The sequence below is a fragment of the Colletotrichum lupini genome, chromosome 9, assembly GCF_023278565.1.
Source record: "Colletotrichum lupini chromosome 9, complete sequence".
Taxonomy (NCBI): Eukaryota; Fungi; Ascomycota; class Sordariomycetes; order Glomerellales; family Glomerellaceae; genus Colletotrichum; species Colletotrichum lupini.
Genome location: NC_064682.1, coordinates 841,628 through 1,113,969, shown reverse-complemented (window position 1 = coordinate 1,113,969; position 272,342 = coordinate 841,628). Strand labels below are relative to the sequence as shown.

General features: G+C 46.9%; 79 protein-coding genes and 3 non-coding genes across 82 annotated transcripts in view; 41 read left to right on the top strand and 41 right to left on the bottom strand.

Moving 5' to 3' along the window:
• The window catches only part of CLUP02_16237 (uncharacterized protein), a gene marked incomplete at both ends in the record, with an annotated part of 2,562 nt that extends 286 nt beyond the window's left edge, over positions 1-2,276 (top strand). Inside the window, 8 exons of the mRNA XM_049295161.1 lie at positions 11-139; positions 193-275; positions 389-780; positions 864-914; positions 972-1,322; positions 1,373-1,590; positions 1,649-2,088; positions 2,179-2,276. Of these exons, the coding sequence (XP_049152308.1) occupies positions 11-139; positions 193-275; positions 389-780; positions 864-914; positions 972-1,322; positions 1,373-1,590; positions 1,649-2,088; positions 2,179-2,276 (1,762 nt within the window). The remainder of the gene's footprint in view (positions 1-10; positions 140-192; positions 276-388; positions 781-863; positions 915-971; positions 1,323-1,372; positions 1,591-1,648; positions 2,089-2,178) is intronic.
• A 2,516-nt stretch (positions 2,277-4,792) lies between these two features.
• Positions 4,793-7,656, bottom strand: CLUP02_16236 (uncharacterized protein; the record flags this gene model as incomplete). The annotated part of the gene is made up of 11 exons (XM_049295160.1): positions 4,793-4,903; positions 4,966-5,033; positions 5,088-5,172; positions 5,231-5,320; positions 5,379-5,708; positions 5,769-6,132; positions 6,187-6,476; positions 6,535-6,593; positions 6,657-6,825; positions 6,905-6,919; positions 6,979-7,656. 11 exons carry the CDS (start codon positions 7,654-7,656, stop codon positions 4,793-4,795), a joined length of 2,259 nt encoding a protein of 752 aa, XP_049152307.1.
• A 6,975-nt stretch (positions 7,657-14,631) lies between these two features.
• CLUP02_16235 (uncharacterized protein) lies at positions 14,632-17,332 on the bottom strand (the record flags this gene model as incomplete). The annotated part of the gene is made up of 6 exons (XM_049295159.1): positions 14,632-15,845; positions 16,129-16,208; positions 16,275-16,354; positions 16,598-16,704; positions 16,900-16,981; positions 17,288-17,332. The coding sequence occupies 6 exons, from the start codon at positions 17,330-17,332 to the stop codon at positions 14,632-14,634; spliced, it is 1,608 nt and encodes a 535-aa protein (XP_049152306.1).
• Positions 17,333-17,407: 75 nt separating this feature from the next.
• Positions 17,408-18,157, top strand: CLUP02_16234 (phospholipase/Carboxylesterase; the record flags this gene model as incomplete). The annotated part of the gene is made up of 1 exon (XM_049295158.1): positions 17,408-18,157. The coding sequence occupies one exon, from the start codon at positions 17,408-17,410 to the stop codon at positions 18,155-18,157; it is 750 nt and encodes a 249-aa protein (XP_049152305.1).
• A 327-nt stretch (positions 18,158-18,484) lies between these two features.
• Positions 18,485-20,188, bottom strand: CLUP02_16233 (ATPase; the record flags this gene model as incomplete). Its single annotated transcript, XM_049295157.1, has 1 exon — positions 18,485-20,188. One exon carries the CDS (start codon positions 20,186-20,188, stop codon positions 18,485-18,487), a length of 1,704 nt encoding a protein of 567 aa, XP_049152304.1.
• Positions 20,189-21,051: 863 nt separating this feature from the next.
• Positions 21,052-21,862, bottom strand: CLUP02_16232 (iron-sulfur cluster assembly accessory protein; the record flags this gene model as incomplete). Its single annotated transcript, XM_049295156.1, has 2 exons — positions 21,052-21,089; positions 21,148-21,862. 2 exons carry the CDS (start codon positions 21,860-21,862, stop codon positions 21,052-21,054), a joined length of 753 nt encoding a protein of 250 aa, XP_049152303.1.
• A 1,016-nt stretch (positions 21,863-22,878) lies between these two features.
• CLUP02_16231 (uncharacterized protein) lies at positions 22,879-28,553 on the bottom strand (the record flags this gene model as incomplete). Its single annotated transcript, XM_049295155.1, has 17 exons — positions 22,879-23,167; positions 23,278-23,297; positions 23,357-23,448; positions 23,555-23,573; positions 23,635-24,592; positions 24,650-24,987; positions 25,042-25,154; positions 25,216-25,369; positions 25,453-25,659; positions 25,746-25,850; positions 25,965-26,155; positions 26,239-26,331; positions 26,507-26,674; positions 26,734-28,136; positions 28,174-28,285; positions 28,409-28,448; positions 28,506-28,553. The coding sequence occupies 17 exons, from the start codon at positions 28,551-28,553 to the stop codon at positions 22,879-22,881; spliced, it is 4,350 nt and encodes a 1,449-aa protein (XP_049152302.1).
• Positions 28,554-28,706: 153 nt separating this feature from the next.
• On the top strand, positions 28,707-29,700 carry CLUP02_16230 (uncharacterized protein; the record flags this gene model as incomplete). Its single annotated transcript, XM_049295154.1, has 3 exons — positions 28,707-29,088; positions 29,140-29,357; positions 29,416-29,700. 3 exons carry the CDS (start codon positions 28,707-28,709, stop codon positions 29,698-29,700), a joined length of 885 nt encoding a protein of 294 aa, XP_049152301.1.
• Positions 29,701-29,776: 76 nt separating this feature from the next.
• On the bottom strand, positions 29,777-36,648 carry CLUP02_16229 (uncharacterized protein; the record flags this gene model as incomplete). The annotated part of the gene is made up of 10 exons (XM_049295153.1): positions 29,777-29,819; positions 29,878-29,976; positions 30,037-30,192; positions 30,269-30,315; positions 30,370-30,382; positions 30,740-35,569; positions 35,657-35,930; positions 36,026-36,036; positions 36,097-36,241; positions 36,300-36,648. 10 exons carry the CDS (start codon positions 36,646-36,648, stop codon positions 29,777-29,779), a joined length of 5,967 nt encoding a protein of 1,988 aa, XP_049152300.1.
• Positions 36,649-41,539: 4,891 nt separating this feature from the next.
• CLUP02_16228 (uncharacterized protein) lies at positions 41,540-41,752 on the bottom strand (the record flags this gene model as incomplete). The annotated part of the gene is made up of 1 exon (XM_049295152.1): positions 41,540-41,752. One exon carries the CDS (start codon positions 41,750-41,752, stop codon positions 41,540-41,542), a length of 213 nt encoding a protein of 70 aa, XP_049152299.1.
• Positions 41,753-42,007: 255 nt separating this feature from the next.
• Positions 42,008-42,292, top strand: CLUP02_16227 (uncharacterized protein; the record flags this gene model as incomplete). Its single annotated transcript, XM_049295151.1, has 1 exon — positions 42,008-42,292. One exon carries the CDS (start codon positions 42,008-42,010, stop codon positions 42,290-42,292), a length of 285 nt encoding a protein of 94 aa, XP_049152298.1.
• Positions 42,293-53,470: 11,178 nt separating this feature from the next.
• Positions 53,471-56,212, top strand: CLUP02_16226 (uncharacterized protein; the record flags this gene model as incomplete). Its single annotated transcript, XM_049295150.1, has 4 exons — positions 53,471-53,500; positions 53,564-53,656; positions 53,691-54,032; positions 54,086-56,212. 4 exons carry the CDS (start codon positions 53,471-53,473, stop codon positions 56,210-56,212), a joined length of 2,592 nt encoding a protein of 863 aa, XP_049152297.1.
• A 1,443-nt stretch (positions 56,213-57,655) lies between these two features.
• CLUP02_16225 (proline racemase) lies at positions 57,656-61,139 on the bottom strand (the record flags this gene model as incomplete). Its single annotated transcript, XM_049295149.1, has 5 exons — positions 57,656-58,578; positions 59,097-59,127; positions 59,666-60,686; positions 60,789-60,964; positions 61,038-61,139. 5 exons carry the CDS (start codon positions 61,137-61,139, stop codon positions 57,656-57,658), a joined length of 2,253 nt encoding a protein of 750 aa, XP_049152296.1.
• Positions 59,312-59,393, top strand: CLUP02_tRNA326. Its single transcript has one exon. It is a non-coding gene; the product is annotated as a tRNA-Ser (tRNA).
• A 2,470-nt stretch (positions 61,140-63,609) lies between the features above and the next one.
• Positions 63,610-64,624, top strand: CLUP02_16224 (uncharacterized protein; the record flags this gene model as incomplete). Its single annotated transcript, XM_049295148.1, has 3 exons — positions 63,610-64,082; positions 64,186-64,359; positions 64,432-64,624. The coding sequence occupies 3 exons, from the start codon at positions 63,610-63,612 to the stop codon at positions 64,622-64,624; spliced, it is 840 nt and encodes a 279-aa protein (XP_049152295.1).
• A 1,287-nt stretch (positions 64,625-65,911) lies between these two features.
• Positions 65,912-69,134, bottom strand: CLUP02_16223 (uncharacterized protein; the record flags this gene model as incomplete). The annotated part of the gene is made up of 4 exons (XM_049295147.1): positions 65,912-66,033; positions 66,251-66,596; positions 66,651-68,934; positions 69,034-69,134. The coding sequence occupies 4 exons, from the start codon at positions 69,132-69,134 to the stop codon at positions 65,912-65,914; spliced, it is 2,853 nt and encodes a 950-aa protein (XP_049152294.1).
• Positions 69,135-71,552: 2,418 nt separating this feature from the next.
• CLUP02_16222 (uncharacterized protein) lies at positions 71,553-72,102 on the bottom strand (the record flags this gene model as incomplete). The annotated part of the gene is made up of 2 exons (XM_049295146.1): positions 71,553-71,802; positions 71,996-72,102. The coding sequence occupies 2 exons, from the start codon at positions 72,100-72,102 to the stop codon at positions 71,553-71,555; spliced, it is 357 nt and encodes a 118-aa protein (XP_049152293.1).
• A 185-nt stretch (positions 72,103-72,287) lies between these two features.
• On the top strand, positions 72,288-73,514 carry CLUP02_16221 (uncharacterized protein; the record flags this gene model as incomplete). The annotated part of the gene is made up of 1 exon (XM_049295145.1): positions 72,288-73,514. One exon carries the CDS (start codon positions 72,288-72,290, stop codon positions 73,512-73,514), a length of 1,227 nt encoding a protein of 408 aa, XP_049152292.1.
• Positions 73,515-74,276: 762 nt separating this feature from the next.
• Positions 74,277-75,242, top strand: CLUP02_16220 (feruloyl esterase B; the record flags this gene model as incomplete). The annotated part of the gene is made up of 1 exon (XM_049295144.1): positions 74,277-75,242. The coding sequence occupies one exon, from the start codon at positions 74,277-74,279 to the stop codon at positions 75,240-75,242; it is 966 nt and encodes a 321-aa protein (XP_049152291.1).
• A 167-nt stretch (positions 75,243-75,409) lies between these two features.
• CLUP02_16219 (uncharacterized protein) lies at positions 75,410-76,714 on the bottom strand (the record flags this gene model as incomplete). Its single annotated transcript, XM_049295143.1, has 4 exons — positions 75,410-75,484; positions 75,543-75,636; positions 75,698-75,771; positions 75,902-76,714. The coding sequence occupies 4 exons, from the start codon at positions 76,712-76,714 to the stop codon at positions 75,410-75,412; spliced, it is 1,056 nt and encodes a 351-aa protein (XP_049152290.1).
• A 587-nt stretch (positions 76,715-77,301) lies between these two features.
• Positions 77,302-79,099, top strand: CLUP02_16218 (uncharacterized protein; the record flags this gene model as incomplete). The annotated part of the gene is made up of 2 exons (XM_049295142.1): positions 77,302-78,624; positions 78,719-79,099. 2 exons carry the CDS (start codon positions 77,302-77,304, stop codon positions 79,097-79,099), a joined length of 1,704 nt encoding a protein of 567 aa, XP_049152289.1.
• An 18-nt stretch (positions 79,100-79,117) lies between these two features.
• CLUP02_16217 (amidohydrolase) lies at positions 79,118-80,579 on the bottom strand (the record flags this gene model as incomplete). The annotated part of the gene is made up of 2 exons (XM_049295141.1): positions 79,118-80,359; positions 80,448-80,579. The coding sequence occupies 2 exons, from the start codon at positions 80,577-80,579 to the stop codon at positions 79,118-79,120; spliced, it is 1,374 nt and encodes a 457-aa protein (XP_049152288.1).
• A 1,934-nt stretch (positions 80,580-82,513) lies between these two features.
• CLUP02_16216 (glutathione S-transferase) lies at positions 82,514-83,645 on the bottom strand (the record flags this gene model as incomplete). Its single annotated transcript, XM_049295140.1, has 3 exons — positions 82,514-83,377; positions 83,426-83,575; positions 83,634-83,645. 3 exons carry the CDS (start codon positions 83,643-83,645, stop codon positions 82,514-82,516), a joined length of 1,026 nt encoding a protein of 341 aa, XP_049152287.1.
• Positions 83,646-84,498: 853 nt separating this feature from the next.
• Positions 84,499-86,488, bottom strand: CLUP02_16215 (thiol-specific monooxygenase; the record flags this gene model as incomplete). The annotated part of the gene is made up of 4 exons (XM_049295139.1): positions 84,499-85,293; positions 85,354-85,945; positions 86,020-86,206; positions 86,368-86,488. The coding sequence occupies 4 exons, from the start codon at positions 86,486-86,488 to the stop codon at positions 84,499-84,501; spliced, it is 1,695 nt and encodes a 564-aa protein (XP_049152286.1).
• Positions 86,489-87,587: 1,099 nt separating this feature from the next.
• Positions 87,588-90,110, top strand: CLUP02_16214 (fungal specific transcription factor domain-containing protein; the record flags this gene model as incomplete). Its single annotated transcript, XM_049295138.1, has 2 exons — positions 87,588-87,796; positions 88,016-90,110. The coding sequence occupies 2 exons, from the start codon at positions 87,588-87,590 to the stop codon at positions 90,108-90,110; spliced, it is 2,304 nt and encodes a 767-aa protein (XP_049152285.1).
• A 526-nt stretch (positions 90,111-90,636) lies between these two features.
• Positions 90,637-91,747, bottom strand: CLUP02_16213 (uncharacterized protein; the record flags this gene model as incomplete). The annotated part of the gene is made up of 3 exons (XM_049295137.1): positions 90,637-90,939; positions 91,003-91,586; positions 91,690-91,747. 3 exons carry the CDS (start codon positions 91,745-91,747, stop codon positions 90,637-90,639), a joined length of 945 nt encoding a protein of 314 aa, XP_049152284.1.
• Positions 91,748-92,765: 1,018 nt separating this feature from the next.
• Positions 92,766-94,359, top strand: CLUP02_16212 (uncharacterized protein; the record flags this gene model as incomplete). Its single annotated transcript, XM_049295136.1, has 5 exons — positions 92,766-93,143; positions 93,203-93,307; positions 93,394-93,776; positions 93,855-93,922; positions 94,001-94,359. 5 exons carry the CDS (start codon positions 92,766-92,768, stop codon positions 94,357-94,359), a joined length of 1,293 nt encoding a protein of 430 aa, XP_049152283.1.
• Positions 94,360-94,591: 232 nt separating this feature from the next.
• Positions 94,592-95,678, bottom strand: CLUP02_16211 (uncharacterized protein; the record flags this gene model as incomplete). Its single annotated transcript, XM_049295135.1, has 5 exons — positions 94,592-94,722; positions 94,783-94,893; positions 94,955-95,170; positions 95,231-95,512; positions 95,576-95,678. 5 exons carry the CDS (start codon positions 95,676-95,678, stop codon positions 94,592-94,594), a joined length of 843 nt encoding a protein of 280 aa, XP_049152282.1.
• A 93-nt stretch (positions 95,679-95,771) lies between these two features.
• CLUP02_16210 (major facilitator superfamily transporter) lies at positions 95,772-98,223 on the top strand (the record flags this gene model as incomplete). Its single annotated transcript, XM_049295134.1, has 8 exons — positions 95,772-95,785; positions 95,947-96,079; positions 96,115-96,150; positions 96,202-96,636; positions 96,701-97,204; positions 97,268-98,015; positions 98,083-98,108; positions 98,170-98,223. 8 exons carry the CDS (start codon positions 95,772-95,774, stop codon positions 98,221-98,223), a joined length of 1,950 nt encoding a protein of 649 aa, XP_049152281.1.
• Positions 98,224-98,408: 185 nt separating this feature from the next.
• On the bottom strand, positions 98,409-99,023 carry CLUP02_16209 (cutinase; the record flags this gene model as incomplete). The annotated part of the gene is made up of 1 exon (XM_049295133.1): positions 98,409-99,023. The coding sequence occupies one exon, from the start codon at positions 99,021-99,023 to the stop codon at positions 98,409-98,411; it is 615 nt and encodes a 204-aa protein (XP_049152280.1).
• Positions 99,024-101,575: 2,552 nt separating this feature from the next.
• CLUP02_16208 (uncharacterized protein) lies at positions 101,576-102,533 on the bottom strand (the record flags this gene model as incomplete). Its single annotated transcript, XM_049295132.1, has 2 exons — positions 101,576-101,804; positions 101,875-102,533. 2 exons carry the CDS (start codon positions 102,531-102,533, stop codon positions 101,576-101,578), a joined length of 888 nt encoding a protein of 295 aa, XP_049152279.1.
• Positions 102,534-104,403: 1,870 nt separating this feature from the next.
• On the top strand, positions 104,404-106,202 carry CLUP02_16207 (cytochrome P450; the record flags this gene model as incomplete). Its single annotated transcript, XM_049295131.1, has 4 exons — positions 104,404-104,595; positions 104,649-105,179; positions 105,274-105,893; positions 105,944-106,202. 4 exons carry the CDS (start codon positions 104,404-104,406, stop codon positions 106,200-106,202), a joined length of 1,602 nt encoding a protein of 533 aa, XP_049152278.1.
• Positions 106,203-106,752: 550 nt separating this feature from the next.
• Positions 106,753-107,280, bottom strand: CLUP02_16206 (uncharacterized protein; the record flags this gene model as incomplete). The annotated part of the gene is made up of 1 exon (XM_049295130.1): positions 106,753-107,280. One exon carries the CDS (start codon positions 107,278-107,280, stop codon positions 106,753-106,755), a length of 528 nt encoding a protein of 175 aa, XP_049152277.1.
• A 2,350-nt stretch (positions 107,281-109,630) lies between these two features.
• On the top strand, positions 109,631-111,440 carry CLUP02_16205 (uncharacterized protein; the record flags this gene model as incomplete). Its single annotated transcript, XM_049295129.1, has 2 exons — positions 109,631-110,154; positions 110,240-111,440. The coding sequence occupies 2 exons, from the start codon at positions 109,631-109,633 to the stop codon at positions 111,438-111,440; spliced, it is 1,725 nt and encodes a 574-aa protein (XP_049152276.1).
• Positions 111,441-111,486: 46 nt separating this feature from the next.
• On the bottom strand, positions 111,487-112,275 carry CLUP02_16204 (uncharacterized protein; the record flags this gene model as incomplete). Its single annotated transcript, XM_049295128.1, has 1 exon — positions 111,487-112,275. The coding sequence occupies one exon, from the start codon at positions 112,273-112,275 to the stop codon at positions 111,487-111,489; it is 789 nt and encodes a 262-aa protein (XP_049152275.1).
• A 571-nt stretch (positions 112,276-112,846) lies between these two features.
• Positions 112,847-113,484, bottom strand: CLUP02_16203 (thioredoxin; the record flags this gene model as incomplete). Its single annotated transcript, XM_049295127.1, has 2 exons — positions 112,847-113,286; positions 113,337-113,484. The coding sequence occupies 2 exons, from the start codon at positions 113,482-113,484 to the stop codon at positions 112,847-112,849; spliced, it is 588 nt and encodes a 195-aa protein (XP_049152274.1).
• A 645-nt stretch (positions 113,485-114,129) lies between these two features.
• CLUP02_16202 (uncharacterized protein) lies at positions 114,130-115,007 on the bottom strand (the record flags this gene model as incomplete). Its single annotated transcript, XM_049295126.1, has 3 exons — positions 114,130-114,160; positions 114,246-114,415; positions 114,915-115,007. 3 exons carry the CDS (start codon positions 115,005-115,007, stop codon positions 114,130-114,132), a joined length of 294 nt encoding a protein of 97 aa, XP_049152273.1.
• Positions 115,008-117,200: 2,193 nt separating this feature from the next.
• CLUP02_16201 (uncharacterized protein) lies at positions 117,201-117,401 on the top strand (the record flags this gene model as incomplete). Its single annotated transcript, XM_049295125.1, has 1 exon — positions 117,201-117,401. The coding sequence occupies one exon, from the start codon at positions 117,201-117,203 to the stop codon at positions 117,399-117,401; it is 201 nt and encodes a 66-aa protein (XP_049152272.1).
• Positions 117,402-125,086: 7,685 nt separating this feature from the next.
• On the top strand, positions 125,087-126,681 carry CLUP02_16200 (major facilitator superfamily transporter; the record flags this gene model as incomplete). The annotated part of the gene is made up of 2 exons (XM_049295124.1): positions 125,087-126,383; positions 126,437-126,681. 2 exons carry the CDS (start codon positions 125,087-125,089, stop codon positions 126,679-126,681), a joined length of 1,542 nt encoding a protein of 513 aa, XP_049152271.1.
• Positions 126,682-126,936: 255 nt separating this feature from the next.
• On the bottom strand, positions 126,937-131,570 carry CLUP02_16199 (uncharacterized protein; the record flags this gene model as incomplete). The annotated part of the gene is made up of 3 exons (XM_049295123.1): positions 126,937-130,760; positions 130,814-131,070; positions 131,560-131,570. 3 exons carry the CDS (start codon positions 131,568-131,570, stop codon positions 126,937-126,939), a joined length of 4,092 nt encoding a protein of 1,363 aa, XP_049152270.1.
• A 3,453-nt stretch (positions 131,571-135,023) lies between these two features.
• On the top strand, positions 135,024-135,275 carry CLUP02_16198 (uncharacterized protein; the record flags this gene model as incomplete). The annotated part of the gene is made up of 1 exon (XM_049295122.1): positions 135,024-135,275. The coding sequence occupies one exon, from the start codon at positions 135,024-135,026 to the stop codon at positions 135,273-135,275; it is 252 nt and encodes an 83-aa protein (XP_049152269.1).
• Positions 135,276-135,903: 628 nt separating this feature from the next.
• Positions 135,904-136,762, top strand: CLUP02_16197 (short chain dehydrogenase; the record flags this gene model as incomplete). Its single annotated transcript, XM_049295121.1, has 2 exons — positions 135,904-136,014; positions 136,082-136,762. 2 exons carry the CDS (start codon positions 135,904-135,906, stop codon positions 136,760-136,762), a joined length of 792 nt encoding a protein of 263 aa, XP_049152268.1.
• Positions 136,763-137,031: 269 nt separating this feature from the next.
• CLUP02_16196 (short-chain dehydrogenase) lies at positions 137,032-137,945 on the bottom strand (the record flags this gene model as incomplete). The annotated part of the gene is made up of 2 exons (XM_049295120.1): positions 137,032-137,399; positions 137,453-137,945. The coding sequence occupies 2 exons, from the start codon at positions 137,943-137,945 to the stop codon at positions 137,032-137,034; spliced, it is 861 nt and encodes a 286-aa protein (XP_049152267.1).
• Positions 137,946-138,846: 901 nt separating this feature from the next.
• On the bottom strand, positions 138,847-142,578 carry CLUP02_16195 (aldehyde dehydrogenase; the record flags this gene model as incomplete). Its single annotated transcript, XM_049295119.1, has 7 exons — positions 138,847-139,142; positions 139,202-139,505; positions 139,596-139,628; positions 139,687-139,747; positions 139,800-140,015; positions 141,959-142,191; positions 142,258-142,578. The coding sequence occupies 7 exons, from the start codon at positions 142,576-142,578 to the stop codon at positions 138,847-138,849; spliced, it is 1,464 nt and encodes a 487-aa protein (XP_049152266.1).
• Positions 142,579-143,279: 701 nt separating this feature from the next.
• Positions 143,280-144,130, bottom strand: CLUP02_16194 (uncharacterized protein; the record flags this gene model as incomplete). The annotated part of the gene is made up of 2 exons (XM_049295118.1): positions 143,280-144,013; positions 144,082-144,130. 2 exons carry the CDS (start codon positions 144,128-144,130, stop codon positions 143,280-143,282), a joined length of 783 nt encoding a protein of 260 aa, XP_049152265.1.
• A 451-nt stretch (positions 144,131-144,581) lies between these two features.
• On the top strand, positions 144,582-145,270 carry CLUP02_16193 (uncharacterized protein; the record flags this gene model as incomplete). Its single annotated transcript, XM_049295117.1, has 2 exons — positions 144,582-145,121; positions 145,175-145,270. The coding sequence occupies 2 exons, from the start codon at positions 144,582-144,584 to the stop codon at positions 145,268-145,270; spliced, it is 636 nt and encodes a 211-aa protein (XP_049152264.1).
• A 2,523-nt stretch (positions 145,271-147,793) lies between these two features.
• CLUP02_16192 (uncharacterized protein) lies at positions 147,794-151,715 on the top strand (the record flags this gene model as incomplete). Its single annotated transcript, XM_049295116.1, has 19 exons — positions 147,794-147,855; positions 147,946-147,998; positions 148,044-148,158; positions 148,290-148,335; positions 148,410-148,468; positions 148,498-148,589; positions 148,645-148,758; positions 148,828-148,878; positions 148,947-149,503; positions 149,592-149,633; positions 149,728-149,807; positions 149,845-150,192; positions 150,267-150,427; positions 150,598-150,700; positions 150,742-150,818; positions 150,883-150,946; positions 151,003-151,134; positions 151,171-151,641; positions 151,700-151,715. The coding sequence occupies 19 exons, from the start codon at positions 147,794-147,796 to the stop codon at positions 151,713-151,715; spliced, it is 2,643 nt and encodes an 880-aa protein (XP_049152263.1).
• Positions 151,716-152,314: 599 nt separating this feature from the next.
• On the bottom strand, positions 152,315-152,794 carry CLUP02_16191 (uncharacterized protein; the record flags this gene model as incomplete). Its single annotated transcript, XM_049295115.1, has 1 exon — positions 152,315-152,794. One exon carries the CDS (start codon positions 152,792-152,794, stop codon positions 152,315-152,317), a length of 480 nt encoding a protein of 159 aa, XP_049152262.1.
• An 87-nt stretch (positions 152,795-152,881) lies between these two features.
• CLUP02_16190 (uncharacterized protein) lies at positions 152,882-153,265 on the bottom strand (the record flags this gene model as incomplete). The annotated part of the gene is made up of 1 exon (XM_049295114.1): positions 152,882-153,265. A coding segment is annotated over one exon (384 nt), but the record flags the coding sequence as incomplete, so codon positions are not given.
• Positions 153,266-154,088: 823 nt separating this feature from the next.
• Positions 154,089-155,679, top strand: CLUP02_16189 (endonuclease/Exonuclease/phosphatase; the record flags this gene model as incomplete). Its single annotated transcript, XM_049295113.1, has 2 exons — positions 154,089-154,307; positions 154,579-155,679. The coding sequence occupies 2 exons, from the start codon at positions 154,089-154,091 to the stop codon at positions 155,677-155,679; spliced, it is 1,320 nt and encodes a 439-aa protein (XP_049152260.1).
• Positions 155,680-157,346: 1,667 nt separating this feature from the next.
• Positions 157,347-160,138, bottom strand: CLUP02_16188 (uncharacterized protein; the record flags this gene model as incomplete). The annotated part of the gene is made up of 13 exons (XM_049295112.1): positions 157,347-157,492; positions 157,607-157,734; positions 157,818-158,027; positions 158,094-158,214; positions 158,305-158,364; positions 158,852-158,970; positions 159,027-159,205; positions 159,256-159,299; positions 159,381-159,414; positions 159,476-159,527; positions 159,582-159,666; positions 159,746-159,853; positions 160,018-160,138. The coding sequence occupies 13 exons, from the start codon at positions 160,136-160,138 to the stop codon at positions 157,347-157,349; spliced, it is 1,407 nt and encodes a 468-aa protein (XP_049152259.1).
• A 557-nt stretch (positions 160,139-160,695) lies between these two features.
• Positions 160,696-162,218, bottom strand: CLUP02_16187 (uncharacterized protein; the record flags this gene model as incomplete). The annotated part of the gene is made up of 9 exons (XM_049295111.1): positions 160,696-160,797; positions 160,864-160,889; positions 160,943-161,069; positions 161,113-161,254; positions 161,313-161,456; positions 161,489-161,661; positions 161,722-161,752; positions 161,828-161,977; positions 162,031-162,218. 9 exons carry the CDS (start codon positions 162,216-162,218, stop codon positions 160,696-160,698), a joined length of 1,083 nt encoding a protein of 360 aa, XP_049152258.1.
• A 2,099-nt stretch (positions 162,219-164,317) lies between these two features.
• Positions 164,318-164,690, top strand: CLUP02_16186 (uncharacterized protein; the record flags this gene model as incomplete). Its single annotated transcript, XM_049295110.1, has 2 exons — positions 164,318-164,364; positions 164,513-164,690. The coding sequence occupies 2 exons, from the start codon at positions 164,318-164,320 to the stop codon at positions 164,688-164,690; spliced, it is 225 nt and encodes a 74-aa protein (XP_049152257.1).
• A 90-nt stretch (positions 164,691-164,780) lies between these two features.
• CLUP02_16185 (uncharacterized protein) lies at positions 164,781-165,131 on the top strand (the record flags this gene model as incomplete). Its single annotated transcript, XM_049295109.1, has 1 exon — positions 164,781-165,131. One exon carries the CDS (start codon positions 164,781-164,783, stop codon positions 165,129-165,131), a length of 351 nt encoding a protein of 116 aa, XP_049152256.1.
• Positions 165,132-166,672: 1,541 nt separating this feature from the next.
• On the top strand, positions 166,673-166,918 carry CLUP02_16184 (uncharacterized protein; the record flags this gene model as incomplete). Its single annotated transcript, XM_049295108.1, has 1 exon — positions 166,673-166,918. One exon carries the CDS (start codon positions 166,673-166,675, stop codon positions 166,916-166,918), a length of 246 nt encoding a protein of 81 aa, XP_049152255.1.
• A 1,908-nt stretch (positions 166,919-168,826) lies between these two features.
• Positions 168,827-172,551, top strand: CLUP02_16183 (RasGEF domain-containing protein; the record flags this gene model as incomplete). The annotated part of the gene is made up of 2 exons (XM_049295107.1): positions 168,827-169,363; positions 169,426-172,551. 2 exons carry the CDS (start codon positions 168,827-168,829, stop codon positions 172,549-172,551), a joined length of 3,663 nt encoding a protein of 1,220 aa, XP_049152254.1.
• Positions 172,552-172,838: 287 nt separating this feature from the next.
• On the top strand, positions 172,839-173,048 carry CLUP02_16182 (uncharacterized protein; the record flags this gene model as incomplete). The annotated part of the gene is made up of 1 exon (XM_049295106.1): positions 172,839-173,048. The coding sequence occupies one exon, from the start codon at positions 172,839-172,841 to the stop codon at positions 173,046-173,048; it is 210 nt and encodes a 69-aa protein (XP_049152253.1).
• Positions 173,049-173,464: 416 nt separating this feature from the next.
• On the top strand, positions 173,465-173,552 carry CLUP02_tRNA327. Its single transcript has one exon. It is a non-coding gene; the product is annotated as a tRNA-Glu (tRNA).
• Positions 173,553-174,539: 987 nt separating this feature from the next.
• Positions 174,540-176,229, top strand: CLUP02_16181 (cytochrome P450; the record flags this gene model as incomplete). Its single annotated transcript, XM_049295105.1, has 2 exons — positions 174,540-175,652; positions 175,711-176,229. 2 exons carry the CDS (start codon positions 174,540-174,542, stop codon positions 176,227-176,229), a joined length of 1,632 nt encoding a protein of 543 aa, XP_049152252.1.
• A 1,311-nt stretch (positions 176,230-177,540) lies between these two features.
• CLUP02_16180 (uncharacterized protein) lies at positions 177,541-179,149 on the top strand (the record flags this gene model as incomplete). The annotated part of the gene is made up of 4 exons (XM_049295104.1): positions 177,541-177,598; positions 177,736-177,910; positions 178,073-178,343; positions 178,406-179,149. The coding sequence occupies 4 exons, from the start codon at positions 177,541-177,543 to the stop codon at positions 179,147-179,149; spliced, it is 1,248 nt and encodes a 415-aa protein (XP_049152251.1).
• A 6,915-nt stretch (positions 179,150-186,064) lies between these two features.
• Positions 186,065-187,937, bottom strand: CLUP02_16179 (benzoate 4-monooxygenase cytochrome P450; the record flags this gene model as incomplete). Its single annotated transcript, XM_049295103.1, has 6 exons — positions 186,065-186,842; positions 186,900-187,077; positions 187,138-187,533; positions 187,593-187,662; positions 187,716-187,808; positions 187,872-187,937. 6 exons carry the CDS (start codon positions 187,935-187,937, stop codon positions 186,065-186,067), a joined length of 1,581 nt encoding a protein of 526 aa, XP_049152250.1.
• An 869-nt stretch (positions 187,938-188,806) lies between these two features.
• On the top strand, positions 188,807-191,173 carry CLUP02_16178 (geranylgeranyl pyrophosphate synthase; the record flags this gene model as incomplete). Its single annotated transcript, XM_049295102.1, has 3 exons — positions 188,807-189,095; positions 189,151-189,442; positions 189,493-191,173. The coding sequence occupies 3 exons, from the start codon at positions 188,807-188,809 to the stop codon at positions 191,171-191,173; spliced, it is 2,262 nt and encodes a 753-aa protein (XP_049152249.1).
• An 829-nt stretch (positions 191,174-192,002) lies between these two features.
• CLUP02_16177 (FAD binding domain-containing protein) lies at positions 192,003-193,745 on the top strand (the record flags this gene model as incomplete). Its single annotated transcript, XM_049295101.1, has 4 exons — positions 192,003-192,101; positions 192,156-192,665; positions 192,734-193,412; positions 193,477-193,745. The coding sequence occupies 4 exons, from the start codon at positions 192,003-192,005 to the stop codon at positions 193,743-193,745; spliced, it is 1,557 nt and encodes a 518-aa protein (XP_049152248.1).
• A 109-nt stretch (positions 193,746-193,854) lies between these two features.
• Positions 193,855-195,085, bottom strand: CLUP02_16176 (uncharacterized protein; the record flags this gene model as incomplete). Its single annotated transcript, XM_049295100.1, has 2 exons — positions 193,855-194,850; positions 194,897-195,085. 2 exons carry the CDS (start codon positions 195,083-195,085, stop codon positions 193,855-193,857), a joined length of 1,185 nt encoding a protein of 394 aa, XP_049152247.1.
• Positions 195,086-213,119: 18,034 nt separating this feature from the next.
• On the top strand, positions 213,120-213,359 carry CLUP02_16175 (uncharacterized protein; the record flags this gene model as incomplete). Its single annotated transcript, XM_049295099.1, has 1 exon — positions 213,120-213,359. A coding segment is annotated over one exon (240 nt), but the record flags the coding sequence as incomplete, so codon positions are not given.
• Positions 213,360-217,317: 3,958 nt separating this feature from the next.
• On the bottom strand, positions 217,318-218,031 carry CLUP02_16174 (uncharacterized protein; the record flags this gene model as incomplete). Its single annotated transcript, XM_049295098.1, has 1 exon — positions 217,318-218,031. The coding sequence occupies one exon, from the start codon at positions 218,029-218,031 to the stop codon at positions 217,318-217,320; it is 714 nt and encodes a 237-aa protein (XP_049152245.1).
• An 881-nt stretch (positions 218,032-218,912) lies between these two features.
• On the top strand, positions 218,913-224,588 carry CLUP02_16173 (uncharacterized protein; the record flags this gene model as incomplete). The annotated part of the gene is made up of 18 exons (XM_049295097.1): positions 218,913-219,132; positions 219,354-219,419; positions 219,475-219,639; positions 219,720-220,448; positions 220,525-220,586; positions 220,650-221,419; positions 221,483-221,514; positions 221,581-221,717; positions 221,787-221,804; positions 221,886-222,212; positions 222,289-222,470; positions 222,553-222,679; positions 222,759-222,808; positions 222,881-223,012; positions 223,077-223,415; positions 223,481-224,057; positions 224,301-224,404; positions 224,507-224,588. 18 exons carry the CDS (start codon positions 218,913-218,915, stop codon positions 224,586-224,588), a joined length of 4,119 nt encoding a protein of 1,372 aa, XP_049152244.1.
• Positions 224,589-225,341: 753 nt separating this feature from the next.
• Positions 225,342-226,992, bottom strand: CLUP02_16172 (thiol-specific monooxygenase; the record flags this gene model as incomplete). The annotated part of the gene is made up of 2 exons (XM_049295096.1): positions 225,342-226,740; positions 226,847-226,992. 2 exons carry the CDS (start codon positions 226,990-226,992, stop codon positions 225,342-225,344), a joined length of 1,545 nt encoding a protein of 514 aa, XP_049152243.1.
• A 1,360-nt stretch (positions 226,993-228,352) lies between these two features.
• CLUP02_16171 (amine oxidase B) lies at positions 228,353-232,086 on the top strand (the record flags this gene model as incomplete). The annotated part of the gene is made up of 8 exons (XM_049295095.1): positions 228,353-228,367; positions 228,446-228,648; positions 228,716-228,804; positions 228,923-229,166; positions 229,253-229,530; positions 230,604-230,893; positions 230,968-231,268; positions 231,329-232,086. The coding sequence occupies 8 exons, from the start codon at positions 228,353-228,355 to the stop codon at positions 232,084-232,086; spliced, it is 2,178 nt and encodes a 725-aa protein (XP_049152242.1).
• Positions 232,087-232,813: 727 nt separating this feature from the next.
• CLUP02_16170 (uncharacterized protein) lies at positions 232,814-233,208 on the top strand (the record flags this gene model as incomplete). Its single annotated transcript, XM_049295094.1, has 2 exons — positions 232,814-232,936; positions 232,996-233,208. The coding sequence occupies 2 exons, from the start codon at positions 232,814-232,816 to the stop codon at positions 233,206-233,208; spliced, it is 336 nt and encodes a 111-aa protein (XP_049152241.1).
• Positions 233,209-233,287: 79 nt separating this feature from the next.
• On the bottom strand, positions 233,288-234,800 carry CLUP02_16169 (aorsin precursor; the record flags this gene model as incomplete). Its single annotated transcript, XM_049295093.1, has 2 exons — positions 233,288-233,330; positions 233,404-234,800. 2 exons carry the CDS (start codon positions 234,798-234,800, stop codon positions 233,288-233,290), a joined length of 1,440 nt encoding a protein of 479 aa, XP_049152240.1.
• A 7,491-nt stretch (positions 234,801-242,291) lies between these two features.
• Positions 242,292-244,832, bottom strand: CLUP02_16168 (aorsin precursor; the record flags this gene model as incomplete). The annotated part of the gene is made up of 13 exons (XM_049295092.1): positions 242,292-242,755; positions 242,854-242,898; positions 243,012-243,037; positions 243,130-243,174; positions 243,644-243,741; positions 243,812-243,924; positions 243,998-244,143; positions 244,259-244,312; positions 244,345-244,419; positions 244,470-244,482; positions 244,535-244,593; positions 244,651-244,715; positions 244,776-244,832. 13 exons carry the CDS (start codon positions 244,830-244,832, stop codon positions 242,292-242,294), a joined length of 1,260 nt encoding a protein of 419 aa, XP_049152239.1.
• A 259-nt stretch (positions 244,833-245,091) lies between these two features.
• Positions 245,092-245,564, top strand: CLUP02_16167 (uncharacterized protein; the record flags this gene model as incomplete). Its single annotated transcript, XM_049295091.1, has 3 exons — positions 245,092-245,187; positions 245,284-245,295; positions 245,376-245,564. The coding sequence occupies 3 exons, from the start codon at positions 245,092-245,094 to the stop codon at positions 245,562-245,564; spliced, it is 297 nt and encodes a 98-aa protein (XP_049152238.1).
• Positions 245,565-246,060: 496 nt separating this feature from the next.
• CLUP02_16166 (uncharacterized protein) lies at positions 246,061-247,618 on the bottom strand (the record flags this gene model as incomplete). Its single annotated transcript, XM_049295090.1, has 4 exons — positions 246,061-246,562; positions 246,623-247,040; positions 247,124-247,550; positions 247,610-247,618. The coding sequence occupies 4 exons, from the start codon at positions 247,616-247,618 to the stop codon at positions 246,061-246,063; spliced, it is 1,356 nt and encodes a 451-aa protein (XP_049152237.1).
• Positions 247,619-247,666: 48 nt separating this feature from the next.
• CLUP02_16165 (uncharacterized protein) lies at positions 247,667-248,728 on the top strand (the record flags this gene model as incomplete). Its single annotated transcript, XM_049295089.1, has 5 exons — positions 247,667-247,707; positions 247,790-248,029; positions 248,115-248,239; positions 248,328-248,384; positions 248,595-248,728. 5 exons carry the CDS (start codon positions 247,667-247,669, stop codon positions 248,726-248,728), a joined length of 597 nt encoding a protein of 198 aa, XP_049152236.1.
• Positions 248,729-249,172: 444 nt separating this feature from the next.
• CLUP02_16164 (uncharacterized protein) lies at positions 249,173-249,508 on the top strand (the record flags this gene model as incomplete). The annotated part of the gene is made up of 1 exon (XM_049295088.1): positions 249,173-249,508. The coding sequence occupies one exon, from the start codon at positions 249,173-249,175 to the stop codon at positions 249,506-249,508; it is 336 nt and encodes a 111-aa protein (XP_049152235.1).
• Positions 249,509-250,075: 567 nt separating this feature from the next.
• On the bottom strand, positions 250,076-250,699 carry CLUP02_16163 (uncharacterized protein; the record flags this gene model as incomplete). Its single annotated transcript, XM_049295087.1, has 2 exons — positions 250,076-250,525; positions 250,595-250,699. The coding sequence occupies 2 exons, from the start codon at positions 250,697-250,699 to the stop codon at positions 250,076-250,078; spliced, it is 555 nt and encodes a 184-aa protein (XP_049152234.1).
• Positions 250,700-252,175: 1,476 nt separating this feature from the next.
• On the bottom strand, positions 252,176-253,524 carry CLUP02_16162 (uncharacterized protein; the record flags this gene model as incomplete). The annotated part of the gene is made up of 3 exons (XM_049295086.1): positions 252,176-252,374; positions 252,434-252,833; positions 252,894-253,524. 3 exons carry the CDS (start codon positions 253,522-253,524, stop codon positions 252,176-252,178), a joined length of 1,230 nt encoding a protein of 409 aa, XP_049152233.1.
• A 1,047-nt stretch (positions 253,525-254,571) lies between these two features.
• On the bottom strand, positions 254,572-254,677 carry CLUP02_tRNA292. The gene has a single exon. It is a non-coding gene; the product is annotated as a tRNA-Met (tRNA).
• A 9,247-nt stretch (positions 254,678-263,924) lies between these two features.
• Positions 263,925-264,717, top strand: CLUP02_16161 (uncharacterized protein; the record flags this gene model as incomplete). Its single annotated transcript, XM_049295085.1, has 2 exons — positions 263,925-264,240; positions 264,470-264,717. The coding sequence occupies 2 exons, from the start codon at positions 263,925-263,927 to the stop codon at positions 264,715-264,717; spliced, it is 564 nt and encodes a 187-aa protein (XP_049152232.1).
• A 120-nt stretch (positions 264,718-264,837) lies between these two features.
• Positions 264,838-266,954, bottom strand: CLUP02_16160 (uncharacterized protein; the record flags this gene model as incomplete). The annotated part of the gene is made up of 8 exons (XM_049295084.1): positions 264,838-264,963; positions 265,003-265,269; positions 265,331-265,645; positions 265,698-266,172; positions 266,223-266,376; positions 266,442-266,604; positions 266,657-266,792; positions 266,827-266,954. The coding sequence occupies 8 exons, from the start codon at positions 266,952-266,954 to the stop codon at positions 264,838-264,840; spliced, it is 1,764 nt and encodes a 587-aa protein (XP_049152231.1).
• A 4,498-nt stretch (positions 266,955-271,452) lies between these two features.
• On the top strand, positions 271,453-271,686 carry CLUP02_16159 (uncharacterized protein; the record flags this gene model as incomplete). The annotated part of the gene is made up of 1 exon (XM_049295083.1): positions 271,453-271,686. A coding segment is annotated over one exon (234 nt), but the record flags the coding sequence as incomplete, so codon positions are not given.
• Positions 271,687-272,342: the final 656 nt, after the last annotated feature.

Genomic DNA, 272,342 nt, shown 5'->3' with positions numbered 1-272,342 from the left:
TGAGGTGAAGGCGGCCCCGGCCCAAACAAGGAGGGCCAGGAGAAGAAAAGACGAGTTTTGACCTGGTGTCAGCTTTTGCCGAGTTTGTCCAGCACCCCTCTCCCAAAACGACGAACCCCCAAGCAAAGGCTAAGCAGGGGTGCTCTGACGCTGTCGCCAACAACCAAAAAGAGGAAAACCCCACCACCACAGCCATTCGCTGAAACGTCTCAAGATCGGTCGGTTGCAGGGTTACGCCCAGCCGAATCTGGGGAACTACCCCTACAGTCCTACCAGTAAGCCAGAAATACGGTTTCATCATGGCACCTCGTCAAGGAGCCGCATAACTTTAGACTGGCTGCCATCTTATGTAATTTCGGATATCTCGGTGTCAGACTTTGGTTGGCAGGGCGGGAGATGACCCAGATTTGCGCTTGGAACCGAAGATCCCATCTTTTTGGGAGGATCGAAGGGGGAATGATGGCCATCAAGGGGGCGTTCTTTGGGTTGAAACCGGCGGCTTCTCGTCTCGCAGTCCACTCGGATCACACTCTATCTCGCTTTCGGAAGGTCTTGTCGGTCATGAACGTGAATTACAACTTTTCGTCTATCTACATTCAGACTGCGAAATACTGGCCTTGTTGCTCTCTGATCTTCTGTCACTTCCCTTCTCCCCTTCCTGCCGAAATAGATTGGTCATCAGATACGGGAAAGCTGACGGCCTTTCCATGTTTATATGTCTGCCCTATGGAACGGTCGATTTTCGGTACTTGTCGCCACCATCTTGGGCAAAGACAAGTTGTCCCAATTTGAGTTCTCCGTGGCGCAAAGTCTAGCCTTGCTCTGCTCTACGTCGCATGGCTACCCTCGACATCCTCAGACAGACATACAAGTCCCAAAGTCGATGGTTCTTTAATTTGCGAGTATTTACCATGGTGCGTGTGCTCATTCCTTCGACGTACACGACCGCTGTGGTCTCGGATATGGACTAGCACCACGGCGGCGGGGGTACTGCATCTGCAGCATGTTTAAACCCATCGAGCGGGATCTCAGTCCTATATGCCCAATACCCACTCATCCCTCTTCTGTACTTGTGGAGCGGCTACATTTTCCGCTTGCAAAACTTCTACCTGAAGGATCAAACTCGGCGAGGCGTTGCGCCATTGCTCAACCTCATGGGCCGTCCCTCTCTACTTTATAAGGGGGCTTTGGCTTGGGACATGGACCAAGAGAAGGCCGCTGCCCATCAGAAGCGCGATGCTCTCTTTGATGCCAAGCTCCGTCTCGAGTGTCATCGGCCAGGACCATTTCACAAGTTTCCGGTCAAAACCTTTGATGACGGAGTAATGACAAGGCGCGTGGCTGGCATCTGCGACATAGCAAACATTTCCAGGCGACGTTCAATTCCAGGGGTCCGTTATTCCTCATCGCGCCTTTCGACATAACCAAGCCTGATTTTCAATTTTTCGTTTGCGGTGAGCCAGGCCATCCTACGTCGCTTCGCCAGATCTCCAGACTTAACCCCGGAGTCCACCGATATGGGATTCGGTCAGACCGTGGCTCTTCTCCTGCTCGTGCAGCCACTGATGGCAGTGGGAAAGATACGCACAGGTAAGTCCCTGGCGATCGTGGAACCAAGGTAATTTTGCAGGTCGTGTACTGACTAAAGTTCTCAAATGAACGGAAACCAGGCTGAAGAAGTACCCGTTGATATTGAGGTTTCATATCATCAATGCCAGATGAGCGGTGACGATGTCGAATCAAGATCATCACCTGCACAACCTTGCAGCTATGTCACACACTTCGACGAGATTAAACGATGTTTCTATACAACTATAAATGACCCAAACCTGCTCCCAGAAGATCGACAGGGACACATTTATAGATTGTTCTTGGAGTCGAAAGAAACTGCAAACCGGTTCGGGTTCGGGTCCTCGATCTACTTCTTCGTGGTAGACATGATGCTATCGATTCAGCTCGGTCCGCTCCTAATTCCATTTGGACTTGTTGATGGGAATTCTCCTCTTCTGTCATGTCTTTTTGGCATCTGGAACATATTGAAACTGAGAAGATTTTGTGCAGCCTATCATCTTGCGGAAGTTAGACTCAGTGCGCATCACTCCACGTCCCAGCGGATTTAGCTCGAGACGAAAAGCATTCTCCGGTTGGCTGACTTTGACTGTACATATACAAGGCCAGAAGTTCTTATTACCCACGAATCACCCTACCTGGTATGGTCCGGGCTTAAGTTTCTTTACAGCAGAATCGCCAACACCTGGCATGCGCTTCTCCAATGACTCAAGGTAGATTCAATGCTCCTTTCGGCTTTTTTGTCATGGTACAATGAACTAATGGTCTTCTTGCACAGGGACATCCGGGTAATGAAACCAGTAGTGAGACTGCAGTTTCCAGGGAGAGATTGTAAATAGGACTATCGAACCTGCTTTGATATGTCAATTCCAGGTGTCTCGGACGAATTCCGCTTCTTAGATCTTTCCTACTTATGTCCTTTACTAGACCTGTCACACGTATAACATCGTCTATGGTAGAGAGCGATCGTAATACAGATGAATGCCTGGCCCCTTGCAAATACCCACGAAGGGAACATTAGAAGCACTTGGTACAGACTTTCCAAACTTGATAAACTATGACCGCAATTTCTCTTCTCTAACAAGCACTTCGAATATAGGTACTCACTGGATTCAATCATCTATCGATGCCAAACTCGCATCACACCGACCAAAACAATGGTTTCTCCATCCAGTATATTAATACTAATGTAGTAAGTAGGTATTACCTACCTAAGTAACTTGTGCGGCACGGCTACCCTCGGTGATCTAAGTCGACCCACCCCCTTTTGGCCACCCCATTTCTCCATCCCAGCTACCGCATTAAAACCCTACCCACGGTTTTCAAACTATTATAATAATTACAAAAATCATCTAAATATAATTCTTTTTTATATACTTATTTATCGATATAATAATCTCGTATATTAAAAATAAAGTTATTCGGGCTCTTAAGGCTATTAAAAGAGGTCTCTTAGTTAATTAAGCCTCGATTAAGTTCGAAGTTCTAAAGTTAACTCTTTATAACTATAAAAGAAGTTATTAAACGAGGGTAATAATATTTATAAACCTCTAAAGGCTTCTTTTATAATAAGAAGACTAACTAGCTTAATAAGTTCGTATTTAATATAATCTAAGTATTATATTAACTTATAAATAGTTTATAAAATTCGCTAAATAAGTTCTAAGATCCTAAGGAGATATAAATCCTCTTAAGAAGAGATAGATAAACGCTTTTTTAAAAAAAAACTTATTAATTAAGGTCTAGAGAAGTCGTATTATTAATTCGAGGCGTTTAAATAAGGCTATTATTAATATAATTAAATTATAATTTAGATTACTTAATATATTAAAAATTAGTAATATTAAATAGGCTAATAAGTATAATATAAATAAAATTAATATCCTAGAGGGTAAGGGATTTAATAGCCTAGTTTTAAGTAAAATAAAGACTATAATAATATAAAAAAAAGAGCTTAGTTTGCGTATTTAAGTATTTATAATTAAGTATATTTTTATTAATAGTCGAGCTATTAAACTACTAGTTATATATAAAGGAAAATCGGTATAGTAGTAGTAGTTTTTACTTAAACTTAACCTTTATACTAATTAGGAGTTTATAATAATAAATAATAGCTAGACGACTAATAAGACTACCTTTAAATAGTTAAAAATAGTATTCTTATTATAAACTAAGACCCCCCCTTTTAAGGGGCTTAGTATACTTAATAAGCCTCGATTATTAGTTCTAAATAGTTATAAGAGTTATATAACAATAGAATTTATATAAGAATACTATAAAAATAACGTTTATTTATTATTCTTATTATTATATACTTCCTATATCCTCTAGCCGTTAAATATAACTATTTTTAAACTTATTAAGTCTAAGTATAAGAAGGAGCTTAGTATGGAGGATATAATAAATAATTCTATTATTATTAAAAAATAGTACTTCTTAAGTTATTATTAAAAAGCTCGTTTAGTTAGTTTAATATTATTAAATATATAAAATAAATAAAAAGTAACTAGACTATATCCCCCTAATATAGCTAGACTACTTATTAATTTAATAGTCCTACTTAACCTAGTTATACTAACTAAAAAGACCGTAAATACTAAGTAAGTAATTAGTAATATTAGAAAAGCTATTAACTAAGTATTAGCGGCGTTTATTATTAACTAGTTAATATTTAAAAAGGCTAGTAAGCTCTGCGATTAGTTAAAGTTATTTATAAAGCTTAGTCTAGACTATAATACTTAATAACTACTATTTAAAAAGGTAAAAAAAGTATTTAGTAAGTAGGCTTACTATTTAGTAATATTTTAGTACTATATTTAAGTTCTAAAAGCTAAAGTTAACTAATTAAAGCCGTAGAAAAAGAAGAATATACTAATAAACCTAAATACTAAGTTCGTAAATATTTAAGATATATAAAGAGCTTAAGAGGACTTTAATAACTATTTAGTTAGTCCTAGTTAACTCGTAGGGGTCGAATTACTTAGGGAGAATAATAATTATATTATTATAGTAGTAGAAAATAGTTAATTAATTAAGTATAGTTAGTAGTAATGTTTTGATACTATGTTTTGATAGGGTGGCCAAAAGGGGGGGGTGGCCAAAAGGGGGTGGGTCGACTTACCCAGCTTAATTGACATGGTCTAAACACATAATCATTCCATAGAGAGATTTCGAAGGAATGCTGCCCATTCGACGGTATCAGACTTGAGTTTCTACGCCGTTCTCACGGCCTCTGCTTCCTCGATGTCTCACCCCGGGCAAAGATCGCCAAAGCCCGTTTCGCCTTGTATTGGCGGCTGATGCGCTGCCCACTGTGAGGTTTCCTGTCTCTTTCCTTTGACTGTGAGAGACGTCTTTTGGAGTTGTTTCCCAGGAGTGAGGTAGTTTGCTCGCGACATTTTTGATGTGCCGCCCGTAATACATGTAGCCTCCTGTCAACCCGAGGACGAGACAAGGCACAAGCACTAAGGAGGCGGTGTTAGTATGCCGAGCGGAGAGGTGCAATGATAGACACATACGGGTAACGAGTAAAGACCACAATGGTGCTTGAAGAAAAGATGACACGTCCAGGGCGAACAAAGAGGTGAGAAATGAAGCAGGCAACTGTAATGACTTAGTTATTTCCTTGAACAGGGAGAGATTGAGTACTGAGAAGACTTACAAACCAAGCAGTAATCACCGTAAACATCATCACCCTTTTCCCCTGGTCTAGAGAAATCTCACTCTCGTGAAGTGTGATGGTGGTATGCAACTGAAATCAATCATCAGTACTTTGCTCATCTCAATTGGTGTTGGGATGATGAACTCACAGCATCTCTAATCCTCCCAGCAAGCTTGTCCATTTCATCAATGTCATTTCTGACATATGCAGCTGTTAGGTCTGCATCCAACACAGTGCTGATCGCGTTAGGCTCTCTGCCATCCATGCGCGACTGAACCTTCCGTTGAAATTCGGCAACGGTTCTGAGTATGTTCAACTCGTCACGGACATCTTTGATCTCGAACAAAAGCTGGGCTGCCTTCTTGTCTGCTTCCTCGGTTGTCAATGGGTTGCCGTGACTACTGCTAGTCTCTTCCTCTTGCCTCAAAGTCCTTGTATAGCCGGAAAACTGGCCATATAAGTCGGCTTCTTGTCTTCCCTATAAAGTTGATTAGCTGATTTGCTTTTTGTCAAGTGTATTAGGCTAGACATCACAAACAATTCGGTTGATGAAATTAGAAAAAGTTTGGCGGATCGATATCTCGCTGGTTTCGGCTTCATGCCTCGTGGTCGATCCGCTTATGTCAGTAGACACATTGTCCTTCGTGACATCCATCGCGAGATTTTGTTGATTTCCATTCTTCTTGTCAAGCTTCGATTTCTGGACCTCTTTTTGTCTGTCATAAGTCCCAACGCAGTACTCGGCAATGGATTTGCTCAGCTCTGCAGCAGAATTCGGGCCACGTTCACGACTACCCTCTTCAACTTGAGTGCGAAGGTGGTCGACGATAGAGTTGATAAACGTAATTGTTCTCTCGTTGTCGATTTCGGCACAGGAAGCGGATGTGATTAACCATTCTATACTTTGTTATTAGTTTTATGCACTAGCGATAAAAAGTTGACCTCTTGTAAGTTACTTGCCGTCTTCAATCGTCCAGGCCCATAACTGGCTGATTCTGATGAGCCCCAATGGCTCACCCGTCTTATTTTCTTGCTGGTACTTGGTGAAGACTTGATTCTTGTTCCTGTGGCCTCGGTCTCTTTGAGACTCCTCATCTGCAGCAAAGTGGTAGTAGTGCTCGTCCAGTGTAGGTGCATCATGAACGACGGAGCCCCGGCTTTGGTAATAGCCATTTAGAATGTCTTGGAAGTCTCTCCTATTGTTGTTTGTTTCATGTCGCTTATAGTCGGCCAAGATAAACGGCATCTGTTTTCATCATCAGATGTCTACAAGAGTATTCGATGTTGTTATTGACTGGTCTTACGTAAAGAGCGGAAGCCAGTCCACCATTCTTGCCAGTTCCCAAAGAATAAGTATCATTGTCTGCAATATTGAGGCCACATCAGATGGATGCAATATCCAAAGAGGAAAGGCACTTGGACTAACTTTCGCCTGTTTTCTCCTTATGATTCAGAATGACGTATTGAGGCCGCATGAATCGTGATGGGGATGTTTTGTCTGGGACCTGAGACCAGCTTGCACGCAAAAATGCAGCAACCTCATCCCAGTGTTCGAGTCGGGATGGATGTGAAATACAAATTTTCTTCATAGTATCCTATTCATTAGTACTGTTAGTTTTGAAATGTAGGATGAAGTGTAGAACGTATGAGAGAAAGTTTATTCGGTGATCTCACCATCATCCATTCCATCTTTCACTTGATTAGCTTCATTCATCCCAAGGAAAATTCCGATAATCTGTCAGGCTTACATTGGCTGCTGGAAGATGGACCCACGTGAGGCCTTTCCCGGACACTTGGGTGCTTGGAGCCCACTCCTTAGTCGACTTTCGGAACTGTTCTATTGCGTTTCTGATTGTCGTGAAACTTTCCTTCTCATCATAAATGGTATCGTAGACCCCCCTGAATCTAGCACCCATGCTGAACTCATTTTCGTTTTGTCGGACTTCGACAATGCTTGCCTGGAACTCGTTCAAGCAATCTTTGATTCTGCTGCTGGTCGGTTTGGTGATTCTGAGGGGCTCCCTGGCTCTAAGGGTTGTCTCTAGGCCGATGAAGTCAAGGATATCCCTCATCGCGTCAAGGACTCGATCCTGAGTTTCTGTACAACCTTGCTCATTCCTGGTCCTTTGATTGTCTTGTTTTACCTCCTTGGCACTGTCTCTTGCGAAAGGCTGTGGCTCCTTTGTTTTGCTCGACGTTTTTAGATGACTAATAATCTCCTGGCCGCGAGATTTGTCGCCGGCTGTCAAAGGCGGGCACCGTAGAAGTACTGAAGGCAATCTATGATATATCGCCCAGTGAGCCAACGTCCAGCCATTCTGGTCGATATTTGCAGTCTGATCTTGAGCAGTCAGTTCTTTGAGAATGGTAACGGCTACATTGTGCCGCTCTTTTCGACATGCAAGCCAGCAAAGAATCTCATCCATAAGAGTAGCGTCTTCTTGTGATCAGTCAAAATCGTTAAATATGCTAGGAGGGACTGCCGCTTTACCTTTCTGGAACCTCTGAAAAAGTAATCTATTCGGTACCTGTTAGTATACACGTAAGCAGGTCAGACCTTTTGGTCGCGACTAGGTCAATAGGTTAGTATAGGTCTATTGCGTGTGTGTAGGAGGGGAAGATCGTGGGCAGAGCCCGCGGTCCCTCAGTAGGTATAGGTAGGTAGAAGGGTCCGTCTGCACGGGCCCAGACTGCCTACCTACCACCCCTACTTAACTACCTAATAGGGCCCCTTTTCTACCTCGTAATCTAATATTAGTAATCTTTTACTTTTATGATAAAAAAGGCTAGAATAGGGGCTAGGTCCCCTACTAATAAGAACTAATAATAAAATTTATAGTTAATCCCCTATTTAGAAATACCTAAAGCCGTATATTAAAATTTTAGTATAACTTCCGTTATAATTATTTATATAGAAATTTTAGTATCCCCTCCTTCTGATTACTTCTTAATCCTCTAATATATATAATCTATATACCTAAACTCCTCGGAAATCGTTAAATCTAACGTAATTAAAAAAGAGCTTTTTATTAGTTTAATTATGCCCTAAATACGTACGTTTCTTTCTAAGCCAAAGCCCGAGAGGTATATACGTTCGCTAAATAACTTACTATTTATAATATATTACTATTTTAATTACGTATTACCTATCTTTTTATTTTAACTATAATAATTCCTTTACTAACGAATCGTTCGAGGGACTTATTTAGTATACTCTTTATAAACTTATTAATTAAGTTATCGTTACTACTAATTTAATAAATCTTATAAAGCTCGCGGCGTTTATATAATTACCTAAGTATTATAATATCTATTATAAAGCGCTTTTTTTTTATAATACCTAGCTTAATAAGGTATTTATATAGTAAATATAAATCCATATAAACTATAATAAAGATCTTTAGAACGTCGAGTTATTTAGTAATAAAGTCTAGGGTAATTAAAATAGTATAAGTAATATTAACGCTTATAACTATTTTATAAACTTCTAATACTAATACGCTCTAAGTAATCCTTTTACTCTTTATAAAACTATAATAAATAATATTATTATTAATTATAAAGCTCTTGTTAATTTATTTTTTATTTATAAAAATAATAATATAACCTAGTTATAAGGTATAATTAGCGTTATTTATAAATAACCTATTTATAAAGATAAAAAGTTTAGCTATAATTAGATTTAATAGTACGAATATAAGCCCTCGGTCTAAGTATTCTATTTACTATTTAATATAACGGTTTAGCATAGCGTAGTTAGTAAATAACGGATCTATTTAGTATTAAGTAATAAACGATATATTAAAAGCTACTTCTAGTTAATAAATTAATATAATATAAGTACCTCGAGCTCGCTATTTAACGAATTATTATTTAATATTTAATACCGAGGGGTTAACTTACTTAAGCTTCTTCCTTTAGTTCTTCTATTTAAATACTATATTAATACCTTTTAATAAGATAATCCCGCTATTAAAAATAAGTAGCTCGTTAGTTAATAGTTATTATTTTAATTTAGCTAATAGCTTAGTGCGCTTAAGCTCGGTTTTTCTTTTTAACTAATAGTCTTATTTAATAATCTAATAATATTATTAGTTTATATACTAATAATACTAAATAATCCGCTTTCTCTTATCGAGATTAGTAAGTATAGATCGAACGTAAATATTATTATTTAGAGTATTTTTAAATAATACTTATTATATATTACTTATTAATAAGTACTAAATTTTATAAAACCGTATAATAACTATACGACGTATAGAATAATACCCTTAGGGTATAAATAATAGATCCGAGCTAGTAATTAAATAAAAACCTTATAATAAAAAGTTAGCTCGATTATATATATACTTAAGTAATATTTCGTAACTAAACGACGTAGCCTTCCCGGATTAGGGTTAGGGTTAGGGCGAGGATTAGACGTTAATTAGTTTTTTAAATTATTAATAATTATATAAAGATCTCTTTTTTTTCTTTATTATTATACCCTTATATAACTAAATAAAACTTTTTAATAAGGTTAAGTCCTAGATTTTTACTCTTGTTAACGAATTGAGATGTAAATATCTTTATATCCTTATATTTAGGGCTAAGTTAAATAAATTTAATTACCCCTCTCTTTACTAATCCTAAAAGCTCTTTATTAATAGATTTTATAAAAAGTACTCTTAGGATAGTAATAATACTCTTATTACGGAGCTTAGTAACTAGCTTAAGATTTACCTCCTTTTTAAATATAAAGTAAGTCGTAGTTATAAAAATATTACTACGGCCGTGCTATATTAATATTTTTTTAATTTTTTTACTCCGTAATAAAAAGTTATTATTAATTATAACGACGATCTTATTAAAAACTTTATTTATAATAGCGCTATTATTAGTTAGCTAGTTAATCATAGGGATTAATAAGTAGTTAATATACTCTATTATCGTAACTAGTGGCTCGGAGTCGACCTCTTTTAAGTACTAGGGTTTAACTATAATAGCCCGGAAGCTTATTAAGCCGTAAAATAATTCTATTACGTAAGTAGTATTATTTATTAAAACGAGCTTAAATAGGCCTTTTTATCCCTTACCTTTTCGCTAGACTTTAATATTTAACTATAATAATAGATTAATAATATAAAAAATATTTAGGCCGTTTTGAATAGCTAGTACCTCGCTTATTTACTTATTAATATAAAGTCTGCGGACTTCTCTTATTACTTTCTTAACTACCTTTATATATTAAATAATATTTAGTAACGGTAAAAATTCGTTAAAAATACGCAAAAAAGCTCCGAAAACGAGGAGTATAAAAACGAGGCTATTTAGGCTAATTATATCGTTAACTACCTTAATTACGGCCTAAAATATAACCTCCGCGCTTATTAATAAGTACTTATTTTAAATAATATCGTATACCCTTTTAAGTACTACGTAATATCTCTTAGCCTTATTAATACTATTATAAGCTTCGATAGGTACTTCTTTAACCTTAATAAATATAGATCTAATAAAAAATTTAAACTCTACGGCACTAAAGTTCTTATTAATATCTATAATAATCTAATCCGGTAGACCGAGGTAAATATTAATTTAATATAGCTAAAGAGCCTCCTATATATACTTCGTAATCATATTCGCAAAGAACCTTACTACTTAAAAAGAAGTAATAGTATTAATAACGTAAAGTATTAGTTAGTTAGTACCTTTATAATTTATTAAGTATATTACGTTAATTACGACTTTATAATTAAAATCGTAATTATTTCATAAGGTAAATTTAAATCGGCTAGGGGTAGTAGCGTTAAGTTAGTATTATTAATAAATCTTCGTAAGCTTCTCGAGGGCTACGATCTTTATATCGTTACTAAACTACTAAAATAGCTTTAAGAAATAAAGAACTAAAGGGTAGCTAAAGCGCTAATATAAGTAGTATAATTTACCCTCTATTAAGTAATTAGCAATAGCTTTTTTATTATTAAAAAGTAAAAACTAAGGGTATCCCTATTTATAAATAATAAGTACTATAATATCTCCCTTAATTAATAAGTTATTAATATTATTAAAATATACTCCTAGCTTATCTATATCCCTTAAGTAGTATAAAAAAGGAGTATTAGTTAATAAGACATAAAAAGTAATATTATTAAATAAAGTACTAACGATTATAAATCCTAATAACTTTATAAGTTCGCCGTTACTAAATCGAATACTTATCTCGCTAGTTCTAAAAATATTAAAAATAACTTCGGGTCGTTATTATTATAATATAAAGAGTTAAGAGTAGCCCGTAATTAAGAATTCTATAGCACTAGTATTAAGTATAACATTTTAAAAGTCCCTTAATAAGTACTTCTTATTTAATAAAAAAGAGGTCGCTAGTTTTATAAGCTTAGTTAACTCGTTAATAAAAGTAGTATTAATAAGGCTATACTCTATTACTTAAATAGCGAGGATATTTATAAAAGTTTTGCCGCTAATAGTAGTTATAAAATATATTATTAAAATCTAAACTTCGTCTTCGTAATTATTTTTATAATTAAAGTCGAGGTTATTAAAGTATTAAATTATAATATTATTATTATTATTATTAATAGGGGCGGTTCTTTTATAAAAAGCGAGGAATTATAAATATAAACTTAGTATAAATCTCTTATTTCTTTCCTTACTATCTTTATATTTCTTATATACTTAACGTCGCTCTTTTTCTAAGTACTTAGTTAATTAATAGCTAGTTTTATAATAAATAAAACACTTTTTATTAATAATACCGCGGCTACGTTAATTCTACTTATTAAATCGGGTCTCTTTACTAAAGTTACTATAAGTACGGTCGGTTTAGTAAATAGCGGGGACCTCTTTATTATAAGTACTATTTTAAAAATACTACTACTTATTACGGTTACGCTCTCTTTTTATAGTATTAATTAAAATACTAAGCTAATAATAAATACTAATAAATATAAATACTAGGTTAAGTATAGTAAGTTTATATTTTAGTATACTACTTATATAATAGAGGAGTTAGTTACTTATATTAAAAATAAATCCCTAAGTAGCTAGCGCCTTATAGAGAATTATAATATAGTTAATTAGTACTTATAGAATTTATTAATTTAACTTACCTAAGTTCTTACGAACTATAAAGTATTAATAGAGGTTATAAAGCTTAGTAAAGTAATTTTAACGGCTTATAAATAGCTTAAAATATTCCTAAGTCCTCTAATATATTATGTTAAAACTAAGTAAGTTAGAGGTACTACTAAGTTAGTTAAAATAAAAAGTTAACGCCCTTCCCTTAAGCATATTTAAGAAAGTACTAGAATAATATCGTTTACTAGTTCCTACTTATTAGCATAGTACTTTAAAAATCCGAAGCTTCTTATTAAAAACATCGTACTTCCTATTACTATACTTATTCTTATTATTATAAAGCTTAGCAAGGTTAATTAATTAATAAGTATTGGGTATAATATTATCTTTAGTTTTTATATTAAAGTATAGTATCTAACAGGGTAAATCTCGCTATTAAGTAATAATAACTTTATTCTCTAGTTCTTCCTCTTCTTTTTTTTAAAAAAGTAGTAAGTTAGTTAGTTAATAGCGAGGCTAAAGTCGGAATTTTAATTATTAAAATTAAGTAAGTTAGGGTTATAAAGATTCCCTTACTATCTCTCTAGCTTACTAAATAAAATTATTAATATTTACTAACTATAAGAATAGTAAATAAAAAAAATAAAGATCGTAATATAATATATTAAAGTATTTAATACGGCTATAATAAGCTACGATCTCTTTAAAAATCTAAATAAGGAAGTATTAAGTATTAAGAGTACTAGTAATCTTTTTTATTATTTAACTACGATCTTTAATTATTAAATTAATATTATTATTTATAAAGAAGTCTCTTAGCTTTTTAAAAATCGCACTTTTTATTTTTAAGAAGTCCCCTACTTCTTAGCTTTAAAAATCGGTCTTAAAGTCCTTTTATAGCTCCTCGCCCGTTAAGCCGTCTTAATAATAATATCTTATTATATAAAAAATAAAGGTATTAAGCTTTTTATTATTTATAAAAGTAAGTATAATATTAAATAAGCCCTATTAAGTTAGGTTAATATAATCCTATTAATAAATTAAAATTAAGTATAGTTCTATAATTTAAAAGTATAGGTAGGTTAGAAATAATATTAATTAATCGTTAGACCCTTCTTATTTATTACTAAGGCCGGCGGTTATTATAATATATTTATAAAATAAGTTATATAATAAAAAATTACTATAACATATAATTATTGTATTCATAATTATAATATAACGTTAGTTAGGTTAAAAAAAGTAGTAAGTTAGTCGTAACGATCGTTTTAATAATAGTGAGCGGGCTATTATTACTAATTAAAAAATTCTGCTTTTTTAACGAGGTATATAAATAGAAGGTTACTAAAGTTAGTAAAAAGTTATAAAAAAGGAAAAAAGGCCTTTTATAACTATATTTTTAATAATAAATAGAGGATTCCGTTAGTTACTAATTAGCGATTCTTTTTAATACTTCTCGTATTTTATTTTATTAATCTAGTCTCGGAGCTTCCGTTAGGTTAAAAAGAGGTAGATTCATTAATAATATAAAATAGATCCCTACTACTATTATTATTAAAATCTTTTCCTTTCTTTAGTATTTTAAAATACTTCGCTATTAATAAGAAATTTACTATTAACGTACTTATAATTCTAAAAGTCTTATTATTACTAAGCGCTAGTACGCTAGCGATCGTTAAATTAATCTCTTAATAATTAATCTCTTCTTACTTATTATTAATTTAAAATAATACTTAGCTATAATATATTTAAAATAAATTCCTTTGCGAGCGGTTTAATTAGAGGGAAGTTAGTAATAATAATAAAGCTAATAGAAATAATATTAATAATAGAAGCGAGGTTAATAATAATAATAAAATAGTTAATCCTTCCGTAGCGGTAGTTTTAATAAAAAAGATCGTACGTAATAAAGCGCGCTCTTAATAGCCTATAACTAATTAATTAATTATTAACTAGCGGTAGTAAAAGAGAGCTAAAGTAGTATAAACTAGGCCGCTTATTATTAATCAAATAAATAGAACTAAGTTAATAAGTCGGAATAATTAGCAAAGTAGGTCGAGGCTATCTTTTTTATGATTATATCCTTACTAACTTATAATAAAAATATATATATAATTCAACTACTAATTAGTATTAATATATACGTAAATAAGTTAGACTTTTTAGTTATAACTAAGTTAATAGGTTAGTATAGGTCTATTACGTGTGTATAGGAGGGGAAGATCGTGGGCAGAGCCTACGGTCCCTTAGTAAGTATAGGTAGGTAGAAGGGTCCGTCTGCACGGGCCCAGACTGCCTACCTACCACCCCTACCTAACTACCTAATAGGGCCCCTTTTCTGCCTCGTAATCCAACAGTACCCAACCAACGACCCTGAATGCGAATTCGCCCACGATTTTGCTCTTGGAGTGCTTTGTCGAAAATATCGCAAAGTCTAGAAGGCCTTCGTAGACCGGGGTCGTATTGAAGTCCAAATGAGGGAATTTGTCAACAATATTGTCAAGAAGCTTGGCAAAAGAGGCTTCCCATGCCTCGTGTTCGGGACTCAACTCGCAGAATTCCACGAAAATAGACTTTCCTGCGTTATTGTTCTGAATGATGACATCTTTCGCGGTGGATTCCCTCCCCGGTTCAAATAGATAGTTAACCAGGATGTCAAAGATCTCGGAAGTACTTGTCTTGAGCGCCGTCATCAAGGGCGACCATCCATGACAATCCACAATACCAAGATCTGGCTCTTGTTCAAGTAGAAAAGCAACGCCTTCCTTTTTTTGTACCAAGACAGTGTAGTTGAGTGGTGTTTGGAGTAAAAAAGATGATTGCTCGTTCAGGAAATGTCGTTGAAACTCAAACACACGTCGCATTATACTTTCTTCTTGATGATAGAAGTCGGAGTCATGGAGAAAGCACCGGCCGCTAAAGGTAGGGTCCCATGTTGTCGTCGCGCGTTCCAAGAGTACTTTCAAGTACGGGCTATTCCAATATTTAAGTGCGTGGTGAAATGAATGTGTATTTTCTCCATCCAAGACATTGACATCGGCACCAGCTTGTATCAGCAAGTTGAAGGTCCGGGAAACGTCTTTCCTAATCGCGATCTGCAAAGGGGTCTTGTGGGGGGGTTTCAATGATCGAGTATCAATGTCTTCCGGTGACGCTGCAAGAATGGCGGACAACTCTGCGAGCTTGGCTTCGGTCTCGGATTCAGAGTCGAGTTTGCCAAGAAAGAGGTGTAATGATGTTTCTACCTGAGGAGTCATCGTGCGGTCGACCTCCTTCCCAGGAAGACTTTGTGCACTTTCGTTCTTGGACCGTTGAGGTGACTCCGATGCGTGCGTGTCGTCCATTGTCTGGCTATCGTTGTCAATTGGCCGGCTTGGCGTATCGCTGGCCGCCGCACCTGTTGCCATACCATCAAACGTGTCTGCATCCATGAATGAGATGAAAGGCAAGTGGAATGGCCGCAAGATGTGGGAAACTCCTCGCAACGGAGCCTCTGAAAGTATCCAAAGGATGGGGATTTGGCAAGGAGTGAAGTCTGGGCGAAATGTTTTAAGTCTCCAGGCTCCTTAACTTGCCAAGATTCGGGCATCAATACACTTCAGCAAGCCCTAATGCAAGCTGTAGATGGTTAGAGCGAAGGAGGTCTCTAAGTACGTAATTCTGAAAGAGTAAAAGATGTCCGCCACCTTGCTGAATTACGACTCTCCTATCCCCTGTGATCTAACCGTCTCTCGATTGGTTGCCTCACTTTTTTTAAGGGCAGATATCCTGCAGGTTTCCTGCTCACCGGGCCAACGCTCAAATATTAATGTAAGCACTCCCTGGCACTGCAGAGAGCTGAAAACGAATCCAGACCAGGTTCTTATCTGACCCAATAACAACATTGTTGGCCCACATACTGTCAGTGGATGTGCAGCTGTGGCTTATGAACCGCTTCAGCTCTGAGACAGAGAAAGCCTGCCACACTACACAGCGTTCGAAAATGATAAGATCAAGAGTTTTGCTATCCGGGCAGTACTGTTTGGCTATCCGGGCAGTAATCCACTTTTTAGACCAATCAGAGCCTGCCGTCTAAACTCTAAACTTTTTTGCCCCGCTATACCTACCCACGGGCCACCCAGCGTACATGTACCGCAAGTACTCCGTATGTATAGTCGTAATTACCTACGGTCGCAATTACCCATAGTCACAATTGCCCACGGTCGCAATTACCTACAGTAGCAATTACCTACTCAATTACCTACTTAATTACCTACTTAATTATCTAATCCTATAGGTAATTGCGACCGTGGGTAATTGCGACCGTGGGTAATTGCGACCGAACCTGCCTGCGGCTGCCTTACGTAACTGCGCTGGGTGGCCCGTGGGCAGGTGCAGCTCGTACGGGTGTGGGGCTGTGGCCCGAGCTCTGCAGCTATAAGCCCTTATTGGTCCAAAAAGTGGATTACTGCCCTGATAGCTAAACTCAAGATCAACGCCATGCAGCCAAGGTAACTAGTACTTTCTCTGTTGGTGGAGCATCATAAATCTCCTACATCCTTTTGGTTGATTCCCTAGGAGAATACCCTTCAAGCGCTACTAGACATAACTGGAAAGAACGAAAATGAGGAGGAAAGCAACATGAAGGATAGCAAAAATGAGGATATCGATGAGGAGACCGATATACCGAAACTTTAGTCTGCGTCAAATAACTAACAAATCACATATGTCCAAGGGGCCACTATTCGCGACCACGACCTCTTTCATAAATCAGATCAACACCCCACCTCGAGGCTTGTAATACGAACGGACTACGATGATTTGCGACCTGTCACTAATTCAAGAGCTTCTTATATAGTTGCATGTCAAGATGGTTCCGCTAGAAAGTCCTGCTCTGAGTAAGCTAATGGGCTTGAGGTGTCGCGGTTGCTTCGTGAGCAAGCGAGACTGCTTGTCAAGATCCCCAGTCTGAGGAAAGTACGACTTTTGGCAACTAACCAGGTCTGGCACCGTCAAGGTTCGGTCTCCACCTCTGGTAGGCATACATGCCTCAAAGCCTCCCCCCCAAAACAGACATCCCACATTTCCGCTTCAAGAACCTAACACAACATCACCAAAATGGAATCTACTACGCACATCATCGACCCTAGAGCGACACACACCCACACAATCATATTTCTCCACGGCAGAGACAGCACCTGCGCCGACTTCGCAACCGAGCTCTTCGAAAGCGAAGCATCAGAACCAGCAAACCAACCACGCACGCTCCCAGACCTACTCCCATCTATCCGCTGGGTCTTCCCCGGTGCCGCGCTCCTTCCCTCCAAGAGATTCGGCACCGAAATGTCACAGTGGTTCGACGTCTGGTCACTAGATTACCCAGAAGAACAAGCCGGTATCCAACAACCCGGCCTGAGACGGAGCATCGAACACCTCGTCACTCTCGTCGAGAGCGAATCTGCCCTGGTTCCGATGGATAAGATATTCTTAGGCGGTATCAGCCAGGGATTCGCAACCTCCATCGCCGCTTTTTTGACTACGCCGAGGCTAGGCGGATTAGGTGGGCTGATTGGTTTGTGCAGCTGGATGCCGCCGGCCGAGGTCATCGAGGGTATGGCGGAGGAGGGTTCACTTTATCGTAGAGCGAGCGGCACAGACCCAACGGCCAAGACTCCTATTTTCCTCGCTCATGCTGTGGACGATGAAGTCGTCAATATCAATCTTGGTCGGCAGTTGCGGGCGACCCTTGATTCGTTCGTCGGTTCATGTACGGTGGAATGGCATGAGTATCAATCAGGAGGTCACTGGGTCAATGAGCCGCAGGGTGTGGATGACATGGTCAGCTTTCTGAGACTTCATATGCATTGATTCGGGCTTCACATCCCATTGCACAAGTCTTCGACTAACTGCGCTTTGCGTTTACCATCATAAGTACGTGGAGAATTGCAGGCACACGTATGATTACATGTACATTCCATCATCATGCCTGAGCACGAGATATGATGCCTATCCTAGTGGCCATGCCATGCCACGCGCTCTATGCAATATTCTCCGTTCCTCTAGGACCAGACGAGCTTCTATCCCAAAGCTCGAAGCCATCCAAGGCGACGCCGTACACGTCTAAGCGGAAAGGTATAATGCTACGCTCAAATCAACCACCAACCTCTTTCCGTTAGTTGACCAGGTCAGGTCTTCTCAAGACTCAACCTCCATCTCCAAATCCGGATCCACCTCCGTCCCCAAATCCCTCTCCTCCAAAAACCGCCTCCCAACAAGCTCATCAGGCAAATACTCCTGCCTCACCCTACCCTCCCGATAATTCGGCGGGTACTTATACTCCGCCCCGTACCCCATCTCCCTCATCAACCTCGTCGGCGCATTCCTCAAGTGCAGCGGCACAGGCAACGCCGCCGCACCAGGCTCCTTGAGCGCCGCGTAGGCATTATTCAGACCCCTATACGCCCTCGTGCTTTTCGGCGCGAGACTCAGCGCTACGGCGCAGTGCGCGAGAGGGATCCTAGCCTCGGGCATACCGATCTGCTGCGCGGCGGTGTACGCCGCCGTCGCGAGCGGGAGGAGAGTGTTATCTGCCAGGCCGACGTCTTCAGAAGCGATGACGACCATCCGTCGTGCTACGAACAGGGGATCCTCACCGGACTGGAGCATGCGCGCGAGGTAATACAGCGCCGCGTCGGCGTCTGATCCGCGGACGGCTTTGTGGAAGGCGGAGATGGTATCGTAGTGTTGGTCGCCTGCGCGGTCATACACGAGCGTCTTGGTCAGCGACGCCTTGATGCTCTCCTTCGTCGTACCCGCGCGCGTAGAGAGGGAGAGCGCAAGCTCAAGAAGGTTCAGCGCTGTGCGGGCGTCACCGTCCGAGAAGGCGGCCAGGTACGTCACCAGCTCCGCATCGACGAGCGGGCTACCGGGGAAGTTATTCGTTCGCGCCTCTTCGTCAATGGCGCGGAGGAGGATTCTCGCCACGTCTTCGCTCGAGAGCTTAGACAGTGTAAACGTCCTACACCGCGAGAGCAGCGCGCCCTGAACTCTGAAGGAAGGGTTCTCCGTCGTGGCGCCAATAAGTGTAATCGTGCCGGCCTCGACTGGCTTCAGAAAGACGTCCTGCTGCGACTTGGAAAAGCGATGGATCTCGTCGCAGAAAATAATAGTCTTGCGGCCCGTAAGAGCACCCTCGTTGGCCGCCTCCGCAAACAGCTTCTTGCACTCGGCCACGCCGGACGATGTAGCATTCATCTCGATGAAACGCGAGCCGACGCTGTGCGCAATACACCGCGCGATCGTCGTCTTGCCCGTTCCCGAGCCTCCCCAAAGAATCATGGAGGGGACCCGGTCCGACTCGATGAGGCTGCGCAGCACGCCGTGCGGACCGACGAGGTCCTGGCCGCAGACTTCGTCTAGGGTTCGTGGACGCATACGCTCTGCGAGGGGCGCTGCGCGAGCTGTCTTTGTGCGCTTTGCCGAGGGACCGGTCTCTGGTGGTTGTGTTTGTTGGGTTGCTTCGCTGTCTGTGTCGGTGGCCGTCGCCATGGGGGAGGGCAGCTCGCCTGGCCCGTCGTCGAATCTCCGTTTCATACCCGCCATGGGCCGAGTAGTCGTCGCTGCCGCTGTCGTTGTCGTGCCGTTGGACGGAGTCGTGAGGACTTTGGCGGGAGGGGCATGGCGCTTCGGTGCGGGGGTCGAGAAGAAGGAGGAGGCGGGCCGTTTGGCTTGTGATGAGGTGAGTGTAGAGCCGGGAGTGCCATTAGACTGTGTCGCTGGCGGCGGGGGGGAGGTTCGTTCGGGGTTGAAGATGTGGTTTTGGCAGCCAGAGTCGATGTGAGAGTTGATCAGCGTCTCCTTGACGGGTTTGTTGCAGATGGGGCAGTCGACTGCTGCCATTTTGAATGGAAGACACAGTGCTGTGACGCATGCAATGGGTAGGCTTTGGCTCAAGCTTGGCTATTGTTGGAGTGTGTTGGCGTCCGGATTCGTCAATTCGTGTGCAGTCGACGATGTTGGAGCAACTATCGCGAATTCGTGTGAATTTGGGGGTTGAACTGTGACTGGAGGAGACGCGCCTTTGGGGGAATTTTTGAGTGCAATGACGCGCCTGGCAATTGAGCTCGAAATTCTAGTGGGGCACGGGACGCCTCGCTCCGCAGTTCAGGTACCTCCAGGAGCCTGGAGGTCCCTTCACTCCACTGCCGTCTGGAGGCGACTGCCACTGCCGGGGGTGTCGATTCACAGGGCAGTCGTCGGGTAAGAAGCCGCACTCTCTCGACGGTGGGGCTGCCCGGCACTCGGATTCGGTCGGAGATACACTGTGGTTTCCGCCCGCCCGCCATGCTCGGCATACGGATACACAGTACGTATGATCTCATTCAGGACAACAAAGTAGTTGATTCACTATCCAGGTTCAATTGAAAGTGAAACTAATAATCTCAGTGATTCGCGCCCGGATGATGAGCCGGGTCTTCTCGTAGGTATCATTACACCTGTATGAAACGCCTCCCAATGCCTTTATCCTCAACCCGAAATATCAAAAGTGCTCGGAACGAAGCCGTGATGTACAAAGACGCCGTAGCATGACTTGATGCCGGTGCCGGTGCCGTCAGCAATCTCCCCTTCTCTATGATAGAGACGACAGCCATGTATGAAGTGTATATCGAAGCCATTGACCCGCTTCCGAAAGCAGCGCATGCTCATGCTGTCTCTTCTCTCGCTGGCGACTCATTCAGTCTTTGCTGTATTACAAACTCTCCTCAAACCATGAACGACTCTCCGCAGCCACACTGCTCCTCTGTTCAAGTGGTTAGCATACCATTTTCCCAAAACGGTAAGAAGCGACGTAGACTCACTGATATTCGGGTTCTTGAACACAAACCGCTGGCTCAGCTTGTCCTCAACCCAATCCATCTCGCTGCCAATAATGCTGAACAGCGCCTTACTGTCAATCAGCACCTTGACGCCGTCCTGCACCACCTCCTCGTCAAAGCTCCCCGGCTTCTCGACGTACTCGAGGTGGTACGCCAGGCCCGAGCACCCCCTGTTCCGCACGCCGACCTTGATCAGCTTCGGCTCCGGCTGGTCCAGCATCGCGCGCAGCTGCTCTACCGCCGCGGGGCTGAGCTTCATCGCCGCCTTGCGGGCGCGGAGCGTGCGCTTCGGACGGGCGGCTGGCTTGGGGGTTTGAGCTGCTTGTTCGGAAATCTTTGGCGCGGGAGCCGCGGCGGCGGCGGATGTGGTCGCTGCTGTTGTTGTCTTCGTCGTCGAGGACTGTGTGGCGGAAGGAGAAGAGGAAAGAGTGTTCGGTGTCGAGGATTGTTGGTGGGCTGTCGCCATTTGCGAGGGGATCTTGGGAGGTCTCGTCTCGTTGACCTTCGGCAGAGCATCCGGCGATGCGATGGAGCTCTCAGGGATGCCGTCGCCTCTCGCCGGAGGGAGTGTGTTGTTTGAGTAGAGAGGGTATGACTGGAAAGACGGGCTGCCGTAGGCGCGACGGGCAGAGGCGCACTGCAATGCCGTGCAGGAGCGGCGGAACGCCACTCTGCTGAGTATCCTCGGTGCATTCATCTTTGAGCTAGAGGTTGTGTGTGTGTGTGTGTTTTTGACGAAGTCGAGTTTGCTAGAGGGAATGACACCAAGGTGAGATTGCTTTCCCGTTTTGTTCTGTGGTGTTTGTCGTCGAAGGATCAGGTGTTGAGGTTGAGAGGGTTGGAAAGTGAACACAGGTAAACTGACCTGTGGGGGGGGGGTGTTAGCTGACCGCCCCACATCTTCACGTGAGTGTAGCCCGTGCCACTCCGTAGGTGATCTAGATATAGTTCAGAATCGATTCTAAATTAATTAAGAATATATATTAACTATAATATTAAATAATTATATATATATAATAATAATTTTTAAAAAGTATTTTATATATTATAAATAACTAAAGCTAGCATTTTTAAAAAACTATCTTTAAATTAATTTAGAATCGATTCTGAATCAATTCTGGATTAAACTAATATTAATAAATAAAAATTAATAATATATAAGTTATTTTTAACATTAATACTTTATTATTAAATTAAACTATTTATATATATATTTTTATAATATCTTAATTGAATCAATATTATAAAAATTAATATTTAAAAATAAAACTATTACTAAGTTTTAAAATTTAATAAGGATTAGTTCGAAATTAGTTCTAAATTTGTTCTAAATTAATTCTAAACTAATTCTAAATTAGTTTTAAAATATATTTTAAAATAAATTTTCAAAATTCAAAACCTTGCTTTTTATATCTAAATTAATTATTACATATATGAATTATTATAATATATTTAAAAGAATATATTTTTTATATTAAAATAAGTATATTTTGATATTTTTAAATTATAATATAGAATTAATTCTGAAATATGTCTAAATTAGTTCTGAATTAATTCTAGATTACTTTAAGATCAGTTTAGAATTAGGTCAGCTGGACCCACTTATTTTCCACGGGCCAATCAGAAGAGCGCTCAGGTCACGTCCCTTTTCCTTGGTCAGGTCAGGTAACCGGGGGGGCCACAGGTCAGTTTACCTGTGTTCACGGTTGGAAATCATTCGACGGTGACGAAAGAAACAGGCGGGAATTGTAGGTCGGAGGTTTTTGCGGTCGGGATGGATTGGCAATGGGAATGTGGCTGGCACTCGGAGCAAAGCAACAGAAGCTGGGGCCAAGGGGGGGTCATTTGACAGGTTCTCGCCGTGGCGCGGCTATGACATGGTGAGCGGTCTCCAGTATGCCGGGTGCACTTCAGCCAATCAGAAGCCTGTAATTTGTCAACGGCCGGGACAGATGACAAAGCAGCCTCTTTTCCTTCAGTGCCTTTTGCGCCTTGGCTCTTGCTTTGTTTCTCATGACCAACTCATACCTTGAGGGCCTCAAAGGCCTTATTCATTCTTAACTTATCCAAACTACCTTAGTCAGGTACTTTGTTTGTCCAGTGTTACACTACGTTGCCGAGTTTCCTGGACTCTCGGGGAATCGATGTGGTTCGAGATTAGGTTTGCCCGGACTGACAAGGAAGAGCTCACATCCAATCCCCAGCAGCCTGTGGAACCACACTTTGTGTGTTGAATGACAACCTTGAAGGTCAAGAGCTCGAGGTTGACATTAGCTCTCAAGGCTAGAGCCGCAGTCAACGGGCCTCAACTAAGCATGCCAAACATTGATCAACCAGACTCCAACGCAATGTTTCATGAGAATCATCTCGGGTGTCATTAATATCATACAGTCTATCACCCATCCCCCCTTGCCTCACAGCTCACAGCTTACAACTCACCAACTTTCACCGCTCCACCAACCCTCTCACATCAGCAACAGCCGCCCTCGCCATCTTCTTCAACAACGTCCTCTCATCCGCCTCCCTGTACCGATCCCACGTATCAAGCCCCTCTTTCGCCTGTATACTCAGCGTCTCGTACCCTTGCTTGATCACCTCCGTCACCTGCATGCTCGTCAGGTTCCCCTTCTTCTTGCCGCCCTCCGCCAGCAGCTCCTTGTAGTGCGTGCTCACGCTAATGAGCGTGTCAATCGAGTTGCTCGGCCGCTTTCCGAGCTGATAGCTCTCCTTGAACTTGATCAGCGTGTCGCCAGCCTCGACGACCTTGTAGAATAGATCGTCATACGCCGCCGGCGATGGCAGGAACCCTTCACCAGCCGACAGCGAGAGCGCCACGAGGTTGACGACGTTGTCTAGCAGGAGGTCGATTTGCGAGAGGTCCTTCAGGTCTGCGACGTATTGTGTAAGGAATCGAATGAGGTTCAGCAACGCGCGGAACAGATCCGCCCAGTGATATGTCAGTCGTGTCCGTGACCTCGAGAGAAAGGAAATCACCCGCAACAGGATTCCGACGCAGAGTGTGTAGAGTCCGACGTCCAGCCTCCTCCGCAGGTTGTGTGTAATGCCGTCCACCATGGTATCCAGCACGGCCGTCGCCAGAATCCGGTCCCCTCTGACCAGCGGGAGGAACGGTTGCCTCTGGCGACACAGACGGACTTGTCCCTTGGACTCTTCGCTGCATATCCGCTTGCATAGTACGGGATCCTCGATTAGTAGGCGGAAGACCATGAGGTTGAGATGCGAGTAGTGTGTCGTGCGTTCGGAGAGATGGGCGTGCTGGAGCAGGTAGGAGGTGAGTGATGTGAAGGCTGCCAGTGGCTGTTCTTCGCCCTTTTCGGCAGGCAGAGTGGCAAGGTTGAAGCAGAACAGCTTGTTGGCGTGGGTAAAGTCGTAAGTGGCTAGCAACACGGCTGCTTCCTCGCCGGGTCTGCTTGTTGTCAGTTGCCACATTTCTTCACTCCAAGGTCAGCCAGTGGATACTCACAGCTTCGTAAACATCTGCTTCATGGTCTCGGCATCGTAGACGGGCTTCTTTTCCGGCTTGGGGCCCCTCGCAACCGCGCCGAGGCCAATCATACGCAGCGTGCCGTTGAACGTCCACCCCTCGGGCAAGTCGTCCTGCACATCCACGAATTGTGTAGTCAAGCTCTCGCACGTCTGGCCGATACACCGAATGATCTTCTTGATTGTCGCCTCGTTGACAAAGTCGTTTAGTCGCATCTGGTAGGGGTTCTGGAACTCAAATTTGTTGTAGTTCGCCAAGAGGCCGAGGAGGGAAAAGGGGCTGAGGATGCGCTCCGTTGTGTCGGTGTCTTGTATAAACTGCGGAATCGTTAGTTGAGGCTCACAAATGTTGCAAGGGTAGAATGATCTGACCTTCATTACTGAGGGGAAGAGGTCCCTCTGGATGAAGTATGTCAAGAGACTTGTCTGGTATGCGCCCGCCGTCACAGCCAGGACAACCTCGACAGCCTTTTGTCGCAATTCCACTGCAACGCGTTAGTCCGTCTCGTACTTGACCGTAGTGGCTTTCCCGTATGCCAAACTCACAGCTCTTCCCACTCCTAACGATCTGGTCCACAGCGCCCACAAAGTCCGTAAAGATCGTATCGACATAATCGATCCCAGCCAAGACGATAATAATATCCGAGCTAGGGTGCGCATACTTTTTCGAAAGAGCCGAGCAGAGGAACACGCTTAGAGTCTACCATCCTCCCAGTCCAAGTCAGCAACTTCCAAACCTCGCTTCAGCGCGAAAGCCAAGGGACGAGCTTGTGCCCTACTCACGTCAAGCGCATGCAGATCTGCGACGCCCTGTCCACTCTTCATAGCAGTGACCGCGCGCGCGAAAAGCTCCCTTGTATGCTCCTCCAACGCAAGCATGTCCGCCGGCCCGAGACCATCGAGAATTCGCTTCAGGGCGGGGCGGTCGGGCCGCAGGAGGAAGAACTCGCGCCAGAAGCCCTCAGAACGTTCTGCGTCATCTTCGGCGTCCTACTCAATCATGGAGATCGTATCAGCGGGTTGCCAGCGTACAGGATCGTGTTTTATTTGCGTAGCAGTAATGTCTAGGAAGATACGGCCATGCGGTCCGGAAGTTGAAGATCGTCAAGGGGGAATGCTCGGCCAGGCGCAATGGGGGAAGCTCGGGGTTCGTGGGTATAAGGATCGAAGAGAACACACACCTAGAGAGAGAAGATTAGCTACAAGTCCTACATGAAATCGGCGAAAGAGTACCTTGGACACACAGAGACATGGTCGAGGGGTCACAAAGGCAGGGAGAAGCGGAGCTGTCGAACCTTGAACAGCGACTCGTACAGCTGTACGATCTTGGGCTTGAAGACCTCGGGCGGGGCCTGACGGGTCAGCGGTGACGCTTCCATTCCCGAGGTATGGCGATCTGTGGCGATGAAAACGAAGAATTGACTACCGCTTATGTCGGAGGCAGCGGGAGGAGGGCAGATAACCTGTAAATGTTTGGTTTTGGGGGCTGACGACGTCGGTCCGGCAGCACGCGAGCTAACCGTTGCGATACGCGTTCCGATAAAAAAAAGATGGAGAGGTCCCCCGTACAGCTCAAGGATTCTGTACCGTTTGCTGACTGCATTGGCACGGTTTTAAACGGCCATCTACCAATAGACGTCACAGTGCTGACAGGAACGATGACTGTACTGCACATGCGCATTCTCCCCCTGAACTCGGGCTGCCTCCAAAAAAAGATCGGGACACTTGTCCAGCGCCAGAAACATCCATGGCATGTTTCATGCACGGGCGCATCATAATCCAGTCTTGCTCCGTAGGGCTGATATTGATCTTTTAACTACAGGGCCGCCGATCCAACCATCTTCCCAAGCCGCAAGGTCGATGCCTCTGTCCTCATGACGTCGACTCTCATCACAACTACTCTTTACCTCAAGAAGCTGTCGATTTACAAGCCAAGTCACAGCCAGCGATACTCCTCCTCCTAGCGCTTGTACAGAGACTTTTGAAATACACGAAGATAACGGTTCTGGCGGAGCGTTGTCAGGCATCGACGGTCGAGTCAGCGAAACAAGAACCTTGATTTACGCGAATCTTGGTTGGTTCTGGCCTCGAACTCCATCTCTCTTGCCATGAAATTTGATAATTCAGAACCCCTATGACCCTGAGGCGGGTCGCCGGTTTGTTTTTCTGTGTTTTTTCTGTGTTCTTCCTTTGCAATTGTAGCGTCTCTTTTAGGCCATCGTAGCCAACGTTCTATGTTCAATTCTTTGTTTGCTTTCCCCTTCTTCTTTAACTCAGCCCACATGGAGCCTGGGCTGAACAGAGAAATACCCAGTCCCGTGTGATTTCCCGAAGTCTGGCTTTCGAGCGGAAGCTCTTGATGCTCGTTTGAGGTCTGCTGGTTCTGCGAAGGCGTGGCGCCTGTATCCGTGGCTTGGTCGAACTTCGGTCGCTTGGCAGGCACCCATATGACCAAGTTGAACTCCATCGGCGCTGGGTTTTCATCGACCTCGATAAACGAAGAAGCATGCTCAGTGAAAGCTTCAATCGCTTCGAGCGCAGCTTGACCTAAGATGACATCATGAACACAACTCTCAAGAATGTGAAATAGGATACTGCTCTCGTTCGCCCAAGTTGCTGATGCCGAGCCCAAAGAGTGGCTCTCGTACGCCCAGGTTGCTGATACCGAGCCCATTGTCATTTCAAACTTGCCGTCAGGGAAACGCAAAAGACGCTGGTCACTCCAATCAATATCTGCATGCCAATCTCTACGACAGCGCGCAAAGTTGAGCGAAACGAGACTTGACTCTGATCCTGAGTCCGCAAGTGCCTGGACCTCGATACCATTGATTGTCCCTCGCAGCCGCTCTTTTATAGATCCAATACTGCTTGTGAAGAGAATCGATGTAGCCCACTGAGGTCGAGGGATTATGCTAAGACGAGCCCGGTGTTGGTTCATTGTGCCTGACGATTTGAGGAATTCGCTTCCTAGGACGAGGTCTAGAGCAAAACCATCGATGACCTGAAATGTGAGGTGCCAGGTACGCTCTGGGTCTTCCGCAAATGCCCACGAGGCATTAATAGCTCCCGCACTCATGATGGTCTTGCCGTTGGCCATGCAGAGGCCGGTATTTTTCTCTGGCAAATCGCACGGCGCTTCGAGACCGAGTCGTTTGGCGAGCGAGGAAGACACCAAGTTACAGCCAGCGCCAGTATCGGGAAGTGCGTTGACATGGTACCCGTCTACTAATCCTCGTGCTGTAATGATGCCTTCGTTGAGGTTGGTCGCTGAAGAAGGGGATGAGATTTGTATGAGCAATGTTGTTTGACGCAAAGTGAAGAGCGGATTGCGATTCATCCTTACCTTTTTGCCTCCCCGGCCTACTAAAGCTGCAAAATCTGCATTGCGAATCTTGGGTCGTGTGGTTATGTAGGAGATTCCAATGGAAGCGGGATTTGATATTGTCTCGGAGAGCAAGTTCATACAGCTGCATTGTCAACAATCCCAATACGTCTCCCTGCGACATAGTCTCGATTGGGACACCTGTAGCAACCCACGCCCCCAGGCCCTCAAGGTTGAAATCACATGAGACCATCTTGCAAGTTTCTGAAGGTAGGTGCTCGTAGAGAGGGTCGCCTTAGGCAGTGTGTGTGATGTCGAAGGTTGGGAGGAAAGTAAGAAGCTCTCTACTGAAGGAAAGAGAAGATCAGGCAATGGTGTTTTCGAGGATGTCTTTCGAATCATGGCTGCGCCACTGACAAGTCCTGTCCGGAGTGGATGTGGTTGGCCAGTTCATTGCCTAGGCATGTTGACGCTTTGAAACCGGGCATCCAACCACGAGCTCCCCTCGCCAGACAGCTAGGTGGCATTGTTGCACAAGTCCACAGTCCGCTTTGATTTGCATAGTGATGACTGAAGTAAGACAATCCTCGGCGCGCGCATGGCAAAGATGCTTGAACTAAGTACGTTCTAGCCAAAATACGTTTTCGACTTCCCCTTCTGGCATCTTCTGGCCTCTTGCACGTTCTCGATATATTCCCCTAGGTTCTTCAAAAGTATGGCTGCCACCAGTGCAAGTAACGCTGGTTGTTCGACTGAGCAGGAGATAACCCCCGCCTCACAAATGACTATCGTACCGCCCGATGTGTCAAGCCATGCAGCTTTCTCGGAATTCATTGCATCTGATCCTGAGCTATCCGTATTCAGAAGCTTCCAAGCTTTGAGCGCTCGTAACCTTCTTCACCTACAGTCAAGAATGCTCGAGATCGAGGCCGAACTACAAAAGTCCGACGAGGATGACGCTGCGAGTGTCGACGAGGCTAGCCTTCTCACTACCAAGTGCTGGGAAGTATTTGTAATAAGAGCCCAGGAAAAGGGTTCAAGAGAGGCCAAGAAGATGGATCTTGTGAATCGACTACAAGAAACCATAAAAGAATACCGTACGTGCCTCGAAGGTTGAAAACAAGGGCAATTGTTGTGACGGGATACAGATGAAGCTTTGGTTCTGCGAAGCCAAATCATGAAGTTTACAGCCCCCAACGACCGAGTCTTTCGTGTCTTCCAAGGCTGGTTCGACTCCGAACAACCCTTCCTCGGCCACGGCCACGATCTACCAAGCAAGCGAGATGACTTCATCGCCCTCGCCCCATCATCAGGCGCAGATTTCCTCACCCGAAACCTCGAAGATCTAGCCGGGAGATACCTAGCGGTACGTCAGTCCTTCTCTATCACAGCCTCGTTGAATAGCTCTTGATAGTCTGAACCAGGGAAAACGACACAAGGAAACCACAGAAGTAAAATACTACTCCGCCCGCCACGTCACCCGCCTCGTCACAATAATCACCGTCCTCGCCGCCTCCCTCGTAATCCAAGCCGCCATCGTCACCCTCTACCTCATCCACAACGAGGTCCTGCGCCTCTGCATGATCGCCGTCTTCACCAGCGTCTTCGCGGCCAGCTTAGCCGTCATGACGGACGGGCGGAGGACGGACATCATCCTGGCGACGGCGGCCTGCGCGGCGGTGCTGGTGGCTTTTGTCGCGCAGGATTGAGGGTTATAGGAACGATCGGCTTCGATTTTCCTGGTTTGGTGTCGACTGTTCCGGTCGAAAGCTGGGAGGTTCAGGCCTAAATCTGATGGCCGGATAACAGCTTCTTGGGAATGGGATTCCTATTTGCATGACGACTGAGGTTCTTGGGAGGTCAGACCTCATATCAGGCATACAGACGACTGAAGCCGATCTTGTATGAGGTGTGACGTTGTGGGTCCGGCCGGGAGATGGACAACGGGCTCCGGCCACCGGCCCCACCAAGCGCGATGGGTCACACTTAACGATGAGAGCACTTAGGCTCCAGACGAACAATTTGATCTCTGCATTATAAACCACCTTGGTGGCAGTGATGGTAAGGGAGGCAGTAGTGGGTAGCAGACCTGACCGGCAGCGGCATCAAGCCTATGCAAACATATAGTCAACTGAACCTGGCCCAAAGGCTTTTTGTCTTTAGTCCTAACGAAGCCTTGTTTCCCGAAGGAACACAGACACCTACCATTTCACAGCGAGTTCACAAACACATCAGAGCAGATTAGCAAAGAGATCTCCTAGTGACACGCCTTCATACCTCCATACTTGGACCGGAATTCCCTCGAGAGACTCGACAGGAAGCACCTACCTCGTGCAGTCATCCATCCTACAACCTTTATCTTCAGGCTGTCTGCTCACTTTCTCAACAATGCTGGACCACACGAAAAGCAGACGAAGTTCACAGTTGTGATTATTAGAATTGGTATGTATACGTTGTATGTAATGTGATAATCCCCTCGCACCTGGTATAGGTAAACCCGAGGAAACCCATATCCCCCAAACCCCCCTATTGTATCCTAATGCTTCGCATCGCTCTGTGCTTCGCAAAACCACCTAAAGGTTATTCAAACAAAAGAAAAATCAATCCAACTCCCCTCGCAATGCCATAGTTGTGTGTGATTGTTTATATACAGCTCCTGCAGACTGTGCGTCCGCCCAGAGATTAGTGTGTAGGTAGGTAGTTGGTCGGTCGAGGTATTGTAGATCCGGGCTGGCCTTCGTCTAGTACATGACACTCTGCCTCCAGCGCTCGATGGACTGCATCTGCCCATTGTGGCCGGGCTGCATAGGCATCTGCATCTGCTGCATCGGCATCGGCGCCATACCTTGCTGCATACCCATGGGTTGCATCTGCATCGGCACACCCATGCCTCCGCCGTAGGGGTTCATGCCGTTCATGGCCCCCATGTTGTTCATGCCTCCCATACCACCAGCAGTGTAGCCTCCGTATCCGCCCAGATTCGGCTGGCTCATCTGAGCCATTCCTGGATTTCCGTACACTTGATGCTGCTGCTGCATGGGCTGCTGGAATGGCCCTCCGTAGTTGCTCAAGGCCATGCTGGAGCGATTCCATCCGCCAGGTCCCATATTGACGCCCAAGGTGGCATTGACAGGCGGGAGTCCAGGCTGCGCAATGAGACCTCGAGCACCTAGCCCACCGCCGGTACCTCCGTTGGCGTCGTTGAAAGCGCCATTCTTGTAGCCGCCACTCCGCTGATTGTTCGGTCCGGTCAGGGTCTGCGGCATCTGGGCGCGAACCGCAGCCATCTTGGCCTCTTGTTCCCGAACCTTGCGCCTCTCCTGCTCGAGGCGGCGCTGCTCGTCCAGAGCTGGGTTGTAGGCAATCGGGTGGGAGTTGAGGACGTCAGCGAGACTGTGCTTCTTGCGAAGCGTAGGCGCCTCGGCCTCAGCCTGGACAGGCCCACCACTGAGCATCATTTCCTGCTCACGCGCCTCGCGCTCGGCCTGCAGTCTCTTCCTACGTTGGCCAAGTGTCTCCTCTCCCTCTGGCTGGGCCTCCTTCTCCTTGCCCTTGTCTCCAGGTTTCTTATCATCGTTATCGCCAAACTGGGCTAGGATCTCCGCAGAGAATGCGCGACTGACGGGGCGGGCGTTGGGTAGGTTGTTGTGTTCGGCTTCGTCCTTGGCTCTGAGGCGTCGCATACGCTCACCGAGAGTCTCTCCAGCAGTAGCTTCGTCCTCCGACTCCTCCTCGGGCCTTAAGTGCTCGGCGGAAGGCATCTGGTTGAGGCGCATCTGGCTCAGACCGGCGTTGAGAGTAAAGTTGCTCCTCTGCTTAGCCAATATCCTCGGGGGCTCTTGGCCGTGGAGACGGGCGCGACGGGCACTGAGAGGCTCGTTCTCTTCCAGGTCACGACGCTCCATCAGACCCATAGGTCGATTCTTCTCAGCCACGTGCGGGTTGCCAGCGTACAAAACGCCAAGCGGAACCTCGTCTTCGTCGGAACTATGGTCCTCCTCCTTGGCACCATCGACTTCCCAAGCAAGGGCAATCTTCTTCTTCTCACGGTGCCTCTTCTGCGTCTCGGCAACCGCGTCCAGCTCGATGAGGGTAGCATGCATGCCGTTCTGCCCAACGTTACGGTTCGGGTTCTGAGTGCGCATTTTCGCGTGGTACTTGCGCAACTGCAGCTCAGCGAGGAGAGTGGTGGGGGGCCCATCGAGAACTCCTGCAAACTCATCGACTTCCTCTTCTTCCTCTTCCTCATCTGAACCCTCGCCCTCAGCCTTTTCCCTATCCTCGCCGTCGACGTGATCAGAAAGAGCTTGGTTCTCTTCTCTGCTGCCGGCCATGGAATTCTTCCTGGATCCATTGTCGGATTTCTTGCTGAATGGCATGAGTCCGCCCTTCTTCTTCTGCGAGGCGGCCCGAACATGCTCTTCGGGAAGCAAGACGGTGGCGGTAGACTTGCGGTTCTTTTTCTTATCGGGGCCGTACGTCTCATTACCCAACTTTCCTGCGAAAGCGTGGTCGGTGAAGGCACTGACGGGGGCATTGGCAGAGGCATCAAGAATGCTGTCGAGCGTCGCCATCGCGGAGCCTCCCTTGACCTCGATCTGCGGTGTTGTGGACGGCAAATCGAAAAAGGCGCTCGCTCGGAGTTGTGGCGGCAGGTTGGAAGCCCTTGGCATTTTGGACTTGCGGCGTTGCGTTGGCGGGGGATCCTCTGGCATGTGTTCTGGTCCTTCAGCATCGCCAACAGCAGCAGCACCGTCACTTGATAGCAACGGGTCGCCCTGCTCGGATGGCACATGGGAATCGACCGCGGCAGGTTCTTTGAGCGATGCGTCACCCGAGTGCTGTCCCCCGATGTCGTCTCCAAAAGATGACATACCGTGGCCGGCAAGCGGATCGGGCAACCACATCTTGGACTCGCGGACCTGGGACGCTTCGGGGTCCTGAGGTAGATACTTCGCCTGGCCGAAACCAGGATGGCCCATGGCCTGAAGCACCTTGGAGTGCCTCGCGTTCCGGACCTCAGTCTTGGGCTTCCTGGACAGCTTGGGCGGCAAGTTGAGCATAGCGGGCACTCGAGCGGGGTAGTAGAGCATTTCTTGGCCGGTGAGCTCGTCAAAGTAGGATTGTGGCCGCATGGTATCCCTGTTGTTTCGTGGCATACGCGGCGGAGGTGCTTCGTATTGAGGCTCTGGGATGTCTGGCACGGGCATGGGCGCGTCGCCGTACTCGCTCTGCTCACGCGAGTCGTACTCGCTCCGCTCGAGGTCTTCCGGCTGGCAATGCACGCCGTCAAAGTCTCCAAAGGCATTGGTGTGGTCAAATGTCGAGGTTGATCTCGGCGTGGGCGGCCTATCGTCAGAGTCTCGCCTGCCGCTGTCTCCGCCAAAGTCCAAGCCCAGGCCTCCAGACTGCTGGTCCATCTCGCCAAGCAAGTTGAAGACACTGCCGCGGTTCTCTTCGTTGGTATTGGGACGGCGAATGGTCGCGTCGTCGTCGGCTGTCACAGGGATTGGGGCGTGATCGGCCTCGTCGAGAACACGTCCAGTCAGGGCAACGGGTTCCGACTCGGCAATTTCAGCAAGGGAAGGCTTTCCGGAGCGGGCACTCCTGGTAGACCCCTTTCCAGAACCGTGTCGCGACATGATAGCATCGACATCGATTTCGGGGCGGCCGCGGGAGTTGTTGGAGCCGGAACGCAGGCGGCCGGTCAAAGAGTGATTAGGAGACATGACGTAGCCGCTGGGAGAGTAGCCGCCGAGGCGGGCGTTGTTGTTAAGTTCGACGATGGAGGCGACGGGAGGGAGAACGCGAAGGGGACCGGGTTGGGCCGAAGATTCGTCGATGGGAGAGTTTGATGCGGCGAGATTGGCGGCAAGTATGGAGGAACGACGGGAATCGGAACGCTTCAACTCTCCATGCAAGTCGCGGATGGCGTCCTCGATGGAGCTGGTCATAGACAGGCGTTCGGCCGACTTCTCGAGAGCAGCGACGTTTGTGGTGTAGGCGCCGGAGCGGCAGTTGAGGTCGGGAACGGGGTGTTTGAGTGTAAAGGTGCCCGAGTCGGATGTTGTACGAACGATTGGTTGGGCGACGGGACGAACGAGCGTGGATGCCGAAGAGGCGTGGTGATGTTGCTGTTGCTGCAAACTGTCCTGGATCTGAGAGATGAGGCTGCTGTTGGATCGAAGGGACGAGGTGGAGATGTGACGAGCGAGGGCAGCAGGGGCGGAGAGAACAGTCGAGGAGGGTGAACAGGCGGCGAAAGAATTGGAGGTGGTGGTAGAAGTCGAGGTTGCCGGGCTCGTGATGGTACCAGTTGCAGCAGCAAAGGATCTCGTATTTTGGTCGCTCGTATTCAGGTTGTCTGCGGTGGTAGTATTGATATTTTTCGTACGAAGGGCCAAGGGGGCAGACGCAGACGCAGAGGCCATGACTCTGCCCGTGGGCATCGGCTGCTTCTCCTGGATGGCTGCTGTTGGCGCTGCCGCGGGCGCTGGCTGGGGGCCCTGTAGCTGGAGGGACGTGCTGGCGCCATCCCTGACGCTACCGGCAGCCGTGTCCTTATCGGATCCCGTATTCTTATCGTTGCCGACCTTAGGTAAGATTTTCTTATCGGTGCCCGTATCGTTATCGCTGTTCCCTTTTGGGTCGTTGGTGTTGGTGGTGGCCCCTGTAATGGTCGCTGTAGTGGTACCCGTAGCAGTGGTAGACGCAGCAGCAGCGGCAGCGGCAGCGGTAGTGCACCTGTCCTCCAGCTCCATTTCCATCTCTTCGTCTTCATGCGCCCTGCCCCGTCCCCTCCCCCTGTTCACCTGCAGCGGATCTAGCGACAGCGGCGTCGACCCGGCACGGCGCTGGCGCGGGCTCCTAGACGAAATTGCGAATGGCGGCACCTCGTCATCTTCGTACTTGTCGCATTCTTCGTTTCGGTCTCCAACATTCCTTGACTCTGCCTCTGTGCTGTGACCGTCACCTTCCTCCTTTTGACTTTTTCTCGAGTGCGACCCTGACCGCCGCGGCCGAGACTCTATTTCCGTCGTGTCGCGTGCGACCGAGACATTTCTCTCTTCGTCTGCGTCTGCCGCTGCCACCATTCCTGTCGTTGCCAAAGTCGTTCCGGTCGCCGCATGGGATAGTAGTGTCTCTTCTTGTAAGCTTAATCCTGAATATGCTTCTCTCGACCTCGACCTCGTCCTAGTCTCCTGTGTATGCGCTGCCATCGCTGTCGCTGGCGGTGGTGACGTCGACCTCTGCTGGTCGCGGAATCTTGGGCTGCTCGTCGTCTTGCGTTCTCCTGCCGCGCTACTGCTGCTACCGCCAAAGCTCAAGTCGAAATCGCGATCGGGAAACAGGTCGCTGTCCATGGACAGAGGCGTGAAGCTCTTGTCGGCAAGAGACAGAAAGTTGGCGGGACTGGGCGTTGCCGTGGCGGATACGGACGGCTGCGAAGACGACGAGGCCAGGTCTTTTGTGTAGTCTCGGTCCTGTGCTCTTGTTTTCGTTCTCGTTCCTATTCCCATACCGCCTGCTGCAGCATCTGCGTCGCTGAAGTCTGAGCCCATGGACGACGTCGAGGACCTGCGCACCGAGGCGTAGGCTGCGTGCGCCATTGCTGTGATGGAGACTCAAAACGAGCTTTGGGCGCAGCAAAAAGAATATAAGCACGGTAAAACGTCGTCAATGTCTGCTTGGTTTGCGAGTTTCTCGGTTCCGTCGAGTCTGGGGTGCGTTCGTTTGGCGGGCGGCGATGATGGGATGGCGTTTCCGAGTCGCGGTCCCTGCGTGGGCGGTGCACCTTTGTCCAACACTGTCGTCTGGAGTAAGAAGTGGTTGTTGACCTGGTGCTCAACGGTGATCGAGGATTCACTTGGATGCGCCGACGATGGGACGAAGTCGTGGCGCTTGGGTTCTCGTTCACTCTTGGCGTTTGCTCGCTGCTCTGTGTGTGTGGACTGTGATATGGCCCTGTTATTGGTGGTATTTGGTGATGCAACAATTTAACTCTTGTGTTCCGTTGTGCAGTGGTGGAATTACCGCTGTCGTTGCTGTTGTTGTTGTTGCTGCTTCTGCTATTGCCTTTCTTCTCCTTGTTTCAATCTGCGAACCTGGTGACAGTGACGTAGCGCGCGAAACATGGAGGATCTGCTGCAAGTGTCGAGCGCTGCTTCGTCGTAGCATCCGGTACCAAAGAAGGCGGTTCGTCGGGAATGCGCCGGTGCAAGGGCCGCAAGTTTCCAAACCCGAGTGTTTCTTTCGTCGCAGTGCTGATGTGCTGTGCCGATGGATGGTGGGTTGAAAGGTAAGGTACCGGTGGCTGCGCCGAGGGGGTATAAGCCGAATAAGAGACGAATAAACAGAAACAAGAGGACTGCGAAGAAAAAGGATTGCGAGAGACTCAAGGCACAGACGGGGTATAGGAAGCCAAGATATCGTCCTGCTACAACCTGCGCCTCCTTTGCAAGAGAGAGAAAGGTGATTAGAGTGTGAGAGTATGTAAGAGAGCGAGGATGAGTGAGAGCAGAGTGAGAGAAAGATGAGTAAGTTGCGAGTGAGCTGCAATGCAATGTCCGAGGACGAGTGACGACGATGGGGGACGGATGGGATGGGACGGATTCGGGGAGGGTGGGAAAGGGTGTGTAGATATTGGGCCATGCCATGGATAATGGAAACACTGCTGTGTATTCCCACAAAGAGCGGGTGTGGATGAGATGGACACCACACTTCTCACTCACTGGGCATATTCACCTGCTCACTCACTCACTCACTCACACCCACTGCGGTGGACTGGGGATGGGATGGGGAACTCTGAACGGGTACGGATACAGCAAGGCAAAAGATAGCGCACGCGCGCGCTCGCCGGGCAGGTTCAAGGGTGGATGGACTACGGAGTACTGGGCAGCGAACAGGATGTTTCCTAGGTCTGGAACCACGCAATTCAAGGAACAAGGAACATGGAGGCACCAGGAGACGGAGAAGTGTCAGCCAGGTCTAGCAGATCATGGTTCCTCTATCTCTCTCCCGTCCCGTCTCTGTTTCTCTGTACCTCTCTTTCTCTCACTCCTTCATCTGCTTCTCATGCTCTTCACTTCACCTGAGATCCCAAGTGGGAAAGATGAACATGATGGACGCACACGCCCCTCCGTTCAAACTTCGACCCCATGCATGGCCCCAAAAGATAAGGTCCAACTGCCTCTGACTTGGCTCTCTCTTTTTTAAACAACAACCCCAGGCCACGCGGTGTGATATGGTGTACACGTGTAAGGTAAGTCAAAGCACCCACTTTTGGGCACCCCCCCCTTTTGGGCACCCCTAAAAATCCCTCCCAGCTACCACATTAAAACCCTACCTATTATTTTAATTCAATATAATAATTATAAAAATCGTCTAAATGCATTCCTTTTTAGCATACTTACTAATTAATAAGTAATAATATCGTATACTAAAAATAAGCTCTAATAGGTACTTAATATTATTAAAAACGGTCTCTTTATTAAAAAGGCCTCGATTGAGTTTAGGGTTCCTAGGATAATACTTTAGGGTTAAAAGAGAGGCTATTAAATAAGAGCGAGGGTATTTATAGAGCTTTAGAAGCTTTTTTTATAATAAAAAAATTAACTAGCTTAATAAATTCGTATATAGTATTACTTAAGTATTATACTAACTTATAAATGAATTAAGGAATTCGCTAAGTAAGTTCTAAGGTCCTAGGGGGATAATAAACTACTTAGTAAGAAATAGATTAACGTTTTTATTAAAAAGAATCTATTAATAAGGGTTTAGAGAAGTTATTTAATTAATTCGCGCCGCGTTAATAGAGCTATTACTAATATAATTAAATAATAGTTTAGATTACTTAATATATTAGAAATTAGCGGTATTAAATAGGCTAATAAGTATAATATAGATAAGACTAGTATAATAGAGGGTAAGGGAGCTAATAGACTAGTCTTAGGTATAATAGAGGCTATAGTAATATAAAAAAAAGAGCCTAGTTTACGTACTTAGGTAACGATTATTAAGTATATTTTTATTAATAATAGAGCTATTAAATTATTAGTTATTTATAAGGGAAAGTCGGTTTAATAATAGTAGTTCTCTTTTTAACTTACCGCTTATAATAGTTAGAAGTTTATAGTAATAAATAATAGCTAAATAACCGACGAGACTACCCTTTATTAGCTAAAGGAAGTGTTTTTATTATAAACTAAGACCCCCCTTATTAAGGGGCTTAGTAAGCTAAACTAGCCTCGATTATTAGTATTAAATAAGTATAGGAGTTATATAATAATAGAATTTATATAAGAGTACTATAAAAATAACGTCTACTTATTATTTTTATTATTATACGCTTCTTATATCCTTTAGCTATTAAATATAGCTATTTTTAGGCTTATTAAGTCTATATATAAAAAGGAGCTTAGTAAGGAGGATATAATAAATAATTTTACTATTATTAAAAAGCGGTACTTCTTAAGCTATTATTAACTTACTTATTTAGCTAGTCTAACGTCGTTAAATATACGAAGTAAGTAAAAAGTAATTAGACTATAGCTACTTAATATAGCTAAGCTACTTCTTAACTTAATAATCCTACTTATATAAGTTATACTATTTAAAAGGGGTATAAAAGCTAAGTAAATAACTAATAATATTAATAAACTACTTAATTAAGTATTGGTAACCTCTATTATTAACTAGTTAACTCTTAAAAAGGCTAGCGAGCTTTGTAATTACTTAAAGCTATTTATAGAGCTTAGTTTAAATAATAATACTTAATAACTACTATTTTAAAAAATAAAAAAAGCTTTTAAGGAGTAGGCTTATTAATTAGCTATATCTCGGTACTAAGTTCGAGTTCTTAAGGCTAAGATTAAGCGTATAAGGCCTAAAAAAAAAAGATTATATATTTAGACCTAAATACTAAGTTCGTAAATATTTAGAACGTATAAAAAGCTTAAGAGGACTTTAGTAACCGTTTAATTAGTCCTAATTGACTTATAAGGGTCGAGTTACTTAGGGAGAATTTTGATTATATTATTGTGGTAGTGGAAGGTAGTTAATTAATTAATTATAGTTGGTATTGATGTTTAGATGCTATGTTTTGTTGGGGTGCCCAAAAGGGGGGGGTGCCCAAAAGTGGGTGCTTTGACTTACTCCGTAAAAGTGAGATAGTTTCCGGGGTTGCAAAAAAAGAAGATGGTACCCGCAGAGAGACACGGACGGCTATCTCATCAAACGCACGCGCGCACGTCTGGGATCAAGCAAACAAATCGACCAGGGTGGTTGGCAGACAGCTAGACACACTTTTGACAGCGAGCCCTTCGAGGTTGGAGATACGCACTGATGATTGACAGCTGGTCAAGCTACTGCGTAGAACAACAAAGCAGCTCCGTCCCCAGCGTTAAGGATCCATTCATCGTCTTCAGCTGGTCCGGTTTGAACAAGTCCCAGTTCCAGACCACGTCCAATCCGCATTCAGAAACTGTTTGTGAACACTCTAGAGTCTAGTGCGGCAGTGTATTACTGGATGACGGTGTAGGGGGTGTGAATTTGTCCCCATATGAAAATACGAGAAACTCTTGTATTTTTGTAATGAGTAAACCCCAACTCACAGTAGGTACGTTGCAAACCACAGCTGTATTTCCCGGTGTAATTTTCCCACACGTTATTTCTTTTGCTGGTCCGCGGGGCCTTGGTTTTCCTCTGGTCAAATAGCGATGGGCTAGTATGTAAGCGGCCTGTTTTTCAATGTGGAGGTTGCGGGATTGGATGAGAAAGATGTGCCCGCCGCCCGCCGCCGTCTACTGCAGTGTCCTTACCTAGTAGACACTGGACTTTTGCGCTTGTTCCCCGGAGGAAGCCAATGTTCGAGATGGACGGCTGACGGACAGTATCAAACATGAGGAACAAAGATGAAGTCTGCGGGGAGGAACAAAGCAATGGCAAGATCAACACCAGCCGGACTGCGGCATCTCGCCTGCTAGGACTCTTCCGAATTCCCCCAGGTCCCCTTTCCCCCTAAAAGTTTAAACAAAACGAAAAAGCTCGGGCTAGGAGACGTTTGACAGGTGAGCTTCCGACAAGGCCACTCCCTGAAGACATTCCCCCTCGTGGGCAATGAGAAAAAGCTTCGCGGTCTGGAGGTAAAAGCCGACACGGAGAGCATATTGAAGCTGACGTATTCTCATCATCAAAAGTGACAAAGTCTCCGTGTCTCTAAACTCTACGATCCTTCCGCTGGCCCCAATCCTTAACATGCGCGGTTTTTCTGCTGGCTTTCGCTGCTGTGGTGACTCCCTTCCGTTCGTCGCCGCTTCAGACAAACCCATCCTCCGTGTCTCTCGGCGTTGCTTGTGGAGCAATTCTTGAAATTGGGTACTGCTCCTCGTCTCTCCCGGGTAACGAATAAAAATCACATCAGGGGAAAAAAAACGCCCGAGTCGCAGCAGAAGAAGAAACGACAAGAGGGTTCTTCCCCGTCAGGGGCACGCAGCAACGAGGCACACGACACGCAGCGCAAACAGGGATATTGTTCCGGGCAGAACAGCAGAGTACGAAAAAGGGAAGGAAAAAACCCATGGGTAAGGAGGTACAGAGCAATTCGTACTCCGTACCTGCAAAACGTGGATCATTCTTGTTCACCCCACCACCACTGACTGGCCCCGTAAGGATGACGATGATGTCGTTCCTGGATCCTTCTTTTCTTTCTTTTTTTCCCGCTCTTTTTTTGCGGTCCCGCTCGCGCTATTGAAGACGAAGGGTTCAGGGGTTGATGGACGGCCTTGACGGCTCATACTCTGCCCCATTGCGTTGCCTGGGGAGAAGAAGAAGAAGAAGGGCTGTACTCAATCATCGGATTATCGAATGGGTTGCTAGACGCGCGGAAAATGAGGCGGAAATGTATCACTGTGAGCAAAAAAAATAATGGAAACAAACTTCGTGAGATGAGATGACAAGAGTCAAGTGAAAAAAGTTTTGGGCCAATTTGAGATTCGTCCGAATGCAATGTTTTACTCTATTGGCTCATGAAAAAGTCAAATAAGACGATAACTACACCCATCCACGTCGAAGGATGAGAGAGAGAAAAGTGGCTTCGTGTTATCTGTACCCTCGATATCGTGGCTGATGATCGCAAATATGACAGGTGAGCCAGCAGCCAGGGATATGATTGATTGACTGATTGAGTGAGTGAGTGAGCGAGCCTAGATAGTACATAGATACTGTATCAGTGTGTCCGTAGTTCGCATGAGATGAGACGCAATGCAACGGACTTATCAGCGAGAAAGAATTACACCGAGAACGGCGTCAGTTCAGGGAAATTAACCCTCCCAGAGTTTGAAGCGATGCAAAGCCTTCGAGCAAATCATCAATCTTGATCTCATCTTCCTTATCGCAAGAAAATAGCCCCCAATAGGCGATGGTCGGTCAATGTCACAACGTAGCGGTAGCCCCCGCGCTTGCGCTTACTTCCTTAGTCTCCGGCCTGCCATCTCATCCCCAAGAGAGGCCGGCCGACGCCACATGTTTGCTGTCCGGAAACTCTGAAATTCAGGCTTTTAGAACACCCCCTTCCGTTCGAATACCTACTTGAACGTCCACTGCTAACGGCGGTCTGGGGCTGGGAGGCATGGGCTGAACTACGCATGCGGGCTCAAGTGAGTCCACGTTTGACGACCAAATGCTCAATCTTCCTTTTCGTCGCTGGGCACTCGAATGTCTCGGCTGTTCACACTGGCGTGCGTGCGTGCGTGCGTGCGGCATCTGGGTAAAGCAAAAAGGTCGCAGACTCGCCAGGAGAAGCCGAGCCGGCTGGTTGCTCCGGAGCAGCACGTCTCCCAGGCCTCCGGAAACCTTGGCCTACATCACGGCAACGGGCATGAAGAGCAAAAGATGGGACTCAGAGGGCTCCAGACGAGTCCCCCAAGCTTCCCAAGTCCCGGTAGCCGAGAGTTCCCCAAGGAATAGCGGATATCATACGCTTGTAATTGGGTCTCACTCGCCCGTCACCACATCTCCATGATCCATCCAGAGCATCCGCATGATGCGTCTCTTCCTCCGCAGAATCCGAGAGACGCCCTGAAACCCACATGTCAAGTTCCCGAAACCTCACAACACACCAAGGAGCGGGAGAACCTAGGGTCTCCAGGCCCCCAATTCTATGCCTGTGAGAATCGTCCACTTCCCACTTTCCCAGCTCCCAAGTTCCCAGCAAGTGCAGACAAAACCCGACATGAGGGAAAATATCCTCCGGTGCCGAAGGCCGAAAAAAAAGGCATGGCAAGGGGGGAGAGGAGGAACTAAACATGCTAAACTAAGGCAACAGATGCTCAAGTGGGCAAAAGGCACGTCCGAACCGCATACCCGCCCCCCGTTCCGTCCGTCTGAGCGTTTCTCTTAGTCCCATGATGCCCGTCTACGCTGGACAAATCGTCATCCTGCATTGAAGTCTCCAGATTATAGGGTAGCGTTGTTCGTTTCCCATCCTGTTGGAGACTTGGAGTTGACAATAGCGACGGTTAGTCCCAAGACACCATTTACAGTAGCGCCGATTCCGGCCTCCCGTCTTGCGAGTTGCCTTCGTCTTTGCGCCCAACCGGGGTACGATATCTCGGCCGTGCTCACCGCGGACAGCTCACCGCAACAATCGTGAACCCAGATCTCGATCTTCCCATTCTCGTACAGGCAACCAAGACCGTCAAAACCTACCTAGGGGGAAAATCCAAATCGCAGAAAGTTTCGAACGCTGACACTCGGATGCATTTTTCTTCTGCAACCACCCATGTAAGCCGGACCTAAACATAAGGTAACCATAATGGCAAAAAAAACTTGATCTCGTTTAGACTACCCCCCTCGTGATCCAACCAACGACCCCAATACCACCCCTCAGACTCGAGTCGAGAGAATTAAGCCAGCCAGCCAACACACCTCCCGGGCGCACCTCATGCAGCCACGCAGCCACGAAGCCACGATCACGCTGGCACCAGCAGTTCGCAGCCCGTAGGTTCGCAGCGGGGATGGCGTCGTGGCGTCGTGGCGCGACCACAACCACCCCAGACGCACGCCGCGTGGCTTTGCGCCTCTCTCTCTCCGCATGTTCCCATTTCTTTCGGCGTCTCTCTTCCACAAAGCAACGCTTCCACAAGGTGTAGATCCCATTGAGGAATGCAAAGAGTGAAGAACGCCCCCGGATTTGCGCGCCTACCTGTCGTTCTCTAAACTCGCCTAGAAACATATCCAAGCCGTCAACAATGGTCCATCGAATTGGATGTACAAAGAGGCAAAGCCCCAAGACTCTGTCGATGCTCGGCTGTAACCATACCACACAAGCCCGTCATAAGCGTGAGTAAGTACACTCACACCACCCGCGCCGCAAGTCGAGAACCACATCGATTTCGTCGGCCAAGGACACCATCATCCGCCGGTCCGCCTGCTTTCGGCAACGGCACGCTGCCAGCATTGGCACATAGAAAGTTGATGAACCGCAAATGGACAGTGACCCACGAGCTTGTCTGAATGCCGTTTGATGTGATGAATGCCATTCTTGTGTCTTCTGGGCCAGTAATCCCACCCCGGGCCCCAAATCTTCTGACGAGACCGAATCCGTCCCTCTTCAGAGTAAACTTGCCCGGCACTCCAAGAGGCGGCCCAGTCGCGCTGCCGTGATTCCCCGCGAACACGTTGGAGAAGCTTCCACAACACATTCCGAAGCTTCCAGTCGGCTACTGAATGGAAAGCACTCCGGATGCAATCGCTAGAGTCGGGGGGAAACACAAGCCTTGCTTTACCGACAGATGTAAGGAGGCCAACCTCTCACACCGCAAAACTTTGGCCTCGCTCCATGCCGAACCAACACCGGACCCGACCAACCCGCTCCCACCAGCCCGTGCCCTCCGCCACGACGGCCCTCTCTTCGGAAGGGAAATTCCAATGCGGTTCCTCTTGGGCGCCTGACTTCTCTCAAACTCTCTTCGTCCTTCTCTCACGGGCAGCCGCGGTCGCGAGCAGATCGGGATCGGCGGACATGCCATCGATTCAACTTCACTAATACAAGTCGTAGCACTTAAGTCGACCCACCCCCTTTTGGCCACCCCCCCCTTTTGGCCACCCCATTTCTCCATCCCAGCCACCGCATTAAAACCCTACCCACGATTTTCAAACCACCACAACAATTACAAAAATCGTCCAAATGTAATTCTTTTTTATATACTTATTTATCGATATATAATAGTCTCGTATACCGAAAATGAAGTTATTCGGGCTCTTAAGGCTATTAGAAGAGGTCTCTTAGTTAATCGGGCCTCGATTAAGTTCGGAGTTCTAAGGTTAACTCTTTATAACCGTAGGAGAGGCTACTAAACGAGGGTAATAATATTCGCAGACCTCTAGAGGCTTTTTCTATAGTAAGAAGACTAGCTAGCCCAGTAGGTTCGTATTTAGTATAATTTAGGTATTATATTAACTTACGAACAGCTTATAGAATTTGCTAAGCGAGTTCTAAGATCTTAGGGGGATATAAATCCTCTTAAGAAGAGATAGATAGATACTTTCTTAAGGAGGAACCTATTAATTAAGGTCTAAAGAAGTCGTACTATCGATTCGAGGCGTCTAAATAGGGCTATTATTAATATAATTAAGTTATAGTTTAGATTACTCGATATACTAGAGATTAGCGATATTAAATAGGCTAATAGGTATAATATAGATAAGACTAGTATCCTAGAGGGTAAGGGATTTAATAGCCTGGTTTTAGGTAAAGTAGAGACTATAGTAGTGCGAAAAAAAGAGCCTAGTTCGCGTACTTAGGTATTTATTATTAAGTATATCTCTACTAATAGTCGAGCTATTAAACCACTAGTTATATACAAGGGAAAGTCGGTATAGTAGTAGTGGTTTTTACTTAAACTTAACCCTTATACTAGTTAGGAGTTTATAGTAATAAATAATAGCTAGACGACTAATAAGACTACCCTTAAGTAGTTAAAAATAGTGTTCTTACCACAGACTAAGACCCCCCCCCTTAGGGGGCTTAGTATACTTAATAAGCCTCGACTATTAGTTCTAAATAGCTATGGGAGTTATATAACGATAGAATTTATATAGGAATACTATAGAAATAACGTCTACTTATTATTCTTATTACTATATACTTCCTATATCCTCTAGCCGTTAAATATAGCTATTTTTAGACCTATTAAGTCTAAGTATAAGAAGGAGCTTAGTAAGGAGGACATAGTAAACAATTCTATTATTGTTAAAAAGCGGTACTTCTTAAGCTACTATTAGAAAGCTCGTTTAGCTAGTCTAACGTCGTTAAATATATAAAGTAAGTAGAAAGTAACTAGACTATATCCCCCTAACATAGCTAGACTACTTACTAATCTAATAGTCCTACTTAACCTAGTTATACTAACTAAAAAGACCGCAAATACTAGGTAAGTAACTAGTAATATTAGAAAAGCTATTAACTAGGTATTAGTAGCGTTTATTATTAACTAGTTAATACCTAGGAAGGCTAGCGAGCTCTATAATTAGTTAAAGTTATTTATAGAGCTTAGTCCAGACTATAATACTTAACGACTACTATTTAGAAAAGTAAAAAAGGCATTTAGTAAGTAGGCCTACTATCTAGTAGCATCTTAGTACTATATTCGAGTTCTAGAAGCCAAAGTTAACTAATTAAGGCCGCGGAAAAAAAGAGTATACTAATAGACCTAAATACTAGGTTCGTAAATATCTAGGATATATAGAGAGCTTAGGAGGACTCTAGCGACCGTCTAGTTAGTCCTAGTTAACTCGCAGGGGTCGAATTACCTAGGGAGAATAATAACTATATTATTATAGTAATAGAAGATAGTTAATTAATTAAGTATAGTTGGTAGCGATGTTTTGATACTATGTTTTGATGGGGTGGCCAAAAGGGGGGGGTGGCCAAAAGGGGGTGGGTCGACTTATAGAATACCCCTGCCATCCCGTTCGCCCAAGAATGTACCAATGCTGCTTTCAGTACTCCGTACGGAGTATGACAGCTCGCAAGCAGCATAACTTGGCCCGTCGTCCAAACAATGTCCAATTTGATTACCTACTCCATACTGCGTACACCTTTGAGGTAATTAACCCACAAACTCTATTCCATCCAAATCAGAACGGGGGAGGCAACCCGGAGACCTGACTCGCAAAGAAAAACATGAAAGCCCAGCCGACCCGGCGTCCTGGAAACCTTGAACCCGGCAATACTATACCCATTGCCCCGGATTCCTCCAAAGGCTGAACCATGTTTTTCCAACGGTCAAGTCTTTTTTTGCGGCCCCAAAATCTCGCCGCATAGTTCCGTGAAAATCGGTATAAACACATTTCCTGCTTCTCTCTACAACCAAGAACAGTTTCGTGATCCTTCCCCAAATGCCGCCATCACAACTACTTGAACAAAAAATGCATCGATAGTCACGTTCAAGTCCGTGCGCGCAAGGAAAGGATTTCAATAGCGCGATGTTATCCCGTAGCCCGCAGGCCACGGAAGGCCGCCGCAGAGATAAGCGACGGGATCGTGGCGGCGGCCCATAAGGACCGAGACCAAGGAACTGGGGCGAGTTTGCGGTTCTCGCGCCCAAAGCCTTTGCAGGCTTTTCTGGTGCCCCAAACTCGCGATCCTTCTGTTCTAGTATTCGGACTTGGCTGTCGTGAGCTTGTGATAACGCCAGGTGGAGGGTGCAAGCCTTCCAACTTCCAAAATCACGTTTCCTCATTTCTTTCTCTATCGCAATCCACGAGCGGTCGAATGAAGATCAGGAGATTAGAATCCACCCGGCCTGGAAGTGCGTCTAATTTCACAGTCTGATAATGTCGTTCAGATTGCCTTGACAGATAACCGACGGGACACCCACACGCCGCATCATGTCCTCCCCGTAAATGAGTTCGCACATCGTCATGCAAGGTCCCGCCCATCTCATCACACCTGACAATCTCGGCAGGCAGTAATCCTACGGCACAGGAACCGTAAACGACCAAACGTCACGTCCAACGCGCGGCCGCGAAATTAGACGCGGCCGTATCTAGATGCCGCTTTCACCCGCGTTCAAACCGCGTCGAGGGGGTGGACGTGTATGGTTCTCCATCTCGTATCGACTCGATTCGTTTCGGTGTACATGTACCGGTATCTCCAGAACTGTAGTAGACCATGCCGTATCACGTCGCCGCCTGTTTGAGGAATAGAAGAAGAAAGAAGCGCGTCTCGTGCTTATCTCTTCATGCATGCCTCGGGCCAAGATTTCCGAGTTCTACTAGGCATGATACGTGAATACGCACGCCGGTGGCTGCAGGATGCAGTCTCCTCAACGTCTTTGCATAATGCCTGTCTCATCTGCACTGCTGCACCGCGTGAAGCGTTGGCAATGATACAGCCTGGAGAGACAGCAGGGTAACACCGGCCTGATATGTAGAAGCACGAGCAGAAGCAGCAGCGGCATATGCGTCTCATGTATCTTGCGGCTGCTCATATCCTCGTCCATCATCGTCCTTATCAAACGCTTGTATTGCCTTGTTCAAGTTGCCGGTGACGCCTCTCATCAAACACGATCACCGCTGGGCCGGTCATTGCAATTCGCTCGCTCGCGGCGTCGCGTGTTACCCCTCATACTATGACGGCATTCTTATAGTGATGCTTCTATCTCCTTGCCTTGATCCAAGCAGCGGCATGGTAGTGATCATTTACTAGCTTGCCAAATCGCTTCTGGTTTTGTATCCCATCTTGTCTGTCCGGGGATGTCAGGGTCATGATGGCTTCTAATGAGCTGGTTCAGAACGTTTCTCAGGAGTTTAGACTGGATAACGCTGGTCACGAAAATGAGTGCCAGGAGCCTGTAACTGTCGGCAAGGTTGACAAGTTGTGCATTACGGTCAATTGATACTCCTTTGTGGGTGCTAAAATCAGGCAGAGAAGTAGGTTCAGAAGATAGAAAGAAGTTGAGGCTAAGAGACTGGCGCTACGGACCGAATCCGCCGTTCTCCTGAATCCTCTTGAGACTATTCTGTAGCTATGATTGTGTCTGGGTTGATAACATAGAGTTGAGTTAGTGTGTACACGGCCACGCAAGACTCCAGAACAACCATTGTGACACACACGAGGCTATCAGCAATCTCACAGTCTCGTAGTAGAGTCTCTGTAAGCGTTATAGACAGATATCGGCGACGTCATGGGTGGTATACCCAAGGAAAGCTGGGTGATTGAAGCGGTATTCTCCTCCCAGACTACTACTGGATATATATGAATGTGGCGCTTGACGGTGCTAACTCGCTCAGTATTATTATTCTAAGCACTGCAGACCTGTGGTAAGTTGTCATACCCCGTACAAGGTAGCCACTGACTGGTTTTTTTGCCCGCTACATATGGGTGGCATGTAGGACTGCAGACTAGCAATGGGGAAGTTGCGAGCACAACATCCAAAGCCTCGATACTGTTCATGATAAGCGCCATTGAGGGATATGTTGAGCTTGTGATTGTGGATGTGACGCAGATATGGAGATGCCTCTCAAAATGACAGAGTGATTCGACCGCCGGTGAAGAGGTAGACAATATAGGATAAAGTCGATCATATCTGGAAGACGAATGTGATATGCAAGATATCAGTATGAGAATACATCATGACAAGTAAGGTGCCGGCTACAAGGCCTTTGCCTACGCGTGAACAGTTACATGTTGTCTACCACAAATGTCAGCTCTTGTCGATGTAGCAGGATGCGATTGATGATATAAAGCCATCGTCTCGAGTGCTTCGATATGGCATGTTGATCTTCTCCACTCGTCCATTTGGGAGTACCTCAAACCGCCTGTCTGGCGACTTGTCTGAGGCGCACCATCAAGAAATGCAAAGGCGCAAGAATCATTCTTCCTCGCTTATCTCGCTATATTAGTTCGTGAGTTCTCCATCTTCCAAGACTTTGCGTAGACGTCTTGCTATGAGCCTTCGAGACACTTCAGAAAGCCAGTCGCCTGGATCTTCCAAACCTAATGGCCAAACTCATGGCTAACGGCCGGAGGGCAAGTAGGAAATTTCTTCATAATTTCATGATCTGTGCAATGCTCTGGAATATCACGGCTCTCTGAGCGACGTTGCTTGAGCTTTCAGATGAGGATTCTGAAATAAGGCTCTGTCTCCCCCGATCCCCGCTCCTTTCCATTTTGAAAACCTCAAACCAAACTTCGAAAACTTTCATTCTAGATAATGGCGCCGGCAACATGATCCGGATCAACAGGTCCCTGGAACATCTGAGGTTGTGTCGGATAAAAACCCAAGTGCCGCTTCCTCGGCGAGTCAGGACGACCTATACCCGGCGGCGGGCGGAACTGGTGGAGTCGTAAACGCGGAGACAAAGTCTATCCTAGCCGACCGGCCGGTCCCGGGTGCAGCCGGAACCGCATCCTATTGAGCCGTTCCGGGGTCACATGTTGGGCTTCCGGGGTTGGGGAGAGGTGAGAGAGGTCGAACCCCCGGACGGAAGGCCAGGTCCCAGAGTAGGAATGCCCAGGCCCGCGACTCAGCGAGGAGCGGGCACCAAGCCGGTTGGCTGCACCATCCCTTCCGGATGGACACCGATTCTGACTAGTCTCAACAGAAGAGTCTCTGAGCGGTGTGTGTCAGATGCATCAGAGCCTTTTAGCGGCCGCATCGAAGCAGCGAGTCGGCCAATAATGTCGGATTTGAGTCCCTGATTATCACGAGAACTGACTTCTCTGCATGTGGCTTGCAGCTGGAGGGTGGTATCATGGCGAGCGCGCGTGGCAGGAAAAAGCAGCAATCGGGCACGTGTGCGATTGCACCGCTCTAGGTGCTCGGGAATTGAGCTGAAAGTGCGGGCAAGAATGAAGTCGTCGTGAATTCTCACCGATCAAGACGGCCGGGGTTAATGCCTTGGCTCAGGTGAAGTTGGACTGTAGTGGAATTCCTGCGGCTCCCTTTTCCATAGCTTCATGCATCGCAACGGGGTTCCTGTGGACGAACTCAGCTAACGGTGCGTTGTCTGTTGATGGGTTCATCCATTGCCCAGGTAGCCTTCTTTAGCGGCAAGATAGCATCATGCCGGTATCGGTGAATCTTGGGCATTCTTGTCATTATTGGAAAGACCAGACTGTCGTTTGCGTGGCAGTGGTAACACCAAAAAGTTTCACATATGGAGGAGCAGAGATAACGAAACAAGGGCGTTGCAACTGCAAGTAGGTTGCCGTGGGGAGATTCCAAAGTCTGGACAGCGGTGTGGGGGTTCAGCCATTCATAGGGGCCGGCGATCGTCGGTGAGCATGCTTGCTTGCCCCGGATACTGGTACGGAGCACGGATAGGTAGTAGTGGACTGTTGGTTGTGATTCAGATCATCAGATGAGGCGTACGTTGACTGCCGGCCGAGATAGGTAGGTGAAAAGAAGCGACCCCCGCGGGCCGTGCGGAAACAAACAAGAAGTGACTGTTAGGAACGTGATGTGACGCTGACCGACGTTGACGGTTGTCGTCGCCCAGTTCCTCGCTCAACGTCTTGGGCTCGCCTTCGTGGGTGGAATGTGGGATGCTTTCAGTCTTGGATCGATGAGCTGGCACAGCTGGCAAGCTTTGGACAATGCGTTTCTCTGGACAATGGACGGGTCGATTGCGAACTTCTGTGGCTCAATAGGCCCAATTGGTTGCTCCCGAAGCGGCAGTCGTCCGATGTTTCCAAGTTCCCAAGAAAACATGGCGTCAGTTGAGGTGTCGGGTAGTGCCTGGTAGTGCAGCGCGACGACGACGAGTGACGCTCAGCGGGAGGCTTCCCCGAAAGGAGCCATCCCTGGTGAGGTCCATACATATTGAATGACATGCCCGGAAGCATCGTGTGTTAGGCTGCTGGCATTGCAAAATGCTTCGGTCAGGGTTCGTAGCTAATCTCGGGGCTTGAATCGCAAATAGAACCTCAGCCACGCCAGCGCCTCATTACCTCATCTTAGCAATACGGTATCCCCGGGCTGCGAGATTACCCCAAGTCTTCAGAGAAATGCCGTCCTCTACAGTGGGCAGAGTGAGCATTCCTGGCAGCTGCCCCGTACTCTGGCGATGAGGGCGTCGTGAGTGTGACAAGAGACAACAGAAGCCTGGCCCTTCTGGTTGTCTTTCCAAGGCGGGAGGCGGAAGACGGAGCGACGGTATGATTGTTGAATGGAACGCTGGGATGTGCTAGCGCCAGTGCAGGGGTATTTGATCGGTGAGAAGCTTCCGAGAAAACCAAGCCAAAAGGCGCCCTACCCTCACCCTCACCCAACGCGATGCGATGCAAAGGTAAACAGAAGGGGCAGCTGGACGCTGCTGAGCCAGTGGTGAGTGGCCTTGTGACAGAGCTCTCGAATCCATCGTGTGCTATCGAGGGCTGCTTAATGAGTCGCAGAGTCGCAGAGAAGAGGGCGCAAAAGTCTAAGTTTTTGAAAGTTCGGCTGGCAGAAGTTTTAGCGGGCTGTGAAGCGGCCTAGTTTGATAGGCATGGCCGCATTGGGGACAGATCCGGGGGCGAACAGACGCCATTTCCGTCAAGTCTGACAGGCTGTTGTCTCTAGGGGCTCCTCTTCTCTCCATGTTATTGCATTGGCGTTGATTGTGGTGAAGGTTGAGATCGAGGTCGAGGTTGGGGCCGTGAGACGGAAGGCGGCGAAAGTTTGAGGGTGCTGGCACTAATGACCAACGTCTTTTGTCGTTGGCGGGCTCTCACTGCGCAAGCCAAGCATTCCTCATGGCTCTGGTGTGCGTCTGTGATGGTCTGGTGCCAGAGAGTCGTCTGCTGTGCTCAGCGGTGCCCACTGCCCGCACCCATTAGTGCTCACCAAGTTATGCATGATGCCGCTGTGTGTTTGCTGTCGGTGCTCGAGAGTCGTAGTCGATACTTGAGTGCTCGTGGGCCCCCCAAGGGGAGAGCGAGGCTGGCCCAGGTTCCAGGCTAGGATAGCATGCACAATAACGGGTCATGGGCATGGCTGTAATTCTCGGGTCGAGCTCGTCGTACTGAGCGGGACGTCTATGGGAACACATGTATCCGCACGGAGTAGAGGCAGACTCTGAGAGTCCGAATTGGTCGAAAGGGACGATGATGTCAGGGACCTCGGTAGACCGGTAGGTACGGATACGGATATCTTGTGGCGTACGGCCGGCGTGCGGCGTAGGTGCTGGATTGCGACACTCTGAAATGCACGAATATCCGTATTGGCAATACTCCGTACCGGTAGAGGAGAGGCTGGAGACGTAAAAGCTGGTGTGCGGACAGTCAGCTGAAGCGTGGCTCGGGGCTCTGTTCCCTGCCCTGCCCTGGAGCGATCGCCTCCCAAGTCAGATCAGGTGGCCTTGGTGCCCACCTTATTATGTTAAGGGTACGAGAGAAAATGCGGGCAGAGGGGGGGAAACGAGAGAAATGGGTGCTCTGGAGGTGGTCTCTGGAGACTGGAGATGGACTGAAGACTGGAGATTTCGGGGAGTAGGAAACACAATTGCGAACTGTGGCAAGTGGTAAAACACGCGACCAAAAAGGACCCTTGTGGCCATCCCATCCGAGTATGTTTAGTTGAGCCGCCGATACGGTCAAGGTACAAAGTAAGGTCGGCAATCGAGTAAATACTGGTGAGGTATCGTGGATATTCAGGGCGCAATTGTTCAATGGGCGGAGAGAGCGACGGGATCAGCATGTACCTGCAAGGTGTGGCTGGCTCCGGCTGCAACTGTGTTTGTCTCCGGTTGCTCACCTTTCTCCAGACCTAAGAGGAAGAAGTGGGAGCAATGGAGAGAGAGACACTGGAGTCCTGGAGGATGTGCGTGCACACAACGGATACACTGCAACAGCGGGGAGAGCGGGCGGGGGCACTGTGCGACATCGGGCGTGTTTCTGACAAAGTCGAGTCTGGACTCTTTTTGAAATGTTTTAATTCTTTACGCAATTGAGAGTATTAGGTAAGAAAGTCTGACTCTTTCCTTCTTGTCTGTTTCTTGCCTTGTTCCTTTCTCCGATTTCGTAATCTTGAGAAAGAGGAAGGCATGTCCCAGCACGTCAAGACTCAAAAAGCAGGTGCGAATTGAGGTAGAGGAAAGAGCAGAAGGTGAGGGAAGGAACGACACCGACATCATTCATTCCATGGCATCGGTGACTGCCCTCGTTCCTGCCCCGCGAGAACACCCACAATACCCTAGGTAGGTACTTCGTACGATGTACATCACTCAGGTACCTGGCACAGTGTCTGGGGCTCAGGGTAAGGTAGGTACGTAGCTGTCATCCCACTCTGTAACCTGTCCCAACCCCACTACACCCTCGCATCCGCCCTGTCCGCGCCGTGGTCGTCAGTCTGCTGGCGGCGCTGGCCCTGCTTTAATCGCCATAAAAAGTACCTGCTTGGGTTCTGGAACGAGGTATCTTGGCCATCTGCTGAATGGAAGTGAGGTACTCAATACGAGTCAATACTTGTCAGACTCAATCTCCGACAGCCAAATATGCCTCCGACGGTACATAGCTTCACACATGTTCGCATGACTCCAAGGTACTCAGCAAGTATCGGAGACATTCCCATTCTCATTGTACTATAGTCACTCTATCCTGCTTTTGCGGCTTGCCCTCTTCCTCGTTCCCTGTCGTTGTTGCCGCTCCCGACTATCGCTGCCCTCCACTGCGTAGGCAAGGTAGGTACGAAGGTATTGTGCTCGCTGCTTCCAGCCAAATACGCCCTGTGACCGGTCACCGCCGCATGCCCCTTTGCATTCTCTCCGTCTTTTCCCACGATTGACACACAAGGGCTCAACCAAACAAGACGTGCCCGTACCTCACCTCCTCACCTCCGAGTCTTGTCCTCTGACAAAACTCACGATCTATCCGTCTTACTACCTCCCTCCCTCCCTCCTCTCATACCCTCCTTTCTCTTCTCCTCCTCAACACCTACGCGCCGCACGGGCAGCGACAGCAATATCTCTTCGCGGCATCGCCCAACCACAGACCAGCCTCTCCCACCACATCTACACCCTAGGTACTGCCCTCAACCGACACCGGGGCCACCTCTGCGTCACTCTTTCGTCCCATCACTCTCACTCTGCCCCTCGTCTCACTGAAAGAAGGGTTCTCCAACACAACCTCCCCAACCAACTTTTCCCATCCGGCCTGGTGTTCTCTGCCCTATCCAACTCCTCTCGTTCGGATCGACGCCTCGAAATTCTCCTTTCGCCAATCCTTCCCCAACTCTCCATCTGCCGCCCTCCGCCATGGCTCAATCCACCGAGCCGCGGAGGCGGTTCGTCCCCGTTCCTATCGAGACCACCTTCGAGTCTGTACGTAAGACTACCGAGCAACAACCGCAATCTCAGCAACAGCAACATCAAACAGGCCCGGCACCTGAGTTGACTCCCGAACACACCCCGCGAACGCCCTCTCCCAATCCTTTCGAGCAGCGGATGCAGCAGCCGCCGCCGCAATTGCATTCTCTTCAAACCCAGCCGGCACCGAGACGCCGCTTCGCTCCTCAACTTATCGAGACCTCTAGGCGCGCCCGTAGGGAGGGCGACGCTGGTCCTGCCACTCGCCCGAGCGATAAGACCGACATCACACCCTACACAAATCATATCTACCTCCAACGGAACAAGTCGAGACGCAAGTTGAACGATGGCGCTGCTTCGCCCGCTTCCCAGACTCAACAGATTCAGAGGCAACCAAAGGGCGCACGAAGAGAGTCGGAAGATGAGAATGCAGGCACCTACATGTTGGAATGGGCTGCCATGGAGGCTGAACGCCAGATGCAAGAGGCTGCTCTGGCAGCGTTCCCCAACAGTCGCCCGCGTGAGGGAGGCGCCGCCCATTTCTACTTCAGAGAGAGCTCGGGAGACGACAGCACGCCAGAGAGCGTCTCACCACAGCAGACCGGTACTCAGGCCAAGCAAAGGGGCCGCCATGGCCATGCTCCCCGCCGCAAGTCTTCAGAAGTTGGATATTGGCAAAAGGAGATGCAGAAGCATGCCCAGGATCTGGCTGTTGCCAGAGGCGAGCACGCGCCTGTCTTTGACGATGACGACGACGAAAGCACCAAGAACGATTCCGAACTCGACAGGATGGAACTCGACACCCCGCCGGATCCCATGTGGTTGACGAACAAGAGGAACCACACCACCGACACCAGCTCCAAGGGACCATTGGAACCGATTGGCGAGAGTTTCATGCCGCTGATCGCGCCTGACCCAATCGCTACCCAAGATACGCGGCGCCCGGAGCTTCCTCCCCCAGAGCCGGTGAGCAAGCCCATTGGCGAAACTGGCATGCCATACATTCCGCCAGACGCGGCCAGCAAGCCTGCCCAGGTGCCTATCGCTGCACCTGCGCAGGTCGTTCCCGAAACTGGCTTCCGAAAGCCCCAAGGCGGATTTGGCCGCCCGTTCGGCAACTTCGGACTCCCTGCGGAGACGAGCGAGTTTCGCAAGATGCGCAAGGCGGCGTCCCCGCCGATGCTGGGCAAGGACCTGATTTTCCGAAAATGCCCCTCGCCGAAGCAGACCAAGCTTGAGCCGGACCACCCCTTCACCGAAGGCCCGACCGTCGAGGAGAGAAACAGGGATGCCACGGGCGAAGCCGGCTTGTGGAGGGGCTACTGCTTCCGGGGCAGCGAAAGCGATCAGGCCATTGTACCACCACATCTTCAAGGCCCCAGAATGCTGCATACACCGCTTCCAGCCGCCACCCCTGCGGACCCATTCGCCGCAGCCTTTAGCAAGAGCTCATTGACGGATGAGCCTGGATCGGACTATGCGTCTGCGACTCTGACACCAAACACAGCTGAGCACCGCGTTCGATCGGGTGAGGCCAAGGGTCTTCACATGCTCGCTGGCCTTGAGGACCGCCTCAAGCGCGAAAAAGCATTGGAGGAGAAGATTGCATCGGAATTCGACGACATCTTTATCACGCAGGTCTACAACTACTTGTCGCTGGGATACCCCGCCATGGCAAGGGCCTTTGACGAGGAGCTCGCCAAGATTGCTCAAGTCAGTGTCGAAGAGCTTGAAGCTGATGACGCGAAGCAGATGGCAAGTGGTCATTTGATGGAGCCGGCTGAGGCTGAGTTGGCAGAGGAGAAGAGATGCCCGAGATGGAAGGCGCTAAAATCCTACATCTACGAGTGGGCTAGACAACACCCGGATCTGGACAGCCTGGATTCCCTCGCATGGGGTGTACGAGAGAGACGAGGCAGCTGGGCCATTTAGACGGTCGACACAACAGTACGAGAGAAAAAAAGCAAATGTGCAGTTTTTGACATTTCGCCATTGGAGACGAGGATTCAACGGGCAACACAGCATGGTCGAACCGAGCAGAAGAGCAGCATACTGGGTGATTTGATAGAGGCAGTGCGATTTCAACGAGGCGTTTCACATTGTCTCCCACCTTTCTCAACAGGGAGAACTTTTTTTTTTTGGTAGCAACCGGCATGACTTGGTGGTTTGATACAGGACAAAACACGAGGTGTTGAGGGCCTAGAACGACAAGAGGAGCTGCAAGCTCGCATTCTAGATGCTGCCTGTGGGGTCAAAGCAGGTGGAGAGGAACAGCATTCGGACACAAACGGGAATGGGCCGCAGCAACGTTGTGGGTCACGTCGAGAAGAGGATGCAGAGTGCAGATGCTCCCAACGCGGAGAATTTGAGGCATCAGTGAGGATGACAGAATGTACACGAACCCTACCTTCAGGGGTGCTGACACCGCAGAGGGCAATGGGTTTTCAATAGGTACATTGGAATGCGAATTCAACGGCAACGGCCGTTTGATTTGACTCAGCATCTCGTTGCTGCTTCTCACTGCGGTGGTTTCTCACTGCGATGATGTATGCACGTTTATGTGACTGCTTTGTGAATATGATCTGCGCACAACACACATTGATGAGGTTACGGGTACTAATGACGAGTGTGGAAGAGACGAACAAATTCATGGGTGTCACAGCACGGTTCAAGACGAGGGCATTTCCAACAAAATAGCCTTCAGCCTAAGCTAATTAGTCCTGAGCGGCCAAATTCCAACAACATATTTCTAGCCAAGGAGGTCTATAAAACGTCTCGTGTGTTACTTGACACCTTACATAGCTCTGAACAATAATACCATCTGCTGTTAAATTGAGTAGGCTGAGGCCAGGGAAGACTTTCATGAAAGCTCGGCGGCAGGTGTGATATATTATGGGATGTATAAAGCCAAAGTTTGAGAACCTGCCTGAGCCTGGAACCGATGCCGTATACGGCTTTGCTATCGGCATCTGGGGTAGCCGCCGTTCGGTGCGGGGCCGGCGGTCGAAGCCCGTCTTTATTCTTTTACATTCTCGTTGGACTTTGGTGCTTCTTGAACTCCGAGTTAAGACGACACCATGACCGACTTCTGTGATCCCAGCCACAATCAGCACTTTGTGTCCTTTTCTTTAATCCCTTCTTCTAGTCTCGTTTAACTTGAGTTGCCACTCACATCCCCTTCCGAGATGAGTTTACTCCTCTTAAACCCAACTCGTTTCTGGTGCAGAATTCGTATCAGTACGAGCATCGCCGTGGTATCAAAGCCAAATCAAGATCAAATGCTCATGAACTCTCTCGAAAGCAACTCAATTCTACAGATCCTATCATGTCATTAAGCCTTTCTTCCCAAACCCCCCAACAACATCCGCAAAACCCTCACACAAAGAACTCGTTGATCGTCTTAACAACCTCCTCGGGCGCCTGCTCCGGGATATAATGCCCACTCTCCACACTCCTCCCCTGAACCTCAACCCCCTCCCCAGCAACCTTCCTCCACTCGCCCACCGCATCAAAACACTTCTCAATCACCCCGTGCTTCCCCCAAAGCACAACAAGCGGCGTCCGCAACACCCTCCCCTCCCTCAGATCCGCCTCCGCCTCTTCGAGATCCAACGTCGCGCTCGCGCGGTAGTCGTTGCACATGGCGCCCACGGCCTCCGGCTGGCCCATGACCTGCGCGTAGAACTCGAAGTCCTCCTCTCTGAAGATTTGCAGGCCCGTGAGCTGGCGTCCGCCCATGAAGAGCTCGAGAAACTTGCGCGGCGCGGCGTTGATGAGGGTTTCGGGTAGAGGCGAGGGTTGGATGAGGAAGAACCAGTGGAAATACGCCTTTGCGAAGTCGAGGTTCGTGGTCTCGTACATCACCAGCGTGGGACAGATGTCTAGGAAGATTGCTCTGCGGATGCGGGAGGGGAAGTCTACGCACAACTTGTGCGCGACCCTCGCGCCGCGGTCGTGGGCGCAGACGTAGAAGGAGGTGTCCTCGTCGTAGCCTAGGGAGTCCATGACGGCGATGCAGTCCCGCGCCATGGCGGATTTGGCGTAGGAGGGGACGCCATCTGGTTTCGAGCTGTTGCCGTAGCCGCGGATGTCGATTGCGATGACGGCGTAGCGGTCTTTGACGGCGGTTGCGACGCTGTGCCAGATGTGGTGGCTTTGGGGGAAGCCGTGGAGGAGGAGGAGGGGCGGGAGGGAGGAGGTGGTTGCGTCGCCGCTTTTGATGCCGTGGATTACGACGTCGGGGGAGGTTTGGGTTGTTACTGTGAAGGGGGAGAAGCCTTCAAAGGTCGTCATGGTTTCTTGTTTGATGGTGTTTTAGAGTGTAGATGATCTTTGGATAGTTGTTGAGACTGGATATAATAGCTTATTCGTATTCACGCCTTGGCTTTCTGGAGTTGTGTGAGATGTCTGCGATGCAGTTTCTTGGGGTTTATAATATCAGGATGGAAGTTGACGCCCTTTGCAATTACATGCGGCTAATATTTGACGCGGAGTAAGGTAATGCGATGTGACGCCACGACTTGCCCGCCCACGTTTACTCATCTTACACGGCCAAATGTCGATTTTCCCCGCTCGCGCTAAGATCGCTGACAAGACGATTAAGATGACTGCTTTACGCCGCCACAGCGATATCAATACGAAGGTCTAAATCATCGGGGTAGTGCGTATTTTTCCCGTTCAGACGCTTCCATAGAAACCGGCTAAACTGAACAACCGCGGGTTCTGAGAAGCCGAACGCACAGTTTGGAGAGCCAGAGTTGCACTATTATCAACTTCCATCTCCTACATTGCAATATGTCTCTTAACCACAACGCACGATAGTCCACTTCGAAGCGAACCTCTGGGATCTGTCAGGTGGGGGAGAGAGCCTTGACCGTTCCGATGCTTTTGTTCCCAAGAGACCCAACCACACACAAGACCCCATCCCTGTCCGACCCTAATCCACGTCGTGATCCACTATCTACGACATACAAACATCAGCGCCTAGGGCTCGCCAGATTGTCATCCCCGCCCAAAGCGGGTTGATTCCACGGCGTTGTGGCAGAGTGGTCTAATGCGCAAGACTAGAAATCTTGTTCCTTCGGGAGCGTCTGTTCGAATCAGGCCAACGTCGAATCATTCTTTTGCTGGATCCCCAGATTCTAATTTTTGTAAGTTTTGTTGAGACGAGTGACTTGCTCGTGAATTTTCATGGCATTGCTGCTATCCAGGGTGCGCGATGCCCTCAGACATAACTCAAAGAAGTAACGGAATGGATGGCAACATGGTTGGTTGAGATCACAGCCCTCGCCCTTCAAATCCCCGAAAAGAAAACCCCCTCCCAATCTCGTCACCCTCCTCCATCACAAACGTACTCGAGCCCGTATAATAAGCCTGTCCACTCACCTCAACCCTCCAAGCCCTCCTCCCACCAACCTCAACCTCCTCCACGGGCGTCCCTACAAACGCCCCGCGATCCCCGCCAACACCCCTCGATACAAGACTGTGATATGTCCACGACTGGCCCAGTTTCCTCTCGCCCCGCGCAGCAGCTAACGCAACACGCGCCTGCACGACTGAACCCGTTGGACTCCGATCAACTTGCTGGTCGCCGAAGAAATACAGCCCCGTCTCCGCGCCCGCGCAGCCTTGTGCTGTAGGGAGGACGTCGTTACTACCTGTGTCGGTGACCATGATGCCGTAGAGATACTGCGAGCCCGGGACCGTCTCGTCGTCTGCGGGATCTTCAAGGCGGGCGCGGAGGTCTGCTGAGGCGTTGAAGGCTTGCTTGAGCTTCTTGGTTGCGTTACTGAGGCCGCTGACGTCCGGCTTCGAAAGAGACGACGGAAAGCCCAGAGCCGCAGTGGAGACGACGGCATAGAATGCACCTCCAAACGCAACGTCCATCGTCACGGTTGCGGCGTCACCTAGCTCCGGCCACCCTAGATCCCGCGGGATCGGAACAGAGAGATCGACAGCCGTAGCGAAAGTCGGCACAGAAAGAAACGTAATGCGCCTTCCCGTATCCGTCTTCCACCCCGAGATGTCCCCGGTGCTGCCATCCACGTCCACCCTCACAACAGGAACCGTGAGTCTCACCACCCCAACGGGCGCATGCAACCTGACCTCCACCGTTTGCCGCTCCTCATCAACAACCAGCTCCCGCCGCCGCGGGAAGACCGTCTCGTCCGCGCAGTCGACGAGAAACCTGCCGAGCGCGAGGGTGGCGTGCCCGCACATCGCGCCGTACCCCTCGTGCGTGAGGAATAAGGCGCCCATGTGCGCTTCGCCTGCGTCGACGAGTTCTGTGTGGGGCCGGAGGACGGCGCCGTACATGTCCGCGTGGCCGCGCGGTTCATAGATTATGCTGCGGCGGATGTGGTCGTGGTCGGTTTGGGCGAGGGAACGCTGTTCGAGGAGGGTGCCGCTGGAGGAGTGGAGTTGGTCACCGGTTAGGGGATGGGGTCTCTCATTGAGGGTGAAGGTGGTTTACTCGGAATGTGAGAGATGCTGGTGGAGGTAGACTTACGGTATGTCTGGGTAGCCGGCGTATACGATGCGCGCCGGCTCTCCGGCCGTGTGCATCTCCACGGTCCGGATCTCGGTGCCCGCGAAGGGCGGTAGGAAGGATGGCAGGTTCATGATGGGTGAGTCAACCGAAGATTCGTAAGTTTGATGCTCTCTATAAGCCTCGAATTCCACTTGCTGTCAAGGCTTTTGGGAAACCTGCACGGGGGATGATGTAGTTGCAAGAAAGGGCGCAGCGTCAGCCGCTGACATCCGCTTCGCAATCCTCCGAGTCGGGCTCCACCTTTTCCGGCCGCGGGTTGCCGATGTCGGGGGTGTGTTCACCGTGACGGCGGCGCCGGAGCGAGTGCATGTCGGCATTCCGTAAATCAAGGGGTGTCTCTCAGTGCACATATCGAATACCAGAAGTCCTGGTGAATAGATCCTGATGAACAGAACCTGATGAACAGACAGGCTACTCAAGACTCGAGATGATCAAAACCCATAATGCTTCCTAGCAACCACGGGCAAGATCAAGCTCAGATTAGCAACAAGCAGCTCGCTCACAATTTGGTCAAACATGAATCACTCAGGCAGGACGATGTAAACATGGCTTAAGCAATCCTATCGATTCCCTTGAGAGACCCTCACTTCTTGCAGTCAAGCAGCACGCCTTTTCAGGCGCCAGACTACCCAACAACCACCACGTTTCGCTGCCGCCATCTTTGCAACTAGCTAAGTCCTGAGCTACCCTCAATGGAGTGAAGAGTCATGTTTTGAGATTGCATCTTCTGCAACGGGGTTCAAGTGTTGAGATGAAAACTCGGTTTCGACTTCTCCGACACGTGCCCTGACCTGCCGTTTGTCTCATATAGGTATTGATCGCTGGTGGCCTTTCGTGGGAGGGGTTCTGTTATAGTCACCATCACGAACACCTACTGCGTTTTGGGATGTCGGGGTTCATCACAAATATACTCACACTTAACAGCTCTTTGCCTCTACCAGGTTATACGGCGGCCATCTAAGTAATTGGTATCTGCGGCTGAGAACCAACTTATGATGGTAGCGTATGGTGTTGGCAGAAGGTAAAATAAACCCATTCTCGACAGCTTGAAGCCCCAATAGTATTTCCTTTTGGTTCTGTAGTCGTATGCGAATTGAGAGGAGAGATCTGCTGCATAGTCAACATGGTATGAAGAGGCTCGCTCAAACCAAAGTCTCGTGGGAAATGAGCCCACAGGCTTGTAAGCAGAAGAAATCCGTGATCTCCCCTCCGCAACCAAGTAGTGACCGCCTTAGGGACCGGGAAGACCCTGACTCAAATAGGCCGCCGTGCGAGCCATACGGCTGCGAACTGATCCGACGTTCACAATTACCAAACTCTGGTTCCGAGCTTCCGCACTCAACTTCGGACGACCCCCTTCAAAGGCTGGAAGTGGTTTGTTCACGGGGGCCTTGAGACTCGCCGAATCGGCAGCGGTAGCGATAGCGACCACTCTCAGTGACTTACTCACCTTAACTGTGACTGGAAGCCGTAGACCCCTTACTCGCCTCGGATTCTCCCAATCCTGCTCTTGAACCAACGCTGTTTATCCGATGTTTCTGAGGGGATGTAAGTGGCGATTTGACAACGGATCGAGGCTTCCGGTTCTAGAAGCTGGTGTTGAAGAGATTGAGAAAGACGAGAGGGTTGATGAGGGGGCGAGTAGTCACCTGCAAGTGATTTACGCACTTTGACTAGGGCGATGAATGCTGTCACCCTCAAAAGTATCTCATTTCGAGAATGAAGATATATTAGTGCAACCATTGTGAATTGACGAGAAGTGTCAGCCTCCCGCCACCCGACATGGGTAGCCTATTGAATCGGAATCTAGAGTCCAGTCTATTCCCGTTCATAGGATTGTATCCTGCCCCGAAGAAGGCTGCACTCTTGAAGCCAATCGCAGCCCTACCATCTTACGCTTACACCAACCATCGTCCTCACCTAACTACCCAGATCTCACGCACACCACAAGTCTATTCATGGCCACAATCCTCCTTCCCCTCATCTCACACCTCCCTCAGATCAAGTTAAGAGTCCCGTAAGACTAGCCGCAATGATCCTAGTACAAACGGGATCGCGCTCCGCCGTATTAGGTTCACGGCCACATTTCTGACAAGACTCACGGGCTCCTGCAAGATCGTCTGCGGGTGAAGCCTGGAGCTGAACACACATACCTTCCCTCTGATGCATCGCCGGCCCGTCGGTAAGCCCTGTATCCCAGTCTTGCCCATCATGATCTCACTCTACCGTACCTGCTCACCCAAACACCCGAAAATCTCGTACTCTAAACCCATACCATCAAAGTACTGACAAACCAGACACGATTCATCCACCATTCTGAACTTCTGGTCCAGGCCTGCACGCGTGGCCTCTCCCCATTCGAACTTGCATGATCAGCACGACAGATCCGGTTCACGAATCTCGAGTCCAAACTGGGAGTGGGGTGGGTGTATGCACCACCGCACGACCTCATGTGCAGAAACCAATCCACATAACGATCCGAAAATCTCACACCAAGGCTACCAAAAACGTAAAAAGGTCACCTCCCTCTCCTCCTGCCCGTCTCGGGCGTCGGGAAACGTTGCTAGAATGTGACCCTTCTTTCTTCTACGTTGTTGTTCTTTCTCTCCTGTACTTTTTCCCGCTGCAACTCTAATACCCGTTACCAGCTCGCTTTCCGAACCCCTTAGCTCAGACCTATTACCCTCAGACCGCAAAGTTTCATCAACAGAGCTGCAGAGAAGAGAGAGAGAAAACACTCCATGAAGCTGCAGCAGCGCTTCCACCACGCGCTCTCGAGATGCACATCTCACCCCCAGTGTACCGGCCCCCTCTCTCGACACTATCCCTCCTCCGCCTCCTCTTACTCCTCCTGCTCAGCAACATCGTCCTCGGCAGCACAACAACCACTCTGACCCCGACCACAACCAGCACACAAAATCAAAGAAATGAACCAGCGGCACCCCCGAACCGCGCCTACAAGGCCCCGCACCTAACCATCACTCCGGCCCCGGACCCGGTCTTCGCATCGCACCGTCTTCTCCGCGCCCGCCAAGGCGACCCCCGGTCCTCGGACGGCCGCACGAATTTCATCGCGTGGTACTCCCAGTCCGGCGCCTGGGTCTCGGCGACATGTCCGGCAGACAATTACTTTGCTGCGGATAGTAAGTTTGGGGTCTGTTGTCCGCGGAATAATCCCTTCTGTGAGATGGCGACATCGTGTGGCGGGCCGTTTGGGAATTATGCTGTTGGGCCGACTGGACAGGCCGACTGGTAAGGACTGACCACTTTCATTTCTTTCCTTTTCATGCCTGGCCGAATCTTGGGGACCATGGAAGATTGCGCAAAAAGGACGCGTACTAATCGGAGAGGGTAGTGGACCGAGCAACACGTGCGACACAATCACCATGCTACAAACGCAAGGCAGCACCGACGCGAGGAGAATTATCTTCTGCATCGCCATGTCGGAGCTCTACGTTCTCCCCATGACTTGGTACCGTGTCACACATCCACGTAAGTACCCCGGTCCTTTTTCCCTTAACCCCGTTACGTACGAGACTCTATCCTGGACTATTTCTACCTACGTGTCATTCTAACAACACGGGTTTCCGCATTCTTCTAGTCCCAGAAGCCTCCGTCGCAACAGTAACGGTGACCCAAAGCACAACGGTGACGGCAACTCCCCGGGCCGGAGGGAGCCGCATGAGTGGGCAAGCCAGCAGCCCCTCCCGTTCGCCGCCTACCATGATAGCTCTGGTGGTGGCTGCGATGATCTCGTGCTTGGCTCTTGCTGTACCATGAGGAAGCCTCCATGAGTAAACGTAGAGACACAGATGGGCCACCGCGTCTTGGATTTAGGTTACCACACCCATGGCTAGGCAAGCCTGCAACTACCTCATATTGAAGACAGTTATGGTGAGCCAAGTTACTAGGGCTGGCGGCACTGTAATCTCACGCATGAGGCAATACAGTTGCAGAGCCCGTTCTCCGCTAAAGAAAGCGGCCATGTTGCAAAGAAAGCAATTAGGCCAGAACGGAAGAAAAGTTAGGGATCATGAGGCAGGGTATTGGACAGTGTAGAAGAAACCACGACGATATCAATGAACTGGCTGGGTTAAACATAAGGAAACATAAGGTAAACTTACCTTATCTTGATAGGGGCATCACCAGACAGGGACGGGAAAGAGACAATATGCTCGGCTAAACTCCCACATGTACTCAGTACATGACCAGCAGCTTCCAACTGCACATCTTTTTCTAGCGAGCACAAAACGCATAGACCATCTTTTCTTATAATCGATATCAATGGAAATCTGTTTTCATTAATACAATCACTAAAGGGAACATTATTTTCCACGAAGAGTCCAGGTCATCATAGGCCCGAGGGTACCTTTCTCGTCGGCCGCATGTGGACTCCCTGCCCGGCACCCACCGCCGGGCCCACACCGGGACTAATCGGCCCAGCCCGCCCTTCCAATCTTTACATCCTCAACCTCCATGAGTTCATATCCCATCGTCACCGCAACGCTTCCCAAAACATTCCAATCCCAAGCAGCCCAAATCTCACGTGCATCGGAGCCCTCTGAATACGGATCACCCCATTTAGCTGCACACATTTGTTTCCAGCCATTTTCCCATGCCGTAACCGATCCGTGCCTTAGTAGGTATTCTGCGCATCGGTCAATCCGATTTTCCTCCCCAGCGCCGTTTGCTGGCGCTGATTCATCCATACAAGCGGGCCAGCAACCTTGAGACCCTTGGCCGAGCCTCGACTCTCACGACGTACTCGATACAGTCTCGATTGCGGCGAAGAAGACATGGAAGATGACGGCTAAGGGTAAGTACTGAGCGGCCATCCATGATGCATGATGCCGCCGCCATATAGGTCAAGTTCACTTAAAGCAGTCTCCGCGATGTAGACTTACAATACACGGCCACATGACGTTCTCTTTCTCATTCATCAATAGCACGGGTTGAAAAGTTTTATACATCATATTCTACAGCTCAAATGTTGGCTAGCCTCTTTTGACGTCCGCTAGCTGGCAATAAAAGATGCTATGTATTGGGCATACAGTCACAACGCCCGCAAATCAACGCTCTTCTCAATCCGACTGTAGGGCAGATATATCGCCTGCGCGCTCACTGCGCAGGAGTCCTCCGCGACGTCCACGGTCATCGCTATCCCCGCGGTCCGCCCCCGACCCAGAGCCGTGAGGCAACGGGCCTGGGAAGCGCCCGCTTCAGATGCTGCTGAGCGTCACGCGAGGGAAACCCTCTCTAGCGTGTCGGAATGAGCCAAGTAGTACAGCGCCAAACTCCCCTATCGTAGGGTACCAGGCGCATTCAGTCGTCCTCCCCACGCCACATAGCGACTTTTGGACCCAAAAAGCTGCTGCTACTCATTATGCCCCTCTACTCTTCTTCCGAATCCGAAGACTCACTGTCATTGTCGTGAACAGGAGCTTCGTGCGCACGACCGGAGCTACCGGGTCGCTCTTGATCACCCGGTTCCTTACCGTCGTACATATTGCGAAGCCGCTCGAGCTCGGCAATGCGAGCCTCTTGCTCTTGAGCATTCATGGGCTTGTTCTTCTTCGACTTGGACGGCTTGTTGGCCGAAGACTTTGCCGCTGCGTTGTTCACTGGTGATGCTTCACGTGCTGGTCCATTCGAACCCAAGCCCTGCCCAAAGCTCGGCAAAGTCTTTTTGCACAGATCCCACAACTTGTGAAGCGCCTCGTTGGTGAGTTGGTCGATCTCCAATTCGAGTTCGCCACTGCTATTTTCCTACAAAGATGGTTAGCATATATCTAATGAACGTAATAAATCGGTTTGTCTTACCGATTGGCCAGTATCTTTCTTGATGATGTCGATGGCACGTTCTATATGAGGACTCTCAAGTTCGTTAATAGCGTTCGCGATAGCATCCTTCTCAGCTTGGTTCATGTTTCGTTGCTTGGGTTTCTTGGCCACGCCGCCACCGCTCTTCTTCGAGACGGGAGCCGCGGCTGCCTTCTTCGCGGGGACATTAGCCGCCTTCGACTTAGCAGGCTTTGGCGGCTTGGCCTTGGCGGCGCTCTTGGCAGGCTTTGTGGTGGTGAGCTTGGCCTTCTCGTCTATGAGACGCTGCCGGATAGTGGTGAGCAAAGACTGCTGAAGGTCGATAACAGCGTCACTAGCGATGTCCGCCGTCTTGTAGAGCTCGGTCAACTGCTTCGTCTCCTGCTCGAGACGCTTCTCCAGGAATGCAATCGTGGCAGCCACCGAGGGATCAACTGCAGGGGCTGGCGCCTCTTCCTCTTCCTCAGCTTCGTCTTCACTATCACGACTTGAGCCGTCATCCACTGGCTTGGCGGGGGTGTGCTTGTTTATCCACTGCTCCTTCTTTGACCACAGACCCCTGAAGATTTGCTCGAGCTGTTGGCCTTGCTCGTAGACGGGCTGGCCAGGTTGATTGAACTTGTAACAGTTCTTAAAGACCTGCTTGACATCTGTTTGGAACTCCTTGATACCAGGATAGTCATAGCTCTTGAGCTTGGCCATAATCGTACCAAAGTCCATCGGCCGCTTGATGATGGTAAAATAGGTGGGGATGGCTAGAGCCACGGGATCGACCGGGGACAGGAATGCGAGGTTGCAGGAGGCGTTCTTGGGATCCATCAGTTCACTGACAACCTCGTAGCAGAATTGAAGCTCGATGGGCAACTTCTTCCGGTTGAAGGTCTTGGAGGAGTAGTCGGGGTCGCGGTTCTTGGTGGGCTGGATGGCGCGCTTGGGGCGGTCCAAGTCATTCTGGGTCGAGGCACGGCGAACTTGTGGCACACCACCAGGAGGAACGGCATAGGCTTCGGCCTCCGCCTTTGCCGGCGGGCTCGCGGCAGCAATGCTAGGCTGTCTACGAACAGGAGGCGGAGGGGCTGATGTCCGTGACTCTGAGTATCGGGAGGGCTTCGGCACAGGCTTCGACTTTGCGGGCTCGTCGGAAGGAATCTCGCAAACGCGGGTCCAGGCTAACTTAACCACACTAAGCGCCGCGAATGTGATTTCATTGTTGATGCCGTTGAAAGTGACGGAGTTCTTGTAGATCAATCCAAGATCATCCTTGAACTGACGCAGGCTGCTGTACTTGTTGTCGCGCAGGCCTCGCTCAAGCTCGCCGATATCCATGGGTCTGTTAACCCGCATGAGATAGCTCTCAGCAAGGCTAGGCCACATCCTGACAACCGCGTCCTTGAAGTGAGCGCCGTGTTTGGTTTTCTTTACACCCGCCAATACCTTGCGGAATTCTCTCGTTTGGTGAGATGTAAGGGGTTTGGGGTCGCGTGCGGCATCGATCCATGAAGGGAGGTCTTCGAGAGCCGCTTCGCCTTTGGCCAAATCGTCCTGCGCGCCTTGGGGCTTAACCTCGACGGTGGACTCGATGGCTCCATCATTCGAATCGGTCTTCGCGCGCTTGGGAGCGGGCTCAGCATCCGCGTCATCTTCTCTCTCGCGAGAAACCTTGCCAACAGTTGATGGCGCCTCCGCCATGGGCACGTCTTCGTCTGCGGGCTTCGAGGGCTTGTCCTTTTCCTTGTCATTGTCAATGGCCAATTGAGACAAGCTTGCTGGTTGGAGATCTACCTCTTGATCAGCGGCAGTCGTAGGAGCCGCCGGCGACTCGTCCTTTGCTCCGTTGACCTTGTCGTCGCTCTCCTTCATTTCGATGTCCTTGTCTTTGGTTTCTGTCGCAGCCTTCGCAGGCTCAGAAGCCTCCGCCTTTTTCTCAGTTGCCTTCTCCTCTGGCTTTTCGTCGGTCTTCTTCTCCGCCTTTTCGACCTCTGGCGCATCGGCCATATCGACGTCGTTGGGAAGCTCAGCAGGGGGAGGGCTCAAAGACTTGCTAGGTTCCTTGCTTTCCTTTGACTGCTCAGGCTCCGCGGACTTGGACTTGGCAGAAGATTCGTCGGCCGGTGCAGGTGACTTTTTGGCTGGTTCCTCTTTCTCCGTTTCCTTCTCGTTGGCGGCAGTTACTTTCGCATCGGACGACTTCACTTCCTCATCGTGCTTCCTGTCGCCATTGGTTTTGGGTGACTTTGCGGACTCGTCTGCCTTCTCGGAGCTCTTCTCAGCAGGGGAGGTATGACTGTGGAAGGAGAAGCAATCATCAGCAATTGTGCTCTGAGAGAAGCCGTGCGAACGGGCAAATGAAGTCCGTCGCACAACAAATGCAACTACTACTCACCCATTGGTTTCGGGCTTGCTATCGTCCTTTGCTGGTGTGGATTCGGTCGGCTTCTGATCCGGGACGGCGCGTTCTGATTGAGGCGACGCCATGACTGCCATATGGTGTTTGAGGTAAGGGCAGATTTACTGTGCGCGACGCAACATGAAGGTAGCGACGCGCGCAGATGTCTTTCAGGTTGCGGCGATGGCGGGATGCACAACAAGGATTCGGTTGGCTAACGTCGGGGATAGCGCCTTGGTGTTGCTGACTCGAGCGGCGGTGTATGCGCAAACCAAATCCTATGACTTTGAAGTCGTCGCGCGTGAAGCAGTAGCAATCGCGTCGATGATTCGAGATACGTGAGGATGTGGCGAGGCAGGGACAGCTGGGAGCAAAGAGCCGGCGCGGTTTTGGTTGTAATTAGAGAAGGTGCGTCGCGATGCTTTTGGATGCACGCGCGAGGCAAGCCGGGTCGACAGAGGCGATTGCGGGAGATGGAGGTACCGAAAATATCGCGGAATATCCGAGGAAAGATTCGAGAATGCGCCGACGATGAGTGACGATGCGCAATTGATTATATGGTGGTGTCGCAAGTCGAGGTGATCGTCGGTTGCGGCGACGATGAGATGGGCGAAATGGTTAATCCGGCCGTGTCGCGTCGCGAATGGCAGGTGCGAAGTACTTTTTTGGCGATACGGGAAGGTGGAGGACCTGGGCGGAGGAAATCGCGTGCACGTCAGTGGTTTTTGGCCGAGATGGCGGCGCGTCCTATTTATGAGAAAGAACGAGCTTGGGAAGGGTGGCCCCCGGACAGCCGGTTATCTGGCCTTATCGGAGGAAGGCGCGCACTCGCGACTGGGCGACGGGTCCTGCTTCAGAAGGGGGTGCAGCCTGAAAACAGCGGCAGAAACAAAAAATAAGTAGTGGCGTAGCGTTGGGCAGGAAGCCACGGGCCAGCAACGACGAGACGACGAGAAAGAGGCGGGAAGGAAAGACCGGGGGGGGTAGAGAGAGGTCAGAGAGGGAAAGAGTGAGTGAGTGAGAGACTCAGAGGGAGAAGGTGGTCAGTGCGTCTGAGTGATCGACGACTGGGGGCGTGGGTGATTGAAGCCAGAAGGGTCAGGCAGGAAAGAGGTCCGAGTGGGAGGAAGCACGGAAGACGGGGAAGACTTGAGAAAAAAAGAGGGAAGAGATCGTGAATTTGCGAGGAAATGGTTGGAAGAGCAAGTTGAAGGAGGACGAGGGTGGACCGGGGGGGAGGGGGGCCGCAAGGTGACATAAAATGCATATTTATGCAAGTTGTGGAGGCACTAGCCAATGAGGTGCTTGTTCAGCTCCCGCATCTGGCCTAAACGCGCGAGGCTGGGAAATGTGACTGGGGGCTTGGGATGCCATGTGGACCGTGTCTGCGTGGGACGTGGGAAATATTGAATGTGAAATGCAAGACGGGAAGGCGTCTCTTTCTTGTTGTGTTGACCGATAATTGAGGATACGGCGATCGAGGACGGGGATAATTATGAGATTCGGTACGAAGTACGTATGCGTTGCGAACTCACCTAAAGAAAGTTCGAGGCGCGTTTGTGATGCTTTGTTCTTGCCTTGTATCGATTTGTTTCCTAAGGTAGTGTCTAGACACCCATCAGTGGTTAGTATTGGCATCGTAGTCCGTACAAGTACAAGTAATGCAAGCTGAGGTGTGGCTGAGCCTGTCGATCATGTAGGAGATGCGTGAGGCTGGTGGACTTTTGATGAGTGAACCAGGCCAAGGGGCGCGACACAGGCAACGCAACAAATGCCAGCCATCGCGACACCTTGGATTCCAAGCAGGAGGGGCCAGGCGGAGCGCGCGACATCAATTCGTAGGCTGTGCAAGAGCAAACATGGTTTCTCATTTCTGAAAGTACAATAATGGTCCATAGGTAATGGTAGATAGAGTGGTGGCAGATGAAGCCAACGCGGTCCGTCCGTTGCACCGGCAGGAAGAAAACGACAGTAGAGGGGATGCAAACACCGGAGGAATAGCTCAACACGTCGTGTACGCGATGCAATCAACTGGTGATACAGAATAGTGCGAGTATAGTCGTGAGGTGAGGGCGTGTTTGGTGGTAGTTGGGAAGCGCAGAAAAAGAATTGACTTTGTTGGATGCGACGGGAAACAAAATCGGTACGTACCGGAATGATCCCCAATCGAATAAGAGAAAGCTCTGAGCCAACACTGTTCGCTCCGAGGTGTCTGTGTCTCTCCGAGGTCTCGTGACAGATCAGATGACCAATGTTAGGCTTCTTTGAACTTTTCCCAGGACTTTTCTGCATCAGAAGCGCGAAATTCAGAATTCGGGGCCACTTCTTATTTGTAGGAACCCGCCAAGTCGCGCTGACCCCAGTCAGAGCTCGACAGATTACCCTTGCCAGGGCATACGACAGGGATAGCTGCAGTCTGATGAACCAATCATGCTCTGACAGTGGATCGCGATGAGACAAATATGGCATAGCACAGAGAGACGGGACCAAGCCTTCCTGAGAACCGTGTCAGCCAATCAATAGCCAGCGCTCATTGTGGCGCAAAAGCTCTCGCTCGAGGGTAGCTGGACAGCAGCGTCCATGCCCCCAATCACCTTCTTGTTTACTAGTGAGCTTCTCAAGTTCTGATGGTCCGGCCAGACTCTGTTGCTCTCTGTTGCTCTAGCTTGAGGCTTTGCACACCTTTGCGAATAGCTTCCTTCAGATTCTGGCTTGCGCACTGTCGCGTCGCCGCTTGCTTGACTCGACGAGGAACTTGCGTCGGTTCTACTACGCGGTCGTGTTTAGACAAACAGCGTGCGGCCCAGATCCAGACAAATGATTGAGCCGAGAGGCTATAAACAGACTGCACTTCACAGTCAACAGTCCTCCATCGCGTCGATTAGTGTTAGTGATTTATGCAGATGCATGTCTTGACCTCAAACTCAACAACGATGAATGGGACAGAGCCTCCACTTACATAAGCGGCTGAGATGGAGGCACGTCACGTCGGCGAAAGGTCTTTCCGAAGCCGAGAATATCGCGACCGGACCCGACATTGATGAGAATAGCCCCACCTCGACTCATTATGTCAGCGAGACCCCCCGCGGGCGGTCATGTACATCCAACCAGAAAAAAAAATTGGTTGGCGGCAGAAAAAAAAAGTTCAAGCAGGTCTGTCGCTGCTGGAGGAGAGAATTCGATCACGACTTTTCCCACCTTTGTTTCCACCACCCGATTCCCTCGAGATACCCCCCCAAAAATCCGCTACCATGTCATCAAGGCGGAGATCTTCCGGCAAATTCACGGCACCAGTCGTCAAGTCGACGCCCAAGGCTTCCAAGACCACAATTGACGAGAGCAGAGCCGCCGTCTCAGCGACAGACTCTCTGCAGGCCGCACTCAAGGGCAACGCCAACGAAGCGATTGAAATTTCTTCCGGCGAGGAGAGCGATGAGGATGTTTCAGACGAGGAAATGGAAGGCGCCGAGGTCGAGACCGGCAACGCAAAGGAAGCCGTGAACGGCACCGCTACAGAAGAAACCACCACCATACAAACCAAGGCCGATGCCGAGGCCGGCGCCGCAGAGGAGGAAGAGGAGGCAGGGTCGCCTACCTTTGGCGAGCTGATCCGCGGCACGATCGACGTCCCCGCCATGCTCGCGCAACAAGACGACGCCAGCAGCAAGGCCCTCGTCTCGCAGTCATCAAGAAAGGGCCTCGAGCCCGTGTCGTTATCCTCTCTCAGCACCGTCCTCACCCAGGCGCTCAAGACCGACGACACCGATCTCCTCGAAAACTGCCTGCAGACCAGCCAGCCCGAAGGCATCAAGCAGACGATTGAGCGCCTCGACAGCAGCCTCGCCGGCGTCCTCCTCACTAAGCTCTCCGCCCGCTTCCACAGACGGCCCGGTCGCGCGGGCAGCCTCATGGACTGGGTCAAGTGGACGCTCATCGTACATGGCGGAGCGTTGGCGGTTCAGCCCAAGGCCCTGGAGCGGTTAGTCGCGCTACAAAAGGTCCTCAGCGAGCGCTCGCGCGGTCTGCCGAGCCTGCTCGCCCTCAAGGGCAAGCTGGACATGTTGCATGCGCAGATGGAGCTCAGGAACGGACGGACACGTGGGGGTGACGCCGCGAGACAGCTCGAGGACGCGGATGGCGAGGATGACGACGAGGAAGAGGGCGCCATCTACGTCGAGGGCGAGGAGGATGCCGAGACGGTGTTGAACGGCGCAAGGAATGCGCTCCTGGGAATTGACGACTCGGATGACGATGAGGTTCCTGGTGCCAACGGCTTCGTCGGCGACTCGGATGACGAAGATGATGAGGAGGAGGTTGCTGCGGCGGAGGATGAGAGCTCGGGCGAGGAGGTTATTGACGAGGACGAGGTCGATCACGACGATGTTGAAGATTCGGATGAGGACGACGACAGCGACGCAGAGGCGGCACCGCCGACAAAGGTTCAGAAAACTGCTTCTTCGTTCGCCAAGAGAAAATAAGGGGATGAGTCGGTTTTCACGGGGGCGTAGAGAATGGTGGGGGTAGAAACGGCACATAGACTTGGCTTGGCCGACAATTGACATAATATTGTGCAATAGGGCAGAGATTGCGTTGTCTGGAGTTCTTGGTCAATCAAAATCAATGGGTATTTAGCAAGCAGCATCTCGTGATGGTGAACCGGGTGATGTCTCCTTGACTTCTTAACAGAGAGAGAGCATTTACGATGTGAGAGTCAACAGTACCATTGTGCGTCTGATATTATCTATGCTCTAATTCTCGGGAAAGTAGAGTCGCCAATTGCTTGGAATATCATGATTGCCAGGATCGCCATCGATTCAGAAGACATTGCGAGTAGAAGCCGTATTCTCGGACTTCTCGCACCGATGAGACCCGGCTCACCGGCTCACCGTGGCTCCACATTCCCGCTTTGGGAAACGGAGCTACGAACCTCCATGGTCCATCTCCACCGACGATCTCCTCTACAACACCATCCCCACCAACCACGCGCAAGAAATGCAACCTCAATCAACCCCAATGCCAATTGAACCAGTGAAAATGAAGCACCATGAAGGGCCATCATATGCTACCCCTTCTTCTACCCGTGTGCCCGGTATCGCGGGGGTGGCTGGGGTAGCTCTTTCAAAAAGCACATAAGAAGCAGCTCTGATCCCACTTCAAGAACAATACCAGCTCGTTCTCTTGGCATCTTTCCCCAGATCGCAATCGTGAAGATCACCTCTCTCCAAACCACGACCTCGACAATGCGCCCCCATCTAGCCTGGGCAACAGCCCTCCTCCCAGCCCTCGCGACCGCCGCCTCCCTCCAACACATTACAACCGACTTCGGCCCCAACCCCACAAACGTCTCCTTCTACCTCTACGTCCCGGACTCTCTCATCCCCAACGCGCCCCTCCTCGTCTTCCCGCACTGGTGCCACGGCAACGCGACAGACGCCTTCAACTACAAGCCCTGGCGGCCCCTCGCCGACACCCTCGGCTTCGTCACGATATACCCCTCCACGCCCCACACCGCAGACTACTGCTGGGATGTTTCCTCGCCGCAGACGCTCTCGCACGACGCCGGCGGTGATTCTTTGGGAATCGTGAGTATGGTCCGCTGGACTCTGCAGAACTACGACGTCGATCCGGATCGTGTATTCGTCACCGGTGTGAGTTCCGGCGCCATGATGACAAACGTCCTCGTCGGGGCGTACCCGGACGTCTTTGCGGCGGGCTCGGCATTCGCGGGCGTGCCGTTTGGGTGTTATGCTGCGGATGGGTTCGCCGTGTGGTCTGACGACTGCGCGAGCGGGCGTATCACGCATACGGGCGAGGAGTGGGCTGCCATTGTGGAGGCTGCGTATCCGGGGTACGCCGGCCCGAGGCCGAAGCTGCAGGTTTTACACGGGGACGTGGATAATGTGCTAAATGTAACGAATTTCTACGAGGAGATCAAGATGTGGACTACGGTGCTGGGGACGGGGGCTACGCCGACGGAGGTTGTGGAGGATGATCCTGTTGCGGGGTGGACGAAGAGTGTGTATGGGACGAAAGGGCTGTTTGAGGCGTTTTTGGCGCATGGGATTGATCATAATATTCCTGATCAGGCGGATGAGGTTATTAGGTTCTTTGATTTGGATTGTGTTGGGGAAAACTGCTTCTCGCGCAAGTCGTTGCCGGTGCCGGGGACTTGTGCTAAGGGACGGCGCTCATCAAAGGCTTACTAGCCTACCGTGGATATATTGAAATGGATGGGCGAGTAACTATCATTCAAGGAGTATTGAGCTACAAATCTTAAGCGTTGCTCAGATACATGCTATGTATACTTCATTACCTAGTGGCTTATTCTAACAGTTATCTTGAGTAATTAGCATTGGCGGCGTAAGTCTGTTCTCTACGGCCGCGGCCTTTCTAGAAACGAAGTCAGCTTGATATCGGAGTCCACTAGCTGAATATTCATACTGGACGACTGATACGTAGATGGAGCATTATCAGGTTTATCTAAGTCGATGCAAAAAAGAGTTCACCCCCCCGGTGCTGAGCTGGGGGCTACATCTCTTGGTGCTCATGCTGGGAAATTTGGTGCTCATACTGGGATTCGAACTCGGGGACTCGCTAAGCCTGTCGTCGAGTAGGCTGGTTGGCGTATAATATGATTGTTGACCATGAACCATTCCACCACCCAGCCAGTTTGACCTGACCCGTCGACCTAGACGGGCGCCTGCTGGCTGGTGACGGGAATGAGATTGAGGGGACCTATATGACTTTCTCACAGAAGGTGCGGGCCTGCCTAAGGTATCCATCTAGCCGTAGATAAACCATGGAATATGTGAATACTCCCAAGCATGTCTTGCATTGACTACTAGGTCGATATTTACCAACAAACACCAGACTGCGTATGCCCAAAACTCTTGACATCATTCCAAGCCGGTGCCCTCTTCGTCTCATTCAACACAACCATGGCGCAATGCTTCGCATGCTCCCACGCGTGAACAACCATATCCGCCTTTGTCCCCAAATTCAGCGCCGCAGCAGCCTGCAGCAAAAGATACATGCAGTGCGTCATGTGATGTCCAACAGTCGTCCAAGCCGGCGTCAAGATCTCAAACTCATCCAGCTCTTCGTCGGAAATCTCAGCCCCCGGTTTGCCGTCGTCGTCCCTGTAGAACTGAAACGTTGGCTCCTCCTTGCCGCCGCTCAGGGCTTCAAATACGGCTTGTCGGGCGTGTTCGAAATCTTGTGTGCAGGCTGGGGGCATCCATCTGTTGTGCAGCTTGTTGAAGGCGCAACCTCGGCGTTTGGCTTCGATGGTCGAGTTTCCGCACCAGAAGTGTCCTTCGGCGACTTCGGCTTCTTTCATCCACTTCAGGACGTTGTCTTCGCCTTCTTCTGGTTGGGGGTAGTCTTGTCGACTTAATTTCGAAGTTGAGAGCGGGAGCCAGGATAGGATTAAGGCTAATAGGAGCAGTGCTGTGGCAGAACGCCATTTCCAAAGTGAGGCTTTGCTTCTTCTCAACTCTAGCGCCCATGCATCTCCTGCATCTCCCTTTTCGTCTGAGTCTTCTAGTGGTATGTATTGCAAGTTTTCAGAGGACCACCATCGGTGTTTCTTGGTCGTGTTTTGGATGCTCTTCAGCCGCCCCTGCCCTTCGGAGGATCTTCCTCGGTGCTCCTCTCCACATAAAGTTGATTCATCCATCATCACACGACTCGACGAGATTATTTGTTCTGTTGGGTGGGTTCCGCTTTAGATGCCTCACATACGACAACTGTGTGGTCTAAAAAAAAAGAGACTTAGTTCGTCTTTTCCTTGGGGAAAGCTCTCAGTTATCACAATTCTCTAAGTTGAGGTCGTCTGAAAGTTGACAATCTCTAGATAGGATAAGTATCTTAATACCTAGGTGGTCTACTATCATGCTGAACTATTATTGTTCGTTCAATTAACTCTCGGTCCGAAGACTCTTAGTGGCCAATTCGGACCGCAATTCTCCACTCAGGCTAAGTTGGTACCCCAGAGTTGAGATAGTCTTATGCACGATTCAGGGATCAGGAGCGTCAGCGACAGTAAGTCGTTAACTCCGGGATGATGCAATTCTCCTGTATCTCTTATCAATAACTTCTCTCAACCATCGCACTCTCTTGCTTTTCGTTCAATCTAGGGCCATCTTCCCCCCGTCAACGCCATGCCACCCCTCACGTTGTTCGATCTAAATTATTGTCCAAGGTCTCGCGCCGACGACTGCGCAAGCGATTGAGCAAGACACTTCACAGGCATCATCGCCAGCCATGCTCGACAACACAACTACAGTATCCCGCCGACGGAGTCGATCGACAAGGGGATGCATTACCTGCGCACGATCCAAGGTCAAGTGCTCAGAGGACCGGCCTTCATGCCAGCGATGCAGTCGCCTACAGCGTCACTGCCATTGGCGTGGAGATCATGTTCCCCTCCGAGAGCGAAGGCGCGGGTTTGGCCCTGTCAAATCCCGCCTTCAGTACATACCTCCTCCAATCTTGCCCTCGAAGGAAATCTCTAAAAACACTGTCCAGCAAAGGGCCGAAAGCGACAAAAGTCCCCTAGATTGGGGAGGGAGTCCCTCAACGACGTCGGTGACAGAAAGCGAGTCGACAAGTACGACTGATCCGGTTCTAAATCACGCAGCGCACTACGACGAACGCATAGCCTTGGATATTATATTTAATCAGAACATAGCGGCGTCGCCTCATGCACTGCTGAGCACTCGACACATACCGTCCCGGTGCTCGATTCTCCTTGGGCCCTTGGAGCAGGACGCTCTCTATTTCTTCGAGAACGTCTTCTCAAAGTGTAGTCCCAAGACCTTTTTATGGTCCAAGTTGGCCATCCTGCTTCATCATGCCTACGACGACGCCACGGTCATGCATTTGCTGCTGGCGTCATGCCTTGGCATCGTTGCCCGGAATCATCCGAACCGTTCAGTGTTGGCCACGGCCAAGTCTCATTTCACAATGGGAACCAACAGCTTTGTCGACGGAATGCAAGAGCCGATTTGTAATCATACAAAGACTTTGATGGCCTTTTGGCTGTTACAACTCACGTACCGTGCGATCTGGGATGATAAATGTCGTCGGGCTATGAAGAAGCTCAGCTCCGCAGTAGCAGACTATGTCCGCAAGCATCGTCTTTTGGACCTCTTCGATGCTGAGGAGTCCCCACTCCGGAATCTCTCTAGCAGCCCATCTTCTGAAGAGAAATCCGCTGTTGATTCGGTCTCTTCTCCTCTGGCTCTGCCTGCGAACAGGAGTCTTGTCGCGAGTCTCCTGCTCTTCATAGCGTATGAGGACCTGGACTCTGAATCTTGCGGCATTGGAGGCAACGTTTCTCGCCTGGTACTCTCCGGCGATGGTGCATCGCGCTCCCTGTTTGCCTGTTCCCGGAATGTCCACGCTGATTACTTCGGGTCGCTGTATCCTTGCGAGGAGTCGATGGATGATGTAGAGCGATCAAAGCCCTTGGAGCTTCACTTTTTCGCAAACATTTGTCTCGATCGATTGCATCGGGCCCAAGCATCCATTATTGACGAAGACGAGTTGAACGGCATAGTGACTACGCTACATCGTCTACGAGAGGTAAGACAATAGTCTTTCCTATATCCCTTTACATCTTGCAGACCCCATGTTGGACTGGCCAATAACAGCGGCTGACTTCCGAGGGGCTGAGCAGGAATATTCGGCCATATTCCGCTTGGCAGAAGCCCCCAATCCAGCCGATGCAAAGTTGATCACAGCGTCCTACAGCATCGTTATCCATTTCCATGCTGTCCTTGTCAGTGTCCTAATTGCCATTGCCTCTGCTTCACCATCCGAATCGATTCAACAAGATCTTGCCGTCGCCCAAGACGATCTCCTCCAGGTGATTTTCCGGATGGTTACACAGAGGCCAGAGAGACCGTTCATGTGGCGGAACCAATGGGCTGTCTTCATCATGGCGAGGCAAACAGACGACGCGGTTCATCGGGATTGGTTGGTACAAAAGCTTGGTAATAGCAGCTATGCTATGTTGCTCAAGGAAGGCAGAGAGCGGAATCTCGGTTTGCTGGCCTAGCTATCAAACAACTATGGCTCAAACTCCGTTGCCACAAGAGCAAAGTTTCTTAACAGGTGTGCTCATCTGAGAGGAGTCTTTCGTGATAAGAGACATCTCCTCCTCAAGAGAAATCTTCAACCTCCTCTCCGATACAGTTTCTTCGAACTCACGCTGAACTTTGGATGCCACCTCATCGTCGGTCAAGACAGCCCATGCGGACCTCGCCAGAGCCTTGGCAATAACAAGACTTCGCTCGTGTGCCGATTCGGCTCCGGCAGCTTCCGTGAAGCCGGCAGTGTGGTTACTCTGCCCTTCCTTGGCCTCAATCCCGTAGATAGGATGGATGACAGGCACAACACAGCCAACGTTCCCTTGGTCGGTGGCCCCAGAGATGACCTCTTTGGTGTCTACGTCGCACCACATGGGAATGCCCAAGTCTGCCGCAGCGTCCGCAAACACCAGAGAAAGCTGCTTGTTCGGGCGCAAGGGCGCGTAAAAGACATCGTACTCGACCTTCATCTCGCAGCCCGTGGCGATGGCGCCAGCGCGGTAATTCGCAATGACGCGGTCTCGCAGCTCCTTGGTCTTCTCAATGGTTGGCGCGCGCACGGTATAGTCAACGGCAGCAAAGTCGGGAATGATGTTGCTCTTGACGCCGGCGTCAGTGAAGATGCCATGGACGGTGGAATCTTTCGTCATCTGCTGCCTCATCATGCTGACGCCGTTGTAGCCGAGGACAGCAGCATCGAGAGCATTCACGCCCTCCCAAGGCGAGGCGGCGGCGTGCGCAGCCTTGCCCTTGAACTTGATTCTGAAGGCGGTGGCAGAGACATGATTGACAAATACGTCACCGTGTCGCCCTTCGTTACCGTAGGTGAACATTGGGGCCGGGTGAGCCATCACGCAGGCTGCGACGCCGTCGTATGCTCCTTTGCCTACGAGCATGCCCTTGCCGCAACCACCTTCCTCGGCCGGAGTGCCTAGAAGTCTAACGCGTCCAGGCTTGCCGGACGCCTTCAGGGCGGCAACTGTGGCGATGAAGCCAGCTAGGGATGCGGTGGCGATGAGGTTGTGGCCGCAGGCGTGGCCGATTTCAGGGAGCGCGTCGTACTCGGCGTTGAAGACGACGAGACGGCCGCCTTCTCCGTAGTCTGCCTCCAGAGATGTAGGAATTCCGTATGCGTGAGGGGTGACTTTGAAACCAAGCTTGTTGAGTACTTCGACGAGAGCATCGTGCGCGTGAAACTCTTGATAGTTGAGTTCCGGATGATGGAATATCTAGAACGACGAAGCCAGGGTCAGCTTGGACAAGTTTGTGCTGACGTCCCTTTGCGGGACACAAACGGCGGTGCTTGGGACTACTCACGTCTAAGTCGACCTCTCTCAGCAAGGTTTTGGCATCGCTGATGGATTTATCCATCGCACCAGCGATCTCCGGGGCAATGGTAGCCGTGTTGGGAACGAATTGAGATGTTAAAGGGAGGATACGAATATTCATATTGGCTTGGTAGACCTGAGATGAGACAATCCTTTCTTCCGTTTGATGAACAGGACGAACCTCGTAACTTGGACATGCGGAAGGGAGGCCAGCTTTTATGGAAATTCAGGTCTGCCCAGCACAGAACTGATTTGTGCCTTGCTGACCTTGATTCCTTCTCATGAGGACGCTGGAGCATGATTGCGACATGTTGCGCTCAGATGGTCGTGATATTGGAACCCGGACGCCGATGAGATGTCGTCGATGACTGGCCAGAATTGCCGACGGAGATAATCGTTGACTCCACATCGCTCCTCGGGGGAGCTGATTGTGATACCTATGACAGCCCAGTAGCATCCCTTCGTCCCCAGAAACCCCGAAGATTGGTGCCTACCCGGCTCTGAGCGAATATTTTGATAAAAGAATCTTCTATTTTCCGTCATCAAAGGGCGATGCAACGGCAAGAAGCAAGAGACATACTGTAAGTCTTTACACGCAGAGGGCTCGGGCGCGCCCGACGACAGTGCATAGGATCTTACATACTATGTTTTAACCACAAGGCACGGCTTCTTTCGACCTAGGTTTACTTGATTGATTTGTGTTGATGTAGAAATTGAGGCTTTGTTTCATAGATAGAAGAGAATCTCAAAAACACCCATGCCCTGCCTGAATATCTTGAGCCCATCAAAGTCATGACTGCTGTTGGGATCTGCCAGCTTTGCCAGGGAACGGTGGAAGCGGTTTCATCAGGCGTCGAGCACGCTCACTGCCATCATCATCGGCTGCGGTATACTGTGGCCCTGGAAAATAGCCTCGACCATAGGCATAGCCCCCATTCCTGATGTCTCTCTGCTGGTCCTCGAGAGCCACGACGTTGCTGACATAATCGTTGTACCTATGCATAGTGGCTTCCTCTCTAGCCCTGGCTCTTTGCCTGCCCCAGACGACAAGTATGAGAAAGACGAACACTATGGCAATTAGAGAGATGCCTGCAATTGGGCCTGGACGTATGTGGGTCTTGTAATCGTCGCCAATTTCTCGTTTGGTATGGTACCTCGAGGTGATTGAGGTTATATAAGCTATTCGAATTTCGAATGTCTTGAAGATGCTGAGAGCGGCTATTGAGTTTCCGCTTTCTAAAGTGGGAGGCATTAGAATTGTTAAGTAATCTGATGATCTTCGCGCGGCGCAATGTTTCGGAGATATTTCAGACCTATCTGGTCTCGTTAAATCCGCTGTAAGCTCTTGTAGGTTTAATGGCAGCCGCAGAATGTGTAATCAGCGATAGTAGCAAGATGGCGGATCTACGTTTTCGCGTACAAACAAGCACACTTACAGTCTAGTTCGTCTTATTGCTATTAATATAATAACGGAAAAGCCTTCCAAGGCTGACTGTCTAACACTGGCAGACTCAGGTGAAGCTCTCTTCAATGGATTGATTGCCTCAAATCGGGCGAAACGCTCTGCCCCAGAAGGCTGAACCAAGTCTGGCAGTGGCAAAATGCGGCCAGACGATATTGATGTTTTTTCACATTCCTCACCACTCTGATTCGTTGGGACATGCTTTGCTGTTAGGATCAGCGACCCTGTCGCCAAGTAGCAGTGCGTGCTGATGGGTCACAGCCCCTACCTCACTTGCACCGCCGCAGCCACTGATTCTGCCTATTTGTTTGGCTGACTACTGTCTTTGCCCGGCAATAGTGTATTGCACATTTCGGAAATTTTTGGAATGCCGAGAAGCTTGGCCCAGGATAGGCCTGTGTTGAGGGACCTGATAAGATTAAATGCAGTCGAGTACATCATAGTAAAAATGATTGATGGCGGCCAATTGAGATGTAGCCGGTTTCTTGAGTTGTTGCAACAGGCAGGTATTACCGTCATAGCTTGACTACCTTGAACTATATACGACCTCAGTTGGTTGTAAAGTTCAGACCTCGCAACCAAGAAAACTACAGTCACTTAAGCCTTTCCTCCTCCTTGAGCTCGTGAACCAAAACGCGAGGGCCCTTTGGAATTATAAGGGGCCCGGTAATTCCCAAGACCCTCGTCCTCGCACCGCCATATCCCTCCTTGAACCTCGACACCCACGTATCCGTCGTACTGAAGAACGCGCCGTGCGTCCTCTCACTCTGGTCCCAGTATAACCTCCTGAACCAAAGGTGCAGATTCGGGTAATCGTTCCGGATCGTGCCCAAATTACACATAAAAATCGGGACATATGCAATGTCAAACCGGGCAATCGTTGGAAACAGGCGGACATCAGCCTCAGTAATGTGATCGCCGGTCAGGAAAGGCCGGTCCTCGAGAATGTCCTCCAGACGATCTAGAGATTTGAACAAGGCGTCGACGTTCTCCTCGTAAGCGGACTGCGTGAACGCAAAACCACTTTTGTAAACACCGTTGTTGACCGTGTGATACACCCACTCATTGATCTCATCAATTTCCTTACGCTTCTCCTTAGGGTACAGGCCGCCGCCGGGTCGACTCTCCTCGCGATCCACCTCGGGAAGGAGGTGATCGAACTCGGTGTAGAGCATACGGATAATTTCGCTAGACTCGTTGCTGACGAGAGTATGCAACTTCTTATCCCAGAGGACAGGCACCGTGACACGGCCATCGTAGCCGGGACTTGCTTTGAGGTAGAGCTCCTTGATCGTCATGAAGCCGTAGACGGGGTCGCGCGGAAGAACGCCGAATTTCGCTGCCTCGGGGCTATCTGTGAAGTGCCAACCTTCTTTGCCCATGCCCATATCTGCGACGTAGAGGTCTACGACGCCCTCGAGGCGTTTGAGGGCCCGAACGATCATGACGCGGTGGCACTGCGTTTTGTTAGCGGGGCATTCGCTTTGATGTACATGAGGGCTTACCCAAGGACACCCGGGGCTGACGTAGAGAGCATAGCGACCCTTCTCAGCTGCGAACTTGGCGTTGGCATCATTCGCGATGAAGTTGCGGAACTGGGCCTCAGTGCGCTCGAAACCTCCGCCTTTTCCGGGCTGGTACCGGATGGGGTCTTTCTGTAATGAAGGGGTTAATATGCATGCTTTTGGTATTCATAGGTGTATGCAACCGCACCTCTTCACTCATATTAGTTGTGTGTTGAGGTAATAGCTTTGTGCTTTTATGATAGAAAGCAGGTCGGACCTTTGCAAGTCGGTAAGTGTGCGATGCCAGATCTCATATACTTTTGATGGGTTGATACAACTTGGAGCCGGTGGGATTTTAACTGCGCTGATATTATGTGGCGTGATGAGGGGCCTGCTATTAGCGGATGGATTGCTTTGTTAGGAAGCATATCAAGGGAGTAGATGTGCTTCCACAAAGTAGGTGAACGTGACGTAAAAATAGACTTCTCCAGCTTCCCAGAGCGGGGAAGCTGCATCAATCCCGCGCGGTTCGGAACTCCGAGCGCTCGTGGCGCGCGGGCAGCCAGCAGGTGTAGTTTGGGATGAAGGCCATTTGTCAGCTTTGCGCTCACGAGTCCAAGTTTGTAAGCTCGTTGTATACCAATTTCTCCTCCATAGCGCCTATACCAAGTAGATTCTAGGACCTCGCCATTCTTCATCTGGGCTTACTGTACGCTGAACTGGTGGCATCGGTAGAAATGTTAACATTTTGAGGCGTTCGAAGAAAATCACCCTCAACTTGGTATAGTGAACTAGAAGAGATGCATTGAACTAGACATTACATGTAGAGGTTGATGACTGATATGCACCATGAGTAGTAGTCAGCCTGATGGGATAAGTTCTCATACTCTCTCTCTCTCTCTCTCTCTCTCTCTCTCTCTCTCTCTCTCTCTCTCTCTCACGAGAGAACGTAGCTATTAACTGTCAGATGGCGTCAGCGTATACATCTCCGGTCTTTCTCTATCCCAGCTCCTTCTAAGATCTATACAGAAGACGGAGAGGGAAGAAATGGTTAAGCCATAAGGGAGCAATGCTCAAAGCAACTTTTCCTCCTCATTTAGCCCAGCTTTCCAAGCCTTGTAATCAAACCCAAGCTCCTCCAACGTCGTAATCTCATGCCTTCGCTCTCCTAATTTCCTTGAAGCAATCTTGATCAAAGGGAACCGCTCCCTCGTCCACCGCTTCTCATCATCCCAGTACGGCGGTATCTTTCCCACACCATCATTCTCCAGACCCTCTCTCTTCTCCGCCTCCAGGCTCCGCGCGTGGAACATATTGATGTACTCCAGATCCTTGGGAAACGCCAAGTTATGCAGCATCTTACTCTCGCCCTTGTTCTTGAGGATCCGCGCCTCCCACTCTCTCATCTCGCCGCGACTCGGCAGACGCAGACGATCCGCCCATGCGCGTGCAACGTACGCAGCCTGGCCCTCCGACACGGGGAACGGCACGATGCGCTGCGGGATGCCCGCGAACGCAAGCGTCGGGTCGTCAATGTAGAGGAGATGCTCGTACAGATTCCGCGCGTAGGCGCCATCCGTTACGACAGGAGGGGAGAGGTCGCGGAAGAAAGGGAAGCTGTAGAAGTAACCCGTGCAAAAGACGACGCCGTCAATTTCGGATTCGGTCTCGCCGTTGGCGAAGCGAACTTGTCTGTTTTCGGAGATGAATTCGAGAATCTCGGGGACGGGTTTAGCCCAGGATGAGCGGTCTTCTGCGGGGGTGTTGGGGACGGTCTTCTCGGAGACGATGATGGGGAGAGCGCAGACTGTTGAGATTTGGGCGCTTAGGTCGATGCCTGAAGCTGAGTTGCCGACGATGATGACTTTCTGTAATGAGTGTGAGTGACTTTGGTCAGGTTAAGGGGTTGCGGGCATGGTTCATCTCACTTTTCCCTTATACTGCTCGGCATTCCTGTAGAATTTGGAGTGGGAAATTGAGCCTGGGTGTGCTCTGTCAAACTCGGCAAGGCCAGGGATGTCTGGGATGAAGGGATCATTGTAGTGTCCGCTCGCGACGAAGACAGCGTCAAATTGCGCCTTGTTGGTCTCATTTGTCTTGAGGTTCAGACTTTCAATTTCCCAATAAACTTCACTGCCATTCGAAGACTTTCTGACGGAGAGGATCTGCGTCGACAGAGAGATGATGGGCTTCAGCTCCTCGGCATAGTCTTCCAGATACTTCTTCACTGTTTGGTGAGGAGGGAAAAGCGAGGCATCTGAGGGGAACTTTTTATCCGAGTAGTTCATGAGTGTGTGGGGGATATTCGTCTCCAAGTAATCATACACTGGAGAGACGAATTGCTTGGCATCGTGTCCCTCAACGGCAATGGCCGTGTCCGGGTTCTTGGTTGGTTGTGTCCTGGGGATGCTGAGGTCACCGTCAATGACGTTCAAGGGGCTGTATGTCCAGGCGCCGCCGACGGTATCCCTCTGTTCGAATATCTGGACTTTGGAGAACTTCTTCTCCGCTAGCAAGTACCTATTGGAGTGCGAATAAAGTAAGTATGTATAAGGCGTGGGACTCGTCGCCTGGGGCCGGATCGGCGGGCTTACTTTGCGGCGGACAGGCCGCACGGCCCGGCGCCGATAACGGCGACCCGGTCGATGTTGAGTTTGTCTTCAAGGTACATGGGCGACATGATGGCGGCGGAGACTGGCTGGGTCTGGATGCGACGAGGGGTTGTAGAGAAGCGAGGAAGCGACAGTAGGGAGGGGTATCTGTGTAGCACCACTGATGAGACTGTCGGACGATAACGATGAAAAGAAGACTCGGCTTTATGGAAAGAGTGACAGGCAACTCTGAGCGATTTGTGCTTGATGCTCCGCATGAGCATCACGCGATTCACACTCTTGGACTCTAAGATTCCTGACGAGAGTATCCGTACAGGACTACAGACGAACCTTGGTTCGGCGATATGCTTCTGCTGGTCGGACGAACGGCCCACTGAGTCGCAGCAAAAGCAATGACTGCCAGCGCGAGTCGGCCTTGGCCCGACCACGCCAGCACCAGCGCGAGCGCCATTTGTGCGTGTCTGGGACATGTTGGGCGGGTGGGGGGAGACCATAAGCGCTTGGAAGAGTCTGACAGTTTGGGATGAACATTTCTTTCCCATGCAAGTCATACGCAAAGTAGTTACTGTACGCATCTGACTAACGTTTCTCCAGTTTCTCGGCTCCGTCACACTGTTTTTGCTTCCAAGTTGTTGATGCTTTAGTAGAAGTTCTCAGTTGCCGACTATCAAAATGTAGCAGCACACCCCAACTGCTGGCGGGCCCCTTATCTCTCACTCTCTCTTCCTCGGTTCCTCCCCCTCAACTCAAAAACAAAATTATCAGGAAATATTAACTCCGAATGACGGATCCCCGACAGCGGGTCCAAATTGGGCCGACTAAACCAGAAGAATCGCTCTAAGCAGACTCCTCATTCGTCGCCCCTGAACAGACCGCGGTAATGGCGTGCTGAACGCCCGCTTGAGTCGTGCTCTTTCACCATCGGCAACTGTCTGGTACTGTGGTACTTTTGTGCCGTACTCCTGGTGTTTCTATCCGTCTTGCCAGCCGCTTCATGGTTCCCAGTACCAGACTTAGTGACTGGATGGCTATCGGATCTGCGCGGAGAGCGACCTGGGCAGAACAAGAGATAGTGCGTACACGTACCTAGGTACGGGTAGTGTGTAGTAAGGCAGGACAGCCTCGTTGCAACGCTGGGGAGGGGAGAGAAGAGAATTTTTTACTCTTCTTCTCTTTGCAAGAAAATCAAATACCACCCGACAAACGATTGCCATCAAACTACGCGACCCGTAGCCATGGAACCGCACAGCCGCTGAAGAACTCTGCCTCTGCCCTGCAGATGACGATCCATTGAGCAAGTGAAGCAAGGTAACAACAAGCGGAGAGGTTCCCGACTCAGTTCCAGTCTCGCTTCTGTTCGAAAAAGGATCCCCCATCCCACACTCCCACTCCCGGCCGACCAACCGGTTGTGTATGCGACGTGTCCAGCGAAAAAACGTCCCCCAAGAGTCCAGTCTCCGACAGCCCCGACACGAAACGGGCGCTCTCACGTCGGCGTCTCGCCGTCGCCCAGTCCCCCCTATCCCATTTGGCGTTGTCGCACCGTCGCAATGTCGCCCGAACACATCAGATCAAATATTCATCGCTTTCGCGTCCGACAGACTTCCCCATCCTCGCCAGCCCTGCGCCGCTCGGCTTCTCCTCCCGCCATACGGCCTCCACTGCCGCCCCAGACACCGTCCTCAGCAGTCCACCCGGGCCCTCCGGATGCCGTCCCCGATGTCTCATCGTCAGCGGTAGCAGCAGCAGCCGTCGCGGCGTCAGTCTCGGGCTCGGCCCCAGCGCCGCCGTCAGGTCCAATCTCACCGGCGCTGACAGGTCAAAGTCCTACCACAGGTGCGGCTGCTGCCAACATCTCCACCTCCGGAGCAGCATCGGCATCGGCAGTAGTAGCAGCAGCAGGAGCGGTGCCATCATCCATCTCGGCATCATCGCCAAAGGTCGCCCGTGATATCCCCGCCTGTGATCGCTGCCGCAGCTTCAAGAAGAAGTGCAGTCGCACGTTTCCCATCTGCACCCTATGTGCCAACGCGGGACACAAGTGTTCTTTCTCCACTCCCGCCGCCTCTACAGCTGCCCAGACGCACCATCTGCGCGCTCGGATAGAATGGCTCTCGCGCTTCATCAATGAGAACTTGCCCGTCGCCGGCGCCCCTGGCGTAGAGAGTCTTGACACGGGCACAGATATTGCCTCCGTGTTGGGATCCTCGCCAGCGGCTACTACGATCACGGCCGTGGGTCAGGCGATGGACACTCTTCCGGCCACGCCAGCGGCGAATGGAGCTACGCCCGGGTCTATTATCAGTGCAGAGAGTAACCGCGCGGAACCGCGGGACACATTTGCCGTACATCAGCAACCACTTGGCACATCGGGCCCGATCCTCTTTGATCAAAGAAGTCTTGCGGTTAACGTAGACACGGAATCATCGTCGTCGAGGGGCCATGATCACATGCGAGCTCTGCTCCAGCCAGCGCCAGAGCCCGGAAGGATCCTTGGCATCGAGAGCCTTCGCGATGGAGAAGGCTTCACATCCTCGAGCCTGCCTCGCGACGCTATTGCGAGGAGATTCGTTGACGCCTACTTCCGGAACGTCAACCGGGCTTACCCATTCGTCAATAGGACTAAGGTTTTGCGAGACCTCGAGTCACTAGGCGAATCTTCTAAGCGACGTAGAGATGCCGACTCTACGCTGCTCTATCTTATCATGGCGATTGGATGCACAACCTTGCAGCGCGCCGGCCAAATACCCAACGACACGGCCTCCAAGTTCGACGTAGCCTACGCCGACATCATTCAGGAGTGTCTCGTGAGAGAAGACCTCGAGTCGATCCAGATCCTCGTCTTGGTGGCACTGTATTCACTCTTCGACCCAAAGGGCATCTCAACGTGGTCTATAGCAGGCATCGTTTCCCGCCAAGCCATGCTCCTCGGATTGAGTAGGAGATCCTCCGAAGACAAGAATCTCTCCGCCATGGACATTGAGCTACGCCATCGCTTATTCTGGAGTATCTACGTCTTGGACCGGATGATGGCCATCTCTCTAGGTCTCCCCGTAGCCCTCATCGACGAGAACGTCGACGTCCCGCTGCCAGGCCTTACAATCGAAGAGTTTGCTTCCCCAGACCGTCAACACTTCGCTTCCATCCTTCAAACAAATCGCCACGTCATCCAGCTCAGGCAGCTTGAAGACCGCATCCTCAAGCAGATCCACACTCGCAAACAACACGAGGTCGCCGCACTCTCGCAAGCAGACAGGCGCGCCATAGTGCAGAACATCCGCTCCGAGATTGAGAACTGGTACAGCAACGGGTGCCTCGTCTCCCCACTGGAACCAGACAACGTCCCCATCCACAACTCAGTCACCTGGCTCAGCGCGCGGTACTACCACCTTCTCCTCCTCCTCCACTACCCCTGCCACTTCAACTCGTGCGGCACCATCGTCTCCGCCGTCGAGCTGCTGCGCTTCGCCCAGAAACATCTCCAGTCAACCTCGGTTCTCCTCCAGCAGCGCCAGCTCCCCTTGAACCGGGTCACCCTGTGCCGCCTCTTCCCCGTCGGTCTGGTCTTGATCCACAGCTTCATCGCCTGCGCCGCAGAATGCACATCCTTCTCCGCCCGCGACGAGGTCGCCGTCATCGTCAGCATCCTCGAGGCCTTCCCCGAGGGCTGGAACCAGGCGCGCCAAGCCGCCCAGGTATTTCGGCAGTTCATGGGTCTCATCTCAGGGGTGCCCAATAACGGCTACACGACTCTACACTTTCCCGGGAACGACAATGTTTACGGCGGCGGCAGCGGCAGCGGCCAGTTCTCGTCTAGAGAATCGTACCAGGCAATGGTGCGGCCACTCATCACGCGGCTCGTCGCGTTGATGCAGGAGGTCCTCGGCCGGTCGACGTGTTATGCCTTTCACGAGTTCCCGGACGATTGTGGCGGGCAGGCTTCAGCGCCGGCGGGGTTTAGGGGCCAGACTGCGTTTTCGCCCACGGGGCCTACGCGCCATTCAGCGGCGGTAGGGAATGATGAATCAGCCATGGACTATGGCTGGGGGTCATTGGAATTGGGATTTCTCTGATACGATCCTGTCTTGTAGCCGGCTGCTTGTGTTACTTTTATTAGTACCCAGATACCTTAATGTGTTAGAGCGACGAATAAAGTTCGATTTCATTGCCATCTTTGATCCCGAAGTCACGTTCGGCTATTCTAGCATGGTCCTATGGCTTCCAAATTGGATGTTGCCTGGGCTTCTTTGGGTCACTCCTCATGATAAGAACGGCTTCTTGTTCCGCATCCTGAACCGTGGAGTATCCACCACTAGGCAAGGGGAGCCTTGCGCGGGCAGTACATAGAACGGAGCAGCCGGTCGAGTCCCCGGAGCTTGTAAGCGCTGGTTGGTAGTAGGGAAAAACCCATGAACGCTCTTAGCGAGGGGGCCAGGGAGTAAATCTCCTACGGAGTATCAAAATGCCGTTACAGTCATTCTTGATCCAACCTAAGAATTGAGGGCGTGGAAAACAGCCTGTAATTCCTCAAAATCACTTCGAAAATGTACGGATAGCCTTGACATTGTTAACCTATCTACACTAGCGCCTGTGACCTACTTAGCAACTAGACCGCATCCCCTTCTCAGCGATCATCCCCATAAAGTTTAGCTCTGCCTCCATGGCCTTGGTGCCCGCACCCATGGGGCTAGCCGTGGGGTACAGAGCTTCCAGTTGCACCTCCTTAGTATGGATCTTGGGCTCCTCTTTGCTGCCAACCATCATGATTTCGAGCACGTTGCCGTTGCCATACTGCTCCTCCGTCAACAGCGAGAACATTGCGTTGGCAAGGTTCTCAGACGATAGGGCGAGATCTTCAGCTGGCAAGCGGTCGCGGCAGAATTCTTGGTCAAAGAGGGGCGTCTGCGCTTATGTCAGTCTTTGTGGTTATGTGGACAGGCGTGTGGACTTCCAAGATTCACGTACCCTCGTAGGTCCAGGACAGATAACAGAGTTCCTGATCCCCACCAACTTCTTCAACCCCTGAAGCGACTTGACGACACTGAGAACAGCCGCCTTGCTAGCAAAGTAAAACGGCGTCTGGATGGAGTGGATGTAGCCGCCCATACTCGACACCCAAAGCAGATTCCCCTTGACCTCGCGGTTCTGTAGCCAGTAGTCGATAGCGATTTGCGCCAGCCGGATGGGGCCGATGGTGTTCACATTGAAGATGTGATACGATCCCACCTCAGCGTCCGCATCATCCTTTGATTCAGGCGAGACGCCGGGCGGGTTCCAGAAGGACGACCAGGGCGGCTCAAAGATACCGGCGTTATTAACGACGATGTCGACCCGGCCAAACTTTTCGAGGGTTGCCGCCCAGAGAGATTTGAGTTGGGCCCAGTTTGTCGTGTCTGTCTTGTGGAAGGCGGCTGTGGGCTTGTCTGCGGATGGAGACGGATGGGGGAAGTTTGCGATTGTGGTCTCGGCTTCTGGGCGGAGGGCGAGGTCTGCAATCATTACCGAGCAGCCTTCGTTGAGAAGGCGCTGAGTGATGGCTAGACCGATGCCTAGAAGAATCATGAATATCATGCAAGCCGGCGATCGAGTTATCTTCGATCAATACCCAAGGGTATCGTCATTGAAGGTCTGGTAGAGATGGAGACTACTTACCAGATCCAGCTCCTGTAACCAGGGCTACCTTTCCCTTGACCTCGTATTCGATGGCCATGATAAGTGGTCAAAGTGCAAGCTTGATGGTATAGATTCTAGGTGTGTTTCTGACTCGCTTGCGCTGTTGATAAATCAGACTTTGACAATGATATGCTCTTTGGCACAAAAGTCGGTTTCAAAGATCAGGGAAAAAGGAAGAAAAAGGGGGTTCAATTACATGACTTGCTAGGTGACATCAAAACCATTGCTGAATGGTCTTATAGGATGAGGATCTTCGCTCAGGGGCCCTTTTTCAGATATGCTCAGGAAGGTCAAGACGGACGGACTTTTCAGAAGGATGGGCGGTCAACGACCAGGACCCCGACTCTAGTTATCTTCAAGACGACAACTTGCTTGAACCCCGCGTTCCTGCATATATCCCCGGCTCAGCTGTCAACGGGGGTGATGCGGGCGGGTACTGGGTCAGACCATCCGCTGGCCGCGTATCCATCCTGTTGGGCGTCCAATGCCCAGGCACTTCCACTCGCATAAATTATCCATGTATAGGGGATAGTTTAAGGTCAGAAACAATCGCAATCAGGAAAATTAGACAAAGTCCGTGATCCATGAACTTTGACGGATAATGATTCAACAAGACAATACACCTTTAACACCTTGACTGGAAAGTCAGAATGCATTACATAGTATATGGAAGGACGAAGAAATGTACTTTATACTCCGTACGGGTGGAGTAGTCCCCCTCGCTCCCTGCTGCCGACTTGCCAAGATACTGTTGGTGCTGGGCTTCCATATGCAACCTTTCGCTTTGACGTCTACCGTCCCCATACCATATGTCCAGGGCCCCTGTCAAGTACCGCATCCTATCACACAACCAACATCCCACACTGGTGCATTTGCCGGGGTGTTCCAATCCGTTTAATTCTCCAACAGACTTTTTTGATTGAACCCGAGCTTGACGTATTCGTACCTGACGCGGTTCGCAGCCGAATCAGGCCAACGCACATGCAAAGACGCTCCTTCGAGTCCATGCCAGGGATGTCAGGGACCTAGGTGCAATAGAGAACTTTGGTCCTCCCATGAGGGACCACGGTCATCACCTCCGCTTCGGTGGCAAGGTTTGCTGTCTGTACATTTTCTCCGAAACCCTCTTCACTACTAGTAGCATCTTCGCAGAATGTAGAACCCGAAATCGATTCCTCTTCGAGACTCGTCCCAAGACTATTTCTTCGTCTCCGACTCAGCTACTACGAAATCGGCGGAGAGGAATCGTCATGTCCAATGTGGCCGGAGACGATACGTGGCAGGCCGTCGAGCCTCAGGGGCTCGCATTGGGGCTCCTAGTCACTACCGTCACGTTGGCGATTCTGACAACTATCGTCATGGCCATGCGCGTGTTCATTCGATTCAAGACGAACAAAATCGGTTCTGACGACTGGGCTATGTTGACAGGATTCGTAGGTCGACTATTTTCCGGTCGGCTAAAAAGAAGCTAACTGCAAGACCGTTCGTTTAGTCTGTCAACTTGGGCCAGTCCGCTGTTGCGATCTACGGGTCTTTTACTGGCATAGCGAGCAAAGATGAGACCATGAATCGAGCGACGAGCATAGAGGGCTACAAGGTACGTTGTGATGGCATTGGACAGACCTACTACATACAAATTAGTAGGCCTATTGTTGCTAAATCTATGCGGTCAACGAAAACTAGACACTCTTGATCTGGCAAGCCTTCTACGCTGGCAGCTTGTGCTTCATCAAGTCCAGCATCTGCATCACCCTAATGCGCATCACAAATCAGAAGGTCTATCTCTGGATCCTGCGAGGATTGATAGGCCTCTCCTTCTTGATGAGCGGCTCCGGCCTAATCGTCATCTTGAATCAATGCCACCCCCTCGACAGGTACTGGGACAAGAGTATACCGGGAACTTGCTGGCCACCAATCGTGGCCACCGCGCTTTCGTACGGGGCATCCGTTGCCAATGTCATCACCGACTTCAGCGTTGCGGCAATTCCGTTCTTTCTGCTTCGGCATGTGCAAATGCGATCCCGACTTAAGTTCTACGTGCGGCTCATTCTGGGACTGGGTCTCTTGTAAGTGATATTCTAAGATCTCTGCTAAACGCAGGGGATTGTGTACATGAGGCTTTGACTAACTACTTTTGTTGGTAGAGCTGGCATTGCGAGTATTATCCGAGTACCCTTCACGAATGCGTACATGAAAGCGAGCGACGTTCTGTGTAAGAAGACCCGCGCATCCCGATTGTTTCGCTACAATCCGTACAAAGCAGCACACTGACATTCCTGCAACTGTGTAGACCATGCAGGTAACATAGTTCTCTGGACAATCGTCGAATGTGGCCTAGGCATCATTGCTGGCTCGCTACCAATGCTACGAGCTTTCTTCAAACGATTGGCCAAGGATTACAGCACGCAAGAACCCTATAACCGTTCGGGCGACACAAACCTCGTGACCTTTGGACAGGGAAAGGGACGACAGGGTCCGATATACGAAACGGACCTAGGAGTGACGGTGATTGGGGGAGCGGGGGATAATGACAGCAACAACAGCAACCATGACGATGACGCGGAGAGCACACGGCGAATCATCAAGGTTACGAGAGAAGTACGGCATAGCGTTACTAAAGAGAACATAACCAGGCCGGTGAAAAGTTGACGTAAGATTCATGAATAACACTAGCGTCTATAGAGAATGAGTCGCATGTACCCAAGTAACGTTAACCCATTTCCCTTGTAAGATGGAGGATGTTCCCAATGAAGTGCATTATGGTCCGCCAAGTCATAAGGCGTGCTTTCATTGCCAATGGTATTCGTAAGTATAAAACTCATCGGAAAACCGAAGCGCCATGCCGATAGGCAGTCAAAGCAGCTTGACAAGAATGTTGAGACTAGATGTCCAAGTGCTTGCGAATCTCTCCCAGGACCACTTCTGGCTTTTCGGCATGAACACCATGATTAGCGCCCTCAACCAACAAAAGTCTAGCCCCGGGGATTCTTTCAGCAATCAACTTGGAGTTTTCTGCAACGTTTCATGGTTAGCGTGGACCAAGTTACTCTACAATTTTGGTAAAGTTCCTACCAGGAGGACATATCCAATCCTTGTCGCCCACGACTACCAGAGTCTTCGCTGTAATTTCAGAGAGTTGTTCAGTGTAATCAAAGTATTTCTCTTTCTCGGAGTATAGATCATCTGAGTTGAATGTCAATTAGTCTGGATATTTCACAAATCGACTCGGTTGAAGTTTACTTACTGTGAGACTCGGCGACGTAAACACCATCGAGGTTGCTCTTCAACGCTGCATCGGGGTCGAAAGTTTCCCTGTACAGCGGCATCATGGCGAAGTAAATCAACTGAAACTCGCGGTCGCTCTCATATGCACCAAAGACTTTGTTCTTCAACATGTCGACAGAGAAGCTAGGAACTTTGTGGATCCTCGCCTCCAGAGTTTTGACGGCGCCGGCCTCGTCTGGTGGTGAAGTTGTCAACGCTCAGCCCTCATAAAGCCAGTGCAGGTTGCGCAACTTACGGTGATGAGATGGTGCAGTCCCTCTGAGAATCAGATGCGATACTTTCGGGGCGTACTTGATGGCATAGTGCTGTGCGAGGAAACCGCCGAAACTACCGCCGCAGATGATGGCCTGATCATCTCCAATGAAATGCTGTCTTACCGCTTCGATGTCATCGACGATTTGCCCAAAGGTGTAAGGCTTAGTCAACGAACTTTGGCCATGGCCACGGTAATCGAAGGACAGAACTCGAATCTTATCGCTTAACTGGCCATAGACTTTGAAGTCGGATTTATGATCACCTATATAATGTCAATTCTGGTCAGCAAGCTTGTCTTGTCACGCTGGACTTTCAATCAGTGTACCCATTCCGCGACCGCCATGCAGCGTGATCATGAGCGGTGCATTGTTAGGCCCGGCTATGCGATATGCCAGGCGGGCGCCATTGATGTTCACAAAGTCAACCATCTTGTCCTGAGCACCGAGTCAGTAGTTTCAAAATAGCGCTGGTAATTTAAGGAGTCATCAGAGATCCTCAAAGTTCACGGACAAGGTAGCAACATGAACTTTGACTAGTATGTGTTTGATAGCTACTATCACGTTAGATCAACACAGCGTTGAGGACTTCTGGTAAGGCGCCGTTCCGTTATCCAAAGGGCGTGTTGCATAAGAAGCCGAAGAAGCGGGGAGAGATCCAGCGAGCCGAAGCGAGAGCGGCCTTTGCTTGGCGTGCGAGTAAGGAGTCACTAAGCACCGGAACTAGCCCGACAGAAACTTCCAAAAGGGGTAAAGACACAAGGCCCCTCCCCGATACCACATCGGAAGGGAAAAAGATTTTGTTCTCGATGGCGCTTTGTTCGCCGTCAATGGTGAGTCGGTGACAGGACAGTCTCGGTCAAGTCAGCTTGAAGAAACGACTGCCGATGTCGTGCTCGACCCAGTAAAAATCGTTATCAAGTCTCTTTTTTCGGACCATCGACCGCTTCTCTAGTGTATCGAGGGAGGGATATGCTATGATAAAGAATCTCCTGCCCAGGTTCAATCTTCACTTTTGCCAGAGACGCTCCATCTGCTTGGCCTAGATCACCGACCGTGGGCACGTTTGGAGTTTTCTTGTGATCGTGCGACGAGATCAAATTTAGTGATAGCTGCAGCTCGAACCAGGATGGCGCCGCATCTTGATACCAACGCGGCCAATGCCATTAAGACAGTCGACCCAACCAACCGGAGCCAAATTAAGGACGGCATTTCGACCACGTCCGTCGCGGCCGAGACCGATACCAAGCCGGAGCCCCCACAGCAACCTGAATTCGCGGGATGGTTCCACTGGCACGAGCCCGGCACATCGCCGGAGGAGAAGAAGTTGATTTTCAAGTTGGATTGGTTTCTACTTTCATTCTCGTGTCTCATGTTCTTCATCAAACAGGTAAATGCACCTACCCCCAAGCATCGCGTTCAGCCGGAGTGCTGACTCCAGTGCTCTTCTTTAGCTTGACCAAAACAACATCTCCAATGCCTACGTATCCGGCATGTCGGAAGAGCTCAACTTCGGTCCCGGCAACGAACTCTCCTGGATGAACACGTACTTCAACATTGGAACCATCATTGGCGGTTCTTTTGCCAACCTGATCATCACTGTCGTCCGACCGCGCTTCTGGCTGACCGGGTGCCTCTGCACTTGGTCTCTCTTCGTGCTTTTCCTGTTCAAGTGCCAGACCGCCACGCAGTTCTATGTCCTGCGTTTCTTCATCGGCTTGTTTGAGTCTGCCGCATGGCCTGGCGTCATGTACGTCCTCGGATCATGGTATCGCAAAAGCGAATTGTCCCGCCGCTCTGGCCTTTTCGTCATGAGCGGTGTCTTGGGGCAGATGTTTTCCGGCTATCTTCAGTCTGCCTTGTATTCGGGTATGGGCGGAAAGGGTGGTCTGTCAGCGTGGCGATGGCTTTTTGTCTTTGATTTCATTCTTGCCATTCCCGTGGTGATCTATGGCGTCGTAAGTACCTCTCTTCTATATTGACTTCCATAGAACATCGCATCTTTCTAACGTCATTATTAGATTTGCTTCCCCGATACCCCTCACACGACAAAGGCTTTCTACCTCAGTGACTGGGAAAAGCAACGTGCTCGCGAGCGGATTGAAGAAGAAGGCCGCAAACCTGTCGGCAAGATGAACTGGTCCGTTATAGCCCGCGTCTTCGGCTCATGGCAAGTCTACGCCTTCACAGCAGCCTACTCCTTCTGGACTCTGACCTGCGGCTCCTACATCATTCAATACTTCACTCTGTACCTCAAGTCAACAAAATTGTACACCGTGCCAGAAATCAACAACATCCCAACCTGCGTTGGTGCCATCAACTTCGTGTTCATGGTCTCCACAGGCTACGTCTCTGACAAAATTGGCCGGCGCGGACCCGTCTGTTTCGCCGTCGGGTGTCTTCTGACGTTCGTCTACGCCGTCCTCGCGGCATGGAGCGTGCCACATATGCTACGCATGGCCGTCTTCATCCTTGCAGGGTGCTATGGTTGCTACACGCCTTTGCTGGCGGGATGGGCGAATGAGGCCTGCGGTGGCGATCAGCAGAAGCGCGCCTTTGTGCTTGGCTTCATGGTCTCCGTCGGCCAGGCTGTTGTGATTCCCTTCCAGCAACTGCAGATGCCGAGCGGACAGGCCCCTGCATTTGCCAAGACACATGGGTGGAAGAGCGCGCTTGCATTTGTGGTGGCGTTGACTGTCTGGACTGGTGTTGGTCTGCCGTTACTTCAGAGATGGAGAGAGTCTCGTGTGAAGTTCAGTACCCACGAAAGTGACAGTGATGAGGCTTAATTACCCATCAACATATAGGGTCAAAGGGCGGAGGACACAAAGTCCAGTGCAGTCTTTTGAAGCGATCAATTATGTCAGTATTCTAAAGGTAAACCGTAATGAGTGGTGGTATGTCTACAGATAGACACAACTAGATCGACGTTATCTCGCGATGGTGGATCTCATGGGGTATCAATTTGGGAGTTTGAAGTAAGAACCAGTGTCATTGACTAGGTAGGTGTATTCAATACAAGAAGGTTAAAGCCATACTGTGAAGAAAGGAAAGTTCCAGACATCCAATCGTATATCCATGCCACAAATCCAGGGCTCCCTTCAAGCATCTACAGGTAGATACTCCTTCTATCAAGACGTACATGCCTCACTGATGTTGCACTCAAGCGAGAGCACCCTTGAGGAAGGTGCCTGCGGTGTTGACATCGGCGCCATATCCAATATGGCCAGAGGCGCTTTGGCTCGAGCAGCTCCCGGAGGCGGCGCAGCCACCAGCGGAGCAGACGCCGTCGCCAGCAGCGCAAAAGCTCCTGAACTTGGCGGTAGCAACACCATTGACAGCTTGGCCCTTGAACGGGTCACCGAAGGTGACGGCCGCAGCGACGGCCTTGCCTGAGAGCTTCTTAGCGGCGTTGTGGACGACCATGCCGCCCTGGCTGTAGCCAGTGAGGACGATCTTGGTCTGGGGGCACTTGCTTAGCCACGAGTTGGCCTGGTTGGCCATGGCGACACTACCCGGGCCGGAGCCAGTTGCCTCGGACATAATGCCGGCCATGTCAGCTGCATACGTTGTGCCCTCGAAGACGGAGTCGGGGACGTTGGACGCAACGGCCTTTTGGAGACCGGGGCCGACAACGGTTCCGAGAGTGCCTATCTCGGTGGTGCCGCGGGCGAAGAGGACGGTGAAGGCCTTGCAGCCTGAGGTCTGGCGGATCTCAACGGGGCTAGCGGCCGCGAGGGCGGCGAAGAGGATGGTGGTGATGGCAGCGGTCTTCATTCTGAGGGAGTTGGTTGGTTGTTTGTGGTTGTTTTTGAAGGGAATGTCTTGTCAAAAGAGCGAAGTCTGGTATGGCGACGGTTGAAAGAGTGTGCGCTGCACTTGATTGGCAGATGTGTGAGTGAAAAAAAGCGAAAGTGAGAAGTCGTGAAGGGACTGGATGGTTCTTGATGTTCCTACTGATCCTTCAACATATATCCTGATGCCCAGTGATATCTCATGCTCTTATACCTCGAGGCCTGTCAGCCCAACTCCCGAAGCTCAAAGTCTTCACAACTCGATAGGAGGACCAGGGATAGCCTCAAAGGAACCACGATGTCATCCCAAGTTTGAGGCGACGGAGCCTAGTTCGTCCAAAAACGATGTTTCTTGCGATTCCTCCGTTTCATACTGATTGGTGGCTTCGTCCGTAGACACCAATGTCTCAACCTGTCGTTCGCAATCAAAAAAATCGGGAAGCATCTGTGCGGATTGACACGGCACTCCCGTCGAGGATCAATGCGGCGTGACACTGGTCTCTCTGCGGCAATACCACCGGGCAGAAGACCGTGCATAATGTTCTGTTCCTGTTGGAATGCAGGCATCCTGACTTGCCTGGCCTGCTTCGGAGCGCTTGGACTTGGCCATCACACCTGTCAGACCCAGTTGATTGGTTCTTAGTTGGTCTGCCTAGTCGCACCATTTCACGGGGTTTAGGAGATATTTCCCATTTCTCATTACGTAGTATGCATGTCGTTTCTTCTCCAGCACCCATGAGCTCACAAACGGGCGATGTGGGCACAACTGCCACACCGTTGTCTTGGCCATGAAGACAAAACAGGGAGGTTTCCCTTCATCATACCCCACAGTCAAGTTGGTTGCTCCGAACTAACCGACTATTGATCAAAAGACTGGAGATCGTCGAAAGGGAACAATTGATTGGATTGCTCTGGACCGAGGCTCTGAAGCCTTAGTGCGCCGCTCGGTCGGTAAGGAGGATGCCGGGAATGATCCTCCTTGAAGGAAGATCACGGATTATTAAGTGGGCGCGTGGGCGCCAATCGCATCTCATCCTCCTCGACATCAGGCTTAGAAAGTTCCGAAACAAGGATATCCATCGTTGATGTACTCGATGAATTCGCAACTTGCTTTACATACTACATATCTCAATCATGTGCATTTGATGCGCAGAGTTCGTGTGCAAACACGAGCAAGTTTGTGGATGCAGCGGCAGTTATGACAACATATTGAAGTGTTAAAACGATATGAACTATATACGTTGCGATGTAATATTCGAATGGACTAGAACGTTCATATTGGCATCGGTCGGCATAAAGAAGATGTCGATCCAAGGCCCGGCAGATAAGCATACAACCCACCGCAACTTATTGATCCTCTTAATTGCAGGGGTAAGACAAGCTATCCAGGGTCATCTCCGTCGATGGACACCTGAAGAAACACGCTGGTGGCCTTGAACTATTTTTCGTCATCCCCGTGCCTGATTTTATGATGATGAGCCATTGAAAGATCATGAGAGCGGGTTATGGATCAATCAGCTAGAAGTAGCCTGATCGTCCTCGCCACTGTCTCTGCAACCCCCCACATCGTATTTTCGGACCAAGTCTTGTGGGAGTTAACCTTGCCCAATTCTCTTCATAGACCCTGCAGCTTCAAGGAACTGCTCAGGCTCCCCAACACTGTGACAGCCTCATGTCATATAGGCATGTTCGCGATGCATAGAGCAGGCTCAAACATCTCTAGCAGAATGGAAGCTACTAGTACCAGCAAAAGAAGCGACTTTCACCCTGTTTGACTCAGAATAATATCATTTACCCTAATTCACAACCTACCCAGTCCAAGCAAGGCAAACCTTCCGAGTATGTCAAACATTGATACAACCTGCCCTTTCATTAGAAAGTCATGCTTCGATTGGATCGATTTAAGCCATGGATGCCGTCTACTCCGTCATCTACCTCGGCTCGTCGCAGGAGATATACGCATTTCCGTGGACCATCACAGTCAAGAAAATCGATCCAGACATTCTTCATGGAGGGAAGAAGCCTGCAAGCTACCCACAACATGTTGACGTGCGCCCAACCCACAGGCCCAAATTCAATGTTCCTGACTCACTCATAATTTGTAAAAGGGCCCGATAAGAGGGCAGGAATCTGTCCAATACCATCGCAGTCCTTGAAGGAGCACGCTGCAGCACAATGTCTTGGTCACATGCTCCCATCAATCACACAAGTCGCCCGTCGTTCTTCGTCTAAGCACCGCCAAGCTCTACATGAAAGCGTGGCGTGGGCAGCATTTTAACGAGTATTTTGCTTTTTTTACGCCCCGTAGTCAGATTCCCACATGCCGAGAGCCGGAGAGAATGAAAGGGAGGTTCGTTGTTGGTCTGCAGAGCCGTTTGGACCACCTGGAAAAAGCAACAACAAGACATCTTGTGGGACGAGATCGGGTTCTGGATTCCCACACTATCCGAGCCCAATCCCAGAGCGTCCGCCCCCAATGTTCTCCCACCATCTTTTCGCAGACTTGGCAACCGAAACTTGTGCCTTTGTAAAGGCTCAGAGAGACACGCACCCGTTTGCGCTGTTCTCGACAAAGATGCCACCCAGTATCTGTCCCTCATTCAGATTGCTTTCCTGGAATCCATCGTTCACAACCGTCCTGGTTTCGGTGGGCTTCTTGAGCAAGCCGATCTGGAGCGCACCCCCGCCCACGTTGTTGTTCGGGAGGACCTCGGTGACGGACTTGAGTGGATCGTTTCCTTCCGAGAAGAAGACTTGAATCGTGCTGATGAATCATTAGACACCGGAATCCTTCGTCACCTGCTCCCTTTCGACGCGATGGGAATACGACTTACTTCTTGGGGACATCGAGGGTGACGGCCCAGTTTTGCCAGACATTAAACTTTAGTGCCGTCGAGAAGATCACGCTGTTATTTCTGTCCAGCATCTTCCAGTCGGTTGACAAGGGCTTGCCCGCCGTACTGTTCTGCCCGAGGGGCGTGCCAATCTGCAGGGCAAATTGCGCACCGCCGGAGTCGTTCGTCTCGTGGAAAGACGTCAGATACTCGTGCGTCAAGTTCAGCTTTCTGGTCGAATCCTGCATGGAACTCCAGTGTGTCGTCATGACCCCTTGATTTGAAGCATCGGAGCCGTTGCCAAGCAGCAGTCCGGCGCGACGAAAGCCTAGCTGCGGGCTGTTGCCGCTGGGATTGAAGATGGACTGGTCGTTGATGGTGACTTCGAGAGGCTTGAAGTTCCCAGTCGCGTTGGAGGCGTCGAATCGCGAGGGTGTCGGAACCGTGGGAAACAAGAGAATTTCGGACCACTTCGCAGGGCCCTTTGTGTATCCCGGGTTGAACGGGCTGGCGTAGGTATCGAAGACTTGCAAGGTGAAATTTTGGGGGATTCGCCCATCCAGGACAACCGGGCACTTGACGGGCGAATCGAGAGATGCGCGGGGCGCATGCAGCGAAAGTGCTTGAAGAGAACGGACAGCTGCGTGTGGCAGAATCATTTTGAATGCTTTGAGAACAAAAGAGTGACTGAATTTTCTATTGAGAACAAGCGAATGATGACCGGACCTGCGAGAACCTTTTCTACCGAGACTTTGATCATTTTTTCGTGGTTTAATGTGAAGTTATACGGACTAGTACTCGGTTTTACCCCACTCATCTGATGCTCAACCTAATTGTGGTAAATAAAGGGGAAAAAGCTTAATTCGCATCATGTTAAGGATGCTGCGCATTCGCAGGAGCCGCAGCCGTTAAACTTTGCTTGTTTCCAGCTCTTTGGTACGGGGCACAAGACTGTTCCTAAGTCCCCGGCGCATCACTCCGTATTGAAGCGCAGAAGGAAAGTCGTTTTTCTCTTGGCAGAAGCTCCCGAGTCATGGGTTCAGGGGTCATGGGCAGAAGGGCAGAAGGTTCGGCATCGTGGTGTTATCGTCACCGTTGACCTAGGCGGTACGGTCCGAGCTTTCCACCCACATGACGGAATCGCATACTAGACCCAGGAGTCAAAGCCACCAGGCAGCAGAGCTTTTCATCGCTTCAGATCCGACCTTCAATAGAACAGTGGCATGCTGTGGTCCCTTTTTTCTGCGACTGGCTCTAATGATAGGGCTTTGGTAACAGGGCATGGATCAATTTCAACGTAAGATGCCCACTTCACAAGACGAAACTGTTGTCAAGGTCCACTTAGCACGACCGTTGTGTTGAAGCAGTTTTCAACGACATGCTGCTTCCAACCTAAGAAGACTGAATTGCCAGTCAGTCATCCCGTCATTTTCGTGTAAGCACTGGTAATACCCAATTTGAGCATGCTCTGCTAAGCACATAGCGATTATGTACGACTTTGTAAATAAATACCAGTCCGTAAGGGACAAGAAAGTAAATAGGAAATTATAGACAGACGTTAGTTAGAAACCGCCGATGGAATGATACGACATGAAATTGAAATTTGGCCATGGCGCAACAACCCCAACATGACATCATTCGGGCGAATAGCCTTCAGTCAAATGGTTTCGGTTATTAAAATAACGTTCATTACTGGCGTTAAAGCTACGTGAAGCTTCCGGTGGGCGCAACTATCGCTTTTCAAATTTGACCAATTGGGTGTTATGAAGCTGACTGAAAGAATCATCTTAGAACTTCGGCCAAGCTGCAATTGTTACATTAAACGAAAGCGTCTGTGTTCTGTTTGATAGCGGCCGCGGGCCAAGAAATCAACGACTAATATGATAATGTAGTCGCTCAGGCACTTGACGATATTACTTGCCTACCTTAGTTAGAAATATGTGCACCTGGTTTTCTCGGGCTCGGCGCTAATTCTCTTTGCGCGTCCGAAGCTATGACTAAATATGTCGCGAGATGCGGCCACCGATCGTGAGTATATCGGCCGGTGTGGGATATTCAGTACTCGTGCCTGGTTGATGCGGTAAAGACTTTTCCCCAAGTACGGACAAATAGAAAGTAACATTTCAGCAGCCCTAATCTGCACCAAACATCAGGTCACCCAATGATGTAATACCCCTTCTGTCACCGGACTTTTCAGAATGTCCTTATTGTCCTTATTAGGCCGATTCTTCTTCAACAAAGCTGGCCGTGATGGTTTCTTAGCGAAGCGATTTTCTACCCCAGTTGGCATTACCAGTAGGCCTGCAATGCCAAACAACATGTGCAGTTGCAATAAAACGTTACCAGCCATTCATCATTGTCCCATTGTTCAGGAACATGGGTACAGAAGACTTCTGACCTTCCCCGTTGGGCAAGTTATCCGAGCCCAGAATTTGTTGGTCGTTGGTTCACCCATCAACCACATCTCCGGCTCCCTGAATCGCCTTCGGCGATCGGCCTACAGCCATCAACTCTTCCCCGCACCGTTGAATGCCTGGCCACCTCATATACATAAATGGTTACCCGCAGCTCCAAGGAAAGTCCTTAGGTTCTTCATCACTTCGTTATCCGGGTACAGATTTGCAACCCCATCGCCTCCAGAGCTCTTGGACCATGCTCTTCACCGATCCAGTCGTAGTGTCCTGGGCGCTTGGGACCACGTGCTTGCTTGGTTTCTTGCGGGTAAGTTGGATTACCTCGTGCAACATCAGTGAAACCTTCTAACAAACATCTAGCTGTGTTCTTTGTGGCTGCGCAACCCTCTCAAGCATATTCCAGGACCATGGTACACACGCATCACCCATTACATACTCAAATGGCAAACCACAATCGGCCGGCGAATGTACTACGTTCACTCCCTCCATGAAAAGTACGGTACCGTTGTACGGATCTCGCCGTATCAGGTCGCAATTTCAGATCCCGACGGCTTCGTAGCGATCCATCGCATTGGTTCTGGCTTCCTAAAATCGCCATGGTATGAGGAGTTCGTTGGAGATACAGGCATCGGAATTGGTGTCTTTGCTACAGTAGACCCAGTGAGGCACGGAGTGATGCGTAGGCTTTTCTCTCGCGCCTTTTCTACCACCAGCCTTCGACAGAACTGCGAGGAAGTTGTGAGGGAGAAGGTTGCGAAGGCGATTCACAGGATCAAGGGCGAGGCTACCCACGGATCCTGCGATATACTCCATTGGTCGATGCTCATGACTTCAGATGTGATTGGCCAACTAGCTTTTGGTGAATCCTTCGAGCTACTAGAATCTGGCAAGGTACGTCAACTGTTAGTGTAGCTGTACCATTGCTTGTTCATCGAGTGTCACATGTTGCAGTTGAAATCTAGTAGCTGACCACAGGAATAAACAGAAAAACGAGTACATCGACACGTTTCAATTGGTCGGGATTGGGAGTTATTTGAAGCACGAGCTTCCGTGGCTCTATGCAATCTCTCATTACATCCCACTCAAGCCGCTTCGACGAATGCTCAACGCAGGAAACTCGATCCGCGAATACGGCGGTCGAGCTGTTGAAAATTTGAAGAGACATCGCGACAATAAGTCAAACCTCTTCGCTACTGCTTTAGCCGAGTGCGATGCCGGAGACAAAGCCGAGCTTACGGAAGATTACATCCAAAGCGAGGCGTCTAATCTGATCTTTGCCGGCGCAGATACGACGGCGGGGACTCTGACGTACCTTGTTTGGGCTGTCTTGAGAAGGCCTAAGCTTCAAGCTCGGCTTGAAGCGGAAGTCGCTGCGGTTGACGATATCAGCATTTTCAACGATGCTTTCCTTGAGAAGCTACCTCTTCTTAATTCTGTTATCGATGAAACTCTTCGCCTCTACGGCAGCATTCCGGCCAACTTGCCGCGAGTTGTTCCATCCAAAGGCGCCAAGTTCGGAGACTATAAAATTCCTGGAGGCTTAGAAGTTGAGACTCAGGCTTATACTCTTCATCGAGACGAAAATGTCTATCCCAACGCACTCAAGTAAGTTGTTGGTCCTCGGACGCAAGATCAGCCTTCTAATCTTATTTCAGATTTGACGAGTCACGATGGATGGACCCCAAGATGCTCACGCCACACCAGAAAAGCAGTTTCTGTCCTTTTGGTGCCGGTGCACGAGTCTGTATCGGTCAGCACCTCGCTCGAATGGAAATCCGTATGGGGGCTGCTGTATTGTTCAAACAGTGCCCTGGCCTCAAGTTATCTAGCAACATGACAGACTCTATGATGGAGATGGAAAACTTCTTTGTCATTGCGCCCGTCGGGCGTCGTTGCGACGTCACTCTTCAATAATTCTTTTCTCTAAATAGGCAAAGCCTTTGTGAGAAGAGAATCACCTGGAAGGCTCTGTCACACAGTGACTGTACAATATATTGATTTCCCTTCATGCCTTCAACGCTGCCTCGTGTAAACAGCTTCCAAACTATTCCAACTCTTTCACTCGCTTTTCCATCACAGTCAACTTCGCGCAATATTCAGCTCACGGTACTCTTTGGAAACCATCGGCAGATCCAAGTTGGCAATACTTGCCTGTATATATCTCTAACAGTGACTGTATTTGTTCTTGGTACAAAGTACTATGCTGATACTAACTAAACAGCGCGAATTAAGGGAATCCTCAACATCTACTAGTACACAGCCTCAGAGCCCTGTTGTTTTTGAATGATTAACAAAGCTAAACCCACGGTTGCAGCTAAGTCATTTTATAACCTCCCTCGTCCTTGCATCATTGACCGAATCCCCTCCAAGTTCCTCGCGTTACTGGCTGAAAGACATACTAGCTGGAGTACAGGTTGGTGTGTTGCCTGTGCTACCCTTATTGGATGGCAGCGTTTGAATTGCTCTACTCTAGCTGGGCATACCAGGTACCAGCTAGACGAGGGAGAACGATGCAGCCGGCGCCGGTCGTAGGGGTCGGGCTGAGACTCATTCCGGTAGCGCGACCGATCGGGACCCTGATGGTCTCCCTAACCGTGCCGGTGATAGTGTCTTGGTAGTTGCTGAAGATGATGGCTGCGCCAAACAGCTGAGATCGGTTGGTAATCTGGTATCTAAGCTGGCGGTTTCGGGTGGTCGTAGACGAAAAGTCGATGATGGCACGAACGTTACGGTTCGGGTTCCACTCGATAGAGCGGCGGGCGTCAAGATCACCCTGGATATCTCGGCGGTTGTCTCGGTTGATTCTGAGAACCGGGAGGATGTGGGTGAAGCAGCCCTGGCGGGCTTCAAGGGGGGATGAGTCGAGAGGGGCGACCTCGCGGACATCCATGTTAACAGCTCCAATGGCTGAGTTGTCAGGGGGGCTAAGAGCCGTGGAAAAGACAGAAGTGGCCAAAGTGGCAATGGTGAAGAGAGCGGTAGAGAACTTCATTGTGAGAGTTTATGGATGTCTTGTACAAGAATGGTTTGGGTAAATGAAATGTCGGGAGGAGCGAGCTCAGTAGAGAAAGAAGAGATAGTAGTCTGAATCTTCGGTGTCTGGAGATGTCTTCCAATCTGAACAATTACGCCGGTATAATCGAGACCTTTTATAGAGATTGAGAACTCATGATGGAAACTAATATCAATCTTACAGCCGTGGGCAATGTGTTTGAGTTCGATTTCATCCTTGGCATTGCAGCTCACAGTGGCCAGAACATTGTTCGGCATTCTGAGCCGAATTCTCCAAATAGTGATCATGAAGTTATTCGGAGTAGTCGGAGGACTCCAATGAGTCTAGCAGTTGACATGAGTCTACGAAGCTTTAGGTTCCCGAATAAGCAAAAGACCCATTCAGCGTAACGGATCCGCCTAACGCCTAAGTCGAGGCTGTGAAACTCTAATCCCCCTCCCCCTCCCCCCTTCCCCGGACACAGCGGACACGGTGACTTTCAAAAGCGAGGTAATCTGGCAAATCTTTAGTGTAAAGTCAGAGTGATGGAGAATCGTGACAAACGTGCACGAGTCTAGGCGCGATAGGGCTTCGTAAAGGCAAACAAATGGAATAGGCTACCTAAAGCTAGTCGAATCCTAAGTTCTTGGCAATCCGACTTCTAGTTTATTGGCTCTGTTTTAAATGAGGACTATTTCAGACTTCACAAGAGCCTAGCACGTGGACGAGTCCTCCGATTTAAACCTTCGTATCTTAATCTTGATGGAAACGGTTTCCACCTTTCGGATTTCTTGACCAAATAGGCACTCAGACTCGGAGGCTGGTAGCTCTTCAGTACCTTAGTCCACTCCTCAATAGGAGCCATCTTAGACTTCACGACATCCTTGATTGAATCAACCCCAGTGGACGAGTTCGTTCTTGTCACTTGGTCCTAAACGAATCCGAAGTGCTGATAACCGGCTAAGTTCCTCGGATTTAGAAGGCTAAATCGACAGACAAGGAATCTGGACGTAGAGCGAGGAGAGCGAACTTGCTTTGGGATTCCTTGGAGGGAAAATGTTTCCTGGTCGTAAGGCCCCGTCTCTTGAGCTAACTCCGGTACAATACGCGGACAGGTCGCGCAAACCTGGCAGGCTGGCCCAACTTTAATTAATTATGAAAGCGCTTCATTGACCTAGGAGTGATGTGCTGCGCCGCATTATAATACAATGGGAATATGAGGACAGAAAAGAGCAATAAGAAGGCGGTGGTAATGTCCGTCTACAGCGGCCGTTCCTGATGACACCCAACGTGCGTACTTAATGTCAACTACGCCCACCAACTTTCTCCGTCGACGTCTCATATCTCATACACACTACGCAGTTCAATATATGATAATTGGACTTAGTGCTGGCCGAAAGCCCTGCCCTACTGACACGTATACCAGCGGTACCCAGAATAAGTTCCTGCTTTAGTATTTGTGAATGGATAGCCATTAGACACTCAACATCAGGAACTGGGGATCCTTCCTAGACCGTCGCTTTAAGCCTTCAAAGCGACTGCCTTGCGGTGAATATGTCACTGAATGATGGACGCGGACATGGCCACGATAATATGAAAGCTACTAAAGAGTCAGCTAATTGGTCCCAGTCTAGATGAATGTCTAGGAGCGACGACCAAATGTTTCCAAATTGTCAACTATCATGGTAATCAACCGCCGGCGGCAAGTTACCACAGCCGGTATCATGATCGGGCCATCTGACCACCTTCCTTTAAAAGACGCCGGCCGGTCACCGATCCAGACCCCATCAAGGTACACCCATAACTGGTCTTTTCAAGTAAAAGACCAGTAGTGAAATTAGATATGAACTATCTTCATCGTGACTTAACAGAGAAGACAAGTCCATAGCTTCAGAGTAGGCGGAACTGAGAATGCCCCCAATCCGTGACCATTCCGCCACGGTCAACCAATCTGGCCTTCATCGGCTTGGTATGAGAGTGATTCATGTCGACCCAAGCTCGTTACTCAAACTGCAAACAATGAAGAGATTTCCAATCTTTTTGTTGTCACTGGTTTCCCAGATGATCATCACTTCCTCTCGCTGCCTTGTATATCCAGCTACAGACTTCGCCATGAAATCCTACAGACCGTATAATGGCGAGAGTCCTGGGCAATCCGCGAATGTCCACGAGAATAGCCACTCCTAAGAACTGCCACCAAAGCCTCCAACTCGAATAACAGCCTCGCACCTTGCTGGCCCCACGGCTTGATATTGGGAAAACTCTGCTCTGTGAAGATCCCCGCCCTTTTGCCCTCCTGTTCTTCCATTGAAAGCCATGCCAACCCTTCTTCCATCAACGATTATTCACCATGTCAACTCCACCAACGCACTCGACCAAGCCCATCGTTGGCCAAACGGTGGTCTCCAAACCCTCAATCGAAGATCCTTCCAACACCTCCACTCGACGCACCGAGACCGAAGAGATACCTATAGCCACCGATGGCCTCCACCGCCGCCTCAGTAACCGCCAGGTCCAGCTCGTCGCCATCGGAGGCTCCATAGGCACGGCCGTCTTCGTCAGTATGGGCGGCGCCCTCCAGCGTTCCGGGCCGGGCAGCCTTCTTCTAGCGTTTGTCATCTATACGATCATTCTCTCGCTGTGCAATAACTGCATGGCCGAGATGTCTGTTTACATGCCCGTAAGCGGCGGGTTTGTCCGACTTGCGGGGAAATGGGTCGACGATGCGTTCGGCTTTATGGCCGGCTGGAACTTCTTCTTCTACCAAGTCTTTCTGATACCGTTCGAGATTGTGGCTTTGACGCTGGTGGTTTCGTACTGGAACGACAAAATTCCAGTCTATGCGATTTGCGTTGGGTGCATTATACTCTATGGGTATGTTTCCTCGGTGCTCGCTGTGGTCCTTATTTGTGTCAGGAAGAGCCCGGGGCTGTAGAGCAAAGTTAACATTATTGCTTAGCCTCATTAACGTTTTTGCCGTCGGCGTTTACGGAGAAGCCGAATTCTACCTCTCCGACGGCAAAGTCATTCTGCTCGCGATGCTTCTGGCTTTTACTCTAATCACTATGGCGGGAGGTAACCCGCAGCACGACACCTACGGCTTCCGAGCCTGGTCCGCCGGTTACTTTGCCGAATACGTCAGCACCGGGCCCCTCGGGAAATTCGAAGGCTTCCTGTCCGCCCTTTGGACCGCATCCTTCACCTGCGTCGGACCCGAATACGTCTCAATGATGGCCGCCGAAGCCAAACATCCTCGTATTTACGTGAAGACGGCCTTCAAAGCAGTCTACTGGCGCATTTGGATCTTCTTTGTTGGGAGTGCCCTGGCCGCTGGGATCGTCGTCAGTCATAAGGATCCGACTCTCGTCGCGATTTACACGGGAAAAGGGGGCTCCATGGGCACTGGCAGCGCGGCTGCATCGCCTTATATCATCGCGATGGGCAACCTCGGCATCGGTATCCTGCCTCACGTTGTTACTTTCTTTTTGGCTACCACCATCTTCTCGGCCGGCAGCGCCTATACTTATTGTTCTACGAGAACGCTCTATGGTCTGGCCCTCGAGGGGAGGGCCCCGCGCTTCCTGACCAAGACGACGAAGAAGGGGGCCCCGATTTACTGCCTTACCGTGGTCATGGTCTTTCCTCTCTTCTCGTTGTTGCAGCTCTCGAGCTCGTCGGCAAAGGTACTCGACTGGCTGATTTCGCTGACAACCGCGGCAACTATTATTGACTACATCGTCATCTGCGTCACATACAACTGCTTTCACAGGGCCTGCAAGACGCAAAACTTTGACCGCTCTCGTCTCCCTTACATCGGTCGGTTTCAGCCGTATAGCGCGTACATTGGCCTGGTCTGGATGACATGTGTCGTGATTTGCTACGGCTACCGGTCACTCAGTCCGTTTGACCCAGCTTCTTTCTTCATACATTACACGATGGTTCTTCTAGCGCCTCTTCTGTTCTGTCTCTGGAAGTGCTACAAGGGTACGAAAACCCTGCGGCCGGACGAGGTCGACCTCGTGTGGGATGCCCCTCGAATAACCGCGTACGAGGAGCTGCTGAGCGAGGTTGATCCTCCCATCGGATTCCTACAAGATATAGCCAACCACTTTTCGGTCAAGAGGCTTACCAAAAGACGTGATGCCACCGCCGGAGTGTGAAGCAAAGCAGCCTTTGACAACCAAGCACATCGCCACACTCCGCCCACTACATTGACAGGGTATACCACAGCCCTCCGGCAACAGCACCAGCGCCGACAAGCCACGGCGCAAAACGAGCACCGGCTTCCAGAATTACTCTTTTTTGCTTGTCAAAGATCTTGCTTCTGAGCGCTGCAGCTTCGTTCCCATGCGGAAACGGCATGTCCGGCACTGGCAGGTCGAGGAACTCGCACAAGGGACCCCAGCCCTCCCCGAGCTTGTACACAAGCAACCTCTCCTTGGGGACCGTCGACATGATGTACTTGTGGTGGCGCTCATAGACCTCGCCGAGCTTCAATTCCAGGTCGGGAACGTCGCTTGCTCCCACCCAACCCAGCATCATCTTCTGGATATTCCCTGCGCTGTCTGCGCCCATCATGGGCTCGACGTAGTCCCGGATGAAACACGTCAGGGGCCCAAAGATGCCTGAAATCACCTCCTTCATCGATACCCGCCACTTTTCATAGTCTCGGATGACGAGAACGACCTTCGCTTCAGGGTAGGCATCGATGAGCGATGGTGTGAAGGGGGCCGCGATATCGGTGATGCCTTCGCAGGGTCCAAAGATGTGGTCCCAGTCGGCGGTGGTCATGCCCTTGCCGGTGTATGAGGGCAATGTCGGGAATAGGGCGTCGGAGGCACGGCCGAAAAAGCGCCAGTCATCGGGGCTGTCGATGGCATTGAGGCCGTGGTAGACGTCCTTGTAACCCAGCTCGGTGAGGGCGAGCATCATGGAGTAGGGGCCCGTGCGAGGGAGCCCGACGCTGAGGACTTTGGTGGGGCGAGAGGGAGCCATCGTGACGGGTTGACTCAGTGTCGATGCCTCGAAAGCTGGTTCACGATATGTCTACACACGGTACCAGTCTCTTCTCACATAGAAGTGTCTGGTGAACATTAGTGGCAATGGGACGTCAGTCGATTATCTTAGTGAAGTTTGACTAAATACACATGTCAGCATGAGCGACATTCGAAAGCTGCCTAGCCCACATCTTCACCCTTGTTGATCTAACTGCTTCGCGAATTAGATGACTCGGGTGCCCACCGCTAGCTCAAATAACCGATTCTGCCGTATACATCCCTGACCGGGACAAGGAAAGACCCACAGGCATCCATTCTAGGGTACCTGGATTGCTGTCATTGTTGAATCCATAAATCGATCTCGAAGATGAGGATGTGATCACCAAGGTCGAGTAACATTTCCTGAGATTCAAGTCAAGACACTGGCCTCTGAAGCATCAACACACTTTCAGTATTTTCCGTTTAAAATCGCTCATTGACATTCAGATCCACTGTTTGGCTATTCGAACCCTCGACAGAAGTATTCCTTCAAAGGTCCAACTTTCCGCACACGCCAATCCTGACTCTCATCACTCCTTCTTCGCATCCTCTCCCTCACCAGCGAGCGCCTGCACAACAGCCTGCAACGCAGCCCGATCCGCGCCCCGAATCTTGTCGACGCGGCCATCCTCAGTGAACACAACCGACTGACGAGGCGTCACTCCCTTGGCAGCCACACCCGTAGGCTTTCCCTTCTGGAAGAACATGAACGTCGGCATGGCAGTGACGCCGTAGCGGCCAGCGACGTTGTTGACGTGATCGACGTTGACCTTGGCGAACGCGAGCTTCCCATCCGCGGCGTGCCTGTCGGCCAGACCGGAGAAGACGGGCGCGATGGCGCGGCAGGGCGGGCACCAGTCGGCGTAGAAGTCGACGACGACGTTGGTGGTGGAGGCGAGGAGGGCGTCTAGCTCGCCGGCGCTGGTGACTTTGTAGACTTTGCCTGATGTCTCGGGGATGGGCGAGCGGTCTGCGAATAGTGTCTTTGGAGAGTTGATTAGTTAGCAGCACGGCACTCACATTTGAGGTGTCGTTTAGGGAGGATAGCCATGGCCATCTCATGAAGAGGGGTGAGGCAGCGGCTCCGTCGTGAGGCCTGCTGTGGGGCACGTACTTTTGCGAGCATGTAAATGGCAAAAGCCAGGAACATCCATGAGAGCGTGTCCATCTTGTCGCTCAATGCAATGGTCTTCTATGATGAGAGCAACTGTTGTAAGGACATTCGCGTGAACATCGAATGTTGCAGAGCACAAGGAGAAAGCTCGATTGATCCGACCTTGAGCTGTGGAAGCCAACCGGGCTTTATCCGGCGGAGCTTTGTCAGCAGCGACCCGTGCATGGGTAAGGTGGGTGGGTGGCGCGCAACGTCCGCAGGTATTAATACTCAGGCGTACCAGGTACCCTAGAAGAGAACATTTAGTATGACACGTCGTGTTGAAGCAATACCAGAATCCAGATAGATCCAACATCAACTCCGGAACATGATAATTGCTTCGTTCAGGTATAGATATCTCGAGATATATTTTCTCCCGGAACCGTCATGTTTCATTCGATAGACAACTTCGTATTTGAAACAAATTGGTGCACATTCTGGTCCAGGCAAACGTCGTCCGTGACGTGTTCATTGGGTCGTCACATCAAAATGCGCCCCTTCCAAGGTACCAATGCCTCCAAGCAGCGGCTCACATACAGTGCATCAAGCATGGCAGCGCATACATACATGTATGAAAAATCCTTGTGTCACCTCCATAATATGTACGGGTATCATCTCGCCGAGAAAAAGCTCCGTCTCAACCTAAGGTAGTCGTGCCATTTAGCATCCTCCACAGAAGCAGCGGTCGTCACTAAATTACCCAGTATTAGCATCCTCTGTTCTCTCATCTCGAAAAAGAATCCAGAGAACATTTCTCTCTCTCTTTCTTGACGTACCCAAAAGCAGACAGTCCGCAGAACGGCTTCGTGCATGGTCCTCCGCTGCAGAAGCTGGTGCAGTCGCTATCTCTGCCGCACGTAGGCGCAACGTTGGCCTGCGGCGCCGCAAGAGCGAGGGCGGAGAGGGAGAGGAGGGCGATGACGGAGAAATGCATCTTGGCGTGTGGCTACGAGTTGAGTGGAAGAGAAGGGCTTCGGAAGCGGAAGGCTTTTAAGGTTGGCTGTAAGTGGGCGGAATGGGTGTAAAGCTTGAGTCGATAGACTGACGGAGACTCAGACCGGGGAGGTAGACTTGCTCTTTTATATCTTCTTCAGACCCTTATGGATTTATACACGCTGATGTACGCGTCAATACTTCGCATACATCACGGACTTTACACAACCTACCCGGGTAGAAATTAGCTTCCGCGAGTAAGTCTAATTTCTTAAAGACGGTATTCGTTTGATGGACACAATCAATGTGGTTCGTCTCTAGGCTTGGCAGTCATGTCCTGGGGAGAACTCAGCCTCAGAACTACTCTATCTGTAGAGGATTGGTCTTGACTCGCCCTGGGGAGAGAAGGTATACCCCTGCTGGTTATGTCGTTATGCGTATGTAATTCGGTGCATGGGATGTCTGTACATGTCCGGCGGCCATTTTTAAGGTTTCTAGGACTAAGAATTGACGGCGAAGAAAATGTTATTATGTGGGAGGCCGACGGGATTCTTCAAGTGGTTGGGCCAATTTGGATAATGGCACTGCAGATCCGTCGGTAACATAGTCCTTAATCTCATTCATCGCTCTCCGACTTACAATGTCTATTGACGCTTCAAAGCCCCCCGCGAGGATTGAGGCCCAGGACCGGTCGACAAGTCATGCGATACTGCGGGTCTACCATCCTACAAGGAGAATAAGAAGACTGAAGGAACATTTCATCCCTGGTCATACTGTCTCGGGCGTTGTAAAGACAGCAGCATGAGGCGAAATCAAAGTAAGTGGAAAGTCTACATCTGCCGAGGGCTGCGCAAGACTGTGTCGCCAGCCCGAAGCAAGATAGTGGAGAGGGATGGCCTCTGACGGAGGTTTCGGGGGCCGGAGATTCGTTTGGGCTCCGGCCCTCCGATCCCGGGAAGGTCACCGCCCGAACACAGACGGCCGGCAGCTTAGAGCGGTGCCTGGAGAGGGACTGGAGGCCAGGTTAATCGCAGCAAGTCTAGACTTTGCAGATTTCCTGCTTCAGAATGGAGTATCCATCTAATGGTGCACTGGCTCGGCGCCGTAGGGCAAAGACTCTATTTCTTTCAAGAATTTGCTACTTTTCGGGCCCCACGACTCCCCCTCTCCCACCCTTTAAAGAGAACGTGGAGTAAAAGGCTACGTGAAGGAAACCATGGGACCAACGTTGGCCTTGTTTGGTAGCGACTATGATCTCTTGGGAACATGGAGCAAGGCAAGTATCGACGATCATCTAATGGAGCACCAAATTGCCACATGTTTCGACGGATGTGGAAGCCGGGCCCCAGCGGGACGAGGAGGGGATGCCAGGTTTGAGGACGTCAAAGCACCGGTGCCGGAGACGTGAGGTGTCAGTCAATCACTGCTTCGATGATCTGCCTGTTCGGAGTCTGGCAGTTAGACTCCGCTTTTCCGGCCGAAAGAACGACCGGAAAGTTCAAGAACATCTAGGCTCGGCGGAGGGATTGACTTCCGGGACCGGAGGGCCGGATGAGACTCCACATCACCGATGCCGTGATGTGCCCTTGACGAGTCGTCAACGAGTTTGAAGTAACACGGGTGGCATGATAAAGTTGGGTCAAGATGTAGTCGCCTGTCACGCAATACCCAGCTCCATGGAACAGGAAACACCTCGCGCCCGGGACTTGAAAGACTGGGCACGCCTCCTTGGACCTTCAGCGGGTTGGATACAGTGGGTTCGGATACCGGACGGACCCTGAGGAAGTCTACTGCAAATGTCACATTGATGGGCGAGACATCACCAGGCGGCCGTTGTAACTTGCGCCATGGTCTGCCAGAGCCATTGTTTGGGGATGGAATGGACCGTGGAGACTTGGACGTTGGGATGGGTGGGGATGTAACCTTTGGGTTGTGTGGGGTAAAGGGAAGTAACGGTCAGATACGTCTGGGGAGAGATGGATAGATATCTGTGGTTACGTCCAGATATCAGATACAGGTCTCGTGGGACTGGCAGGTCGGTTCCCAAGGCGTGGACCAAGTTCTAGCTTGAGATTCTGCAACCGAGCAACAGCGGGTGGCTTCATTGAGGATGGCCATAGTGAGAGGATCTGACTCGGGGTATTCAGATCGAGTCGATTGCTAACACGCATTCCGACCTGGACGTCGACATAGAGATGAGCCTTGATTGCCATTCTAGCGTACGGAAGACTGAAAGCTGACACTCTGCCCAAATGCTGCTGTGTGACCCCGTAGATAGTCTGAAGTAGAATCAAAGTTGCAAGTAAGGTAGGGCGGGAAACGTGTGCGATGCAAGAATCCTTATCTGTGTAACGAACCCACGAGGAGGAAGACTGGAGCAGGCGACTGGAGCAAGAGCCTATCAGTCCCGTCGTGTCGCCGATGCAACTGGCCGGTTCCCAGGCCGTGGGCACGGTCAGCTCCTGCTCCGTAACACGTCGTAGACGTGGGAGCACGGGTTGTTCCCGACAGTCTTGAAGGACGGAAGTCTGGGGAATAGCTTTGGCCAAGGCGCGAGTTAGACATCTATAGGCAGTAGGCATCTGTATCGAATCTCCAATCTGCAGAGGACCATTGTAGCCGAAACCACAAGCTTCTTCTTCCCGTCTGGCAGCTACGTGTTGTGTGGTCCCCTCTTTTCTCTGTTCGCTTCTTTCCATTCTTTTTTTTTTTTTTTTTTTTTTGAGTTTCAATCTCAGGGAAACGTTACATGCACCTCTCCATCCTGCACGGACCTCAGATGCCAGGGGGCAGGGACGATGCCTAGCGCGCTGGTTGGTCGACGCTTGTCTATCTTGGCTCTGGGCGCCACTTCAAAAATCTCTCCGCACGGGGGAAGGTGTGGTGGTGTGGTGGCTATTGCTTCTGTTTTTACCACTGTTACGGCAGACTGCAAGAGGCACTCCGCCAAAACCGTTCTTTCTAATAGACCTACGGCTACTATAAATTTTAGGTATTAATAGCGCGACTTTCTCGTACATATAAATAAATATTATAATAGATCCTATATATTATTATAAGGAATTACTTATAACCGTAGGTAGTAATAGTTACGTAAGGGCGGTTATACTACTTAGCGAAAGTAAGGTAGCTAGGGGGCATATCCTCTTTACTAATTTCTATTACTAATTAATTTCCCTTTTTTCTTAACTAACTTAATATTTTTTAAATAAGGTAAGTAATCCGCCTATACCCCTATAGTTACTTATTAGCGATTATATTTTACTTTATTATATTTTATACCCTTTTTTATTTTATTTTTTATTATTATTACTTAATTATATACGTAATTATAAGTATAATATTTGCGATTTACTAATTAGAAATATTAATTAGGTATAATTAAATAATTTTATACATAATTACTAGTGTAATTTTTACTAATTAGTAATTATACTTTTTTTTAGGCTAATATATGCATAATTATAAATATAATTACGCGTATATACTTATTTATAATTTAATTCTTTTTATTTACTTTTTTCTTTAGTATTAACTATTTACGTATATATACTAATAATTTCGTATAGGATACTCTCTTTTTTAATAATTATATATACTATATAATACTTATAATAAGCGCTTAATATAGCGTTCTAGCCCGTATTAAGAGTATATAGCTCCTAACGGTCCCCGTATATTAACTTACGTAGTACCCTAACGACCTTATATCTTATAAAATAACCTCTTACCTCTTTATTAATATATATACTTCTATATAATAGCTTCTTTATTATACGGATTTTTATATTATTTATAGGCTCTTTATCTTCTTTTTTAAAGACTTTTTATTAAATCTATAACCTTAGTATTATATAGGTTAGTATATATTACTTTATACTATTTAATATTACTATACTAACCCGTATAATCTAGCCCTAGCGTTAGATTAAGCTTAACCCTAAGATTACTAAAAATAGCTATTATATACCCCCGGATATTACTATAACTCGTACTTAGGCTACTAATACTATTTAAATAACTATATACGGCGACGCTAAGACTAGTACTAAGTTATGCGCCCGTTATAAGGCCAGTAAAGGTATTTTTGCTAATTACGTTATTTTTATAAGTAAGGGCTATTTTAATTATAATTATATATTTATTATATACGAGTATACGCTCGTTATGCCTCCTGTTATTACTCGTATATTACTTTATATTACTTTATATCTATTTATAATTTACTAATAGTTTATATTAGCTCGTAATACGCTTATTAAAGTCGTTAAGCGCGGTCGTAATTATAAGGGCCATAATAAAGTCCGTATTAGTACTCTATTTAAGTCTCTAAGTACTATTCCCGCTATATACTTTTATATAATAATAAAAGCCCTTAAATAAGTAGCTAAGTAGGCTAAAAATAATAAAAAGAGTATATATAATAGTATATAAGATTATAAGGAGTATTATTAACTTATATAGACTCTAAATAAAGAGTAATTAATTTAATATTCTTATATAGTATAATATAGGAGTTTATATAGGTATATATTAGGATATAGTATAGTTAGGCTTAATACCCGGGTAGTAAGGCCCCTATAGAGTTATAGGGTACTTATTAATTATAAGCTAGAGTATACGCGCTTAGTTTAGCTTATAAGAGGCCGTAACTAACTATATAAAAGCTCCCCCTAAAGTTTAACGTTTTTAATAAAATTATAGAACTTTTATTTATTATATATTATTATTATATACTTTTCTATCCTTTTTAGTATTATAGATCCTTATAAGCGTTTATATTTTTATATATATACTTATAAAACTTTATAAGTAAAAAGATACCCCTATATATTACTATAATTATATATAAATATTTACCCCTTACTTAAAATTTCTTTTTTAGTTTCTTATTTTATATATTATTACTTTTTTAAAATAGTATAACTACGTATTAATTTTTTATTATATTAAACGATAATTATTATAAAGTTAAAGAGTAATTAGACTTATAATATAATTATTATATATATCTTTATAGTTTTTAATATTAGAATTATAAAGCAAACTTTTAAACATTAACTTATAAAATAGGACTTATAACGAGAAGAGCGTACGGTCTTTTTTAAGGATCTATTGATTTGTATCCAAGAATTATTCTTTTAATAATACTTAAATAATAAAAATATCCTTTTTTAACTCTAGTCTAAAGGATTTATAATTACGGCTATAGGATTATTAACACTTTATTAATAAAATTAGCTTTAGTAATAATAAATATTAAAATAGCTCGTAATTATATAATAATAATTAAAAGAGTTCTTTTTTAGTATATTAGAGGTTACTTACCGTACTAAAGGGTACGGTAAAGAGTATTTTTATATATAAGTTCGCTAATAAGCTTATATTATTAACCGAGATAAACTATACTTTATATATTACAAAACCTTTTTATAATAAGTTTAAAATTAGTTAAATAAAATGAGGTACTATTATAAAAGGTTTATAACTCCTAGACTAAATTATATTTAGTCTTTAAATACGTACAATAAGCTTTTATTATTTAGATTTAAAATCTATATTAGTATTAATATTTATTTATAGTTTATTATATAGTTCTATATGGGGGTTTCTATTTATACGTCCCGGAATATACTTATATAATATCTTACTATTATTTAATAACGGGGATTTATATTATTACGAGTTTATTTAGACTAAGGGAAAGAAACCGTTCTTATGTTTAGTATTTATTACTACTTTTTATAATACTATTTAATAATAAAAAGTCTAATTATATTCCGTAATTACTAAATTGTTAGTAAAAGTATTTATAACGTTAAGATTAAAAGTTAGTAAAATCGTTTTTATTAAAGTAAATTAGTATATTAGTAAGTAAGTAATATATATCTTAGTATATATAAGTATACTTACGTTTATAAAAATACTTCTAACTACTTAAGTTTTAAGGGCTATTTTATATAAATATACTCTCTAACTAAATTATACTTTTATTTACGTATATATTACTAATTCGTTCTAATTTTATTAACTTTATATAAATTTAGAACTCTTATTAAATTCGTCGTTAAAAAGGTCGCCCTTATATTATTTCTAGTTAGCTATAATAACTATATTATTAACTTATGTTACGAACTATATAAGACTTTATATAGCCGATTAACTAAGACTAAGTTTAATAATTATTAAACGCTATTTAAAATAATAATAATCTAGACGTATATCTTCCTTAAGCTACCTTATAGATTTATACCTTAATTATTAAGGGCTTTTTAACTATATTAGCTAAAAGTACGAAGTTTAGCGAGGCTAATTATCTTTATTTTAAAGCGTATTAATATTTTTATATTTATTTAAAGTAATATATACGCAATAAGCTCTAATTAAAATTTATTTTACTTAATAAACTATAGGGCAGTATTATATAGGTTAAGTAGAGATTAGAAAACTCTAGAATTAATTTTAAAATATTAAATAGCTTCGTAATTATAAGTAATACTAAGGATAAAGAGGAATTATAAATATAATTATAGTTTACTTTAAACTATTTATTAACGAGAATACTCGTTTCTATCCTTATAATATATTAAGTTATTTACTATCGTAAACTTTATTTTTTTATCGAACTATTATAATTTCGTCTTTCTTATCGTTTTTATCTTTTTTAACCTTTTTCTTAGCCTTTACCTCTTTTTTAACAATCTTCTTTTTTTATTTAACTAATAATTCCTCCTTAATTTTTATTATTAATTTAATACTAATACTTATTAAAAGCCGTATTTTTAGAACATTTCTATACGTCGTTTTGCTTAAAGTTTTAATTATAATTAGCTTTATATAATCTTTTCCTTTTTTTACTAGTTAAGGTTTAATAACTAGCGACTTAATTTTAGTTTAAAAAATAATAAAAAGTTAATAATTATCTTTTTCATATAAGATCGTAGTTTTAAAAAGGAATCTCTCTAAACTTATAACTTTATATACTACTTTATAGTACTCTAAGATATCGCAAGGATTTTCTATATTAATTAGAAATACTATTTACTCTATTAAAAAAATTTATTAGTTTATTATAAAATATAAAATAATAAATCGTATTATATCTTAATATAAAATAAACGTTAAGAAGTAATTAAACTAAACTTTTTTAATAAACTTCTTAATAACTTAGACATTAGTATAAGTTATTATTTAGAAACCGTTAAGTTCGTTCTTAAAAAAGGATGCGTTATATAATATAATAGAAATATTAATTATTAATAATTATTTTAACTCCTTTTTTATTTATTAAATACTTCGTTCCCGCTCTTTTAAGCCCGTAAGAAGAGATTTTATTAATATTAAGGCTTATATATTTATATATTTTTATTATATAAAAAGGGCAAAGCTTATATAAGTATTGTTATTAATCGGTCGTTTTAAAATAGCTTTATAAAGAGGTATTATAAGGTTAATTAGTTTAGTAACGTTTTATATAAAAACTAAAAGTTATTATAAATTTATATTATAATATTTATAAGCGAGCTATTAGTTTAATAACTTAAGTAAAGAGTAATTTTTACCTATAAAAGGGTAAAAAGTAGTAATTACTTTTATAATAAAGTTATAAAAAAAAGAAAAACTTTTATATTAGGGTATAATATTATATAATTTTATATATTATTATATAGTTTAATATATTATAAAATTAAAGTATCTCTTAAGCTATAAATCTTTATAACCCCTATTTATAAGTTATTATATTAGTCTAGACCCTATCCTGGGTAGTAGGGTGACCGTAAAATACGATTTCTGCTTTGACACATGAAAAAAGTGTTTTGGCGGAGTGCCTCTTGCAGTCTACCGTAACTGTGTTTGTTATGTGGAGGGAAGGCACGAGATCAAAAAGCATAGGTAGTGTTTTGATATTAGCACTCGGCCTTTTACAGATCCCTATGGCAGGCTCGGGGAAGTAGAGCATATAGGAATGTCAACCTCGTATTTTGCCTTATCACTACTCTGAGATGAATCAACATCAGCCGCATGCCGTGGACCGCAGGGTGAATCCATTCGCACTCGCTGTGATGCGTGCTGCTGTCAGCACTTGATGCGTCTTCGGCACTGAAAAGGCACAGTGCGGGCGGCCGGCAGGCGATGGATGCATGTCATCTCTACTTCTCCTTCCCCAAACGGCCGAGGCACAGGAGTCCATAAGCCAATTACGATCAGAGTCTCCGAGATGGAAGGAAGCGCCACCTCGTGACCTCCCGAACTATTGACCAATCAGATACCCCAAGGCATCGGCCCTTTGTCGTGGGGCTTATCGATTGGGGTAGAGTGGGGACGCAACGAACCATGAATTTCGTTGATGAATTTCGCTTCTTTCTCCCGGCGCGGCACACATGTCAAAACAAATAAGCACCTCAGATTGCTTCCTGCAAGTGACGGTAGGCGACTTGAGATGAAACATGACGAGAATTGGGGCAAACAACAAGTTGGAATCACTATCACGAAAGACTCATTCAAGCAAGAAAGAATGGCTGCCGTGGTGTAACACGGCCTCAGATACCAGCTAGGGGCCTCTGCAGATGTGGTGTGATGCGAGAGGGAGGTTGGCCCAGTCAGTCAGCAACAATGGGACTTTGACAACGCGAATGTCTCAATTTTAACTTCCAGCCGTCGTCTATCACCCATTCTCCCTACCTTATTCGCAGGTTGGAACGAATACCGTCGTTGGAGCCTCCACCTCGTGATACCTCGCGTTGCCGTGAACAGCCGCTCTTCGCCCTGGCTTAGGCCGCCACCGCCTGCCGTCCGGCGCCGTTGAAGTTTGTCTAAATTTGGACTGCATTTTTCTTTGATTGATTGTTGTTTGACTCGACAATGCCATACGGGTACCCGTCTCTCAGACCAGACCCAACTTCCAAGATTCCGCAACTATCAACGTCAAGAAGATATCAAGCCTGACCGACTGATTGCTTACGCATCCATCATTCGGCACTGACCGGGCCGGAGTCTTTCTTATCAACACTGGACCTTCAAGCTTCAGGTCCACGGCCAGGTCTCCGAACCGAAATCTCCCCATCCGTATCTGTGGATTACCCGGTTCAGTCAATCGCATCCCTGTGCAGTGGCTCCTCTCAACCCATCGGCTGTTTCCCCCGTTGCCCAGCGGCGGCGCCAGATCCTGGTTTGGTTTCCCCATGCTCCACACCATCAGTCAATTCTGCTGTCACCTTTGAATTGGCATTAACATCTTTGACAAGCAAACTTTGGCGCACTTCTACCAGTGCCTGGTGGCTGTTGAGTGTTGCTAGTTGAAGAGCCGTATCTAAGCCTCCAAGGTAGGCCATTGCCTCTGACTGTCACGTAGCTTGCCACTCCATCCTACCACCTTTCTTTTGACACCACCACACTGACACATTGGAGACGCCTTACTCTCAGCCCATCTATCAAACCTGGTCCAAGGTCTCTCGTTCATGGCGCTGATAGGCACCTCGGCCACACGTCAGATGGAACGCATACGAGAAAGGCGACTCCTTCCTGAGTTCCCATTGCTACCTTACCTGAGCTGACCCTGCCTTCCCCTCCGTTGCTAGAGCGGTCGACTGGGGCAGCTCCTTCCTGCCAGTGCCTTCTTGCCAGTAATCTCCCGCCTCCTGCCATCTAAGGTGCCGTGGCGCGTGTGAGGTGCCTTCCCCCAAATTCTCACCTGCTGCGTACCCCGTACCCGTCCCGTCCCATTCGGGCGTTGGCGCCACCTTCCTTAGCTCTGCACATCTTCTCCCTGAGTCCCTCCTTCCCATCGTCTCACACCTCACACACCCACCACCCGTGGACACGCTTTCCCGTTTGCCATCTACGCCCCCGGCTGCCGGCTGCTTTCCTTCGCACCTGAGGTATCCTTCCATCTGCACCTGCCCTGCGTCTGAACATCGAGCCCTCAAAGCTTCTCGATTATTAAGTCATTTTTATATGCAAAAAGAAACACCCGACACTGTTTGCTCTTGCCATCTTTCCAATCTCATCCTATCTTCCCGTATCACGGTTTGATTAAGGTAGCGGCGATAAACAAATTGGCGTATACGGTACCTTACCTTACTTCGCTGCCATCTTTCTTCTCTTTCCCCTCCATCAACACCCTTCTTCCATCTTCAACATCACCAAGTCAACAAATCAACCCCGGCTACCCTACCTACGGATACCACCTCCATCATCCTCACACCCTCCACCCGACTTTCTCCCAGTCTCCGCCCCCCCTTGTCATCTTTTTCGCACCCGCCACGCCTCACCCTGGCACGTCGGGACCGCGACCTTGACCAAAGCTCCACCCACGATCATCGCCCAGTGCAACTGCAACCTGCAGCCCGATAAACCGTCCCATAAAGAAGCTGCACACCTCCCCTAGGACCCTTCTTCTAGTCTTTGCTCGCCCGTCTCATTCTTTCAGTCCCGTCTCTCCAGACCAAAACTCATCGAACCGAGCCTTGCGCCTGCGCTACTTTGGGCCACCATCACCCATCGTCTGGCACGATTGAGTTTCCAGTCTGCGACACTTTGAGAGAGAGAGAGAGAAGCACCAAGCGGCAGCCACACACCACCGGCCCCAATCCCTCCCGTCCCGCCAAGGCGCAACGCCGCTCCGTCAACCTCAACGTCTGTCCTCAGAACCTCTCCACCTCTTCAACTCCACACCACCGCCAAGATGTCTTCTGTTGACGAGAAACACGCTCCTGAGCCCGCGGCTGCGGCCGATGTCGAGCCCGCCACCGCCGCCCCGACAACAACCGCTGTTGACGGCCCCGTTCCCCGCCCTGCCGGCTTCATGTATCGTGGCTTCCGTATTGCTGGCAAGGAGCTCTGGTACGCTTCGCCCCGCATCCAGCTCTTCATGGTCTCCTTCGTCTGCTTCCTCTGCCCCGGAATGTTCAATGCTCTCGGTGGTCTCGGTGGCGGTGGTCAGGTTTCCACAAAGGCCTCCAACGATGCCAACACGGCCTTGTACTCCACCTTTGCCGTCGCCGCCTTCTTCGCCGGTACCTTTGCCAACCGTCTCGGTCTCCGTCTGACACTTAGCTTGGGCGGTCTGGGTTACTGCATCTACGCCGCTTCGTTCCTGTCCTACTCTCACAACCAGAACGAAGGCTTCGTCATTTTCGCCGGTGCTTTCCTCGGTGTGTGCGCTGGTCTCTTGTGGACTGGCCAGGGTGCCATCATGATGTCCTACCCCTCTGAAAAGGAAAAGGGACGCTACATCTCCTGGTTCTGGATGATCTTCAACCTCGGCGCTGTCATCGGTGCTCTTATCCCCCTCGGCCAGAACATCAACACAACATCGCGAAGCACTGTTACTGATGGTACCTACGCTGCCTTCATTGTTCTCATGCTGCTCGGTGCCATTCTTGCTCTCTTCATGTGCGATGTGCCCAAGATCATTCGTGAGGACGGCTCTAAGGTCATTGTTATGAAGAACCCTTCTTGGCAGTCTGAGTTCAAGGGTTTGTGGGAGACTCTGGCCCAAGACCCGTGGATCATCCTTCTGTTCCCCATGTTCTTCACCTCCAACGTCTTCTACACCTACCAAACCAACGACATGAACGCCCCTCACTTCAACACCCGCACCCGCTCGCTCAACAACCTGTTGTACTGGTCTTCCCAGATTATCGGTGCTCTCATCTTTGGTTACGCCCTCGACTTCCCCAAGGTCCGCCGTAGTGTGCGCGCAAAGGCCTCCTACATTACGCTTTTCGTCTTGACCATGGCCATCTGGGGCGGTGGTTACGCATGGCAGAAGAAGCAAGCTCCTCGCGGCGAGATTGAGGGCAACTTGGACTACCCCACCATTGACTGGACCGACGGCGGCGAGGCCTACATTGGCCCCATGTTCTTGTACATGTTTTACGGATTCTTCGATGCCTGCTGGCAGACGAGCATCTACTGGTACATGGGTGCCCTTTCCAACTCTTCCCGCAAGGCTGCCAACCTGGCTGGTTTCTACAAGGGTAAGTCACGCGTTCTTCCACTGTTTTGACGCGTTCATACTGACATGATACAGGTATTCAATCCGCCGGCGCTGCCGTCTTCTGGCGTCTCGATGGTGTCCAAACCGAGTACAACACCATCTTCGGCGCTACCTGGGGTTGCCTTGCTGGTGCCCTCGTTATTGGTGCGCCCATCATCTTCTTGAAGATCAAGGACACTGTCACCGTCGAGGAGGATCTCAAGTTCTCTGACGAGACCATTGCGGACGTTGCTGCCCCGGGTACGGTCGACACCAAGTTGGAGAAGGAGGTCGCGTAAATTGTTGTGCTGAAGCGAAACTGGGGGCGATGCCTGCATGATATCCACGGGAGTTGCTGGGGATTTTACGTTGACGAGGGATGAAGATACCATGATGTGCTATACGCATTGGATGTTGTAATGTTGGATTAGGTCCGTTTATATGTAATGACAAGGCTTTATCAAGTCACATCCAGTCATAATTGCATGTTGGTGGTAAACTGCTGCAAGCTTTACTGATCTATGTCTTTTGTCTATCGTGATGCAGCGTTCGTCTCATACATACCCCCGATGTCTATCCTCCACCTCCTCGCCGCCATACCCTCCGCCACCAGGCGTATTGACCTGGATATACTCGCCTTCCTTCAGGTTGATAATCGCCTTCCCGCCAAGATTAATCTTCTCCATCCCTCCCTCCTCATTGAACAAGAACGCATAGTTCTCCCCCTTTTGTCCCGGCCCGCCGCCAGCCATACCCCAGGGTCTATACACCCTCCGATCCGAAAGAATACTAAACTTGAGCGGAATACGCGCCTGGATTTCGCGGGTGATTCCATCACCTCCACGATGCTTCCCAACACCACCGCTACCTCTGCGAATACCGTAGGACTTGATAAGCACAGCTGTCCGCTTCTCAATGACCTCCGCGTCTGTCTGCCGCGTATTCGTAGAATGCACGTGCGTCGAGTGCTCACCGTCGTACCCTGCCCCCGCACCCACCCCGCCGCCGATACTCTCACCGTAATTCCACCCCTTGACGACTACTCCGGTCTCCGGGTCCCGCCCGCCCATGCCCCAGCCGAAACTGTTCGCGCACCCCTGGCTCGCGCCGTGTGTCCCGAACGCGCGGAGGATGACGTCGATGACGCGCTGCGAGGCGAGTGTGCTGCCGCAGATGGCGACGCCGGGGCCGGGGTTCAGGACGGAGCCTTGCGGTGGGAGGATGATGTCTACAGGGTTCAGGCAGCCTTGGTTTAGGGGAATGTCGAGGCCGACTAGGCTTCGGATGGTGTAGATTATGGCGGAGTGGGTGATGGAGACGGGGCAGTTGTAGTTTCCCCAGATTTGGGGGCCCGAGAGGGAGAAGTCGTAGGTTGCGGTGCCGGTTTCGGGGGCGATTGTGATGTTCACGTGGAGGGGTGTGCCGTCGTCCAGGTGGTCTGTCGCGGAGAGACCGGTTGGGTGGGAGGCGGCCAGGGATTTGAAGTAGGTTCTGACGGCGGTTTCTGCGTTGGCTTGGATGGCGGACATGTACTTGTGCACCACAGCGACGCCCTGCCTCCCCTCGCCTTGCTCGGCGCAGAGTTTCCGGAGGAGGAGGATGCCGCGTTGGTTCGCGGAGGTCTGGGCCTTTAGGTCCGAGATGTTGTCGGCGAGACGGCGGGAGGTGGAGCAGCCTGGGAGAGAACCTGCTTTCTCGAAGGCGGCGATGACGTCGGACTCGAGGAAGTGGCCGCGGGAGACGATTTTGAGGGTGGGTACGTTGAGGCCTTCTTCCCAGAGTTGGCGGGACTCAGGCATCATTGAGGTTATGCCTTTGCCGCCTATGTCTGTGTGGTGGCCGCGGGAGGCGACGTAGAAGGCGATTTCTTGGGTGGACGTTCCGCCGTTGTCTGGCTTGTCGGTGGAGGGTGAACCGGTGTCGACGAAGACGGGGGTAACGACGGTCAGATCCGGGAGATGTGTGCCGCCCCATTGCGGGTGGTTCGTAAGGAGGACGTCGCCGGGCTGGAGGCGGCCTTTCCAGTGGCGGTGTTGTTCCTGGATGGCGAATTGCATGGAGCCGAGGTGTATGGGGATATGGGGCGCGTTGGCGACGAGTTTGCCTTCGGGGGAGAAGATTGCGCAGGAGAAGTCGAGGCGTTCTTTGATCGAGGTGGAGATTGCGGTGCGTTGAAGGGTGGTGCCCATTTGTTCTGCGATGGCCATGAAGCGGTGGGCGAAGACGGAGAGGAGGATCGGGTCCGTGGTTTCTGGTGTCGCGGTCTGGGGTGCCGGTGTTGGTGTTGTGGAAGTGGGGAGGGGTGATGTTGATGAAGCTATTGTGGAAGTTTGCTTCTCGAGGAGGACATGGGAGGAGAGGATGTACGCGCTGAACGTCGGCGATACAAAGATTGTCTGCGTTTGGTCGATGAGCAGAGCTGGTCCCTCGATTACGACGCCTTTGGGAACTTCATCCAGACGATACACGCCCGTCTCGCGCCACCCGCCGTTGATGTAGACCCTCTGCTTCATGCGTGACTCTGGAGCGGCAGCTACACCACCGCTAGCACCGCTCCTCCTATCCGCGAGCTCCTGAGTCGCAGACGTCTCCCGCATCCCGAACGCGCTCCCGGCCGCGCTGCCTGTCCCGCGGACCTTGATCGACTCAATAACGATGTCCCGGTCCATCGAGAAGGCAAACTCGCGGAGGTGCGTGGCCTTGAAGCTTCCTGCATAGTCACCATCCTCGGGGCGGGAGATTGTTAGGTTGGTATCGGTGCCAAAGTACCGCAGCACAAGACTCTCGTCAAAGACCAGAGAAGTCTCATCCGCACCCTGGGATACTAACTCTTGCGTCACCTTTTCCTTCAGCGCAGCTAGACGGTCAGCGACGTGGGATGCTACCGTTCCTTGTACTGCGCTATCGCTGTGTTTGAATTTCGCGCCGTACGGCTCGAGGGTCTCGCTCTGTAGCTCTGCCTGCGCGATGCCGTATGCCGAAAGCAGAGACGAGAACTTGTGGATCAAGATGCGGCGGATGCCGAGTTTATCGGCAATCTCGCAGGCGTGCTGCCCGCCTGCGCCGCCAAAGGAGACGAGGTTGTGGTTCTCGGGGGCGAAGCCGCGGGCTTCTGTTGCGTTGCGGATGGGACGGGCCATTGTTTCGTTTGCGACGTCTAGGAAGCCTAGGGCCACGTCGTGTGGCTGGAGAGTCTGCTTTGTCTGGTCGTTGAACTCTTCCGTAATTTGTTTGAACTTCTCTTCGACCACGACGGTATCGAGCGGCTCAGAGGCGGACGGTCCAAAGATGGAAGGGAAGGAAGACGAAACAAGACGCCCAAGGAAGAGATTCGCGTCAGTGACGGTCAAAGGCCCGTTCTTGCGGTAACATGCCGGTCCCGGGTGCGCGCCGGCGCTCTCAGGTCCAACAGCCAAGAGACCGTTGCGCGCAAAGAGGATTGAGCCGCCGCCAGCTGCTACGGTCCCGATGTTGAGCATGGGCGTGGTGATTGTGCGGCCAGCGATGGAGGTTTCGGTAAGGTAGTCGTACTTCCCATCGTACCGCGATACGTCGGTGCTGGTACCACCCATATCGAGGCCGATGACGGGCGTGTCGTCCTGAGGGTCATAGCAGGACCTCGCGATGCCGACGACGCCGCCTGCGGGACCGCTCAGGAGTGCCTCATTGCCGCGGAAGCGGGAGGCTGCTTTTAGGCCTCCGTCGGAGCACATAAAGTCTACGCGGCGTGGCGGGGCGTCGGGGACGAAGCCTGTGTGAAAGGAGGCGACATAACGCTGGATGACGGGGTAGAGGTAGGCTTCTGAGCATGTTGAGGTGCTGCGGTTGAGAAATTTGATGGTGGGAGAGGTTGATGACGAGGTTGTCACGTAAGAGAAGGCGAACTCGGGAGAGCGGGCGAGGGAGGCGACGAGGTCTTCGTGGGCGGGATAGAGGTAGGCGTGCATGAAGGAGATTGCGACGGAGGTGTAGCCTGCATCTTTGAGGGCGCGGAGTTGGGAGCGGATGAGATCTGGGTCTGGGCGGCGGAGGATGCGGATTAGATCGCCGTTTGGTGTACTGACGAGGTCTCCTTCTCGGGGAGTAGTTGATGAGGATGAGGTTGGTGATGATACTGAGGCGGACTTGAAAGCGGCTTCCTTGTCTAGTGGCGTTGGATTGAGATCGTAGTCTGCCGGCACGATGCGCTCATCGATCTCAACGACGGTCGAGTGTAAAGCCGTGGGCTTGCGAATGTTGAGATCAAAGAGTTTCGGACGGGACTGATCGCCGATGACGCAGACATCTTTGAAGCCTTTGGTGGTGAGGAAGGCGAAGCGCTCGCCCTTGTGTTCTAAGAGGGCGTTTGTCGCGACTGTGGTGCCGATGCGGCATGATGCTGGGAAAGTGTTAGAAACAAGATTGAAGAGAATTGGTGATATGAATAAGCACCGATGCGCGAGCCATCGAGCTTTTCGCCGATGGGGATGGCTCTCCCCTCCACGAATTCGAGGACGCGCCTGATGGCTTCTGTTGGGGCGTCAGGGTAGTTTGCCGGGTCTTCGGAGAGGAGTTTGAAGATGAGGGGTTCACGGCCGTCAATTTCGGCAATTACGTCGCAGAATGTGCCGCCGCGGTCGATTGAGACTCTGATGTCGGCGGCGGCCATGATGCTCAGGAGAGATTCGCAGTTCCCCGTGGTGTTGATTCTCAGTTGAGTTTTGGCCGTGAGTCAGGACTTAGGGATTCAAGATAATGTTTTCAGTGAGTGCTCATAATTGAGAGTGAGCTGAAGTGCACAAGAACTCGCTTAATTCCAGCCTTCAAGAACGTGGTTTATGAGCGGATATGAGTAGAACTCATCAGCATATATAAGAGAATGTCGTGAGAAGTCTCATTAGTCTTGCCGTTCCTTGCGGCAATTGATACCGAGTGCCTGGTGGGAGGGTCCGCCGATTCCGCCCCTCCTCAGACTATTCACAAAATAAACAAGCGTCTGCTGGTCGGGCGTGTCGGGCGCCACAATTACGTGCGACCGGGCGCCATCCGCCTTCTGCAGACCCAGCGTCGGGTCGTCTCCGACAAAGACTTTACTTCGCCAGCTCATGCTCATCGCCCGTCAAGTGAAATCGGCTAAATGGGTTCGGTATTGTGTCTACATTTCACGAGGTTTATTTGGCGGGAACGAGTTTACATACGATTGCGCCATTGATCCCACAGAATGCGCGCCTTAAGTCATCCCCGGATGTTTGCCCCGGGGGACGGGTCGATCATGACCCCTCTCATAAGTTACGTGAGCACCGCGGTGTCCGGCTTCCGAGGCCGGAACCAGGGTGCGCCGCCGTCTGTCAACCGGAGCTTTCCTGTTATATTTGCGACGAGCAGAATGCTTGAGCTAAGTTTTGGAGATCGCGTGGCAAGTATCGTTCAGTTCGGACGGAATAACGTGGGAGACTGAGTCGAAGGCCAAAAGACACGCCGATCACTCAAGAAACTTGGCAGTCTCGGGGAGACAACCTTGTTAGGCACTCTTGTGGCACACAATTCTGCGCCGGCCTTTATCACTGTTGGGCTCTCTCTTCGATGAGTTTGTCAACTGAGAGCAGCTCGGACGCCATTGTGTCCATGAAATGGGTTTCTGTGGCAGCAATACTGTGCACTAAACTGGAACTCAACAACTTCGAAGAGTTCCACTAAACTCGACAATGTGCGTTTGCGACATCGCTTGGGTCAAAAGAATCACTGGCTAGGTACGATGGGATCTATCTTCTGCCATCTACCTCACCTCATGATAACAATCGATTCTCGTTCCCGGCGAATCAACTGGCAACAAAGTGTTGTTAGCAGTCGACTCAGAATATGCACGGTGAATCTCCCGATTTTTGCGACTGACTCGGCTCGTCGTGGGCTTACGTGAAGAGAGCCCGGAGGCCTACACTTTGAGCTCACTGGTTTAGGATCGCTAGACATCACCAAGGTCATACGCAAACCTTGAGACTTATCAAAGACTTAGCAAGACTTGCTAATCTTGCTCAACGCGCGCGCCTCGTGGTCCATAGACCCAAACACCTGAAAGCAGCATGACATTTCCGGAGCCCAGTATCCGCAATTGAATCTGGGGAAAGCCTTGGCTACTTTCACTTTCCACCAACGAGCTACCCAGGCAAAGCGCGCCGAGTGAGCCAACGTCCAACAGCGATCCGCTTTGCAATATAATTAAGTTGCCATTGTCCGTCCGATTGCTTTGTCCGGCAACTGTTTCCCAAGGGGGTGCTATACAGATTTGGCTACTAATCAGGGCTGCGAGACACCACGCGTTCAAGTTGAAACGTCACTGTTAATATAAATGGAACGCATGAGAGCAAAGCCACGCCACAGAAGCCCGAAAGTGTTCGTCTCAGCACACGGGTCTTTTTAAGGTTCTCGGTTGGGCGGCACTACGCACCAAGCCCACGGTTCCACGGCGACACCGACTACCCATCCCACTCGGAAGCTCTCGAGTTGCGTCGCTTCGCTTAGGATGGCCTCGAGACATCGGCTCGAGTCAGCGAGATTATGATGCTCTATCAAAGGCTTGGACGGCAGTTGCTCTCCGTGAATCGACGAGAAACTTCTATATAAGTAATTGAGTGAATCCTTCAATGGCGTGATATTTCTCCCTCATCTCAACATCACTCACTCACACAACTGTCTCTCTCGCTATAACCCACTAAGTCAAAGCACCCACTTTTGGGCACCCCCCCCTTTTAGGTACCCCCAAAAATCCCTCCCAGCCACCACATTAAAACCCTACTTATTATTTTAATTCAACATAACAATTGCAAAAATCGTCTAAATATATTCCTTTTTAGTATACTTACTGATTAATAGGTAATAGTATCGTATACCGAAAATAAGCTTTAATAAGTACTTAATATTATTAAAAACGGTCTCTTTATTAAAAGGGCCTTAATTAAGTTCGGGGTTCCTAGGATAATACTTTAGGGTCGAAAGAGAGGCTATTAGATAAGGGTAAGGGCATTCGTAGAGCTTTAGAGGCTTCTTTTATAATAAGAAGACTAGCTAGCCTAGTAGATTTGTATATAGTATTACTTAAGTATTATATTAACTTATAAATAGGTTAGGGAATTCGCTAAGCGAGTTCTAAGGTCCTAGGGGGATAATAAACTACTTAGTAAGAGATAGATTAACGCTTTTATTAAAAAGAATTTATTAATAAAAGTCTAGAGAAGTCGTTTAATTAATTCGCGCCGCGTTAATAAGGCTATTATTAATATAATTAAATAATAGTTTAAATTACTTAATATACTAGAGATTAGCGGTATTAAATAGGTTAATAAGTATAATATAAATAAGATTAGTATAATAAAGGGTAAGGGAGCTAATAAGCTAGTTTTAAGTATAGTAGAGGCTATAGTAGTACGAAAAAAAGAGCCTAGTTCGCGTACTTAGGTAATAATTATTAAGTATATCTTTATTAATAATAGAGCTATTAAACTACTAGTTATTTATAAGGGAAAGTCGGTTTAATAGTAATAGTTCCCTTTTTAACTTACTGCTTATAATAATTAGAAGTTTATAGTAATAGATAATAGCTAGACGACTAACGAGACTGCCCTTTATTAACTAAAGGAAGTGTTCTTACTATAGACTAAGACCCCCCCTATTAAGGGGCTTAGTAAGCTAAACTAGCCTCGACTATTAATACTAAATAGGTATAGGAGTTATATAACGATAGAATTTATATAGGAGTGCTATAGAAATAACGTCTATTTATTATTCTTATTACTATATACTTCTTATATCCTCTAGTTATTAAATATAGCTATCTTTAGGCTTATTAAGTTTATATATAGAAAGGAGCTTAGTAAGGAGGATATAGTAAATAATTTTACTATTGTTAGAAAGTAGTACTTTTTAAGCTGCTACTAGCTTGCTTATTTAGCTAGTTTAACGTTATTAAATATACGAAGTAGGTAGAAAGTAACTAGACTATAGTTACTTAATATAGCTAAGCTACTTCTTAACCTAATAGTCCTACTTATATAAATTATACTATCTAAAAGGGGTATAGAAGCTAGGTAGACGATTAGTAATATTAGTAAACTACTTAATTAAGTATTAGTAACTTTTATTATTAACTAGTTAATTCCTAAGAAAGCTAGCGAGCTCTGCGATTATTTAAAGCTATTTATAAAGCTTAGTCTAAATAATAATACTTAACGATTATTATTTTAAAAAGTAAAAAAAGCTTTTAGGGAGTAGGCTTACTAATTAGCTATATCTTAGTACTAAGTTCGAGTTCTTAAGGCTAGGATTAAGTATATAAGGTCTAAAAAAAAGAAGACTATATATCTAGACCTAAATATTAAGTTTATAGATATTTAGAACGTATAAAAAGCTTAGGAGGACTCTAGCGACTATTTAGTTAGTCCTAATCGATTCGTAGGAGTCGAATTACCTAGGGAGAATTTTAATTATATTATTATAGTAGTAGAAGGTAGTTAATTAATTAATTGTGGTTGGTGTTGATGTTTGGATGCTATGTTTTGTTGGGGTGCCCAAAAGGGGGGGGTGCCCAAAAGTGGGTGCTTTGACTTACCAAGTATTAACTTGCCGCCCTTTCGATCTCAATCAATCACCACCACAAACAACAGCCAAAATGCAGTTCCCTACCTTCGCCGTCCTCGCCAGCATCATGGTCGCTGGCGCCTCCGCTCAGGCCACCTACGAGACCGCAAACTACCTGTCCGTTTGCCAGCAGGGCACCAACCTCTTCTGCACGGGCAACACCAACGTCTGCCAGAAGGGCAAGACGGACACCTTTGACGCCAAGGCTACCAAGGCCAACGAGGAAGCCTGCAAGGGCCTTCAGCGCGGCAACAGCTGCACGCAGACTGTCGCTTGCGTCTAAATTCTCTGGACCAAGTTCGTTTCTTTGATCATTCTCAAGCGATGAGGGAGGAATAGATTGTTTTCGGCATGGTTGATGGCGTTGTTGTTTAGCACAAGCATTGGCGAGGAAAGGGATCGGCCGCGAAATGGGGCACCCGCTGCATCAAGATCGCAAGTGAGAACGGCCAGCCTGAATTGGACTTCGCATCTTGTCATGAAGATGGCGCACTCGAACAAATAAAAGCATCCTTCTCACACTTCTGACTGCCATCGTACCTAAGTGAAGTGCAATGTCCCTTGTAATAGGTTGCCTTACCTCTGGCCGAGCAGCCATTCTACCTATCTAGGAGTCTCGGGGACCGGGAGCACAGAGCTAGTGTTTGTTGACAGGCGAGTTTGAGTCGTGCGAATCGAGGAGCTTCACTCTTGACATCCCACCCGAAAGCCGTGTTACAAGACCCGTTGTTTTCCTCCGGATCTTGCTAGATGCCTAACTACTATTGGAAAGAATTCAAAGTTTAAAAAGTCTTGGATCGGTTGGACCCCGCTTTATCTTCAGAACGTTTCCCAGCTCCCACCACGTTTGTTGCAGTCCTAGCGTCGTGGTCTGATACTCCATCAATCCAGTGAAGATCTGCAAAAAAAAAATGGCCTCCACGCAAGCTCAGTCTCTACACGGCAAAGTCGCTATCGTGACTGGCGGCTCCAGAGGAATCGGTGCCGCCATTGCTGTTGAACTAGCCAAGAGAGGCGCAAACGTCAGTGCAGATCTTAGTCAAGTTTTCCGATCATTGATGAGCCTGGACTTCTGACAGGAACCCCTAGGTCGTTATCACTTTTGTTTCAGAGAACAGCGTTAGTGTTGCGCAAGATGTAGTAAACAGCGTCAAAGCCTTGGGCAATGGGGCGGATGCCGTCGCAGTGCGAGCCGACGTGTCCTCGCCCGACTCTCCCGCGCGGGTCGTCGAGACCGCTGTCAAAGCGTTTGGAGAACACATCGACATCCTCGTGAACAACGCCGGTATAACGTCCAAACTACCCGTGTCAGATGTTACACCAGCAAACTTCCAGGAGAGCATCGACGTCAACCTCAAAGGGCCCTTTTTCATGTCTCAAGCCGTCATACCGCACCTCCGCCGTCCAGGCCGCATCATCAACATCACCTCCGTCGCAGCGCGGGGCGGCTACGCCTCCGCGAGTCTCTACTTGGCCTCCAAGGCCGGACTGGAGGGTCTTACGCGTGCCCTAGCCGCGGAGTTGGGCCCGGCGGGACATACCGTCAACGCGGTTGAACCCGGTGTCACGGAGACGGACATGGCGCGCGACTCAGGAGCCTCGGAGGCTCACGGGGAGCACGTCAAGATGATTGTGGCCATGACGCCTTTTGAGAATCGTATGGGCAAGCCGGAGGATGTTGCGTCTGTTGTTGCTATGCTTGCGGAGGAGCAGGCGAATTGGGTTACTGGGCAGACTATCTCTGCTTCTGGGGGGTTCTCAATGTTGTAGGCTACCTTTAAGTCCGAAATATACAGCTGCTATTCCGCTCAGGAGTCACTTCAAGATCTTACCAAACGAGTTTCCGTGTCTCGTAAGCTTGACTACGATTGTTTGAGAGGCCGTAGCCTTCTTTGATGTTTGGGCTGTTCGCTGATAATTCTGGTTTACCGTCAAACTCCAGACTGATTGTGATGTAATTATTATTCAAAATTGCGTACATTTGACTCCAGCCCCTGCCCGAATCCCAGGGCTTACTGACGCTTACAACAACAAAACAATCACGCGGCCATCATGAGCTCCTGCAGGCGGCGCAGAACCTCGTCCTCACCAGGATAGTCAGGACCCTTGATAGACTCAAAAGCCGGCAGCAGGACGGCTTCGTCAATCTCCTTGTACTTTCCAAGCTGCACGTGAATCACATTCCCGTTCCGGGATGTATCGGCCATCAGATACGCTGCGCCGCGGGCAACCGCTTCTGCGGTCTGGATTTCGACTCCAATCTTGGCCATAAGGCCTTTCAAGTCCGGCAGTACGCTGCTATCCGCCCACGTTGGCGCCAGGGTATTGACTCTGATGGGCAAATTGGCGGATGCGATGAGCGGGATCAGACCACGTCCGAATCCGAGGACCGCATGCTTGGCCGTGGCTGAGTTGTGTTGTTAGCTGGAAAGGCTAGCCACGGGAAGGCCTCAAACTTACAGTAGTCCACGGCACGAAGCCGTTGGAGACCGGTGGTAGAACCGTTGATGACAATGCTGCCACCCTCGGCCTGTTGCCGCATGTAGTATATCGCGATCGTAGCCGTGTGCATTACACCTGTGAGACTGACATCCAGAAGCTGGTGAGTGGGTTCCTTCAGATCGCCATGCTCATCTACTTCCGTAGACAGATAGTTGGCGCGGGGACCGAGGCCAGCGTTCGCAAAGACATGATCGATACGTCCATAGATATCTTTTGCCTTCTTGAAGAGTGCGATCTGTTCAGCCCAGACGGTGACATCGGTCTTCACAAACGTGTAAGAGTTTTCGGGTTGCTCCGCTGGCGGCTGAATATCTGCGTTGATGACGGAAGCACCCTGTGAAAGAAGCGTGTTGACTGCAGCGAGGCCAATGCCTGATGAACCTCCTGTCACGATGGCCACCTTGCCCTTGAGCCCGACCAAGTCTTTGTCTTCAATGAGGAATTCGGCCATTTTTGTGTACATAAATGCGATGTCGTTGAGTTGGAGTTGCACACACGTGGCTTGGCGGGGCTTGTCGATATTAATAGCTGATTCACCCCAGACCCAGTCACTCGCAGACATTCTTCAACCCCCTCCCAGATACCAGGCAACTGTAATGTCGTGCGACGTGTCGGTGGTCGAATGGGACCCAGACCGGGATTTGGACTGTATGCGGTGTAGCCAGGCCCATTTTCAAGCTAGGGAAGCGGAAAAGCGGCCACTTTGGACTTTCTGTTTTAGTTCCAGAGTGCGACGCGTCGAGTAAAAAGCATAAGCTGGGTGAGGGCCCTGGTGCTTTGCGGTATTTCTCAGTGATCAGTGACAGGGGTTTTTGTGGGATGTGCATTGGGGGCGGCCGCCGTGTCGCAGAGCAAGGGAAGGAATTATATTTTTGACGGTCTCGTAGCGCTGATTGGACCTTGCCGGTAAGTGAAATAATGTGTCTATCTCCTAATAATTGTAGATCGTCCCCTGCTGATCGAACAATATCCAAGTTGCAATCTCCAGCACTCATATGACTGACGCTGCATGTCGTTACCAGAAAGAATGGACTGAAGGGTTCAAAAATGCCGTAACAGTTATCTACTTTGAACAATATTACTTGCAGGCTAATATCCTTACAATTGAGGAGAGGCATGTCGGGGAGCTCATGATTCAAACAGACTTCTTGCTGCACTCAGTCAAGGACTCACGTCTAACCGGTATACATGATTGTGAAGAGGGGTAGATACTTGAAGATCGCCGCTGGCTTTAATCGTTTAGAATAAGATTGAAATGCATATGTGACCAACTGACTAACCACCAGAGATCCATCACAGACTTCAGTCTTTGAAGTGAGGGTGGAGTGCATGAATGACAACGTTCAAACTACTCAACTAACAACCTGCTTGTTGAGGAATAGGGTTTGCACATTACAGAACCCTTTCAGGCCATTTGCACCCCACTCAGTTCCAATACCACTCTCCTTGTGCCCTCCGAATGGAGCTAAAGGTGTGAGATCGAAGTGTGTGTTGACCCAAACATTGCCTGCTTGGATTTGCCTAGCAATCTTGGCAGCTTTCTCCAAATCGTTTGTCCACACGGATGCTCCAAGGCCCATCGACGTGTCATTGGCGCGGGAAACAACCTCATCTTCGCTGCTCCAGGAAAGGAGAGGAACAATGGGACCTGTTCAAAATGCATCAGAGCCAAAACTCTTATGGTTGGCAAGGGCTGGAGGAACCTACCAAAGGGCTCCTCGACGACCAGGCGCGACTTCTCAGGAGGGCGATCGATGATCGTAGGAGTGATGAAGTAGCCTTGAGACTGCTCAACGTTGCCGCCTACGGCAACTTTCCATCCTTGAGACTCGATGTCCGAGAAGAATGTCTTGACTCGTTCATACTGCATCGAGTTTTGCAGAGGTCCATGAGTGACGCCAGGTTGTGAGCCATCACCAAGGTTGTACCCCTTGACGTGCTTCACTAAGGCTTCCTTGAAGCGGTCAAAGATGGTCTCGTGCACGTAAATACGTTTCAAATTCAGGCAGATCTGATGTAAAGTGTAAGCGAATAGTTCTGTGTAACTACAGCATTATCTCAAGGTATTGGGATATAGGAATGATTGGATAAGAACACATACCTGGCCGGAGTTGAGAAAGGCGAAAAACGCCACCTATATTAAGTACTTCAATCAGTCATACTAGGCTGCGAACTCTCTGGATCATACACACCTTCTCAGCGATCTTGTCAACATCTACATCCGGGAACACGATAGCAGGATCGTTTCCTCCCCTTTTGTCGTCAGTCTTTACCATAAGGTAATAAGCAATGCCGATACACTCACAACTCCAGCGTGACTCTCTTCAATGTCTTGCTTGCGCTCTGCATTACCAATTTCCCTGTGGCTGTGGATCCAGTGAAGCTGATCTTGTCAATGCCGGGGTGACTTGTCAACCAAGGGCCAAGGTCGTCGTCTCCGCTCAGAGACTGAACCACACCCGGCGGAAAGAACTGTTGTGCTAGTTCAACTAACTTCAGCCCACAGTACGGGGTGAATGGTCTGCGAGTTTCTTAGCATCCATAGCATAAGTCGACCCACCCCCTTTTGGCCACCCCCCCCTTTTGGCCACCCTATTAAAACATAGTATCAAAACATCGCTACTAACTATACTTAATTAATTAACTATCTTCTATTACTATAATAATATAGTTATTATTCTCCCTAAGTAATTCGACCCTTACGAGTCGACTAGGACTAACTAGACGGTCGCTAGAGTCCTCCTAAGCTCTTTATATATCCTAAATATTTACGAACTTAGTATTTAGGTCTATTAGTATACTCTTCTTTTTTTATAACCTTAATTAGTTAACTTTAGTTTCTAAAACTCGAATATAGTACTAAGATACTACTAAATAATAGGCCTACTCGCTAAATGCCTTTTTTATTTTTTTAAATAGTAGTTATTAAGTATTATAGTTTAGACTAAGCTTTATAAATAACTTTAACTAATCGCAGAGCTCGCTAGCTTTCTTAAGTATTAACTAGTTAATAATAGACGCTACTAATACCTAGTTAATAGCTTTTTTAGTATTATTAGTTACTTACTTAGTATCTGCGGTCTTTTTAGTTAGTATAACTAGGTTAAGTAGGACTATTAGATTAGTAAGTAGTCTAGCTATATTAGGGGGATATAGTCCAGTTACTTTCTACCTACTTCGTATATTTAATAATATTAGACTAGCTAAACGAGCTTTTTAATAATAGCTTAAGAAGTACTACTTTTTAATAATAATAGAATTATTTACTATATCCTCTTTACTAAGCTCCTTCTTATACTTAGACTTAATAAGTCTAAAAATAGCTATATCTAACGGCTAAAGGATATAGGAAGTATATAGTAATAAGAATAATAAGTAGACGTTATTTTTATAATATTCCTATATAAATTCTATTGTTATATAATTCCTATAGCTATTTAGAACTAATAATCGAGGCTTATTAAGTATACTAAGCCCCCTAAGGGGGGGGGTCTTAGTTTATAATAAGAACACTATTTTTAACTACTTAAGGGTAGTCTTATCGGTCGTCTAGTTATTATTTATTACTATAAACTCTTAACTAGTATAAGGGTTAAGTTTAAATAGAAACTACTACTACTATACTAACTTTCCTTTATATATAACTAGTAGTTTAATAGCTCGATTATTAATAAAGATATACTTAATTATAGATACTTAAATATGCGAACTAGGCTCTTTTTTTTATACTACTATAGTCTTTACCTTACCTAAAACTAAGCTATTAAATCCCTTACTCTCTAGGATACTAGTCTTATTTATATTATACTTATTAGCTTATTTAATATTACTAATCTTTAGTATATTAAGTAATTTAAACTATAACTTAATTATATTAGTAATAGCCCTATTTAGACGCCTCGAATTAATAGTACGACTTCTCTAGACCTTAATTAATAAGTTCTTCTTTAAAAAAGCGTTTATTTATCTCTTTTTAAAAGGATTTATATCCTCCTAGGATCTTAGAACTCGCTTAGCGAATTTTATAAGCTATTCGTAAGTTAGTATAATATTTAGATTATATTAAATACGAACTTACTAAGCTAGCTAGTCTTCTTATTATAAAAGAAGCCTCTAGAGGTTTACGAATACTATTACCCTCGTTTAGTAGCCTCTCTTATAGTTATAAAGAGTTAACCTTAGAACTCCGAACTTAATCGAGGCCCGATTAACTAAGAGACCTTTTTTAATAGCTTTAAGAGCCTAAATAACTTTATTTTCGGTATATGAGACTATTATATATCGATAAATAAGTATATAAAAAAGAATTGCATTTAGACGATTTTTATAATTATTATAGTAGTTTGAAAATCGTAGGTAGGGTTTTAATGCGGTGGCTGGGATGGAGAAATGGGGTGGCCAAAAGGGGGGGGTGGCCAAAAGGGGGTGGGTCGACTTAGTTTCCCAGTGTGCCAACATCCTTACGATGGCTTGACAATGATCACATTTCCAGTCAGGAGGGCAGGTGCGATTTTGCCCGTCGCGAGAAGCAAGGGAAAGTTCCAAGGAACAATAGCGCCGACTACACCCAGAGGAGCATAATGAGTGATAACGGTGCGGTGATCGGTGTCCTCTACAACATCCTCCGGTAGTGGGATACCGGCCATGCCACGAATCCAGCTGATCGCTGCCTCTGTCTCGGCATCTGCTTGAGGTATCTAGGAAGTGTAAGCGTAGCTCGGCAATTTGATGCTACAAACAAGACTGCGGCTTAGCATTCATACTGGCTTTCCTTGTTCAGAGATCAGCAAGTCTCTGAACTGGGTTCGGTGGCTATCCACAGCATCCGCATATGCCAAAACTGCCGTCTTTCGGTCTTCGTACGAAACTTTCGACCATGCTTTGAAGGCATCTTTTGCTGCAGCGACGGCAAGATCAAGATCCTTGCGCGTAGCGATAGGGACCTCTGCTTTCGCAGTCAGGTTTGCTGGATTAATGCCATGACGATTCTTCTCTGTTGGAGAAGGTTTTCCGTCGATAATTTGGACAAAATGATCGTTGAAGCTCAGTGCCTCAGAGCGGCCGGTATTGGTAGTGGCGGACATGACGCGTTGCACTTAGAGCTTGGAAATCACCGACTGTAGAAACACAATCTGTACCCCGCACAGATTTTTGAGGTTAAACTGACAGGTTCGTAATAAGTACAGATTGGTACGAGGGCATCACTCAACGGATATCTAAGACATTTCGGTTACTCAGCTGGCAGCACGAATACCCCGCATCTAGGGACACTGCAAAGACCGGACCGACCGCCGACACATCGGATATCATCTCCTTCTGAATCCTCGGCTAATATGAAAGCCTTTGGAGAGCTTCTGGCACATACCATATGTCTCTCGGTCCGCGATGTTCTCGTACACCCATACACCTACTTCACCCTCTTTTGTAAGTACATCACGAGACTCGAGAAGATTATACTCAGCCTTAAGCTGCTCCACTTGATGACTTCAAATATTGAACTTGTTCAGCAGTGTCTGTCCAGAAGGTCTCTATGTGAAGAAACTGCTAATAAGGTCCATATTTCATCAAGGCTCTTTGCCTGGTTGCAACTTGCTAATTAGGTAGGAGATGCACAATGAGCCACAATGTATCAAGAACTGTGTTTCTTTTATCGACATGGCGTACTTCCCAAGAGATCTAGTAAGATGGAAAATGATTTCAAATCCTCGAGGAAGTCAACCCCGAAAGCTAGCCTCTTCGCACCGGATGATACGGGCCCAACGCTTTGCCGAAATTGAGCTTATAATCATTTCGCAACACTTCCCAAATAATCATCAATCTGAACATCAATCTTCTTTGAAGTCTTCCAAAGCACACACATGGCATATCCAGATATGCTTGCCGTTCCTACAACAATGACTGGCCAAGCAATAGGGAACACAGGTGCGGTAACAAACAACAGCATTCCTCGGATCAGCCGTCCACGCCACACAGAATGATACGGTGCTTCTGCCTGTTCTAGATTCTTCATGATACATTTCCCTTGAAGTCTCCTTTTCTGAGGTCCATCAGGCATGAAGCGAGTAAAGAGAACGGTAAAGGTTTGTCTAGCAAACCACCAACAATTGTGGTGAAGGAATGTGTAGTCGGATGCTGCTTGGTGGATTATTGAGAGTATGTTTGCCATTTTCGCCAACGTTGGAGGCAACGGACCAAGATCGACATCGTGTAAAGTCTCGTCGTCATGGTGAACCAGGCTTGACTTACAAGGTGCCGGTATGAACATCAACTTTGCTTCCTTGTCTGTTGCCTGCTTGCCCAAATGGCCCATTCGTTCAAGTCTAACCCACGAAGTTCTTGCCTCTTCTTGACCTGTGATGCAGACCAACAGGTACTCGTGTTGCAAAGTGCTGTGCTCTCTGCTCCATATGACCCGGGTGACTAAACCAGGTGTCTGGTGGCTGATAATATGGCGAATGATGCCCAAGCCTTCTTGTCCCAAAATTCCTTCCATCTCCAGTCGCGTTTGTAGCACCGAGCCTGCGACAATAAAGAGTAAGAACTGCATTTGGAGTTTTGTGTTTCACTGATCTAACCATTTTGCTTACCTGTAACTCCTTTGGGGGTCGTTGGACCTCGACTCTGTGATGCACCCATGATTTGCTTGGAAACTAGTTACTATCTCAGGCCAAGGTCGAAGAAGAGAACAGACAGGGCGATCATCAAAGGATAAGAAGCGAGTTGCAGGCAGTCGATGCCTAGAATTTCTTTAGGATGCCTTGGAGATATGCACATTTATATTGCCACGGCCGACGCCTCTTTCGGTGGCACTGCCTCGTTTTGGCGTTTCTTCCTGAGTCGGACGCGGTGCAGTCCAGTAAGGCAACCGAGACTAGCACTTAGCTCAGCCAACAAAGCCAAAGATCGTCAGCTCGCGATGCGATAGCTTGTTGAGCTCGACATAAATAGTGGCCGTGTCTTGCGTGACATTTGCAGTCAGGTGTCATACTCTTACACTCTCCTACACCACATCATCTACCCACCTCCAGGTTTCTGCGCGCTTTGACTGCAAACTGGTTCAAGGCTGAGTCCTTTCTGTTGAGTGAAGATGGCTACGACATCAACGCCACGATCCCCAACCGGCGGCCAGGGACCATCAATTGTGTCGGGAGCCACAGGCACCAACCGGCAACCACCGCATGCTAGTGCGTCACGGCCACATAATCCGCCATTTTCTGCGTATCTTCAGCTTGTCGCATTTACTGCCACTATCACGGTTTCCGTTTCCATCTCGGCTAGCCAAGGATTTGCTACGGGAGGAAACTTCTTCGGTGTTCCTCTAACCAATGAGACTAATCCACCCATAGCAGCTGCCGTTCAGGCTACGGCAGACGCTTCGTACTGGCTCTCGTGGGCAGCAGCTACATCCTCGGTCTCATTGATGATCGCACTCATTCTACAGTTGATGCAAACAGATGAGATGTTCCTCGATGCGCTAGAGAGGACAGAGGGGGGCCGCAGTCACGAACTACCAAGAGCAGTCGTGGGGGCTGGGAGTTGGGTTGCTCTCTTGTTACAAGCAAGCGCATTAGCGTTCATAGGGCAAGCCCTGAGGGCGATTAACAGCAACAGCGGGAGCATGATACAGGTAAATTGTTTGACTTCTGGTGCTGGTGCATTGTAATTCTAACCACGATCCAGTGGGCACTACTTGCCGTGGGGACAACTTTCGTGACCTTTTACCTACACACCATCAAGTTCCAGGACACGGTTAGGGACTTATTGCGAGATACCTGACCTGAGTGAGTGGATATTCCTATGACTGAAGAGTTTTACTTTAGTTACAAGCGCTGATAGCGGAAGTGCTCTGATTATTGTAGAGTTCAATTGCGCGAAGGATAGAAGAATTTTGGCCGGTAGATATCATGCGATCTGGAAAGTTTAGTGCTTGAGCGTCGCTTCAAGTCCCCCGATGACTTAGTCTCTGTTAAATGTGTAGAGACCTCAAGACCTCCAGCATGGGGTTGAGCAAGACGAGCGCAAAAAAAAAAGGTTTTACTCTTTATACTTGAAATTTAAGGCGACAAACACCTCGTCTGTTCGGGTTCGTTCATGAATTATAGACTGTGACTATTGTTTTCTGTTTGACCGTGCATCCTGAAGGGCTAGAACATGCTTAGGAGGTAGCAACGGAAACAGTGGTGACGTCTCACATGAAGCTTGATAGAGAGTACAAAGGTGAAATGATCTATACAGACCTACTTTGATAAGTGGCATGGATCGCTCCATGGCGATTAGTGTCATGTCGTTACCCAACTACATGTGATATTCCCTTGGTGCCAAAGCAAACCATTCGAAACCTGTTCCCATAGGTTGCGATCATACTAATTCGATAGTGCGTCGAGAGTCTGTACAACATCGCTTGGGCAACATGAACAGTCGACTTAGAACCACTGGTGTGAGGTATCATTGACTTGCTATAGAAGGAGGTGATGCCACAATATCGAGCATGCATTCAATACAACTTAGCATCTAGGGAAACGACAAACATTGCCATCATCGACCCAGACCTTAAAGGTGCTTGCGGTATTGATACTTGATGGTTAGTTTACTATTCTATGGCACGAAAACACTGGCGAGGTTGAGCCACCCACTTCATGATCTCGTCCACTATGTATCATAGTCAGATTTTGTGGTCAGACACCTTCTATACATCGCCACAATTGCAATATGTCTCTAGTAACTAGACCGATCTATCGATTTGTTTACGATACTTTGATGACAAGTAAGTCGCCGTTTCGGATTACAATTACGAAGCCTTGGCAAGAGCTTTGAAATTAATTCGCGCGCAAAGAAAGACCCTCATTTCCACGATTCATGGAAAGACCACTATCATTGAGATCTGTTAATAAATCTTAACGCTAATGATCGCTGACTTTGATTAATACCAAGGCCATGCGAATTACAGCCATGAACTGGCAACTATACTATCGCTCACTTCGTAGTCAATATACAGCCAAGACAAGTCAAAGTGCTCAATAAATAACAGAACCCGTCCAAGGCAGGCATGCGTCTAGTAGCAGAATGAAATAACTGACCGCACTTTGACAATCATGCTTCATCTAAGCGCTTATTAACATCTTCAAATAACTTGGCGACTACGATTGCCCCAGCCCTTAACAAGATCGTCGACGGGCCGAATATGGCAATGATCATATGATATGAATCTAACAGCTCTATTGATGCCATACTACCTGTGGAGAAGCTACCTTCAAGCGTGGCGAAACATCCATTAAGAGTTTGCCTAATGCTATGCGACTTCCAGTCTTCAGCGTCGCATCGCTAGCAACTTAACTGCTGTGCTATCGTTCTCAGTCCTTGAAACCAGCTGTCACCCCGAAACTCTCCGAATATTGGTCGCCGCCATCCTAACTACCGAGGACTTTCCACTGTTAATACTGTCTGTAAGTCGCTATTACATCATGGTGTCATGCATGATCCCAATCACCGATACTATTTCAAGAGATTCATCATACGTTTATAAGTGTTGGATTACGAGGCAGAAAAGGGGCCCTATTAGGTAGTTAGGTAGGGGTGGTAGGTAGGCAGTCTGGGCCCGTGCAGACGGACCCTTCCACCTACCTATACCCACTGAGGGACCGCGGGCTCTGCCCACGATCTTCCCCTCCTACACACACGCAATAGACCTATACTGACCTATTGACCTAGTCGCGACCAAAAGGTCTGACCTGCCTACGTGTATACCAACAATAAGGTTTAGAAGACCGGTGATATACCCTCCCAAACGCGTATGACGACCGTAACAAAACGTCAACCTGTTCCAAACGCTCATCAGTTTGCTTCTGTCGCACACGGCAACGGACAATCACTTGAACATATTCACCGTCTCACAAACTCTGTAGTCGCATAAACAGAAACCCTTTTGAGAAGTCCCAGAGTGGACAAGTCGCCGAACTGATTGTCAGCGGCGCGGTCTGAAACGCGAGCCTGCTGAGCAGTCCCCTCGCTTCAGCAGCCCGGCGCGGGGTGGAGATTTCTCTCCTCAACGGAGAGGAGCCTCCTTCGTCTTCGGATGATCAAGTTGCCATGTGGTCTCCCTACCAATGTGTCATCGGCAGACAAGCGACGGTCAGAAAGGCCAGGCCTTTTTCTTCCTCCGTCTGATGTTCGGCAAATAGCGAGAAAATTCGCCTTTAGGTTTATGTAGAGGCTTGGCTCTTAGACCGGGCGATGCCGAAAAGTAAAGCTACAGCAATACTATCTTGCCTCTGTTACAGTGATAAGTCTTCCTAAGCCATTATGCAGCAATACCATTGTCGCCCACGTCCCGATCGCTTCGCCGAACGTTGCATCGCATACCTGTACGTTTACTCAAGGGCAGAGATTAAGTCCATATGCAGGATGTCAACAGCACTCACTATGGCATGAGAGCAATTATTACTTCATTCTAGAGCAGTCCAGCATCGCACAATCACGAGTGATGATGTTACGGCAATTCGTGATCGTGTGCAGCGGTGGCTGATAAGACCCTGATATGCCGACTACCTAGGACGTATCGGTCAATACAAGCAAAATTCCACCCATGTAATCAAGAGTTTGAGGGAATGTTCCTGGATGATCTCAATTTTCAACGGTGGCCCGGTGGGCGTCACAGTGGGGGGTTCGTGTGTCCTGGCCTGCAGCAATCAATACTCTCTAACCGCGTCAATCCGGTCTCGACGCCGAAGCACGTTTCTCACCTTCTTTTAATCGAATTCCCTCGTTCCAGACTATCTCTTGCTCATCCACCTCCCAGGTTCCTTGAAGTTCCATCTATTTACACCCCCAGCCGCTGTCTGAAGGTACGCATCACGAACCCTGACAGCCACGATGCCAGCTCTTAATACGACGAGATTATTGACCAGGGCCTAGACAGGGCTCCATCAGGGACAAGGGTGTTATTCTGAGTCCTGGCCTATTTTGGAGTGAGGGTCAGTGCGGGAAGGATGCAAGAAAAACGGCAGGCTATCCATCCCTCCACCGCTTCTGCTTCTTGATGGACCAAAACCGCGCGCCGCGCCCTCATCGGCCGCATTGACAGCTGGAGCTTGGATGGGTTTGCAGAAATGGAACCCCCGCGCGTCCACTTCAGCTGCTTGTGATGATGCCAGGTGCTGGCCGCCGCCCCGCATGGTCAAGCGAACGCAAGGGAACTAGGCGGGAAAGAGGGGAAGCTCGTTGCTTTTCTTACTCCAAGGTGCCCTTCGCTTACGGTTTGACACCTGGTCAATATGAGACTAACGATTATTGAAAGGCCCGTCTGCGATGTGATGGAATGACGCTGTGATCCTCAGTCCGCATTCATATCTTGAGTCCGGGTAGGTCAGAAGAGAGGGGCAAGCAGGGTGCAAGCCGAGGGTCGTCTTCGTCGTCGGGAAATGCTACAAGTCAAGTTGAACTTGTGATCCTTGAGCGCACGGACACGGTGCAGATGGAGCAAGTCTGTCAGAGGCGGAGGAGAAGAGCAAAGATGTCTACTGTGTGCTGCGTGGGTTCGTGAAACGCGTCTGGTGGGATGAATGTGATATCGGACGCTGGCAACCAGGGGAGGCCCAAACGCAAGGAAGAAGAAATGACGCTCCATCGGATATGATGAACATGAACATGACCTTCACGTCACGTTTTCAATGCGTTTGTTTGTATTTCATCTCGATTACGTATATCGACTGGGTTGTGGCGTTGTCATTTTTGTCTTGGAAGATCGGGAAGATGGGCGGCGGTGCAGCCGGCGAGTGGGAGAAGCCGGAGCTTGCTCCGGACCCCAGCGCCACATCCGTTCCGGCACACCGAGTCCATTCCGAGTACAACCAAGAGCCTCCGGTGGGCGGAAGGCTGACTTTCGGAGCGTCCGCTTTGTGGCATCTCAAATCAGCAATGTTCTCGAAGAGGGGAAATTCAAAAAGTCAACTCAACTTCTTGCTTGACTTTTCCCGAGAGTTCAGATGCACACAGACCCATTGTCTCTTCTTGGTCCGGTTGATATCATGTAATTTAGCTCACCTTTTGGATCCATCACTTTCCTTTTCTCCACGTTTTCTAGACGCTCGCGAAACAATAGGTACCGCAGCAATCGCCGTTTACTACCAGCGTGTTCCGAAGTGTAACCATGCATCCTGTTCTACTTCGCTCTGGACTAGAGGCAAGATAGCAGAAACGCATTGTGGTCATCCCAGCCTGAGATGTGATGTGCCCAGTTTCGCATGAACGTCTTCCCAGAAGCCCACGCATCGGACAAAAAGAAGGAAGAAAACGTGGATTCAGCGGGGATGGTCCTGTCCTCGCAAGTTTCTCCAGCCGGCGTTGGTGTGTAGGAGCTTTGATCTCGTCGAGCGATCTCAACAGCTTGTCCTCATCGCTGCCTACAGGGAGAGCCCCGAGACAATTGTCAGCGATACCCCCTGCCCACAAGCACCTCGATATCTGCATCGCTCTCCCTACCACTGCATATGCAACTCCATCGCGCCCGCGCAACACCCTACCTGTTCCCATGTTCCCAGCTTTTTCATAGTCCTTCATTCCGGATTCTCGATTCCCTTGCTCTTGGACCCGGCTCCAATTCCACAATCGCCAAGCATCGCGATGACGAATTCTACATATAAGGATACGTTAAAACGGGCGCAAGGCTCCACATCAAAGCTTTCAGGGCTTATTGACAACCGGTAACCGGACAGATCTTCTGGCCCGTCTTCATGGCAGGGCAGAGGGGTAAGACTGAGCGCAGACTACACAGTAGAGATCGCCAACCCAAGCTTTCCAAGGAACCCGTTATTATGACCCGTCCGAGTGTGCCGAAGTTTTCGCTGATTTCACGCATATCACGCAAGCAACCTCAACATGGACAGGCCTACCTCTATCCCCCATCCATTTCAGCGCTCATCGGGGTCCAGAACAGGGGTGAAAAAGAACCCGTCTAAAACAAACCGACCGACCGTAACCGTATCATGCTTAATATCACCTGAAAAGGTGATGAAGATGGAGTGTAGTGTACGAATAGCGTCCGGCCCGTTTCACCAACTCAGACCCCACACCCTCGAACGGTACCGTTTGACACTGTACCACTCCAGGCGATTCGAGGAGAGACTTTGTAGTCCATCGACAGAAGGGCAAGATTCCCTTGCTGGCATGCCGCTGTCAAAGACGGGGCCCCACCGAAGAAATGGCCGGATGGTAACTAAATGTTACGGTCTGGACCCTCTCCGTTTGGTCAGGAATATTGCATGCAAATATCATCATATGATCGCAGAGGCATGCATGAGACTCGCCAATCTGGCTTACGACTGGTTTGGTAAACGGACGGCACTGGGAATTCTCGGCAAATACCATCACGATGCCAGCTGAAAGGCCTCAAGTCTCATTCCTCTGCCGCAACTTGCTGGACCTCGAAACAGGCCTTTGGACTTACCCCAAGCGATCGTGAATGACCTAGTGATGATCGATCACCAAGATCAACGGCCGTGATGCTCATTCAGATCAATGCCCCCGGAATCGAGAGAAAGATTTCAAATTCGGCCCATCCATGAGAGCCCTCCAAAAGGATTGCCGGACATATTACCACCTGATCCATCCGTCTATCGAACGAGACCGTCGGCTTGTGGTGCCTTGTAGGGCTAAGATAGTCTCACGTCGACCCCGAAAAGTGTCAATAACACCAGTCACTATGACCTCCCGTTTCCGCATCCACAACCGCACCCATCGCAAAGCATAATCACATACTGTGGCCAATATGCGAAATCTCACAACGCAGGAAACCCCCATTGCCAGGAAGGCCCACGGAACCCGCGTCTTGTCTGTTCCCAACTTGCCTGCCACTGCCCCCCATCGCATCACATCACCCCTCCGCATGAAGAGTTGCTCAAGACCATCCTGAGACCCGGAGCTCAGTCCTCCCGACCAAAGCTCGCCTGGCGGTCCCTGATCACCGCTAGGGCCGTGCGCAGGCATTCCCAAACAAGCACCGAGTCAGAGTCCTGCCCTCTCTCACCCTCCCTTATCCGCACCAAGGCTCAGATTCAGCTGTCTTATCTGTCTCCTGCCTTGGAAATAGTGGTTTTCCTTGCAGGCTTCACAGGGAGAAGTTTGCCTCCCTCTGCTCATGGAGGCGATGCTACGTGAATAGAGTGACGTCTGAACGGTTGCATATAGAGGATGTTGACCATTGAAAATCAGCTCCGTTGAGTCATGATGATGGTCTTGTATCGTGACGAAACCACTTCTACCAAAGTTTGTCAAAACAACTAGTGGACAACCAGCCGTAGTCTCGTCAATGCGGTCGCGCTCGCGATTACGCTCACTCGTCATGAACCATGGAAATGAGGCTAGCTAGCAGCCAAGAAATCATGTCAGGAACCCATCCGTGGCGCCACGCCGTGTGGCACCAAACTTTCTTAGCCCCAAACACCTATCCAGGAACAAAGGGCGTCATGCTTTTCTCGGGGCGCTCTTTCTCACGCCTCTCTCGAGGCTCTCGGTTTTGGCGACCAAAGTTAGCATGGCAACGATGGGTTCATCTCCCCACTGTGGCTTTTTTACCACGCTCTCAAACTGGAATTCCAACGTTCCCAACCACCATGGGACAATACTCTAAATTGCATTCTATTCTAAAATTGGAAAGCTCGGGGTTATGCAACATTCGATAACGGCGGCTTTCATTACCACGATGCCGGCCACAGCAGCAAACGGGCCCAGATCTATGGGTACGTGGAAAAGCCACAAATTGGTTTAGAGTCATAGTTTGGTACCGCATCAGCCTAGCTGGACCCAAGTAGAGAGTGAGAGTGAAACTCAGCGCCGACCCAGCTGCTCGGGTCCATGGAACTTACCGGTTGCGAAGGGCAAAAAGTTCAAGGCTCCGCACGTCTTCTTCTCCTTCGGACCTCGGCGCGCTGCCTCGCAAAACGACACCGGGTTCGAGGGTTGGGGGCCCAACGGCCGTTGCGAAACCCGGCCATACCATGGCAGCGCCGAAACAAAGTCGCCGGCGGGGAGGACCGACGACGGACGGGCCATCCTCTGCTTCGTCTGACCCAGAAATGACCCAGAGGCACCGAGTGGCCGGTTCCCACCATCGCACCTCCGCCAAGTCGCATTTTCTCTTTCGCAAGCCGAGCCGTCGTAAGGTCGTTCCGAATCTTGCCAACGGATGCCTGCCGAGAGCGAGATGACTTCGTCTTCTTCTGCTGCATCGCCGCAGGAACGGCATGATGATGGTTCGCCCGGTAAAACTCGGATGGTGCAATCTGCGCCTCCGCATAGACACGTCATTCCATCTCAAAAAATGAGATCAACTGAACGTGTTCGACCCATTCCTAACTCGGCACCGAACGCTTGAGCCGAGTTGCCCTTGTTTTCCTACAGTTTGCGGATACTCGCGACTCCTTCTCGGCAGACTCGGCCGACGGAAGTTATTGACCGAAGAGAAAAAGAAACGTGTTGTTGAGGAACCCCAGGACTCAGGCTGGTTCGCCGAGGGACGATAAAACGTCGTGAGAATATCTGTCCCTCGTGGAGGGCCAGGTCGTTTGAAGAAATAGTCTCGACAAGGAGAACCCCTCGTCGACGAATCTCATAGCCAAGACCCTCCACGTGGATCCACGTGCAACTTTTGAGCCTGCCGGGCAGCACAGGATTGAGGAAAACCACTATGTGAACCTTGAAAAAGCCAGCCCCTGCACAGCGGTCGGTATCTAATTCTATCCAAGTGCGTTTTGTAGCTCCATCAAGGTAATCAGTGTCATCTAAACAGCTGACCGTCTAATTATACTTGTGGACAATATGTTTACCTCAGAGTATAACTCCCCCCTCACTCTATGATATGCACGGTCAGCATGTCTGCCATGCCTAATTTCAATAAATTGATAAAAACGTGTCATGCCAATGGAGTATCATTATTGAGTGTAGCGATGCTACTTCACCGCACGTGTGTATATATTTCGTGTCGATATTATACGGATACCATATTCCATCTTTTCGTCCGGTGCTGCTCCCCCTTTGTCCGACCTTTACGACCGCTCCGCATCTAACGGCCCGGACATGTGCAGCATTGACCGGTGGGAGAGGTTACATCGTCATGTCGATACGTCGATAAGGACGGGGTAGAACGACCGATTTGGGCACCAGTGCCGCGGCAGTGAGGGGTTCGAGGGAGATGAGCATCAACCACCGTAAAGATGTTCCACCCATCACGAGTCAAATGTAGATCACGTTGTGCCTATTGCTTGTCACCTTCCCCAAATTCAACTGTAAAGCTGTTGTAATCTTGCTTGTAGCCCTGGTTCTTTAGCACATGCCACATCGTGTGAAGGTTAACCAGGGTGTTTATGTCTGGTTCGCCTCGTGCTGCCAAGAGGGGAGTTCATAGTTAATTACGTTTGAGTTGATGGGAAAAAGGTTCCTTTAAATATCACCACTGCTCGCCGTTTCTCTCGCATGTAGTTGGGATTTCGTCTCCAGCCAGCGCCGCTCTGTCCCTCTCGCTCGCCCGTCGATCTTTCTTCCCTTCCCTCCGTCCGATCAAACATCCCACGTTGCGAAACGAGCAGAAGATCCAGTCGCTATCATGAAGCCCACCAGCCTCAAGATGCTCCTCGCCGGAAGCGCCCTTTCCTCCGGCGCTCTGGCCCAGATGAGCGGCGACCTCACCATCCTCGCCATGAACGTCGCTGGCCTGCCCGAGATCCTCCAGAACAACGAGGTGCCCGGCGACAAGACGACCAACTCGCGAACCATCGGATCGTACTTCGCCAAGTACAACTACGACATCATCAACGTTCAAGAGGTGAGTCTTTGCACAAGAGCAGCAATCTATTCCCGACAGCTGAAAAGCTATTTCTTGCTATTGTCCGCGTGGGCTGGGGTCCTGGGGAAAGCGCATGAGCCACATGTTGCTCCGTCCCTGCGTCAATGCAAGGACATCCACGACTCGCGATCCCAGCATTTCCCATCTGTCACTGTTTCAAGCTTGAACTCTACTGCTATCATTAGCCATGAACCTCCAAGAAATGGCAGAAAATAGCAAAACAGTACTATAACTAACATACCGAAAACAGGACTTCAACTACCACGCCTACATCTATGAGACGGACACGCACCCTTACCGCACCGCAACCTCCGGCGGCGTGCCCCTCGGCTCCGGCCTCAACACCCTCGCCAACTATGACTGGATCGAATTCGAGCGCGTGAAGTGGTCAACCTGCTCCAATGCCTCCGGGTCCGACTGCCTGACGCCCAAGGGCTTCACCTTCATGCGCCTCCGCGTCGCCGAGGGCGTCTACGTGGACGTCTACAACCTCCACACCGACGCCGGCACCGAGGCGGGCGACCTCACGGCCCGGAACAGCAACCTCCACCAGGTCGCCGACTACATCGACACCTGGTCCGTCGGCAACGCCGTCCTCGTCTTCGGCGACACAAACTCCCGCTACACCCGCACGTCGGACCAGATCGGCGTCTTCGCCTCGCAGAACGGCATGCGCGACGTCTGGCTCCAGCTCGAGCGCGCCGGCGTCGTGCCCACCGTCGAGACCCTCTGCGCCAACCCCAGCACCACAAACTACTGCGAGACGGTCGACAAGGCCTTTTACCGTGGCAACGCCGTCGTCAACCTCGAGGCCACCTACTTCAACTACGAGAGCAGCAAGTTCCTCCAGTCCAACGGCAGCATCCTCACCGACCACAACCCCATCACCGCAAACTTCACCTGGTCCCTCTCCTCCACCCTACGCCAATCCGACTTCTCCGGCGGTCCCCACGGCGACTGGTTCTCCGACCTGCCCGCGCTCGCCAGCAAGTCCAAGCCCAAGGCCTCGGTCCTGACCTTCCGCGGCGCGGACCGCCTCGACTCCGTCGCCGTCACGCTCGCCGACGGCACCGTCTTCACCCACGGCGGTACCGGTGGCACGGCCGCGACGCTGACGCTTGCTGCGACTGAGTACTGGACCGCTGCTAAGCTCTGCTGGGGCAAGAAGAGCAACGAGACGCGCAACTTTTACATCCAGGCGACTACCAGCACGGGCCGAACGGTCGCGGCTGGTACGACGACGTCGGATTGCGCGACGCACACGGCGCCTTCGGGATGGCAGATTGTCGGATACTTGGGACGGGACGGGGATGAGATTGACAGGTTGGCATTTGTTTATGCGCCTCAGTAAGAGAATGTAAAATCATGGACCTTTTGCATTCTTTAATTATTTAATGCGGAGCTCGGCAATCAGATACCGACCATAATAAACTTTAAATCCCGCCGGGTTGTCTCTGATATATCGAATTTTGTGTATAATGATTCTTTCTTCTTGTCGATCTTGTTCTGTCTTGTCTCGATTCGTCCCGGGTTCCAGAATTTCCGTTGCACCGGATACTCGTGATCAGCACCGGGGGTGGACTTTTTTGAGGTAATCTCTAGCAAAAGGTCCCAACTGCTCAGTGCGGTGCGATTTCGGCCGAGGAAAGCCTGGCAATCAGTCCATGGACCCTAGCAACCACGCGATTCATGAATCAGGGTCTGCTCCGACGACAAATAGCTATCCCGATCGGCGGGAGCTTGCTGCCTGACGACTGTACGCGGCATAGCGTCCGAAAAACCTATGGCAACGAAAAGGCTCATACGCCCCTTTTCTAGAACGGCATGAACGGCTGGCCCTAGCCAGGCTTGACTTAGGGACTTTGAAATTGGATCTTTGTTCTTTGTCGATCACTTATTCCTTGTCGCGTTTCCTCCAGCGGTTGAGCGGTTTCTAGTTCACCGTTGGAGCGGCGGAAATAGTTAGCTAACTTCTTCGAATGATGGCGGCAATGAATTATGAGACATGCACTTGGCAGATATAATCATCTACCGGTCTCTCTGCAGGCACACTAGCGGAAGATCCCAGGTCGACTCGATCTCTCTTTTGATAAGGTAATAGTTCGTTAATCTCACGAAGAAAAAGGGCCGGGTGAGGATAGACCATTCGATATGACCTTTCACCAGCCAATAGGCAGACGAAGTGACTCTTCTCACCCATCCCCGGATCGAGACGGAAAAAGATGATCTTCAGGGACCTGCGTCGGCCTTCGGGGCTAAGCAGACGAACACGCTCTGGCCACCACGCCATAGAGGCTCGCACGTCCGTTGCTCCGGCTTGCCGGCTTAGAAGATGTCTCATTTCCATGCGACGGCCGCGTCTTGGCATGAACCTGTAACAGGTGCTTGAACGGGTTTGAACTAAGCTTGAGGGAGCAGTGGCTTTTGACGAAAGAACTCGATTGACTAAGAGTGGCTGATTGAAGACCGTACTTATTGTTGGAGGCGTCCATGGGGGCAAAAGGCTGAATCGAACGGCGTCATCCCCAACTCAAGCCAACGTACGGAGTACCCTTTGAGGGCCCGTGTGGTAGCTGCCACCAAGCTTCACAGCTGGTGAGCTGCAATGGTCGATGTGAGAGTTGTTAGGCGTGGCAAGTAATTCTCGGCCGCCGGCCTTTACAAATGTCGTGGTCAACCTCGATCAACCGCCACACAGTTAGGCCTCGACTCATCTCGTGGCGGCTGGCTTGAAGCACAGCTTACATCTTGTGGGAAGGCCGGAGATACCTTCCCCGCGGTACCTTCGCAGTCCTAATATGGAGGCCGAGATGCTGCTACTGCAGATTCGAGAGTCCCGATAGCATTCGATGCTACCTTGATTAGACCGAGATCCCCAGGTGCCATAGCTCCTGATAGCTATGCCATCTCAAGTCGACAAACATTCGTCAGCCGCTGATCAGCACGAAAGTCTTTTAGCTCTTTGAGCTTTGACTCCCCGACTGCTTGGTGGCGTGAGATTATAGTAGGATGCTCAATCTATATCAGAAGGATGCGAGAGACGTATACGGCGGAAGAACGAGCAAGCGACTTTTGGGGAGTTGTTTCCAGGATCTTGCTTCGAGGGGTCAGGATACGATCTTGTTGAATGTTGCGACAAAACGTCATAGCACATTCTCGAACTGCTGTGGTGCGAAATCAAGACTAATATTGCACCAGCCACCCAATCTAAGGGCAGGATGCGAACGCGATTCGAAATTGAGAGCGTGCCAGTGAAGAGATTCGAATGATTATCATACACATGAACATGACCCTCATTGTTGCATGGAGTGCAGCTTGCAATATGTTGGTGATGACGAGTGCACAAGAGAGGCGCCCGCGCCGAGTAACATTGAATCTGACATCTTGAAAAAGTCTGGCCAGCGCCCTGGATTCGCGACACAATGGTTTCCGAAGAACAGAGTTCAGCCAACTCGCGGAACATGACGCGATGTGCTACTAAGATGAGACGGCGTCGTGATGATTGTGAAAGATTGGATGGGCGGGCTGGTCGGGGTGGAGATCGAAGGATCAGTTTGTCCGCCACGTCCGCTACTCAGGGTCCAGCCGCTCCGGGGAAGCACGTCGAAAGCCCGCCCGAGCGCCAGAGGTGCAGCGGTTTCTGCAGTGTACAAGCCTATGGTTAACCTCCGCCATGTCAGCCAAACGTTGATATCACGCCTGGAAGACACATGGTGGTAGGTTTGGAAGTGGCTTGAGCCAAAAAGGGATCCCTATAGTAGGGACCGGCAACGCATTTGCGAGGTGTCTACGCATACTAGGTCGAAGTTGCGAGGCTCAGTATGGTACAATTTTGCAGATGACATACAAATGACGAAGGGCGAGGATATCCTGCCAGCAGCTCCCGCTATTCTGCACCCAAGTGTGGCTGCGGCAGGCCCTGCCTCCGACCACGGAGCCCAGCTGCCCATACCCACCCACCTACCTACCTACCTACCTACAACCACCACTTCGTCGACCTCGCCGTCGCTGCCGCTGCCGCTGCTGCCAATTGAAGCTATTCCCAACGTTAATATGCCGCAAGAAGAGAATAATCGCGAAGTTGACGATCCCTTCGTCTACTAATACGACTACGTGGAGTACGACTGCCCACTTTACGGCCAGCGCTACCCTATCCGAGGCCAGAGCAGCACTTAACGAGGCTGCCCACGAGACGGCAGTCGCGATCAAAAGCAGCAACGCCTCGCAGAGTTAACCCACCCGAATAAGCGTCGCAAATCCTCGACCTCGTTCCAGCCTTTCGAGCGAGTCAATTGGGCAGCTGGGCAGCTGGGCAGCTGGGCAATTAGGCCAATTAGGCCAATTCGACGGAATCGTCGACTTGGGCCAATTCGTCGACTTGGGCTAATTCGTCGACTTGGGCTAATTCGTCGACTTGGGCCAATACGTCGACTTGGGCTAACGCGTCGATTGCCGTACTTTTTACCAAAATAATTCAAGTCAATTGCCGGCCTCTGATTGGCCCAGCCTATTCGAATGCTGACTACGCAGAGCCCAGCTTACGTGTGTGCCCGAGACCGGCGGTCGTGTGGCGGCCGCAGCCACACCTGGGGGCAGAATAGCGGGAGCTGCTGGCAGGATATCCTCGCCCATGACGAACGAGCTGGGAGCGACGCAACGAGCGGCAATCCCTAGATGAGCCAAGACAACTCATGACACCCCAGAAACCCCAAGTCGGTGCTGTAACATCTGCAATCATGGCCGGAAGCCGGGATGCCCATCGCCGTGCCTTGCTGCATGTTTAGCATGCATTTAAGCAGTCCAAACTCCATGGCGAGGCAAAATCGGACCCAGGAGCCAGGAACCGGTGTAGTTAGGAAAGCCGAGGGTCCCGGATGCTACTGGAGAGGCTCGGATTTCGCTGGCTACACCCAGTACTACGGAGTACTATGGGCTTGTTGGTGGTGATCATGATGTGGAGCATATTCCATTCTGGGCGAAATGTTTGCTTCCTGTTGGATTGTCGTCGTAAATGCAAGTGATAATTGAGTACACCTTAGCCGTTACAGGAACCTCCTCCGGGCTCCTGGGATGAGTAGGTGAGCTTCTTGCAGGAACGGAGCTTGCTACCGATCTACTCATAGACGAAGGACTTGTAATCTGCATACCGCACTCTGGCCACCAAAGTTGCCCGAGTTGACCGAGGCCGATCGACATGGTCTGACGTGATGTTTGCTAGACCTAAAACGCCGCCGAACACTTGCTGATCAACACGAGGCGAGGTTGTTGAGCCATATGGGTCCATCAAGAGGAAGTCTCGTTAGAGAGTGGCAGCTCGAGCGCACTGCATCACTTCCAACTAGATTCTCATGTGATGAGACTGCTTGAAGGCGAACTCAAACAATCGACCTTATGCAACCACTCTAGCCTTCGGACACTGGCGAAAATTGGAAAGCTCGCGGCCAACGATGAGTCGAACCTGCTCGATGCCTCACGAAGCGAACTTGCGTAGCGGACTCCCCAGCGCCCCATGGAGCGGATACATGCTTGAAAATGCAAAGCAATGAGTCGTGACCGTTTATTGAGACTCCTTCATTCCCCAGATTGCCTTTAGAATGCGTAATGAGACAACAACCTCTCATCAGAACTCTTCAAAGAGCGGCACAGCTGTAAACCAATCGAAAACAAGCAGGTTGAGTGCTGCACTGACCAGGGGGCCTGGGCTCTGAGAGTTTGATCTGGCCCAAGCCCAGGCCTGGGAACCCCTGGATGTGCATAGGTGCTGCAGACTGCGAGTCGGAATCCTCCTCCCCTTGCGTTAGCCTGACCATGGTGGGTAGTTTGACGAGAAGCAGTCAAAAGGCGTGGGTCGTCGGTATTACTATCGGTCTGGATAGAAATGAAAGAAATGAAGCTCGTTTGTTGGAGTGTGATGAATCTACTACTTCAGTCAATGTCATTCAAGTACCCATTTCCATACCATCAGCACAAGCACTTCATGCTCACCTCACGCTCTTGGAAGAATGGACATGCCACGCGTTCTCATGTATGGAGAAGCTAGAGATAATTAGACCCTACTCAACATGCAAAGATAAACTCTTCCCTCTACGCCACAGAGTCTTGAGTGATAATTCTGCAAAGAGCCTGGAAACCCGTTATTTGACGTGGCTCTTCAAGAAAGCTGGTGTTTACAACTCAACAGGCCAACACTGATGAGATTTCTTCGGTTGTAAGTGAGCGGGTCAAGTTGCGGGTCATTCAGGTCGGCCAAGGGCAGAAATTTGCTGCCGGTCAAGGATGAGCAAATGAGGGCATGATATCTTTGTAACCGTACCCGGTTACAGTTGGAAGATCCGGCGCGCCGGTCAAGATGGTTGAAGCTCCCTGGTCACCGCTGCACCTTTGGAAATGAGGGACCCTTGAAGATGCCCGGTGAATTCCGGTCAAAGACATCCGTCCATGGGCTCTTCACCTCGTGGTCAAGATTATTCTACCGCGAAGAGCCTGGGTTCTATTTCTCTATGCTGTTATAAACCCTCTATACGTCTCAATCGACCGAGGCGTTGAGATGCTTGCATTCGCCTATTGAGAAGACCTGTTGATACGGGATCAGTCGATCAAGCAAGAGGTGGCACCAAGGTTGGCAATAGCTTGTCTAGCGTCTAGCGTTGACGGGGGAGAGTTCGCGAGAGTTCGATGCAGTGCTCCAAGCCGGGGCGGGATCAAGGCCTGGCACCGGCATCTCTGCACGATGCCTTCCGTCTTGGTGGGTGGACCGCACGTGCCTATAGCGAGGCTTGCAGACAGGGGCCATGTTCAGTTCGAGTTTGCTATCTTCCCAAAAGGTGTATACCCCGGCAGCGAGACCCGCAGCGAGGTGACGAGAACTGAATTGAGGAGCAGCATTGGCACATCCGGCCGCCGCCCAGGCTGTACGAAGTTGTGATCTGTAAAGGGTTTGGAGCTGCAGGTGCTATACGGAAAAAGGTGCAGTAGCGGTATCACCGGACTACAATGAGCACGCTAGGAAGTCGATGCCGGAGGTTGCTGGCAGCCTCGCTTGCCTTGGTGAAGGACTCGGCCGGGAAAGGTGCTCGAAGCTCCCGACTTCTAGTGTGTCCTACTGCGTGCCTGGCTTGCGTCTGGTGTCTGAAAATGGTCAAGCAATGACCCAAGCTTACAGGGCCAAGAGGAGGCCAAGGACGGGGATCCGGATGGCAGTGATGGGCAACGGGGGGAAGGGGTCAAAGGCTGGAAGCTGGAACCAACTGGATGATACTCCGTAAACCGTTGTCCAACGGGTCGGCCAGCAAGATTGACGAGATACCCTGTCTGGGCTCTGGAGTATGAGGTCCTGGATTCATTCTCGTTCCCCTTGTGCGGCAGCCGGGTCTCGCCTCTTGTCCGTTGCAACTTCAGACGACCAGGGCTTCGGATGGTAGCCGCTCCGCCAGTTCAGGCACCCGGTGACGTCGGGTGAAATACGGGGCGAAGGATCGCAGTATTAGCTTGTTGGTGACAAGCTGTACTCCACAGCTTGAAAATTGAATTGGGGATATGTGACGGGTGGGATGGGGTTGGAAGTGAGGGTTGCCAAGCCACAGCATACAAGAAGCCGGTGAAGACTAGCGAGTGACGACGGGATATCCGATCTTGGCGAAGAAGAACCCCTGAGGGCGATGATTCCACCTCTGGGCATAATACGAGATATTGCTGCGTTCACCATATAGATATGGATGGAGTCGTTCGTCGTAGGTCAGCCAGAGTTGTACAGAGGTTGGACTTCAAGTTCGTGAAGGATAGAATCGGGTGCATTTTGCCAAAGGTGTGGAAGACTTGAAAAGCATGAATTACATAATCAATAACTTGCTCAGCGTCTGCTACAGCGGCACTCCCGCTGAACAATTGCATTTCAGCGGCTGTACTACGTAAGCACACGTCAGGGCAGAGCGGAAGGTATGCACCTCGAAAAAAAACAGTACTGGGCATGCAGGGGCTTCAAGGAAGGTGCGAATATCATCTACTACCTAATTACCTGCCGGTTTGGAATAAGGCAGGAACACGTCCATGCCGGGCGCAATTGCCTTGGGCTTTTTCTTTTGATTTCCAAAAGAACGTCCGTGAGGCACGTAACCACCAACATCATCAAATCGTCAACCTTTGATTCTTCCTCCTTCGCCCCAAAGTCTCACATCTCGTAAACTCATTACCACGGAAAATCCCACAGCCACAGCCATTTGCGGCCATTGACTCTTCATTTGCTTTCTTCCACCTCTTCGAGAGAATCCGATGCTCGCCTGACGATTGCCTCCCGCTATTGGAAAGACCGCAGGATTTATGCCCGACCACGCGCCGCATCGTGCAGCATGTCGGAGATGAGGCGCGCAACGGTGGGCGGCTCGGGATGAAGTGACATATCATAGAATAAGCAAAGAAGGCTTCGGCCACCACTTCGAATACGACATCAACACCTAAATAAGCAATCCGTCAAGCCAATCTTTGCCACCGCGAGAGTGGCATTGTGGCAGACATACAAATTTGCCGTACCATTGCCCGGCGTCGAATGGAAGATTGGGCCGTGAAGCGTCGCCCTGAACCAGACTTGCACCCTGGCGCATGTAACATCACAGCCGAACATTACCAGCCAGTCCTTCTTCTGCAAAGGCGCCAAAGAAACAACACGGGAACACCATGACCTGGCAAAAATTGCAGATAGACGCATATCCCGCTTCTATTCATGTCGCTCATCACACATATCACCGACCTCGCATTGCGCCGTGCATGCTGCCGGGTACATACTTCCACCATTATCAGCCGCATACCTATGCCTCTGCAGAAACCTCCCGCCATTTGATGCTGATCGGTACCCGATACCGGCGGAGCGGCTTATTTTCCTGTAAGGCCTCTACGATGATTTGATGTCCTTCCCTGAGCGAAGAGCACACACTCGCTTCACTGGCTTCCGCAAGCCAAATTTGCCCGGCGGCTCAGCATGGTCCAGGTGGTATGATACTCAAAGACATCTGGCCAGGACTGTCTCTGGCTCCTCTGTCCTGATGAGCACAGGACAGCCTCATAGCCGGAATGAGCCACTTGCACTAGAGCCGAGAAACAGTCTTAGATGAGGCCACATCTATGGCTGGCGGCTTGTGGGCAGCCCACGCCAGCGACTCAGCAGCATCTGCGTTTGATTGTTGATCCATGATCATCAAATTCTCTTTGCGGTTGAGAACGCGCTTCAAACAATAGCCGTTCGGGCGGAAGCAATTTAGACTGGCATCCTTTGGTCGCAACGGAAAATGTACACACAATTTCGGCATTGTCCAGTTCTGGACAGCGAAGAAGATTTACCAGCCGAGGGAAGCTTACAGCCACGGAAGCATACAGTCTCGAAGCCGGCAGCGCAACGAAGAAGTGGTCGCCAGAACAAGCTGACAATGATACCCCGAGAGACACAAATCGCAGCTAGAGCTGCCCTGCGCTCTTAGCTTTACGCAAGCTCGCCCTGTGGTACGGCTGATGAGGGACCAAGACCAAGCGTCAACGAAGACATCAATCAATGTACGAGAAGCAATGTAGAGTCGGGAGAAAGCAAAATATGGCCATAGCCGTGCGCCACCAACAACAAGAAATCCTCACATATTTGCATGATTTGACTCGCACAAATATGCGCCCAGTTATTACGGTTCGGTTGCTGGGCCAAGACAAGCAACCAAAAGTCCACCAACCTTGCCATGTTAAGCGGGCGTCTATAGCATGCCGGCGCGACCTGTCGTGTCTCCGCTGGCTATCTTTTGGGCGAGTCGGTTATTACTAATAATTAGCATTGAAGACAGCTGGCTGCAAAGAGCGACGGAACAGACAGAACCTCTAATTCAGTGGGCTTTCCCCGATTTGAATGGAGCATCGCGGCCGAAAAAGGGCCCCCGGGCCCGAATATTGACTGGATAGATGGGAACGCTGTAGCACATCCACGCTCTTTTAATGCTCCGCATCCCTTTACGAGCATCATGGCACAATCCCCAGCTTCACAAAAAGAAGAGAATGCGAGGTTCCGGTAGGTCGCGGCCTACAGGGCACATCACATGGATTGGTGTACTTCTCGTCTGCTCGCCGGCCGGTGATGAGCAGTGTCCAAAATAGCCGGAACATGTCTGGTGTCCGTACAAAATCGTTGAACGACGGTTGATCAACCACACTCATAGCGGCTGTTCCATGGGTAGGTTGACATCCACGCTCGGCAACAAGCCGGATTTCAGACGGCCAAAGCCCGGGATCCAGCGCAAGACCGGTGGTGTGGCACAAGTCAAAATGTGCCTCGACTCGGGGGCAGACGGTAGACCGGCGAATCGTCTCTCGGTGACGCGACCCATCTCTAGATAGGACAAACAGTGGCTGGTGCTATTGGCAGTGTTTACTGGGTCTACGACCCTACGCAAGAGGCGAGACGGAAAGGCATGACAAGGGAGTCCAATGCAAGCGAGCACGATCGAGCCTCGTGTGGGAGCCGCTCATCAGATCACCCGTCAACCGGACATGGCAGAGATTATTAGCCCAGCACTTGTGGTCGAAAGCTTTTCACAAGGGCATACTATCACCAACGATGTTGCTCCCGAGACCATGAGCATCCACTGCCATGAGCTAGCCCGCAAACAGACTGGAGACTGGAAGCGTTGGACCCAGCAAGCTGGGGGAGGGCATGATGACGAAGTGCAGGGCACAAGGGCCGAGACCGCAACTCACGAGACTCGAGACCAAGATATTCGAGAAGAGAAGAGGGCACTGCGGTCCTTGTCCCCGGCAGAGAGGAGCTCTGTCGGTTGACTCGTCTCGTCTGCATCGTAGGCTGCGCAACACACGTCAACTTCCTTGCCAACTTTGCCCTGAGCTGAGTCAATGTGTCGTTCGTCGTATTCTCCCTGGCAAGCGGAACCTGCCCTGCAGGCAGCAAACAGCAAGGGAAACGAGTAGGAGAAGGAGGCAACGCCACAAGCTCTGTTCGGGGCTGCAGTTCAGGTTTTGGCGTCCCAAACAAGCGCCCGTGAGTCTGACGAAATGATCGGAATCAGGACGATGGAATAATGGCAGCCTTCAGCACTGATACAGCAGTGAAAAAATTCTCCAGACGGTCGACGGCTTGCCCCTGGTCATTCACTTTTATTTTACCATCACGCTTCTTCGTCGACAACTCGGCGTCACACTTCCTCTCAGATGAGGGAAGAGGGAATGGATGCAAGCCAGGAATGGCTTCCTCCCTAGCCCTAGACTAAGGCCCGGGAGAGACCCCGTCGTTCACTAAGAAGCCCCCCCTGTCGATGGACCTAGCTCCCAGGCCACCCGGTCCAGGTACACACATGTTGGTGCAATTGGTTTTTGTCAACTACTACGTAGGCCAGTTGGCCCACAGAGCACGCCCAAGGGCGTGTCGTGTGTATGTGTGAGGGTCTCAATACCGGGGGAGGGGGACGGAGGGAGCTGGGCGGGAAGAAAAAGAAAAGAAGATGAGGAGGGAAAACGTCGGACAAGGGCAAGGGGCAAGCCGTTAGGTTGGGAGGGACCGCTGGGACCAGGCCGCTGCGAGCAAGGGGTTTGCTCTCACGCAAACCCAGGCCACTGACGCAGCAAGTGTACGAATCACACTTTCTAGCTGACGAAGCAACCAGCAAAGTACTGGGCTCACCTTACTCCGCCTCCGGAATACATGTGGGCAAGCAACGCAACACGGAAAGAGGTGGAGTTGGGAGGTGGAAGATAGCATCGGATTGGAGCGTCGACGCAAATTTGGAAGCAATCGTGGATTACAACGGAAGGGCGAAGTCATAAGGGGGAAAGACTTGGGGATGGATGTGGTTTCCTCCCATTCGGAATCATGGTGGTGTTCTCCTTTGCGCCTCGCACTTTGGTGGCGCAGTCCGTGAGAAAGAGTCAAGAGTCAAGAGAGAGGGAGAGAGACAGACCTGAGCTTTGGAAGGAAGTTGCTGTCTATGCCCAAGAAGGAGAAACAAATGCGACCTAAGAAGCGGCAGGAGATGCCGTGGTTCGTGGTTGCGAACTTGCGATACTTGTCGACAACAGCAATTTGCCGCGGCCTTTCGAGAAGCAATGCAAGAGCGTTGCTGGCATTTACCTGCTCATGGGCTGGTATGTCTTCCGAATAATTCCATGGCTCGGCTTGATGAACAACGTATCGAGATTGTCTTCTCCCGGCGGCACCTGTCGTCTGATGCTGTAAACCAGCAATCCGAGCGCATCGCCATAGCCCAAGACTTCACCACGGCGCCTCCCTCCCCTCGCGCTCCGCCTTGCCAAATTGTGGCCTCGAGTATCTGACCTCGTCTGGCTCTCGTCGCGTCAAATCTGTTGCAATGGTCTGGCTATTCACCCATGGCCGGCGGCAGGCAATCAAAGACAGCCGCGCGCACGGCACCTCCAGTCGGCCGCTGGCCATTTCCCCTCATTATATCATGGCATCAGTGCGCTCGACTTTTGCGCCTCCCTCCAAACCTCAGGGGTCACAGCACCGTCCGAGGGCTGTCCAAGATGCAGAGAGCTCGTTGAAGATGCAACATTCGCCGGCCCTGCGCAGTTTTCACCAAGGAACATTGCACTAGGTAGTCTCAACACTCTTACTCTTCGTTTTGTGTCTTCAGATTGCCATTAGAGAACCTGTCGATGTCGTTCTGCCTGTCCTTTTGGAGTGTTGGACCGATCCAGCTAGCTATTGTCTACACTCTACAGCTCACTTCGCCGCGTTGCTGCATTGCCGACTCCTAGGGTGTCTTTGGCTCCGATCATACGGTGCAAAACTGGGCGAGGGCCGAGTCTAGGAGCTACTGTACCTTGGTCAAGGGGTGGATGGGATACGGGACGGAACCTGCGTCTTGCATCCTGCGTCCGCGGCGCCTCGGCCGGCATCTTGTCTGTCTTGCCTGTCGGCTTGTCACACGGTACACCCCCAAGGACGACTCAGCGTCACATTCGCTCGAGCTTCACTGCATATGCACATGCATAAGGTACGAGCAGAACATCACAACTATTGCATTCCTCGCGCCTTCTCTCATTCTTCTGCGCATTCTCTCTTTCCCCCGTCCTCCTCCCCCTGGCGCTGGCACTTCACCAGCTTCCTGCATACATGCTCCGTCCACACACCTGAGCGAACCGGGTGGTCCAAGGGAAGGCCAATACGGCGGTGACATGCCTCTGCTCATGCCGTCCCTCTTCACTATGAACGGAGCAGCTCTCCTCTTTCGTACTCCGTAACGCCGTTGCCTATGTATCCGATCCAATTCATGCCACTCACTGCTTTCCTCGCCTGTTGCTCATCCATCCCATCCGCACCACGAACGCGCGAAACGGGTAGCTAGGGCTTTCGAGCTCTTTCTTTGTTCCTCTCAAGGGTCGCGTGTTGCCGTCCCTCGGGAGACAAAAGACGCCAGACTGACGCACGATAGACCAAGCTTGCCTCCGTCGCAAGCCCAGCCAGTCCTCGAGCAGCGCACTACTCTCTTAGTCTTGCGGGCGGCCCCAACTGATCTTCAACGTCGACAAACTGGCCAAAAGAAAAATCAGAAAAAAAATAAAACCAAGAGAACCCCGTTCGTCGAGCAAAGGCAAAAAGGTACGTACGCCACGCTATCCGTACCGGGCAGGGGAACAATGTGGTGTGGCACGGTACATTCATCCACACATTTGCCCATCCATCCATGATCCAACAGAGGCCCATCCCTCCATCTTTCATCCACACACCCTCCAAAGTTCCCGGACGCTTGGCCTAGCTGGTCACCCCCCTCCAGAAGTCCACCCTCCACTCTTCCCTACTACGTGATCGTCCGCTCGCTTTGGGCACTCACATGGGAGGGCCTCTTCTTGGGCTCCCGAAACCTTGAGTCAAGCCCTGGTCCTGGTATGCAACTATCCACCATTAGCATTGGGCAAGGATCCCTCCAACACGTCTGTCCCAGGGCTATGACATTCCTGCTATGCCTATTCCCCTCCCACATCAATGCCCGTCATCTCCTCCCTACATTCCATAACTTCTACGTCTTCCCATCAAAACCACCTTGCACACAGGCCAAGCGGGCTGTTCCTCTGTTCACTTCTTCCGCCGTCAACTGACTGTCAACATCAGCTTGACAGCTCGATCTCGACACCTGACCGCAACAACAATAACAACATCAACCCACTCGAAGTAGGGACTTGCGACTCGCGACTGCTCTTCAGGGAAGGACACACACACACAACGCCAGAGGCGCATATCTCTTGGATCGAATCGACTGGACCTTTGCGTGGACGAAGCACCGGCACCCATTGACCTATCCGATACCCGCACGAGGCCACAGCAAAGGCGCAGCAGGACGATACCGTACTCGAGGGATAGGTTGGACCTGACTTTACGACTGCATTATCGGACCTGGACCCGACTGTGGAGGCGGCCTCGAAACCCAACGACTATTAACCGCGCGCACATCGCTTACACGACTGTTGCCCATGCTTTTCTACGAGATCTACCAGCAGCAGCCATGGTAATGCTGAGCGACCATTCCATGCGTGCCAGCCTCCAAGTGGCCCCTCTCAAGCTTCACAAATCCAGATCCTGCGATGCTCTGTCCTCGAAACAAGACCACTACAGTTCCAAGTCGTACACAGCATCACACATGACGCCGCCCGCAACACCCAATGGCTCGCAGGAAGACCTGGCGGCCGACCAGCTGCCACCACCGGTCTTTCACAACTTCCTGCGAGCCTTTTATCCTTTCCATCCAAGCTATGCCATGACCGACTCGAGCGTTACTCTTCCATTGAACGAGGGAGATGTTATTTTGGTGCACTCAATTCACACCAATGGATGGGCTGATGGAACCCTGCTGGTATCAGGCGCAAGGGGATGGCTTCCAACCAACTACTGCGAGGCATATGACCCGGAAGAGATGAGAAATCTTTTGAAAGCATTGCTCAACTTCTGGGACCTTTTGCGAAGCACATCAGTAAACGACAGCGAGATTTTCGGCAATCAAGAATTCATGAAGGGTATCATCGCGGGAGTACGCTATCTGTTGGTAAGCTTCTGACTCTGTGTCACGTCCCCTCCTGTTGCTGTTTTACTCACATTATCAAAAAGGAACGCACGCACTGCTTGACGAGGGAGTCGGCCATCATAACCCGCAACGAAAGTCTGCGGCGCGCACGCAAGACCTTACTTTCCGAGTTGTCGGCCTTGGTTAAGACGGCAAAGCGTTTGCAAGAGGCCCAAAAGGGCATCGCCCAGCCGACAGAAGATGTCAATGATATCATTGACGAAATGATCCTGAAGGCTTTCAAGATCGTGACCAAGGGTGTGAGATTTTTCGACATCCTTGAGGATGATCGTAGGCAACGCGCCCCCGCAGTGACTGTCATGGCTACCGTCATTGAAGAATCCTACATCCCACCGACGCCACCTGCAGATCAAATCAAGTTCGATGCAACTCATAATGCAGCTTCCCGAGGACCGACGAACGGAACACCCACCAGGGGTACGCACTCACAAACAGGCGATGCGGCACAAACGTCGAACGCACCGAATAGCAGGCGGCTTTCGACCCTCCAGTCCCCCGCTAGTCCCAACTCGCACCGCATGTCTCAAAATGTCAAACGGCTGTCATCCAGCATCTCACATCGCGTCTCATTGGCTGGCCCTTCGCCCCTGTCAAGACCGCATCACCTTGTCTCGGAACGCCTCAACAAGAGCCACGATACTTTCTTGTCCCACCTGGGCTCCTTCATCGGCCGTCTGCACTTGCAGTCCCAGTCTCGGCCGGAGTTGGCCTTCGCCATCAAACTTTCGGCGACGTCTGGTGGGGAGTTGCTGGCCGTTGTGGACATCGTGTGTGGTCAGAGCACCAGCTCTGATATGCTGGTTAGAGCGAGGGATATGATGTTTGAGCGCATCCGGGAGTTGGTAACAGCGGCAGGTCAGATCATCCGTCACGCGGTGTTCCAGGATGCCGATGTTATCATGCCACAGGACAACAGTTTGTTGTTGATGGCAGCAACAGGCTGCGTGAAGGCTGCTGGTGAGTGTGTAGCCAAGACCAAGTGGGCGATTGAGCGTGTTGGCGACTTCGAATGCGAATTTGAGGCCGGCGAGCTGGGCATCGATCTCAGCGTTCTCGACGTTGCCCTTGAGCCGCAATACCGGAGGCCATCAATCGCACCGTCCGTTGCAGAAACAACAACCACCGAGGCGACCAGTGTCGCGGGGTCGACTAGAAGTTCTGACTCCATGCACTCCGTTGTGCCGCCAACGCCCCACCACCAGCAACGACCGAGTCTCGTCGCCAACGACAAGCCACTGCCTCAACTACCACCCGTCGATGGTAGTGAACCTCTCGGTCACCGACGTCGGCCTTCCTCTCAGAACTCTTCTGCACCTAATTCCCGACCGTCTTCACTTAACAATGAACACATTGCGAACATGGTGTCTTCCGTATCATCGATGCGGCCGACTCTGCCACCTCTCCCCAAACTGTCCACATCCCTGCTCCCGGGAGATGAATACAGCCCCATCGAAAACCAGGATGGCGACTACAACAATTCCTCCCGTGTTGACAGTATGGCTGCCTCGAGCGCGGGCAGCAGCAGCACTTATCTCAGCCGAGACTCCGAGGGGAGCTTGGTCTCTCAAACATCTACACGCGCGACCACGCCCGATCACTCTTTGGCACCAAAGCTTAAGCCTTCCATGTCAGAGCTTAGCAACGCTGGAAGTGCAAACGCCATCAACGAAGAAGTTGACGATGTCGAGTCTAAGATGCTCGAGAAGACTTACGCTCATGAGCTGATTTTCAACAAGGAGGGCCAAGTCACGGGCGGTTCCCTCCCAGCCCTCGTTGAGCGTCTTACAACTCACGAATCTACTCCCGACGCTACCTTTGTGTCAACTTTCTACCTCACATTCCGTTTGTTCAGTAGCCCGCTCAAGCTGGCCGAGACTCTCATCGATCGATTCCACTACGTAGCTGAGGCACCCCACATGGCCGGCCCAGTCAGGCTCCGTGTATACAACGCCTTCAAGGGTTGGCTCGAATCGCACTGGCGCGACGAGACTGACCGCGAAGCCCTTAGCCTCATTGAGCCCTTTGCGGAGTACGAGCTTGGTGCAGTGTTGCCCTCCGCTGGCCGGCGACTTCTGGAACTTGCTCAGCGCGTGGCCAAGGACATTGCCCTTGTCCCGCGCCTTGTGTCTTCCATGGGCAAGACGAACACTTCGATTGCGCAGTACATCCCGGCCGACACGCCGCATCCACCCTTGGCCCTGACCAAAAGCCAAATTCACCAGCTGTTTGCTTGGAAGAACGGCGGCAGCAACCCCACTGTCCTGGACTTTGAGCCTCTCGAGATCGCTCGCCAGCTCACCATTAGACAGATGAACATCTTCTGCTCCATCATGCCCGAAGAACTTCTTGCTTCTCAATGGATGAAGAAGGGCGGCGTCGATGCACCCAACGTCAAGGCTATGTCAGCCCTGTCTACTGACCTGTCTAATCTCGTCGCAGAGACAATCTTGCAGCACTCGGAAGTCAAGAAGCGTGCAGCCGTCATCAAGCAGTGGATCAAGGTTGCTCATCAATGCCTGGAACTCCACAACTACGATGGTTTGATGGCCATCATCTGCAGTCTGAACAGCAGTACAATCAGCCGTCTGCGCAAGACCTGGGACATTGTTTCCGTCAAGCGCCGCGAGATGCTTCGCACGCTGCAGGCCATTGTCGAGCCCGCACAGAACAACAAAGTTCTCCGGACCCGCCTCCACGACCACGTCCCTCCTTGCTTGCCATTCCTCGGCATGTTCTTGACGGATTTGACGTTTGTTGACATCGGCAACCCTGCGACCAAGCAAATTCCTACTCTCGGTGGCGATGGTTGCGAGGAGAATGGCGGTGGTCTCACCGTCGTCAACTTCGACAAGCACACCCGCACTGCCAAGATTATCGGAGAGCTCCAACGATTTCAGATTCCTTATCGGTTGACTGAGATCCCCGAGATGCAGGATTGGATGGCGGCGCAGATTGTGCGTGTTCGTGAGAGCGACCAAGGCAATGTTCAAGTCAGCTACTACCGCAAGAGTCTACTCCTGGAGCCTCGGGAGATGGCTGTGCGAACCCCCATTGAGCCCCAGACCAGCAACACTAGCACCCAGGGCCGCGGCGACCTATTTGGCTGGATGAGCCGAGACCGAGGTGCCCCGACGCCCACACCGATGTGAGGCTACAAACGAAGCATCCCACATTGCGACAACATTTGATCGAACGGACAACATCATTTCCACATTTCCGGCGACATACTTTACCCCTTATTCTGCTTCACTTTTGATACCCAATTTTTCTAACCTCTTATTGAGGTACTATGTCATGAAAAGTCTCATCCTTGGAATGGCACTACCCACGGCGTTAATCTGCTTTCTTGCCCTGCACTTCTTGTCTGGGCTTGAGGCCACACCCGCCGGACCCGAAAACGCGCGGCGCTGGAATCGACTTATCACATTTTTTCTGCATGCTGGGAAATATCTCATTCTCCCTTGTTCGACAGCGACCAGAAGTGGGTTGTTTGTGGATATCGGAGTCATCTACACTCCTTGTTGGATTCAACCTTCACTCGCTCAAGAGTTGGTTGGAGGAAGGATGTCTTGTTCCATTGTGTATCCTATCTTTGGTGGTTTTGGATGGTGGCTGCTCTTTAGATGGATGGACGGACCGGAGTTGATGGTATACCAGGCCAGGTCTTCGTGCCTTTGTTGGACACCGCCGTCGCTGCGGATGATGTGGCAGGCTTTTCCTCGGCGTCTAAAAAAGACCAAAAAGTGTACACTGTATATGTAGGCTAATCTGCACGCTGCCTCTGAGGATGGAGCAGGGACCGACAGATATCATGAATAGGATACGCATCCTGATGACGAATGAAAGTTCAGAACCAACACCGTATCTGAAGCATCGTGAAATCCAGTGTCTGATGAGTTATGTGATCTTTCCTGTCCAGCTGCGTGAGGCAACCTCCAAGTGGGCTCTTTTAGAGTCCCCAACCCCACATCGTGTGATGACCGCCAACGTGAGCAGAGGGCCCGCTCCACCGGATGCTAATCGAATGTAGACCTCCACTACAGCAAAATCTTCATCAACCCATCCGATATGGTGTAGTGGCCAACATGATGCCCTCTCATCTTCAGCGAGAGGTTAGGCATAGCCCCGAGTTCGATTCTCGGTTTCGGAAATGATTAACACCATGTCTTAGCTCATCTTTTTTTGGTTTCCGTGATTCTTGTGGGTGGGGTTGATCGGTGACTCGTTTGCCATTCTTCCGGTCTGGCAATATCTCGCCGAGGGAGAGCGGCAAATCCTGACGGCATGTAACGTGGCGAGGCGGTAGCTATAGCTTTCCTGTTAAGTAAGTCCCGTTGGTATGTCTGGGCAACGGCAATTACTGTGAATACGTCCATTGTCTATCAGATTAGGCAAAGATCTCTGGAACGAACGAGGTTACGAAATCCTCTAAACTGATTGGCTGACACCCACGTACGAGAACGTCGTTGGAAGTGTGTTTTTTGGTATGATTCCAGCTCTGCTTACGCCGCGGATGCCTGTCCTCGCATGCCAGCGTCGTATATCGCGTCGCTGACTGCATGTCGCTCAAGCAAAAATCCTTTTCGGCCCGCAATCGCTTGCAGGTATTTGATCTGATCATGGCAGCCGACTCCGCGTCGAGAGGGGATGTTGGATGGTTACACGTAGCCAAATGTTCTCATCCTACGTACGGCATGCTATAATGTTGGACCAACTGAACTGTGCCCCAACGGCGGATCGACCGTTGAGACACAATGTACATTCAATGAGCCTGCTTCTTGCTGTAACGTCGAACGGTCATCACAACGGTCATCTTATGTGGGGAACATCGGTCTTGTCCAGTCGGGTATGGGGAAGAGTGCCGATGTCACGATATGATGCGAGTGAGATGTCGTGAGCCGCGCAAGTAGGTGTTTGGCGAAGGTTACACGAGCTTCGATGGCGATCATGTCGATTAGGTTGCCGAGAGGGATGGATAAGCATAAAAAGAGGGTTGACGAGGGGTAGATTGCTTTCCGAGGGACAACGTGTGAGGACTTCTCAACTCTCTGCCCTTGACCACATTGTATGATCGCGTGATCGCATCCCTCTCTCCTTGACGACTCGCTCTTCCGCAACAAGAGACATCGCCACCACCATGAGCCTCATGTGCTTCTTCGGCTCCCCGGCCGTCTTGATTCTCCCCGCCGTAGTCCTCCTCTACTTCCTCACCCAATGGGTCCTCCAAACACGAAGACCACCCAACTTCCCCCCCGGCCCGCCTCCCATTCCAATCCTCGGCAATGCCCTCCAACTCCCGCCCAAAAAGGCCTTCTTCAAGTTCCAAGAATGGAGCAAGACCTACGGCGACATCTTCGGCATCAAAATCGGCACCGAAAACTACGTCATCCTCTCTAGCGCAGAACACATCAGAGAACTGTACGAGAAGCGAGGCGCGATATACTCGGACAGACCGCAGCCGTACATCACGAGCACGCTCATCAACCCCGGCACGATCCTGTTTATGAATAATGATCATCATATCAAGAAGCTGCGCACGGCGCTGCGGAATCACTTGTTTGGCCCCAGCGAGCTGAAGCGTGTGGTTCAGGTGCAGGAGGCGCATGCTGCTTTGCTGATGAAGATGATTCTGGACGATCCGGGGCAGTTTCATATGCACTTGAGACATTGGGCTCTTGCTACGCCGCTTTCTGTGATGAGCGGGCAGCGTGTCGCGGAGGGCGATGAAGTCGCTTCGACGAAGACGTACTTCGCCACGCAGGACATGTGGTTGCGGTTCCTCACGGCCGCGCGAGCGCCGCCGGTGGACTTGTTCCCCGTGATGAAGTACCTTCCCGCGTTCCTCGCCGGGTGGAAGCGGGAGGCGGCGACGTTGAAGAAGGGGATGTTTGGGACGATGTACCACATGCTCGACGGGGCTAAAGCGCAGGCTGCGGAGATTGCGAGCGGGAGGAGGGGGAAGGAGACGGATTCGGTTATGGCGAGGATGGTTCGCGAGGGGGAGGCGAGTAAGGTCGCGGGGAAGGGGCCGACGTATGGGAGTCATGAGCTTGCTGTTTTGGGGGCGGGGACGTTGGATGCTGCTGTTGATACTGTGATTGCTACTACTAGTACTGTTGTGCTTATTATGGGTGCATATCCGGAGATGCAGAGGCGGCTTCAGGAGGAGGTTGATGAGGTTTGGCCTGGGGAGACGCCTGGGTTTGAGGATCTTGGGAGGGCGAAGTATCTGAGGGCTTGTTTTAACGAGGTGAGTCTTCCCTGTTCTGCTGGCCGGAGTCGAGAGCTAACGAGGATCGATCACGCAGGCCATGCGCTGGCGCACCGCTGCGCCTTCGGGTGTCCCCCGCGTCCTCGCAAATGAAGACACCTACCTCGGCTACACATTTCCCAAAGGCACGAGGTTCCTGACAAACACATACGGGATCCACAAGGACGAAGCGTGGTACGACCGGCCGGACGAGTTCCTACCGGAGCGATACATGGACAACCCGTGGGGCGTGCGGCCGGAGCTGGCGGCGGCGGCGGAGCGGGAGAAGAGGCACCCGACGTATAATTTCGGGGCGGGGCGGCGGATGTGTCCCGGGCTGGACTATGCCGAGAACCAGATTTTGGTGACGATTGCGAAGCTGGCGTGGGAATTTGATGTTGTCCCTGCGCGGGGGAAGAGGCTAGATACGAGTATCGAGACTGGGTTTCATTCTGATCTTGTTATGGGGCCTGAGAGGTTTGAGGTTGAGTTTGTGCCGAGAGGGGAGGAGAGGCGGAAGGCGATTTTGGAGGATGCGATGAGAGCTGAGAAGGTTGTTGAGGCTTGGATTACTTAGATGCGAGAGAAGTGTCTATGTGTTTTATCGTGGGATGGGATTTGGTGGCACATCTTTTAACGTTGAGGATCTCTCGATGATGGTTGTCATGGTCTCACAGTTTCAATATGTTCGAAGCTTGATGATGAATAAGATGTTTTCGATCATCTATGACATGAAAAAGCTACTCATCAGCGGTCAGGAACCGGGAGTCTAGTCATTGAAACTCTGTATCGGACTTGCTCATTCAGACAAATGATAAAAGACATCCCTGTGAATCCGAAATGAACTACAGCATACTCAGTGACAGTAGCGACAAGATTGTATTGAGCTTCTCGCAAGGCGTATGCAGACAATTTCACCAAATATATCGCTGAATTTACGAGAGTGAGTAGACAGGCATGAGCTCAGTGATCAGATGGCTGAACGTCAGGAAGCATACATCATCTGAACAAAAAGCATGCTGAGTCATTTTAAGGCTCATGTGAGATAAGGGTTGATGAGAGGTGGTCATCTTTACTCACGGGAGATCAAGTGATGAAATTATAATCGCCAGCCGAGTCTCACCAAAAGGATGACGACTAGACTTGTGAACGACGGGCCCGAGCTTGCACAGATGTGATGCTTTTGCTCCATCTCATAATGGCCGATCATGCATTGCCGTATGTCCGGGTCCTGGACTGTTTGGCTCACAGCAATGGAACGATTATGAGCGAGGGGGCAGTCCTATGAAATCCCTTCGTCTCGTTCATATGAGCGCAAGAGTTGTCGTACTGAGTACGCGTATTGAGTTCCAGACTGAGAAACGGGTGCCTGCCAAGAGATGGGTAAAATCCGATCGGGAGGCGGCAAAGGCAGTCCTCAACGGTCCTTCATTAACAATCAAATGGCATTGAGAGGTTGAAAGAAGCCTTGTCGGACCGGCCCGTTGACTGTGCATGAGGTCAATTAGTGCTGGACAGACGGAACCCGCGGCTTGCTGCTGTTACTTGTTGCATCCCATCTCAGCTGTGCTCCGGCCTCAACTGTGCCTTGCTGTGGTTGCAAAAAAATAAAAAACAAGGCCTGCGCCGCTTTGGCCGCGTGGATTTTAGCCCCCGAAGAGAGCAGCTCGATGCCGCATCGTGAATTTGATTGGTCAAGCTGAGGCGCGGTGCAGCTGGAAATTAGATTAAAAAAAAATTGTTAATGCGCCTCCACGTGTCGGTCAGCCCGAACCCGCGGGCATCGAGGCCCATCGGATCGAGGCAGTGGATTGTGGTCGTATGGCAGGTTTCGCAATCGGTAATCGTGTTTATTCTGCCTTGGTTTTATTTTTCTTGTTGTTTTCTGATGGTCGAATTCCGTACTTGCCGTGTACTCCGTCCTCCCGTCCAAAGGCCTCCCATTTGTAAGACGCCCAGCCTTTGCTCCCCCCCAATTATTTCCCCTTTCCCCTTCCAAGATCTGACGCCCCCATCCAACCAACAAACAAACAACACCAATTTACCTGTCTGTCACTGTTCGCCGTTCCTTGTTGCACCGGAGCTAAATTGGCCGCTTATCGGCGCTCACTTAATCCTTCCTTCCTCCCCCCGCAACCCGACTTCACACACACATTTGACCCCATTAAACCCGCGCCGCGCCGTTGGGATATCGCAATGTCACAACCGGGATCCGACGAGGAAGGGAAGAGAAAACGGGACAAAGTGGGAGAGTTCCTGTATGCGCGTCATCTTTTCCCAGTTTATGCACTTTACGCATCTTGCGACCCCTCCCCCATTCCAGCCCTACGAGGCTCCAACCCCTCATTGTCAACCATCGCTTGACTACACCGCCATGCTCACCGTCAATGATTGAGGGAATTGCGCTGACTCAATGACAGAAAGAAGAATTACAACAAAGGTGAACTCGCCTTAAAGCATGCCGTCGGCTTGGGCCAGACCCCCAATGTCGTCCCAGTCACACAGCCCGTCATCAATGGCCCCTCACGTGTCGTCGAGGTCGGTTGGCATCCCGTCGGAGGCCTCGCCGGCAAGTGGTTCGCTGAAGAAACGGGTCTGGGGAAGATGATTACAGAAAAGATCAACAAGTATCCCGATCCCACTCAGCACTGGGCTGTCCTGGTCGGCGACTACGCCCACCAGCTGTGGATGGTGAGTCCTCTCATCTCACTCACTCATCGCTCCCGTTTCATGACCTAACCCACCCCATCCAGGATGAGAGCTTTCACGTCATCTACACCAATGAGCGATATAAGCGCGAAGAATGGCGCACCTTCACCGTCGGCGAGACAACTTTCAACGACGACGCCATCCGTCGCGCAGGCGAATACGTCATTCAGAGCATCAGGTCACGGCAGCCCGCCTACAATCTCATCACCAACAACTGCCAAACCTTCGTCCTGGAGCTCCTCGACGCCGTCAAAGTCGACGGCCACAAGGACTTTGGCACCACGCTCGCCGTGTACGAGAGACTCTTCAGCTCCGGCAAGGTCATCGACCTCTTCTCAGACGAGCAGAAGCAGGAGCAGCAGAACCAGCTACCGATGCTCGAGGCCCCACCACAAAGCTACGCTCTGCCGCCGTCACCTGCATCACCGCCCCCTGGCGGCCCGCCAATGTCGTATACGTTCCCGCCACCACCCGGACAGAACCCGTATCCGCCGCAGTATCAGTACGGACTGCCTCCGCTACCGCCGCCTCCGGGTCCACCGCCCTCCGGTCCGCCGCCTCCGGGTCATCCGGGCCCTCCACCACCGCCGCCACCACCACGTCCACCAGCGGGCCCACCGCCGGGTCCTCACCCTGGAACTGTCTCGCATGCTCAACAGGTCATGAACGACAACACGACGCAGCTCAATACTCAAGAAGAGGCCAGCAAGTCGAGGGGTCTCAAGAAGGAGAAAGACAAGGACAAGGAGCCGAAGAAGAGTTTCTTCTCTCGGTTTACCCGGAAATGAGCAGAGCCGGTGGAGCGTTGTGTCTATTTTCCGATTTTTCCTTTCGTGTTCTCCAAATCATACCCTTTACGGCCTTTTCTTAATGAAGTCCGGAAGACCCGGAAACGATACACATAGAAGCATTAGGAGGGAGCGGCGTTTTGAGGTCAGGCGTAGGATCGAAGAAAGTATTAGTCATAACTTTACATGATGTTCTCTCGTTGTTAGTCGGGAATTTGTTGGGCATCGTCAACCTTTGACTCCGCGGCACCTCTCCCCTGGACTCGGCCCTCCTTGGTTGGTCCGACTGGTCAGGACCATCACATACGACCACACCCACTGGAGAACTCGGGATCCCGTCCGCTCTCCCATAGATAAGCCAGTGAGGGCCAGACTAGTAGTTGGGTCGGTGACGACCAGCGAATCCCTGGTGTTGTATGTCTTTTGACGTTTTGCAAGCTTGATTTGAGTTTTTGGTGTTCGCCGAGAACGTGAGTTGCATTTGGATGTGTACCTGGCGTGTATGATGAGTTAGACCACTACTTCCTTTTGGCTGTAGTAGATCTAGAAAACCACCATCGAGCACTGGAGAATGTGATCCCACCCGATATATCACGAATAGTGTATGCTTCGAGGATCTGTTTACCAGGTATTATCTTGACCACACGCTTCTACGTGAAAAACGAGTCTCAATTTCCGGGTCTCGGACTTCATTCAGCCTGATGGCACAGTCGAGCTTCTCCTTATGGCGGGTCTGAAATACTCAAGACGCAAAGCGTTGCTCTCAATGGCTCCATCCGGCAGGGCGTTCTGCTATCGCTATCCCTATTACAGTATTGCGAATTTTAGAGCGAGCTCTTCTGAGCACGCATTATCCGCGTTCTTCGCATTAAAGTCGTAGGAGTCTGAGTTTGTGACGGAGGTGTTCAACTTGACCACAGTCGCAGATCGGAAGGTTTACAAGACCATATTCGAATGTCTCATGAAGTAACTTATGTTCTGTATAATACACACAAATTCGATCATCTTCAATCAGACTTTGACCACTGACTATACACTATATTTGGCTTCGGTGTTGTTGAACTTCCTGTGCTCATGTCATGCCGGGGTAGCCAAGCCCTCTATAAGAATATGATGACGAAGCCAATCCTGACAAGTAGGGCACTTGTGACCAGTGTTAAGCCCCATTTCTCAAGGTCTTTAAGGAACGGAGCTTCTCCCATGCCGTAAGATCAATATATTCAGAGCCAAGTCAGATGAGGAGGGAGTGCTTCAGAAGCCTCCTTTCACCACCACATCAACCCCTAGTCCCCTCCATGGTCCCAATACTATAGGAGGCCTCTTAGAAGATGATAAACAGTTTGTAATCTGTACATACGCACTAACATACTTCTTAAAGGTTGTAATTTCGGTGAAGTTTTCAGAAAGAACTGCGCCTCAGAGAGGGGATATGCGGAAATGTTGCCATGCCTGACCAAGATAAGATACCGAAAGCCCGACGGTTGCTGAATACCTTCTCTTTATCTCGGTAAGCCGAATGCACCGAAAGACTACCAGGAGCAGCTTACAAGATTGTGATGGCGTGATGGAGGCGCTAGGATCAAGGCCAAAGGTCACATTGTGCTCATGCAGATGTAGGCTCGTGACCACGCCTCTGCTACAAGCAAATCGCATAGCGTAGATACAACAGACTCATATTCGCAGGCTTCACCAATGCCACATGTTTCTCCTATTCTGTGAGCACTGAGGGGAGGCATCAGCAGGAATCCGGGGATGCATGCCCTCGCCGAAACTCGATGATGAGCGAACGGTGGGAAAGCAGCACACAATCTGTGCGAATTTGCACACCACTATTGTCTGTTCACTAACGTAATGGCATCTTTGAAATTAGTAATCATGGTTGATTACCGATTGGGAGCTGAGAAAGATAGGTTCGAATTGACCCGATGGGGGGTTAGTCGTTGCGAGCCTCCCACAGAATCTTATCATCAATACTTGATCTGTTCCCAGGGTGTAGCTCATTCCCACCTCGTTCTTCAACTCCAATACTTCACCACCGCTGATAAATATCTTCGTGTTGATACGGCAGATATTAATCTCGCACACATTCATCTTTTCGATGCCTAAGATGGACTCAGAGACACACTCAGCAGAGAGTGTGCTGGGCCAGAGTCTACCCCTACACCAGCTCAGCTCCTTAGTCCTAGACGTCTGATTCAAAATTGTCCAGGAGAAGGCTTGGGTACTGACTAGAGCTTCAGGAAGGCCCGACCACGCTTCGGCTGAGAGTCCATTTTGTCTGCGGGTGATATGGAAGAAGACCGACTTAGAGAGATAGACTGGAATGAAAACGTGACAAGCGAATATATCATCGAGAGCAGGCTTGCCAAAAGTCAAATTTACAACACTTGGATTTTCCGTTGATGGGAACAATATCGGTTGGGATAATTCAGAAAGTGGAAGCATTCCAAGTTCCTACTTGTCGCCAAGCCATAGCAACGATGACAGCACGCTTCACTCCATGCTAAAGTCTGGATTAGCTACGTTACATGAACTGGGGTACGCTATTCATTGGAGGCTCCCAGGAAGCGGTTGGGGTAGTGCTCGGTAGGACGGGTTAGGCCTTACTCAGAACATCAATCGACCTTATGTGACGACCAATTCCATTTGACTAGGCCAAAGTCTTGAAGGACATACTTAAAACTCCGATTCTGCTTTTGATGCTTGCCCGTACGGTTGTCTGGAAAAGAGTATATGCGAGAATACTTTCGGTGATCTGCGTTCGAAAATGAAAGACGACGAGTTTGACAGTGTTGGATGAGCTTCGAACCCGCCATGAAGTGATCATGGCTCTAGTTTAAAATGATGGGGAACGAACACGATCTACTTCTATAGCTAAGGTTTCTCTCGGACATGGAAATTTGTGTACATCGTGCATGTTTGATGCACCCCCCCTCCCCCCATGAAGCTTTGTTCGAGCACAAGCTATGGTAACTGTTGGAATTGAAGGTCACCAGAGAGTGCATACATGCATTGGAGCCGATTTGTTGCAGCTAGCTGGTGACCAAATTGCCATATATAATTATATGGATACGCCCGTCATGTCACAGGCTACATGTCTATCTCTCGTTACATAATTGGCTAGGTTGATTCAACTAGACCAAATGTTGAGGGCCCTGGGTTATAAGAAAACATCAGCGTATTATGAAATATCTTTCGTACCAAGTGCTTATACGTTTTTCATCTTGAAAGGATAACATAAGAGAAGTTTACGAAAGAAAGTTTTACTTCATGCTATTATAATAATAAATACTAAAAATTTACAGATACACTAAATTATCAAGGGTATCTTTATCTAAATGAAAATAGAAAAAAGCCACTGTAGATCGCATACTTTCAATCTCTATAAAATCTACAAAGATAGAAGATATTAGAGACTTATCAATTACTTTAAAGGATTTCTAGGCCCTTATTTATTCTATCCAGCCCTTGGCGAAAACGAGGCCTGTTAGTAAGTCAAAGCACCTACTTATGGGCCCCCCCCCTTTTAGGCCCCCCCCAAAATCCCGCCCAGCCCCCCGATTAAAACCCTACCCTTAATATATAAACTACTATAATAATTATAAAAATCGTCTAAATATATTTCTTTTTAGTATAATTATTAATCGATATATAATAATCTTATATATTAAAAATAAGTTCTAACGGGCTCTTAATATTATTAAAAACGGTCTCTTTATTAAAAGGGCCTCGGTTAAGTTCGGAGTTCTTAAAGTAATACTTTAAAATCGTAAAAAAAGCTACTAAATAAAGGTAAGGGTATTCGTAGACCTTTAGAGGCTTCTTCTATAATAAAAAAACTAGCTAGCTTAATAAATTCGAATTTAGTATACCTTAAGTATTATACTAACTTATTAATAAGTTAGAGAATTTACTAAGTAAGTTCTAATATTTTAAGGGGATACTAAACTACTTAAAAAGAAATAAATTAACGCTTTTATTAAAAAGAATTTATTAATAAGGGTTTAAAAAAGTCGTTTAATAAATTCGCACCGTATTAATAAAGCTACGACTAATATAATTAAATTATAATTTAGATTACTTAATATACTAAGGATTAGCGGTATTAAATAGGCTAATAAGTATAATATAAATAAGACTAATATAATAAAGGGTAAGGGAGCTAATAAGCTAGTCTTAGGTATAATAAAGGCTATAGTAATATAAAAAAAGAGCCTAGTTTACGTACCTAAGTAATAATTATTAAGTATATCTCTATTAATAATAAGTTTATTAAACTACTAATTATTTATAAAGGAAAGTTAGTATAATAATAGTAGTTTCTATTTTAACTTAACCCTTATAATAGTTAAAAGTTTATAATAATAAATAATAGCTAAACGACCGATAAGATTACCCTTTATTAATTAAAAAAAGTATTTTTATTATAAACTAAGACCCCCCTTATTAGGGGGCTTAGTAAGCTAAACTAGCCTCGATTATTAATACTAAATAGGTATAGGAGTTATATAATAATAGAATTTATATAAGAGTACTATAAAAATAACGTCTACTTATTATTCTTATTATTATATACCTCTTATATCCTCTAATTATTAAATATAACTATTTTTAATCTTATTAAATCTTATTATAAAAAGGAGCTTAGTAAGGAGGATATAATAAATAATTCTATTATTATTAAAAAGCAGTACTTCTTAAGTTATTACTAACTTACTTATTTAGCTAGTTTAATATCGTTAAATATATAAAATAAGTAAAAAGTAACTAGACTATAGCTATCTAATATAGCTAAGCTACTTCTTAACTTAATAGTCCTATTTATATAAATTATACTATTTAAAAGGGGTATAGAAGCTAAGTAAATAATTAGTAATACTAATAAACTACTTAACTAGGTATTAATAACTTCTATTATTAACTAATTAACTCCTAAAAAGGCTAGCGAGCTTAGTAACTACTTAAAGCTATTTATAGAGCTTAGTCTAGACGATAATACTTAATAACTATTATTTAGAAAAATAAAAAAGGTATTTAGTAAATAGGCCTACTACTTAGCTATATCTTAGTACTAAATTCGACTTTTAAAAATAAGGGTTAAGTATATAAGGCCTAAAAAAAAGAAAAGTATACTAATAAACCTAAATACTAAGTTCGTAAGTATTTAGAATATATAAAAGGCTTAGGAGGACTTTAATAACTATCTAGTTAGTCCTAATTAACTCGTAGGGGTCGAATTACCTAGGGATAATAATAACTATATTATTATAATAATAGAAGATAGTTAATTAATTGATTATAGTTAGTGGCAATGTTTTAATACTATGTTTATTAGGGGGCCCAAAAGGGGGGGGGCCCATAAGTGGGTGCTTTGACTTACTAAATGAGATAGCCGAATCCGAAAACAAGAACTGGGCGTTGACACTATTTTCATCTTTCAATAAAGAATTCTAGAAGCGATACCTATGACTGGACTGATGCTCCAACAATTCCAAGTGTTTCGCAGACACCCAAGGGTGTTTTTGTGACTTAAAAACGAAATGGGATCGAGCTCTGGACTGCGTCAGAGTCCTTGCCTGTGAACAAGACTGAGCGCGAGGAAATCCATGTGTAACACTCTAGTAGGTATTGTGAAAAAGGCAGGCAACTAATGAGTCAAAACAACCTAGGTGCTCTATCAAAGGTTAATGTCGGTAACAATTCCCTTCTTACTTCTGCTCCCTCAAATGTCCAAATTCAGGGTAATCAATCATATTCATTGTCAAGCGTTATGGGTCGTCATACAGGACCAGTTGCCATCGTCAACAATTCTCACTCCACGGACCGAATAGCCAAGGAGATCAGCTGTTGTCCACGTCCTGGAAGTATGGCCTACATATCCTTTTGTATCCAACGGGACCATGTCCTTCATTGGCTAGTTGCCACTCTTCGTATGTCATCCATAGGTGATGTTTATCGGCTCGTCCGATCTCACGTCAACGGGAGGCTGGCCTCTGTCACGCGCTGCAACACTACAACGTACAATGGTACATCGTCCTTATCTTCGTCAAAAATGCTTGCATCGAGACCTGGACAGGGGTCCCCAAAATAATAACGCCCACAACTCACTCTCGTACGTCTCGTTTTGGGAACGAGTCAAGGGCCCACAGCCATGGCCGACATAAGGATGACTGCATGAGTCTTAGTCGCTATGTGGAGAAGCGGCACAGCATCTGACGTATCCGACTTCAGAGCCGAGTATTCACATCCATAAGTGTATCGAAAACTTAGAAAGCCGTAATTCCCAAAGAGATCACCTTGCTAACGTGGAGTAGGTTGGGTCTCATCGGTGTAACGTGACGCTGACTGACCTTACGTTAGGTATTCATAGCTTTATCACCATGGAACGATAAATCGCTGCCTGGAATGTGCAGCATGGCGATCGCAGCTCTTGATCCCATTCGTACCAAGCGCTTTACGCATGTGGTTGGTATATCCGAAGCCAATGAGATTTCGCGCTACTGCAAAGATCTCCATGGGCGCCAGCGTAGCGGCCGCAGCCGCACGGGACGTTGGTAGCCTCATTCACCGCCACGCGGGAGCTAGAACAGCCTACTCAACACGAGAAACGCCATCTTTTGAAAATATCGCACACCCTCAGGACTGAACCCCAGTCAGCCTGAGGCATTTTCGCCTCCATGGACTGAACTGCTGTCTTTTCGTCGATACGATGTGTTCAATGACCCTCTGGTATCACGGAATTCGAGCACAGCTGGGAAACAGCGTAGGCTTTCAAGCCATGACACCGGTAAGTATTACGGTTGCCAAAAGGTCAGCGTGAGGTTCCTCTATACTATTGAGGCATGTTTCCTCGAGATCTGGGAGGGCGCTAGAGCAATGATTGGCATCGAATCAGCGTGATGATGCTCGAATACGTTATGATCTGCCGCTGGCTTTCATCACATGCACCATGATCTTGTAGTCCGTGTAAATAAGACTACTGCCGGCGTCGCGCTCCCAAACAAATCCGTCCTGATCCAGCTGCTGAAAGTCATATCTCCAAAGCAATTTTGCAACAATGAGTCGGATGCTCTGCTGCGCCATCTCCCTGCCGATACATGCCCTACTTCCAATGAGGAAAGGACGATAAGCGGTCCTGTTGTCCCCCTTGAACTCGGTGTCTTCCGCACCATCGAGCCATCTCTCGGGGCGGAAGCTGGCGGGGTCTACGAAATACTCCGGCGACCTTTGGATTGTGTAAAGATCAGCGGAGACTGTGGTACCGGCAGGGATGTGCACCCCATCTATGGTGCATGAAGGAGCAGTACGCTGTGCAGTTTTGCCGTTTGCGGGTGGAAGTAACCTCAGGGTCTCTCGGATACAGGCGTTCAGGAATGGCAGCCTGCCGAGCCGCGCTCCTGTGATTTCTTCGTCACTGGCAAAGGTCGAGCGGATCTCGAAGCAAACTCTGTTATACGCCTCAGGATAGCGCAAGATGTGGTAGAAAGTGGCGGACAGTGTCGTAGCTGTTGTCTGGTATCCGGCCAGGCTGTGATATATATAAGCAAAAGTCGCATTGAGGAGATCGGTTTGTACGTACGTCAGCCCCATGGCATTACTGAAGAATGCATCCGCGTCGAGCGTCAGGTCCTGCTTCTCGCTGCCCATGATAGCGGTCAAGAAGTCTTCTCTTCCGTCTTGCCTTTCGGCACAGCTGTTCAAAATTCGTATTAGATCACGCAATGATGAAGTAGTTTGCAGAAATACTCACTCGCGCAACTTCGAAGACGGCACAAGCTTGGAGAGTTGCGACGGAAACGGCAATGCTGTGATGAGGCTTCTAGCAATCCCAAGTACTGGGGCAATCCCAGGCAGGGCGAGGAAAAAGCTCAAGGCTTCGACCATGGGCATCGTAGATTTACCAAGCTGCTTCAATGACTCGTAAGTAGCTAGGACACTCTGTTAGCATTATTCCTGCCGGCATATCCAAGGCACCGCTTTGAACTTACGGCGCTTTCCAGACATGAGAGGTTCGCCGAAAGCAAGATCACCAATGATTTCCCAGAACATCGTCTCCAACGTGTCAGCGATGTCCACGGTACCGCCGCTCTTGGCAAGTTCTTCGAATTCGGACATGGCCATGTCAATATGCAGCTTCTGGATAGGTTCTTGCCTTGCAAGCGCCTGAGGGGTGAAGGCTTGCTGGATCACCTTGTGCAATTTCCTGTGAAGTGTAGGGTCAGGTATGGTGATGAGGGTCGGAGCGTTCAATACGAGGTCCGAGAAGAGCGTCAAGAAGGTCCCATCCTTGGAAAAGCGACCATCCTCTTGTTTCGCGTAAATTGCTGTTTCCGCTTCAAGTGAAGCAAACGAGACTTCGTTGGGTCCGACTCGCACAACAGGTCCTGAAACGGACGAATAACGTCAGTCAAACAGCTTTGGTCGTTGATTCCGAGGGCCTTACCGTATTGTTGATGAAGAGATTGCAGTTCCGAGTTGAATCTCATGCGGTGCAGAGCCCTCATAATCCATAGCTGTTCTCGTCATTTAACCGTCACTCGCGCACATATCGAGAGAAGAGACTAACCGGAGAGAATTTGGCCAGAAATGGGCCAGGAATGCGGCGGAGAGGATGCAAGAAGCAGCCATAGATAACGACTGACACGAGAGCCAGTGCCAACTAGAAGAGAAAGAAGTGTCAGAACAGTGGCCATCTTGATCGCTTCCACAGAGTATGACATACGATAACCAATGCAAGACTCAATTGCTGTCCCGAACTCCAGGTCGATAATGGTGAAGTGAAGGCCATGGTGTAGATCCGTGATTGTCGTCAGTGCGGATGCAAGACTGGATGGAGCTGGGCTGAGATGGGACGTCAGTTCTTGAGATTGATTCCAAAACCCGTGCGTACGGTTGGTCTTTGCGAGCTCTCCCGTACCTCGGCTCTGTAAATGCTAGCTAGTGTCATATCAAAAGCTGAAGGGGGGACTGGGGGTAAAGTTCGGGGACACTGATTCACGGTGGAACAAGATCAGAGGCTACCGAAGCAAGGCGGGCCTCTGAAATCCATTTCTTTCTTTCTATCGCCCCCTCCCTTTACAGGCTTTGAATCCTTTACCCGGGCTCTATACTAGCGCTTACGAGCATGGGTGTCTAAACATACGGAACTAGACAGGTTCAGACTTTCCCATGATTCTGCTCACGTCTAGAAACTGACAAAATCAGGGTCCACTACACAGAGTCACCGATCTCTATTGGCACGCGTCTTCGCGCTTCGAATATATGGGCCACACCTCTGCCAGCCCTTATCACGTAAGCGCCTGGAGTCTGCATGTAAGTTTACGTAGCATCGAAGTCCCAGACCCCTACCTCCACAACGAAGTCAACTACCCTGCATTGCGATGGTGATGGTGTCTCGTTATCGGCTAAGCCTACCGAGACCAAAACCACCCACATGCTAGGCCCAGAATGTGGGCTTATCGCAGCCTATTCGGGAAGAGCTGTTGACGCGGCAAACGACTATCAACGAAGTCCAGTAAGGTCACAGGATAATGCAAGTATCTAAACTCGAAGGAAGAACAACGAGGTGGTTGACTCTGCTGCCCACATATATTCATTTCATCTTCGGAGACGGTTAGCTGAACTTTTGCAAAGCATTTTATCCTGCTATTGCCAGTTATGGGTCCCTTACCATACCAATCGAGACACGTACCGGCGGAGGAAGCTCGAGAGACGGGTTGCTTTACAACCCTTCCGATCCGAGTTCATCCACGGGACGACCTCGCTGATGCAGCCAGCCGGCGATTTGTCGGAGACTGGGCTAGGGAAATGGGAGATGGCCGAGAGAAGAAGACTTACTTCTCGTTTTCGCCTGTAGGCAATTGGTCTCCTCTCATTTACCCCGAAGCCATTCCCGAGCGTCTAGGAGTTTTGGCATATCTTTCGGATTTGGGCTTGATTCATGATGGTAAGTTTTACCTTCCAGATTCCTGTCCGCAGTATGAAATCTGACAAACTTTCAGACACTGGGGAGGGCCTCAGCATCGAGGAAGCCCAAGCCGAGCACGATGAGCTTCATGCTGCCTTGAACCCAGACGACAAGAGTAATTTGGATCCTGACTCAAGGGCAATGAAAACCAAGAAGCTCGTCTCACAGTGCATGCTTGAGTGTATCAACCTCGACCGTGAGCTTGGGTTGAATATGCTCGCTGCCTTTCGTGATGTCTGGCTCGCTATCAGCGAGAAGAACAGCGACAAGGAGGCAGAGACATTAGAAGAATATCTACAATACCGCAGTGACAACGGCGGCATGCTGTAAGCAAATCCTCTCCGCATCTCCGGAATCAATCCTAACCAGCTCCTAGAGTTTTCTGGCCCATGCTGCAATTCAGCTTAGGAATATCCCTCTCGGAAGCGGAGCATGAGCTCGTACAGCCCATCATTGACGCGGCCACTGAAGGTCTTTTATTGGCGAATGACTACTTCAGCTGGGAGCGCGAACTGAGAGAACTCCAGTCTGGTCAATCCAAGAGGATTGTGAGCGCTGTGGAGCTGTTTGCCCGAACAATGGGACTTTCCGTTGAGGATGCCAAGGAGGCGGTCAAATCCAGGATCATCAAGTCAGAGAGTGATTTCTGTCAACGCCGCGATGATCTCTATACAGCTCGGCCCAACATATCATTGAAGTTGAGAAGATGGATTGATTGCGCTGGCCTAGCGGTTTCAGGAAACCACTATTGGTGCTCTGCTTGTCCGAGACAAAACGCGTGGAAGAACGAAACACTTTCAAATGGCCAAAACGGCCATGGTCTTGATCAAATTCACAACGGAGACGGGTTCAAGACGGTGCCCATCGCTAATGAAACTGCTACCAAGCTTCAAAGCACCGACATCAAGATTCTCTCGAACGGTGACGGGGGCAACGCGACCATCAACGGAAATGGTGTCAAAACTGTTGTCAATGGCAACGGAGTCAAAAGAAAACTCTCAGAGTACGGAATGGCAAGTCCAGAACAAGAGCCAATTGTTCCGAAAAAGAGAAGCATGGACCTAGATGTTTCGTGTCAAAAACACGACATTCAGACGGTCTCCCAGTACCCCCATTACAAACCGTCCAACCTGGCCATGGATGCGCCGGCAGCCTACATCTCAGGAATGCCTTCCAAAGGTGTCCGCGGCACCCTGATTGATGCTCTCAACACCTGGCTACACGTGCCTTCAGCAGCGGTCAAGACAATCACGTCAGTTGTAAATTTGTTGCACAATGCATCACTCATTTTGGACGACCTGGAAGACAACTCTCCACTCAGGCGGGGGCTCCCATCAGCCCACGTCATCTTCGGGCAAGCCCAGTCCATCAACAGCGCAAACTTCATGTTCGTCCGGGCAGTACAGGAAGTAGCTCAGAGTCTCAGCCCAGCTGCACTGACAGCAGTGCTTGAAGAGCTTGAAGGCCTCTACCTCGGGCAAAGCTGGGACCTGTACTGGAAGTTCAACCTGGCATGCCCTACCGAGGCTGAATACGTCAATATGATTGACCACAAGACCGGCGGCATGTTCAGGATGTTGCTACGGGTCATGCAGGCCGAGAGCACAGCTACGGAGACATCAGGCCTCGACTTCGAGCGGCTGACCCTGCTCTTCGGGCGCTTCTTCCAGATCCGGGATGACTACATGAACTTCGGAGACTACGCGGCCCAAAAGGGTCTCTGCGAGGATCTGGACGAGGGCAAGTTCTCGTACCCCATTGTCTACTGCCTCGCAAACCACCCGGAATATCGCGGGCATATCCTTGGCGTGTTCAGGCAGCGACCGACGGTAGCCACGACTACCGCTTCTCCGCTTTCCAAAGAGAGCAAGGCGCATCTGGTGAGCTGCCTACGCAAGTGTGGAGCGTTTGAGAAGACGCTCGACTGCTTGCGGGACGTTGAGCGGGAGCTGGAGTCGGAAATCGACCGACTGGAGCGTTTGACAGGAGAAGCCAACCCCATGCTCCGCCTGTGCCTTGCAAAGCTAAGCACAAAGGGGATTGCCAAGTTGGGATAGACGAGTTGGATGGATCGAGGATTTGTGACACATGCCGTGTAACGGCCCCTCTATTGGTCATGTTCTTGTTGTCGAATGTCGATACAACGTTGATTTAGCGCTTACAGCATATATTTTTCGTTATCCTATTGAGGAGTACCATCCTATCTTTTGCTTCGGCCAGAAATATTTCGACGTGGCCCGTGAACGCCACAATGCTTCGCTTGCAAGATAAACCCGCAAATAGCTCTTGTAAATACCCCACCGTCATTGGACCCGTTTGCGCGGCGAAGGATGCGCCTACTTCAGAATCCTCCAGGGGTCGGGCCGTTGAAGAAAGGACTACTGCACGTTAGATCCTAATGACACCCATCTGCATCGCATGGAAAGCAGTGAGATCCTCGTACCCCTGCAGGGTTACACACGGGGCGGGCCCGACTCCCGCTCCACCTCCATACATAGACACCCTGGCCTAATAGGGCGAGACCGGTCTTTGCAAGAGGATGCGACTAGGACTCATGGGACGAACACATGTGGCGAAGGGCGTGAAGCTTACATGCAGGTGAGCAATCGAGTCCGTTGTCTACAGGAGAGCATCATGCCCAGTCTTCGAATGCATCTGCTGGGATCTGGACCGGGCGGCTTTCGACCATGACCTCTTCCTGCCTACTTAAGCCTGAGAATCGTGGGCTGGAATAATGGGCAAGTAATTAGAAGCAGATTCGTCTGGGAAGAAGCAGGCAGCCAGATTCCGACATTACGCCCACATTGCACCCAATATCATTGGCTCAACTGTCGTCATTCTCCGGTATTCAGACTTCCTGGTTCTACCGTGTCAGACCAAACGACAATGCGCCAATCATCGACCTTGACTTGGACCTGCGTCCTCCTTGCTCCCCTTGCAGCGAGTAAAAGCCTCATAGCAGACTACAATTCATGCCAGAGTGCGGTACGTACAGCTACACCGTCGAGACAGTCAGTCACACTCCCCTGACACCGATAGTGCGTCTCGCTATCTAGTCAGCTATCCGTCGAGTCGGGTGGCGACTACATTGCAGAGTTCGAGCAGCAGCCTATCACTGGGCCGGGAGTCGACGTCGGATCTCTGTACTGGTCGCAGCAGCAGCAGGCCGTCCGGCCGGCCTGCCTTGTCCACGCCCGTGGGGCCCAGGACGTCGCACTCGTGGTGCAGACATCGCGCTCCACGGGGTGCCCCTTTGCCGTCCGCGGGGGTGGCCACTCGGACATTCCCGGGTTCAGTAATAGTCATGGTGGGATCACCGTCAACATGGCCGGCTTAGGCAATATCGAAGTGGACGCGAGTGCCGGTGTAGCTCGAATAGGCGCAGGCGCAAAGTGGGGGGCAGTCTTCAAGGAGCTTGATAAGACGAACAAGACTGTTGTTGGGGGCCGACTGACTGGGGTTGGTGTTGGAGGATTGCTTCTGGGCGGTGGGCTTAGCCACTTGTCTGGATTACATGGGTTGGCGTGCGACAACGTTCGCAACTACGAGGTAAGTCGGGACCGGGATCGCAATGCGAGAATCCACGTTTGCCACACGAGAAACTGACGTGATACCAGATTGTCCTTGCCAATGGCAGCATCTTCGACGTCTCGCACTCCACCCACCCGGATCTCTACCGAGCGCTTCGCGGCGGTGGCAACAACTTTGGAGTCGTGACCCGTTTCGATCTAGACTTGTATGATCAAGGCCTCATGTGGGGAGGCCTGCACGTCTGGCCGTTGCTACCATCCGTGACATCGGCCATCACGTCAGCCTTCGTAGAATTCGGACACGACGCCCCGTCAGACAAGCATGTCTCATTGTTTGCAGGCCTTGGGTTCATGCAGGGCAACTTCGCCTGGGCCGTGGGGCAGTATGACACGCTCGGAAGAGAGGAACCTCCCATCTTTTCCAAGTTCAGAGACGATGTCGAGACATATGGAGCTCCCAAGGTTGTCACAACGGCAAGGGTCACGTCACTATCGGACCTTGCTGAAGAGCTGAATCTTTCAGAGCCCGCGGGCATACGGAGCCGGTTCACGACAGCCACCTTCAGGATGGATGTGGATCTGCTTCGACTGATGGCCGGCTACTTTGTGGCAGAGGTCGAAAAGGCTGTGGAGAATGGCTTGCGTGAAGATGAACGCTTTGCGCCAATGTTGGGCATCCAACCCCTGACGAAGAACATCATCGGGGCACAATCCAAGCGCGGAGGAAATGTGATGGGTCTCGATGAAGAATCTGGACCACTCATTGGTAAGTCTGATCTCTTCTACCATAACGGAGATGTTACTTATGGGCTGATGCATGTGACTTCCAGTCTGTTCTTTTGGTTGGGAATGGTCTCGTGATGAAGACGATGCTGTCGTGATTACCGGCATCAAGAGCGTTCTTGAGAAATCCGTAGCCGCGGCGAAGGAAAAGGGTTTGTATCATCCTTTCAAGTACATGAACTATGCCGCGGAAGACCAAGATCCTGTCGCAAGCTATGGAGCTGAAAACGTTGAGTTCTTGAAAAAGGTCAGACACATCTACGACAGCGACGGACTGTTCACGGAGCTAGTGCCTGGTGGCCACAAGATCAAATGATGGTTCTCAGGGGCTAGAATCATTATATATAGTCTACGATCATTACAAAAAATCCTCGCATCTACAACAGTACAATAGATTGCCCAGTTATGAATGCTGTCAACCAGATTCAACCCCTGTTTTCGACCATGGCGTTCAGCATATAATAAGTGGGTGACATTGGCAGCGCCGGAAAAGCGGTCACAAGTCCAGGTGCGACTAAATCGTTCACAAATCCTGTACCGAGTATAGTCAAAGCAAGGAAAGTCCACACAAGTCCAACAACACGCCACCAGGATCCATGCCATCCGAGTTTCTCCTGAGCAAAACTAATGACCAGATCTTCCAAGAGCAAGATGTTAGGCATCAGCAGAAAAAAGCTGATAGTTCTTGTGAAAGACTCAGATGGAGCTGCCATCTTTGCTGCCGCCCAGTGGTACAGCCCAGAAAGGGTGAATGCAAAGTACGATTGGGTTTGCCGACTGAGCATAGACCCTCTAGGTGCTCTGACAACTCTCCTGGCCACGAATCTGCTAGGGATTTGCAGGCCCCTTCGAAAGTTCTGGTGCCACGTGCGGTTCCAGAATCTGCTCAGGGTGTAGCACTCGATCCAAAGTCCGTTTACCGGGTGGACGTCTTCGATGCGCGTCCAAAAAAGCCCGGACGACACCCCGATCATGCAAGCGATATGATATCCGATGTCCATAACGGCAATTGATGAGGCCCACCAGCAGGCTGTAGCGATGCAACGGGAGACGAAGTCTAACTCAACGACGCCCATTTCCCCATCATGAGTCAGCCACAGAAGAAGACCAGCAGCAATGTCATGGCTCATGTATTGCTGTAGTATTCGTTGCATCGATAGCCTGAGGAAGGCGGTCTTGGAGGTGCCTGGAGCAGGAGCTGGAGGTAGAGTTGCAGTCCGCCAGTTCCATCCAATACCTCTGGTAGAGAAGGCATTATCAAAACACCATCTTATCTGGTCCCATGCACCGAGAGAGTGGAAAGGCTGTTGAGGTTTCTTCCCATCGCTTGTGGGTTGTGTCCACTTGTGCTCCAAGTAAGGGTCTTCGAGCACAAGAAGGTTGAAGTTGACCAACGCGACGTAAAAGACTAAGAGACAATGCTATTAGGATATCAGCTTGATGGAACGTTCTGTTTGGTGCCCAAACTGTTCCAAAGGTGTAATTCTTTGCAATATCCGGGCCAAAGGGAAAAGCCAAAGCCACAAGTAGACAAACACCCACGAAAGGGAGCAAAAGGATCCAGCGTAAGTGTCTCGGGGTTTTGGAGCCCAACAAGACCAGAATAGGAGTAGTGAGCCATATGGCACCAACGAAATCGGCACGTTCCAGAGGCATGGTGACGAGCTTGAACCTTGTGACAGGCTGCCTAAGTTGGAAGTGCAGGACAAGTGTAATGTTTGGTGGTATCTGAGAACACAATTGTTGCTATTGTTTGTTTGTTTGTTTGTACCATTTTACGCCGTAATGTCCTTAAGTGAGGCGAAAGGCGACTACATCGCGTTAAAATTATAAGACCGTATACCGTGCCCCATAGAGCCTATATAATACCCTCCTATAAGATAATATACTATATACTCTAAGATTAACCCTTCTATTTAAGCATAGCCCCCTATAATATTTTATAACCTAGGGTAAATATACCCGGCGAGGTTTGAGCATTGCGCTAGTAATATAATAGACTAACTAAGTAGTATTTTATATATTTATAAAAAGACCGTCGTCGTGCTATAATAAGTATCACTGCCCGAGGTAAAGAGTCTAGCTCCTCTAGTAAGTAGAGGGAGAGTAATATAGTATAAAGTAGTAAAGTAAGGGGAAGAGGTATATAATATATATCGTATTATAAAGTAATATAATATATTATATAGTAAAGTAAAGTATTAATATAACGTAAATAAAGAGTAATACTACTATTAGTACTACTATGCGTAGATATAAGCTTCGCAGGGCCGACGGGGTATATAGCTTATTATATATCCTAGTTAAACGAGCTATATCGACGTGCTCGCTTTATAAGATTAATATCCGCTAGGGGAGCTAACGGCCGTATTAATAAACTTATTACGGTAGGGGGGTTTAGCTTAAAAGGGTTTACTCTAAATAGTTAGTTAGGATACGAACTATATAATACGTCCTATTGCGTCGGTCTATTAATATAAGGGCTAAGGGGGGCACCCCGAGACCTCTACTATAACCGTACTATTTAGTAATAAATACGGGTCTAGTATTACTATAGCTACTTCCGCACGCGCTAACTTAATTCCGATAAATATTAGTTTATTTCGGGCAAATGTTAGTAAAGAACTGGGAGCTCTATAGTAGTATAATATAAGTAGACTAGTTTTTATTAAGTTAACGCCGGACGAAGTTAGCTCAGGCGAACTATAGCGTGCCCCTGTGCGAAACTAGACGGTAGTAATAAATATAGTCGGGTACCTTCTCCCTTTTATATAAGTAGTAGAGGTTAGTATCGTCGTAGTTATATAAGTAGTAGTATATAGTATAGTCCTTATAGCCGGACCTAGCTAAGAGGAGCTAGTAAAGCTAGCGTTATATAAGCGACTTTAGCTCGGGGCTCGCTACGCTATCGATAAGTAAAGCGAGGGCCCTATAGGAGTCTAGTTAATAATCCTCTTACTAGCCCCGAAGTATAGTTAGCTATCTCTCTTAGGTACGACGCTTAATATAAATAGTAGTTAGGGGGCGTATAAGTAGGTTAAGGGGACTTATAATAGTGCCCTTTTTAGTTAACTAGTCCGCTATCTTATTCCCTATAATACCCTTATAACTAGGCGTCTAGCGGGAGGTAATAGGGACCCTAGCGTTCTTAATAAGCTCTTTAAACTTAAGAATAGTATATTAAGAAGATAAGGGGGGGGCACTATTTAAGTACTTAATAATAGCCTAGTTATCTAAGTAGACCGTAATAGCTATAATAAACTTATTCTTAAGCCCTAGCGCTGCGCAGAGACCTATAATAGCCCCTTCTATTTCGGTATTAAAGACCTCGGCCCGGGGGAGGTAGTAATACCCGAGATAAATTAGTTACGGTCCTTAGTAAATAATATACCTAAAGCCCGTAGCCTCTAGAATTATTTATAACCTATTTATATAAACTATAATATACGTAATAAGGAGAGATTCGTACTATTTATAATAGCTTTATATCTCCTCCGTTTTAGTTACCTCTTAGGTATTACTAAAGTTACTTATAATTAAGAAGTCGCGGGGTAGTAAGGCTAGTTACGGGGGACGTTCGACTTAACTAGCTACTTAAGTAAGCGTAGTTAAATAAGAGGGGTTCTTATAGTTATATAATAGCTTATAATTACGGATCCTCTAGGCTAGGGGATAAGAGTAGTTTAGTATAAAAAGCCTAACGGCGTAGCGGTTTTTAAAAGAGTCTAAGAGAAGCTTTATTAATAAAGTACTCGCCTTATATAATAGCGCTATAACTAGTATAGTCCGCTATACTAAGAAGGAGCCCCTTAAGGCGATATTAATAGGGGTTTAAAGGGTCTTAATAACCGATTTTAGCCTATATTAGACTTCTAGTTAGGTACGTATCTTAGAGTTAACCCTAACTTTAAAAATAGGTCGGGTCGGGCCGGGGTACTATAGCTTAGCGCTATATAGGGCCTTAGGGATAACGATAGTATAGATCGCTTTATATATAGTAGCGGGGGGCGCACTATTAAAGACTTTATTAAGACCTTTAATATAACTAACTATAGACCTAGCCTTACTTCGGTAGTTAGTAATATAACTATAAAAAAGCAGCTTCTTATTAAAAGTAATACCTAGCTACTTTATAATACCCTTTTTATATAGTCTAATCTCTTTATTACCGTAGTAAATAGGGGGGGGGGGCGATATCTCCGGCCCTCGGCGAGGTCCGCCTCGTAAAATAAAGGACTTCGGTCTTCTTAGGATTAAACTAAATAGTATTATCCCTATCCTAGGTAATAGTATCGTTTAGAATCTATTATACCTAGGAAGTAGCCTTAGTAAGGTCCCTCTTAACGCTTAGTATTATATAATTATTAATATAGCTAAATCTAAAGGACTCCGGGCTAATTCGATAGATTTACTTAGTATATAATAAAAAGAGGATAGATAAGATCGGTAACCCCTATAGTAAACCGTAGAAAAGGGGGGATATAGGAGTTTAATATCTTTTATAGCAGACCGAGGCTCGGCATAACTAGTTAAGGTACTATACCTAGGTAATAATATTCTTAGGCTATCCCTATGCTTAGAGCCGATTATATAGCCGGTTATATAGTACTAAGTCGAAGGCTCTTTTAATATCTATCGTAATAATAATAGTAACTAGCTTCTTATTAAAGGTAGCCTATATATTATAGGCTATTACCTTAGCTATATCCGTAGCCGATCGCTTAGGTAGTGCCCCGGCTACTTATAAGTTAAATACGCCTCGGGCGATAGTAATATAAGATATCCTCTTAGCTATAAGGCGCTCTAGCCCCTTCCCTAGGGTCGCTAGGAATAAGATCGGGCGCTAGCTTTTATAAGTATATATATCCCGGTTAGGCTTTAGTATTATTACTATTTTAATATCTTACTAGGCCTTAGGGTAGTACCTAAGTACGAGATAGGCCTAGTAAAAATAACGGACGTAGTTATTAATATATAGCTAGTAAGCCCGTAATATTAAGACCGTAATATTATTTATACTAAGGGTAGTGTTCCCTATACTAAGTACCGTATTATCTACTTCGCGCTAATAAATAATAAGATTTTAAAGTAATAGCTAACGAGGGCATATCGTAAAGTCGAAATATACGTCGTCCTCTATAGTTACACGCTCTAAGAGCTTCTTTTAGAGGAGCATCGCCTTTTTAGTAAGTTCGGTAACTATATTCTTACTATCTTATAGAGGGGGGGATTAGACCTAAGGCCTAGGCCGGTTCTAACTTATAATTTAGTATATATCTAAATCCTTCTTAATAAAGGAGACTATTCTAGCCTATATAACGGCCTTAGCCCTCTATATAGTACTATTGCGCTACTAATTAGCTATAGCTATAATAGGAGATTAGGGGTCGGCTATATATACTACTTTAAAGCGTTTATTAGCTTTAGTATACGATTCGTCCTATTACTTCGTCCCCTTACTCTTTATATAGCACGGGATAAAAGAGGAAGTATAAGCATACTAAAGTACGTCGTTAAGGCTCTCTATAGCTAAATCGAGGTCTTATATAGTATCGTATATAGTATATATTACCTAAGTTAGCTCTCTAACCCTCTTTACGAACTATAGTATATTCTTTAGTTTAATCCTCCGCTTCTTCTTTTTTAGCTAATGCGTATTACCTAAGCTAATAAAAAGGGGAATAGTTATAATAAGGGTATTATAGTCCGATTTAATATATATATAGTTAGTAATTTAGGTCCGGGCTAAGGGGACGTTAGAAATAGCTAGGTTAAGTACGTTACCCGCTTTATAAATAGGGACCCCTATAGGGTTTAGTATAGTAAGGTAATAGCCGTCTATTTAGTTAGTAAGGTAGTTCCTAGGGGTATATAAGGGGGTCCCCGGCTATTAGTTAGTATAACGGGAGTTTAGATCCCCCGTAATAAGTAGCTTCTACGGGGGGGTCTAGTAGTTAAGTATTATTAATATATACTTCTTATTAAGGGCGCGGTAGATATTAAGGATATAATACCCTAGGATACGTACTCTAAATAAGTCCTAATAAGGGAGCTTTATAATATCAAACGCTACTAGGTATAAGAGGGTCCGGTAGACGTATATAAGGACCCGGGGTCTATTAATAATTATAGCCTAGCTCTAAATTAGCGAATATAGGGCAAAGCTAGGGTAAGATTTAGTAATATTCTATAGTTTACTCGTATTATACTATAGCTCTTATAGTAATAGGATATCCGCCTATTCGAATTTAGTAATAGTAAGGACGTAGTTATACTTATAGCCGTTCTTTTATATATTAGCCTATAGTATTTTAATTTTAGTACGTATTAAATACGCTAGCTACGGGTAGTTATAGAGCGCCCACGCGAGGCGCTCTTATGTTTACCCTTATTCTTCCTCTTTAGGGTAGGCTCTTTGTATTCTAAGCTATCTTCGGGGGGGAGTTTAGAGCCCTGTTTCTTAGAGGGGGGGTAGTTATTACTTTTTAAAATAGAATCTATAGTACTATCTAACTCTATAATAATTAAGTAGGTTTATTCTCGTCCGCTTAGGTAGTTTTTAGTATTATACGTAGCTATATTAATAACTATAAACCCCTAAATAATATCCTTAGCAAGTCTCTCCGCTTTAATACTTATAATTTTATCCTAGAGCTAGGTACCTAGGGACTTTATAAGGTCTAACTTAGGGGCAGGGCTTAGGGGGAGATCGAGCTTTATAGCTTACGTATAGAGTTCTTTACTTACTTTATATAAAAGTTTTTTTTATTAAGAGGTCTAGCGGATAATAGTACTATTTTTTTTTTAAGGGCGTATAGGGTAGCTTATATAGTCGCTCGTATATAGCCCCTAGTAGTTTACGTACTAAGGGACGATCGTAATATAGTCGCTATTATATCTTAGCTTTTTATAATAATAGTAGCGTTAAGTTCTAATATAGTCCTTAAAACTATACTAATCTAAATAGACCTAGTACTACTTAGGAAAGGGTCGGTAAATAAGTAGCTAGGCTACTACCGATCTAAAAATACTAAAGGGCCTTTTTACTAGTTTTAAAAAGGATATAATATAAGTTATATAGGGGCTATTTGTTAGGCTAAAGGTCCGGTAGCGGAGGGGGGTTACCCCCGCTACTACTTTAACCTCGTCCCGGATATACGTATTAAAATCGAGGGGTTACTTATTAAGGCCGGGGATCTAAGTCTTAACGCCTTTAATAATATAAGTAAACTAAATCTTAGATCCCTTAATAATAATTATATTAAAGAGTTTAAGTAGCTAAGTATAGTAACTAAGTATAGCCTATCGTACTCCTAGGGTCTTCGGAGTAAGTACGTAACTAGTTAGAACCCTAGTTACTAGGCTAATATCTTCGCCCTTAAGCGAGTAGTTTTTAATAACTTCTTTATAAATAAACCGTACCTCTACCTAGCGGCGGGGATTCTTAGGGTTGAGGTAAATAAAAATACAGGTATTAGGGGAGGGAAGTGCGTTTCTAACTCCCTCTCGTAAATCGCTCGTTATACTTAAAGCTCGAGCTATAAGCCCCTTAAGCTAGTAACTAGTAGGACGCTAAATATAATAACTAAAGCTCTAAGAGAGTGCTCTAATAAAAGAGAGGCCCGTCGTAATTCTATAGTCTAGCTTATATTAAAAGGTTCCGTGTTAATAAGTATGCGATATAGGGAAGAAGCTTATAGAGGCTAACTGCTATTAGGGTTTAAAAGAGGAATTATTAAAATCTGCCTTTCCCTCGAGGTATATTACTAGCGCTTTATATATACCTAAGCTACTCTTTTATTACTTAGTCCCTCTCTTTATACCCCCCTAAGCTATCCCTTAACTAACGAGGCCTAACTAGCGAGGCCTAATAGGGTGCTCCCTTCCCTAGGCTTTGCCCTAAAGCCCGCTTACGGTTTACGTACGCTACGTTAATCCCTTATTTAAAAGGTCCTTAAATATATAGTACGAGGGCGGGTATAGGCGGCGCCCGTTAGCCTAAGTATAGACCCCTTACTCTAAATAATAGCCGTATAATTATATACTTAAGTTACTCCTACCTATAGGCCGTCCTTATAACTACTAGTACTTAGGTAGTCGTCGCCCCACTTTTATTTACTAATATTAACCCCCTTCTAAGCTATTATAATTCCGAATTCCTTTTCTCTTTTTTTATTCGTAATTATCCTTTTTATATATAGTCTTTTACTTTTATTAGCGTCTGCGCTATTCCCTCGTTACGTAGATATTATAACTAACGAATATTTTTTAGATCCCTATTCTCGTATACTCCCCGTACCTGAATAAGTCTTTTTTAGAGTCGTTCCGTAGTTATTACTAACTCGTTTTAATATAACTATAGCCCTTAATCGTAGCGTCGCTATTATTAATAGTAGAACGGTCGTTAGTACTATAGGTACGCTTAGTAGCGGCCGCGGTAGTAGTCTATTTAAAAAGCCTAATATCCCTTTTACTCGCCTTAACCTCGTATATATATTACTATTTATACGCTACTTATATTAACTATTATAAACTCTTATTAAAAAAAAAAAAAAAGCGAACGCTAAAAAGATCGGGGTCGGCTAGGTATACCTACTCCCCTACTTTACTTACGTTACGTATAAAGCGCTCGATTTAAAAACCGAGTATTATAATTAGCTAGGTCGGTAATTTATAGCCCCTAGTTCGCTCCTTTATCTAATACTTCTCTAGGATTTAGTATACGTTATATTAAGTATACCGCGCAGAACTATTTTTATAAAAATATAATAAGCGCTTAGCGCTATTATTACTCCGTTACTTTTCCTAAGTATTATATTAATAATATCTTAGGTCCCTAAGTCTACGGAATTTACGGTACGAACCCTTTAGAGTACTATACTCGTTTTTAATAGCGACGTTTATAATTTAGAGGTTTATTGCTCCGTTATTACTCTATTATCGCTACTACTTAGGTCGCTAATATTACTCTATAGCTTTAATAAACTTACCGAATCGCTATTAGTAATACGTAAAGGGCGCTTAAGCGCGCTAATAAAGAGGCCCGCTCGACCCCCGTTATTAATAGCGACGATAATAAGGTAGCTATAAGCTCCTCCCGCGCTATATTTTTATCCCATAACGATATTATAATCGCGCTACTTTATACTATTTATAACAAAGTGCGCCGCTCTAATAATATTTTAGTTAGTATATAGTCGCCCCGCCTACGCTCCGTGTTCGTAGCTAATTATTTATAAATTTGCTAATAATAAGGAGATTATTTCTTTTATAACGACCCCTAGGATAATAGCTAGGGCGGCCCTTTTATATATAAGGGCGGTCTTTTTATAAATAAGGGTAGTCCTTTTATGCGTCGTAAGGATTAGGGAAACGGTTAGTAGTTAGCGCGTTTGCGCTACTTAGTTATAGCTATATAGCCCTCTTTTTTTATTATTAGTAGCTAGTTCGCTACGTTATTAAGCTCTTTAGGAGCTAGGGCGCGCTACTTAATTAAAACTCGTTCTTTATATATACTAATTAACGCTGCGTTTTTAATATGCCTAGCTAGCTCCTATATATTTTCGTTATTACTATATCCCTTTTACTAAATTAGGTATTGTCGCCTCCTCTTCGGCCCTCTATATTATATAATATCTTTTACTTCGTAAAATAGCTCCCCGTTTATATCCTTAATAAGTAAGGGCTTCTAAAGGGCTTCCTCGCAGTATTAATACGGCTCGAGTAAGGATATATAGAATATATTATATATTCTATACTACGTTAGTACGTCTAGTTAGTAAGCGACCCCCGCCGTTCCGATTATTAATTTAATTTCGAATAGGCCTAGATACTTATTAACTAACTTCTAGCTAGGACGCTACTTTTTAATATTCTTTTTTAATAATAGTACTTAGTTACTTACTTTATATAATATATTTATCTTAGCTTTATTAGCTTATTACTTATATATCTCGTGTGCTTTTTATATAAGGGGTCGTAGAGCTTTTTAGTTAGCTCGTAGTCGGGCTATACGCTCCTCGGCCGAGATATTCTATATACTATCTCGAGTCCTTATTAAGATCGATATAGGGTACGTAAGTAGGAACTTAAGTAGGGCCTTAGTAAGCGCTTTACGGATTACTAAGTACTAGGCGTTATTATATATAAACTTAGCTAGGTAAAGACGCTATGCCTAATCCGATTAGTCCTAGGTATAGAAATAGTAAAAGTACTACTCTAAGTATTAGTTCTACCGTTCTATCTAACCGTCCGTCTATAAATAAAACGCAGTACTAAGACGCCTTTTTATTACTAAAAAGTAATAGAGATAAGTCTAAAACTTACTTATAAATAACGACCCCCTATCGGAGACGATCCCTTTAGGTATTCTAAACTTAGTAAAGATCTTTATAAATAGGAGGTCTACGAATCCCTAGGCTATAAGGGTCGTCCTCGTAGTAATATAAATACTATATTTCGTAAATCGGTTTATTATAACAAGTACCGCGTCGTAGGGGCGCTTCTCGATTAGCGTAGTTAATATAGGTAAGCCCGTAATAAAGTCTAGCGATATCTTTTATTATAGCTTAACCGGGGTAAGTAGGGGGCGTAGTAAACTATACGGCTTATAATAACGAGGCTTTATTCGCTAGTATACTATATAAGTATTAATATAACTTTTTATATCCCTACTTACTCTATCTTAGTAATAGTAGCGTTTTAGTAGCGCTATTATCCGCTTTATATTATAATATCCTACTATAGGCGTATCGTAATATACTTTAATAACCTCCCTCCTTAGCCCCTTATATAGCGGTATATAGGCACGGCCGCCGTAGTATAATAGCCTTTTAGAGTCGTATACCTAGCTCTATTATTACTTCTTCTTAGCTAAGCAAGGCCGTCGGTTCTTTTTAATTTACTACTTATTTTTTATAAAAGCGTCCTCTTATTAAGTAGCCCGTAGTCGACTTATTATTAATAACCCCTCCTTATTAAATACTATTTTAAGTACTCCTATCGTATCGGAGTCCTATAGAATAAGTAGCTCGCGATCTATAGTTTTAATAATAAGTTTAAATAGCTCTCTAAGTACTACGCTATAACTTTAACGCCCTAGGTTCGTAGCCCCGTTACGCCTCTCGAGGTACTCTTTAGAGTTCCCTCGAGCTAGAGCTCTTAACCTCTTTCGCTTACTTCTCTATATTATTATTAGTTCTATTTTTAGAATACTTACTATCCCTTTTACTTAAGAGCTGCTCCCGCGGCTCGTCCTCGTATATTTTATTATTATAATTCTAAAGGGCTCTTATATATTTTTAGCGTTATAGAGGTCTTCTCTTATTTTTAATAATAGCTCTTCCGCTCTATTATTATTATTATTTTTACCGTAGTTAGGTCTTTGTAATAGTCTATTTACTAAGTTCTTTATACCCGGCTTAAACCTAATCTCGATATTAAACACTACGAGTTCGTTTAGTTAGCGTAACTATCTCCCGTTTAGTTTTTTTTTTATATCTAGGAACTATAAGTTAAAATAATCTATAAATACTACGACCTAATCTTAGTTATAAGCGAGGTAGTATTACTAGTTCTTTAGTACGTTTATAATAGTTAGTAGCTCCGCGTCTCTTATATTATAATAGCTCTCCGTATCCGTTAATTTCCTCGACCTATAAGTAATTAGGTACTAATTACCCTTAAATAATTGCGTAATTACTAAGCCGATAGCTCGAGCCGAAGCGTTTATTTATAACCGTATAGGTAGGGTAGGGTCGAAATATCGTAATATTAGCGCGTTAGTAAATGCTATTAATAGCTTTTTAAACGACTCTACGGCTAGTATTAATAGCTCTAATTATCCCGGTTTTATTTTCTTTAGTAAGTCTATTAAAGGTACCGTTATCTTAGCGTAGTTATTAATAAATCTATAGTAAAACCCTATAAATCTAAGGAACGTCTATATGTTTTTAACGCTCTTTAGAAGTAGCTAATTCGCTATGGCTTCGGTGCGCGCGGGTTCTATTTTTATACCTTCGTTAGATACGATATACCCTAAGAATCCTATACGTAATATATAAAACTCGTATTTATTATTATTTAGATATAAGTTCTATTACTATAGTCTCTATAGCACGCTACGTACGTGCTCTTTATACGCTACGTAATCGTTATTATATATTAGGATATTATTTAAGTATATAATATAAACGGTATTAACTAGGCCGCTTAGAACGTTATTAATATGCGCTTAGAAAGTCGCGGGTGCGTTAGTTAGCCTAAAAGGTATAACTAGGTACTCGAACTACCTATATTTAGTACGAAAAGCCGTTTTTTACTTATCGCCCTCGGCTATACGTATATAGTAGTACGCGTTCTTAAGGTCTAGCTTCGTAAAAATAGAGGTATTAAATAGTTTATTTAGTATCTCTTTAATTAGTAATAGTAGCGTTCTGTTTTTCTATATAATCTTATTAATCGCTTTATAATTAACGCAAAGTCGTAGCTCTCTTCTTTTTTTAAATATAAAGAGGATAGGTACTCTTGCCGGGCTTATAGAGGGGCGTATTTAGCCCCTAGCCTCTGCTTTTATTAAATAGTTATATAAGATCTCGAGCTTATAGTTTAATAGTAGGTAGATAGGTCCCTAGGGGATAGGTACCGCGTTATTTAGCTTAATATAATAGTCGTATAGTGTTCTATTTAGTAATAAAATAGCCTTTTTTTTTTAAAAATAAGTCGTTAAAGTCTTAGTAACGTAGCTTCTAGTCCTTAGCTACGCTCGCTAGTACTACGTTACTATCTATAGCTAAGTTAATTACGATATACGTAAGTATTATTAAAACTAAGTCGTTTAGTAGCCCCTTTTTTAGGGCGTCTAAGCGGATATATCGTTCGTAAATTAGATACTACTACTTCTTTTATTTTTAATTAATTAGCGGGTCGATATTCTCTAGCTAGGGGAAACCGAGGATAAGTATAAGTACCGTAATATCGGTTATTATAAAGTAATATAGCTATGTTTTTATTACGTAGTCGCTATTAGTAATTCGAAGCCGTAAGTAGTAGCTTCTTAGCGTCTTTATCTATTTACTTTTAACGTTTACTAGTTATAGTAATAGGTAAATTCGTAGATTAGCGTTAAAGCTATTAAGTAGCCCGATACTAACTACGTTCCTTTTTACTCCCAAATCGATAAGGGCGCTTAGCTTTTTTTATACGTAGTTTAAGTATATATAGGTCGGGATATCTAAGCGCCGCCCTTATTAATTACTAACTACTCTCCTTATTAAAATAGTATTTAAGCTCTTTACCGGTCCGCGCTACTCGGCTAGGGCGAGGTCTAATTAATAGTTAGCGACCTTATACCCCTTTTAGTTATATTTATAGTATATAACGCTCGGGTAGCTATTAGCGAAGTACCCGGTTTTATTATAGTTATAGTACTATTAATACTACTCCCGCGGTCGCGGGTAATCCCTTATAATATAGCTAGTTTTTTTATAATTATAATACGTAATATCTTTACTAAGTAAGTTACGGCGTGTTCTTTACGTATTTAACTTATTAATACCCCGGTATTTTCTTACTAGCTCGTTCGAGTTTAAGTTAGAATATTACTTAGGGGACGTTCGTAAGCTCCTTACTAATAGCGAGGATTATTTAATACGTCTTATTAATAATATTAGCTATAGGTAAGTCCGCAGAAGTTCTATTTATAATACTATTACGAGGCGTAGTTCGGGCCGTAGCTTACTTATTAGCGTAGAGATCCTCTATTTCTTTATTAAAATATATTCTAATTTTATCTCGAGCTTATTAATATAGCTAACGAACTCGTCGACTTTTTTTTTTTAGCTTTGCGAGGCGCTATTTAGTTATATACTTATTACTATTCTTTAGCTAGTAGGATTAGATAGGTTATTTTATAAAAAGGTCTTTAATTCTTTTTATATAACCTAGTTTATTATAAAACTAGGGGTCCTTTAGCGGTCGAAAATATAGTATATTTAGGAGGTTTTTATATTATTATTTAGGTAGCTAACCGTATATACTACTTTATCGCGGTCTATTTTTATTTATTAAGTTTATAAGTTAAAGCAATAGTAATAGTTAAAGAGGAAGCTCTATAGATCCCGTACCGATTTATTAGTATATAATAAGTTAAGGAGGGATAGTAGTCTAAATATAGACGTTCTACTTATAGCGCTTATTTAAGTCGGGAGGGAGCTAGTAAATAGGGGCTTAGGTAGTATAAACTCGTTACTTTATTATCGCTCGAGCGGTACTTTAAGTACGGCTTTACTTATTAAACTATCCTTAGTTTAGGGGTTTACGTTTCCGTTTATATTAAAGCTAACGTCTAAGGCTATTATAATTAAAACCGTAGCCCTTAGTACGGGGGCCGGGCTATTTAAGGAGCTCTATAAGCGTTCTAAATCTACTCGTTTTTTATATAAGCGCTCTTCGTACGTTACAATAAGGATTTTCTTTTTTAATTATCGTTCTTATTTTTATAGTTTTACTAGCTTATTACTTATTGTTCGGTTTAGGTATTAGTAAGTAAGGGTAGGAGGTTTATTATTTTATTTAAAATTTATTAATACTCCTAGCGATGCGGTCCTTTTACGTCGCCGCTACGTTAATAGTCCTATTACGCTTTATTTTTATATTATTTATTAAGGAGGAGGCGACTCTAGGGGGTTTAATAAAAAAGAGTTATCTTTTTTTTATTATTATAGTACCGATTACGCTCTCTTACTACGTCTCGTTCTTATTAATATTTTAAGCTTCCGGCCTAGTCCCCTTCGTAAGTAGAGATTTTAAACTATTAATAAGTATGCGATATAGGAAAGAAGCTTATAGAGGCTAACTACTATTAGGGTCTAAAAGAGGAATTACTAAAATCTACCCTTCCCTCGAAGTATACTACTAGCGCTCTATATATACCTAAGCTACTCTTTTATTACTTAGTCCCCCTCTTTATGCCCCCCTAAGCTATCCCTTAACCGACGAGGCCTGACCGGCAAGGCCTAATATTCCGGCGGGTAGTAGCTAAAGTCTTTTAAAAAGAGCCTCGAGCTCAGTAATATAGTAGCTTATAATAATAACGTATTTAGAGTTTTCTAATAGCTAGAAGGACTCCTAAATAGCTACGAGGGCAATGTCCCTTATAAAATAGAGGCTAGATAGACGGGTCCTAATCTTATTAATAGTCGTAGTTTTATTAGAACGCGCTCCGTAATTAGGGGGGGGTTAGGTTACTATTATTAATCTAAGCTAAGTCGTAGTAATAAACGCGTTTAGCCTAGGTTTCGTAATTAGAACTTTCGTAATTTTAGGGGTTATAGGCGTTACTTTAGTAGAGTCTAGAATGCGGCGTTTTTTAGTTAGGGACCGTAGTAGCGTAGACTAGACGATCGTAGTAAAGCCCGAGAGGGTACTAAAAGTATTTAAAAAGGGTAATAACTATAGCGGCGTATAGCGGCCGTTACCTAAGCTAGTTATAGTTAGTATAGGAGAAAAAGGGGGGGGGGGGGGGTAGAATAGGCCTTATTAAGGAGGTTAGTGTGGTAGAGTGGCCCGCACTAATAGTGCGTGCTAAGAAAAAGTATGTAGGAGGAAGGTTTGATAATTGTTGCTATCTGACGCTGAACGATTATCCTTTACGTTCTAAGGAAAGAATTCAACCCAGTCTCCCTAGCCAACTGGTGCGCCTCCCACTCGGTATCTCGGCAACTAGTTTTATCGATTCCTAGCTTGGATTCAGGGCATCTGACATGCCGAGAGATGCAGGCCAAAGCCAAACATACGATGTCATTACCTGAGGCAGATTAGCTGCTGACTGTAGGCCACATGGAACGACGTTGATAAGGCACTACAACCCTCGGGGGAAAAACTCCGGGCAAGACGGCACCAATAGTGCGGGCCGCTCGCACTATTGGCATGCCTGCCTAATCGGGGCACATTACAATGCGACGCCGACGACGCAGGCCCACTCCGTCAGCGGGCTCCACAAACCCGAATCCTTCCGTGTGGGATTGTGGAGCAGACGGATCGGCCCAGCCCACTGCATCCACCTGCAGAAGGCCCCCCCCCCCCCACGCAACCGACGCAGGGCTCCATCCTCCTTCACAAACACCTCAGTGCCGTGTAAACAGCATCTCCATAAAGTCGATACACCTTGCCTTGACTTAGATATCTCTGCGTTAGGGCTTACTAAGGGCTCAGTTACAGCTCTGGTAGCAAGCCTCGGCCTTATCGAGCGGTTAGGGTTAGTTGCTATCGGATTGGAAGTCCAATTCGACCGCGGCATACAGCCGACTGCGCAGGGGCCAATTAGGGGCCCTATGTACGATTATCGTAGCAAGCCTAACCTACGGTTAGAACCTCCTTTTTATACCTACGTAAATATTTATATAGTTTAATTAATCTCTTCGTTAACTACGGTTCGAACTAACTACCTTATAATAAGGATATTAATACTAATTAGTAATTAAATTCTATTATTATAAATTAGTAAGGTATTTTATTACGCAAAAGAGACGACTTCTTAATACCGCATAGGATAAGAGATTTATACTAATTAACTTTATAGAAATAAACGAAAAAGGAGGCGATTTTTAAATACCGTACGGAATTAAGTAATCGTAGCCTTTTATTACTTACGAGAGGTCGACGTTTACTACGTTAAACTACGTTAATTAATAGAACCGCTTGAGTAACTAGCCTTTTACTATCGCCCCGAGTAGTTTTTTTACTAAACGACTTTTCTATAGCCGGCCCGTAATTAGAAATTAACTAAGTAATAGAAGGGATCGCTAGTAAGCGATAATTACCTAACCGTAATTAAGCTACGAAAAAGACTACTTAAAAAATATAAAATAGGGTACCGAGAGGCCGCAAAAAATAAGATTTCTAAGGTATCTAACCCCACTGCGTACGAGTAATAAGTAAGTATTTTTAATAATTTCTTTAAAATATACGATCTTACGAAAAAGAGGGCTTAATTTTATTAACCGTACTTAACGGCCTATACGGTTCCTAATAGCTTATATAGCTCTTTTACGAGCTGCCCGGCGTCTATTTTTAACTATTTTTATAGAATACCGCTTTAGAAGAGGTAGGTTAAAGAAGGAAGCTATTTAAAGATTATAAAGAGCACGAGGCTTAAGAGGCTAGAAGTATACGGGATAGCGGAAATTAGTAACTAATAAAGATCCCGAGACTAATTACTATATCTTCTTATAGTAATATAAACGTTTACCGCTACTATTATTAAAAGGAATTACTAAAACCTACCCTTTTTTATTAAATAAAAAGGAGGATCTTAGTAAGTACGATAGCTAGCGATCTAAAAAAGTAGTAATAATTACTAAAAATAATAAAAACGAGAGTAGTAGCGAGACGGCGAGAAGAAGCGGGAATTTTTTAAACCCTAATAAATTTATTAAATAGTAAAAGCACGGATTTACTATAACTAGCGTACGGATTAAATATATCCTTATTAAGATTAAACACGCTAGTAATTATTAATACGGGCATAAGCTAGAGCACGCCCCTTAGCGAGTTAGAATAAAAAAAAAGAGGACAAAACCTAATCCTAAATAGAATCCTAATCCCTTATAAGTAAGTAAATATTAACCCAGACTATTAGGGGACGTAGATATATAGAATCGCGGATTAGCCTAATAGTAAGTAAATTAACGTAGTATTAATCTATTTAACTAAGGTCTATAAGAAAAAGGGGCTATAAGGGTAACCCCTATTCTATAAGATCGCAGACGACCTTAGTTACTAACTAGACGAATAGTTCGCGAGCGCAAGCTTAAAAATTACAAAAATAGTTAATAAATTCCTCTACGGGCGAGGGGTATTACTAGCATAATTATAATTATAAGAGCTATATAAAATACTAGTAGCGATAATTATAAAAGAGGAATTCGTGCTATAGAACTAAGTATAAGTTAATAGAGTATATAATCGCTTTAACGAATTTAAAAAAAGGGTAAACGACCTAGATTTCCTCCCTATAATTACTAATAGAAATCTATCGTCGTAAAAAGATATACCGGGGTAAAATATAGTACTAAAAGTACGATAATTAATAATTCTATTTATTTCGATCTATAACTCGTTATTATTATTAATACGAAATTCGGCGCCGATTAGCTAATAAAAAAGGAAATAAACGACCCGAAGTTACTAATAGTACGTAGCGACGCAGGGATCGTATATAAATACTAAAAATCTAGCGGCGAATACGAGGTAATTTATAAACCTTAAAAAGATCTTCCTAAAAGAGAAATTATACTCTAGGGGGAAGTATAAGGTCTTATAAGAAACCCTAATAATATTTTATAATTATTACGAAAAAGTCGGAATTAGGGAACACTGTTACTATTTAGTAATTAATATTATACTCGTAAGCAAAGCCTTTAATTACTATTACGAAGCGGTACGTAATCTCGATCGAAACGACTTTTTTAATATAATTAACGTAATCTAAAGCCGCTTTAAGACTTATAATAAGAACCTAGAGCTCCTATCTAAGCTATAAGCAATTTCTTTTATATTTATAGCTAGGATAATAGAGGGCAAATCGCGAGTAAAGATCCTTAAAGAGCTTATCGATCGAATCGATAAGCTAGCGAAAACCTAGCTAAATAAGGAGATAAACGAGCGAAAAGTTAGATATTTTTATACTATAGTCTAGCGTATACTAAAAATAAAAATTACCCTATATTAAGTACTTAAAGACTACGAGACGCTCTACTCGAGGCTAAGATCTAGCTTTAATATTAAAGCGAGAATACCGCGCTAAACCTACCTCTAGGTATACGACGGCCCTTATTAATAATATTAGGTCGATTAAACGTATAATAAGAAAAAAAAAGAGGCTAGATATAGTAATTACTAATAAGGAGGCCTAGATTTGTTAAATAGGTAAAAATTTAACTTATAAGTAGGGTAATAGAAAAAGTAATACTATATTTATAAAAAGGATAAATATTAGTTAAGTAACTACTCTAAAAAAGAGCGTACTAAATCGTATAAATAGTATAAAAAGTCGAGGGTAGTAAATAGTAAAGCTAGCCCTCGTTAGTTTAATTAATTCCTTATTATATATAAGGGCAGATCCGGGGGTATAAAACCTAGCGACGGTAGTTAAAGTAGTAGCCTAAAGTATATACCCCTTATAAAAAATTCGGAAAATAAGGAAGATCTTACCCCCTATACTAACGAATTAGATTATAACGAAATCGAAGATATTAACTACTCTTTTTTCGCCCCGTTAGCCTTTAGAAAATATACGAGGCTAAACGAATAAAGGGTAGTAAAAGCTCTTAATAAGTAGGCTTTTATTTATAAATAGTAAGGGAAGGTCCTTTAGATAATAGATATAGAGGCGGCTAAAAGGGCGAATTTAATAGGGCCGAAGCTTATTATCTTAACGATTAAGGAGAAGACGCTATTTCTCTTAATATTTAAAAAAAAGGAATATAGTACTAAGCATATTTAGGGGTAGCTAGAGGGGTCCTTTTTATACTACTTAAATCCCTCGAATACTAAGCTCGTATAAATATTCTACGCGAGCGAAAAATACGGCCTAGACGATTTTTATAAGATTATCTTAAATACTAGGGTATTATAATAGTTAACTAGAGGAAAAGGGCAATTCTAAGTACTATAAAAGATCGCGCTAGTAACGCTTAATACGTTAACGGCGGGTATTATAAGGATTAGTTTCGGCCTAGGTAAGGAAATCGTTACCCTAGGTATAGTAAAAATAGAGATATACTTTAGAACGATAACTTTTTATATTTTACCCGTTAATACCCCATTTCTCCTATATCTAAAAAATATAAATCGACTAAGTATTATATTTAATAATACGAGGAATAGAATCTCTAGCGGTAAGTATTTCGAAGTAGTCGAACGACGATAGGGGTATGCGTTTATAAAACTTACTAATAATACGAAGTTAATTAATTACTTAACGGAAAGTAAGCTTAGAAAACTATACTAGAGATTTGGGTACCCGTCGGTTACGAGGCTATATAACCTCTTAAAGTAATTAGATAATAATAATATCGAAATAGGGGCGCTAGAGTAATTAACGAAAGTATACTATTAATACTAAATAAATACGCAGAGCCTACGCAGATTTAAGTTTAAATTACGTAATAAGCTTAACTTTAACTAGGAAATAGTTATCGATATTTTCTACTTAAATAGTCGGCTAGTACTATATATAATCGACGTATTTATATCTTTTTAAGTAGGGCAATTCCTCTGGGATTTATAAACAAAGATAGTATAGGTAGACCTATAAAAAAGCTAGATCGATATATACTAAGGACCGCTAAATAGTATTAGAACCGACGCTAGTACTAGCTTTAAGTTAATAGAATTTAAGGATAATACGACGGCCTACGGTATATAGCTAAAAGTCGTACCCGTTAAAGCGCACTATAGTATTAAAAAAGTAAAAAGGGCATATTAATAATTAAAAAGGGCGTTTAGAATTATTAAAGAGGAAAATCCGGATTCTACTAACGATAAATACCTCTAAATAGTACTTAAATACTATAATAATACTATAGGGCCTAACGGACTTATACTAACGCTATTAGTATTTAGAGTATATTTAAGAACGACCTTAGCCTCGCTACCGTCGCTAGGTATAAGCTAACGAGCCCGAGTAATTAAAAAAGTAATACGGGCACTGCGCGAGGTAAGTATAAAAAGGTAAGTTAATAAGGTAATTACTACGCGCAATAGGCCCGATATAGGGGATAATCTAAATATATTACTAAATTCGGATATACGAGTATAGCGCGAAATTACCTAATAATAGGCTAGGCTATATAAGTTAATTTTTATTAACGAGCGCTCTTATATAGTTACGAGAGATCGTAACTAGCCACTCGAAATATTAATTATAGTAATTAGACCGTACTATTTAGATCCTAACGAGGTAATTTCTAACTTATAAAAAAAAGAAGAGCTAAGGGAAACTATATAACCTGCGGTAGAGGTATAAGAAATTATCCTTAACGAAATCGTAGTAGTAGTACTAATAAACGACGAGGAAGAGGATATTACTAAAAGGGCACTAATACTACTAGCAAGACGTCGTAAAAGACCACGATAGCAAGCCCTAACGCAGCAATTTATTACTAATAACGAGGTAATTAATACCTTTTATATAGTAAAAGAGAAAGCCGATTTCGAGCTAATAGTTAAATTACGTAAAGAAGGCGTAATTATAATTACTAAAAAGCCGTATAAGGGATTAGATCTTATCGAAGTAAATACTCTTCGTAATCGAAGGGTCTATTGATTTATCTTATATAACCTAAAAAAATATATAAACCTCCGCATATTTAAATTACGAATAGTTCGTAAGATTAAAGGGAAAGGAATACCCTAGTTATATAAGAAGTCTAGATACGTAATTTAGGGGTACGGCGACGTTAAAAAGGTAATGCTACTTATATAATTACTTACTATATAGCGCTATAGCTAACGATTAATAATAGCACTAATAGCATCGCTATAGAAAAAGGGATACGAGATTTAGAGCCGTAATATTACTTAGGCCTATACCCAATCGGCTACAGGGCTTATAAAGAAAATCCCAGCCTATTTACCGAAGGAAATAGCTAGTAAGTACTTAAAAAGCACGATTATTAAAGTGCTTAAGCTATTATATAAGCTCGTAGAATCGGGTACTTATTAGTAGGCTACTTACTACGATTTTTATATTAATTAATTATTAATAGTTACCTCTATATACGACCCGTGCTTATTAATTATAGAGTATAAAGGTAACTAATTTAGGATCGTCAGAATATAGACTAACGATATATTAAGCCTATCTAATATTAACTTTATAAAAAAAGAGAATAAGGAGCTTTAAAAAGCGGGCTTTGTAATAAAGTTAAAAGAGGTCCTTATAATAAATACCCCCCTAGTATTTAACGATAAGATTTTTATAATTAAAAAGAAAACCGTCGTCTTTTAATAAAAGGGGTAAGGTAAGAAAATTAACCTTATCGATCTAAATATAACTAACGTTAAGAAGTAGTATAAAGCTAAGCTCGCGCAAGGGGTATATATTATAAATATTTATTAACCCGAGGCGACTTTTAACTATACTAAAGTAATATAAGCTATAAATCTAACTAAACGAGACGTCGAAGTACTTAATAAGCGGCTTAAGTAGTAGTAAACGAATCTCGATCGAGGTCTCGTTTATTACCCAATCGACCTTATAATTAATAAGCTCTACGTTTTTATTAATAGGTTATTTGCGAATAATAACGACCTTACTTCGTAATTAGGGTATATTATTATCCTAGCTAACGAGAGTATAAGCGAGAGCGAATTTACTATATATAGCAATATAATTTACTACTCGTTAACTAAAAATAAACGGGTAATAAGAAGTATATTAGTATCGGAGGTCTATAGTATAGTTAACGGTATTAACTTCTCTTATGTAATTTTAATAACGCTAAAGAAAATTACTAATCGAATTAGCCTTCTACCTATTCTAATAGTTATTTATATAAATTCCTACTCACTATACGAATACTTTATTAAATTAGGAACGATTAAAAAAAAGAGGCTTATAATTAATATTATAGCCCTTAAGTAATCGTACGAAAGGCGCGAGATACTCAAGATCTATTAGATTAATAATAAAAATAACCTCGCAAACGCTTTTATAAAAGTAGTACTAAATAAGGGATTAGAGCAATTCGTAAGTAATAGAAAAGGTATAATATAAATAGAGGGATAGGTTATATAAAAAGAGTAAAAAAAAGGGAGAAAAGGAGACGACTTAGTAAACGGGCCCGAGGTCGAATTATACCTCTAACCGTAGCGGTTAAATTGATAAAAAAAAGAGAAAGTTAGTATTAGATTAGAAATCTAATTTAACTGCGGCATATAGCTAACTACGTAGGGGCCAATTAGGGGCCCTATTTACGATTATTATAGCTAGCTTAACCTACGGTTAGAACCTCTTTTTTATACTTACTACGTAGATATTTATATAGTTTAATTAATCTCTTCGTTAACTACGGTTCGAACTAACTACCCTGTAATAGGGATACTAACAGGTCGAGTGTTTTTCGAAATAAGGGTTTCGGGGATTCCGGGTACGAAAGTGATGCCACGTGGGTTTTAGGCTTTAAAGCAACGAGAAATCTAAGATAGTTGTTATAACAATCCGGATAATAAGATAGAAGGTAGCGTGCACGTGATGATGTTGGCTTCTCAGATTAAGACGAGAGGATGGTGTGGACATTGAGCTTACTAGTAGCTGTCGATCTGGGAAGGTGTCACATAACAGAGATAGTAATCGCATCTCACGAAGTGCCCGTCACGTGCTGAATCACGTGTCTATCTCAGACATCGTGTATATAGACCTTTTCCTTTTGTCTATTTCTACTTTGATAGTTAAGCCACTTTTACCACACTCCGTATGCCCATTGCTGCGTGCCATAACTCGTGACAGAAGGCTAGCTATTATTTACACTTGTGAGTTCAGCCTTCCCTCAAGTACAAACGCCCGAACCCAATGTTATTCGTCCGTCCTTGGCTTCCACTTCTGATAAAGTTATATTCCCAGTGAGCTCAGTCTTCGAGAGTTGAGGCAATCTCCAAATGCTACCACGAGTACTACGAAGGGTTGCCCGAGCGATGAAACATGGCTGGTGCTATCGCAGTGCACTTGGAATTAATCTTGTTGTATCGAACGAGTCATATTCTTAATTCAGTAGAAGAATGAAGTACTTAAAGCAATCGACGGAGGGCTTGATCTGCTGCACGGGCAAAGCATCTACCGACCAGTTCCAACCCAAAATATCTAATGTGCTCGAGTCCAGCTTTGACTATACAAGGTCCAAATCTGGGCACTCGTTTGGGTCGGCATAAAAGATCCCCCCCATCATCTCAATCGCCCGACACTTTTCGTCCATCGTGAAGGCGTTTCTGATGCCAAACGAGTGGACTTTGTCCGTGGACACCTTCAATGCCCAGACTCCACCGGTTGTCGGCCATCCAAAAACCTTGATGAACTTCTCGGCGGCCTTATTGGCCTCTTCAGCCGCGAAGAAATTATCTTTGCCAAGCTCCATCGCTTTTTGATAGCGATCCTGAAGATCCTCGTGTGTGGTGGTCTTGAGATAGTAATCCCAATCGCTTTGGTAAAACTTGGCACCGAGTTTGCGCATGTTGATACAGTGAGTATCCTCCTCCGCTGGATCATCGCTCCGCGGTGTTGGGACGAGGCGGTCAACGCCAAGGAACTCGAGATCTACGCCGTCGCATTGCAACATATAGAAGCCTCCAGTGCTAGGCCACCCATAAACCATCGTGTAGGATGGATAGAAGTTGGAACGAAATCGTGCATTATCGATAGAAGGCTCCATCTGGAAGCTCTCAGGGTCATCGCCGGCATCATCATCCGTAACCTCAAAGTCGGGGATGTTGTTGGTCCGCATGGAGGCCAAGCCTGGTTGACTCGCCGCAGCTGCGGAGGGCCTGAATAGGCTCCCCGCAAAGAACATGATTACGGCAAGAAAAATGGATGGCGAGATTATCATGTTGAAAAGGATGTGTTCAGATCCAAGTAGAATGGTGTGTGGTTGCGGTTGCCTGTTGGCATTTTAACTGTGGGGTAGAATTAGACTCTGCTGACATAATTAGCATGCAAATCGTTGTTCAACGCGCTGCGGGCGGCTCACCATGTCCCAGCGATGACTTTATTAGGAAGGAGTTAGCTAAGAGCGGAACCTGTTGGGTAGGTTGGCACTTGAACATGAGCTGCCCACAAAGCTAGACCTTTACTGGCGGGTGTCAGGCTTGCCAAGCTGGTCTTTAGCGGTTGTTGGTTCTGAAATGTCTGTTGGTTGTCAACACGAGCTAGACAACCCCTGCAATGTCAAGAGCCTATAGCTCCAACAATGATGTTGCCTTTCTTAATAACGAATTCACGCTTTAAGGACACGAGCATGTTATATTTTGGGTTGGTTGATGCCCATGACAAAAGTCTTAAAATGCTGGGGTGTTTGATGAGGCTTTTCTCTACATCCATAACCACAGCCTGCATGAGCCCCGTATAAAGGATGAATCATGAGACTTTCTGCTTCTTTCGCTATTACCGATCAATCCGTTCGCACAACTGGAAGTTTCGCGCCAATATCTCAAACATGGGCGCTAGTAGTACTAAGGATTAGATTTAAGTGACCCTGTACTCGATAGAGAAATGATGCCGATACGAGCGGTGACGGCGGCTAAGGAAAAGAGAAGTTTCCTTATGCTGGACAGGACATGGGCGTCGGAGAGGTTACCACGATTTTATGTATAAAACCATGATCGACTTGATGTTATGACTGACTGTGGCTTCCCACGTGAACCAAGTGCGTTTCTCAGAATACTCGTGTGCTCTGTTCAGTTTTAATTCCCGAAATCCGTTAGAACGATGATGGTAGCCCACCCAGCAAGAATTGCCCTTTGCGGCTATTCTTTAGCTACTGCTGTGATAGCGGCAGCTCTTTACCTAACCCCCCTCGAATATCGGGATCTGACCGTTGCTGAGGCTGAAAATCATTTCTACGATGCTCTAGCAACGAGTGAGTACGACATGTCCCTATTTGACGGCAATATTACCGATTTCTCAACCAGACTTGTTGGCTGGAACGGATGTGATGAGAAAGAGATATCCATGATTTATTCTGGCTGGTAGCAGTCCTGGAAGATCATAAATTTGCTGTACTTAGAGGCTTCCATAATGAACTTTAATGAAGCAGCGGCCGTCGAATACCTTGGACCCCCTTCTTTAAATTAGGCCAAGCAAGATTCCATAAAAGATAAGCTATCATCCTGATCCTTAGTTCTCAAGACTGGCGCCAATGATTCCTCACAGATCTTCTGAAATTTGGCTACAATCCAGCCTGGATACGTGTTCGATCCGTTTGCGTGGCGCCTTCATGTCCGTTGCGATGACCCAAGCAAGAGATGCCCGTGTAACAGCCGATCAACGAAAGTGGCGTACACAACCAATTATGATCCTATGTACGGGATTGCACGAATCAACTTCTGTCCTCGTTACTTCGCCCAAGGTGATTTAAGCGATGTGATCAAGAACGGAAACGACAAGAGCCTTGGGCCTCTGTGGTACGCGAATCTCGATAACTACCTACCCAACAAAGGTGAGTTACAGTGCAGCTTGCTATAACAATGAATCTCCTTCAATGATTTTTATCCTTTTCCTAACTTAGGTGTGTGATAGCCAGGACATGGATCCATGAGCTTTTACACATTGACTGGGTGTCCAAAGCCAACCAGTACGGCTCCAATACCCACGTTACAGACCTCAAGATGTGGGTACCAAAGGAAGGGGAGTCTCCACCTGCCTACCAGCTTCTGCAGATCTACAGCCCGAAGATGGCAAAGACTCTTGCGAGATACAAATACAACACAGGCCATTGGATCGCCCAGAGCTGCGAGAATCTGACGTTGTATGCCATGGCAAGATATGTGCAAAAGGCGCTAGGAAATGTTTATCCTCACCTACCTCTCGCCCCTGAACCCCCCTCGAGCCCACCCACGGAAGGAGTCGAACCCGCGTTTACAGTTGGTGATCTTTTTACCATGCATTCCGACGGAACGGTCACCATCATTAATTCCACCGCTGTGGGTGATCTGACATGGGACCCCCAGTGTCCCTCTGGCGAGGAGATAGAAGCGGGTGCTGATGCCGAAGAGCTCTTCCTCGGAGCTGATGTCGTAACTGAGGCCGATTTGCCGCAGGAGTACTTGAAAAAATACAGAACCTGGGCTGGTACAGAAATTGGTGACAAGTTGACCTTCAAAGGTGTAGCTCCAGGTCAGGCGGTCAAGCCAGGGACCAAGCTACGCATTCTCGGCGTGGGAGACTCCATCACTGTTGGATTCCTCAGCGAGAGGGATGGAGGCGACGGTAACGGCTACAGACTAAAGCTGCAACAAGACTTGTCAAGTAAGTAACTACCCCTGGCTACTTCACATACTGTCTTACGACGTTGTTTGCTGACAACCGAATTCACTATCACCAGAGGATGAAGTTGTCTCCGTGGGGACTGAGTCTGCTGGAGGCACGATGTCTGGTGGATATTTTGTAAGCCACGAAACTTGGGAACCTCCAAACACTGAGCCTTGCTGAACGAAATCTCATCAACAGGCTGCATGGTCAGGCCAGACGATCCAGTACATCTCGGAACACGTTAGCAGCTCATTAGAGCAACGGCCGAATATTATCCTTGTGCACGCCAGCACAAACGACATGAATCCTAACCTTAATATTGCTAAGCAAGGCAATGATCCGAGCAGAGCGGCTAGTCGGCTTGGCAAGCTTATCGATCAGATTGTGGACGCTTGCCCGGACGCCGTCGTCCTTGTGGCTATGATCATCAGTACTTGTGAAGAAGCCCAGCAGGTGAATACAGCTCAGTACCAGGCTCTCATTCCGGGCATCGTGCAGTCTCGTCGAGCCATTGGCAAGCACGTTCTCGCGGTCGATTTCACTACTTTCCCTACAGGATCTCTTCGGGACTGCATTCACCCAACAAATCAAGGCTACCCGGACTTTGGCGATTACTGGTATGACTTCATCTCTCAGATCCCTTCCGATTGGATCCGCCAACCTGTGGGCGACGACCCAGACCGACCGACACTACCCGGCATCGATGCGAACGGCGGCTTAGATGGGGCTATCCCGTCTCCGAGCTGGGGAATCAACCCGATCCAGGTGAGCTCGAGAAGCAGCGTTCGGACGGCTGCTCTTCTCGGTGGGAGCGGCGGGGAGCGCACTTGCAAGGGCGGGCCAGTGTGGCGAGCCACAGGCATGATCGCATCCGGCTTTGGAAAAGCTGGCGGCTGGCAATATCGCAAAAACTGGATCGAAGCGGGCAAAGTCGCTGATGGACTCAAATTAGACTCCAAATTCGATCGGTATGTCACTGGACCATCAAAACTTCTCGCTGGAGTGTTTAATTGACCGTTGAGCTCTCGCAGACTGCATGATATGAATGGAGATGGGAAAGCAGGTAAGTCACTGCTGCCGTTCAAGAGACGCTTTGGGCTCTGTCTGACTTGACAATCGTTTCGTACAGACTACATATGGCTCAATCCTGAAAATGGAGAGATACGATGTTGGATCAACAACCTTCCCGCCCCGTGGTCTCCAGCAGGGACGAACAATAGCATCATCGGCAGTGGTGCCGGTGTTGCAGAGTCTGTTTTCTTGGCGGTATGTCATTCATGACGAATTCTTTCTTGCAACTAGCCTCAAAAATGAAGATTCGCTAACGGCTTATAGGATATGAACGGTGATGGCGTATGTTTCCAATCTAATCAGACTCAGTTATGTCTCTTTATGCGTCCTAAATCAACCTCTGCTAACCAAACTTATAACTAGCTCGAGGATTACATGATCGTCAACCCGCAAAATGGAGCAGTGAAGATCTGGTGGAACTATGGAGCAGACGAGTCCTGGGTCAATGGATGGAAGTTTATTGACGGAGGTCAAATAGCATCTGGTGTTCCTCATGCTAACTGGGCCACACTCCGATTCCCGGACATCAACAGCGATGGTCGCGCGGACTACGTGTATATTGGAGCTGGCGGGTCTCTCTCCCATTGGATGAACACAGGGACTGCAGGAGGGCAAGATGTGGTCTTCTATTTTCAAGGGGGCATTGCTACTGGTGGCACATCTGATATCTCAAATCTTGTGTTCGCCGACGTAAGGTCTACACGGGTTATTTCCTCACTTCTTTGTGCTTTTCTCTCACGGACTAACGAACACGGCCTGTAATTAGGTGGATGGCGATGGCCGCGACGACTACCTCATTTGGGACGCCCAGGCAGGTCTCACAGGCTTTTTGAACCAGCCAACGAGAAGAGAAGGAGTGCCACTTTACGTCAATCAGGGGCAGGCGAAAACGATTGCAGATGGTATCACGCAAGATCCGAAGAACATTAGACTGGCTGACATGGATGGGTGAGTTGCACTGAGTTGATACTGCTTCATTCGACTCGACGAAGCTGGCCATCTTTGCTGACTTCTCTTGTCCTCGTCCCAGAGACGGCAAAGATGACTACGCATACATTGACGACAACGGGGCTATCTGGCTGTGGTATAATCAGGGTGATGCCGACACATCCATGGTCATCGATGGCATTCGATTTGCCGATATTGACGGCGATGGGGTTAGTTTTCCCTTGTCTATCCTCTTCCGAAACGATAGTCACTGAAACTAGAACCCAATCTTGGCTCACTATTTTACAGATTGAAGACTATGTTTGGCTTCATCCAGACACCGGGGCACCGACCGTTTTGTGAGTTTCATCTATCCAATTTGGTCACCTGTGGCTATCAATGACTGAATTTGACTGACCTTAAGGTTTGAGCTTGAATAAGGGTCCCAATGATGATGATGCTCTGGGGTGGTTATGGAGTCCAGTCAACAATGGAAATCCAATCGCGTCAGGAGCTGGTCCAGGAAACACTGTTCACTTTGGAGACATTAATGGGCAAGTTTTGTGCTTCCTTGTGTTTAATTGCAATACGGCTATGGTATTCAAGTCAAACTAACATTCCAAAAAGTGATGGAAAAGACGATTATTTGGTCCTTGACCCGAAAACAGGAGAACTACACGCGTATTTGAACAAGGGGCCCGATGAATCCAAGGCAGAGAAGTGGCTTTGGGACCCTGTCGGATCGATCGCCACCGGCCTGGGACCCGGCGCGAATGTGCGCTTCGCTGATATCGATGGCGACGGCTATGATGACTACATATTTCTCAAGTCGAATGGTGGAATAACAATTTACAGAAACGTCTGGGAAACTAACAAGCCGCCATCAAGTTGGAGACCACTGCCGGAGGCTGACGCTTCAAGCATTGGGCAGAGACCTGAAGAAATTGACTTTGTTGACATTAATGGGTTAGTTCATGTCCGCCACTGGCTCTTTCCATGCTCTGCACGCCTGCTTCTTCCACACTCTTGAGATCATTCACTAACATGAAGAATTTTAGTGATGGAAAGGCCGACTATGTCTGGACACGTGCTCGCGATGGCGCCGCTAGTGTCTGGCTCAACAATTATCCCAATCAGCCGACCTGGCTCGAACAGCCTGAGATCGCCGGCGGCGTCGGGGTGTCTGGAAGTGATGTGAGGTACGCCATCCTTCAGAACACAGGTCGGGCCAGCTACGTCGCCGTCGACCGCACAAATGGCGCTATTGCCGCCTGGCTGAACAGTTGTACCCAGCTCGGCGACCATCCCCGTCCAAACGTCGTCTTCATTGGCGTCAGGGAGACGTTCACTGAGTCGGTTTTGGCTCGTTCTTGGATCATTTACGAGTCCGCAACAGGGAGCACTATTGATATCTGTGATGATGAGCCCAAGGGTGCCTTCGCGGCGGCCACCACTTCATCGAACCCAAAATTCCCCACGAATCTCGGCGAGTTTGATGTTCATGGTGTCGAAGGATGTGTGTACTCTGGTTCCCAGGATGAGCCAGGTAAGATGCAGTGCCCGGACGTTAGCGGCATTCGATGCCGCCAGGATTCTCAGTATGACGAGGTGTTTCATTGCGGCTTGTCAAATTATAAGCCAAGGATTAGGTACACTTGGTAGGATTCTGCTCGGTGTTTTTTCTTCCAGAAGTTGTTTCCCTAAGAAGCCAACATATCATCTTGTCTATTAGTTATTAAACATATTTCCTATTTGCATTAGTTGTCTCATAGCTGTGCATCAAAAACCTTCTAAGCACGGTACGTTGTTGTTGGGAATGACCACGTTGGAAAGGACTGCATTGTTAAATAGGCATTTATCTTGAATGACATCCTTCTTCTGACCTTGGCTCTAATATTCGGCCTGGGAGACCCAGTCTACACTCTATGGTTGCTTTATATCGTTTCTTCCAGCATGTACTGCGGATCTAAACAAATAGAAACGATAAAACATGACTTAGAGATAGAAAGATTCCTCTGTGACTACTGGCCCGAATAGCGATGCTCCTATCCTGCAAGCTGCGACCTAATGAGAGGCTGCAACGTGCATCGCAAAGTGATTATTGGAATGATTCATGCTACGCCGATTGAAGAAATCTGATATGAGTACCTCCTAGGTGGATGAGACACTGTCTACAAGATTCACTCGGGTGGTCGTTATGTTTCGTCCGATGTCTTGTGATATCTCTTAGTCTTACTGCTCCTTTCAGTCTCAGCCTCAGTCCCACTCTCCACTCGCGACTGAATTCACTCAGAAGTACCCTCACTCGTACTTTCACTCACATAAACGCACTTTTACTACTGCGATCAAGCAAGCATATCTTGCAGAGAATAAACACAATTGAATTCGCAATGAATACTAAATCCGGCTGCTAATCGCACGCCACAAAGGCTATATGTGTGGATGGGTGCATATGCGGATGCCAGAGGGATTGCATGCTGACTTCGAACGCAAAAGTCCGCAGAACGATTACAGTCCACGTAGTTGACACGTGGACAGGAACATACGGAAATATTGGATTGGATCGTCAGGCTAACCAAGAAGGCAGCTGCAGATCGCAAGGCGGTAATTAGCGTCAAAGTCGCACACGCCGAAGACACCAAAGCAGGGTCCGTCTTTCGACATACCCACAGGCTCCGGCATGACGGAAATGCTGAAACACAATACCTCAATGGAAGCAGGAGGACGCTTGAGATTCTCCGTCAGTCCGTCGGCTAAGCCAAAAGACGTTGCTCGCTTGCAGAAAGGTAGTTTGCCACAGAACATTTTAAACAATTCTTGATGCACAAAATTTACTGGGACACAGAATAACTTGAAAACCCTAATCTAGACCTCTGCAAAGCTCCAATATCGTCACAACTTTGGGCGTAAACTCCCGTCAGAACCTCTCACTCCTAGTGTCTCCCTCGCTTGTGCGTTCAACCTCCTCCACATATCCTTTCGACGCTCGTGACCTTGCATAAACCGTTCAAACCAGAACTTATTGAAAGGCAGCAGCTCTCGTCCTTTTCCGTCTGCCGTGGGTGGACCAGCGATTCTTCTCAACTCCTCAAAGTACTCTTCAAAGTCTGGAAATACGAGCGCAAACTTCGGCCCGTCGCCGCGTTTGGCTATACGATCTACTTCCCAAGCGAGCTGAGCTTCCGTGGATGGGAGGCGAGAGGATGGGACGCGGCCTGCGAGCAGTCGTGCGGCGAGAACGGCTTGGTATTCGAAAATTTTGAACGTGAGGCCTGCGTTGACGGCACCGACGAAGAAAATCGTGGGATCTGGCGTGTAAATTGTGTGGAGATAGAGATTCGGGATGCGGTTGTTGCGAGGGGTAGGAACTGGTGTGTGCTTGGCCGTGGTCGAAGAGGTGGAGGACTGCGGCGTGAAGAAAGGAAGTGTCCAACTATAACCCGTGCCGAAAATGATGTCGTCTACACCAGGAGCAGACGTTCCATCTACGAAGTGAACAGTCCGAGTGGTCGGTTCGATGTGAGATATGGAGGCGACCCGCTTGATCAGGGGGTGGTTGAAAGCCTCATCGCCAAAGTACCCGTTGAACGTATGTCCCTTCACCACAGCGTATACAGGTGCTTGAGCCACAGAGGTCAAATCAAATGCAGTGTCTCCTGCTGAGACAGAGGCTCCGACTACCACGACCTTTTTGCCCTTGAATGCGTCCCGACCTCGGAAGTGCTTGCTGTGAATCACACTTCCCGGACGATCTCTAGAAAACTCGGGCAGGCCGTCAATGGATGGGATATAGGGCACACTGTAATGCCCGGATGCGACAATGACGGCATCGAATCTCTCCTCCCACCAGTAATCAGTGTTCTCACCATCTTTGCGTAACGTCAACTTCCACTCCTCACCGAAGCCGCTTGCTGCAGGCACCTTCTCAGCTCGCTCCACGGTAGTATTGTAGCTGATGAAGTCACCGTAGCCCCTTCGGTCGACCAGAGAACGGACGTAGTCCTGGACTAGGGACCAGTGTCTGAAAGGCGTGTCTTCTCCGTGGAGTGATCTTGAGTGTTCGGATTGCTCAGTAGGAAACGGTTCTTGAGTATACTGCATAGGGACGAAGTCTACGTTCGTTTCAAGGTATGGGTAGACTGTGGATTCAGAATACCGCGGGGAGCTCGACTTAGGCAGTTGAGCAGGGAGGTTGGAAGGAATTGTTGGCAGCTGGAGGTCTGCCGTTCGGGAGGAGAGAAGTTTGAGCTCATCTGATTGAATGAGCGGCGGTGGTTTCCCTTCACCTAGCCTGTAGATATTGTTAACACGGGTGACTACTCGGTCTGTTATGGACTATGTTTGAAGGGCTCCATATTCTCCATCCAGTCCTCACGTAAAGATTTATTTCGACTCACCAGCATCCGCCAGGAGCCTCACGACGCTCAAAAACCCGGATAATGTCGAATGCCTGCTCTTTGGCAAGAGCATCGATCGTGATGGCACCGGCTGGACCAAGGCCGATGACTGCAATGCGCTTGGCGGGCTTCCCTTCTTTCGCCATCTTTATAAACTTGCAGCGGTGGTTCTGGGTGGCTGTATGGTCAGAGGTTTGTCCAAAAGACACTCAAAGACTGTTTTCCTGGCGTCTTATGATTGAAGAGGAGTGGTGAAGCGGTAATCGGAGGGATTCGCCATGAACCGTAGCCCCACACAGAGCTTTTCGCCGGGATTCAATCCTACAAACTTGGACTAGTAGATCGATGGCACACTCCGCAGAACCCCTACTCTGTCGGTCGCCGCCACCTCTCTGTACGTATTGTTTTCTATTAATGTTGCTGTCTACGTAGAAGTGGGCACTGGCCGATAAACGACACAAACGGCCTTTAGCTTTGCAGATTGGATCCGATGTTGGAGAACCAAACATTCAAGCAAACAAGCAAACACAAAAGGCCAAGGACGAGGAGGCGGTTTCAGCTAAACGGAACTTTTCATGTTCAATGAGATTTTCAGAGGGCTTATCTCACGTCAAAATTGTAGACTCACGCTGTCTACCTTTATGTTCCACCATTTAAAAGTTCAAATCCCGATAACAGTCAGTACTGAATAAATAGCTCGGGGTCTGTCTTGGCGCGATGGTGAAAGATTGCGTGCTCGGTAGGATGGCAGTCATAGCCATTAGACTGCAGACCAAAAGTGGGGAAGCTTCGACAACATCCAGCCATCGGTCGGGATGTCTAACTGAATCAAAGTGAGTTTGCCGGCATGGCACATCCTTAGACTGTGGTTTGGGGGCGATTGCGTGACGTTCCCAAGACTATGGCACCGGAATGGGTCTTTGAAATGCAAGGATGGATTGGAGTAACACTCGTACACGAAGTCTCAATATGCCTGGGGTTCCGTAAAGCTAAAGATGGCGTGAAGGATAGCCTCTGAGCTCCAAATGCCGAAATGAGAGGTTCGATGAGAAGTATCTGCCTTTGAAAATATGACCAGACCCCTTTCGCAGGGAGAAGAGTCAACAGCTTCAGGTTTCAGTCATCCTGCCACCTTATGCACACGACAAAATGAGTGAGTCGAAGCAGGAAAGCCTGCAGTCTATTGACTCGCCAGGGCAAGTGACACCAGGTATAGAGCCTGACTGGACGCATCATGAGGAAATACGAGCTCGTCGAAAGTAAGTTGACACATGGCAGGAAGAGGACTCGCCGACAAAGGTTTGCTGACATTTCTGCTGTAGAATCGATAGCTCGGTGCTTCCACTATTGTACTTGGGCCTGCTTGTTTTCCAACTTGACCGCATGAATCTTGCAAGTGCGCTCACCGGCGGATTTGCGAATGACATCGGGGTAAATCAGGACACAATTAATTTGGGAAATCAGTTGATGTTCCTGGGAATCGTCATCTTAGAAATTCCCTCAAATATGCTCTTGCAAAAGGTAAGTGTGGTCTAGGTACTGATACATATGATTCTTATGTTCCTTCAGAGACCACGGTGCTGACAGATTGAAAATCAGATTGGGCCGCGCAAGTACATCTCTAGCCAAGTAATTCTATTCGGTTTCGTCGCAACTATGCAAGTATTTCTAGTCGACCGCAAGGGTTTCTTGGCTTCGCGTATGATGCTTGGTCTTGCGGAGGCGGGCTACATTCCAGGAGCCTGCTACACCCTTTCAACTTGGTACACGAAGAAAGAACTAGCCAAACGCATCGCAATCTTGTCAGTGTCATTGGAGTGAGCAAATGTTATCCATTCTGACCCTCTAAAGCTTCTTCGGAATGTTTAGCGGAAACGCTTTGAGCCCTATACTGGCATCTGGCATCCTCAAGCTCGAAGGCGAACGTGGGCTGCGTGGCTGGCAGTGGCTTTTCCTAGGTAGGTTCCTCAGCGATACTTCTATCTATGGTTCAAGCTTACTGATCAAGACTAGTTGAGGGCGTGTTTACTATCTTTGTTGGGCTTTCGCTACTGTTCCTTCTACCCGGTTCCCCAGACACCCCCGATCCGCTGTTGAGCCCAGGTCTCATCCGATTCAAAGGCTCAGAGAAGAGTATCATACAAAGGCGCCTAGAGGTAGATGACAAAGAGAAGCGTGGCGGCGCTCAAGGAATGCGAATTCCTCCAAAGCTCGTATGGAAGACTATTCTGCACTGGAAACGCTGGCCACATTTTCTGAGCAGCTTTGCCGTCTTCTCCACCTGGAGCCCTCTTACCACTTACACGCCTACCATCATTATGTGAGTGTTGGACAAAATGATTCAGGATTGCTCAAAAGCTTTCGTTTTTCTTTGTCTTTTGTACCATGACTTACACGTTGGATCAGGAATCTCGGCTTCAACCGCATCCAGGCCAATGCTCTTGCTGCAGTGGGCGCGTCACTCGCTTTGGTCGTCGTCTTCGTTTTTGCCTATATCAGTGACAAGACCAATAAGCGTGGATTCTCAGTAATAGGAGCTCAGTTTTGTTATCTGATTGTCTTGGTCGTTGCGCGCACGGCACACCCTCATGTGGGCAAGTGGTCACGCTGGGGGCTTTGGACGGCTGTGAACAGCTTCGCGGTTGGGTATCACCCTGTCAACAACTCATGGGTGCAACTCAACTGTAGAGAACCAGGCGAAAGAAGTATTAGTATTGCGTAGGTTGCCATTTTGCTTAGACCTAGCTCCCAACTCAGGCACGCTAATATTGAATAGGATGTGGGTGATGCTCTCCATCAGTGGGTTGATGGTCGGAACGCAGTATTATCGAGGGAATGATGCCCCATTGTGAGTACTTCAAGCTCCCAGCACTGCGGCAGTACAAGGCTGTTCAGTGATCATCGCTGATCTATCATAGTTACCAAACGGGTCTGAGAACACAGATTATCATGGTATCAGTGGGAATGGCATTCGCAGTTCTCCAGGTTGTACTCTACGCTGTTCACAACAAAAGGGTGGCTGAAGGAAAGCACAAGCCGCGGGATGGTGAAGCCCCGCGGATCTATGTGACATGAACAGGCTGGAAAGCAATTTATAGCGAAACAGACTGAAATACGCCTTCGAATTCCTTTGATATGCGCTTGTGAGCTTGTCCGACGGGCCTCCCGAGTATGTGGAACCCCGATTCTTTGCCCCGATCTCGGGGGAAGTCGACGATCACCGGGTGCGGGGAAATACCATGCAGCAAGGGGTGGCAAGAGTAGACCGGCCTATCAACAAGGTAGTCCTCTCTTTTTGTTTACCACATTGGGTAAAAGGTCATGACCTACCTTACTTTGACTTTCATCTACGTCAGCCCCAAGAGCGGCAGTGGGGACCTTTTCTGACTTTCACGACCTGAGCCGGGACAGGTCTTTGCAGATGCTCTTTTGGTTTCTCATTCGATTTACTCAATGGGGAAGAAAGTTGACAATGCTCGGCAAGGAGAGCATATTGCCAAGTTTCAACACAAATTAGCTATATCGTTTCGAGTGAGCGCACATGATTTGTCTAGACATTTGGACCCGGGACGTGAGCAGAAGATATATAAGTATGCAGCTTTGTGCAAGATGCATTTCAGAGCTGTGCATCATCTGGAACGAGTCCAAGCCCCTCACGACCCAACATCCTAACCATCTGGCACTAAACCAATCTGTTCTGAAACCTGAGTTGCTACCTACACACATACTATGTTTGACGTCGTCATTGTTGGAGCAGGTCTCAGCGGCCTTCAGGCTGCCTATTCCGCCCAACAAGCCGGGCTTTCAGTCGCAGTCGTCGAAGCTCGAGATCGTGTGGGCGGCAAAACGTGGAGCGTGCCGCTGGCCTCTGGACGAGGCGTCGCTGATCTGGGTGCTGCCTGGATAAACGAGAATACGCAAAGTCGTATGGCGGAATATGTCAAGAAATTCAAACTACCGACAGTATCGCAGAGACTCAAAGGTACTGCCGTCATGCAGCTGGCCGACAGCAGTAGGGTCGAGTTTCCGTTCGGCATTATACCCGAGGTAAGTAAAATCTCTCCAACTTCGTTAGTGTATTTGTGTATACCATATTTCAGAGCTCACTCTCGTCTGTTCAGTTTTCTGTTGAGGAAAAGGAGAACCTCGAGAAGATTCGCGACCATATCCAAGCCGTCTCTTTGAAGCGCGAAGCTCCTAGGAGAGAGGACGACGGGGTATCTCTTGACCAATATGTGCGAAGTCTTGGTGCTCTTCCAAAGACGGTGGAGATGATCAACCTATGGGCTAGAGTGATGCATGGAGTTGATTCCAGCCAAGAGTCAGCAGCTTTCTTCATTGACTATTGCCGACGCAATGGGGGCCTATTCTCGATTCGTGCTGATGATCAGACGGGGGGCAACTATCAGCGCTTTCACGGCGGTAAGCTCCACTCTCCGCAGGCTTTTTTTTACTTTCCTCACTTCAAATCCTCTTCATCAGGCACGCAACAGATCGCAAATGGCATTGCCAACTTGATCGGAGAAAGCAACATCCATCTTTCGGCCCCTGTCGCTGCAATTGAGAATCATCAAACCCACGTTGTTGTCATCACGTCTAGAAACCAGCGTTTCTTAGGAAGAAAGGCCATCATCTCTGTGCCAAGCGCTATGCTTCGCGATCTCAACATCTCACCATTATTGCCTCAAAGGGTCCGGGAGGTCACCGACTCGTCAAAGCTTGGACACTACAACAAAGCGATCTTGTACTATGACAGACCTTGGTGGAGAGATCTTGGATTCAATGGTTTCTTCATGAGCTACAAGGGACCTGTCTGTGTAGCACGCGACACCAGTGTCGACGAGACCCAGAGCTTTGCTCTCACCTGTTTCGTCAACGGCAAATTTGGGGAAGATTGGTCAAAGCTGTACCCCCACGAGCGTCGTCAACTTGTTATAAAGCAGGTAGCCGAGGTTTTCAACGTCGACGTTGACTCGGAAGCGTTTCGTCCTATCGAAGTCTTTGATCAGATATGGAAGCACGAGCAGTTCAGCCAGGGAGCGCTTGCACCCATCACTGAGATTGGCCACTTCACAGAGTACGCTGATGTGTACGGAAAACCGGTTGGCAATCTTCATTTCGTTGGCACAGAGTACTCGACCGAGTGGAAGGGTTACATGGAAGGGGCGCTATGTTCAGGGGAGCAAGGAGCCAAGGAGGTTCTTGAGGCCCTCCAACGTGCGCCTCGGGCAAGTCTTTGACTCAGAAAACTTCAAACAGAAAGACCATGGTTACGAAAACTGGATTTGATAGTGTAGAGAACCGAATATATCCAAATTCAAGGGTTTCACATCGACACGTCTTGCATTGCCTACCTTATCTTACAGGATAATGGATAAACTTAATCAGTAAAACCCATAAACCCATTTCTAAGGAATTAAAGCCTCAGCGGTCGTTTATGGGCCTTGAGCTAAATGGTGATACGATGTGTGATCATGCAAAGTCTACTCCGCAGTAGGCGCACAATGCCACGTCGTGGACCCACCAAAAGGACCTTTTGTACTGTGGTCTCACCATAATTTTCGCGCCTGGGCAGTCAGTTGCGAAGTTGCGGCACAGCATGTGTAATTTAGGCTGCGACATGCTTCAAATCGGACACCGAGATATTTTCGGCATCCGACCAACGAGACCAAACCACCATGACCAACAGCCTTGGCGTGGGCAGAGGGGCCAAGACCTTAGCCCCTGTTGAGTTCATCACTAAATGGCGGCAATGGTTCCTCTATGCCTAGCCCTTCTGCAACTGGACAACACGAGCCCCTCTCAAAGCGTCCAAAACTCCCCCGTTCAGTTCGTTGGGGGTATATGAATGAGAGCTCCCCAACTCTAGGTCAGGTTTATGACGCCAGCAAACTTTGATGCGCAAGGTCAACTTGGAATCTCATCCGGTCTTTCGCGAACTCCCTCTTTCGAGGAACATTTTAAAACATGGAGTCCAAAGATTCGACAGCCGACTCCCCCAGCATTCCAAATCAATCCAACGACCCAACACCTTTTGTGTTTGACCAAACTGAATTCAACAAGTCGCTTGGCTTTGTCCAGGAAGTGCGGGTAGGTCAGGCCCCTTTTAATCGATGACAACCTATACACTAACTTGTGTTACTTTTCAGAACCGGTTCGAGGCTAGCCAGCCAGAGAAATATCCCACTTTCCTTGAAATTTTACAGGAGATAAACCTTCCGCCCGGGGATTCGATAGAAGAGTGGGAAGCTGCTCGGGCAGAGAAGCAGGCAGCGGCACGCAGCAAGCTGGAGGTTCTATTTAACGGCCACGCCGACTTGCTGGAAAAGTTTGATGCATTTCTCCCAGCCACAAGCACATGAACTGAAAATTGTGCTCCACACAACTTGGACATAGGGAGCGAGAACCTTGAGCATTTTGTAAAACAATAGACTTGATGGCTTATGGCTGCGAGTGTGGAGGTGTCAGGACTGCGAACACATGACTTTGGTTGTGGCTCACAACCACAATGCTAGTATGAGCTTTGTCCTGTATTTATTCAAGGTAAATCTAAGTACAAAGTGAGGAGTTTCTTGTAGTCAGGCGTTCCCAAACCGGTGACCGGGTCCCAGCCTGGTCCCGCGTGGAATCCTTCAACACCACAGCCATAGTTCGAGCCCTCCACAATATCTGTCATGACTGTTGCATGAGAATAGAGAACCGGATTGACAAAGCCTACGGGTTTCTTCCCGACATGTAGGCGCGCATCGTTGATCTTCGTGAGAATAGAAGCAAAAACTGGCGCTGATGCGGAGGTCCCAAAGACAGTCATCAATTGGCCGTTGATGGCGGCAACGAAATTAGCCGCGTTGGATGATACATCGGGGACCCCACGTCCCAGTGGATTGAACTTCCCCGTCAAGTTCTGCAAGCGCTCATTGATATCTGGGCGTTGCAAGTAATGATCAATTGCGTCCTTCTGATATTCTGGTGCGTCAAAGAGATTGCTAAACCCGCCCCCAGAAGAGCTGATATGTGTGGCACTGGAATGACGAAAGACAACCTCGGAATCGTAGACAGAGCCATTTGCGCGAATTTGCGTACCACCGACAGAGGTAACGTATGGGCACGAAGCTGGCACTACGGGGTTGAAATTGCCATATGTCGACAGCGGGCCCAATGCTTGGCCAGTAGAAGGGTCAAGACAAGAACATCCTGTTCCCGCCGGACCGCAGTCTGCCGAAGCCGATATGACGCTGACACCCTGCAAACCGAGCTTAAGAAACTCGAGACACTGCCTTCGGAGATATGCCTTCGGAAAAGAGACTTCATTCCAGGCATAGGAAATGGACACAACGTTAGCTGGACGGACTGTGCCGCAGTCGTGGGCCTTTTGATATCCATCATCCGAAGGAGAGGGGTATACACCATCAATAGAGGAGTTCCATGCGTCGCAATATGAACCGTCAAACGCCGCGATGAGCCCGTTCAGCGTTCTGGTCTGCCACTTCTCACCAACTTGGTAGTTGATGACTGGCTGAGGGTATGTCAAGGCCATACTGTATTCAAAATCGAGGTCGGCCTCGGCATTTACGTATGTTCCTTGAAGCTCGTCCTGCCAGTAACCACCGTTTATGGATTTCATGATGGGCCTGAAGCCAACAGACTTTGGTGAAAAGATACCGAAGAATAAGTCCAAATCTTTGGGAAGCCAAGAGGCCCAAGTGACTTGAAAGATTCCGAAAGAGTTATTCGGGTGGATGGCGCTTGTACTGGCAATATTGTAAAGTTCCCGCAAACAATCAGGTGTGATGTACCGGTGACAGTTGTCGAGAGTGAATGTAGTGTTGGATCTTTTGTGAAGAGATCGAGGACTGAAGTCGCCGCGAGCTCCCACCAGGCGGTCATCTGAATGATCAGGCTGATTCCATCTTTGCCTAATCCTCGTTCCCATGCCCAGATGCACAGTTGGCATTACAAAGTCCACGTGGGGGCGAACCGAATCTAGAAGGCTGTACTCGTCACATGCCAAGTGCTCTTCGTTACTCTTGGGGTGTTAGTATCCCTATTACAGGGTGGTTAGTTCGAACCGTAGTTGACGAAGAGATTAATTAAACTATATAAATATCTGCGTAGTAGGTATAAAAAGGAGGTTCTAACCGTAGGTTAAGCTAGCTATAATAATCGTAAATAGGGCCCCTAATTAGCCCCTACGCAGTCGGCTATATGCCGTAGTTAAATTAGACTTCTAATCCGATACTAACTTTCTCTTTTTTTTATTAATTTAACCGCTATAGTTAGAGATATGATTCGACCTCGGGCCTGTTTATTATATTATCCCCTTTTCCCCCTTTTTTTTACTCTTTTTATATAACCTATCCCTCTATTTATATAATAACTTTTTTATTACTTACGAATTACTCTAATCCTTTATTTAGTACTACTTTTATAAAAGCGTTTACGAGGTTATTTTTATTATTAATCTAACGGATTTTAAGTATTTCGCGCTTTTTATATAATTACCTAAGGGCTATAATATCGATTATAAGCCTCTTTTCTTTTATTATTCTTAATTTAATAAAGTATTCGTATAGCGAGTAAGAATCGGTATAAATAACTATTAGAATAGGTAGAAGGCTAATTCGATTAGTAATCTTCTTTAGCGTTATTAAAATTATATAAAAGAGGTTAACGCCGTTAATTATATTATAAACCTCTAACGCTAGTATACTTCTTATTACCTACTTACTTTTAGTTAACGAGTAATAGATTATATTACTATATATAGTAAATTCGCTCTTACTTATACTCTCGTTAGCTAGGATAATAATATACCCTAATTACGAAGTAAGGTCGTTATTATTCGTAAATAACTTATTAATAAAGACGTAGAGCTTACTAATTATAAGGTCGATTAAATAATAAACGAGACTTTAATCGAGATTCGTTTATTACTACTTAAGCCGCTTATTAAGTACCTCGACGTCTCGTTTAGTTAGATTTATAGCTTATATTACCCTAGCGTAGTTAAAAGTCGCCTCGGGCTAATAAATATTTATAATATATACCCCTTACGTAAGCTTAGCTTTATACTACTTCTTAACGTTAGTTATGTTCGGATTAACGAGGTTAATTTTCTTACCCTACCCCTTTTATTAAAAAACGACGGTTTCCCTTTTGATTATAAGAATCCTATTATTAAATACTAAGGGGGTATTTATTATAAGGACCTCTTTTAGCTTTATTATAAAGCCCGCTTTTTAAAGCTCCTTATTCTCTTTTTTTATAAAGTTAATATCGGATAGGCCTAATATATCGTTAGTCTATATTTTGATAATCCTAAATTAATCGCCTTTATACTCCGCGACTAGTAGGCACGGGTCGTATATAGAAGTAACTATTAATAGTTAATTAATATAAAAATCGTAGTAAGTAGCCTACTAATAAGTACCCGATTTTACGAGCCTATATAGTAGCTTAAGCACTTTAATAATCGTACTTTCTAAGTACTTACTAGCTATTTCCTTCGGTAAATAGGCTAGGATTTTTTTTATAAGCCCTATAGCTAATTAAGTATAGGCCTAGGTAATATCACGGCTCTAAATCTCGTATCCCTTCTTTTATAGTAATACTATTAGTATTATTATTAATCGTTAGCTATAGCGCTATATAATAGGTAATTATATAAATAGCGTCGCTTTTTTAACGTTATTATACCCCTAAATTACGTATCTAGACTTCTTATACGGCTAGGGTGTTCTTTTCTTTTTAATCTTACGAACTATTTATAATTTAAATATGCAGAGGTTTATATATTTTTCTAAGTCGTATAGGATAAATCGATAGACCCCTCGATCGCGAAGAGTATTTACTTTAATAAGATCTAATCCCTTATACGGCTTTTTAATAGTTATAATTATGCCTTTTTTACGTAGTTTAACCGCTAGCTCGAAATCGGCTTTCTTTTTTATTATATAAAAAGTATTAATTACCTCGTTATTAGTAATAAATTACCGCGTTAGGGCTTACCGTCGTGGTCTTTTACGACGTCTCGCTAGTAGTATTAATACCCTTTTAGTAATATCCTCTTCCTCGTCGTTTATTAGTATTATTATAACGATTTTGTTAAGGATAATTTCCTATACCTCTACTACGGGTTATATAGTTTCCCCTAGCTCTTTTTCTTTTTATAAGTTAGAAATTACCTCGTTAGGATCTATATAGTACGGTCTAACTATTATAATTAATACTTCGAGTAGCTAGTCGCGATCTCTTATAACTATATAAGAGCGCTCGTTAATAAAAATTAACTTATATAGCCTAGCCTATTATTAAGTAATTTCGCGCTATACTTATATATCCGAATTTAGTAGTATATTTAGATTACCCCCTATATCGGGCCTATTATACGTAGTAATTACTTTATTAACTTACTTTCTTATACTTACCTTATATAGTACCCGTATTACTTTTTTAATTACTTAGGCTCGTTAGCTTACGCTTAGTAATAGTAATAAAGCTAAGGTCGTTTTTAAATATACTCTAAATACTAATAGCGTTAATATAAGTCCGTTAGGCCCTATAATATCGTTATAGTATTTAAGTACTATCTAGAGGCATTCGTCGTTAATAAAATCCGGATTTTCCTCTTTAATAATTCTAAACGCCCTTTTTAATTATTAGTATGCCCTTTTTACTTTTTTAATATTATAGTGCGCTTTAATAAGTATAATATTTAGCTATATACTATAGGCCGTCGTATTATTCCTAAATTTTATTAACTTAAAGCTAGTACTAGCGTCGGTTCTAATACCGTTTAGTAGTCCTTAGTATATATCGATCTAGCTTTTTCGTAGGGCTGCTTATATTATCTTTATTTATAAATCCTAAAAGAATTGCCCTGCTTAAAAAGATATAACTACGTCGATTATATATAGTACTAACCGACTATTTAAATAAAAGATATTAACGACGATTTCTTAATTAAAGTTAAGCTTATTACGTAATTTAAACTTAAATTTACGTAGGCTCTGCGCATTTATTTAATATTAATAATATACTTTCGTTAATTACTTTAGCGCCCCTATTTTTATATTATTATTACTTAATTACTTTAGGAGGTTATATAGCCTCGTAACTAACGGGTACCTAAATCTCTAATATAGTTTTCTAAGCTCACTTTTTATTAAGTAATTAATTAACTTCGTATTATTAATAAGCTTTATAAATATATACCCCTATTATCGTTCGACTATCTCGAAGTGCTTACTATTAGAAATTCTATTCCTTATATTATTAAATATAATACTTAGTCGATCTATATCTTTTAGATATAAGAGAAATAAAGTATTAATAAGTAAAATATAAAAAGTTATCGTTCCGAAGTACGTTTCTATTTCTATTATACCTAGGGCGACGATTTCCTTACTTAGGCTAAAACTAATCCTTATAATACCCGCCGTTAATATATTAAGCGTTACTAATACGATCTTTTATAGCGCTTAGAATTACCTTTTTCCTTTAGTTAACTATTATAATACCCTAGTATTTAGGATAATTCTATAAAAATTATCTAGGCCGTACTTTTTGCTCGCATAGAATACTTATATAAGCTTAGTATTTAAGGGATCTAGGTAGTATAAAAAGGACCCCTTTAACTACCCCTAGATTTACTTAGTACTATATTCTTTCTTTTTAAATATTAAAAGAAATAGCGTCTTCTCTTTAATTATTAAAAGAATAGGCTTCGGCCCTATTAAATTCGCCCTTTTAGCCGTCTCCGTATTTATTATTTAAGGGACCTTCCCTTATTATTTATAAATAAAAGCCTACTTATTAAGAGCTTCTATTACCCTCTATTTATTTAGCCTCGTATATTCTCTAGAAACTAACGGGGTAAAAAAAAAGTAATTAATATTATCAATTTTATTATAATCTAATTCGTTAATATAAGGGGTAAGATCTTCTTTATTTTCTAAATTTTTTATAAGGGGTATATGCTTTAGGCCGCTACTTTAGCTACTATTATTAGGTTCCGTACCCCTAGATCTGCCCTTATATATAACGAGGAATTAGTTAAACCGACGAGGGCTAGTCTTACTATTTACTACCCTCGACTTTTTATATTATTTATATAATTTAGTACGCTCTTCCTTAGAGTAGTTACTTAACTAATATCTATACTTTTTATAAATATAATATTACCTCTTCTGTTACCTTATTTATAAGTTAAATCTCTACTTATTCGACGAATTTAGGCCTCTTTATTAATAATTACCGTATTTAGCCTCTTTTCTTTTCTTATTATACGTTCGATCGACCTAATATTACTAATAAGGGCCGTCGTATACCTAGAGGTAAGTTTAGTATAGTATTCTTATTTTAATATTAAAGCTAAATTTTAGCCTCGAGTAGAGCGTCTCGTAGTCTTTGGGTACTTAGTATAGGGTTATTTTTATTTTTAATATACGCTAGACTATAGTATAAAAATATCTAACTTTCCGCTCGTTTATCCCCTTATTTAGTTAGGTTTTTGCTAGCTTATTAATTTAATTAATAAGCTCTTTAAGGATCTTTACTCGCGATTTACCTTCTATTATCCTAGTTATAAATATAAAAGAAATCGCTTATAGCTTAGATAGGAGCTTTAGGTTCCTATTATAAGTCTCGAAGCGGCTTCGGATTACGTTAATTATACTAAAAAAGTCGTTTTAATCGAGATTACGTACTACTTCGTAGTAGTAATTAGAGGCTTTATTTACGAATATAATATTAATTACTAAATAGTACTAGTGCTCCCTAATTCCGACTTTTTTATAATAATCGTAAAACATCGTTAGGGTTTTTTATAAGACCTTATACTTCCCCCTAGAGTATAATTTCTTTTTTAAAAAGATCTTTTTAAGGTTTATAAATTACCTCGTATTTATTACTAAATTTTCGGTATTTATATACGATCCTTACGTCGCTATGTACTATTAGTAACTTCGGGTCGTCTACCTCTTTTCTTATTGGCTAATTAGTACTAAATTTTATATTAATAGCGGTAACGAGTTATAAATCAAAATAAGTAGAATTATTAATTATCGTACTTTTAGTATTATATTTTACCCCGGTATATCTTTTTATGATAATAGATTTCTGTTAGTAACTATAGGGAAGAAATCTGGGTCGTTTATCCTTTTTTTAAATTCGTTAAAGTAATTATACGCTCTATCGACCTATATTTAGTTCTACAATACGAATTCCTCCTTTATAATTATCGTTATTAGTATTTTATATAGCTCTTATAATTATAATTACGCTAGTAATACCCCTCGCTTATAAAAGAATTTATTAACTATTTTTATAATCCCTAGGCTTACGCTCGTAAACTATTTATCTAATTAGTAACTAAGGTCGTTTATAATCTTATAGAATAGGGGTTACCCCTATAGCCCCTTTTTCTTATAGACCTTAGTTAAATAGATTAATATTATATTAATTTACTCGCCGTTAGGCTAATTTATAATTTTATATATCTACGTCCTCTAATAATCCGGGTTAATATTTACCTATTTATAAGGGATTAGGATTCTATTTAAAATCGGGTTTCGTCCTCTTTTTCCTTACCCTAACTCGCTAAGGGTCGTACTTTAGTTTATACCCGTATTAATAATCGCTAGCGTATTTAATCTTAATAAGGATATATTTAATCCGCGCGCTAGTTATAATAAATCCGTACTTTTACTACCTAACGAATTTATTAAGGTTTAAGAGATTCTTATTTCTTCTTATTATCTCGCTATTACTCTTATTTTTACTATTTTTAGTAATTATTATTACTTTTCTAGATCGCTAACTATCGTACTTATTAAGATCCTCCTTTTTATTTAGTATAAAAAGGTAGGTTTTAGTAGTTCTTTTTTATAATAATAGTAGTAGACGTTTATATTACTATAAGAAAATATAATAATTAGTCTCGGGATCTTTATTAGTTACTAATTTCCGCTATCCTATATACTTTTAGCCTCTTAAGCCTTATACTCTTTATAATTTCTAAATAGCTTCTTTCCTTAACCTACCTCTTTTAGGGCGGTATTTTATAAGAATAGTTAAAAATGGATATTAAGTAGCTTGTAAAAGAGCTATATAAGCTATTAAGAACCGTATAGGCCGTTAAGTATAGTTAATAAAATTAAGCTCTCCTTTTTATAAAATCGTAAATTTTAAGGACTTATTAAAAATGCCTACTTATTATTTATACATAATAGGGTTAGATACCTTAAAGATGTTATTTTTTATAGCCTCTTAGTACCCTATTTTATATTTTTTAAATAGTCTTTTTTATAGCTTAATTATAATTAAGTAATTATCGCTTACTAGCGATCCCTTTTATTACTTAGTTAATTTCTTAAAATCAATAATCTCGTATTAGGAGCTAATATAAAAAAAAGCCTTTTAGCGGCCCTCTAGAGGATTCTTTTCTTTTCCCCTTAGATCCTCGTTTTTTTAGCTTTTTTTTAAGTTAATAATAACTCTAATAAGAGGTCGTAGGACTACTTTAAAATAGCCGCCTTTTTTTTAAGTTAATTTCTAAGATTCGTAATACTCTTAATTTAATATTATTAAGACCTTTAAATCCCCTCCTCCCTTATTAAACCGTCCCCTATATTATATTCTTAAGTAATACCTAGGGGGTAGTTAAGGGAGCTATAAAGAGGTCGTTTAGATTGCGGGCTTAAAGTCGTACTTATAAGATCCTTATAGTAATAAACTTTTCTATATACTATAAATCTCTTAGCTTAATAACTCTTATAGAGTTACTTTTATTACTAAATAAGAATATTTACGTTTAAAAATCCCCTTTTTTAATTACGTAATACTTTTTTATATTATATTATTAAGCTCGTTCGTCGCGCTAATTAATTAAGTAAGTAGTCGTTACGTAGGTATTTCTTTTTATTAATTTAACTAGTTAATTTCTAATCGTAGGCCGGCTATAAAAAAGTCGTTTAATAAAAAAGCTACTTAGGGCGACGGTAAAAGGCTAGTTACTTAAGCGGTTCTATTTATTAACGTAATTTAATATAATAAATATTAACCTCTCGTAAGTAATAAAAGGCTATGATTATTTAATTCCGTATAGTATTTAAGAATTACCTCCTTTTTCGTTTACTTTTATAAAGTTAATTAATATAAATCTCTTATTCTATATAGTATTAAAAGGTCGTCTTTTCTACGTAGCGAGATACCTTACCGATTTACGATAGTAGAATTTAATTACTAATTAGTATTAGTATCCTTATTATAAAGTAGTTAGTTCGAACCGTAGTTAACGAAGAGATTAATTAAATTATATAAATATCTACGTAGTAAGTATAAAAAGGAGGTTTTAATCATAGGTTAGGCTAGCTACGATAATCGTAAATAGGGCCCCTAATTGGCCCCTGCGTAGTCGGCTATATGCCGCGGTCGAATTGGACTTCTAATCCGACATGGGGTCCAGATAGACACCAAAGGTCGTTTTGAGTAGCTTCTCAGCCACTCTGAGTGTGGTATTTAGAAAAAGCCATCCCCCATCAGCGGATCGGCGAATGTGCTGTTCACCGATGCCGACCTCCCCGAGCCAAGTCTGAACTGTATGTATTCTCTCTCTTGTAGGAGAGAACCTAGCATCGACTTTGGCTCGAGTCCAATGCTGGGAGAATTCGGGAGAAGATGGGTCGGAGACTCGCAACAGCTCGTGCTCAGCTACATCAAGCTCATTTTGCTGGAGAGCAATTTGGAGAGGTATAATTGTTCCGGGGCTAGGTTTACTTTCAACCTTTGACCAGCCCAACCCAAACTTTTCCTCTCGCTTCTCATGGACCGAATGAGTATCTTGAAGGTAGTCGGCCGCTGCCGGACCAAGGAAGACAGCTAAGAAGACCACTCTGAAATGCATGACGGCTGATGTAGGTCACAGCTTTTGTTAAATCGAGTTTGAATCTGAAATTGAGGCTAGAAAAGGACTCGGTGGCTGCAATCAAACCTGCAAGTCGTCTGACTTTCCTTAGACAAGGTGAAGTTTGTAACGGCACGCTCCCCTTCAGCTTGTGGCAGTGGTACATGCATTGAATACTTTCGACCTAACTGCACTTATACCAAGCTTAGCTATTTGAGGATATGCTGAAGTAAGAGTGCCGACTTATGACCGCGGTCTGACTCTTGGACATAACATCAATGCTATCACTGTATTAATGTTTAGTATCACTTCACAATTTCCTTAGGTGGCAAAACATCGGTCAGTTCCTAGCACTCGCTCTGGGGCTCAGAAAGGGCACGCCAAGAATTTGTTGACCATGTAAGACGAGCCACCTGCGGCATGGCTGCAATCAAGTGAGCACTTACCCTGATGCAGGCATTATCGTGTGTTGTGAGGGATTAAAATTTTGGTTTGTAAGTTGTTGGAACTAATTCATGGCAGATACGAAGCGGCACAGTTAATGCCCATGACTCAAATGAGTTTTTCACCTGCGGGAGCGGCCGTCAAAAGAGCGGGGTATGAAGCTTGGCTTTGATACTAGGAAACCAACATAGACCAGATGCAAAATATGATGAAACCAATGTCTGGATGAGATCTATGCACCTGAACACAGTATCGAGCTCTAAGTGTACACGTAGTTCAACTTTCTTTGGTGAGGATGTATTATGTCACTAGCATATCCTAACTTGGGAATCCACGAATAAAAGTTTGCTCTTTCAGTTCACTGGACATGCTTCTAGTCCCACAATAGCCTCACCTTGCATTGTTTTACCTCACCTCACCTTGCCTTGCTTTACCTCACCTTACTCTACCTTATCTTGGCCTCTGAATAGACATATAGAGGCCCTCCTGTCGGAAGCGAAATCATTTCTGGATGGCAGAGCCTACGATGAGTTGAGGCATTGTCTTGCTACCAATCCGTTCGTTCCACAAAATTAAAACTGCGCATTGTGCCCGACGCGAGGTTCATGAGATGTGACGAAGGTAAAACCCCTTGCTGTGTCCCAGGGTGGAGAATAAATATCTTCAACCGGGATTGTGATTGACTCTCCGATCGAAAATGAATAAACCTCTAGTGAGATGGGGGAGATACCTGTGATGAAAACATGTCTCGGGCAGCAACAGGAAATGGAAGTGTTCTTGTGACCGCGCAATTCCGGACGTACATGCATGCTGTGATGTATCTACAGTACTGATGTTTGCTAAGCGCTGCAGGTACCTAGGTAAAGTACGTATGATATGCCTGTAGTACCTTTCATCGAATCCGTTGAGGTCAATGTCCTTCCTCTTCTGATGCCTAGCGTTATTGGGACTTTATTGAGTTCTTTTCCCTGCATAGGATCAAAGAATGCGTGTGTGCACCCACCCTATCGTGATGTTCAATGCTTGACAACACGAACCTTTCTTCAGTAAGTACGGATACCTACCCCTGAATTGCTGCCTGGCAGATTAGCTCCAGGAGTTTTCCAAATTGCATTTGCCTGTAATCCTTGTTACCTGACGGACTTCTTACGCTGAGCCATATGCAGCCGAAAGGTTGAACGCTTTCCTAAATGGCTGATCGGAAGTTCCCAATGAGTTCATGTGACTTTGAAATGTCATGCTCTTTAAATACTACGTGTAAGCAACAATGGGCACCTTTCAAGCTCCGCTCAAGCATACTAATAGTTGAAATGAACCATATGTTGAGTTTTAATTTTCACCAGCGGCGCTTCTGGAGGCTGGGCATGTGAGGGCCAGAGTGTGCTTAGGAGCGCAGAAGCTGTGCCAATGTGGCATCGTAGGGTCGACGAGTAATGTCATTCGCCAAGAAGCCCACACAGACTGCGGCATCAAACAAACAACCTTCACCTCTTGTAGGAACATCGACTGATTATTGCTGTACTGTTCCGGTTGGTGTGTTGAATCACAATGCAGCTGGATCCATAGGGCCTTGCACGATACCATCCGTTTCGAGAGGCTCGTCTGGGCAGGGGACCTATCTCGGACATCGACGTGCATCATGCGAAAGTCCGAGAATTTGTCGAACGAGGTTCACAACGGACAGTAGCACTCAGCTGCCAGTTCGGACTGGTGTCATAGGTTCGAAAAGAGGACGAGATTTCGTATAAAGGCTTTCGTTCAACCCAGGCTGTCAGTCATTCTTGGCTCTCTTCCCATTGCAACAGTAACAACACAAATTTAAATCTCATCGAAAACTCGCACCTTCAACTTGACCGCTGTGCTTTTTGTTCTCCGGTATCTTCTACTACAGTTCATCATGCAGTTCTCTATTGCCCTGATCTCCTCTCTCCTGGCTTTTGCCACTGCGGCGCCTGCCCCGGTCGAAGTTGCCGCTGTCTCGATTGCTGAAAGGGTAAGTTGGCGTCTGTCTTATGCTTTTTACCGACCTGTGGTCCATCATGCCTTCTATGAGAACTTCGATGAAGATTGCTGACACTATCTTCTTGAGACCATCATGTTTGTACGTTTTATCCAAAGCCACACGATGGTGCCCATCTCCTACTTCCTGATATTGGTACACTAACGAGAAAGCACCTGTAGCCTGAGTGCTCAGCGGCCTGCATTTTGTTCTGCATGTCGCAGGCTAACCCTCTCTGCGCTGCCACCTGCATCGGCATCTGCGCCTCGACGGTCGAGCCTGGTACCCCGATCGAGGGCATTGACGCCGGCGAGGGTGCCTCCTTGGTTTTCCACGCCGACGGAAAGGATTTGTCCGGGTCTGTCTGGTAGTTCGGCATATGTCAAGTTTATCGCATGAGGTTTCCCACATACAAATTATCTTGTTCAGAACTGTATTGGGAGGTACACACATGCTTCAGATAGTATTATTGCTGAACCAAGAATAGAAAAGTTATTGATAAGTTCTGTGATGATTCGGCTTTGTGGAAAACGGCCTTTGCTTTCTTTATGACAATTAGTGATATACACTTAGAGAATCTTACTTGACAATAACAGCGAGGGATGTCTCCACAGAATTTGGACGTGTCATATGATAGGTACGAGCCTTTTTTCTTCCTGGAGAAACTATCATGTATCTTTGCTCGTAAAGGACGCATTCTTTTCTCAACCAACATATGGTCATTTCTTTGCGGGCAACACTGCATGTCGCCATTCCAAGTCCTCAAGCAGAAAAACCTCAGGCGCTGCATCAAATCTAGAGGTATGACTAATAGTTGATATTTTCAATTTGAAAACCCGCCCGCGGCTCCTTGAGCTTGAGGCTTTTCTACATGATGAAAACCCGAAGTCTCGGAATAAGTGCAGGCCAGTCTGACTGAAGAGTATCCTGCAACCGAATACCTCTCAGAAACTCCAAAGCCTTCGGGATGTTCAAGAAGTTGTTACGATTATACTGCCTTAGTAGAAACTGTTCAAAGAATAGGCGCTGCTCAAGGGTATGACACTCGAGCGCAGCGATGAACGTTGGCCAGACAAGTATGTGTTCCCCTAGTGCGCCTTCTGGGAAAGCCTGCAGGCTCCGTTGGAACGTCTCGATAGCATCGATACATGAGGGGAGTAAAGGGGCTTCGTTGTCGTTTGTCAACACTCGACAGAGGTACATGTTGAAGGCTTGCTGGCGGATATCGGCGATAAGGTCAAACGTTGGACAATGATCGGGATACAAATTGTAGTAGTAGAAGAGACAGTCGAAACTCTCCCGCGCATGGTACAAAATTGCGTTCTTTCCGGCATCTTGACTGACCAGAGGTGCAGCGTAGACTCGCATTCTAGCATTTATGAGCATGAGATCTAGCCAATAGAACATGAATACGAAGGCAATAACTTACTTGCGAATCTGCCTCAAAAGAAAGCTGCCCATCTCCCCTCCATCTGTGAGGGCCGCATCACCTCCAATAGCCGTTACGGCGGACTCCAGCATTTGGAAGACAATTGGAAAGTCTGGCATACCATTGACCATGACAGAAACCAGAAGCACAACAATGGCCAGAACGACGAGTTGTTTGGGCTCATCACTTCGATCAGCCAGGTCCTTGCGGTTAAGCAGCTGACTGATCGCTAAGGCATAGAGCCTGTCCGGATTGACTACGGGCTGTAGGATCGCCCTGCCCGAAAGATGGAATGCCGACACGGCAAGAACGGCGTCCATTACCATTGTGTTTGACCATGCTATTGGTAGGATCAAACGTCGCCAGCCGTTATTGATGTCATCCACTACAACCATCTCGGGGGCGATGGCTTCTGAGACTGAATCATATTAACAGCCAAAACTCAAAGAGGGTTGTAGAGAATGAAAGGTTGATGATAACGACAGTGAACCTTGAACTTACAATGGGTGAGTAGAAACTCTTTCCACGGCTCTAGCACGCTGAGATTGACTGGCGATAGTGGCTCTGCAGAGACACCGTCGGCATTTGGCCGGGAAATTTGCGATATGATGCATAGGTCGTCGATGATAACCGAAGATAGTTCCTCTTTGTCATCGGCATGATCCTTACTGTTGGAGACATCGCATCTTAGATCTCTTTCCGAACCACCACCCTGACTAGGCCACTCGCCCCCATCACCGTAAGTACGAGCCGAGCTATTCCAGTACACGTCGTCCCAAGCTTGTGAGTCCCGAAACGGTTCAAGCACTTTTGACTTGTCTCTCGCGGGACCAGGCGCCGATGTCTGGGCAAGGGAATGCTTCAGCAACGCGCTTCGACTACCAGAAGTGGACCTTTGTCGTGATGAGAATCCATCCAAGAACTTGTACTTCAGAACGAAGCCGCTGCATGTGATCCCACGGTTTCTACACTTTGCGCAGCTCGGACGCGTGCCATCGCAGTCGATTCGACGTTGGGAGCATTCGTAGCACCCTATTATCCACAATGGAACTCATCAATTACTTTGCCCTTCCTTCAACGCTGGAGTCCGTCTCGAATGGGGATGCAGACATACCCTTGACTTTTGGAACATAATCTCGTTTCTTTCGAGCCATGAATGCTGTCAAGCATCAAGCCGCTCCCTTATCTCGGACATATCACTCTCGTGTTGCTAGGATCAGAAGCTTGTCCAGGCCGAAGTGCGGGGAGTTCGTCTCTCATTGTTGAGCCCCAAGGCCCCTCCGGACAAGGATCGGGGCACCTTGTCGCAATTTCCCCGCAGCGGTGTTGGCCGCGGTTCCTGCTCCGGAGATCGGCATGCTTTAAGCGGCCGAGTTGCAGTAGTGTTATTTTCCGCTTTCTGACGATGTCCGAAAGGGGTAATCAGAATGTGTCACGAGATATGGATGTGGTTAATGCTGCCCACATGGAGTGGGGCCGCTTTTTGTAACAGTTATGAGCCCAGCTCCTATCCGCTATTGCCACAATGGTTAAGTGCCGCATTGTCTACAGGTCGTGTACCCAAAAAAGCGAAAGACGACCGTTCGAGTCTCCGTATGGGCATGGTTTTTCTAGCTGGTCTGCTACCTACGGGGCTGAGGCGCAGTATAGATACTAGGTTTTCTGACTGGTCTGCCACCTGTGGGGCTGAGGCTGCCATCTGCAGGGCTGAGGCGCAGTATAGACGTCCATTGTACAGATGACGGCTCTAGGCGTCTGGGGGGTGTGTCACGAGATATGGATGTGGTTAATGCTGCCCACATGGAGTGGACCCGCTTTTTGTGACAGAATGAGAGCACACATTCCCTATCAAAACCAGACCCGACTAATTAGATTTTATAGCAACGACCTCATCGTTATCTCTAGCTCTTGAGGAGCTGCTACCAATGTCTTCTGTATGATCTCGCTGCCAGTCATCTTGCCGTGCACTGAGACTGCCCGAACGTTGCCACCAAGGACCGCCCTCCACTGACCCAGCGCTTCAGAGCATCTTGCTCGGTTTACATGTACGGAGTGAAGGAAATAAGTCACGATCGTCTGCAAGCAAACCAAAGGTCAACCCAGTAAAGCACGGACTTCTTATAAGCTTTCCAGTCCTTCAAGTTAAGCTTTCCTCGCGACAACTCCTACCGGTTCCTGGCCTGCGCTCCCTCGTATTCAATCAATTAGTCTTTTTATTCCACGTCTAGGTCATTTCTCTGCCCCTTCGCCGAAATGCCGCAAACTACATGCCCGAGACCCGAGATTACACAGAATCTCAAAAATGCGTACTAGATTGAAGAATTGAACCTACGCGATTCCACGACTCCTACTAGAAAAGCTTACACGGCTGTCCGGATATAAACGCTTACATCGCAAGAAGCGGTATCCCCTGAAGTCAAAGACCTGTGAATATAAAGCTTCATCAATGACCACAAACGGCTTGGACAACCATCTCTTACATCCCCATCACCCAAGACTTTCCTCCCCACCACTGTCAAAAAACACATTACCCCCACATCGACTACCAAAATGCTCCCCTCAATAACTCCCCTCCTCCTCCTCGCCGCCGCAGGAACCTCCTACGCAATCAACATCTGCTGCTCCTCCTTCGCAGGACACACCTGCACGAAAGACCAATACAACAACCACCGCCAAAATGTTATCCTGAACCAAATCATCAACGTGGACGGCCGCAACTGCGTCCGCAAGGGCGCCGGCCCGGGTGCCTGGACCGACAAGAAGGACTGGTCCGAGTGGTACGACTGCCAGCAGTGGGTCGGCCCCGAGCAGCACCAGATTGAGGTCGGGGAGTGCACCCTCTTCTGCGTCAAGCCCAGTGGTCTTCTGAATAAGCCTTGTATTTGAGCTTCGGTATCTTATTTATGATATTATCTACCTCTCTGAAAAGAAATTAAAAAGATACTGCTCGTTCAATTGCTATGCGTTCAAGGCATTCTACCCAATCGCGATCAATTTTGTTCCTCTGAGAGCGTGACGTTTCGTCAGGCAGGCAGCTTCATGACATGCATCAGGGAAGATTCAAGACTCCAGCCCAGAGTGGCCAAGCTTTCTCAACAGACAGACTTTGTCGTTTGTATTGCTATTCAAGTGCCTGAACGCTACCTTACATATCGTTTCCACCCAAATACTAACTCATGCTCTCGCTGTTTGTGTAGGCTACTCCCATCCATTGCCCTGAGAGCCGTCCGCTGCCATATCTCTTTATTCTTCTGCTTCGACTTTCGCTCGAGCCATTACTCCAGAGAGCACTGCAAGATTGTCATGATCTGATTTCAAATGCGTCAGCCCTCATGAAACCACACCTGATGATGATGGTGTTGCAGGATATGATTGTTGAGATCGCACTCACGCCATTGCCTTGTCAGGGCTCAGCTTTGTGCGGCGTGCCCGTCCAGATTTGCCCAACCGCAATCATACAACATCGCCAGGAGCCTGCACACCATTCATGCACTCGCAGCGGCCGGGTTCACTCTTGAAAAGAGTCCGATAAAGTGGCAGAATGGAGATGAGGGACGCCGCCAATGTGTTGCAATGAGAGGCTATCACCCAGCAGTCGCTTCTGAGATCGTGAGACCTGAAGCTGCCGAGGCAAACCACAACGATAAGCAGGTTGATGGTACTGGTCGCGAAGAATTGGGTCCAGGATATGCATAAAAGAGTATGCTTGAAAGTACCATTGCGCTGTCGAAGCAAATCGTACATCGTGTTTGCGGCGAGGAATCCATCGAAAAGAGCGCCGACTAATCCATAGATGAAGAACTCTGTACTGTTGTGGATGCCCTTGGCATAGCTGTAGAAGATCACAGCGGCATCGCATGAAAACAGTATTACCGAAAAGAGAAACCAGAGACCGCCGAGGACCTAGGTAAGCGCTATGTATTTCTTGGCGCTCGGTGTCCAAGCTGCGATTGGGCCTGGTACTTCAGGTACGTCTGGTACTGCAGGTGCGCCCAAGGCTATAGGTACGCCTGGGCTTGCTGGCTGCATATCTCGGAGTTCGTAAACAGGCGGGGGTGAGTTACTGTTGATAGACATGACGAAAAGCGGTGGTGTATTCGGGCCCAAGTGGGAAGGACAAATCGGCGCAGAACAAGATAGCGAACGGATGTTGAGTTTGATGGATAGTAAGAGGCTCTCTGTTTTCTGACATATGTACAACGAATGAAGTAGTGTTGCTGGACCAAAAAGTCAAAGTTGGTGTTCGTGGTGTTGAATGTGGTCAGGAAGAGAAGTGAAGTTGTGGAGGTGGGAGGCGTAGGAGGCCAGTGTAAACGGTGGGTCATGTCAATGGAGGGAAGTGAGTTCTTCTAAAGATGGTGGCTCTCTGTGGCAGGAAATACCATTTGCTACTTCCTCCTTCCCGGGACTGCCCACGGGCTGATGCGGCAAGGGGTAGATTCTGTCTTGACGGAAGAGCCGACTTCTGCCTTTCTTTGGAGGAAAGTCCTCGTCCGCAACATTGGAAAGTGTCGTACAAAAACAGAACCGTAATTGCCGGCCAGCAATTACGCCTCATTTACAACAGAAAGAAAGGCAACTCAAGTCCCCCCCCCCTCAACCTGCCTTGCTATCATCTCCTGCCAGCGTCCCCTTCAGTCTCTCAAGCTTACGTGTGCTGCCTCATATGAAATCACAAAATACTGGCCAACTATAGCCGAAGGCTCGGCCTCACCTCAATCAGTGCGAGCAAGTGGTCCTTCGTCCACAACAACCGTCTTCAATGAGTGGAAACTTGGCATGCTTTCGTTTTCTGCAGGACCCTCAAGATACAGAACGTATTACACCTACTCAAAAGCATTGGAAGGCAAGTAGGAAAGAGACAGAATACTCAACAACGCTTTCCCTTGGGTAAAGTTCGAGTTCAGAACAGATACGTATCATGACCCGAGTTGTTGGATGAACGCGACTGAGATACGCAAGCTCTCTGGGTGGGGGAATGGATAGGTGAAGTACCCATGGAAGAGTCTGCCCCCAAAGACACTTGTCCCATCCTAATACGCAGCAAGTTTCTTGTTCAAGAATGTACGGAAGGCAGCAGCGGTGCCGGGTAAATCCACCTAACTAGGAGGGCGGACGTGACTTCTTCCAAGCACAAATAGGTAGGTAGGCACTGCGCTCTCTAATCCCCCGGCCTGCTGGTTAAATAAGAAAGGCACAGGTGGCGTATGGTACCAGATCCTGCTTGGTCAACGACAATCTGGATAAGATACAGGTAAAGTCAGGGTGGAGGGAATGGGGGAAGTCGATTGGGGTCAAAAGAGGCGATACTAAGAAAGAGACATCGTCCTCGACAGGGAGGAAGAGCTAATCATGTTAAAATGGTATTAGGATCGCTACATATCTTCTCGAGGCCCCAAGTCGTGACGGTCGTGTTCAAACCATACGGAAAAAGAGAATGTTTCCCTGCGCCAGAAACCCCGGTGCGTGGCTTTCCATGTATTCCCACCTGTTGTTCTGTTTCATACGGTTCAATTTATCCCATGTTCCGGAAAAGCTTGTTGCTTCATTTCTTCAGCCTTGAGCAATGGTGTCGCGAACAATCTTGTTACAGTCGACGGGGTTCTCAAAGACGAACCAGTCATCGCGAGGGATGTTCTTGAAAGCTTTCTCGAAACGTTCTGGCTCGTTCTTTGCGGAGATGCCAATGGCCGCAATGTCAGTGACCTTGCGGATCAAGATGAGCTTGATCCAGCCCTTGAATTCGCGGTAGCTGTGATTGTTGATTAATGCCTGCTCAAAAGCCTTGAGGAAGGGAATAGAAGTACTCACATATCACCATAAGCCTCGGGGTCGGACTGTGTGGAGTCACCAATCAGGATGAACTTCCTCTTCGGAAGCCACTCGTGCACCTTCTTCATGCGCTCCACCTTGTACTGCTCCGTGGCCATGGTCAGCGCCGACAGCAAGCCTGCAACCGTCTTCCAGCTTGAATCGCGGAGAATAATGGACCCGGGCGGGTAGTACTTGTCGCGGAACTCCCTCAGGAACGGGTACAGGTTGTATGGGGAAGCCGAGAGGTAGAACCATGGCGACTCCTGCGGCAAGAGTGCTGAGATGTTCCGGTACAGCTCTGGCATGCCCTCAATTGGTCTCGGTTCGTTGACAAAGGTCTCGCGGAGGATGCCGATGGGGTCGCTCGTCTGCGTCAATTTGATGGTGTCGTCGATGTCTGTGTAGTGCCGTGTTAGCGAACCACCATGGCAAGGTCTTGGTGCTTATGTTGACGTACCTGAGATGATTGCCCATCCCTCTGGAGCAGCGAAGAACGTCTTCATCTCCAACAAGCCCGTCGCGCCACGCGGCACCGCTGCGCTGGACGTGACCGTCGAACCGGTGGGCTGCTCGTGGATCTTGAGTGTATCCGTAGTGATGCCATTCGACCCCGAGGGGCCCAGCTTAAGCTCCTTCTTCTGATGCACGACACGGAGGTGCCGCGCCGGCTGCACGTCCCATAGGAACGGCATGATCCGCTCCTCAATGGTCTTGCGCTCCTCTGCATCGTCCGAGAGCCCAAGCTTCTCGGCGACGCCCTGCACGATATCGACCACCTTGCATTTCGGCTCCTTTTCGAAAATCGCGGCAACGAACTCGGCTTGCCAGCTGCCTAGACGGGAGGGCTTGTATGCTGTGTTGTCCAGAAGCCAGACGATGTCGTCGTCGGTCACGGGTTTGCCCCAGGGGTTGTAGCTGCCGAGATGCGACAGGATGCCAGTGGCGCTCGCGAAGGCCGCCTGCAGGGTCGGCACTGTTGGGTTGGGGAGCTGTGCCTCGACCTCGTCGAAGCGACGTTCTTTGCGGGTTTGCTTCTGCATCTCGTCTGCGAATGCCGCGGGGCTCTTGCCGTCGTCTTTAGCCGCCATGGTTTCGATGTTCGGCGCTGCCTACAAGTCTTTATAGATATGTCTCTCTGTGTGCAACCTTCGCCTCTTGACAATGAATCGACGGTCACTTGGTCGGCGAGGTAAGCAATGTGACTCGAAAAGGGTACTCCTGGTGCCTTGGCGACGAAGTGGTTGGTAGGCTGATGATCCAAGGCTGAAAGGCAGATGTGTCTCGAAGGCAGCTGTTCCTAGTTGACGGGAAACGGTGGAAGATGGTGGTGGGAGGTGCGGCACCTTGGGTAGGCGACCTAGAGCAGATGAATGGACGTAGGCAGTACGGGGTAATAGGCGTATGTCTCAGCTGGGACGAAGAATAGCTGGGAATATGGGCTCTCAGCTACAGTCTGCGCCAGCCATGAGCCGTCGGTGTCGGCGAGAGGGGGGTAGGGCGAACCGATGCATTATGTCAGAGCTAGAGGCGCTGGCTGCATCGTCTGTGTGGAAGGTGTCCGTGACATGGTTTAGGGCGAGCTGTGACAGGTCGGTCCATCAGATGGCCACTGGCAAACTGCCCAAGTTGGACGCAGCAAAGGCTTGGCTTAATATGCGCTTTCTGAACCCTTGTGACCGCCAGCCGTAAATGACCTAGGGAAGACCAGGCAATGACGATGGACCGATCTGCTTGTAGGCGAAGGTGTGTCGGAGGTGTAGGAAATGTGGAGGGATGGAGGGGTTTGGCAGTCGCAAGTCGCAGTCGCACCGTGACATTGGAAGGGGAAAGGTCGCAGGCGGGGGCGGGAGGCATCCGGGGCTCACCCGCCTTACCTAAGGCACCTTACCTCATCAGGCTCCCCTGGGAACCCCTTGCGGGTCGATGGCCATCAACAAAAAGGCATGATCCGAAAATGTCCCGATTGGCACGTGTTCGCGTCACTCGCCAGGGATCCTCCAAGTCAAACAATCACATGGCGCTAGCTTTTTCAAAACTCAAAGACACAACAAACAACATGATGATTGTGGAAGAACATGGCAAAAACAACGGTCTTGTTGAAAGCATCGTGCAAAAGGGCCGTACAGCAAAAGAAATGTCCCTGGCAAGGCTCGAACTTGCGACCTTTGGATATCCCTAGATAATCTAGCGTCATATGTATGTAATATGAGACCAACGCTCTACCGACTGAGCCACAGAGACTGGTTGATTGTGGCTGAGCAGAGCAGTAGGCAATCCAAGAAGGGCCGTCGAAAGCCAGAGTTGAGCAAGTCGGTCGTTTTATTCCGTAAATTAATCGCTTTTTGATTTAATTTCCCTTCCTAACACGAAATTTCTCTTGACTTATTGAAAATCAGCCAAAATGCTCTCTCAGTTGTCGCCATCTTCGATGTCTCTGGTCGGGCTGGCCGGAGCAGGTATTTGTCAGGTTGTCAGACCGAAATCATGGGATACCTAAGTAGGCTACAGATAGGCTATAGCAAAGCCAGATCTTTTCAGGCGAATGTATCCGGTAACAATAACTCAAGCTTTAAAATACCGTATCCATATCAACCAAGTAGAAAAGTTTGTGCAAACTCGCATTTCTTAGCATCTTCTCATCCAGTTCATTTACAGAAAGCACAGTGTTAGATTACGAGGCAGAAAAGGGGCCCTATTAGGTAGTTAAGTAGGGGTGGTAGGTAGGCAGTCTGGGCCCGTGCAGACGGACCCTTCCACCTACCTATACCCACTAAGGGACCGCGGGCTCTGCCCACGATCTTCCCCTCCTATACACACACACATAATAGACCTATACTAACTTATTAACCTAGTCGTAACTAAAAGGTCTAACTTACGTACGTATATACTAATACTAATTAGTAGTTAAATTATATATATATTTTTATTATAAGTTGATAAGGATATAACTATAAAAAAAATAGCCTTAACCTACTTCGCTAGCTATTTTAACTTATTAACTTAGTTCTATTTATTTAACTAATAATAAGTAGCCTAGTTTATACTACTTTAACTCTCCTTTACTACTACTAGCTAACGATTAATTAATTAATTATAAGCTATTAAGAGCGCGCTCTATTATATATAATCTCTTTTATTAAAATTACTACTATAAAAAGATTAACTACTTTATTATTATTATTAACCTCGCTTCTATTATTAATGTTATTTTTACTAGCCTTATTATTATTATTAACTTCCCTTTGATCGAACTACTTATAAAAACATCTATTTTAAATATATTATAACTAAGTACTACTTTAAATTAGTAATAAGTAAAAAGAGATTAACTACTCAAAAATTAATTTAATAATCGTTAGCGTACTAGCGCTTAATAATAATAAAACCTTTAAAATTATAAATACGTTAATAATAAATCTCTCGCTAATAGCGAAATATTCTAAAATATTAAAAAAAAAAAATCTTAATAGCAGTAATAATAGGGATCTATTTTATATTACTAATAAATCCACCTCCTTTTAACTTAATAAAAGCTCCGAAACTAGACTAGTAAAATAAAGTACGAGAAATACTAAAAAGAATCGCTAATTAGTAACTAATAAAATCCTCTATTTATTACTAAAAATACGGTTATAAAAAACCTTTTTTCCCTTTTTATAACCTTTTACTAACCTTAATAACCTTCTATTTATATACCTCGTTAAAAAAACAAAATTTTCTAACTAATAATAATAACCTGCTCACTACTATTAAAACGATCGCTATACCCGACCTACTACTCTTTCTAACCTAACTAACGTTATACTATAATTATAATATAATAATTATATTTTATAATAATCTTTTACTATATAACTTACTTTATAAATATACTATAATAACTACCGGCCCTAATAATAAGCAAAAAGGGTCTAACGATTAGTTAATATTACCTCTAGCCTACTTATACTTTTAAATTACAAAACTATACTTAATTCTAATTCGCTAATAAGACTATATTAACCTAACTTAATAGGGCTTATTTAATATTATACCCGCCCTTATAAATAATAAAAAGCGTAATACTTTTATCCTTTATATAATAAGATATTACTATCGAAATAGCCTAACGGGCGAGGAGCTATAAAAAGACTTTAAAACCGACTTTTAAAGCTAAGAAATAGAGGACTTTTTAAAAATAAAAAGTGCGATTCTTAAGAAGCTAAAAAGCTTTTTTATAAATAATAGTATTAATTTAATAATTAAAAATCGTAATTAAATAGTAAAAAAGACTATTAGCGCCCTTAATACTTAATACTTCTTTGTTTAAATTTCTAAAAAGATTATAGTTTATTATAACTATATTAAATATTTTAATATATTATATTATAATCCTTACTTCTTTTACTTATTATTCCTATAGTTAGTAAATACTAACGATCTTATTTAATAAGCTAGAAAAATAATAAAAAAATCCGTATAACCCTAACTTACTTAATCTTAGTAATTAAAATTCTAACCTTAGCCTCGCTATTAACTAATTAACCTACCGCCTCTCTAAAAAAAAAATTAAAAAAAAAAAAAAGTTATTATTAGTTAATAGCGAAATCCACCCCGTTAAATACTATATTTTAATATAAAAACTAAAAATAATATTATACTTAATACTTACTAATTAACTAACCTCGCTAAGCTCTATAATAATAAGAATAAGTATAATAATAAGAAATATAATATTTTTAATAAAAAGCTTTAGATTTTTAGAATACTATATTAATAAATAAGAATTAGTAAATAATACTATTCTAGTACTTTCCTAAATATACTTAAAAAAGAGTATTAACCTTCTACTTTAACTAATTTAGTAATACTTCTAACCCGCTTAGCTTCGATATAATATACTAAAGGACCTAAAAATACTTCGAGCTACTTACGAACTATTAAAACTACTTCGCTAAGCTCTATAACCTTTACTAATACTCTATAGGTCGTAAGAACTTAAGTAAGTTAAATTAATAAATTCTATAAGTACTAATTAATTATATTATAATCCTCTACGAGGCACTCACTACTTAGGGATCTATTTTTAATATAAGTAACTAACTCTTTTATTATATAAATAGTATACTAAAATATGAACTTATTATACTTAACTTAGTACCTATATTTATTAATATTTACTACTAGCTTAGTACTTCGATTAATATTATAAAAAAAGAGCGTAACTATAATAAGTAGTAGTAATATTTCTAAAATAGTACTTATAATAAAAAGGTCCCCGCTACTTACTAAACCGACCGTATTTATAGCGGCTCTAATAAAAAAACCTAATTTAATAAATAAAATTAACGTAGCCGTAGTACTATTAATAAAAAGTATTTTGTTTATTATAAGACCGGCTATTAATTAACTAAGTACTTAGAAAAAGAGCGACGTTAAGTATATAGGAAGTATAAAAATAGTAAAAATAAAAATAAAAAATTTATACCGAGCTTATATTTATAGTTCCTCGCCTTTTATAAAAAAACCGCCCTTACTAACGATAATAATAATAATAATACTATAATCTAATACTTTAATAGCCTCGACTTTAACTATAAAAATAACTACGAGGACGAAGTCTAGATCTTAATAGCATACTTTATAACTACTGTTAGTAATAAAACCCTTATAAATATCCTTATTACCTAAGTAATAAAGTATAGCCTTACTAATACTACCTCTATTAATAAGTTAATTAAGCCTACGGAACTAGTAACCTCCTTTTTATTAAATAAGAAGTACTCGTTAGAGGACTTCTAAAGTATTATACCTAATACTAGTACTATAGAATTCTTAATTACGAGCTACCCTTAACTCCTTATATTATAGTAATAATAACCCGAAATTACTCTTAATACCTCTAGAGCTAGTAAAATAAGTATTTAATTTAGTAATAATAAACCCGTAAGGTTATTAAGATCTATAGTTATTAGTACCCTATTTAGTAATATTACTTTTTATATTTTACTAACTAATACTCCTTTTTTATATTACCTAAGGGACATAAATAAGCTAGGAGTATACTTTAATAATATTAATAACTTACTAATTAAAAGAAATATTATAGTACTTATTATTCGTAAATAAGGACACCCTTAGCTTTTATTCTTTAATAATAAAAAAGCTATTACTAACTACTTAACGGAGAGTAAATTACGCCGCTTATATTAGCACTTCGGCTACTCTTCGGTTCCTTATCTCCTAAAACTATTCTAGTAGTTTAATAACGATATAAAAGTCGTAGCCCTCAAAAAACTTACGAAAATCTATTAATAATACTAACTTAACGCTACTACCCCTAGCTAATTTAAATTTACTTTATAAAATAATTACGATTTTAATTATAAAGACGTAATTAACGTAATATACTTAATAAATTATAAAAATACTAACCGACTAGTATTTTACGTCGTTAATACTACTACTTCCTTCTAAATAATAAGGTTCTTTATAAATATAATTATAAAGTATATATAAAAAGCTCTTTAGCTATATTAAATCGACGTCTACCTCAGTCCGCTAGACTAAATTATTATAAATACTAATAAAAACTTTAATACTATAGAGTTTAAATCTTTTACTAAATCTATATTTATTAAGGTTAAAAAAGTACTCATTAAAGCTTATAATAGTATTAATAAGGCTAAAAAATACCACGCGGTACTTAAAAGGGTATATAATATTATTTAAAATAAATACTTATTAATAAGTATAGAGGCTATACTTTAGGCCGTAATTAAAGTAGTTAATAATATAGTTAACCTAAACGGCCTCGTTCCTATACTCCTTATTTTTAAAGCTTTTTTATATACTTTTAATAAATCTCTACCGTTACTAAATATTACTTAACGTATAGAGGTAATTAAAAAAGTAATAAGAGAAGTCCGTAAACTTTATATTAATAAATAAATAAGCGAGGTACTAGCTACTTAAAATAAACTAAATATCTCTTATATTATTAATTTATTACTATAGTTAAATATTAAAGTTTAATAAAAAAGTAAGGGATAAAAAGGCCTATTTAAGCTCGTTTTAATAAATAGTATTACTTACGTAATAAAATTACCTCACGGCCTAATAAGCTTCTAGGATATTATAATTCAACCTTAGTACTTAGAAAAGGTTAACCCTAAGTTGCTAGCTACGATAATAAAGCACGTTAACCGCTTACTAATCCCCGTAATTAACTAGCTAATTAATAATAGCGCTATTATAAATGAAATCCTTAATAAAATCGTTATTATAGTTAATAACGACCCTCTATTATAAAGTAAGAGGACTAAAAAAATATTAATATAGCGCGGCCGTAATAATACTTTTATAATTATAACCTACTTTATATCTAAAAGAAAAAAGCAAATCTTAAGCTAGCTACTAAGCTCCGTAATAAGGGCATTATTACTAACCTAAGAGCACTTTTTATAAAATCTATTAATAAAGAGCTTTTAAAATTAATAAAAAAAAAGGTAATTAAATTTATTTAACTTAGCCCTAAATATAAGGATATAAGGATATTTAAGTCTTAATTCGTTAATAAAATTAAAAACCTAAGACTTAACCTTATTAAAAAGTCTTACTTAGTTATATAAAAGTATATAAAAAAAAAAAAAAAGAGATCCTTATATAGTTACCGATAATTTAAAGAACTAGTTAATGTCTAATCCTCGCCCTAGCCCCGACCCTAATCTAAGAAGGCTATGTTATTTAGTTATAAAATATTACCTAAGTATATATATAATCAAGCTAATCTCTTTATTATAAGGTTTTTATTTAATTACTAACTTAGATCCGTTATTTATACCCCAAGGGTACTATTTTATACGTTGTATAGCTACTATATAGTCTCGTAAAATCTAGTACTTATTAATAAGTAATATATAATAAGTATTATTTAAAAATACTCTAGATAATAATATCTACGTTCGATCTATACTTACTAATCTTAATAAAAAAAAGTAGATTATTCGGTATTATTAATATATAAACTAATAATATTATTAAATTATTAAATAAGACTTTTAGTTAAAAAGAAAAAACCGAGCTTAAGCGCACTAAGTTACTAACTAAATTAAAGTAGTAATTATTAGTTAACGAGCCGCTTATTTTTAATAATAAAATTATCTTATTAAAAAGTATTAATATAATACTTAAATAAAAGAACTAAGGGAAAAAGCTTAAATAAATTAACCCCTCGGTATTAAATACTAAATAATAATTCGTTAAGTAGCGAGCTCGAGGTACTTATATCGTATTAATTTATTAATTAGAAATAGTTTTTAATACGTCGTTTATTACTTAATACTAAATAAATCCGTTATTTACTAACTACGCTATAAGTCAAAGCACCCACTTTTAGGCACCCCCCCCTTTTGGGCACCCTAACAAAACATAATATCTAAATATTAATACTAATTATAATTAATTAATTAACTACCTTCTACTACTATAACAATATAATCAAAATTCTCCCTAGGTAATTCGACCCCTACGAGTTAATTAGGACTAACTAAACGGTCGCTAGAGTCCTCCTAAGCTTTTTATACGTTCTAAATATTTACGAACTTAGTATTTAGGTCTAGATATATAGTCTTCTTTTTCTTAGGCCTTATACGCTTAATCCTAGCCTTAAGAACTCGAACTTAGTACCGAGATATAGCTAATTAGTAGGCCTACTCCCTAAAAACTTTTTTTATTTTTTAAAATAGTAGTCGTTAAGTATTATCGTCTAGACTAAGCTCTATAAATAGCTTTAAGTAATCGCAGAGCTCGCTAGCCTTCTTAGGAGTTAACTAGTTAATAATAGAGGTTACTAATACCTAGTTAAGTAGTCTACTAGTATTACTAGTCGTCTACCTAGCTTTTATGCCCCTTTTAGATAGTATAACTTATATAAGTAAAACTATTAAGTTAAGAAGTAGCTTAGTTATATTAAGTAGCTATAGTCTAGTTACTTTCTACTTACTTTATATATTTAACGACGTTAGATTAGCTAAACGAGTAAGCTAGTAATAGCTTAAGAAGTACCGCTTTTTAATAATAGTAAAATTATTTATTATATCCTCCTTACTAAGCTCCTTTCTATATATAGACTTAATAGGCCTAAAGATAGCTATATTTAATAACTAGAGGATATAAGAAGCGTATAATAATAAGAATAATAAGTAGACGTTATTTTTATAGTACTTTTATATAAATTCTATCGTTATATAACTCCTATACTTATTTAGTACTAATAGTCGAGGCTAGTTTAGCTTACTAAGCCCCCTAATAGGGGGGGTCTTAGTTTATAATAAGAACACTTCTTTTAGTTAGTAAAGGGTAGTCTCGTCGGTCGTTTAGCTATTATCTATTACTATAAACTTCTAACTATTATAAGCGGTAAGTTAAAGAGGGAACTACTACTATTAAACCGACTTTCTTTTATAAATAACTAGCAGTTTAATAGCTCTATTATTAGTAGAGATATACTTAATAATCGTTACTTAAGTACGTAAACTAGGCTCTTTTTTTTATACTACTATAGCCTCTACTATGCCTAAGACTAGCCCATTAGCTCCCTTACCCTCTATTATACTAGTCTTATCTATATTATACTTATTAGCCTATTTAATACCGCTAATCTCTAGTATATTAAGTAATCTAAACTATTATTTAATTATATTAATAGTAGCTCTATTAATATAGCGTAAATTAATTAAACAACTTCTCTAAACCCTTATTAATAGATTCCTTTTAATAAAAGCGTTAATCTATTTCTTATTAAGTGGTTTATTATCCCCCTAGGACCTTAGAACTCGCTTAGTAAATTCCCTAACCTATTTATAAGTTAGTATAATACCTAAGTAATACTATATACGAATTTACTAAGCTAGCTAGTCTTCCTACTATAGAAGAAGCCTCTAAAGCTCTATAAATACCCTCGCCCTCGTCTAATAGCCTCTCTTTCGACCTTAAAGTATTATCCTAGGAACCCCGAACTTAATCGAGGCCCTTTTAATAAAGAGACCGTTTCTAATAGTATTAAGTACTTATTAGAGCTTATTTTTAGTATACGATACTATTACTTATTAATTAGTAAGTGTGCTAAAAAGGAATGCATTTGGACGATTTTTGTAATTGTTATGTTAAATTGAAATAATAGGTAGGGTTTTAATATGGTGGCTGGGAGGGATTTTTGGGGGTGCCCAAAAGGGGGGGGTGCCCAAAAGTGGGTGCTTTGACTTACTAAACTATTATATTAAATAATAAATAGATTACTTAAACCGAGGGCTTATATTTATATTATTAAATCTAATTATAACTAAACTCTTCGTTTTTATAACTAGGTTATATTATTATCCTTATAAATAAAGAATAAACTAACGAGAACTTTACGATTAATAATAATATTATTTACTATAGCTTTATAAAGAGCAAAAGGATTACCCGGAGCGTATTAATATTAGAGGTCTACGGAATAGTTATAAGTATTAACGTTACCTATACTATTTTAACTACTTTAAACCTTATTACTAAATAACTTAACGTTCTAAAAATCCCTACTATAGTCTATATAAATTTATACTTATTATATAAATACCTCGTTAAGCTAAGTATTACGAAAAAAAAGCGCTTTATAATAGATATTATAATACTTAGGTAATTATATAAACGCCGTAAGCTCTACGAGATTTATTAAATTAGTAATAATAATAACCTAGCTAACGGGTTTAGAAAGAGCATACTAAATAAGTCCCTCAAATAATTCGTTAATAAAAAAATTATTATAATTAAAATAAAAAAATAAGTAATATATAATTAAAATAGTAATATACTATAAGTAGTAAGTCGTTTAGTAAACGTATACGCTTCTTAAGCTTTAGCTTAAAAAAAAACGCATATATTTAGGGCGTAGTTAGACTAATAAAAAGCTCTTTTTTAATTACGCTAAATTCGATAATTTCTAAAAAGTTTAGGTATATAAATTATATATATTAAAAAATTAAAAAATAATTAAAAAGAGGGGATACTAAAGTTTCTATACGAATAATTATAATAAAAACTATACTAAAATTTTAATATATAGCTTTAGATACTTTTAAATAGGGGATTAACTATAGATTTTATTATTAGTTCTTATTAGCGGGGGACCTAGCCCCTATTCTAGCCTTTTTTATTATAAAAATAAAAGACTATTAATATTAAATTACGAAGTAAAAAAGGGGCCCTATTAAGTAGTTAAGTAGGGGTAGTAAGTAAGTAGTCTAGGCCCGTACAAACGGACCCTTCTACTTACCTATACTTACTAAGGGACCGCGGGCTCTGCCCACGATCTTCCCCTCCTATACACATATACGCAATAGACCTATACTAACCTATTAACCTAGTCGCGACTAAAAGGTCTGACCTGCCTACGTGTATACCAACACATAGCATCCGGTCGTCGATTAAGCCGCCTCAATCAGAAACCACAGTAATCACCGCAAAGATGACTTCAACCTTCAAAAGATCTTTTCCCATCACTCACATAACTACCGCCTGGGCCATATTGCATATAGATGGCATCAACTTCCTCACAGATCCCGTCTTCTCTCCGGCGGGCACAGAGTGGGATATGGGCCTAACCGTGCTCAAAAACACAAAAGGCCCGGCCACACAACTCGAAGACATCCCCGTCATTGACGCCGTGCTTCTAAGTCACGAAGATCACCCGATAACTTGGACGAACTCGGTCGGCGCCCTCTCGACGGCCGCAGGGTCTCACGACACAAGACGGAGCCCAGAAACTCGCGCCTCGTCCTGGTGTCAAGGCTCTCAAGCTATGTGAAACTACGGTGCTTCGCATAGGAGAATAGGACTTTAAGATCACTGGGGTACCGTGTCAGCATCTTCCCGAAGGTCAAGTAATTGGCTTTGTGCTGAGAGCAGCCACGTTTGGAGAAAGAAATGGCTTGCCCAACGTCATTTACATCTCTGGCGACACAGTCTACCTCTAGGAGATCCCCAAAGTATTGGAGAAATACCACGTCTCAGTTGCGATCCTCAACATTGGTTCAGCGGAGGTTGCGATATCAGACCCTCCTTTGCTGGTCGCCATGGATGGAAAAGAGGCTGGGCGGCTGTTTCGCGAGATTGGAGCGGATGTCCTGGTGCTAATGCATTACGAATCCTGGGAAGACTTTGCGGAGAACAGAGACCAGTTGAGAGTAATGTTGGAACAGGAGGGCGTTTCTGACCAAGTGCGCTGGCTAGAGCGAGGAGCCGAGACAAAGATACTCTAAATTAAATAAATTAAATAGTAATAATGCTTCATTGCTCCCAATAAGTCTCAAATTCTATAATCTCGAGTTGATATTAGGTATCACTTTCCATGGTGAACAGTCTGAAAGTAGCTAGTGATGCTACTGACCTAGATATCTCAAATACTCGGGTATCATCATAAAGCTCTTCCACAGGGCAGGGCTGCAGTAACCCTCGTTCTCCTCTTCTTGATGTCTGAAAATGAGCGCATACCAAAGCAACGCAGCCTACTCTTTATGAGTATTGTCTACCTTACTTGGAGTCACACCCGTCTCAGCGTCGACAACGCCATGACCCATGTGTGCTGAGTGAACAAGGGAAGGATTCTCGGCCTTGAGCTTAGCAAACTCTTTTTCAGCCTCCCATGCCCAGATACTGTCGCTGGCAAAGGCGAGATCCATTTCTTCTAAAGTGCGTTGATTCGATTCTGGATAAAGTGCCCAGACAACAACGAGGGATACGAAGTTGACCGCACCGAAAAGATACAGTGTCTTTTCGTTGAGCTTCTCAAAGATTGTAGGGAGAAGAAGCACCTGGAGACGGTCTCAGCAGGGGACAAAACAATAACACGAGGGACAGCTGTCGTGCACTCACCGTCCATCCGTTTCCTATCGACCATCCAACAACACCCCATGCATTGCCCTTGGCACGCACTTGGAGAGGGAAGATCTCTGCGGGATATAGCCAGGGGACCGTCAACCAAGTTGCACCGAAGACCGCGGTGTACAAGAATACGAAGAAGGTTGCGGCACCACCCAGTCCAGAACGGTTGCCAGGATTAGCGTTAAGAGTTGCTCTTGCCAAGCCTCCGGCACAAAACATGCAGATGCCTTGGGCTACAGCACCCCAATACAGGGTCCAACGTCGTCCGATACGGTCTATAGTAAACACGCATATCAAGGTTGCAAACTAGATAATGTCAGCTTTTCCGACCATAACATTGAGATGGGTAAAAACTTACCATGTAGGTGATGTTGTTCACACCACTGACCCAAAGACGCTGCTCGGAGCTGATGCCGGCAATCGTGAAGATCGTGGGACCGTAGATCGTGATTCCCGCAATTCCCACCCACTCTTGCAGAATTTGAAGCCAGATGACAAGTTGAACACGGCGACCGGTGTGCAGTTTGCCTGAGCCTATCCCGAAAAACATGGCAAAGTAACTCTGCTGTTTGGCGGTGTCGTGTTCCAGGTTTCTAATGCTGATGATCTCCTGCAGCTCTGCTTCTGCGGCCTTTGCATCTTCACCTTCGTTTCCGCGGAGTCTGCCCAAGATGAATCTAGCCTCCTCTTCTCGACCTACTTTCACGAGCCACCGTGGAGACTCTGGCATGAACCAAATCATGATGAACAGAGCGATGAGAGGGATGATCTGAAAGGCGATGGGGAATCTCCAGATGAAGGATGAGTTGGGGTCCTCATACTTGGACGTGCCGCTATCATCTGGTTAGGTGCCAATAATGTTGACTTGGCGTAGCAAACTCACAATTGTAGCCAATATGCAACAACAACACCAAAGATGTTGAGAGTGAATTCTATGGCAACAAACTTGCCTCTGGATGTATGAGAAGCTACTTCTGTTGCCCAGACTGGAGTGATGGCGTTCAACATGCCGGTGCCGATGCCATTCAAGACTCGTGCTAGGATCAGCAGTCAGGTCAGCGTCTCAACGTCAGATTAAAGATTGGCGACTATGCCAACGTACCACAAAACATCCAATCCGCATTTTGGGCAGCGGTTTGAAGAGCCGCGGTGCAGATAGACCAGATGCATGCTACAGCAATAGTCTTGAGGCGACCATATCTATCACCGAACCAGCCTCCAATTAGGCATCCCACGAGCGTTCCGGGAAGGTAGTAAACGGCAACCTAAAAAAGTGTGAGACCAGAAGGCATTCAAAGCGGTTAAATAAATACTTACGATCCCGCCCTGCAACAATGGCTTATCAACAACAACAATCTTTTGCTGCTCGTCCCAGTGACCAAATCCCATTAACTCAGCATAGTTCCGTGCAGTGTTAACGCCGCCCATCAACCCTGCAGTACCCGTTATCAAACTTGTTTCACTCAAGCGATGGTAAGGGTTTCCACCTGCCTTGGTCGTAGCCGAAGAAGAACACGCTCAGAGAGGCTACGAAGCACACTGCATTGAGCAACGAGCCCTTGTAGAGCCTATTGGCGGCACTGTACTTCGCAAGGAAACCCGTTGGACTTGGCATTTTGGTCTACTGTCTTGTGTCTTTTCTGTCATGGAAAGTCGTACAAGCATGCTGCTGCAACGTCTGGAACACAAGATCAGCAGAAAGAGTCCAAAGAGGAGGTTGAACTCCGGAGAGGTCATAGAGGTAGTACTTATGTAAGATTTGAATCTAGATTCTTAATTCCGAGGGTCCATTGCATCGTCTTTACCCCCACCCATCCCTCCTCCAAGTTTGCTCTCCCCACACCCCACGTTTTGAACCGCACGTATCCCATCGACTCTACGGAAACAACAAAACCCGGCGGGTGACATCATTCCAACATCCTACCAGCGCATTTGCACCATAACAACCTCCAACGGCGGCTCCGCACAAGTCTGGCGCTCACTCAACCGATTCCCGGCAGGCAACATACCGAGCGACCGCAAAGAAAGCTCGGGGCGTTGGCCGGTTTGTCGCCGAAGCCTGCAGGAAAGCTTACATTGGGGGTGGAGACTTGCATGTTTTTTACCCAACGGCTGATCCGTCATGAGAGGGACTGAGCGCAGCGAGCGGCTGTAAACGGGATTATCATTGCTTTTTGTGGCATGATCAAGTGACGTCGAGTGAGGAGCCAACCCCAGGTTACACTAACAGGCCAAGTCGCGGCGGACAGAACGCCGCATTGCTCCCTAACATCGCACGATGCCATCGCCGGCTTTTGCTCTCTATACCTTACCTATGCCAGGCCGGTGACTCGAACTTACTGTGTAGGGTGCACCGCTACCTTGCATGCTCGTGACAGGGACCCAAGGACTGAGATCTTGAAGGATCGCTCCGCATTGCCCCCGTCTTAATGACTCAGATACTCCCGATGATCGGTCATCTATGCCGCCTTCCTCGGGCCTGCTCCGATTCTCCGACTTGTCCCTCCGGGGCCGGAAGCAGCACATGAGTACCTGAAATTGACCGCGCCTAGTTAATGCCTGCAAGCCTATGTGTTCGCAATGGAGAAACTCCATTGAGCTTCACGATGCCAAAGTGAGAGTTGGGTAAGGGAAATGATACAGGCATACTTTTTGACCGTTGGTGGCATCTGTGTGAATTCTCACTAAGTCATACAAGTTGTGTATGTCAATTCCCGCCAGGTATGATGCTTTTCTCTTCAAACTTGTTGCCGCATCAAGGAACAGTGTACAAACGCCCGTCAACATTTCCAGTACCCAATAGCTCAAGCCCCTTTCCGACATCCTCGAATACAATCTCTTTCATGAACGGTTTTATCGACCCTGATGCGATCAAGTCCAACACTTCTGTGAACTCTTGAATGCTAGCGCTCGTCGAGCCCTTGAGCGAGACATTCTGCGTGACAATCGCCGTCGTCGTAATTTGCACGCTCTGTGCCGCAAGCCCCACTAACACCACACACCCGCCAGGCCTCACTGTCGGATTGGAAGTCCAATTCGACCGCGGCATACAGCCGACTGCGCAGGGGCCAATTGGGGGCCCTATTTACGATTATCGTAGCTAGCCTAACCTACGGTTGGAACCTCCTTTTTATACCTACTACGTAGATATTTATATAGTTTAATTAATCTCTTTATTAACTACGGTTCGAACTAACTACCCTATAATAGGGATACTAATACTAATTAGTAATTAAACTCTACTATCGTAGATCGGTAAGGTATCTCGCTATATAAAAGAGACGACCTCTTGATACTACATAGGATAAGAGATTTATATTAATTAACCTTATAAAAGTAAATAAAAAAAGAGGCGATTTTTAAATACTACACGGAATTAAGTAATTATAGCCCTTTATTACCTACGAGAGGTCGACGTTTACTACGTTAAACTACGTTAATTAACGGAACTACTTAAGTAACTAGCCTTTTGCCGTCGCCCTAAGTAGCTTTTTTACTAAACGACTTTTCTATAGCCGGCCTGCGATTAGAAATTAACTAAGGAAGCTATTTAGAGATTATAAAGAGCACGAGGCTTAGGAGGCTAAAAGTATACGGGATAGCGGAAATCGGTAACTAGTAAAGATCCCGAAACTAATTACTATATCTTTTTATAATAATATAAACGTCTACTGCTACTATTATTAAAAAGAACTACTAAAACCTACCCTTTTTTACTAAACGAAAAGGAGGATCTTAATAAGTACGATAGCTAGCGATTTAAAAAGGTAGTAGTAATTACTAAAAATAGTAAAAATAAGAGTAGTAGCGAGACGGCGAGAGGAAGCGGGAATCTCCTAGACCCTAATAAATTCGTTAAGTAGCGAAAGTACGGATTTATTACGACCCGCGCGCGGATTAGATATATTCTTATTAAGATTAAATACGCTAGCGACCGCTAATATAGGTATAAGCTAAAGTAAGCCCCTTAACGAGTTAGGGTAAGGAAGAAGAGGACGAAACCTAATCCTAAATAGAATTTTAATCCCTTATAAGTAAGTAAATATTAACCCGGATTATTAGGGGACGTGGATATATAGAATTATAGATTAGCCTAACGGTAAGTAAATTAACGCGGTATTAATCTATTTAACTAAGGTTTATAAAAAAAGGGGTTATAAGGGTAACCCCTATTTTATAAAATCGCAGACGACCTTAGCTACTAGCTAGATAAATAGTTTACGAACGTAAGCCTAAGAATTACAAAGGTAATTAAGAAATTCCTCTACGGGCGAGGGGTATGACTAGCGTAATTATAATTACGAGAGCTATACGAAATATTAGTAGCGATAATTATAGAGGAGGAATTCGTGCTATAGAACTAGGTATAGGTCGATAGAGCGTATAATCGCTATAACGAATTTAGAAAAAGGGTAAACGACCTAGATTTCCTCCCTATAATTACTAACGGAAATCTGTTGTTATAAAAGGATATACCGGGGCAAAATATAGTACTAGAAGTATAATAATAGATAATTTTGCTTATTTTAATCTATAACTCGTTACCGCTACTAATACGAAATTCGGTACTAATCGGCTAATAAGAACAGAGGTAAACGACCCGAAGTTACTAATAGTACGTAGCGACGCAGGGTTCGTATATAAATACTAAAAATCTAATAGTAAATACGAGGTAATTTATAGACCTCAAAAAGATCTTCCCAAAAGAGAAATTATACTCTAGGGGGAAGTATAAGGTCTTATAAGAAACCCTAACGATATTTTATAATTATTATAAAAAAGTCAGAATTAGGGAATATTAGTACTATTTAGTAATTAATATCGTACTCGTAAGTAAAGCCTCTAATTATTATTATAAAGCGGTGCGTAATCTCGATCGAAACGACTTTTTTAGTATAATTAATATAATTTAAAGCCGCTTCGAGACCTACGATAAGAACCTAGAGCTCCTATCTAAGCTACGAGCGATTTCTTTTATATCTATAGCTAGGATAATAGAGGGCAAATTGCGAGTAGAGATCCTTAAAAAGCTTATCGATCGAATCGATAAGCTAGCGAAAACCTAACTAAATAAGGGGATAAACGAGCAGAAAGTTAAATATCTCTATACCGTAATTTAGCGTATATTAGAAGTAAAGATCACCCTATACTAAGTACTCGAAAACTACGAGACGCTCTACTTAAGGCTAAGATCTAGCTTTAATATTAAGGCGAAAATGCCGCGCTAAACCTATTTCTAAGCGTATAACGGCCCTTACTAATAATATTAGGTCGATTAAACGTATAATAAGAAAGGAAAAGAGGCTAGATATAGTAATCGTTAGTAAGGAGGCCTAGATTTGTTAAATAGGTAGAGATTTAATTTATAAGTAAAGTAATAAAAAAAGTAATACTATATTTATAAAAAGGATAGATATTAGTTAAGTAACTACTCTAAAAAAGAGCGTGCTAAATCGTACGAATAGTATAAAAGGTCGAGGGTAGTAGATAGTAAAACTAGCCCTCGTCGGTTTAACTAATTCCTCGTTATATATAAGAGCAGATCCGGGGGTATAGAACCTAGTAATAGTAGCTAAAGTAGCGGCCTAAAGCATATACCCCCTATAGGAGATTCGGAAGATAAGGAAAATCTTACCCCCTATACTAACGAATTAGATTATAACGAAATTAAAGATATTAACTACTCTTTTTTTACCCCGTTAGCCTCTAGAGGATATATAAAGCTAAACGAATAGAGAGTAATAAAAGCTTTTAATAAGTAAGCTTTTATTTATAGATAGTAAGGGAAGGTCCCTTAAATAACGGATATAGAGGCGGCTAAAAGGGCGAATCTAATAAGGCCGAAGCTTATTTTCTTAATAATTAAGGAGAAGACGCTATCTCTCTTAATATTTAAAAAAAAGGAACATAGTACTAAGTATATTTAGGGGTAGCTAGAGGGGTCCTTTTTATACTACTTAGATCCCTCGAATACTAAGCTCGTATAAGTATTCTACGCAAGTAAAAAGTACGGCCTAGATAATTTTTATAAGATTATCCTAAATACTAAGGTATCGTAATAGTTAACTAAAAAAAAAGGGTAATTCTAAGCGCTATAAAAGATCGTACTAATAACGCTTAATATATTAATAATAGGTATTATAAGGATTAGTTTCGGCCTAGGTAAGGAAATCGTCGCCCTAAGTATAATAAAAGTAGAGACACACTTCGGAACGATAACTTTCTATATTTTACCCGTTAATACCCCATTTCTCCTATATCTAAAAAATATAGATCGACTAGGTATTATATTCGATAATACGAGGAATAGAATCTCTAGTAATAAGTACTTTGAAGTAGTTAAATAACAATAGGGGTATACGTTTATAAAGCTTATTAACGATACGAAGTCGATTAATTACTTAACGAAAAGTAAGCTTAGAAAACTATACTAGAGATTTAGGCACCCGTCGGTTACGAGGCTATATAACCTCTTAAAGTAATTAAGTAATAATAATATCGAAATAAGGGCGCTAGAGTAGTTAATAAAAGTATACTACTAATACTAGATAAATACGCAAAGCCCACGTAGATTTAAGTTTAAATTGCGTAATAAGCTTAACTTTAACTAGGAAATAGTCGTCGATATTTTCTATTTAAACAGTCGGCTAGTACTATATATAATCGACGTATTTATATCTTTCTAAGTAGGGCAATTCCTCTAGGATCTATAAGTAAAGATAGTATGGGCAGCCCTATAAAAAAGCTAGATTAATATATACTAAGGACCGCTAGATAGTATTAGAACCGACGCTAGTACTAACTTTAAGTTAGTAGAATTTAGGGATAATATAACGGCCTACGGTATATAGCTAAAAGTCGTACCCGTTAAAGCGTACTATAGTATTAAAAAGGTAAAAAGGGCATACTAGTAGTTAAAAAGGGCGTTCAGAATTATTAAAGAGGAAAATCCGGATTTTACTAACGACGAATGCCTCTAGATAGTACTTAAATACTATAACGA